General features: G+C 41.3%; 2 protein-coding genes across 3 annotated transcripts; one reads left to right on the forward strand and one right to left on the reverse strand.

Moving 5' to 3' along the window:
• The first annotated feature begins 19,973 nt into the window (after positions 1–19,973).
• On the forward strand, positions 19,974–204,187 carry ctnna1 (catenin (cadherin-associated protein), alpha 1). 2 transcript variants are annotated; one of them, XM_078550616.1, is made up of 18 exons: positions 19,974–20,098; positions 43,063–43,181; positions 45,275–45,470; positions 66,039–66,205; positions 70,237–70,356; positions 71,133–71,402; positions 82,221–82,424; positions 154,523–154,603; positions 168,484–168,636; positions 170,762–170,854; positions 171,286–171,442; positions 175,880–176,080; positions 177,523–177,674; positions 180,151–180,261; positions 182,414–182,595; positions 188,977–189,082; positions 202,119–202,253; positions 203,824–204,187. In XM_078550616.1, the coding sequence occupies exons 2-18, from the start codon at positions 43,077–43,079 to the stop codon at positions 204,106–204,108; spliced, it is 2,718 nt and encodes a 905-aa protein (XP_078406742.1). In that variant the 5' UTR covers positions 19,974–20,098; positions 43,063–43,076; the 3' UTR covers positions 204,109–204,187. The 2 variants fall into 2 exon arrangements, with proteins under 2 accessions (XP_078406742.1, XP_078406741.1); XM_078550615.1 differs by having other exon boundaries at positions 19,987–20,408.
• lrrtm2 (leucine rich repeat transmembrane neuronal 2) lies at positions 126,186–128,630 on the reverse strand. The gene is made up of 2 exons (XM_078550614.1): positions 128,173–128,630; positions 126,186–127,895 (listed from the first exon to the last, which is right to left on the reverse strand). The coding sequence occupies exons 1-2, from the start codon at positions 128,174–128,176 to the stop codon at positions 126,343–126,345; spliced, it is 1,557 nt and encodes a 518-aa protein (XP_078406740.1). The 5' UTR covers positions 128,177–128,630; the 3' UTR covers positions 126,186–126,342.
• Positions 204,188–288,358: the final 84,171 nt, after the last annotated feature.

Raw genomic sequence — 288,358 nt, forward strand, 5'->3', positions numbered from 1 at the left:
TGGAATAGCAAGTGTGATACAGGCATTGGTGAATGTTACTTACTTCAAAATACAGTCAAAGTATATTTTATATTTAACAAAAATTTAGAAAGGGCAGTGAGAGGTGTAGATGAAGTGGAGGCCAGTGGGAACAAGTTGGAACCAATTTAATAATTTTGGAGGGGAGGCAGGAGATAAAAGGCAGAAAGACTTTAGAAAAGCAGGAAACATTATATTTACCTTTTTAAACTGTAAAAGGGGAGTAAATGAAAATTTACTTAAAGACAGAGCAAGCAAGGATGAAGTCTTTAAATATTTCCAAAAATCTGGAGAACCGGAGCTTTGGATGCTGTATTAAGTGCTAAAGTGTGCAACTACATAAGTGGCTGCATGACAGGTAGCTTAAAAATGGGAGGCCTTATTGCAATGCCACCTAGCAGCATTGCACAATGGTAATGTCCAAATAAGTAATGTGTGACACTGGTTCAAGCAAAAGGAAACTGTTACGTTTTGGGTTCAGTGGTACTACAGTAAGAACAATTCATGCTTGAACTAGCGGCCTATCCATGAGTAATATTATGGAATCATATTACTAAAATAAGTTTTGGTAAGATATCTAACCTTTTCTTTCAGATTCTGGCCTACCTGGTTTGTATTCTAGCAACTTTTGTTTTTAATTTGTGATGTTCATAGTTTCAAGTTCAAACTAGTTTTTAAATGTCACTTGTAACTATAGTGAAATTAATGGTGAAAAAAATCGTACATCAAATATTGACAGCTTTGTTATAATAGAAATGGTAATTAATTACATTTTATGCAATGATGCCTGATAAAATGTTGTCATCATTCCATGTGAAGCAGCTGCGGTTGAATTGTTCAGGATGAAGAGTTAAGATGATATTGGGAAAGTGGGGGTTAGAAAAAATGCAGAACTAACATATTGATCATTACTGTGCTTGGAATAATAATACCCAATTACCCAATTGGATAAATGCGCTTTAAGTACTTATAATTACAATCTATTCTCTTCACAGAACAAGGACACCAGGTGCACTCAAAGACAAGTAGATATGTTGATAAGGAAGCACAGGATGCGGCATTATGTACTGGCATGGAAGGGGTAATGGTGACAGGAATTGACGAAGTCCATGTGGTACAGGGTAGAGGCTCAATATGCAGTGCCCATAGAAGTGATCTTCGTAGTGTGGAGAAAGCAAACATCAGGACATACCGTTGCTATTTCCCCACCAGAAATGTTATGGAGCATTTGTTGTCTATTATTAAGCATATGACAACATAGATGGTGCCTGCAGTGCAAACCTCACTAATGGGCATAGTGTCATTTTTCAAGAATTCTGCAGTGACTTTGAAGTCCATACTCCATGGCCAGCTTTAATTTGCTTATGTGCATTCAGGCAACAATACAAGAGCAATTTCCAAAGCCTGATTCATTCCAAAACCTTTTTGATGCTCCCATAGAAGAGGAGGTGCTCTCCAGAAGTAACGAGTCTAAATGTAAAGAAGCAATTGATCGACAAGTTAGCAACAGTGCAATTCTTTCACTCACTCTGGTAGTAGGCCCTGCCTCTGATATCACTGAACCAACAGCAATAGGAACCTCTAGCGCCGAGGCAGGTCCATTAAGAATAAATTACCGCGCTGTAGAGATGGAGTGGCTTATTTTGCTTAAAGGATTAAAATAGGCACTAAATGGATGCTGTGATAATAAGAAATGGTTGTTTGAAAGTGTGGATTTAGCATGCAATTTTCAGGCTAATTGATTTAAATATGCCTGGAGTTGCTGAAATTATAACTGAAGGTTAATCACTCACACACTCATTAGATGTAATTTTCCTGGAGTTCCATATGTAACCCACACTCACCTACCTCCACTGTAGGTGTGGAGTGTGCTGATTGGGAGAGAAACCAACATGGAAGGATGTCTCAAAAACCTAGAGCGAGAGAGAGAGAGCACTTTGGTTCCTTGATGGGAGGTTCTGCTGGAGGAGGTAGACAGTGGTGGGGGGCAGAAGGCCACAGAAGCTACTTGTGCAACACACGTGGGAGGAGATTGCTCTAGCCCCTGGATATGGCTTCAGTGCCGCAAGAAATTTAATGACTCGACACAAGTAGTCAAGGTAAGCTTCTCAATAATTGCACCATTACCACAATCTCAACACAATTCATCCACCATCTAATTATACACTGACACTCACGTACCTACACTTTTGTATCCTTCACAGACACCATTCGTACCTCAGACACACCTCACAGCTCTTCAAACATGTGAGACATCACACACTCAAATACACCTATCAATATGCTCATTCACAATCACTACTCTTTCTCTTCCAGGTCAAGATAGCACAAAAGGTGGCAGCAGGGCCTGACTGGGGGACGTCAACCGGGTCTGCATGAAATTACTCTCCTTGGGGATGCAGTATTGGCCATGATCAGGAGGGGAGCGGGAGATGCCATGGCCAGAGGCAGAGCAGGGGGCATGTCAACTCGAATTTCCTTACAGGTGCACAACTATACCGGATCGCAAATCATCCAAAATCATCCTCAACCTCAAAGTTTCACGTGATTTCATCAAATATATCTTACGATAGTGGCTGCCCACACTGCACCTTAATCCTTCCAGCTTTATTTTGTTCACTCCGATGAGCAAGATCCACCTCACACGCCCAGATCTAATTCAAGATGAGCAACAGTCACCGAAGCCCTCCCCCCTGCCCTAAACCCAGAGGACAAGTAGGAGGAGCGTGAGGAAGAAGGCACTGCGTCAGTGGCTACCACTGTTACAGGCACCAGCACAGAAACCAGCACCTCCCATAGAGGTTAGGTTAGAAGAGGGACCCTCACAGTGGAATGCACTGGGCACAAGTGGAGACCAACATTAGCATCTAATGACTGAGGTCACAGCTTCCATCACAGTCATTGCATCTTGCCTGGTCTGGGATGAGCAGATATTTCCCCCAACTAAATAATGAGAAAGATCAAAGACATTGTGTTCAGTCCGTGCCACAAATTCCATTCTGTGCCACAAATTCCATTCCCTAGCCACCAACTACATCCCTCTCTGAAAACTATGAGGCTGAACCAGACTATAACATTGGTGTCATATTTGACCTCAAGGTGAACTACTGAACACATATCATGGCCACCACTAAGACAAACTCTTTCCACCTCTACAACATCATTTGGCTCTGCTCCGCCAACAGCTCATCTGATACTAAAGCATATCTTTGTTACCTCCAGACTTGACTATTCCAACACACTGCTGACTGGCCTTCTCATAATCTACACTCCATAAACTTGAGGTCATCCAAAACTCTGCTGTCCGTGTCCTATTTCAGTCAAATGCTGCCTTGATGTCAAGGGCAGTCACACTCATCTCACCTCTGTAAAAAGAGCTGAATTCCAATGTTTGGATCAAGACTGTGATGAGTTCTGGAGGTGAGAGGTCTTGGCAGAACCCAAATTGACCAGCAGTGAGGAGGTTCTTGATGACTAAACGCTGCTATTGACAATCTATTTCAATGGCTTAGATGAAAGGATTGAATGTAATGTATCCAAGCTTGATGATAATACAAAGCTAGCTGGGAAAGTAACATGAGAACAAGCAGCACGTAGGCCATTTGGCCCCTTGAGCTTACTCCACCATTTAATAAGATCATGGCTGATCTGATAGTAACCTCAAATCTGTATCCCAGCTACCCCCGATAACCTATCACCCACTTGCTTACCAAGAATCTATCCACCTCTGCCTTAAAAATATTCAAAGACTCTGCTTCCACGTTTTCAGGAAGAGAGTTCCAAAGACACATGACCCTCGAGAAAAAATTTTGCTTCATCTCCGTTTTAAATGGGTGACCCCTTATTTTTAAACCTAAATTCTAGGTTCTCCCACAAGAGAAAACATCCTCTCCACATCCACCCTCTCAAGACCCCTCAGGATCTTATATGTTTCAATCAAATCGCCTCTTACTCCTCCAAACTCCAGCGGATACAAGCCCAGCCTTTCCAACCTTCCCTTATAAGACAACCTGTCCATTCCAGGTATTAGTCTGGTAAACCTTATCTGAATTGATGCCAAAGCATTTACATCCTTCCTTAAATAATGTGACCAATGCTGTACACAGTACTCCAGATGTGGTCCCACTAGTACTCTTTATAACTGAAGCATAACCTCCCTACCTTTGTATTCAATTCCCTTCGTGATAAATGATAATATTCTATTAGTTTTCCTAATTACTTGCTACACTAGTATACTAGCCTTTTGCGATTCCTGCACTCAGACACCCAGATCCCTTTGCATCTCAGAGCTCTGCAATCTCTCACCATTTAGATAATATGCTTCTCTTTTATTCTTCCTATCAAAATGGACAATTTCACCTTTGCCCACATTGTACTCCATTTGTCAGATCTTTGTCCACTCAACTTATCTATATTTTTTTGTAGCTTCCTTATGTCCTCTTGATAACTTACTTTCCTATCTATCTTTGTGTCATCAACAAATTTGGCAACCATACCATCGGTCCCTTCAGCCAAATCATTGTAAAAAGAGTTGAGGCCCCAGCACTGGTCCCTGTGACACACCGCTTGTTACATCTTGCCAACCTGTAAAAGACCCATTTATGCCTACCCTCTGTTTGGGGTTAGCCAACCAATCTTCCAAGCTTTTATTTTATGCAATAACCTTTGATGTGGCACTTTATCAAATGCTTTCTGGAAATCTAAGTACAGTACATCCACAGGTTCTCCTTTATCCACAGCACAAGTTACTTCATCAGAACTCCAATAAGTTGGTTAAAAATGATTTCCCTTTCACAAAACCATGTTGACTCAGCCTGATTACCTTGAATTTATCCAAGTGCCCTGCTATAGCTTTTTTAATAATGGCTACTAACATTATCCCTATAATAGATGTTAAGCTAACTGGCCTGTAGTTTCCCACATTCTGTCTCCTTCCCTTTTTGAATAATGGAGTTACATTTGCCATCTTCCAATCTAATGGGATCTTCCCCGAATTTATGGAGTTTCAGAAAATTAAAACCAATGCATCAACTATCTCACTGGCCACTTCTTTTAAGACCCTAGGATGAAGTCCATTAGGACCCAGGCACTTGTCAGCCCACAGCTCCAACAATTTAATCAGTACTTCTCTGGTGATTGTAATGTTCCTGACTTCCTCCCTACCTTCCATTTCCTGATTTTTAGCTGCTTCTGGAATATTACTTGTATCCTCTATGGTGAAGACTGATGCAAAATACCTGTTCAATTCATCTGCCATTTCCTTGTTTTCCATTGTCAGTTCTGCAGACTTACTTTCTATAGGATTAATGCTCACTTTGTTAACTAATTTCTTTTTAAAAATATTTATAGAAACTCTTACTATCTGTTCTCATATTTCTGGCTAGCTTTCTCCTGTACTATAATTTTTCCCTCCTTATTAATCTTTTAGTCATCCTTTGCTGTTCCTTATATTCTGTCCAATCTTCTGGCTTTCCACCTACCTTTGCACAATTAAAGAAAAAGTATATATGTTTGATACAATCTTTAACCTTTCTAGTTAACCACAGATGGTGTGTCCGTCCCTTGGACTTTTTCTCACTCGATGGAATGTATCTATTCTGTGTATTCTGAAATATCCCCTTAAAATGTTTGCCACTGCACCACTTGACCTATCCCTTAACCGAATTTGCAAATTCACTTTAGCCACCTCTGCTTTCATGCCCTGATAATTGCCCTTATTTAAGTTTAAAAACATAGTCTCAGACCCACTCCTCTCTCCCTAAAACTGAATGTAACATTCAATCATATTATAGTCGCTGCTACCTTCAGTGAGGTCATTAATTAATCCCATCTTGTTGTATAATACCAGGTCTAGTATAGCCTGCTCTCTGGTTGGCTCCAGAACATGCTGTTCTAAGAAACTTTCTATGGCCTCCTCATCTAGGCCACCTTTACCCATTTGCATTTTCCAGTTTATATGGAGATTAAAATCTCCCATGATTATTGCCATGCTTTTCTGACAAGCTCCCATTATTTCTTCCTCCATGCTAACATGTGGTTACTATAAGGGGGCCTGTACACGTCTCCCACAAGTAACTTCTTGCCTTTAGCATTTCTCATCTCTACCGAAACCGTTTCCACATCCTGGTTTCCTGAATTTAGGTCATCCCTCTCTATTGCGCTAATATCATCATTAACTAACAGAGCCACCCCGCCACTAATTCCTTGCTTCCTGTCCTTCCTAAATGTCCTATACCTTTTAATATTCATGTCCCAATCCATATCCTCCTGCAGCCATGTCTCTGTAATGGCTTTCAAATCGTACTTATTTATTTCTACGTGCATTGTTAGTTCATCTGTTTTCTTTCGAATGCTTCATGCATTCAGATACAGAGCCTTTAGTTTTACCCTTTTATTCTTTTTATAACCACTAGTCTCATCTATTGATTTACTGTTAGATTTGTACTCTCTATCTCTTCCTATCACAGTCTGTTTTTCGTTTCCCATAATACCACCTTTCTCTTTTGCCTCGTCTCTACTCTTTGATTTACTATATCTTTCCAAATTTGTATGCTTGCCCCCATTACTTAGTTTAAAACTTTCTCTATTTCTCCAGTTATGCAGCTCACAAGAACACCAGTCCCAGCATGGTTAAGGTGTAGACCATCCCAACGGTACAGATCCCACATTCCCCAGTAATAGTGCCAGTGCCCCACAAGCCGGAACCCACTTCTCCCATACCAGGTTTTGAGCAAAGCATTCATCTCCATAATCTGATTTGTGCTATGCCAATTTGCACATGGCTCAGGTAATAATCCAGAGATTATGACCTTTGAGGTTCTGCTTCTTAATTTGGTTGCAAACTCCTCATACTGACTATGCAGAACTGTTACGTTTTAATACTGGTACTGCCGTTAACTTTTCAAAGATGAATCAATACCCACATAGGCACGGAGGTGATTGAACATTGCAGCTTCCGTTTATTTTACTTCAGCAACCGAACTAACAAACACAATAGATTCTGCAATCCCATAATGCACTGGCTTGCAAAGCACAGCAAGCTAAACAACACATACAGTAGATAACATATTCCTACTCCCTTATTGGAAATGTCAGTTTAACAAAACATTTTCTAAACTAAGGAAAGAGGGTAGACTACCCCTATCCTGGCTGACCCCTGGGGATTATCCTGCCTCAAAAAAAAACACATGGGTTTGCCTCAACTGTAATTTAGACGTTCAGGAGGTCTTCTCTCCCAGTGTGGGTTATGGTGGACTCCTGGTGCTTTTACAGAGTAATATTAATTGGACACTGATGACAACTTTGGACTTGTAGCAGAATCTGAATGTGTGTCTAATGCAGGCGAAGGTGAGATGGCTTTAATTTAAGTCAAGCTAGAATGAGCAGGCGAGACTGGAGTTGGCATTCCTTGATTTGGAGATAGCTCACTTGAAGTCGTGAAATCAGGCTCTTCCGTAAGAGGTGTATACTTAGATGGTGCTTGACATAGCAACAGTTGGTCAAAATGTTTCCACCAGGTGAGACCATTCGCAGTTTGGACTGTGTGCGAAACAGGTCCTGTCTGAGCAATCACAGTAGCAGGAACCTATTTAGCTCCAGGAGCATGATTACGAGCTGGAGCTTCTTGTCCAGAACAGAAAATTCTTGGCTTGGACCTTTTGTGTTCTACTCTTCACTTGGTTGTGCTGTTGATCTTGCACAACTTGTCGTGCTTCTGTTGGTTTCAGCAGATCAAAGCAAGTGCGCAGTTGCCATCCCATTAGTAGGAATGCTGGAGATGCTTTAGTCTTAGCGTATGGCGTGTTTCGGTATGTCAGCAGAAATGTGTCCAGACACTTTTTTGAATGGAGGAATGTCCTTGTGCCAATCTTAAAGCGTGTTTCAAGATTTGAACAAATTTCTTTGCTAATCCATTGGTGGATGGGTGGTATGGTGCTGAGGTGATGTAATGTGATGAATTCTGTTACTTCTCAAAAAATTCTCAAACTCCTGCGATACAAACTGAGGTCCATTTTCAGTCACAAGTTGTTCTGGTAACCCGTAACAATTGAACATTTCTCTTAGCCTTTAAATTGTAGAGGACATCACTGAAACTTCTGGCGATTTGGAATGAGCATCCACAACCACCGTGAGCTTTGTTCCTTCAAATGGACCAGCGAAATCGATGTGGATGCGCTGCCATGGATTTTCCGGCCAATCCTATGGATGGAGGGGTGTCAATTGAGGCACGTTTCTCACACTTTGACATGAACAACAAGATCTTGCCTTGGCTTAAATGTCTTGGTCCAGGCCAGGTCACCAAAAGTAGCTTCTTGCCACCTCTCTCGTGAATGATTCTACAGTGTCCAGAATGCAGTTGGTCCAATACGGGTTTCCTCAATGTTGGTGGAACAATAACTCACATGCCCCAAAGCAAACATCCTGAAGTGACTGATAACTCCATCCTCCTGGAAACATAAGGATGCAGGTCAGATGAGACTTGGAGGTTTGGGGAAGAGTTGCCATGCATCACAAGGTCCATGATCTTGGACAATGTTGGGTCCACCCGAATGGCCTTCTGGATTTGGACTGGAGTGATGGGTGTGTTCTCCACTTGTGCAAAGTAGAAGATGCCTTTCTGAGCAGTGTCCACATGGCTGACTCGAAAGACCATCCGCATTGCGATGCAAAGTAGATTTTCGATATTTGATGTCATACGTGTGAGCACTCAACATCAATGCCCAACGCTGCATCCTGCCTGCAGCTAAAGGTGGGATGCCTGTGTGTGAATGAAATATTGATTTGAGTGGCCGATGATCAGTCAGCAGCGGAAATTTCCGTCCAAATGGGTACTGGTGGAATATCTGGATTCTGAAAATGATTCCCAGTGCCTCAGAATCACAGAATCTCAGTGCAGAAGAGGCCCTTTGGGCCATCAAGTCTGCACTGACACGTGAGAAACACCTGACCTACCTACCTACCTAATCCCATTTATCAGCACTTGGCCCATAGCTTTGAATGTTATGCCAAGTGCTCATCCAGGTACTTTTTAAAGGATGTGAGGCAACCCGCCTCCACCACCCTCCCAGGCAGCGCACTCCAGACCGTCACCACCCTCTGGGTAAAAAGGATTTTCCTCACATCCCCCCTAAACCTTCTGCCCCTCACCTTGAGCTTGTGTCCCCTCGTGACTGACCCTTCAACTAAGGCGAACAGCTGCTCCCTATCCACCCTGTCCATGCCCCTCATAATCTTGTACACCTCGATCAGGTCACCCCTCAGTCTTCTCTGCTCCAACAAAAACAACCCAAGTCTAGTCGACCTCTCTTCATAACTTAAATATTTCATCCCAGGCAACATCCTGGTGAATCTACTCTGCACCCCCTCCAGTGCAACCACATCCTTCCTATAATGAGGTGAGCAGAACTGCACACAGTACTCCAGCTGTGGCCTCACCAAGGTTCTATACAACCCCAACATGACCTCCCTACTTTTGTAATCTATGCCTCGACTGATAAAGGCAAGTGTCCCATATGCCATTTTCACCACCCCACTAACATGCCCCTCTGCCTTCAGAGATCTATGGACACAAACGCCAAGGTCCCTTTGTTCCTCAGAAATTGCTAGTGTCATGACATTCATTGAATACTTCCTTGTCAAATTACTCCTTCCAAAGTGTATCACCTCACATTTCAGGGTTAAATTCCATCTGCCACTTATCTGCCCATTTGACCATCCCACCTATATCTCCCTGTAGCCCAGGACACTCAACCTCACTGTTAACCACCCGGCCAATCTTTGTCTCATCCGCAAACTTACTAATCCTACCCCCCGCATAGTCATCTATGTTTATATAAATGACAAATAATAGGGGACCCAGCACAGATCCCTGTGGTACGCCACTGGACACTGGCTTCCAGTCATTAAAGCAACCTTCTGTCATCACCCTCTGTCTCCTACAACTAAGCCAATTTTGAATCCACCTTATCAAATTACCCTGTATCCCATGTGCATTTGCCTTCTTTATAAGTCTCCCATGTGGGACCTTGTCAAAGGCTTTGCTGAAATCCATATAAACTACATCAACTGTACTACCCTCATCTAAACACCTGGTCACCTCCTCAAAAAATTCAATCAAATTTGTTAGGCATGATCTCCCTCTGACAAAGCCATGCTGACTACTCCTGAGCAAACCTTGCCTCTCCAAGTGGAGACAGATTCTCTCCTTCAGAATTTTCACTGACATGAGACTCACTGGCCTGTAGTTCCCTGGCTTATCTCTACAACCCTTCTTAAATAGCGGAACCACATTAGCTGTTCTCTAGTCCTCTGGCACCTCCCTCATGGCCAGAGAGGAATTAAAAATTTGGGTCAGAGCCCCTGCGATCTCCTCCCTTGCCTCCCTCAGCAGCCTGGGACACAAATCATCCAGACCTGGAGGTTTGTCCACTTTTAAGCCTGCCAACACCTTCAATACCTTGTCACTCCCTATATCAATTTGCTCAAGAACCTCGCAGTCTCTCTCCCCAAGTTCCATACCTTCATCCTCATTTTCTTGGCTGAAGACGGATGTGAAGTATTCATTCAACACTCTACCGATGTCCTCTGGCTCCACCCATAGATTGCCCCCTTGGTCCCTAATGGGCCCTACTGTTTCCCTTGTTATCCTCTTCCCATTGATATACTTATAGAATATCTTGGGATTTTCCGTACTTTTACCAGCCAGAGGTTTCTCATATCCCCTCTTTGCTCTCCTAATTGCTTTCTTAAGCTCCACCCTGCACTTTCTGTACCCCACTAATGCCTCCACTGATTTGCTCCCCTTGTACCTGCTAAAAGCCTCTCTTTTCTTTCTCATGTTTGATTTGCATGTATTGGCTCTCTACTTTGCTTAAAGTCAATGAAGTGAATGCTGTGGGCCTCTCCTCACCTGAGGACATTGTGTGAAACAATGGCCCCAACTCAATAAGGCAATGCAGCACATGCAAGTTGTAGAGATAAGGAGGGGTCAAAATGTGTCAGTACCTCAGAATCTGTCAGCGCCGTTTTAGCCTTCTTGAACACAGCATCGCAGGCTTCTGTCCATCCCCAGGCTTTGTTCTCACACAGAAGCTCATGCAGGGATTTTAGTAAGGTTGCCAGCTGTGGAATAAATCTCCTGTAACAATTCAGCAGCCTTAAGAACGAGCAAAGCTGACTGATATTCTGAGGAGCTGGAGCATCCACAATAGCATAGACCTTGGAGGGTGCTTTGTGAAGCCTAACAGCATCAATGACGTGCCCCAAATATTCCACAAAGGGCTGGAAAAACTCACATTTGTCTTTGTGAACCCATAGGCCATAATCCTCTAGCCTTTGTAGGGTGACATCCAAGTTCTTGAAATGATCCTCATCAGTCTTGCTCGTTACCAAGATGTTGTCAAGGTAGCACTGAACCCCAGGCAAGCCACTCAGGATCTGGTCCATGGTGCTCTGAAACAAGGCTGGAGCTGATGTTATTCCAAAAGGCAAACAGCAATATCTGTACAGTCCCTTGTGTATTGTTATGCTAAAATATTCTTGTGACTTATCATCAACGTGCATTTGTAAGTAGGCCTGAAATAGATCTAGTTTGCCAAATTTCTGTCCACCAGCCAGGCTGCAATATGAGGAAGTGGATATTGTTTAGCGCACAGCACGGGGTTAACGGTAACCTCAATCTCCACAGATGCGTATGAACTATCTTTCTTGAGCACTGGAATAACGGGTGTTGTCCATTCGCTATGGGAGACAGGTACCAAGACTCCTATCTTGACCAGATGCTCCAGATCAGCTTTAACTTTTGGTCATACGGCATAAAGCATTGTTCTGGCCTTCAAAAATTTTGGTTGAGAGTTAGCTTTGATATTCAATTTTACAGTAATTCCCTTCATGCTTCCCAAATCTCCTTCAAAAAAATACAGCATGGCTTTTTTTGGTAACAGCTGTCAGACTAGTTTCTTCTTTTGTAATGCTGTGTACTTCTGCACAGTTTAACCAGATCTTCTCAGGCCATGACTGTCCAACTAAATCTGGGTAGTTGCCTTTCACCACAAACCGTGGTAACTTAGCAGTCTGTCCATTTAGTTCCACTTTAATTCCCGTTCTGCCCATCATAGGTACAGATTCCCCTGTATATATGTTTTCAGAACGATTTTTGCAGGCATCAAGGAAAGATGTTTAAGCTTCTCCTTATACAGCATCTGGGACCAGGGAAACTGCGGCCCCTGTATCCAGTTCCATAGGCGCTGGTTGGCCCTCCAGCAGCAGTGTTACCCAGTAGCCCTGTGAACCACCATCCACTGACGAGATGTGGAGGGGCACTTCTTTGGACTCAGGGTCACTCTGGTCCTGCTTTATGACATGTAGATTTTTCTTCTTGTTACGCCACACTGCAGATTTCTTTTTCTCTGGTTTGCTTTTCTGATTCACTGCTACTTTTTTGTTTTTACAGGCATGCTCAATGTGTCCCTTCTTGCCACACTGACAGCATTAAAGGTCTCTGCACCAACATTCAGACAGATGGTGACCAGTCTGCTTTCTATTTTGTGTGCCCACTTAGCTGTCATGATATGCACTTGAGTTGATGCACTCAACTGCTGTGTTTCTTTTGCAGCCAGCTCCATGGAGACTGCAATCTGTATAGCTTGCTGCGAAGTGAGGTTAGCCTCTGTCAGGAGACGTTTCTGGATTGCTTCACTACGAAGGCCACAGACCAACCTGTCACGGAGGGTATCGTTCAGTACTTCATTGAATTCATAATGTTCAGTGAGCTTTTTAAATACTGCAACATACTGCGCAATTGTTTCCCCCTCTTATTGATTTCTTTTGTAAAACCTAAATCTTTTTGCAATGACAAGTGGCGTAAGGGAAAATGCATCTCCAGGACTTTTACAATATCCTCATGATTTTGTGTCAGATTTGTCAGGCTGCATCAAGCTTTCTAATAAGCCAAAGGTTTTAGCTCCCATCACACTTAAAGTTGCCACTTTTCTATCATTTTCAATTCCATTTGCAGGGACAAAAAACTCAGTGTTCAGTGTAGGAGCTCCACTGTTCAACAGTCTCATTGAAATGTCCCATAGGTCTGGTAAGCATAATCATGTTCCACCTTTTTATTTTCCCTTCTTCGTCAGTTACTTTTTGTTTACTGTTGTTTCCATTATCTTTACTAGTAATTTCCTTCTACTAGCTCTTTCACTTTTTAGTTTTGCTTTGAGTGGCACTACCGCAAAGGTCCATCATCCTCATTGCCAATTTGTTATGTTTTAATACTGGTACTGTTGATAACTTTTCAAAGATTAATCAATACGCATGAGGGCATGGAGGTGATTGATTGAACATTGCAGCTTCCATTTTATTTTACTTCAGCAACTGAGCTAACAAACAAAATGATCCCATAATGCACTGGCTTGCAAAGTACAGCAAGCTAAACAAGACACCCTGTACATAACAAGAACCTCATCCTTTGTCCTGCTTACGTCGTTAGTACCAACGTGGACCATGATGACTGGGTTCTCTCCCCCTCCCACTGCAGGTTCCTCTCCAACCCCCAGCAAATGTCCCGAACCCTGGCACCAGGCAGGTGACACAGCCGCCTGGACTCATACTCTTTGTTGCAGAGAGCGGTGTCAATGCCTCTGACTATACTGTCCCCTACTCCCACTACATTCCTTGTAACTTCCTTCACTTGAATGGCTTCCTGTCCCACCGTGCCATGGCCAGTTAGCTCATCCACCCTGCAGCCCCCACTCTTTATACAAACAAGCTGAAAAAACCTCAAACCTGTTGGACAATTGGAAGGGCCAAGCCCCCTGCACTCCTGCCTTCTAGGTCCCCTTATCTGCCTCACTTGCTGTCACACCCTCCTGTCCCTGACCACTGACCAAATCAGAAGACTCTATCCTAAATGGTGTGACTGCCTCCTGGAAGAAAGTGTCCAGTTAACTTTCCCCCTCCCTGATATGCTGCAGTGTCTGCAGCTCGGCCTTCAGCTCAATAACTCAGAGCCGAAGTTCCTGCAGCTGCAAACATTTACTGCAGATGTGTTTGCCCTGGATCACACCGGAAGCTCCCACATCCTGCAATCACAGTGCATCACCTGCCCTGTCATCTCTAATATGTGTTAATTAATTAATAATTGCTAATTAATTATTAGAGCCTGCACCTCCCCAAAGCTTTCGGCACTGCCAGTGAACTTTACAATACATATAAAACAATACAGTACTTACAATAATGATGAAACTAATAATACCAGTTACTGGTTTACCTGCTCCTTCTGCTGCACCAAAGTGTGAATCTAATACTGGAGGCTGAAAAAGAGCAGAAGGGAAAAAAAAAAGCACCTCCTCCCTGCCCTTCACCAAACTCCCCACGCAGCATACTTTACTTCTTGCAGTAAACCTTACCTAAAGCGCCTCTCTTTCTCACCCAACCCAACCTCACTGACTATGCTCCTTACTGACCGTGCGCTTTAAAAGTCTCTTTCTTATATAGAGCGGTGATGAGTCACTCTGCAGCTTAGCTTCCTGCTATAGTATTCAACACCTATTCAGGCAAGGGCTTTCAGGTGATTGGCAATTAACTGCCACTAAGGCAATTGCCTGTTTAACTCACTTAAGGGAGGTGTCAGCTGTGGCTCAGTTCATAGCACCCTCGCCTTTGAGTCAGAGGGTTGTGGGTTCACGTCCCACTCCCGGAAACCAAGAACTGTGGTTGTACTCGAAAGAGTTGCAATCTGTGACTGTTGATAACTCGAAAGAGTTTCCCAGAAACCAAGAACTGTGATTGTACTCGAAAGAGTTGCAATATGTGACTGTTGATAACTCGAAAGAGTTAACTCACTTAAAGGCTGCTAGTTCTTGGTCAGAATCTGACACTTACTCTAAAATTGAACTTGAAAAAGATTTACCAGTTGAATTCCCACTTTGAACCAAATTCCTAAATATACTCACTCAGTCTCTGTCTCACTCAGGCCGAGTCTCCCTTCATTGACTGTGTGCCTCTTAGGAGGAGGATGCAAAGGGGGCTAAAAAGGGATATAGGCAAGTGAACCAGTAGATGGCAAGTGGAGTATAAAGTGGGTAACTGTGAAATTGCCCACTTTTGTAGGAAGCATAGACTAGCAGAATAAATTTGTGAGGCTAGTAAATGCTTGGATTCAGAGGGATTTGGGGGTCCTTGTAAATTAACAGAAAGTTAACATGTAGATATAGTAAGCAATTAGGAAAGCAAATAGTATGCTAACCTTTATTGCAGGGGGAGGTTGGAGTAAGACTAAGGAAATCTTGCTGTAATTATATAGGGCTATGGTGAGACTATATCAGGAATACTGTGTACGGTTTTGTTCTCCTTACCAAAGGAAGGATATACTTGCCTTAAAGGAGCTACAATGGAAGTTCCTGGGATGAAAGTGTGGTCCTATGGTAGATTGAGTAGGATGCGCAGAATGGACTCTTATTTTTTTGCAGCGTAGAAAAATGAGAAGTGAATTCATTGAAATATATACAATTCTTAAGGAGCTTGACAGGGTAGATGCTGAGAGGCTGTTTTCCCTGATTGAGTATAGAACTTGGGTCATAGCCTTAGTATGAGGAGTTAGCCATTTAGGACTGAGATTAGAAATTTCTTCACCAGATCATTGTGAATCTTTGGAATTTTCTGCCTCAGGGGGTTGTGGATGCTCAGTTGTTGAGTATATTCAAGGTGGATATTGATAGATTTTTGGACATGAAGGCACCAAGGGATAAGGGAACAGGGCAGACAAGCAGAGCTGATGTAGAGGATCAGTTGTCATCTTGTTGAATGGCAAAGCAAGCTCAAGGGACCATATAGCCTACACCTGTTCCTATTCTTCATATTCCAAAGTAAAAGTGACAGCATCTTGCTCTAGTATTTTCACTATTCCCTGCTATCACCACATATTTTATTCCCATATCAACTTTCAACCATGTCAAAAAATATTAGTTTATGCCAAAATTTAATGTTTTAATTCTAAATTCAGGGCTATTAAGTTATTAATAGTTCCTGACACTGGTAGTTGCATTTTTTGTTGGAAATACTGCTGTTGTGTACTGTGCTCAGTAACTAACCAGGACCTATCCTTTTGTCAAAGCAGCTTTCAGCAGATGGCAGGTTCAAGCAATAAGTAGCCGATTTGGAGGATGCAGGGCATGTGACTATTGATATCAGCAATGTGACTTTACACAATCTGAAGAGCATCACATGCCATTAAAGTAATAGTTGTTTTCTTTGATAATTTGACACATAATATCAGGCATGTCATTCCTTCTAGGGAGAAGATAAACACACTTGGCAAATGAAGCTCTAAGTTTCAACTTCTTGCACTTGTGAACAAAATAGCTCACACAAGCTGAATTAATAAAAAGCTCATCAATCCAAAGCTATTAAAGTACATGAGATTGAATATTACTTCATGTAATAAGAATTAATCTTTCCTACTGCCTTGGTAGATTCTAAAATATGCTATTACTAAGAGCACAATATTTGCCAGTGTTTTGTAAATGCTATGCCTTGCTATTCTTGGAGTTGACGTGTTCAATGATAATTGCATACAACACATAATGATCCTCAGATTGCCTGGGAGTTGAGCCAAATCAGGCCAGCAATGTCAGCAGTGGCATGCCATCCATTCCTGCCCTCCTCCAAACTCTGTCACTTAGGGATTTTTGTGGGTTGCCCCTTCAGCCTCAAGCTCATTCACTTCTTAAATAATGAAATCCCTTAGGACATTCAAAGACTGATTTACCAACACTACTTTTATAATTGGGCATGTGCTATGTTGGCATTACCACCTCGGAGAATATAAATGTTGTGCAGTTAGTGGAAGCTAGAAAGAAAGATTGCTGGACAAGCAAAGTTGGTAGCTGAGAAATCCATCTTTTTTAAAACCAGGCTTTACTGAATCTAGGAAGCTCACTTTGGGCTTTTTGGCAGCCATCAGCACTAGCATGGGTTTCATGGACTATGAAAGTAGTTCTATTTTGGTGTTCATTTTGGCTAGCTGTAGCTCTGCCTTTCTTTTCTACTTTCACGTGATGCTAATGTCCTGTTGCTATTATTTTTCCTAAGCTGCTTTTACAATGCTTCCTGGATTCTCAGAAAAGTGAGCTAACTCATCCATTCTACTGCATTTAGTTTTGTATTGTGCAGTTAGTATTCCTCTAAATTGGCTGCACCATGGGGCCCAACATTCCACCTATATGCTGAGCTAGCCGTGACAGTTTAATAGCACGCGCATAGTGATGTTATGAGTAGGACTGGTGGCAGCTAAGAGGACCCTGCAAAAAATAACTTTTCCCTGTCGCTAGTCTAAAAAGGTAGGTTCATGCTGATTTGGCTGCCCACAACATAAAACCTACACTCTTGGAGCTAGTAGCTCAAGAACAATATAAACAATAATAAGCTCCTGTTAAGTGCATATTATAGTCGTTCCGAAATAGCACAATGACAGTATTACTGCTAACTTTGGGTTAGCCAAATTTCTGGTGCTATCAACAGTGAAACACTGAGCAAGGAAATCTACCACTGGAAAATGGGCAATTTCAGTCAAACAATGTTAATGTAAAACACTTCAAAAAAAAAAAAATTGTTACTTTGGTTCTTAAAACCAGAAATTTGGCTAGGATTGTCCAAAAGACAATAAAATAATCACAACAAAAACAAAAGTAAATTTTGTTAAATTTATTATTTGATTTTAAACTGATGCTATTCAATACTTAGTTTCTAACAAAATACATCGAATATGTTGTTTATGATACTGTGTAAATGTGCTGGTATTGGTCAATGGAGTGTACAATTCATAGATTTAATCTGGAAACATACCATAAAGTTGAAATATTCATTATAAATAGCTCTTCATATGAAAGAATAAGGGAGTGGGACTAAATGGATAGCTCTAACAACTGACATCGGCATAATGGACCAATTAGCCTCCCTTAATGTTGTGTGATTATCTTGAAAAGCGTATTATGTTACATTAAAAAAGAGAAAAATGAGCTAGGATTCCAATTTCTATCACTTATGGCAGTGGTTGGAAACGGCATCTGTGATCAGGCTTGTCTATGGTGCACCATATCCTTGAATCATCACTGCCAATTCTTGCTGTCACGGCTCATTTAGAGAAATGCCTGTTAGGAGAGTTACAGACAATGCCTATAGCATGTACAACTAGCTGGAGTCATGTCCCAGCATCAACAAGTATCTTCAGGAGTGGAGGTGGGGAGCCTTAAAAAAGTAAAAGAATGCTTCTTCTTAGCACAGTTGATTGTAAAGACATTAAAGTGGAAGTTAATTACTGATCTGTGGGTGTGGCATCAATCTTGGCCATATGAATTATCTATTTGCAGATATTTTCCAACACGAGCCATCAATGGGAAACCTGATTAATATTCCTTCACTGTAATCCACATAGCTCACAGTTGACAGAGATCAACCAGCTCAGCATTGTCTAAACAAAGTACTTCATTGCAGGTGAAACATTTGGAATGTTTTGGGGGGAATAATAAGGCTCTAAATAAAGGCAAACTTGTGTTTTTTTTAAAAAGACATTTCTGATCTGAATGGTCCACAGCAGATAGAGCATTTATCCACCAAGCATGGGAAACCTCACACTTCAGTTTATGATTGTGAATCTGAGGTACAGCCTGCAATCTTTCTTGAGTACCTGGTAAAATTAAAATTATAACAATATAGACTACTGCAATATTAAAAACTGTGAAGTAGCTTTAAAGTTCAACCAAGTCTTTATGAAATTCATAGCAGCTCTATAACTGAAGGTTGGCTTTGGAACTGGTTATCATAGAACTGTAGATGTCTTAAAAATGTATTCATATTGGCTGGGTCCTCCAAGCTCCTCTCTAAACATATTCTATTGGGAACTAGTCTAACTAATATTGATGTTTTTAAGGATCATGTATAGATACAGTACACGTATTTTCCATATTTATAAGAGAAAAAAATAGTTACACTGGGTAATGAAAAATAGGGTCCATTAACAATGGGAAATGTGAAGTACATTTGGCAATTTTGTCCTAAATGTAAAATCACTTCCTTTCCTCTTCTATCGGATCTTTTTTAGTTCACTAAATAAGAAAGTAGGCTTCTGTCAATTAGAGCTGTACAGCCTCCAGGGCATGAGCAAGAGGAGTCTAGTTAATGATTTTTCTCCCTTCCTCCATTGCAAGGAAGCAGATGGCTTGCATTTGACACTTACCATGATGTCCTGGTAAAGAACCAATGCACATTTGTGTAAGGATTTGTGGGCATAAACCCTAATTGTACAATAGTGCGTGGTGCAATAAGTTATTTTTTTCAAATGTGTGCATGGGCATAGGTGTCACTAGCATGACCAGCAATAGTCACCCATCCAGAGTTGCCCTAGAGGAGCAGGTGGTGACCTCCTTCGTGACCTGCTGCTGTATGCGTGTTGAACGTACACCCACAGTGCTGTTAGGGAAGTAGTTTCAGGATTTTGACATAGTAATGAGGAAAGAATAGCACCATATTTCCAAGTCAGGAGGGTGTGTGACTTGGAGGTGAACTTGCAGGTGATGTTCTCCCGCGCCTGCTGTCGTGGGTTGGGAGATGCTGTCGTAATTAGCTAGGCAATTTGCTGTGACCACTTTTGATTAGTGAAGCGATTTCGGCCATGGCAAATTAAAACGTTAAAAACAAACCCCTCGCAGCATTAAGTATAGCAATAAAATGAAACACTTTCACAGGCGAAATTTGGGGAACTGGGGTTGTTCTATGTATTGAACTTCCCCCGCCTACTTTAAATAAAGAACAAAAGAAGCGTTGAGCTTCGGAAAGGTTGGAAGAGTGGTTGTGAAACGTTCAGCATGTTTTTCCCTTGCCCTGTGGATGCACACCTGACTCCATGACACACAAACAGCTCGCTGCTGCTCTGGGTGTGGCACTGAGCTCAGTTCCAACTCTTGCTCTCCTCCCACCGCAGCCGCTCATACACGTCTTCACCGGCATCGGCCAACCCTCTCACCGGACAGCACTCTCCGCCTTGGGATATCCCGGTCACGGTATTCGGGACATTTTATTTGTGTGTGTGTGTGTTTTGTTTTACTGTTCTCTCAAGCATTTTTGACCGTCGCTCCTGGTGCGGGCCGCGCAGGGGGGGTGCGGCTACTTCCTTGGAAGCGCTTTGCAGACTACCCCCCCTCCCCGGCCGGTTTGGTTTCGGTGACTCAGAGAGAGTCAGTCGGGGTTTTAAAAGTATCGCAGTTTCACCAGAGGAAGGAGGAAAAAGAAGCGGCGGTGAGGCGAAGGGGGTAGAGAAAAAAATAGCAAGGAGCGGAACCAGGACTTTAAAAACAAACTGTTTGAAGAACCGATTAAAGAAAAAGGCTTGGCAGCAAGTAAGTGAGGCGGAAGTGAAATACTTTTTTTTTTAAAAAAAAGCGAACATAACTTTTAGTAAATACGGAGTCTGATTGAAAACTCACGGTTTCAGTTGTTCGGGGTGGTGGCGGCCGTTGGGAAAGTTCCGTTTCGAACTCTGGCGAAGTTTAAATGGCCGCTCGAGCCCGATCTTGGTGCCGGACTCTCCCCGTGGACTTGGTGTTTCTCAGCCAGGATTTCCGCGGTTGCGGTTAGAGGCACAGATTTGTTAGTGTGTGTGTGCGCGCAGTTATATTTTTCGGTCCTTGTTCATGTTAGAAGTGATCGCTGAGGGAGCGCCCGTCATCTGGGCTCTCCCGCCGCCCATCTTAGGCCGCGCATCCTCCTGGATTGTTTTCCGGACAGGGGCCCAGCACCGCCCCGGGAATTGTACACATCTTATAACCATCAAACTCTGCTCAGTGTCTGGGCACACAGTCCCACTCGTTAAACCTTTTATTTACAGAATCCTAAAGTTTTGTTCCCCTCCTTTTGCCGCCCCCAGTAATTCGGGTGGAGGTCACAAACTGCTCTTGTGAATTTTACATATGACCATTACTTTTCACTTCAAAATCATTGCAGCTCGGACGCCAAACCAGAAGCCTGTGTATTTTTCCCCAAATGTTAACTTGTTAATTCTAGTACACTGTAATTTTAAAGTATTTATAGAATTTCTAGGTAGCTGGTTGGTGGGGATGTGTTTATGCAACTGAAAAATGCTGTATAAGTATGTTCGAGTTTCTGAAAGGTGCTTCTCTCCAATTTTGAGAACAGCTTATGTTTATACAGCGCCGTTAACATATTAAAACATACCAAGATGCTTCACAAGAGTATTACAAAGTGGCATTACACATTGAGGCACATGAGGACAGATGGCCAAAGGCTTGGTCAAAGAGGTCGGTTTATAGAAGTATCTTGAAGGAAGAAAGGGAGAGAATTCCAGAACTTAATAGCCTAGGCTGCTGGATGCACGACTACCCAGTGGTGGAAGGATTAAAACCAGGGATACTCAAGAGGCCAGAATTAGAGGAGCGCAGATATCCCTGAGGATTGTGGGCTGCAGGAGATTGGAAATGGGCAAGGCCATGGAGGAACTAGGAAAAAAGATGAGAATTTTGAAATCAAGACATTACCTGCCAGGGAGTCAGGCCAGAGAGGACAGGGGTGCAATGAACGGATTTGGTCTGAGTCAGGTCTCAGGCAGCAGAACTTTGGCTGATCTCAAGTTTAAAGAGTAGTATGTGGGAAACCATCCAGGTGTGTGTTGGAATAGTCAAGTCCAGAGGTAACAAAGGAATGTATGCCAGTTTCAGCAGCAGATGAGCTGAGGCAAGGATGAAGTCGGGTGATGTTACAGAAGTGATCTTAGTGATGGCATGGATATGTAGAGATGCTCATTTTGGGGTCAGTCTGGCATGAAGTTGATAGCTGGGGATCAGTTTGGAGTGAGGTTCAAAGACAATGGCTTCATTATTTCCACTGTTTAGTTTGGAGAAATTTCTGCTCATCCAATACTAGATTCCAGATAATTTATCAACTGTGGAAGAGCTGAGAGAGATATAGGGGTAGACAGGAAAGTGGAGTTGAGGCCAGTCAGATCAGCCATGGTCTTATGAAATGGTGGAGCAGGCTTTTGGGGCCGAATGGCCTACTAATTCATGTGTATGTATGTTTGTATGTAGGTGGTGGTGAGATAGAGCTGTGCTTTTGGATGGTGGTGGTGAGGGCAGGGTGTAGATGAGAAAGAGGGCATCAAGGATAGATTTGTGGGAGCCAGGAGATGGAAGAGAAGCTATTATAAGTAATACTCTGACTACGATTAGATAGATAAGAATGGACCCAGATGAGAGCAACCCCACTCAGGTGGGCAAGCGGCATTGGAGGAGGTTGGTGTGGTCAGACTTCAGACAGGTTGAGAGGGATGAAGAAGGATAGTTTACCTTTCTCGAAGCCACAGAGTGGCACTTATGATAAATAATGCAGGTCATTGGTTAAGATCAGTAGTGAGATCCTGGAAAATGGACAATTTTTCATATCTTGGGAGCCTCCACTCTGACAAAGTCAGAGATAGATGACAAAAATCATTATTGCCTCTAATAGCTCAGTCTTTGGCTGACTGAGCAAAAGGGTATTTGAGGTTAAACTTGAGATTAAGGTCATAGTTTACGGGGCAGCAATGATCCCCACGCTCCTATATGCTTTGGAGACTTGTTCAATCCACAGCAGGCACCATAAATACTTAAGAACCACCAACAGTGTCTCTGCAAGATCCTCCAAATCTTGTAGCAAGAAAGGCAGTCCCAAAGCAGCATCCTCTCCCAAGCTAACATCCCCAGCTAATTACTCAAAACAAGTCCCATTGAGTGGGACATTTTGTTTGTTAGCTTGACACCGGACTTCTGAAGCAACTGTTCTACTAGCTCAGTCACGGCAGGGGACTCGCAAGAGGACAGCGGAAACACTTTAGGGATATCCTCAAAGCATCCCTGAGGAGATGAAGCATCGATACCAACTCATGGGAAGTCACTGGCTTGTGACCGACCAAAATGGAAAAGGTTCATTCGGGAAGGCACCAAACACATTGAGAGACTTCATTGGGAGTATGCAGATGTGAAGTTGAGGTTTTGGAAAGAACGCACAAACCTTCCAACACATCATCTACCAGACCCTCCAAGCACCACCTCCCCTGCTTCTGGCAGTGCCTGCAGATTGCACGTTGGATTTATCAGCCATCTCAGAACCCATCAAACCAGAGTGAAAGCAAATCATCCTCTATCTCAATGGACTGCCTAAGAAAAAGATATACTGCAGATAAGAGTTTAGAAGTGTCTGCTTGGTTAATATTAGGGTTTGTTATTTTCCCACATAAATAGATGAAACCTGGAAAAGGAAATCTGTGAAGTGTTTTCCTTCTGATGTCACAGAATCTCAGTGCAGAAGAGGCCCTTCGGCCCATCAAGTCTGCACTGACATGTGAGAAACACCTGACCTACCTACCTAATCCCATTTACCTTGTCACTCCCTAATATCAATTTGCTCAAAAACCTTGCAGTTTCTCTCCCCGAGTTCCATACCTTCATCCTCTTGGGTGAAGACGGATGTGAAGTATTTGTTCAACACTCTACCGATATCCTCTGGCTCCACCCATAGATTGCCCCCTTGGTCCCTAATGGGCCCTACTCTTTGCCTGGTTATCCTCTTCCCATTGATATACTTATAGAATATCTTGGGATTTTCCGTACTTTTACCAGCCAGAGCTTTATCGTATCCCCTCTTTGCTCTCCTAATTGCTTTCTTAAGCTCCACCCTGCACTTTCTCTACCCCACTAATGCCTCCACTGATTTGCTCCCCTTGTACCTGCTAAAAGCCTCTTTCCTTCTCATCTTATCCTGAATATCCCTGGTCATCCATGGTTCTCTGGGCTTGTTACTCTTTCCTATCACCCTAGAGGGAACATGTACCCTCCCCATTTCCTTTTTGAACACCCTCCACTGCTCCTCTGTAGGTTTCCCCACAAGTAGCTGTTCCTAGTCTACCTTGGCCAGATCATGCCTTATTTTACTAAAATCCGCTCTCCCCCAATCCAAAATATTTTTATGCAACTTGTCTATTTCTTTGTCCATAACAAGCTTAAATTGTACTGTGTTGTGGTTGCTGTCACTAAAATGCTCCCCCACCACTACCTCAGCCACCTGTCCGGCTTCATTCCCCAGAATTAGGTCCAACACTGCGCCTTCCCTTGTTGGACCCTCTACATATTAACCTAAAAAGTCCTCCTGTACACATTTCAAGAAATCCACTCCATCCAAGCCCTTAACACTATGTCTATCCCATTAATATTGGGAAAGTTGAAATCACCTAATACAATTACCCTATTATTGCTTTTACACACCTTCACAAATTGTGCATATATTTGCTCCTCAATTTCCCGCTGACTATCTGGGGGTGTATAATAAACACCTAACAATGTGGCTGCCCCTTTTTTATTCCTAAACTCTACCCACAAAGCTTCATTCGATGCCCTCTCCAAGATATCAGCCCTTCTTAATGCAGTAACTGACTCATTAACTAATAATGCAATGCCTCCTCCTCTTTTACCCCCTCCCCTGTCTCGCTTGAAGATTTCATAACCTGGTGGAGTAATTTAATCAGTTTGTTTTTGTGCTCATGTCACTTAATTCTGTTATACTCCAATATCTCAATCAGTCAAAAATATAAAACTTCTTGAAACAGACATCAATTGTCAAGCCTTCTCACTTTTCGGAAGATATCTAAATGGATAATCCAACTATTATGTTAGCATGTGGGTGGAGAGGAATATTTGATGAAGGGGATCTACCAAACGGAAGTGAGATTGCAACATTTCAAGGTTATGCTAGCATATTGAATCTCAGTTTGAAATCTTAAGAGTATTTGGCCTATTATACTTCCAACTTTATATTGTAGAGTGACTCCCTTCTCAAGTGAATTTGGCAATAAAAGTGCATCCTTGCAGCATTGAGAAGTTGTTTGGGTGCAGATTTCATGCTATGACAATATTAGTACAGCACAAATGGGCGCTTACATTCACAGGGAGTTTTTGCTCATATTTGCTTTCAAATCTCTATATAATTTGAGGGATCAGATTAGTATTTGCTGTGCATAGATAGTAGTTCAATATATTATACAATTAGTTTGTATACTAAAGAACATAACATCGTATTGCTGGAAAAAGAGACATGCTGTCGAAGCTTTTCACCTTGCACTCATCAGGGCAGACGCAAGAATAATTGCCTGCAGGCAAAAGCGTTAAGTTCAGGCATTGCACCGTTTTTGAATTAAAAGCATGGGGAACAATAGTTCCCTGGTGCATTCTCCATGGCAACAACTCGACATGTTGGAGTCAACTTGCCAACCAATCAATACCTTTTCTCATGCAGTAAAAATTGTTGCTCCCATTGAAATTTGGCATTCTTCTATCTGTCCTGATGCTTCGACAGCATGTCTCCTTTTTCAGCAGTACTTAAGTTCTGTACTACCAAATGACTGTATAACATTGTATTCTGATTTCTCTTAGGGATTGAGGGTGCCTCCATAGTTCCATTGCAAAAGGAACTTTTAAGTGTCAGTCTTGGCTCAGTGCTTGCATATTTGAGCTATGGGTTCAAGCCCCACACCGGTGACTTGAGCACATATTTAAGCCAACACTGCAGTGAATTACATAGAGTGTTGCACTATGGGACGTGAAGTGTCTCAGATTAGATGTTAAACCAAGGTCCCATCTGCTCAAGTGTTTGTAAAAGGTCCCATGAAAATATTCAAATAGGAAAGTTTTCCTGAATGTCCTGGCCAGCATTTATCTTTCAACCAACATCATGAAAACAAACTAAATGCTCATTGATATTTGTAGGACTTGGGTGTGTGCAAATTGGCTGTGTCCAATGACTATACTTCAAAAAGTTCTAATTGTCCGGAGCTTGTGTAAGGTGTTATCTAAATGCAAGTTTCTTTTTTTTTAAAAAAGTTGAAACCCGTTGAACAAAATGCTAACTGCAAAGTTTCTTACCCCTCTCCAATTATTTTGAATCTTGTTCCCAGTAGATAATTGGTTTGATGTCTGAAATCTGGTCTTTTAGAGTATCCTTGGGAAAAGATTGGGTGGTTGTTTGGTTTTATTTTTGAATTGTTTGCATTGATGCTGTTCATGGAGTGTTACACTTGTGCACTGTAATATCTTGAGTTATCTGAATCTTAAGTTCAGTTCCTTTGAACTAGCAAATCTTAACTGGGGTGCTAATGGAACACCTATTATTGGGTTCTGTCGGCAAGGAAGAGAACAGAGGTTCCCGATCAGCAAATACTTGTTCCTTGATCTAAGTGGATGCTGAATGAGGATATGCTCAGGTTTGACTGTGCTGGCTTTTGCATGAATGAAAATTTTGGCAAGCTATTGGAGATTTCTGGCTATAAAATCAGATCCTATCATGAGTGCTTTAGGAGAAGAGCGAGAGGATGATAATAAAGGAAAAAAAATCCAATTTGTGCAGGGGGACAATAGTCCAAAATCCTGTGGTGTATTGTTTGGCAAGTTTTGTAAGAAGGGGTGTGCATGTGGCTTAATGGAAAGTCTTAATTGCCTCCAAACCCATCAATTCTGCAGAAGAATAATGGGAGGCAGGGAGAGAATTCTGATTGCAAAACAAACTTTGCTGGTTTTAGCTTGCCCACTACAACCACAACAATTTGAGTATGTAGGGATACATACAGTGTCCCAAGGCGTTTCATAGGATTGTTATCTTAAAGGAAGAAAGACTAGAACAGAGCAGTTTAGAGCTTAGGGCTGAGGCAGCAGAAGACATGGCTGCTAGTGGTGGAGTGATAAAAATGGGGATGCTAAAGAGGCCAGAATTGGATGAGAACAGATCTTGAAGATTTGGATGGCTGGTGGAGATTATGGATATTGGAAGGGGCAAGGCCACGGAAGGATTTGAAATGATTTCTTAATTTATTTTTGCTGCACCGGAAATCCACCCACTCCTGTCTAGACGATAGGTGGATAGTTTTTTCTTTAGGGCACATTCCCTAATTGGCATTAAAGAAGTTCTCAACTATCCCAACAACCATTGTTATTGATGCAAATATTGTGATTTTTGCTACAAATCTCTTTTATTGGAATGTGTCCTCAGTATTGAACTTTGTAATAGAAACATAGAAAATAGGAGCAGGAGTAGGCCATTCGGCCCTTCAAGCCTGCTCCGCCATTCATTATGATCATGGCTGATCATCGAACTCGATAGCCTGCTCCTGTTTTCTCCCCATATCCTTTGATCCTTTCGCCCCAAGAGCTATATCTAACTCCTTCTTGAAAACATGCAATGTTTTGGCCTCACTACTTTCTGTGGTAGTGAGTTCCACAGGCTCACCGCTCTGAGTGAAGAAATTTCTCCTCACCTCAGTCCTAAATGGCCTACCCGGTGTCCTCAGACTGTGACCCCTCGTTCTCGAATCCCCACCATCAGGATCATCCTTCCTGCATCTACCCTGTCCAGTGCTGTTAGAATTTTATAGGTTTCTACGAGATCCCCCCTCATTCTTCTGAACTCCAGCGAGTATGATCCTAACCGACTCAATCTCTCCTCATCTGTCAGTCCCACCATCCCAGGGATCAGTCTGGTAAACCTTCGCTGCACTCGCTCTATAGCAAGAACATCCTTCCTCAGATAAGGAGAACAAAACTGCATACAATATTCCAGGTGTGGTCTCACCAAGGCCCTGTATAATTGCAGTAAGACATCCCTGCTCCTGTACTCTAATGCTCTCGCTATGAAGGCCAACATACCATTTGCCTTCTTTACCGCCTGCTGCACCTGCATGTTTACCTTCGGGGATTGGCGTACGAGGACACCTGGGCCTCGTTGCATATTCCCCTCTCTCAATTTATAGCCATTCAGATAATCTGCCTTCCTGTTTTTGCTACGAAAGTGGATAACCTCTCATTTATCCACATTATACTGCATCTGCCATGCATTTGCCCACTCACTCAGATTGTCCAAATCACACTGAAGCATCTCTGTATCCTCCTCACAGCTCACCCTCCCAACCAGCTTTGTGTCATCTGCAAATTTGGAGATATTACATTTAGTTCCCTCATCTAAATCATTAATATATATTGTGAATAGCTGGGGTTCCAGCAACGATCCCTGTGTTACCCCACTAGTCACTGCCTGCCATTCGGAAAGAGACCTGCTTATTCCTACTCTTTGTTTCCTGTCTGCCGACCAGTTTTCTGTCCATCTCAATACACTACCCCCAATCCCATGCACTTTAATTTTACATGCCTATCTCTTATGTGGGGCTTTGTCGAAAGCCTTCTGAAAGTCCAAATAAACCACATCCACTGGCTCCCCCTCATCAACTACTAGTTACATGCTTGAAAAATTCCAGTAGATTTGTCGAGCATGATTTCCCTTTTGTAAAGCCATGCTGACTGTCGGATTCTGCCACTGTTTTCCAAGTGCTCAGCTATTAAATCCTTTATAAGGGACTCTAGAATTTTCTCCACTACTGACGTCAGGCTGGCTGGTCTATCATTCCTGTTTTCTCTCTACCTCCCTTTTTAAACAGTGGGGTTACGTTAGCTACCCTCCAATCTGTAGGAACTGTTTCAGAGTTTATAGAATCTTAGAAGATGACCACCAATGCATCCACTATTTCTGGGGCCATTTCCTTAAGTACTCTGGGATGTAGATTATCAGGCCCTGGGGATTTATCGGCCTTCAATCCCATCAATTTCTCTAACACCGTTCCCCTACTAATACTGATTTATTTCGGTCCCTCCCTCGCACTAAACTGTGTTCCCCAACATTTCTGGTATGTTATTTGTGTCCTCCTTTGTGAAAACAGAACCAAAGTATGTATTTAGTTGGTCAGCCATTTTTTTGTTTCCCATTATAAATTCCCCTGTTTCTGACTGTTAAGGGACCCTCATTTGTCTTCAACCTTTTTCTCTTCACATACCTATAGAAACTTTTACAGTCAGTTTATATGTTCCCCACAAGCTTAGTCTCGTACTCTTTTCCCCTTCTTAATCAATCCTTTGGTCCTCCTTTGCTGAATTTTAAACTGCTCCCAATCCTCAGATCTGTTGTTTTTTTCTGGCCAATTTGTTTGCCTCTTCCTTGGATCTAATACTATCTCTAATTTCCCTTGTAAGCCATGGTTTGACCACCTTTCCTGTTTTACTTTTGCGCCAGACAGGAATAAACGATTGTTGCAGTTCACCCACAAGCTCTTTGAACGTTTGCCATTGCCTAACCACCATCATCCCTTTAAGTAACGTTTCCTAATCCATCATAGCCAACTCGTAGTTTCCTTTATTAAGATTCAATACTGTGTATAATAGTACTGTCTCCCCCTTTTAATGGCCATACAGTTAATGTGTCTTCGCAGAATTCTAATAGATGTGTGTGGCTTCATCAAGTTGTGTAGATTCCATCAACCGGAAGGCATTATGATTGTATGTAGTTTGACTATCTTCATCTCTAATGTAAACTTTGAAAAATAATGAATGACTGGGACTATCAGTAGCACCACGTACAACCTGATTCCAAAGTGGAAGAAACCAAGTTGTTCAGTAATTTAAGTTTTATATTTGATTCTTTGCGTGCTCTGTTTATTGGTGGTGAGCCTTTTGAATGGTTCTGCTTGACTTGCTGTTGCCACAGATACTAAACTAGTTTAATACTCACTCAAGATCTGCTATTTCAGTCTGGCTCCTTTCTATAACCAATTTATTTGCTAAATCTTATTTGCTACTCTTGTTATGAATATATAAATTAAAAATTGAAAAAGGCAAGGTAAACGCAGAATGTTACTTTAGCCCTGGCTAGTAGGGTTACAGATTTTTAAACTGGTTAAATTGAAATAGTAAAAAGAGAAATACTGAAAGTTCTTTGATTTAAAAAAAATCAATTTAAGATCTCTGGCTGTACTTGTTAGGATTATTTTAAGGTAGTTTATTTTCTGTATTCATTTTGTTTATATTAGTCTTGAGATTATGCTAGACAGGCATATTCAAGTGATATGGGGATCAGGTGGGAAAGTGGAATTGAGGTCAAAGATCAGCCATGATTTTATTGAATGGTGGACCAGGCTCTAGTGGCCATATGGCCTACTCCTATTTCTTGTTTTTAAGTTGCTTTGCTGAGGGAATTACATTACTACAAGGATAAGCATTAATGTGCTGAAGGACTTTTCTCAGCCATTGATCGCTATAATCAACAGTCCCTCTAAGCTGTGTGAACACGCAGCAGTTGAATATGTGCTGCACCCAAGAGCATTCCCGTTAAGTTGCACACATGTGCAGCCACATGGCTTTCTTAAAGGGACCTTGCAGTGCAACAGATGGGCTGCGCACAACAAAGGGAAGGGATCATTTGTTATAATTGATTATATTTTTTAGTATTCATTGTTCTCAGTTTATTTTTCTGGTTATTGAGAACCTTTGAACAGAGCAAGGTACACGTAAATGGGCAATTGGAAGGTCATCAAATCTCTTCCATATCAAACAAAGTCTTTTATAGAAATGAAGCAAATCCTTGTTAAGGAAAAATCTCTTATTTTGATTTAATGGAAACTTTTTAATTGATAAGCACGCAGTTTACCAGGCTGTCTATGCAAAGAAAGCTATTTTGTATAACTAAAGGGGATAAGATCAGTGAAAGATGGAAAATATGCTGATAAAGTTAGACAAAACCAAAATACTATGAATGTTGGAAATCTGAAATAAAAATTAGAAAATCTTGAAATACTTAGATCAGGCTGCATTAGTGGGGAGAGAAACAGTGTTAACATTTCAGATTGAAGACCTTTTAGAGAATTAAAGTTGTGTCATTTAGAAGTGAAATTAGGAAGCACTTTTTCACACACGCTAGAAGTCTGGAACTCTTTCTATTTTTCTAAGGACCCTGTTAGCTTTTCTAATGCTTTAATTTGTGTATCCAGTGCCATCCAGACATATGTTTGCCTCAATTTTGGTAGCAATTTTCTGGAAAGCTTTGCAGGTGACTTGCATTGTATGGAGTAACTTGTAATGAGGACTTGGTTAAATTGAAGTACTCTTTCAGAATTCAAGAAAACAGGGGCTTGGTCAGATAAATGTGGGTTGTCTTTTTTTTTTTGATCCTTTTCTGCCAAGGCCAAGTTCTCTGGGGACCATTTGGGGAAAATGTTCCATACCTTGCCAGGTGATTTTTGCTCTGTAAACCTGTGTAGTGAATGGCAGAAGTATGTAATTGGCAATTGGCTTTCATGACAGCTGTTGTGGCCTGATCATGCCACCTCCTTATGTTCACTCATGCACACTAGTCCTGCAGGGATCACTGAGTAATGATCACGGTGGGGCTGCCACAATGTTTTGGTCGTGGATGTGCGTTACAGATGTCCAATGCTGCACCTTAATCACCTTAAGTAATGCATTCCAGGTATTGAAGCTAGGATTTGCTGGTCCTAATGGCTCAGCATGACATAGACCTCATTTACCATTGCACACTGGAAGCTACAATTGTTGCTTTTTGTAATTTAAAAGGCTTTACTGCGGAAGGAAACTCTTAACCATGGGTATATCATTTTACTGTGTAATGACTGAAAAAATTCATTGTAATAACACCCCATTTTGAGGACTAGTTTGGATTGGTGATTTTGGGTAGCTTCCCTTTGGCTGAGAGGTTTAAATAAAGTGCACTGAATGTAATTGCTTCATAAACTAGTGTTTAATCCCTGAATTTCTTCTTTTTAAATCGTGGGTATTTTCTGTGTGCGTATTGTTGCTTTCTTTGACTGTGCTTGGCTTGCTTTCTAATTGAGAGGTTAAGTAGATGTCTTGCTGCCACTCCCAACAAATTATAATGAAGTGTATTGATTACTAGATGGTGCACAGATGCTGTTTAGCTTAATTTCCCGTCAATTTTTTATACAGCTGTCAGAACTGTATTACTTATACTCTGTATGGGAGTACTCGGAGATCTTTTAACGTTAAAAGGAAATTGTTCTATTGAAAATAGCATAGAGATTTTTGAGCTTGTCATTGATAGTTAAGCTATTTGTCATTGATAGTTAAGCTATATAACATCTTGATAAAACCAAAATGAGTTTCAACTATTGGAAGTAACATTAGATGCTAAAGGGCTGCTGCACCTAAGTTCCAGTTTTATTAGAAATTTACTACTAAGTTAGCATTTTTTATTGGATGGAAAGTGAGATGCAAAGTATAATGCCCCTTGCAAAAATGGGAAGGGAGAGGGTTACAGATTACAAATAAAAATAATTCTGCATATATGTTAAACCTTGTATTTCCAGAAAATTTCTGCTTCTGGATGCTGCTTGGGTCTAAGCATTCAGTGTGTAGAACAAACAGCAGTGTATTTTGCTGCTGTTGTACTCCACACTACTAGTGCTGGTGGTTCAATAACTCAGCTCGCAATGATCTGTTGATCCTCTTCTGGTGGTGGCAGTGCTGAGGAATGAAACACAAGATTTTTAGCAGTTTAAAAAAAACAGTGGGGCAGAAGCAAGTAAGTATGTGTTTATTTACTGGCATGCTAAATTAGATCAGGTTGGTTATAACAGTGTATCATCTTTTAATAGTCTTGGATCATTTTTAAATTGCAATAGCCAAACAAAAGAGCATGCTCAATTTTGGTGGCATCAGTGCACTGTTAAGATACTTTTGGTGCCAGGGATTCTACAGCCCACTTCAGTGTTAGTTACTCCAGCCCACTTCAGTGTTAGTTACTCCTTTTGAAGATAATAGTGCAAGTGTTTAGTTTTGTTCTCCCTGAGAGCTTAGGCCCTGTATAGGTCAACTGTCTCAGCTTTCAAAGAACTGGTGTGCATAAACTTGAATGCAATATACTTGTGCTTATTCCTTGGCTGTGGAATAAACTTGGAAGTGTTCAGAAGATGGACTGCAACTGCACATTATTAATAAGTTCAGCATTTTACAGAACGCTTTCAAATACCATACTTTTGCCAAGTTTAATTTATAGGGGGCTAAGCTGGTACCTCATGGTGGTGCTTAGAGAGAATTTTTTATTAAGATCACGTCTCCGTATCTTTACCTATTGCTCCCTTTGTCTTGTTTGTTTTTTTAAAAATCACTTTTATTCCTTTTGGTTTTATTCAACTTTATTTGTCAGAAAAGCTGAAGACAAAAATTAACTTCAGTTTTTGCTTTAGATGATATCCTCAAGGCACTTCACAGGAGATAAAGTAAACTTCATATTTTTTCAGGTTCTTATGAAGGGTGAAGGTGGGGAGGGGAGAAAGTTGTTGAGATTGAGTTGGAGGTTGTGTGCGCCTGTTTGGTAACAGTCAAAACAGGTTAGGTTCTGCATGGGTATTTCTCATATCGGCATTAATTATTTGAAGTGCATTATATTCTGTGTAATTTTTTTTTAGCTAAATGACATTAAATATCATCAGATATGCTCATCCTTATGACCTGTCCCCACCCCCTAAAATGGTCAAAATGTTTGACCATTGGAAATGCCCATAGCTCAGTCCTGTTTACTGCTGCTGAATGGAATTCTAACTATACTTGTCCCATGCAGAGCGTTTTCAATTAAAACAAGAAACAAATATACTTGATCAAATTGAGCAACCAGTTAAATGGAACGAATAGTTCACAAGACTGGTGGTGTCCCCATGCTGAGGAGTCTGTTGAAATATCTGTGCTAGGGAAGTCCATACTTTTAGTGTAGGATAGATACAGCACCCTGACCCTGCCAATCCAACTCCATTTTCTTTTTTTAATTTTTAGCTTGCTTGTTTGAGCTGGGTATTGTTGGTCAGAGGTTCTGTAAAACCTATTGTGTTGTTGCTTTGTTAGTAGATAAGTCCTAAATGAGGACACTGTGACTTTTGGTTATAACATGGATTGATTTAAACTTTGTGGCCTGTGAAGCTCCGTGGTATGTACCTAAGTAGCTCAGGAAGATAAGAAACTTGGTGCTCAAAGCTGTGAAATGGTCATTTGAGGTTGAACTTATTTGGCACAAAGCAACAAATTTATTGTCTGTACCCACTTAGCTGGTATGTGTAAAGTTGATTTATTTTTCTGTCAATGTTTGAACATTTTCCTTTCTGTTCCCAGGGATTACTGCTTGGAGTATTGTTCCTCCAAGACCTTGCTCAAATGGTTGCTCTTCATGCAGGGATAGATAATGTTGACGGCTCTAAGTTGGAGCATTAAAGCTAAGCTCCAATTCTTATACTGTTTGACACCAATACAGCACAGCTTTACAGTAGTGGTCGCTGGATAGCTGTTGGGAACAGGAGCACTAACTGGTTTTTCTGTACCCCATTGAGCTCAGGGTTTGAGGTCCTGTACCCTCGTTGTCACTCCTGAGGTCACTAACTGCATAGACCAGAAATGTAACCTTTTTTGTATGTTGCAGTGCAGAAGCAACTTCATAAACTTGACCTGATTATTCAGTTAAATTCCCTTTTATTATACAAAATATTTTTGAATAGTTTTTGGATTGATTAGCTGAACGGGCCATGATACATAAATTTGCTTATTTTCATCTATGGAAAGTTTATGGAAATTCATCTTGACAATCTTGTATGACAAATATCAGGATTAGTTTGGTCATTTTTGGCTGAAATGTTTTCAAAAATGATCATTGTAACATAATTTATGGCAAGGCCAGTTATTCCTCTTTGCTTACTTTCCCTTTTCTCACCATCATTGTTTCATTTTCCACCTTAACGAAGGGTAGAAAGTTTGACTTGGCTGTTTTAACAGTGCTGATTTCCTAAATGTGAGTAGTAGATACACAAAAGCCATTAGTTGACTATTTTTACTCTTTGCTGAGGGTGTCCTCTCCTTTTGTCCTGTCTTTGAAAAGTCTGGTCAAGATTGAAACCAGTTATATGAGAATTGAGGATCTAACACTTGAATTGCAGATCTTAAACCAGAGTACAGGGGAGATCATGTGAATGAATTTTCAAATTTTCTCTCCTATCTCCCCATATGACCTCTCTGAGCTCATCTTGTCCATGAGGCCTATTTCCTGTTCCCCTAATCCTACTCCCGCTAAATTGCTCATCTCTTATCTCCCCACGTTAGCCGATATTTTTTAAAAATCTGCTGTCATCACCCCTCAAAAAAAGAAAACCTTGACCCCACAGTCCTTGCAAATCACCATCCCATCTCCAACCTCCCTTTCCTCTCAAGCCATTGAACGTGTTGCCATCTCCCATATTCGTTCCATCTTTCACGGCACTCCATGTTTGAATCCCTCCAATCGGGTTTCTGACTCTGCCACAGTACCGAAACATTTCTTATATGTATCACAAATGACATCCTATTTGACGGTGACAAAGGTAAACTTTCCATTCTTGTCTGTCTTGACCTGTCTGCAGCTTTTGGCATAGTTGACCACACCTTCCTCTTCCAATGCTTCTCTGCTGTTGTCTGGCTGAATGAGACTGCACTCACCTGGTTCATGCATCTAACCATAGCCAGAGAATCACTTGCAATGGCTTCTCTTCCTCCTTCTGCACTTTTACCTCTGGTGTCCCCCAAGGCTATGTTCTTGGCCCCCTACTGTTGTGCATCTACGTGCTGTCCCTCTGTTACATCATCCAAAAGAGCAGCTTTAGTTTTCACATGACGCCACCCAGCTCTACCTTATCAACACCTCACTGGACCCCTCCACTGCTGGTAAATTATCGGACTGCTTATCCGACATCGAGTACTGGATGAGCGGAAATTTCCTCCGAGTAAATATTCGGAAAATTGAAATCATTTTTTTTCATTCATGGGATGTGGGTGTCACTGGCTAGGCCAGCATTTATTGCCCATCCTTAATTGCCCTTGTTCAGATGTCATTTTTAATAGTCAGCCACATTGCTGTGTGTTTGAGGTGAGGACGGCAGGTTTCCTTTCCTAAAGGATGTTAGTGACCCAGATGGGTCTTTACGACAATCGGCGATGATTTCGTGATCATCAGATGTTTCATTCCAGAATTTTTTAAATTGAATTCACATTTCACTATCTGCCATGGTGGGATTTGAATGGGACAGACCAGTAATAATACCACGACGCCACCACCTCCCCAACCCCAAGTTTCATTCCCTAGCTATCGACTCCATCCCTCACCCTGGCAACTGTCTGAGCTCAAACCGGTCTGCTCACAGCCTTAGTGTCACATTTGATCCTGAGATGAGCTTCCAACCTTGCATTCACTCCATCACTAAGACCACCTATTTCCAACTTTTCAACATTTCCTGACTTCACCCTTGTCTCAGCTCATTTGCAGCTGAAATAATGCCTTCGTTATCCCTGGACTCAATTTTTCCAACGCATTCCTGGCTGGACTTTTAGGTGCTACCCTTTAAACCTGAGGTCATCCACAACTGCCTGTGTCTTAACCTGTGGCAAGTCTCCTCCCCCTACCCCCCCTTCACGTCTGTGCTCGCTGACTTACATTGCTTGACCAGGAGACAATGTTTTGATTTTAAAATTCCGATTCTTTCCAGATCCCTCCAAAGCCTTGCCCCTCCCTATCTCTGTCATTTCCTCCAGCCCCACAATCCTCCGAGATTTCTTTGCTCTTTTAACCCTGGCCTCTTCTATATCCCCAATTTTGATAGCTCCACCATTGGTGCCTGTGCCTTCAATTGCCTATGCCACAAGCTCCAGAATACCTTCCCTACATCTGTCTTTCTTTTAGGATAGTCCTTAAAACCTACTACCTCTTTGACAAAGCTTTTGGTCATCTGACACATTATTATGTGGCTCGATGTCATGCTTGGATTTATAATGCTGCCGTGAAGCACCTTGAGTTGTTTCATTGTGTTAAAGACATTGTGTAAATAAAGTTATTCCCTTTTATGTCAATGAAAGTTAACAGGGTTTGTAAGTCTTTCAACCTCTAAGTAGAGTAAACAGCAGGGTGGATTTGAACTAGAATTACCATGCAGCTGCATTCACTGTCTACCATTTTTCCATCAAAATGTTGTCACATTTTTTTGAGCAAGCATACTGTGGCGACTATCCTGCACATTTTCTTTTTACAGTCAAAATGATAATATCTGCCTAGCTTCATTCCCAATTTTGTACATTGTAAACTCCAAATATATGTGCACAGTTGTTAGGCCTTTTTAAAGTTCAGTACCTCATAAATGCAGACACACAAAACAGCACAGGTCGGGTGAATTGGGAGCCAAGAGCTCAGTATAGGACTGTGAAAGTATTAAGAGTATTAAATGATATGTGTTCTTAGGATTGCAATTACGTAATTGAGGTTTGTGGGTTTGATATCTGGCTCAGAGGGCACCTGTAGCATTTTAGTGTAATATCAACTGTTTAGTAATTTGTAGTGGAGCAATATTTTATACTAATGTTGCATTCACTATAGTATTGATGTTTTATGTCTCCAGTAGTAAATTAGTACCATGAGAAGGTATTTAGGGATACTGAGTTTTGCAAACAGAGAAAGAAGGCTATGAAAAAATATTTGATAAAATCAAATGTATATTCTGCTTTTCTTTGCTTTCCCTTTACCCCCTACCCTCTCCCTTTTCCTATCGGTTGTGTTTGAATTTTTTTGCTAATATATGTAGCTCTAGTCTGAAAATTCCTTTTATGCTGCTTGAGTCTCCTTAAAGAAACTTGATTCCTCAGATGTTTAACTCGTGTTTCTCTTTTCACCGAAGTGGATAAATTACTTTCTAATAGTGAGTTTCCAAGGATTTTGATAACTACAAATGCATGGAAGTTTCAGCTTCGCAAATCTGCACTGATGGAATTTGTGTAGTTGTCAGTTGCATGTAGTCACAAAATGTGGTTGTTGTGATGGCTGTTTGGTAGTTCAAAATATTATCTGGTCATCCTGTTACCAACATTACATGAATCCCCTGCCCCCAGCCTTCTTATCCCTTGTGCTATTGATCACTGGCATGCCTATATCTGACCATGTCCTTATATTCTACACCAGGAGTCCTCAACCTTTTTGCTTCTGTAGCTTCCCCTTCTCGTTTTACAAAAATTCCATGGATTCCCTCTAACAATACGTTATGCAATTAAACATATTTCTGTTTTACTTAATGTGAAATTTGTTGTTAGTGCTGAGCAAAAATTTTGAAAAGAATGGAGGTTGTTCAACAAGGACGTGCACATGTCTTGTTTAATGTTCATCCTGGCTCTGTTATGCTGAAGCTAGTAGACTGTTGTTGAAGTTGGTAGAATTCTGTTTAAATTGGTCGTCTGTCATTGGGAGACTTACTGGAGCTGATAAGAATGCTGATGGAACCGATGTTAACTGCTGTGCTAGCTCTCGCTTCTCTTCATTGCCAACAAACTGAATGGAGTTCTAACACTGAGACTGGATAGGATCTCCATGAAAATACGACGGACCAATGATTTTGAACCTCTGGGGCAAAGTGGCAGTTTCCCATTCTTCACAACTGTGCTTGTCTGTGGTCTAAAGTGATACTGTCAGGGTACTGTAACCTTGGGATTTGGCAGTAAATCAACTTTAAATTGCATGTGCAATGGAGACAGCCACTGGCGGATTCCTTGACAACATTGGTTCAGAACCCTTATTCTGCACAATCCATTTGCTCCCTATCCCATTTTCACCTCACTTCCTTCCACGTCAGTGCTTCAGAAAAACTTATCGTCTATCTAAATCACTTAACATTGTGCTTTGAAGCTACCAATTGCCTACCCTTTGACCTTCCATTCACGATAGTATTGCCATTGTTGATCTGCTTAACAAATCCCTCATTGTCACCTGATGCTCTTTTTCCAATAAAAAAGGAAAAAGTTTATTAATATAGTGCATTATATCCATTGAGGTATATTTATAGTGTAGTCACTGTTGTAATACAGGGAAATTTGCCAATTTGCAAACAACAGACAAATACATATTGGTGAGGACACCAGAATTGGCTTAGAGAGAAAAAGCTAACATCTAGCCTTTTCACTATCAAATGTATTTTTAAATCCATTTCCCCTGCCCCCTTGTGCTTGACATCCAGTGCCAAGGGTAAAGGGCACGTGGTTGTCTTTTTCACTAAAATTGAAATGATCCATTTATTCTTTCCTCCTCTCACCACACCCCAGCCTTTATGCATGGAGCTGAGGCTTTGTCATAGATTACTCTACCCTCACCCTAACCTTGGTCTTTTTTCCAGGTTCACTCCTATTTGCTCATGCTCTCCTCTGAGCTTTCTGTGAAACCCTACTTGTCTCCATTCACACTGAACTACTTCCCTTCTTGGCTCAAAGCTAGCTGATAAATAACTCCCTCATTCCAAGGGTAATGTACCCCTCCCTTTCACAACTGAAGTTTTCACCTGTATTCAAAAAAAGCCAACCTCAACTCATCTATCTTTGCCAACCCATCTTCAGCTTAGGTTTTTGCACCAATGTCGTTGAATTTATTGTTGCATTCTAAACCTGTGCTTACAACTGTCAAATTTTAATCTGTTGAATTACATTTAAACTGCACCGAAATAGCCATAATCAAAGGCACAAACGATATCCTCTCTGACTATGACAATTTGTATTTTCTCTTTCAACCTCTCCGCTGATTCTCCTTGCCCACTGCACCACTCTGCCCCAGTGTCTCTTCTTGCAATACCTGGTGCCTTTGCTTAGTTCCACTCCTATTTGGCATAGCTAGAAAATCTTCAGCGATGGCTTCTCTTCCTGTCCACATACTGTTACCTTTTCTGTTCTTGAAGGACCTTATCCATAGTCCTGTCTTGTCCTTACCTACATGCAGTCCATGCACCATCACCTGAAGAACTGGAATCAGCTTCCACAGGTAAGTTGACGTCACCCAGCTGTACCTCCCTAGCACCCATCCCTCCCCACCATTATCTTGAGGCTGTCATACTGTTTGCCCAGTAGTCTTGAATAAACTGCAGTTTCCTCTAGTTACACCGTACAAATTAGTAGGCCACTCGACCTGCCGAGCCTGTTTTGCCATTCAATAAGATCATGACTGATCTAATTTTAATCTCTATTCCACATTCCTGCTTACCCCTGATAACCTTTCAACCCCTTTCTTATCAAGAGTCTATCTACCTCTGCCTTAAAGATATTCCAAGACTCTGTCTGAAACAGATTTTTGAGGCAGAGAATTCCACTCTCAGAAATTTTTTCCTCATCTGTCTTAAATGGGTGACCCCTTATTTTTAGACAGTGACCCCAAATTTCTAGATTTCCCCACAAGAAGAAACATCCACATCCGCTCTGTCAAGTCCCCTCAGGATCTTGTGTTTCAATTAAGTCACCTCTTTTTTTTTTCTCTCACCTCCAGAAGATACAAGCCTAGCCTGTCCAGCCCTTCCTCACAAAAAACCTGCCCATTCCAGGTATTAATCTAGTAAACCTTCTCTGAACTGCTTCCATCGCATTTACATCTCTCCTTAAACAAGGAGACCCAATACTGTACACAGCACTTCAGATGTGATCCCGCTAAGCTCCTGTATAACTGAAGCATAACGTTCCTACTCTTGTATTCAGTTCCCCTTGCAATAAATGATAACATTCTATTAGCTTTGCTAATTACTTGCTGCACCTGCATACTAGCCTTTTACGGTCCATGCACAAGGACACCCAGATCTCTCTGCATCTCAAGAGCTCTGCAATCTCTCTCCATTTAGATATTATGCCTCTTTTTTATGCTTCCTGCCAAAATGGACAACCTCACATTTTTCCACATTATACTTCGTTTTCCAGATCTTTGCCCACTCATCTAACCTATCTATAACCTTTTGAAGCTGCCTTATGTCCTCCTCACAACTTGCTTTCCTACCTATCTTTGTGTCATCAGCAAATTTAGCAACCATACCATCAGTCCCTTCATCCAAATTATTTACATAACTTGTAAAGAGTTGAGGCCCCAGCACTGATCTCTGGCGCACCATTCATCACATTCCGTCAACCAGAAAATGACCCCTTTATGCCTGCTGTTTCCTGTTAGCTAGACTGCCTTCTGTCCATGCCAATATGTTACCCTCTACATCATGAGCTTTAATTTTCTGCAGTAGCTTTTGATGTGGCACCTTATCAAATGCCTTCTGAAAATCTATTCCCCTTTATCCACAGCACATATTACTTCTTCAAAGAGCTCCAATATATTGGATAAACATGATTCCCCTTTCACAGAACCATGTTGACTCTGCCTGATTACCCTGAATTTATCCAAGTCCCCTGTTATAATGTCTTTAATAATAACTTCTAACATTTTCCCTATGACGGAGTGAAGCTAACTGGCCTATAGTCTCCTGCTTTCTGTCTCCCTTTTTGAATTAAGGACTTGCATTAGCTATTTTCCAATCTAATGGAACCTTCCCCAAATCTAGTGAATTTTGGAAAATTAAAACCAACGCGTCAACTATCTCACTAGCCATTTATTTTAAGACTCTAGGATGAAATCCATCAGGAGCTGGGAACTTGTCAACCTCCAGTTCCAACAATTCGCTAAGTACCACTTCCCTAGTAATTGTAATTTTCTTGAATCCCTCCCTCCCTCCCTAGTTAAACATTGGGAAATAGAAGCTGTTGTCTTTGGCCTTGCTGCCAAACTTCATATGTTTACCACTGATTCCACCCCCTCCGTTGCTACTGTCTCTATCTGAACTAAACTATTTGCAACATCGAGCTGAGCTTTCCCTTTCTCAACACCTTAAACTTTGAAACTCACCTGTGCTTTTGCTTTAACTAGACTTGACAATTCCAAATCAAAAGAAAAATACTTCAGATGTTGGAAATCTGAAATAAAATCAGAAAATGCTGGAAATACTCAGCAGGTCAGGCAGCATCTGTGGAGAGACAAACAGTTAACATTTCAAGTCATTGACCTTTCATCAGAACAGTGTTAACTCTATCACTCTCCACAGATGCTGTCTGACCTGAGTATTCTCAGCATTTTCTATTTATACTTGATTTCAATTTCAATACTAAATTTCAATGCTGACCTGGCCGACCTCCCACCCTCTGTAGCAGAGGCAGAGTTAGGAGTAGTCAAGTGCACATGTGGATCCTGGTGCTTTGACTTTGGATAATGGTGCTGAGGGACGGCATGTAGCTGAGAAATAGGCGACAAAGGATTTTTCCTTGTGGAACTCGAGGGGTAAAAGTGCAGGTGTGGAAAAATAAATTTTTTGTGACTACATTTTAATACGTAAGAATGGACATGTTGAGGATAGTGCCACTCAGCTGGACAATGGAGGAAAGATGTTGGAGGAGAATGGTGTAGTCCGCTAAGTTAATCGCTGCATATATTGAGAACGATAATGAGGAAAAGTATACCACCAGCCTAGAGGATGGCTTCGATTAGGGCTATTTCGGTGCTGTGGCAGGGTGGAAACTTGATTGGACAGGATCAAGCATAGAGTTGAAAAGATTGGTGCACATGAGATGACAACACATTGAGCTTTGGGGAGGAAAAGGAAATGGATATATATTCTATATAGGTATACTGCAGATTGCTTTTAAATTCTTGGAGATAGCAAGCATTAACAATCCGTAATGACAGTTGGTATTTGGTGTGAAATTTCATTTCATTGGTTTGTGCAGTCTTGTGTAGTTTGGCCCACACTGCTGGATCCAGCACTTCATCTTAGTGATAAAACCATAGGCCCACTTTTTCAGAATTGGGGAAAATTGGGATGTAAGTGAAATTGCTCAGAACGTTTGCTTTTATTCTGTTAGTTTCAGAATGATGGTGGATATAGAACAGTAGAGACATAAATTGAAATACCCTCGTGCGTCAATGTTTTTGAATTCATACTATGGCTTGTTTTCCTATTCTTTTGGAGGCACATTGCTAATTTTGCTTCACTCCATAAATCTGAATCTTGTTGTTTAGAAATGGCCAAAACTTTTTGTAAGCTTTAAAGCATGCAATATGTTTTAATTTGGATTGTCATCACTATACGGTGCCACCTATTTTAAATTGTCTACAAAAATTTTAATTTGGGTGATATTCTTTCTTTATTTTCTACAGTTTGCTCTTCTGGCTTAGCTGCAGAATTCATTTTGTTTTGACTGCTTTTATTTAGTTGACAATTTTATTAGTACTAAACTCTGGATATCATTATAACTAATAGTGTTTTTTGAAAACCAGGCAGGCAAGTAAGCATGACAACTATCAACACTCAAAATATTAACTTCAAATGGGACCCAAAAAATCTGGAAATAAGGACTTTGGCAGTGGAACGTCTGTTGGAACCTTTGGTCACACAGGTAAGAATGTGTTCCATTTTGCCTGTCTTCTAGTGCAGGAAAGCTGTTGGTGCTATATAATGTTATTATTATGTTATATGGATAAGCTGTCATGTCAAAGAGTTTAGACCAATAAATCTAAATATTTGGTTTCTTATTGCTGCGTGTATCTCACAATAAGGCAGTAAAGTGAGCATTTTGGGAAAGGAGTGATATTAGGGACTATACTTTGTCAAATCTCCACAGCTGGAGAATTCTACAGCTTTCCGGGTTCTTGGAATTGAGGTATTGAACTGATAGTGTGAAGTGGAACTTAGGAATGGGACTAGGCCATTCAGCCCCTTGAACCTGTTCCACAATTCAGGTAGGTCATGGCTCATTTGTATTGTACTCAATTTGTATGCCTTGGTTCCACATTTCTTAATACCCTTGCTTAGTAAAAATCTGTCAATATGTTTTGAAATTTTCAATTCACATAGCTGCAATAGTCATCTAAGGGTAGAGTGTCCATTTTCCACTACCAAGTGTTTCCTGACATCACCCCAACCAGCCTAGCTGCAGTTTTAAGGTTATATTGCCTTGCCCTGGATTCTCCATCCAGAGGAAATAATTTCCATCCATCCACCCCTTTCAATCATCTTGAAACAACTCATTTAAGGGCATCTGGTTGTGCTGATTTAGAAAACTGATTTGATTTCAGTAGACACTGTGGAATATTACTCCTGGGGGTCATGGCCTTCCTGACGACGACAGAAGTACTGATCATCCATTGCTATATTAGTTCTAGGCACTGAAGCAGAGTGGGAGTGATTGCACATTGTAGCTGTTTTGCCAGGTAGCTTTAAAAAGTCCTTCTCTCAGCTGCAGGACTATTAATTTACATCTTATAAGCCATGTCGCTTAACAATTTATGTAAGCTTTTACCAAATCTTAATGGAAAGGTCAATGACGTTTACCTGCTTTTATGTATGGAATGCTATTCTTGGCTTTGGATAGCTGTTGATTTGACACTTTTATGTTTTTGCATAATTACCCAGTATTTCAATAAACAGCAACAAGGATTTCATGACTCTTCTCCAATGTGGTGAATGGCATCTATGTGTATTGCTGAACAGCAGAGAGGAATATTGGTGTACAGGTCATGGGTTTTAACATTCCTCAATGCCTTTCAGCATGGTTATAATTCACAGATGACCCTTTGTAGTGCATTGGCAGATTTTTGACCATGTTGGTCATGATCGCTTAATTTTGCTCTCATCAAGAATTGCTAGCAGCAATGTGGAATTGGAATTATGGGCCTCTTTCTCTCTCCCTTATTTCCCTAATTCAGAAGAGTCCTGCTGTACTGGTTGAAATCACCAACTCAACAAAGACCAAATATCCAGTCTGGGTTTCTTTTTGATCTGTGGGGCTCAACACTACGTGATGAGCTCATCTACTCACCCACCAGGGCAGTTGGTTTTTCTTTGAGATTTTATAACCAGTTGATATAAGTGGCAGGCCCTTCTATTGAAACCCCTCCCCTTCCTTGAGTGGTGACTGCTTGGTTTTTCCACTATTCTAACATTGCATACCTTTGCTCTTACCTCAAATTACTGCTGAATTCAGATGCCTTTGTCACCTACAGACCTGACTATTCCAGTGCTCTGCTGGCTATCCTCTATAAGCTTCAGCTCGTGTAAACACATTGCTTGTATGAAAGTCCTGCTCACCCAGCACCCCATTCTGGCTAACTTGGGATTTAGAAATAAGATTCTTATCTTCATGTTTATAAATTTTTGCACGCACATATACCTTCTACCCCAACTTCCCTGAACTCTCAGTTCTAACTCAGACGTTCTGTTCATTGGCTTCCCCATTTGCTCCACAATTTACTGTATCTTTAGCTCAAATGTTCTGGAATTGTATGCCTAAGTCTTTCCCCTTCTCCCCCTGCTCCTTTCCTCTTTTAAAACCCTTTCTAACACCAAGCCTTTGGTTACTTATCTTAGTATCTCCTCATTTTGGCTTGGAACTCTGAAGTGTTAATGATGTCATATAAATGTAAGTTGTTGTTCCCAGTGATCTTTGAATGCAATATCCATTTGGACTTAAGACCAAAATTGTACTTGCAGGTGACTACCCTTGTTAACACCAGCAATAGAGGGCCATCCAACAAAAAGAAAGGACGTTCTAAGAAAGCCCATGTTTTGGCTGCCTCTGTGGAACAGGCAACACAGAATTTCCTGGAGAAGGGTGAGAAAATTGCTCATGAGAGCCAATACCTGAAGGAAGAACTAATAGCAGCTGTGGAGGATGTACGCAAACAAGGTAAGTGTATTAGTATCTGTACAAAAAGGGTAGTGCAGATTCTTGGACATTTTTGCACTTTGTGAAGCCATGATTGCAAAGTCACAGATATGTTTAACATCTTTTATATTTTAACATGCAAAATATTTTTTCAGCTTCTGTAAAACATTCCTTAGCCAACAGATGTACAAAATCTTTTTGGGGAGCAAGGAGATAAAGGAAAGCAGTATATTAAATGGCCCAGCTGGTACATGGAGAGACTTAAGAAAGTCAGTGTTAGATATTTTCAGATATTTTTGTCTAACCTTTTGTCACTCTGGGCAGGACCATACTGCATCGTAGTAACTTTTCTCCTCGTGGAAGTTGTGATTCGTTGTTTTTGTACTTAAAAAATTTTCATTCTGATAAAGGTAATTTTTCCTTGTAAATCAGTGGAGACATTTTTTTTCACATTTAGACCAGTCTTGATGCCTGTATAAGGTTTTAATATCTGTACTGAACATAATGGTTGCTTGCTTGTGACTGGAAGTGTCAGGAATTTGTTCTCGCCTTGTTCATGTTTCTCTTTGCTCCTCCTTTCTTTGGGAGTGATATAGCGTTCATTAATGCACAGTGGTTACATCACAATATTGTGGATGGGCATTGGTAATCTACCAAGTGTTTGAGAGGAAACTTTGTTCAATTTTTCTGTGCTGCATTGCTGATTGGAGATAGCCAAGCTACAAATTAATCAGTGGAGGTATGAAGCTTGGGTTGTCTGAATACATGTAGTATTTAATAGTGAATATTCCTGTCCAAAAAATGACAAATTTCTTGTGCTTATATATGTGTTTGTTCTGTTCTGCACCCAATGAAATATCCTCGAATAATTTGGCACATCCCAATTTGAAAGCTGATATATGAATTAGGAGCAGGAGTAGGCCAGTCGGCCCCTCGAGCCTGCTCCGCTGTTCAATAAGATCATGGCTGATCTAATTTTAACTTCAATTTCACATTCATGCCTACACTCCAACAACCTTTCATTCCCTTATCAATAATCTATCTACCTCTGCTTTAAGGATATTCAAGGACTCTGCCTTAACCATCTTTTGAGAAAGAGAATTCCAAAGTCACAACCCCCTGAGAGAAAAATGTTTTCCTCATCTCCGTATTAAATAGGTGACCCCTAATTCTAGATTCTCCTACAAGAGGCAACATTCTTTCTACATCCACCCTGTCAAGTCCCCTCAGGATCTTATATATTTCAATCAATTCCAGTAGATATGAGTCTAGCCTGTCCAGCCTTTCCTCTTAAGAAAACCTGCCCAGTCCAGGTATTAATCTCGTAAACCTTCTCTGAACTTCTAATGCATTTATACCTTTCCTTAAGTAAGGAGACCAATACTGTACAGAGTACCCCAGATGTGGTCTCACCAATGCCCTGTATAACTAAAGTATATCCTCCCTATCCTAGTATTCAATTCCCCTTGCAACAAACTAAAACATTCTATTAGTTTTGCTAAATACTTGATGCACCTGCATACTAATCTTTTGCGATTCATGCACTAGGACACCTAGATCTCCCTGCAATCTCTCACCATTTAGATAATATGCTTTTTATTCTTCCTGCCAAAATGGCCAGCCTTACGTTTTCCCACATTGTACTCCATTTGCCAGATCTTTTCCTGCTTGGCTAACCTACTTATATCCTTTTGTAGCCTCCTTATGTCCTCTTCACAACTTGCTTCCCTACCAATCTTTGTATCATCAGCAAATTTGGCAACCATACCACTGGCCCCTTCATCCAAAACATTTATATAAATTGTAAAGAGTTGAGACCCTAGCACTGATCCCTGTGGCACACCACTTGTCACATCCTGCCAACCAGAAAATGACCCCTTTATGCCTACTGTTTCCAGTTCGCTAGCCAATCTTCCATCTATATCAGTATGTTGCCCCTTATATCATGAGCTTTTATTTTTCACAATAACCTTAGATGTGGTCAAACGCCTTTAGAATATCTAAGTACAATACATCAGCCGGTTTCCCTTTATCCACAGTGCCTGTTACTACTTCAAAGAACTCCATTAAATTGGCTAAACATGATTTCCTTTTCACAAAACCATGTTGCCTCTGCCTGATTACCTTTGAATTTATCTAAGTGCAAGGTTAAGCATCTTTGATACTAGATTCTAACATTTTCCCTATAACAGACATTAAGCTAACTAGCCTACAGTTTTCTGCTTTTTGTCTCCCTTTTTGAATAAAGGAGCTACAGTAGCTATTTTCCAATATAATGGAACCTTCCCCGAATCTACTGAATTTTGGAAAATTAAAACCAAAGCATCAATTATCTCAGTAGCCAATTCTTCCTTTAAGACCCTAGGATGAAATCCATAAGGACCTGGGAACTTGTCAACCTGCAATTCCAGCAATGTGCTAAGTACCACTTCCCTAGTGATTGTAATTTTCTTGCGTTCCCCTCTCCCTTCCAATTCCTTAATTACGTCTATTTCTGGCATGTTACTTGTATCCCCTATAGTGAAGACCGATGCAAAATATCCATTCAATTAATTTGTCATCTCCTTATTTTCCGTTATTCTCCAGATTCACTTTCTGTAGGACCAACGCACACTTTAACTCTTTTCTAAAATATCTATAGAAACTCGTACTTTCTGTCCTTGTATTTCCAGCTAGCTTTCTCTTGTACTCTCTTTATTCCCCCTTTATTAATGGTTTACTCATTCTTTGCTGTTTTTATATTCTGTCCAATCCTCTGACCTGCCACCCATCTTTGCGTAACTATATACTTTTCCTTTAAGTTTGATACTGTCTTTAGCTTTAGTTGACCATGGATGACGGGTCCTCCCCTTGGAATTTTTCTTTCTTGTTGGAATGTATCTATTCTGTTTATTCTGAAATATCCCCTTAAATGTGTGCCACTACATCTCTATTGACCGATCCCATAACCTCTTTTGCCAGTTCACATTCTCTAGTTCTGCTTTCATACCCTCATAATTTCCCTTATTTAAGTTTAAAATACTAATGTAAGACCCACTCTTCTCTCCCTCAAACTGAATATAAAATTCAACCATATTATGATCACTGCTACCTAGGGGCACCTTCACTGAGGTTAGTAACCCTGTCTCGTTGCACAATACCAAGTCTAGTACAGCCTGCCCTCTGGCTCCAGAACGTGCTGACCTAAGAAATTATCCAGAGAATATTCTATGAATTCGTCATCTATGCCACCTTTGTCCATCTGATTTTTTTCCAGTGTGTATGTAAATTAAAATCCCCCATGATAGTTGCCATACAGGCTGGCACTATTTCTTCTTTGATACCCTATCCTACTGTGTAATTACTATTAGGGGGCCTGTACACCACTCTCACAAGTGACTTCTCGCCTTTATCATTCCTCACCTCTACCCAAACCGCTTGTATATCCTGGTTTCCTGAGCTTGGGTCCCTCTCTCTTGTGCTGATGTCGTCTTTAATGAACAGAGCCACCCCTCCACCACCTTTTCTTAACTTCCTGTTCTTCCTAAATGTCTCATACCCTTCAATATTCAGGTCCCAGCCTATGCCATCCTGCAGCTATGTCTCTAATGGCTATCAGATAGTACTTATTTATTTACATTTGAGCTATCTGTTCATCTGTTTTGTTTCGAATGCTACCTGCATTCAAATCCAGAGCCTTAAGTTTTGTCCTTTTATTATTTTTGTAACCTTTAGCCTTATCTGTTGACTTTACTCTTCAATATGTACTCTGTCCCTTCATGTCACGGTGTGTTTATCATTTCCCATATCAATACCTCCCCCTCTTACCTTGTCTCTACTCTTTGATATACCACATCTTCCCTCCATTATATCTTCTTTGAATCTTTCAACCTCCTCCTCCACAAGAAAAGTTTGAGTTCGTCCTCCTGTTTTTTTTCTAAGCCCCTAATCTTTTTAGTAAACATAGAAAATAGAAGCAGGAGTAGGTCATTTGGCCCTTCGAGCCTGCCCGAGCTGCACCTTCTCTAGCCCAACTACATCCTTTGTGTACTAGGAGTTCCAGATCTGCGCATCTGCACATAATACTCTGAGCTTAGCTGAGCCACTGATCTATACAATGGCAGGACAACTATTGTGGTTCTACACTTTTTTTTCATTTGTTCATGAAATGTGTGTGTTGTGGGAAAGCTGGCATTCATTGCCCAAACCTAACTGGCCTTGAGCAGGTTGCAGTGAACTACTGCTGGGACCACTGATGGCTGTGTGATGTAGCTATAACCACAGTGCTGTTAGGAAGGGAGTTCCAGGATATTGACCCAGTAATGATGAAGGAACAGTAATTCATTTCCAAGTCAGGAAGGTGTGTGATTTAGAGAGGAATTTGCGGGTGGTAATGTTTCCATGTGTCTGCTGCCCTTGTGTTTCTGGGTGGTGGAGGTTGTGGATTTGGGAAGTGCAATTGGAGAAGCCTTGACGAGTCGCTGCAGAGTATCTTGTAGATAATACATACCCCGGTCACGTTGCGCTGATAGTGGAGGGAGTAAATGTTTAAGGTGGTGAATGTGGTGCTGATCAAGCAAGCTGCTTTCTCCTGAATGGTGTTGAGCTTCTTGAGTGATGTTGGAGCTGCACTCATCCAGGCAAGAGGTTTATATTCTATCTCTGCCTTGTAAATGGTGGACAGCAAAGGTCTTCAGTACTACAATAGGGATGTTGTCAGGGATCTATTGCCTTTGCTGTATTTGTTGCACTCAGTTTCTTGAGAGCACATGGAGTGAATTGAATTTGTGCAGACGGGTTGCTGCAATGATGGAGGAATCAGGAGAAGGTCAAAATGGATTATCCGCTCAGCATTGCAGCTTCAGCCTTGCTTTTGCACTGCCCGGCTGGGCCCTGCCATTATGAGGATGGAGTCTCTTCCTGCTTATAATTGGTGGTGGACAATTAAACATTCAAAATCGGATTGGCAGGACTGTGGAATTTTAAAATCTAGTATCCAATTTGCTTTCTTAATAGCCAGATATTGGTTTGTTCTCTTGAGGGATTTATTCACTGACGTCCAGATCTCTCTCCTGATTCTCTTCATTTTTGTTCTATTTTTCATTGTTCCTATAATTTCTCAGCTCATTTTTTTTTTAAATCCTTAAACACATGACTTGGCACAGCTATGTTACATTCCATGTGTCAATTGTTGACTCATTTCTCTACCTCTTGCCTTACGCTACAGTAGTATTTCCACCTCTTTTATCTTCTCTTTTCTCTTCAATCTTGCAGCATCTTACTATCTTCCAATTTATTGACCTCCCTTACTATTTTTGTCTTAGCAATAGATAACTGTCTTGATATTTCCCATTTGGAGGGTTTTTTATTTATTATGGGATGTGGACTTCCCTGGCTATGCCAGCATTTATTGCCCTTGAGAAGGTGGTGAGCTGCCTTCTTGAACCGCTGCAGTCCCTGTGGTGTAGGTACACCCATGGTGCTGTTAGGGATGGTGTTCCAGGATTTTGACCTAGTAACAGTGATGGAATGATATATTTCCAAGTCAGGATGGTGAGTGGCTTGGAGGGCAACTTCCAGGTGGTGGAGTTCCAATGTATCTGCTGCCCTTGTCCTTCTAGATGGTAGTGGTCATGGGTTTGAAATGTTCTGTCTAAGGAGCCTTGGTGAGTTTCTGCAGTGCAGCTTATAGATAGTACATACTGCCACCACTGTTTGTTGGTGGTGGAGGGAATGAATGTTTGTGAAAAAGATGCCAGTCAAGAGGGCTGCTTTGTCCTAGTGTCAAGCTTCTTGTGGTGTTGGAGCTGCACTAATCCAGGCAAGTGGAGAGTATTCCATCACACTCCTGACTTGTGCTTTGTAGGTGTTGGACAGGCTTTGGCCCGTTAGGAGTTGAGTTTCTCCACACAGGATTCCTAGCCTCTGACCTCATGTAGCCACAGTTTTTACATGGCTAGTCCAGTTCAGTTTCTGGTCAGTGGTAACCCCATGTGGTAGTGTAGGATAGTTTTTTTTGCACCTGGGCACATTTTTTAATTTATTCAATAAAGCTGTTATATTGAATTTGAAAATAGTACACTCTGCAAGTGAAAATGATTACTAATTGCTTGAGGTTATGATCTTAAAGCTATTTCTTTGACCAGCTTTGATTCCCAATGCCCTTGTCACAACAAATGCTGGATTTAATGGCTCTTGAGTGCCAAGGATCTGAAAGGGATATTTTACTTTTTCACCATTTTCTGAGACATTTGAATACTGAAGTCCAAGTGCAGATACTTTCTGGAGAGGGTAGATTGCAACAAATATTTTATTTGTACTTTGATTCAGAGGGTTATAGAGATTTCCTTTAAATGTATGACAAAGATTTTGCATGCATATATTGTGACTGTTTTAGTGACCATTTTTATATAAAAGCTGAATGTGTTTAACACTGGATATTTAGTTAACTTCCTAATCTGCATTAACTTATTTGTAGTAAAGCATTTCTGTTACCTTCTGCAACAAATTTTTGACTATGCCAGTAATTGCTGTGTCTGTATTCTGTAACAAATCTTACAGTAAACATGGTTACTGACCTCCAGAAAATATTTATTGGTGATCATGAACTACTAAGCACAAAGTCTTCCAGTTAATGAGGATTTGTTCTCAAAAATTAATACTTTTCCAAATTTGATAAACAGCACCTTTTTTAAACAAGAGCTTTTATGCAGAATTCAAAGCATTAAATATTGTGGAATTGTAACAATAGATAATAACTTAGTCATCTTAAGCTCTCCAAGCTATTTCAACAAATGATGCACATAAAGATTGAAAGTTAGCCTCCTGTACATTTTAATCCACTGCTCACAGCTCACTCATTGTTTTAATGAACTAGACAGTAGTTGCTATTGGCTTAGATGTTAGCATGCAAATTGAAGTTTTTCTACTTTTTGTTGACTTTAAAACATCTTTCTTTCTACAATTTCCAATGCAATTTTTAGAATACTAATTGCTTCACTGTGTTTAGCACTTTGAATACAATATCATGGAAATTGTAAGTTATAATTAATTCATAGTTGTGGCATTTCCTGTTAGGAAAAATAAATTGAGTGAAATGAGGTAATTTTTATGTGCTTTACCAGATTATGACCTGTCTCCTCCTTTTCATAATAATATTACTATACTAGTCGGCAACCAAAACCAGGTGCAATAGTAATTGTGTAAAATTGATTTGATTTTGAAGTTAGCAGCACATATCATACCATGCAACATCCTGCAAGGACAAAATCATTTAATAATCAGAAATTAATAGATATAAGGGTGAAGACCCACTATTTCTCTCAATTTGCTTTTTATTTTTACTTGAGGTACTAAATTGTATTGAGTCAGTAATGCGCGCGCGCACACACCCCTTTACAGTAACATTCCAATAACTATGGAAATTATTATCTTCCTGACATCCCCCTTCTTATTTGAAATATGAACCATCGTAATTTTGAAAGTCGGCTTCATTCTCTGAACCCATCTTACGTATCTCCTTTACTTAATACACGATTACATTGTCAGATTCATGCTTTAGACTTTTGCCAATGCATCTGCAATCAGTTTCTCATCCAGGCACTTGTATAATTTGTAGATTAAATGACTGCAGTAATAAAGTCCATCTGAATAGCCTTGCACTTTTGTCTCAATTTGTCCAGAAGCCTTAGAGGATTGAGGTCTATATAAACAATTGTTCCTGACGAATTGTTTGCCAGGTAAATTTCAAAATGCTGCATTACTAACACCAGTCCCAAAGTCTCCTTTTCGATCGTTGAATATCTTTTCTGTTATACATTCAACTTTCGTGAAAAATACCCTATTGGTTTTTCAATTCCAGTGTCGTCATCTTGTAACACTGGCCCCAGTGCCTATATTGCTTGCGTCAATGGCCAACTTAAATTACTTGGCATAATTGGGTACTGCCAAAACTGGTGGTGTAGTCAATACAGTTTTCAAACTGTCAAAGGACTTCTGACAGTCCTGTGCCCATTGAAACTTTATTAGTTCAGTCATTGGAGCAACCACATTGCTAAAATTTGGTGCAAATTTCCAGTAAAACCCACTCATGCCCAGAAATCTCAAAACTTCTCATTTTGTTGTAGGCATGGGACATCCATGATAGACTTGACTTTCACATCTTTCGGATCCACCTTACAATGTCCAATGGTATGGCCTAGATACGTAACTTGCGCTTTTTCAAATTCACTTTTGGCCAACTTCCATCACCAAATTAGCTTCTTATAATCGACAAAACAATTATTCCGGGTGCTGTAAATGCTCCTCCCACGTCTGACTAAAAACTACCAAGTCATCAGTATAAACAGCACAATTGCTCAGACCTGCAATTACTTTGTCAGTCAGTCTTTGAAATGTTGCAGGTGCATTTTTCATACCAAAGGGCATGACTTCAAACTCATTTGGTCCATCTGGTGTCATAAAAGCTGATATTTCCTTTGCTCTATCTGGTAACAGTACTTGCCAGTATCCTTTCAGCAAGTCAATCTTTGTGATCAATTTTGATTGTCCCACTTTCTCCATACAATCTTCCAACCGTGGTGTAGGATACGAATCCACTTTCATCACCGCATTCACCTTTCGATAGTCCACACACATTCTTGTGTTCCATCCAGTTTCAGCCCCAGCACAATAGGCAAACTTGAGTTATTGCAACTAGACTCAATGATATCATTTTGAAGCATGAATTTGATTTCTTTCTGTACTTGTGATAACTTTGCAGGATTTAATCTATAAGGATGTTGCCTTATCGAAGATGAAACTTCTACACATACATCATATATATAATCATATAATCATATATATTTGTCCTCCCCAGCTTATCCCCACAAATAGCCTTGTGTGACTGCAGTAGCTTCTCCAAATCACTTTGACACTTATCTGGAAGGTAACACAATATTACATTTAAATTTTCAAGTAACCCTCAATATTCCAGTTTGATTAGATGAAAATCAATTTCAGAATTCCGCATTCCTATCTTTTACTCATTATGTACGACCATAACACCTTCTTTAGGTCCTCTTCCTTGTCAAAGTACTTTTTAAGCTTATTTAGATTTCACACCCTCTGCTTTCTTGTTGGAGTATTTGTTAAATAATTTGCTTCACTCAGTTTCTTTTTAATCTGTAAGGCCCACTAAACCTTGCCTTTTAACAAGTCACCCAGTACTGGTAACAGAGCTAGCACTTTTCCCCACCATCAAAACTGAGCTGTAGCTTTCCTGTCTGCCTTCACTGGCTGTGATATCTTTAAATGTTCCTTAGCCAACTCACATCCTCTATCCAATCTTTCTCTGAAGTTTGATGCATAATTCAAGAGAATAGTTTCTGAATTTTGACCCACCAATTTCTCAAACCAATTTCAGTTGCCCCCTTACCTCATGACCATGAACTGGTTCAAAAGGACTAAAACCAATCGATGCATTAAGAGAGTTCTTAATAGCAAAGAACAAGAATGGAATTCCTCTGTCCCAATCCTGTGTATAATCCTGATTATACACCCTCATCATAGTTTTTAAAGTTTGATTCCATCTTTTCAAAGCTCCTTGTGACTCAGGATGATAAATTGCATTATTCCCAAACTATTCGTTACTTCTTTAAACAGTTGTGACATGAAATTTGAACCCTGATCAGATTGTATTTCCTTAGGTAAACTATATCTTGTAAAAAAAAACTTAGTCAACTCTTCCACAATTTTCTTTGTTGTAATATCTCTCAAAGATATTGCTTCGCGAATCCTGGTAGAAACATCCATTATTGTCAATAAGTACTGATTTCCACTTTTAGTCTTAGAGAGGGGTCCTACACGATCGATCAGAACCCTAGTAAAAGGTTCTTCAAATGCTAGAATTGGAATTAAAGGTGCTGGCTTAATCACTGCTTGTGGTTTCCCTATCACCTGGCATGTCTGACATGTTCTACAGAATTTGACTACATCTCTATGCAATCCAGGCCAATAAAAATGTTTTTGTATTTTTGCCTGTGGTCTTTCTAATTCCTAAATTCTCCCCCCCTCCCCATTGGAATTTCATGAACTATCCTCAGAATCTAATTATATCCAAATGGTATTAAAATCTGATGCCCTTCCCTTCAGCTTTCATGTGCTGAAAAATGATGAGGCTGTTATTTTCTCATTAAAACATTACCCTTAAGGTAATAGCATTCTGGAATACACTTTGCCTCTGTTTCTGAGTTAGCTGTCTGCTATAACTGTGTTATTTGTGTATCTTTTTTCTGTAACTCTACCAACTGCCTTGAGTTGAATACCTCAGCTGCATTGTCTTCCAATCTTTCTTCCTGAACAATGTTATCAAACACAGTGCCAGCTGATTGGACTTCCACACCACCTCTCTGCCTTTGAACTTCCTGTTCTTGTTTCAACCTCTGAGCCTGTGATCTTGTTATATCTCAACCTGGAAAGAATCCAGGATGCTCTATCTGCAATGCTTCTGTTGAAAACACTTTTCTACAAGCTCCTCAACTACCATAGACATCATCAACACTTGGGACCCAGCTATATCATTACTCAAAATAAATTGAACCCCTGCAATGGGCATTTTTTCAACTATTCCACCAATAACTTCAGCTGTTTTCTACTTTTTAAATTTATGTTCCACAATGGAATAGGCTTAGCACCTCCATGAGCCCCACTTATTATCACCTCCTGCAATACTCCTTCTGAACAACAAATGCCACTATCCTGCAATGTTAAGCATTGACTAGCCCCTATGCCTCTTAAAATTTTAACATGTTTACCTGCTCCACCCTGTACACATGGAAAGACTTTCCCTTCACATACAAAATCTTAAAATATTTCTGGAACCTGCTCCTTAGAATTCCCTTGGGTAACTTGTGAAGACATTCCCGCTTCTTTACATATCACTGATTCTTCCTGTTTTACCTGTACACAAGCCACTGGTTTTTTTGTGCCTGATCCTCCGAACCCACTGTACTTTTACTTCCAGAACTTTTCTGCATCCCTATAATCCCAACTGATTTTCCCTGAAATTTCAAACACACTGACTTTGTATGTCCAACTTTATTACAATGAAAACACCTAAATTTTTGAGTGTCACCTCTACCCTCAACGCCTTCCTTTTTATTCTGATATAAAACTTCTTGCGAATTTCCTTCCCTGACTACCCACCTTCCTTTCACCTTCCCACTTTCTTTCCTTCTCTGATTTAAAAGGGTGACAAAAATAAAGCTCTATGAACTAGCTCATAATCACCGGCTGTCTCTGTTGCTTTAACCCTCTGTTCCTCCGCATGATTTCTCACTACCGAAGGAATTGAATCTTTAAATTCTTCCAAAAGAATTACCTCTCTAAGAGCTGCAAATGTCATCTCTGTTTTTAATGCCTGTATCCACCAGTCAAAATTACTTTGTTTTACTCTCTCAAACTCAACAAGTTTACTGAGGCTGTTTTCTCATATTCCTAAATTTCTGCCTGTATGCCTGAGGAAGCAACTCGTATGCACTGAAAATAGCTTTTTTTACCATATCATAATTCACTGACATTTCTTCTGACAGTGAAGCATAAACCTCATGTGCTCTACCCACCAACCTGGATTGTAACAACAATGTCCAGCTTTCCTGTGGCCGTTTCATCTGTTTAGCTATCTTCTCAAATGAAATAAAGAATGCTTCAACATCTCCTTCCTCAAACTTCAGAAGAGCTTATACAAATTTAAACATCTCCCTACTGGGTTTTAGGTTAAAGGTTTTCATCATCAGAACTTGCCTCAGCATCTGATGTCTCCTTTTTAAAATCCAGCTTTTTAAGCTGGTACTCTGTCTCTTCCTTCATTCTTTCTTCCATTGCTAACTTTTTCCCTCTGGAGATCAAGATTTTGCATTTCCATTTCTTTTTGAAATAATCTCTTCTATCTTTTTCTGCTGCCTCTAGTTCCAGTTTTCTCATTTCCATTTCTTTTTTTCCTTTTTGTTTGCCTCCAATTCAAGTTTTCTCAGTTCCTTTGCTTGTTCATTTTTGAGCCACTATATTTCTAACTGAAGTCTCACTACCTCCAGCTGTGAATAATTAGTGTCAGGTATCACTTCCAACTTTAAATGCTGCGCTATCACTTCAACTATGTTTGCTTTCTTTGCCCTCACGGGTATCTTCAACTGCAACTTATCTGCCAACTCTGTTAACTTGCCCTTAGATACCTTTTGTAACTCAAAAAAAGCTCCAGCCATGGATAAAACCATTTTTGCAGTCACACCGCTAAAACACCTCACACCAACTCCTGAATTCAAAGTGCTCCTTGTACTCGTAAACTTAAGATTCGCCAACTCCAAACCAATCAAGGAATATCAGATATGCCCCACAAAGAGCCTTCAGTTTTGTTATGGCACAGCTGATGGTAAATGCTGAGCTGCTCAAATCCCAAAGGAAAACTTGAAACAACTGCCACAACTTTTTTGCAATTTGTATATTTATTCTGAGATGCATGCCTTGAATTCAGTAGTAATAAATCCGAGTCTTAGAGGGTTTTTACAAAGCAAAATTAAACATTTATTAATAAAATAAATTATTTTAACCACATACATAGGTCTCCAAATTATTACCATGATAACTCCTAGCTCCCCTGATTCATCTAACTCTCAGTTACACCTCCATTAAAGCAACAGTAAAACACACAGATTTTAATAGACCGAGGCACTGTAACACGATACCCTGAGCAGTCAAATTCAAAGTGAGTTTTCTCCGCTTCGGTTCCTGTTAAACAGCAGCTTGAGGCTTAGATGCTGGAGGCTTTTCACACTTGAGTTAGATTTTAGAATACCTGCCCTTACACACAGCCTTTTTTTTCCTCGTTGAATGCAAATTCCCATTGTTTCACTATGTCTTTGGACATTACCTGTCTAATAATAAAAATCTATTATAGTGCTAATTTTACCAGTAATCTTTGGGGAAAAATAAACACTTTCTTAACTTCTCCTGGATAGGTGTAACATTTCACCCCCTCTTTTGAATTCAAACTGCTCTGGTTTATTTAAAAATTCAAATGTTCCCTTTACACCTCACATTCTAAAACTTTACCCATGTTTACTTATTTAGCATTTCAAACCTAGCTTCTGTTCTCACATCAAAGCCTTCAGACCAACTGTCTTTAATTCAATTAACCCCCCCACCGCATGTGTGCACGTGCACACACACTATTACTCTACTGTACAATAAATTCCAATAACATTATGAAAATTGTTATATCTTCCTGACACACACCCCCTTTCAACTTTCTCTACTCCAAGGATGACAGTCCCAATCTCTCCTTTGCAAACTTTTTGCCTCCTCAAGCAATGATCCAATTTCCCCCCACGAAATTGCACCATTTGAATCTACTTTCCATCCATTCCCACATGATCACAGTATCAAAGTAATTATTCAAGGGTATTTTCTCTCTCTCTCTCTCTCTCTCTCTCTCTCTCCCCCCCCAGTACCTGCCTTTAAAGCTCATTGCATGTTTTTGGTGAAGAATTTTTGCATCTTTTTTCACATCCATATTTGCTTTTTTATTGGTTTGAACTTTATTTTCCCCATCCTCCTGCCACTATTTTATGACCAATCGTGTTTCACAATTTCTGTACCCCTTGTAAGGTCAACACTTACACCATTCAAGACAGAAAAGGTATATGCTTCTCTAATTTTTCCCTCTAATTGAGTGCTGTGATGCTCTCGGATAGTCTCGAGGGTGTTGTTTTCAATGCCTGTTGAATGTCTCCTTTGTGGGAACTGCTCATAGTTCTTGATGCAATTTTACCAAGATGCTCTACACTTTAATCATTGGCTCCACAGTTCACAATTCTACTGACTTGGATTGTTGCTCTGCAGTGATTGGATGTGGTGAGAGCTGAATCTAATAATATCCCTAATCTCTTTAAGTTTCACCCTTTAATTATCTTGGCTCCATTCATGAAGTACTTCGGCTGTAAGCTTTTTACATGTCTAATATTTATCTGTTGATACTAAATTTAATCTATCACTGTCCACCCACTTAAATCTTTTGCTCTCATGTGTAATTTCTGGGCTGCCTCCTCACATTCAACTTTTCCTTATTTGAGAATCTATGACTTCTTAAGCCAGGTCCTTAATGTAAATCAGTAACACTAGGGGTCCTAACACCAAATTCTGGGCATTCTACTCACCAAGCCCTTTTACACTACAGCCTTAATCTTGGGAAAGCAGCCTAAAAGTACTCATCTCCAAATTAATTCTGCACTATGTCCTGGATCATCATCTGAACTGGCAGTGAAATGTGTTATGGGAATTGTTCACTTGCTGGGAAGTTGCAACAAGTTGGCTATTGTGCATGCATAACTTAATTGGGTTGTGGCATCAACAGTTGACGTCAGCAGGGCATGCTGAAACATCATTAAAATACTTTCTTCTGGTGCATACTTTGTTACCTTGGGTGCTAAAACTAAGATGGAAAATGATCATGGCTGTTAGTTTGACAACAATATGCCATCTTTATCTCACCTGGTTGGTGACCTGCACTGTGAAGTGGTAGCTGGAGATAATTTTTGTTTGTAGACAAAATGCTGAAATCTATTATTGAAGTTGTTTTTAATGCTTTGTCTCATCATACTATGATTTACTAATCAACATAGTTAACATAGTTTTACGAGAGGAGAATTATTTTTGACAAATTTATGTTTTTGAGGATGTAACTAGTATAGTAGATAAACGAGAGCTAGTAGATATATATTTGGATTTCAGAAAAGCATTTGATAAGGTGCCACACAAAAGGTTAATGTGTAACGTAAGAGTTCATGAGTTGGGGAAATATATTAGCATGGATGGGGGATTGGTTAACGGACAAAAAGCAGAAAATGCAGATAAATGGGACATTTTCAAGTTGGCAGACTATAAATAGTGGAGCACCGCAAGGAACAGTACTGGGGTGTAGCTATTTACAATCTATATTAATGACTTAGACAACAAATCTGAGAGTAATGAATCTGTTTGCTGACAATACAAAGCTAGGTGGGAAGTTAAGTTGAGGAAGATGCAGGTTGCAGAGAGATATAGACAGGTTAAGTGAGGGGGCAACAAAGTGGCAGGTGGAATAAAATGTGGGGAAGGGTAGGACTATTAGATTTGGTAGTGAGAATATAAAAGAGTATTTTTTAAAAAGGTGAAACTTGGGTCTTGCACAAGCAACACAAAGTTAGTATGCAGTGCAGCAGGCAGTCAGGAAGGCATTGCCATTTATTGCAAGGGGATAGGAGTAAAAGCATAAGCAAGTCTTGCTAAAATTGTATAGGGCTCTGATGGGACCACACCTATATTGTGTGCCGTTTTGGTTCCCTGAGCTAAGGAAGGATGTACTAGCCGTGGAGGCAGTACAGCAAAGATTCATTAGATTGATTCCTAAGATGAGAGGGTTGTCTTATGATGAGATTTACATTTACGTTGATCAACATTGGCTCCCTGTTACTCAAATGCATCAATTTTTGTAAGAAATCCTAGTCTATCAATAGGAACATTCTCTGTCTCTCTCCTTCCCCTGCCCCAACCACAATACTTATGCACCCTCCCCAGATTGTGTCCTCCTGTTGTTTCTGGATGTCTTTGTATCTCTTCCCCCACCCCTCTGGTGCCAGAGCCTTCAGGTGTCTCAGCTAATTGTAAGGGATTCCACCCCAAGTCCTTCCTAAAGTTTTTGTTTTACTTAAAACCTACTTGTTTTTCTAAACCTTCAATTACCTGTTATGGGGGCTTGAATATGGTTTTTTAAATTTTATCTTTTTCTTCTACATTAAAGATGCTTTATAAATGCAAGCTGTTTACCATTTTAAAAAGAATAGTTACCTTTATTTTGGGGTGTATGGTCTGTCAAATATGTTTGCTACATGTACAGTAAGCCCTGTCTGAGCTTGCATGATTGCTTCAAGGAACACGAGTTGGGAATGTTTTTGTGGATTTTGGTTGTCTTTTTACCCTACCAGGAGTCAGCATTACTAACAATTGGGGAACGTGCAGCCATGTTGCTGTATTTTGCAGTGCTTAAGATGAGCATGTTGGGTCTGATTATCTTTCTTCACTCCTATTGTTTTTTTTTGTTCATTCAAGCGATGTGGGCTTCCCTGGCTACGCCAGCATTTATTGCCCATCCCTAATTGCCCTTGAGAAGGTGGTGGTGAGCTGCCTCCTTGAACCGATGCTGTCCATGTGGTGTAGGTACACCCACAGTGCTGTTCAGGACAGAGCTTCAGGATTTTGACCAGGTGACAGTGAAGGAATAATGATATATTTCCAAGTCAGGATGGTGAGTGGCTTGGAGGGGAACTTCCAGGTGGTGATGTTCCCATGTATCAGCTGCTCTTGACCTTCTAGATGATAGTGGTTGTGGATTTGGAAGATGCTGTATAAGGAGCCTTGATGAGTTTCTGCAGCGCATCTTGTAGATGGTGCACACTGCTGGTACTGTGCATCGGTGGTGGAGGGAGTGAATGTGGAAGTGGTGCAAATCAAGCGGGCTGCTTTGTCCTGGATGGTGTCAAGTATGAAATACTTGAGAGAGATTTCCTAAGTAATCCAATGAGTTTTTAAAACTATTCTAGCCCAGAATAAACTTTTCTTAACCTCTTTTTAAAAATAAACATCAAGCCCAGTGATGGGACCCCCCCCCCCACCTCTAACTAGAAGTTTGAGAGAGAATTGAGATTTTTAGATGAGCATGTGATCTGATTAGAGCAGGGAACACATGCACCTTTTCACTAAACATTTTCTTGGAGTTGGATAGTGTACTGGATTAGACTCTGATTTGACTATTTCTTTGGTGCATGGGTTTAGATTTATTCCAGAGTGATGGAAGGAATACTAATGCAAATTGAGTTAGGGCAGCCTTAATCCAATTCATTGTGGTTAAGAGCCTGCGGAACAGAACCATCACCAATTTAAATTTGACAGTCTCATTTACGGCCGACAGGATAATTATTGTGGAAAGGGAAAAATGTTAGACTAGTGCAGTCAAGTTTTTTTTGTGTTGAGATATGTTGGATGGAGGAGAGATAACTTCATTGCATCTGCATGCTGTTTGTGATCAGCAAGGGCTTAATGCTAACACTGGATGCCCAAAGTGATAGAGTCTTCTATTCCCCAGCATCATTGACCTTCACCTTACCCACAAAAATGTATCAATTTGCAATAGTTATCCTGGTAAATACAAAGCTTGTAACTTCTGTAGAAATGAAGAATTGTGTACATCATCTGAAATTTCCAGATTACTGTAATAATCCTAATTTTGCAGAATCAGTTGAGTATTGGTTCTTTTACACAGCTTAATTTATTCTTAAAGATCTTGGGATATGACTATAATGTTGGGATTTGGGATGGGGATTTCTAGTTCAGATTTGGAAGGTGAGTTTTAGCATTTACTTTTAAAACATAGGAACAAAGGTTCCAGTTTTTGATAAATGAGATGTTCTTTGTGTGGATCAGTTTGTAATGCTGCTCTAATGAGCTAGTGTGAACCTAGTCTTCATTTACATGTTTGATGTTGATTGGGATTGATTTTGTTGCATGGAATACCTTTAGCTAAAGAACAACTGCTAAGAACAGTGTAATGCGTTCTTTGTGTTACACACCCTTTGTTGAATTCATTTGGAGTCTTCCAGCTGCTGTAAGATGTCCAAAATTTATTGTGGTAGCTGTATTTTGTTTGAAACTCGTTCACCAAGTGCCTTTTCTTTATTTAAAAAAGCACTTTGCAGCTCCTTAATACTCTTTTTTCTGTAGCGACCAAAATCAAATTTTACATGGTCTCAGAACTGATCATGCAGGTGCCTGACCTCTCATCAGGCAAAGCAGATACAGTTCTAAATAGTGCCATGGTTTCTGTTGAATACTGCTTATTGTAAGCACATGCAAGATTGAGGAAAAAAATCATGAAGCTTAATTACTCCAGTGTACATCAATTCTGCAGACGTTGGAAATGTGAAATAAAAACACAAAATGCTGACAACACTCAGCATATCAGGCAAGCAAAATAAAGTTAACTTGGTTGGTGACCTTTCATCAAGAACTACGTAGTTATGTTGAATGAGTCATTGCAGATTATCGTGCAGTAAGTGCTACTACTAATTGGTACTGTAGTGGTAAGGAGTGGGGATTGTTTTTTCCATGAAAAGCAAAGTAAGACCTTCTGGAATTTGCAGCTGAGTCATTTCCTTCATTCAGCATTCCACTGACGAGCAGCCTTTTGCTCGTCATTTTTTTTTCTCTATTTGGTTTTTAAATCACAGCTAAAGAAAATATTTTGACACACAAGTTTCCTTACTTTCATTGTGGCATGTCCATTCTTGCATCTGCTTCGCCTGAATAGCCAACTTTGACAAAGTCGAAAAAATTTTAATTGTCTGTCCCCTGTGCAATGCATGAAGGTCTATCTTAATAAACATCATGGTAGCTTATTGTGTTATTATCAAGGTCACCAGTTTGCATTTTTCACAAAAATATAATAGAAAGCAAAATATGAATAAGAAACAGTCTTCAAAATGCAGCTGAGCTTTGAAATGGCATGTAATCATGGAATTTAAATTCTATAAACTAGCATGCTAGTTAATTGCCTTGCTTTTAGTTTAGTTTTAGCCTTTCAATTCAAACATCTGTATTCTTGTATGCTTTATTCTTAACTAGCCCATCCCCACCCCATAACTTAATGTAAATTCCACGTTAATTCATGTAAGTGCTTTTGAATATTTCCGCTCAAAACTGCATTTCCCTTGTGAATCAGTACATAAAAGTTGTCCATCTATGTATTGTTTCTGTGAAATTCGATTCATTGATGACTGAAGCAAGGGTTTAATCCATTTTTTGGTCTAAACTACATGTGTATGAAGACAAAGCCTAGGAGCATGATTGCTTTCAAAGTTATTGGTCCAATTTATCTAGATTCCAAGTTATTTGTAAACTGTTCTCTTGTTCATTTCACAATATAATTTTTTTTCTTAAAAATCATGATTTTGAACAGGTAGGGAGAGAAAACATCCTCCCACTTTTTCCAGAGCAGGCAATGAGGAGAGGAGGAAGGACCTCATAGCAAATCTTGGACACAGTCCACAATTAAATTGGGCAAATAGAAATGGTGAACTATTTGCAGAAATTATCTTCCCAGCACTGTTGACTTGAGTAGCTGAGTTGAAAAGCATAGATGCAAAAAAAGGGTAAACGAGGTAAGCAAATGAAGGAGAAAAAAATAGAAGGATACATTGAATAGGGCTAGTTGAGAGGTGGGAATCTTTGTGGAGTATTAACTATAACATTGATCATTCGGTCCAAATGGACTGTTTCTATGCTGCAGACTATGGTATTTTATGTAATTTATCTCTCTGCTTGCCCCCTTTTTATAGACTTTTTTTGAATGATTACTCAGCAATGTTTATAGCGGCACCTTTAATCTGAAAAATGTGTTCATATTCTAAGTTGGTACAGTTTTGTTGGATGTATATTATGGATTGTATAAAGGTGAGATAGAAATTCTGTTTTGCAAAGAGAAAATCCTTGCTATGTGCCAACATGCTAAGCAAATTGCATTTTCTGAGATCTCATTTTTTTACAGCTTTGTATTCCTATGATGCTCGAAACCTTTTATATTGTGCTAGACACTAGGAGCAACAGCCTGAGCCTATGAATTGATAGGGTAGTGTATGATGGCTCAGAAGGAGGCTGATTTGTGTGTCCAATCGTCAGGTGATACTGAAGCATTGGAACATTGGGTCCGTTGCCTGACTCAAGCTGATACTAGCTGCCCTTTGAGGCATTCCCAGTTAGCAAGTTCTTTAAATTCTGGCAGCTTTTCCGTTCCTGCTCTATGATTCTACGATGATGCTGCTACTTGCTTCAGGGCACCTTAAGTCCCTAGTACACATACAGCAGAGCCTTAACCATAGTATTAAAGGTAACCATGGCCCTTGACTTGGGTTTGGAATTTTTCCCAGGGGAACTTTGTCAAGGAGCACCGAGGGCCTGTGTTCGGCAAGTAATTGAAGCCCTGTTCCATAAGACTAGGGAGCTATTCAGATTGGAATTTCGGCTGCAGGGCAAAAGCAGAGGGCATTAAGTTTTTGCAGGATTATTGGCTCTCCTAGATTTCTGGGTGCAAACAACAATTTGCTCTCCTTCAGAGCTCTCAAAGATACATGAACTCCCTCAGTCTTCATATGGTCTGTATATCTTGCATCTCAAAATTTTCATGCAAGTAAACCACATTTACTGTATTAAAATGCATGGTGTAATATGATTATTCACATAATTTGCATTTACGTAGTACCTTATGTCCTTGAACGTCCTGAAAGGTTTTTTGACTGATGGGTTACGTTTGAAGTATGGTCATTCTTGCTAAACACAGCAGCTAATTTGCACACAGCAAGGCCCAATAAATAGCAAATGAATGAGAAGACTTTTTTTTTTGATGTGACTAGTCGTCAATTCCAGCTTTGTGCCCTATTTCAATTTATTCTGGTTAGTTTTTTTTATTTGCAAAATGTCAATGTATCATTTTAACTTATGAATTAAAATATTCCAGTTTGTAAACTTGCAATATTCTCATTTCTAATATAGGTGAAATGATGAGGAGTGCTTCATCAGAATTTGCAGAGGATCCTTGTTCTGCTATGAAACGTGGCAATATGGTTCGAGCTGCACGAGCATTGCTGTCTGCTGTTACTCGCCTTCTTATCCTGGCCGATATGGCAGATGTTTACAAACTACTTGTACAACTGAAAATAGTAAGTTCTATACTGAACATTTTCTCATTCAGTCTCAGAACTTTCTGATCAGTGTTAAAATACATAGTTGCTTTAAAAACAAACTATGCATGTAACAATTATTTGTATAAAGCAGGGAAATATTAATTATTTTGATGTCTGACTCCTGAGAATGGTAGGACAATATTGTCCTGGAAATTTCAGGGATATAGCAAGCTTGATAAAAGTTGCACTGCAGTATATGACTGGAAAAAGTCACTGATTTTTAACAGGTGTGTTGTATTAGGAGTGCTTTCCTTCTAGCTGGCTCATTCCATGACGATCTTTGTATTTTGTATAATATTCTTCAGGTAGCGCTCTGGAGTTAGATACTGGCCTTTTATGTCTCTGACATAGATTCAAATCCCAGTCTAGAGTGAGAGACAATAATTTTAACCCCCATGTTCTGCTGAAATACATAAATAGGATAAAGCTTGAGGCGTTGGTGTAATGGTATTGCCTCTGGATTAGTAGTCCAGAGACCCAGGGTAATGCTCTGGGGACTCGGGTTTGAATCCCACCACGGCAGATGGTGAAATTTGAATTAAATTAAAATCTGGAATTAAAAGTCTAATAATGACAATGAAACCATTATCACTTGTTGTAAAAATCCATCTGGTTCACTATTACTTTTAGGGAAAGGAAATCTTCCGTCCTTACCTGGTCTGGACCCACAGATATGTAGTTGCCTCTGAAATGTCCTATGAAATGACACTCAAACTGCTAAAAAGCCACAAAGGAATGGACCACCCAGCATCAACCTAAGCATCAGAAATGATAATGGCAAACTCAGCAAAGTCCTCCTTACACTTGTGCCAAAATTGGGAGAGCTGTCTCACAGACTAGTCAAGCAACAGCCTGACATAGTCATACAGAATCATACCTGACAGACAATCCCCAGCAGAGGTGGTGGCACAGTGGTATATGTTCGGGTGGGAGTTGCCCCAGGAGTCCTCAACATTGACTCCAGACCCCATGAAGTTTCATGGCATCAGGTCAAACGGGTAAGGAAACTTCCTGCTGATTACCACATTCTCCCCTCCCCCTTCAGATGATGAATCAGCACAAGGGCACAGAATGTACTCTGGGGGGAGACTTCAATGTCCATCACCAAGAGTGGCTCGGTAGCATCACTACTGACCGAGCTGGTCGAGTTCTAAAGGACACAGCTGCTAGACTGGGTCTGCGGTGGGTGGTGAGGGAACCAACAAGGCAAAGACATACTTGACCTCATCCTCACCAACATCATCGACAGGAGTGACCACCACACAGTCCTTGTGGAGACTTAGCCCTATCTTTGCATTGAGGATACCCTCCATCGTGTTGTGTGGCACTACCACTATGCTAAATGGGATAGATTTTGAGCAGATTTAGCAACTGAAGGACTGGGCAACCTTGAGACACTGTGGGCCATCAGCAGCAGTAGAATTGCACTTGACCACGATCTGTAACCTCATGACCTGGCATATCCCCCACTCTACCATTATCATCAAGCCAGGGTTCAGTGAAGAGTGCAAGAGGGCATGCCAGGAGCAGCTGCAGGAACACCTAAAAATGAGGTGAAGCTACAGCACGGCTAGCATGCCAAACAGCATAAGCAGCAAGTGATAGACAGAGCTAAGCGATTCCACAACCAACGGATCAGATCTCTGCTCTGTAATGCTGCCAGATCCAGCCGTGAATAGTGGTGGACGATTAAACAGCTCACTGAACGAGGAGGCTCCACAAGTATCCCCATCCTCAATGATGGAGGAGCGTAGCACGTCAGTGCAAAAGATAAAACTGAAGCACTTGCTATAATCTTCAGCCAGAAAAGCCGAGTGGATGATCCTCATGGCCTCCTGCAGAGGTTCCCAGCGTCACAGGTGCCAATCTTCAGCCAATTTGATTTACTTCATGTGATATCAAGGGATGGCTGAAGGCACTGCAAAGGCTATGGGTCCTGACAATATTCCGGCAATAGTGCTGAAGACTTGTGCTCCAGATCTTGCCGTGCCCCTAGCCAAGCTGTTCCAGTACAGCTGCAATGCTGGCATCTACCCAGCAATGTGGAAAATTACCCAGGTATGTCCTGTACGCACAAAGGACAAATCCACCCTGGCCAATTACTGCTCCCCCCCATCAGTCTACCCTTGATCATTAGTAAAATGATGGAAGCGGCCATCAACAGTGCTATCAAGTGGCACTTGCTTAGTAATATCTTACTCACTGCTCAGTTTGGGTTCTGCCAGGGCCACTCAGCTCCTGACATTACAACCTTTGTTCAAACATGGACAAAAGAGCTGAACTCCTGAGGTGAGGGGGGAGTGACTACTCTTGACGTCAAGGCCGCATTTGACAGAGTGTGGCATCAAGGAGCCCTGGCAAAACTCGAGTCAATGGGAATCTGGGACGAAAACTCTCCACTGGTTGAAGTCATACCTAGCACAAAAGAAAATGGTTAGAATGTGGTTGTTGGAGGTCAGTCATCTCAGCTGTAAGACATCACTGCAGGAGTTCCTCAGGGTAGTGCCCTAGACCCAGCCTTCTGTAAGGACAAGGGCAGCAGATGCATGGGAATACCACCACCTGGAAGTTGCCCTCCAAGCTACTCACTACCCTGACTTGGAAATATATCGCCGTTCCTTCACTGTCACTAGATCAAAATTCTGGAACTCCTTCCCTAACAGCACTGTGGGTGTACCTACACCACATGGACTGCAGCGGTTCAAGAAGGCAGTTCACCACCACCTTCTCAAGGGCAACTAGGGATGCGCAATAAATGTGGCCTAGCCAGCAAAGCCCACATCCCATGAATGAATTGAAAAGAAAGATATTCTGTACTGTTCAGTGGACTTTATTGGCTTATAATTCACAGCCAGTCATCTATTCTACATTTGGCATTGTTCTAAATTATTTCTGCAATGAAATGAGCTAAGTTAGCTTTGGAAGACTTACTGTTTGAAGTAAAACAATACTGATATTGAATTACACCATACATTGGTTGCCTTAAGTCTTGAATGTACTGATTATGGTGAAGGAGATTTGACTGTCAGTTTTAAGTTTTTTAATCATTAATAAACTCACTTGTGAAACTTAATGTACAGATATTCCTTTGTTGGGTTTATTGGGAAATGATTGACATAACATGTAAGGAATTTGTGTATGCTCAGTTTATGAAAGTTACTAAATCCTCTTTGACAATCTAATATTGTAGTTACTGGCTACACACTGTCCCATTGAAAGATCAACAGTGGAGAAGAGAAGGAAGAGACATGATGTAAATTTTCTCCAGTGGGTCACTTCTAACAATCACTAAATACCAGAGATGCTACCTCATGGATAGAAAGAGTTTGCCTTTAGTTGCAACAACTTGGTCCCATGCCTCACTTCCTGCCACTGTTGAACTGAAAGTGCCCTGTAATAAGGGTGGGGAGGAAGCGATAACAAAAGTGCAAATAAATCTTGCTGGTGACCTTAATTTTGGTATTACGGTGCCTGGAAGAGAATAAATTTTCTAAGACACTTGGAGGAAAATTGCAGCATATTTCTGTAAAATCCATGGCTCCCAGTGAACAAGGACCTTTTTGTCAGTGATATTTCTGCTATTCGCATTTCCCATTAGAGTTACTGGCTGGCCACATGTACGTTAGTACAAGACCACCCCCTTCATCCAATTGTTCAACTAAAAGCATAGCAACTTGTCTGGTACCCTGTTAGTATCAGTGACTCTCCTTAGTGCTGGAGATGTGATCTTAATCCATATTGACTGTTTAATTTATTGCACATTGGGCAAGTAGATTGAGGCTGTTTGCTAGCGATATCAAGTTATGCTGAATGAGGCCTGAATGGACAGGAGGATACCCAGGAACAGATAAATAGCTGAGTGAGCTGCCATATACCACTACAGTAAACTAGTGAGCATGATTACCAACTCCATTTACCTAAATTGCTGGTCTAGAGATTTTTGTACTACATTGCCTTGTGTATTTAATCTTGTTGAATGTACACATAATCAGTTGACTCTTTTCTAGGTTGAAGAAACCCTTGTAAAAGTGAGGAATGCCAACAATGAACAAGAGCTTGGAATACAATTTAAGGCATTGAAACCTGAAGTGGACAAACTGAATCTTATGGCAGCCAAAAGACAGCAGGTATGAACAAGATGTTGTGATCAAAACATTTTTTTAGAAAAACACTTGTATAATCGCAGATATGGAATTGGGAAGAATTTTTTTCATATATGTAGCCCAGAAGAGAGGGCATCACCAAACCATATGCACATTGAGTGTTTGGTAATACTAAGCTGAGACAATAGTAGGTTGTGTTATAAGATGCAATAATTTAATGGTATAATTTAACATTTCTCTGTGGTTTAGGAAAAATATATTTAGCAGTCTCTTGGCTCGACTGTTAATTTAAAACATGCACCTTGATGTGCTTTTCTTTATTAAAGATTCTGTATGAATGCAGTTGCTGGTAATCCATCTAAGACTTTTTCAGGATGTTTAGCATAATTCATCTATGCCTCATTCACTTGGACAAAATGCATTCTTTTAAAAATGGCTGTTAGTTTTAAAGTGCTTTTTCTTTAGATGCTCAGTTTAATAGGAGGAAGGTGACAAAAAAGACTGCACCAAGAGTCTTCAGTTTGGTGAATTAATGTTGTGGATACTGGCTGGGATATGTCAAAACCAGACATATGTCAACTGAAACAATATTGATGCTAGTTGTTGGGTGGTCTGTAGTTCAAGCAATTTTCTTTAGATCAAAGAGTGTAATGGTAAGAATTTGGCTCCTGTGGAAAATGAAAGGGAGGTATCTAGAATAAAAATGCAATAGAGTATGATTTATCACTAAGATTTGCAGATAATCATTTTAGAATCTTGGTGTAAGTTTACAGTAATATGGTATGGTATTTCTTTTGAAGGAATTGAAGGATATTCATCATAGAGATCAAATGGCTGCAGCACGAGGAGTTCTACAGAAGAATATCCCTATGCTCTACACTGCTTCACAGGCTTGTCTCCAGCACCCAGATGTGGCTGCTTACAAAGCCAACAGGGATTTGATCTATAAGCAATTGACACAGGCAGTTACCGGCATTTCGAATGCAGCTCAGGCAACTACATCAGAGGATGTCACCCTTAGTCAGCAAAGTAGTGCTGGCGAGCTGGCAGTTGCTTTGAATCGCTTTGATGTGAGTATTTCCAATAAACTTTGCCATTTGACATAGATACTAATCTTCGGAATTAAGTCATTTCAGTATCGTATTTAGTTCTGTGAAAGGTTTGTATCACTTGCACATGATCATATGAACTTGATTACTACTTTATTCGTGTTGCTGTTCAATGAGCACAATGGAACTCAAATCAAAACTGGGAATACTGCAGCTAGAGGTTCCAAAGTGGCTGGAGTGTAGTGATTGGGAACTATATTGTCCAATGCTTAGCCTGCAGGCCAAATTTTGCAAGAGACCTTCATGTAACCTGCAAAGCCCTGCTAGTTATTTTCATCTTTCCTCTTGCTGAATCTCAGCTTTGACTCAGTTTTGGGCTTGGTAGACTTGGACAAATCAGGGAGCAATCTTTACCAGTTATTTAGATTTGAAAAATTTCAAGTGCTGAGGCTGAATGTATTCAGTTTTCAAAGTTTAGGAAAGGATGAAGAATGGTAAGACTTTAATTTCTTTTCTGGGTCTTTTTTTAAATATAGGCTCTTCTGTGTATATCTGGATATCTGTCTTTTTGTTTATGCGTTTTAACTTTGACTAATAGTATAGTCATGGCCCACTGTAGGGGGTTTATGTTATGTATGAGGCCCCAGTACTAAAACTTTTGACATAACTGATGAAAAGATGCAAGCTTGCTGTTATTGTCCAACACCTGCCAAGTTTGCAAATGTGTCTGTGATCAAGTGTGTCATCTACATGCACCGAGAGCTATCTTTACAAAGCGGAAACAGAGCACTTGTGGGCTAAGTGCAAGTTGTAAACATGTATCTAATCCAAGTTCTTTAAAACAAAATAGAACATCTTGGAGTTGTTTTCCAGCTGCTATCAGGGGCTACACTACATCAAACAATTCCTTTATAGCTGCTGACATGCAATGCCTGAGCTTCTACTGTGCCATTTGGGGGATTAAGCACAATGTGCAGGTATGTGCTAGAAAGATGGAGGCTAGGATCCAAGTCCAAACTGATGTGCACCAAAAAAAAAGCTTAAATAAGCTTTGGGACAAATGATACAATAGAAACAAACAGGAAGACTGTGCCACCTTTTCTTTCAGGCTAGCCACTTGAGTTTAAGTGTACTGGATGGATGGTAGTACTTTAATTGGATGCAGTATATGGCATAAATCATTTCTACCTTTTTAAAGCCAATAAGAGAAACTGCTGGAAATATCCAGCAGGTCAGGTAGCATCTGTGGAGTGAGAAACATATTTAATCATTTTTGCACAGATACAGCCTGGCCTGCTAAGTACTTCTAGTATCTTCTGATTATATTTCATATTTCCAGCATTGCAGTATTTTGCCTTCTAACTTTTTTCTAAATTTGTCTACAGAGCTATTAACCTGGGCATGTAATGCTTCATCCCCACCCACTGTAGTTTTCATATTTGAAAATGCTATATTTATTAGTTTTGTTTGTTTCAGATCTTCACACTTCTTTCCTTTTGGGAAATAGTGGGGAAGTGCTAGAAGGACTAGCAGGCTCTTTCCATGGCGGGCAAGTCCTGAAATGGGAATTCAAACCAATGTTTCTGTTTCAAATAGTGATGCTACCTACTGAGTCCCTATGTTTATTAGTGTTAAGATATTTTTTTGAACTTTCATATCCTGCTTGTTAAGATTTGGTTCTTACCTTGTAGTTTATGCTTTCAACGTGCTTGTCAGGGGAAGCCTGGAAATGAGACCGATTGGTCCCAATATTGCGGTAGTAATGACAGCGAAGCTGTAAGCTTTTGCTGTTATCCCCCTTCTGAAACTGACAGCAACTTCAGGAGTCCACACATGCATGGTTAGAAGTGGAAATCAAGAGGCTGCTCTCATTGATCCTGTGCTTCCTCGTAGGGTGTGCTGTTGAAGTCCCCCTAGACTATAATCAGTTAGAAATCTCTGAACTCACAAGAGCTTGGTCTTCTAGTTGCTGTAACACAGGAGGAGAGCATTTAGCACTTCAAGCCCCTTCCCTCATTCAGTGAGATAGTTATTGATCTGCAGTTAATTCCATACATCTGCATTTGCCCCTTATCTGAGGTTGTTAGTGTTTGGAATTCTCTTTCCTAACAAGCAGTGATGGCTGGATTATTGAGTATATTCAAGGCTGAGTTAGACAGATCCTTGATCAAAAGGAGTCCAAGGGTTATTAGGGGCAGGCCGCGATCAGATAAGCAAATATCTTTTTGAATAGCGGAGCAGATTCAAGAGGCTAAAAAGCCTATTCCTCCTATTATATTATTTACCTTTTCTGTTCCCCTTTAATATCTTGAAAGCTTTAATCAAATCATCCCTTAACCCTCAATTCCAGGGAATACAACCCTATTTGAGAGATTACACATAATTCAGCCCTTGAAGCCTGGTAAATCTCTGCTGTACTCCCTCTAAGGCCATTATATCCTAAGGGATTGTGCACAGAGTTGCCCATAGTATTTTGTGTGTGGTCTGACCAGGGCTTTTGTGTAGCTGTAGCATGAATTCAACCCCTTGTATTCTAGTTCTCTAGATATAAAGGTCAGCATTCCATTAGTCTCTGATTATTTTCTGTACTTGCTTTGACATTTTAATAATCTATATACCTGGGCCTTCATTGTTTCTAGCTTTTCACCATTTAGAAAATATCCTTTTCAGGTCCAACGTAGATGACCTCACATTTGCCTGCATTGAAATCCATTTGCTACAGTTTTGCCCGTTCTTTGCTTCTATCCAGACTGCTTATGTTGTTGCCTATTGTGTCATCGGCAAATTTGGATATGTGGCATTCTGTCCCATCATCTAATTAGTTAATAAATGCAGTGAATAATTGGTGGCCCAGCACAGATTCTTGCAGGATACCAGTAGTCACTCCCTCCCAGTTGGACTAACTGCCTGTTATTGCTACTCTGTCTCTTGTCATTCAGACAATTTCCTAACCAGGTCAATAATCTGCTTTCAGTTCCATGAACTTCAACTTTAGCTAACAGTCTGTTATGAGATATTTTATCAGATGCTTTCAAGAAGTCCATGTGAGTAATATATAAATCTATAAACCCCTGCCCACTGTATTAGTCACCTTCTCAAAAAATTCCATCAGGTTCATTGGGCATGACCAACCCTTTACAAATCCATGCTGGCTCTCTGATCAGCTGAAAATTTTCAAGGTGTTATAAGTCACTCTATCAATAATCCATAAAGCTCAAAACTCTACAAACAAGAGGAGGTTAAAATTTGCACTTAATTCGGAAAATACTTTCTGCAATTTACCCAATTTCAAAACTGGTTACCACCACCATGCCCAGAACAATCAAGGAAACTCAAGTGTGACTAAATTCAGTCCTGTAAGATGCAGGATTGAAAGGCACTGATGCAGCCTTATTCCTTACGTGGTTCAGGGCCTGAATCAAGTACTCAATGAAATTTGTGCTTCAGTGCCTGAAATATAGAAATGGTGTATTGGTTTATAGTTTTAATATAATTTTTACTCAACATTGCCGTTCTTTTAATATCCTGTCCAATACTTCCCTGTTACCTGCTTATTTTATCTATTATTGTTAATACATGATTGTTACATGCTTGCATGCAACCTGATTACTTAGTCTATGAACTTTCCAATGCAAGTTACATTGTAGTTCAGCCTTCTGGCTGCTTTTTGAATAGCAGAATTATGTTCTAGACTCTAGTAATTTCCCGACAACAGTTAAGTTATTAGGCTAACTGGTCTATAGTTACCTGGTTTCTCTCTCAGCTTTCTTAAATAGTGGACTGGCATGTACAATTTTCCAAACTAAATGAATAGTTCCCAAATCAAGAGAACTTTGAGAGACTGCAGTTAGGCGAGAATATTGCAGACCCTCTCTTTCCACTAAAACCCTGGGATGGAAGCCATTGCTCCAGGCAGTTTTCACTATAATGCCATTGTTTTCTTCATTACTGTTATTTTGCTTACATGAATTTTGGTGAGTCCTGTTCATGATTCATTTTTAGCTTCCTTGGGATGCCTGTCCTTTTTGATCTCTTCCTCTCCTGTAAGTATTGATGCATAGCAGTTATTCAACAAGTCTGCCATTTCCTTATTTTATTATTTCACCATTATCAGTTTTTAAGGGGCTCACTTTGCTCCTGACCACCCTCTTTTTCCTAATATATTCGTAAGAGCTTTTTGTGTATATTTTGATATCCCTTGTATCTTTTTATGCTCTCTTTTTGTCTAGCTCTTAGATCGTGGCAAATGGTAAAGATGCAAACAACAGCAAAGGATGACAAAACTAATGTTATGCTATTTTTTTGCACTTTTGTATTTTTTTTAGATTTATGTTGTCACTTGCCTCCTTAGTTGTAGAAGCATAGAATGATAAAATGGAATCAAAGAAAGATGCCTGTCATTTGGCCTGTCATGTCCATGCCCGCTTTCTAAGAGCTACTCAGCAAGTCACATTCCCCTGCCTTCTTCCTGTAGGCCAGCAAATCTTTTCTCTTCAGATAGTTATCCAATTTCCTTTTGACAGTCACATTTAAATCTACCCTGAATACTCTCAGGCAGTGCATTCAAAATTGTAACCACTCACTGTGTAGAAAAATTTTTGTTTGTCGTCATTGCTTCCTTTGCCAATCACCTTAATTCAGAGTCCTCCAATTCTTGACTCTTCTACCAATGGGAACAGTTTCTCGCTGCCTACTCTGCCCAGATCCCTCAGGATTTTGAGTACTTCTATCAAACCTCTGCACAACCCTCTCTGAGAAAAACTACCTCAGCTTCTCCAATCTATCTCTGTAACTGAAGTGTCTCATCCCTGGAACCATTCCTGTAATTCTTTTCTGCATCTTCTATGATGTCTTCATATCCTTCCTAAAGTGTGATGTTTATTTTAAAAGAAAGGATGGTAGAAATCCAGTGGCAGACTTATAAGGAGATATTTAATAACTCTCAGCAAAGATTTATTCCAGTGAGAGAGACTCTTGAGAAGGATGCATCATCTCATAGCTAAATAAGGAAGTTAAGAACTGTCTCAAATTGAAAAGAATACTGTACAATTCGGCAAAGGTTAGTGGTAGGTCAGAACATTGGGCAGATTTTAAGAACCAGCAAAGAGTGTCTTAAAAAATAAAGAGGGAGAAAGATAGAGTATGAGAGAAAGCTAGTTACTTTAATAAAAAAGAGAAAGTAAGAGTTTCTACAAGTATTTAAATAAGAAAAGTGTCACTAAAGCTAGTGTTGGTCCTCTAGAGAGAGCCTGGGGAATTGATAATGGAAAACAGGAAATGGCAGAGGTGTTGAACAGGTATTTTGTGTCTGTCTTCACTGTAGAAGACTTGGCAAACTTCTGGTAAAACAAGAGGTGAAAGAGGGAGAAACTTGTAATGATCACCATTGCCACAGGAAAGTTACTGGGAAAACGATTAGACCTAAAGGCTGACGAGCACCCAGGACTAGATGGCCTACATCGTAGGGTCTTAAAAGAAGTTGCTACAGAGATGGTAGAGGCATTGGTTATAATCTTCCAAAATTCTTTATGTTCTGCAAAGCCCCAGCATGTAACACCTTTATTCAAGAAAGGAGGGAGATAAAAATAGCAAACTATAGGCCAGTTAGCCTAACATTTGTCATTATTAAAGAGATTATAGCAGGATACATGGAAAATCATGTGACCAGGCAAAGTCAACATGGTTTTGTGAAAGGGAAATCCAGTACTCCTGGCGATGTTTTCTTTTCTAATGATTTGTGTGTAACCTCTTCTGTAACTTCTTTTAATATGCACAAAGACAATTCATCTGGTGCATAAGCTTTATCCTCTCAGGGTTCCATAAGTTTATCAATCATCTCTCCCATTTTTATCTTAAGTGTTTTATCTTTTGATCAACTCTTTCAGTATCATGTTCATCATTTTGGTCTTCCTCGTAAATACCAAGGCAATCTAATTATTTAGTATATCTATCATTTCCTTGACTTTATCTGTGAGTCTATCATGCATACCGCTTATCAACCTTATTCAGATTTTCCTTATGTAAAATTGCTTCAGAATATTTTACTTTTTTTTATATTACTTATTTATTTTGTAGCTCCTCTTTGCCTTCCTAATTGTTTGACTTATTTCCTAACCATTTCATATTCCCTATTACTTACTATCCTGGTCTCTATGTTTGAAGTCTCCACCCCCCCCTTCTATTATCTTTACACACACCTTTCCATTCTCATTGGCTTCTCTGTTCCTTATGGCATTGAAGTACATTCCTTTCTAGTGCAGTATGTTTGCTTAGTACTGCTGTCATTTGTCCCTGCTTTATTATTGGTTTAATATTTTGTTAGTATTTTAAGTATTAAACCCTATAAATTAAAATTGTGATATAACGTGCAGTACAGGTCCTGAGAGTCCCTCTGGCCAGTTGCTACCTTATTTTATATTGCAATGAAATTGCATTTTGTTATAAATGATCAATTTTCCAAAATTTCTGTATGAGGACTTTTTGATCTCACGGTTATTAAGAGCAGGCGAATTGAAATGGTTCCTTGGTGAAAAGCCCTAAAAGCAAATAAATTGTCACCTCAACCAGTCCAAGAACTAGACTTTGACAGACCTAAGAATAACTTGTCTGTCAGAATGCTTACCCTGGGAAATGTGTGTGACATAACAAGAACTAGGGGGCTAGTTCGCCCAATTGGCTAGATGGCTAGCATGTGGTTCAGAATGACCAACTGCAAGGGTTTTATGCCTATTGCAACTGAGGCAGATTTGGGATCTGCCTCTACACCCTGCCCATGAGGGTGGAAGGCAAGCCACCACTGACAAAAAAGCTGCCAAGAAAATGGCTCAGGATGAAACATCAGCAGGCAATGAGCCAAGGACCTGTCTTCAGGCAGAGCACACATGACATAACTGATCTCCATAGTTCTAGCTATGTTATCAGAGGTGGCGGTGGGATTCTGGGAAGAAGAGTAAAAATCCAAGCAATTGAAGAAACAGAACTCTGTATGTTTCCATTATGTTGAAAGTAAAGTAATGCAATTCAGATGTACTTGTTTTCTTAATGAGAATTGTTCAGGGAGCCCAATACATCAACAGTATGTTATTTCATTCGCATAATACACAATGATTTTGCTCTTCGATTTTTTGATGTTATGCATCAGTTCTACTATGTCTGCCTTAACCTTTGGAAAAAAGATAAATGTAAACAAAAATCTAAAACATTAGTGATACACAGAGGCGTAATCAAAACATTAGAGACTTGAAATGACCCTATCAGTAACCTGTTACTATACTGTATTCCCAGTAATGCTTTTAAGTTTTAAGTATCTTTGCGGCTTTGGAAATGTGCCCATTGTTGCATAAATCTGATCATTGTGACTATTGAAAGGATAATTTTGATAGCAAGTGGAGATCAGACAGGAACAGGGGGTTATTGCAAACTTGAGTGTTCTGAGATGAACTTGATGGGGCCTGTATGCTTTACTATAAGCTAGGAGGAGGGCATTTGTAACTCTTGGCATACAAAATATAATTATAACATCTTCGTGATCAATATTACAAAAGATGTATTAAGACCTTGAGTAGGGAGAACAGAAGATGGAGGAGTAAACACATACAAAAACTTACAAATCTGTTGTGCCTTTAACTTAGGAAACATATCTCCAGAGTGCTTCACAGATGGGAATAAAATGGGTGTAAATGGAAGATGGCAGAACATATGGTTAAGTGGGTAAATTTTGAGGATACTCTTTAATATCCAGAAGAGGGGATGAGGTGATGGGTTTTAGGAAAGAGTTTGACATTATGGTAAAGGCAGTTGAGAACTTTGCCACTGATGAAGAGAAAACACAAAGCTGGACAACCAAGAGCTTAGGCTGGCTATTATATTAGTCGTAAAGTCAGATAAACCAATGGAATGAATTTAGGATAACAGATTTTGAAATGACTGTTGGGTGGCATGAAGCAACTATTGACATGCTAGACAAATGAGACTTGCCATGTAACAGAATGCGAGTGGAGGAGTTTAGGATGATTTGGAAGGTAGCATTCGAGGTTGAGTTTAATAAATTTATTCTGGAAGTGATATGGATCGGTGTTGCAATAGTGGCCTTGTTGCAAAGTTGAAAGTGGATTTGAGGTTTCTGCTGTAGGAGTAAATTACGCACAATCCGTTACAGCTTGACCAAGCATTTGATGATTTAGGTGTAGATGTATGTTTATTTTTCTGGAGGCTAAATATGATTTTTTCAGTTTTTCTATTATTTGCTTTGAAGATTATTTTGCATGTCCACAACTTGGTGTTAAACTGATGGCCTTGACTGTGCAGAGAATTTGAGTGGCAGAGAGGTGGAGCAGAATGTTATCGGTCTACAGATGGACACTGTTCCTATTTTTTCTTTGTATTGTGACCTTTCAGGGGGAAACGGGTAAATAAGGAAAAGGAGGATAATGAAAGGTGGAGCTTTGTAGTACACTAGAGCTGAGCATAGAGAGGTGTGAAAAGAAGCCATTGTTGGAGATACTTTAGCCAATCTGGGATAATTATAATTGAGACCATGCAAGAGCAAAATATTCTAAGCTCTTGAGGCAGTAGGGCAGAGGAAGGTAATTGAGGAAGAGTTCATGATGTATAATTTAAGGAGACATTTTTAGTTAGGTAGAAGTGCCATGGTTAAAAAGTTGGTGTGGGGGGTTTGATGGTTGTTTGTTGTAAGATGCAGTGCTGAGGGTATGGTGCAGATGTACAGTTAATGTATTTTGGTGGGGAGGAGGCGGAGGAGTTGTATTCCCCTGAATAAAATAGTGCTGTAGTAAAGCTGTCGATATAATTTATAACAGTTTATAATTTTGGAGGCACTTGGTTTGGTGAGAACCCTGAACTCATAAGCATTTAACAGTTAGCAACTGATTTAAACCGACAAGGGGAATCTGGAAGAGCCAGTGAATTTCTTTGTTTTGTTTTCTTGATGGACGAGTCCTATAAAATGTCTGTTTTGCTTTTGCTACAACTAGAGGCAGTATTTCTTTATTTAAATTTTTTAAAATTCATTTGCGGAATGTGGGCTTCACCGGCTAGGCCAACATTTATTGCCCATCCCTAGTTGCCCTTGAGAAGGTGGTGGTGAGCTGCCTTCTTGAACGGCTGCATTCCATGTGGTGTAGGTACATCCACAGTGCTGTTAGGAAGGGAGTTCCAGGATTTTGACCCGGCGACAGTGAAGGAAAGGCGATATATTTCCAAGTCAGGATGGTGAATGACTTGGAGAGGAACTTCCAGGTGGTGTTCCCATCTATCTGCTGCTCTTGTCCTAGGTGGTAGTGGTCGCAGGCTTGGTGTTGTCTAAGGAGACTTGTGAATTTTGGTGAATACACCAAAACTATTTTTATAGCTTTCTTCAGGAGCAGTAGTAAAGATGGTGCCGATTGTTTCATTGCTATTGAAATAACAGAGGCCTTAAGTGATGCCTACTTTCAAATACACAAAGCCCTGTAGTTGATTGGATTCAGAATTGGGGTTAATTTCATCTAACAAAGTGCAAATGCTTTATACAATATGAATGCATCTATCGTACCACAAATATGAAACAGTTTTGGTGAAAATGGCATACTTTCTCGACTTTTTTCTCATTCTGTTACTGCTTAATAGTACACTTCACGTTTCTTTCCCCCAGTAAATGTTGTACCTCCTTTCATTAAGCTTTAATTTATTAAATTCTGAATCCAACAGTCATGCTGAATTAATGACACTTGTTTTTTTTACCTGTACAATGAAGGTGTACAAATTTAACAGCTGATAGTGCAGTTTTCATTTCAGCCTGAGTTATTGAAAAATGGAGGACATTTATACTTGATTTATAGCTCTGAATTCTACACATTGCATATCAAATACACAAGGAACAATTGCTGTTGAAGTGTTTTAATTTTTTTTATAGAAACAAAGGAAGGTAGGTAGATGAAGTGGGAAAGTGCTGACCTTTGAAATTTGAGTTGCTGGCCTTGCTTTTAATTGAACTAATTTGGTACAATTAAGTAGTATTAGTTTTCTTCAAATGCAGGGAGATGAGCAGTAGTTAAGGAAAGGGAACAATAAGAAAATTCCATCTGCTACCTGATGGACAGTGAAGCTTGTGAACAAACTGTCTTTCTCATCTTAGCTGGAAGTGTTAAATGAAGGGGCGTCAGGGAAGAACTGTTCCTTTGGACGATATGGAAATTTTTTTTTAGCTCTTCAGAGCTGGATCATAATATAAGTTTATACACTCATATTTGCAGAAATGTTTTGTTACCAAGATGATTTTCTGTTGAAATCAAATTTGTTTTCAAGCATGTGTTCATTTATGATAAATCATTTTAAGCTTAAGCCTCAAGGTAAGAATCTTGCTAATTGAGTTTGGGCTAGTTAATTAAATGTCACGTTACAATAAAATGCATGCCTCTTATTGTATGAATTTTCAAAGTTGAACTGCTATGGATGAATGTCCTTCTCAATGTCGAGGCTGCAAAAGTACTTCAAATATATACATGTACATAGATTTTAGGGAAAATCTTGAAATGAATTAATGGCCTGAAGCAGCACCAGCCAAGGATGAATTCTTATACTGGGGCAGTGGGAGATAATGTTTTATGAACTTTAGGCAGTGTGGAAAGGATGACCGTTCTTCTGTCACTTCAGATGCAAGCTGGAAAATGTGAGCTTTTTAAATAATTTGTAAATGCAGCACATTTTCTTGTCCAACTTGTATCCATATGTGTGTTCATGAAAAAATAATTTCATGATCACTTGATTGCAGAATACATAAATTGGTACTTAAAGTATAAGGGTAGAGTGCTTTATTAAACATATTTTTTGTTTCAATAGAAACAAATAATTGTGGACCCCCTGAGCTTCAGTGAGGAACGTTTCAGACCATCTCTGGAAGAACGACTTGAGAGCATCATTAGTGGGGCGGCACTAATGGCAGACTCGTCTTGTACACGTGATGATCGACGTGAACGAATCGTGGCTGAGTGTAATGCAGTGAGACAGGCTTTGCAGGACCTGCTTTCTGAATATATGGGCAATGTGAGTCAGATGAAGTTCATTTTAAAATTTAAATGTTTTTGGATCCATTGTTTATACCAGGCCATAACTTTTTCTAAAATAAAAAGCTGAATGATTTGACTGGCGATCGGATTATTTCACAATGCAGAATCTTTTTCAAAATCGATGGAGCTTTATTTGTTCTAATAACCCAAACATAGCAAATTGTGAAATAGAGGTATTTCCCTCCTTTTGGGCAAAATTATTTGCTTGTATAATTAAATGATGAGCATGTTAAAAGTAGAGATAGTGTTGTGAAACCTATGGAGACCGATAGCTATTTTTTTTTTAAATTTGAATTTACAGTTAATAGTTGAAAGAGTGACATGTCAAGATTTCATATTTTAAAATTTTTTACTGTTAACAAATGACTAAAAACACTGTCAACTAAACACTATCTTTGAGGGCAACTATACTTTAAACTACAAATACGGTACCTTTCTTCCCCCCCCGCCCCCTACTTTTTATGTTTATCACACATCATGCTCTCCATGGAATTAGCCCTTATAGCAAACGGTTCACAGTTGCTACTGTCTTCCAATGGGTTCACGTTTCCCCATTTCAACAAGTAGTAACTTTGAGTGGCCACCACCAGGCGCTTCCCTTAGTTTTCAGAGTTTCCTACAACCACTAACCAGCAGTAAAGCCTGTCCTGATGATTCTTCTCCTCTGGCCACGCCAGGACGAATCTCCCGGAATCCTTAGATGGCTGTGGGATGTATCTCTTTGACTCGAGACCGTTTCTGTTCCACATCTTGCTGTGGTAGTTCACCTTGCTGTGGTGGTTATCTCTGCTGGTCATGAAACTGCTGTTTGTCAGTGATCTTCATTAATTTGTAGGGAAGCCTGTAATCTCAGCTCAAAAATGGCTTCCTCTGCATTCTTCCCCATGGCAACATGAAAGAAATGAGCCTTGCATCCAGGTAGAAATGGTGATTAGCTATTCTTAACCACAGCACTTTTTCATCTTTAGAAGTAAATGGACAGTTTATAGCACAACTGTTTACAACCCAATACTTTCAACAATCTTCTGGGACTTTGGGAGACTGAGTCTACCTATTGTGAACTCGGATACTGCTGACACTGTCTGCAACCATGAACATCTTACACCATTGCCCCAATAACACAATCTTGGCCTCCCTCTGTCTTTCAGATGCACTGGGCTTGTTGTTGAGTAGACTTCAGAACATGTCACATGCCCCTCCATTTTACCTTTAAATTAAAGACACCATTCCAAAACATCATAATCTTATAACCTCATTTTGTAACAGTAGCAAGAGTGTGCAGTTAATTTGTAGATACATTCTGCCCCTAGAGCTATCATAACAGTCACTTCATCTCTTGAAGTGCTGTGGAGCTTTCATGATGAATGTGGTATAAAATAGCAACTGATATATGCATTTTGTTTTTAATCCTAAAGTAGACTGGGCCAATAATAGTATAAAAGGCAGAGAGGGTGAAGAGTTTGAGGTGTTCAGGAGAATGATCATCATACTTCTGGGTCAACAGGGAAGGGAAGCATTGCTGGATCTGGTTCTGGAGAATGAGGTGGGTCAAGTGAATCATGTCAATAGAAGAACATTTAGGCAATATTGATTCATTGAATCAAAAGGTTTATGTTAACTATGGAAAAGGGAGCAATCCAAAGTAAAAATACCTGATTGGCGGAAGACCAATTTTAGCGGGGTGAGAGTGGATCTGTCCTAGGTAAATTGGAATCACAGATTGGTTGGTAAAACTGTGATGGAACAATAAGCTACCTTTTAAAAGAGGAGATTGTTTGGGTTCAGTTGAGAAACATCCCCACAAGTGGAAAAGGTAGGACTACCAAAGCGAGAGAGTGTAAGATGAAGCAGGAAAATGATGCACAAGACAGATGTCAGGGTGATAATACAAGTGAGAACCAAGTTGAATATAGAAATTTCATTGAGGTGTTGGGGAGGGGGGGAGGGGGTAGTGAAAAAGGAAATCAGAAGTAAAGTGAGAGTATGAGATGAGATTGGCAACTAACATAAAAAGAATCCAAAAGTATTCAATGGGCGCATAAACAGTAAAAATGTAGCTAGTGAGAGGTGTGGGCATATTAGGGACAAAATAGGGGATCAACACATGGAGGTAGAGGGCGTGGGTAAGGAGTACTTGATGTGTTTTTATCGAGGAAGAAGATGCTGCTCAAGTCAGTGAAAGTGGAGGTATGGAGGTAGTTAAGACATTGGATAGGCTAAATATTGATAGCGTGGGTATTAGAAAGGCTGGCTGTACTTAAAGTTGATTAGGACTGGATGAAATGCATCCAAGGCTACTGAGGGAAGTAAAAGTGGAAATTGCGGAGTCACTGGCTATAATCTTCCAATCCTCCTCAGATACAGGGGTGGTGTCAGAGGACTGGAGAATTCCAAATATTACACTTTATTTAAAAAAAAAAGGCTGAAGGGATAAGTTTGGTAATTAAAGAGGTGATGTGTGCCAAAATGTCTTTATTTAACTTAAATTCATGGGATGCAGGCATCACTGGCTAGGCCAGCATTTATTGCCCATCCCTAATTGCCCTTGTTCAGAGGGCATTTAAGAGTCAGCCACATTGTTGTGGGTCTGGAGTCTCATGTAGGCTGGACCAGATAAGGACAGCAGATTTCCTTCCCTAAAGCACATTAGTGAACCAGATGGGTTTTTACAACAATATACAATGGTTTAATGGTCATCATTGGAATTTGAATTCCAGATTTTTTTATTGGATTCAAATTCCACCATCTGCCATGGCAGGATTCAAACCCTGGTACCCAGAGCACTACCCTGGATCTCTAGATTGCTAGTCCAGCGACAACACCACTACGCCATTATCCCCCCCCTAAAATAAACAGTGACTTGGGTAAATGTGAATTAAGGAAAGCCAGCATGGATTTGTTAAAGGTAAATTGTGTTTAATGTGATTGAGATTTTTGATGGGATAACAAGATGGATGAGGGTAATGCAGTTGATGTGGTGAACATGGACTAGCAAAAGGGAATTAATAAAGTGCTACATAACAGGCTTGTCAGCAAAGTTTAAGCCCATGGAGTAAAAGGACCAGTGGAAGTATGGATGTGAAGTTGACCGAGTAACAGAATGCAGTAGTTGTGAATTTTCAGACTAAAGGAACGTAAATAGTGAGGTACCTGATGGGTTGTTACTAGCACCACTGCTTTTCTCAATCTATATTAGTGACCTGGCCTGGGGTGTTTGAGGTACGATCTCAAATTTGCAGGTAAGACAAAACTTGCAAGTATTGTGAAATGTGCGGAGGATAGTGATAAACTTCGAGAACCTAGACAAGCTGCTGGAATGGGTGGACTTCTGGCAGATGAAATTTAATGCAGAGAGGAATGAAGTAATGCATTTTGGTAGGAAGAACGAGGAGAGAAAATATAAAATAGAAGGTACAATTCTAAAGGAGGCGCAGAAACTAAGAGACCTGGGGTTATATGTGCACAAATCATTGAAGGTAGCAGGACAGGTTGAGAAAGTGGTTAGAAAGGTTAGAATGGGATCCTGGGCTTTATAAATAGAGGTATGGAGTACAAAAGCAATTAAGTTTATGATGAATCTTTACAAACCACTCAACCTTAACTGGGGTATTATATCCAGTTCTGGGTACCTCACTTTGGAAAGGATTTTTTTTTTACTTTTTGTGGGATGTGATTGTTGCTGGCAAGGGCAGCATTTGTTGCCCATCCCTAATTGCCCTTGAACTGTGGCGTGGTAGGCCATATCAGAGGGCAGTTATGAGCCAACCACATTGCTATGGGTCTGGAGTCAGATAAGGACAGCAGATTTCCTTTTAAAGGACATGACTGACAATTAATGATAGTTACTGTTACTGAGACTATCTTTATAATTCCAGATTTATTAATTAAATTTAAATTCCACCAGCTGCTGTGGTAGGATTTGAACCCATGTCTTCAGAGCATTAGCCTGGGCCTCCGGATTACTGGTCCAGTGACATTACCACTATACCACTGTCTTTCCATAAAGGATGTGAAGGCTTTAGAGAATGGTTCCCAGGGATCAGGGACTTCAGTTATGAGGATATATTGGAGAAGCTGGGATTGATCTCCTTAGAAAAGAGAAAGTTGAGGAGATTTGATAGTGGTGTTCAAAATCATAAGGATCTAGACAGAATAGATCGAGAAGCTGTTCCCATTGAAAAGTTGAGAACCAGAAGACACTGATGTAAAAGAACCAACAACAACATGAGAAAAAACATTGTTTTACATAGCGAGAGTGGTTATGATCAGGAATGCACTGTCTTGAAAGTGGTGGAGGAGGCAGTTTCAATTGTGGCCTTCAAAAGACAATTGTCTATGTACCTGAAGAGAAACTTGAAATGCTGTAATAAGATGGGGGAGAAGGACTAGCTGAGTTGTTCTTGCAGAGAGCTGGCATGGACTTGACGGGCCAAATGGTCTTGCGTTATACTGAATGGTTTTTTAAAGAATGCTGTTTATTTTGCGTGGTCATGTTATCTTCTGTTCACTTTACAATACAACTTGCCAATAACTAATTAGATAGGAAATCTGCCTATCCTGTCGAGTTGTTTTCACGTTTCGAATGTGAACTATTGCTTTTACAGATATTGTGTATCTAGCTTACTCTATTGTATATTTGGAAATCTCATCTTTATTTTGACATCCTGGCAATAGGGATTATGGAGCTGAACACACAGCACATGATTGACTGCTTCCACCTTTCATTATAAATTTAAAAAAAATTTATTTACAGGATGTGGGTGTTGCTGGCTAGGCCAGCATTTATTTGCCCATCCCTAATTACCCTTGAAGGTGGTGGTGAGCTGCTGCCTTGAACCGCTGCAATCCTTGTGGTGTAGGTACACCCACAGTGCTGTTAGGGAGGGAGTTCCAGGATTTTGACCCAGCAACAGTGAAGGAACAGTGATATATTTCCAAGTCAAGGGTGGTGAGTGGCTTGGAGGGGAACTTCCAGGTGTTGGTGTTCCCATGTATCTGCTGCCCTTGTCCTTCTAGATGGTAGTGGTTGTGGGTTTGGAAGGTGCTGTCTAAGGAACCGTGGTGAGTTCCTGAGTGCATCTTGTAGATGGTACACACTGCTGCCACTGTTTGTCGGTGATGGAGGGAGTGAACGTTTGTGGAAGGGGTGCCGATCAAGCAGGCTGCTTTGTCGTGGATGGTGTCAAACTTCTTGTGTTGTTGGAGCTGTACTCGTCCAGGCAAGTAGATTTTAAGATGTTTACTGCCTCAGACCTAAGACCATTACTTCAGTCACTCCCATTGTTTTTTCTCCATTCCTCCTCTTTCTCTTTTTCTCCTATTGCCCAGCCATAATGGCTGTTGCTTTATACCTCTTTCTTTGCTGTCAACCTGATCCATCAACACTTTCACTCCTCCTGCCCTCTTGCCACTGTCCCACGCTTAAGTTGCCTTTGAATAATCCTGTTGCTGCTATCTTCCAAGGCTACTGTCCCTGTTCACATCTCCCTGCAGTTTATGCATTATAGCTTTGACTAAAACTTGGCTCACTGGTGGAAGTACCTTTCTCTTTAACAGAACTTGCTCATGTTTTGCAACTTTCCATCACCTCCCCTGCTTAATCTGCCGCAGTGGCCATATGATCCTCAACATGAAGTCAAACTTCAGATCTCCCCAGCCACTGTTCTCTCTCGTGTTCTTTTAGATAAAACCTAACATTTGCACCACATAAGTAACATTCACGCCACACACGTGCCAGGCAATGACCATCTCCAACAAGAGAGAATCTAACCATCTCCCCTTGACATTCAATGGCATTACCATCGCTGAAATCCCCACTATCAATATTTTGGGGGTTATCATTGACCAGAAACTGAACTGGACCAGCCATACAAACACTGTGGCTACAAGAGCAGGTCAGAGGCTGGGAACTCCTTGGAGAATAACTCCCCTTCTGACTCCCCAAAGCCTGTCCACCACTAATAAGGCATGAGTAAGGAGTGTGACGGAATACTTTTCGCTTGCCTGGATGAGTGTAGCTTCATTAACACTTGAAGCTCAACACCATCTAGGACAAAATCAAAATACTCCGGATGCTGGAAATCTGAAACAAAAACCGAAAATGCTGGAAAAACTCAAGGTCTGGCAGCATCTGGTAAAGAGAGAAACAGTTAAAAGTTTTGAGTCTGTATGACCCTTCTTCATACGGACTCGAAACGTTAACTCTGTTTCTCGCCACAGATCTGCTAGACTTTGAGTTTTTCCAGCATTTTCTGTTTCTGTACCATCCAGGACAAAGCAGCCCACTTGATTGGTACCCCATCCACTAACTTCAACATCCACTCCCTCCAGCACTGACGCACAATGGCAGCAGTGTGTACCTTCTACAAGATGCACTGCAGCAACTCGCCAAGTCTCCTTTGACAGCATCTTCCGAACCCATGACCTCTACCATCGGGAAGGACAAGGGCAGCAGGTGCATGGGAAAAGCACCACTAGCACATCCCCCTCCAAGCCACTCACCATCCTGACTTGGGACTATATTGCTGTTGCTTCACTGTCACTGGGTCAACATCCTGGAACTCCCTTCCTAACAGCGCTGTGCGTGTACCTACACCACAAGGACTGTAGCGGTTCAAGAAGACAGCTCACCACCACCTTCCCAAGGGCAATTAGGGATGGGCAATAAATGCTGGCCTAACCCTCATGCCCACATCCCATGAAACAATTGAGGAAACCTCTCTGTTTCATACCTCTTGATCTTTTTTCTTTCTTTCATGGAATGTGGGTGTTGCTGCCAAATTCAGCATTTGTTGCCCATCTCTAATTGCCCTTGAACTGAGTGGCTTGCTCAGCCTCTAGGCCAGAGGACAGAGCACATTGTGGTTCTGGAGTCGCATAAAGACCAGACCAGATAAGGATGGCAGATTTCATTCCCGCAAGGACATCAGTGAACCAGATGGTTTTTTTTTACAGCAATCGTCGATAGTTTCATGAGACTAGCTTTATAATTCCAGACTTATGAATTGAATTTAAATACCAGCAGTTGCCATGGTGGGATTTCACCCCATGTCCTTAGAGCATTAGTTTGAGCCTCTGGATTACTAGTCTGGTGACATTATCACTATGCCACCATCTCAACTTTAAAATCATCATTGTCTACCTCATCCTGAATTTTTCATCAGATATCCTTCCTTTCTTCCCTCATGCCTCAGAGCATGAGTTATTGGTAAGTACTTTGATTTCAATTTCCAAATCTGTTCCCCATTCTTCCTCTCCTGTTTATCATACTCCTGTTTTCTTTACATCTTTTCCTGCATATAAACTCTGCTACTTACATTTGTGTTTCTCTCACTTCTCTCTCACTTTCTCACTGAGCTGAATGTTATTCAAATGGAGAAAGGCTGCAGCACAGGGTTCTGGGAGTCCTTGTGCATGAATCCCAAAAAGCTAACATCCAAGTTCAGGTAATAGGGAAGGCAAATTGAATGTTGGCCTTTATTTCAAAGGGAATGGAGTATAAAAATAGGGAAGTCTTGCTAAAACTATACAAGGCACTAATTAGACCATACCTAGAATACTGTGAACAATTTTGGTCCCGTTATCTAAGGAAAGATATACTGGCATTGGAGGTAGTCCAGAGAAGGTTGACTAGGTTGATCCCTGGTATGGAGGGATTTTCTTATGGAGGAGAGGTTGAGTAGGTTGGGCCTGTACTCATTGGAGTTTAGAAGAATGAGAGGTGACCTTATTGAAACATATATAAGATTCTTCGGGGCCTTAACAGGGTAGATGCTGAGAGGCTGTTTCCCCTTGTTGGAGAGTCTAGGACCAGAGGGCATAATCTCAAGAGTAAGGGGGTGCCCATTTAAAACAGAGATGAGGAGGAATTTCTTCTGAAGGTAGTCAATCTGTGGAATTCTTTACCGTAGAGGCATTCCCTGGTGCTTGTGTGATGTGTATGTTATATGCCACTTATCAACCCAATCCTGAATGTTGACCAGTTGCTGCATATGGGCATGGACTACTTCATTATCTGAGGAGTTGCAGATGGTACTGAATACTGTGCAGTCAGAACTGTGAATACTTTGGGGGGTGGGGGTCATTGTTGAAGTAGCTGAAAATGGGCCTAGGGACACTACTCTCAAGATCTCCTGCAGAGATGTCCTGGGTCTGAGCTAGTGGCTTCTGGAAACCACCAGTATGTTTCTTCGTGCTAGGTAAGATTCCAGCCAGTGAAGAGTTCCTGATCATATGAATGTATTCAACGATGACTTCATTGCATGGTGGTCTCGTGGTAATGTGGTCTTTTGTCTGAACTGTAAGAAAAGCAACCCTTTTTTAAGATGATATGATTTGATGTTATTGTCACTGTAAAGGGAGCACAGTTTGCAGGACTGATTTATTATCGGTTTGCAACTCCAGATGTTACTTGGGAGTAAATTGTGAACCAGAAAACAGCACTGTGCTTTGTTTGATCAGTCTGTGACTGGACATTCCAAAGGACAGCAGACACTCGATCTGTTTTGTACCCATGAAGTTCTGTAGAGGATAGCAATTTGTGTTGACTGCGATGGACAATACCTTATATTATTTTGATTACTGGGACCATCTATTTCCATGTAAACATAAAATGCACACTACATTATAGTATTTAATTTCAGGAACTTTAAACAATACACGATTATGTGATGTATTGCTTTCGGGTAACGCTTAATAACAGCAATGACCGGAATGAATCCTAGTTAAATTGTTTTTGACTTCAAATAATTGGGAGGTGAATTTGAAATCCTGAATTCACACTGATGACCACTTTCACAAACTTTTTGCTTAAAATATAAATATAAACCTTTGTTCTTTAGCTTTAAATCTTGCCTTGACATTTCTGGCTCAAACAACATTGAAAAGTGTAGAAATTGGGAATGACTAGGACTTGTACTTTAACTACCTGGATGCTATTTTTCAGCTATTTTAGGGTGTTTTCCCCATTGCTCACCTTGATGTAGTATCTAGTGGTGTGTTCCTCTACAGTTGTAAGGTTAATGCAGATAGGTTTGTACACTTGCTTCCTCTGATCTAATCATTTGTAGCCATCGTTGCGCTTTCCTTATATTTGTGGTAATAAAAATAAATATTAAGTGCCCAGGCGGTCCAACAGACTTGATTGATATAAAATGTGATTCTCCGTATACCCAATGTGAACTTGAATTGAGATGACTTATTTTATGTTCAAGGCAAAAAGTCAATTTCCACAAATGATCCTATGGTTCAGAAACCTTCACATTTTACACTGCTTATGTGGCCTAGCGTGGTCTAGTTTGACAAGTGATGCTTAATTATGGTATATTCTTGAATAACAAAGATAAGCTAAAACTAATTTTAATAGTTTAATTTATTTACATGTTAATACAAAAGATAATCTCTGAATTTTTTTAAAAATTAGAATCCGTTCATAAAGGCTTAAATCACAATTTTTGAACTTCTTACATGAGTATCTTTTGCACACTTCCAGGTGTGACGTAGGTGCGTGGTACAAACTCTGGCTATCCATGGTTTTCCTGCCAAGGCTTGAGGTATTTCCATACCTTAGCAGTGAAAGGGTTACATAAGAACATAAGAAATAGGAGCAGGAATAGACCATGACCATGGCTGATCTTCTCCCTAAACTCCATCTTCCTGCACTACCTCCATATTCCTTGGTTCCCTAAGTGTCCAGAAATCTATTGATCCTGTCTTGAATATACTCAATGACCTGAGTATCCACAACGTTCTGGGTTAGAGAATTCTTAAGATTTGTAACCTACTGAATGAAGATGTTTGTCCTCATCTCTAGTCTTAAATGGTCAACACCAATGTCACTGCGACTCCTAGTTCTAGACTCACCAGCCAGGGGAAACATCCTCCCAGCACCTGATCTGTCAAGCCCCTTAAGAATTTCAATATATTTCAATCATTTCACTCCTCATTCCCCTAAACACTAGAGAATACAGGCCTAGTCCATTTACCCTCATCATGGGCGTTTACAATCTCAGTAGCAACGAGCAGCTTAAAAATACAATGGAAGAAATCTGAAATCCAAGTTATTTACTAGAATAATGAAGCCACAAGATTCCATGGATTAAAACAGAATTTTAACTGTACAAGAGTCAAACAAAGAAAACACTAAGTACTGTCTTAGTTAATTGCCTATACTCTCAAACCCAAAATCAACCTTAGTTAAACATGAATTAACAGGCAAATTGTGGTCAGTTATAAATTAAACATTAAATGGCAGATAAAACTAGGATCTTAAGAATTGGCTCAGCACTCTATTAAGCATATAGGTCAACAAACTTACTCACAAAAATCCTTCAAAACTCCTGTCTTCCTTACAAAGAATTTCAGCTCCCCTTCCAGTATGTAGCCTGATCCCCAGCCAACAGCAAACAACCAGCTCAAGTTCCACAGTTACAGCCTTCACCAAAAATGGCACAGGCCTGCAGAACCACCTCAACTTGGTCTTGATAGCGTAAATCTACCAGTGTTACCTTCAAGTAACAAATTGCTGCAGCAACTGTGCATTTGTGCATTCTAAGCTTCTGGATCTAGCCTCTATTGCCTTCAACCTGCCTGTACTGCACCACTGGACTCATCAACTTCTACTGAACTCTGAGGGCTCTGTGTCTTTTATATGATTTCAGCCAGGTTCAATCTCCCCAGAAGTTTTGGTTTTCAATCTCAATTTCAGTTTTCTTTTCCTTAGAAACTTGGAGAGTCAGTTTTCTTTCTCTGTTTCCTTTCTTGGTTTCCCTTTTCAGTTATGGTCCATCTCAAAAAAAAAAAAATTGAGCTTTGAAAGGACAGATTCCATCACATGGCAATCCTTTCATACCAGGAATCAAGTTTAGTGACATTTGTTCCAATCTTCCCTTAAGTAAGTATTCCTTTTGTGGGTAAGGATTCCAAAACTGTTCACATGGTGAGACCACACCTGATATACTAAGACCTTGTATGATTTCGATATGAATTCTTTACTCTTAATATTCCAACATGTTTGTAATAAAGGCTAACATGCCATTTGTTTTCATAATTGCTTGCTGTACCTGCATGTTAACTTTGTGATTTATGTATACTCGGGTCCCTCTGCCAACATTTTCCAATCTCACCATTTTAAAACTGCTTTTCAGTTTTTCCAACCAAAATGGATAATTTCACATTTTTTCCACATTGTAGTATATCTGCCATGTTCTTACCCACTGACTTAATCTGTCTGTATATCTTTGCAGCCTGTTTACATCCTCATAGCTTACATTCCCACCTAGCTTTGTATTGTCAGCAAACTCCGATACATTGCACTGGTCCCTTCATCTAAGTCATTGATTAGAATGTAAACAGCTGAGGCCCAAGCACTGATTCTTGCAACACTCCAATTAGTTGCAACACTCCAATTAGTTATGGTCTGCTGACCCATAAATGACCTATTTTATCAACAGTCACAGATTGCAACTCTTTTGAGTACAATCACAGTTCTTGGTTTCCGGGAGTGGGACATGAACCCACAACCTTCTGATTCAAAGGCGAGGGTGCTATGGACTGAGCCACAGCTGACACCTCTATGACCTATTTTATTCCTACTCTGTTCTCTGCCTATTAATCAATCCTCAGTCCATGTTAATCTATTACCCCAATCCATGAGCTCTAAATTTGTGTAATTTTTTTGTTTGATACCTTATCAAATGTTTTTTGAAAATCCAAATACATCACATGCACTGGTTCTCCCTTATCTACCATGCTAGTTGCAACCTCACAAGGCTTTTAAGAGAGTTATCAAACTTGTTTCCATTTCATAAACCTATACTGACTCTGTCCAATTGTATTATGATTACCAAGTTCCTAATAATAGCTTCTAGCATTTTCCCTACTATTGATGTCAGACTAACTAGCTTATTGGTCCATGTTTTCCCATCCCCCTTATTTCTTGAATAGCAGGGTTACGTTTGCTACCTTCCAATCTGTAGGAACCATTTGAAAAACTAGGGAGTTCTGGAAGATTAAAACCAATATGTTCACTTTCTGTGTAACCGCCTCTTTTAAAACCCTGAGACATAGGCTGTCAGGTCCTGAAGATTTGTTGACTTTTAGTCCCATTTATTTCTCCATTGGTATTTCATTACTTATACTAATTTCGTAAAGTTCCTCATTTTTATGAAATCCTTGGTTTCCTACTATTTCTGGAATGTTTTTCATGCCTTCTACCATGAAGACTGATGCAAAGTATTTGTTTAATGTCTCTATCATTTCCTTATTTCCCATTACAATTTATTCTGTCTGCCTACATAACTGGATCCATTTTTACTTTCACTAATCTTTAAATACATATCTATAGAAATGTTCAACGGTATCAATGTGATGTAGGGTTCTGAACAATGTGTGCTTTTTAGTTTTCAAATCTAGTGACCTACAAGGACAAGGGTGATGGATGAGTAGGAATATCCATGCAGTAGGATACGTGCAGGTGTGTTTTTTGTGTGCTGAAGTTTCAGGAGGTTGTAATGTAGAGTGTTTGTCCAGTTGAGTCTGGAGGTGACAGCAGTAGGGATGAGAGCTTCAACAGCAAATGGATTAAGGGAGGGGCAGAGATGGGCAATGATATGGAAATGCAAATGAGCTCCCTTTGTGAAGACGACGATACCAGTCAGAGGCTTAGTTCAGGGATGATTGGACCCTTTGGCTTCAGTCTTCAGCCCAAGACAGCAACTTGAAAAGGTGATTGAATTCAGCATTTATCTTAAAGATGAAGAGAATGGCTCAGCCTTCCCTGTGCTTAAGTGGAGGAGATTATGGATCGTGCAAGACTGGATGTTAAAAGCCAGTGACGGGGCCAAAAGAGGTGGTGGTGGGGAGACAGTGCTCGATATTTTCAAAGACCATGTGTAAAGCTGACCCAGTATCTGCAAATTATGTTGACAAGATAAATGGGTGACTCAGAAGATGAGAAGAGAAACCATTGTTTAAGAGATTCTGGCTACAATTAGATAGGTAATAATGGAAAATATAGTGCTAAAAGCCATGTCATATGAAGTAAAAGGACACAGTTTAACACCAGTCTGAGTTCATGGATTAAGCAAATGGCATTTGACATCTGGCCTCAGCATTCCTAGACTATGTAAGAGTAACATCAGACAGGATTCCTGCTCCTGAACACCATCTAGTGATCCTGACTGGAAAATATCTGCTTGAACAATCAAACCTGGGGCATCACGTGACCCCCCAGAATTGCCAGTTGGACACAACAGCTGTAGGCCATCAGGGAACGTTAAACAACTTTGTCAGTAAATACTAGTCAAAATCACATTCAAATGATTGTCTCAACACCTATGTGGTCCAGTTATCCCCTGCCCTTTGAGCATACCTCATCTTAAGACTATATTTGCTGTGTAATGCTAAAGAAGATGGATTGGTTATGTATAAAAATCATGAAATCCTAATGTTGGAGTTGTCTGTTAACTGTCAAGGATTCCGTATTACTCAGTAGCTAATTGCAAAAATGGATTTAAAAGCCACCCTGCGGTAGATTTTATCTTGACTCCATCAATCAGAGTCAACTTGCCAACCAGTCAGCACACTCATGGAGTATAAATTGTTGTTCCCCTGTTACAGTTTGGTAATTTCTTGCAAGCTATCCTCTGGGGGGGCTTTAAACATAAAAGGATAGAGGTGTTAGGTTTGAGGGACAAGTGAATAGGTTGGATCTAACATTTCCATTTTTAGACAAGTTGAGAGTTCATTTCAATAACAAAGGGAAGTCAGAAGTGACAAGAAACGTTTCCTCTTGCAGGAGTTTCGTAGGTAAACAGAAGAAGGTACATTAAACTTATTGACCTGAAAGCAGAGACAAAAGAGAAATCTTTCATGTTTGGTTGGAAGGATTTGAGTTTCAAGAGGTGTGAGAACAGTGGAACTTGAGATGAAAGGGGGTAAAAGGTTTTTTTTTTAAAGAGTTACTGTGGAAAGCTTAAGGTGGCTGGTAGCTGTTGGGCTGGTAGCTGGAGCTCTTGGCTGGGAGAAGATGCAGTTTGAATCAGCCATCCAGTCAAACCAGAAAAGTCTTGGGCTACATGAAGCAGTTTTGTTCTGAAGCTTTGGATTTCTGCAGCAGAGTGGAAGAAAATTTAAGTTGTCGTGTGACATGCTGTATTAAAGCTACAGCAGTTTACCTTGGGTAATATTACTGGATTTTTATAGTTAATAAGAGAGTGTTACCTGGGAGGTGTTTACTTGTGGGTCTGACCAACTAGGAGTCTTTTGGGAAATGTGTGTAAAACTAATTTTATTTGTGTAACTGTAATCCTGTGTGCTTAAGTTTTCTTCCTTGTTAATAAGTTTTACTTTTAATTTTTAAAATCCCAGAAGTGTTACTGGACTTGCTGCTGAGATCAGTGTGTTTTCTTCTCGTTTCCAGAATACAAAAATAAGGATGTGGCCTGTAAGCCAAGTTTCCCTCTGGGATTTGGTTTGCGCAGCAATTAACATCTGCTGTGGCCATAACATGAAACAATTGAAGACTTGCGCCATTTGCTTACCCAGGATCTAAAGTCCGCCTCTATCAAAGGCACTATCTTACCAGTATTGGTTGAAGTCAACAGCAGCACTGAACCTCTATTCTATTGACTTCTTCAAGGCTGTGTTCCAATACCACACATTTTCTGAAGTGCAGTGCCTAGAATTGGGCACATATTTGATTATAACTCCTATTTGTGTGGCTTCAATTTTTAGTTCTGTAAAATCTCTGTATTATCAAAATAATGCCTAAAAATTTGTCCATCACCTAACAACTATAACACCTGTATGAGATATTTGGATTTAAGCACTAAGAAGAACCTGTGCAAGATTTGTCATTTCTTGCACTTTATTGGCCATTTACAATATTGAAAGCTGCACCATTGGAATGTTTGGTGATATACAATAGTTTATTGTTTTCTAACTATGGAGCAGCATTATTTTTACATTAATAGTCAGTTTTCCATATGCCTTGTTTGGCTGTAAACATGAAATTAAGCATAGCTGTAAAGAAAAAGTAAATACTAACATGCTTTTCAGCTTTGTCAGTGGAGCTTGGGGGATTCCGCAGCATAATTCACCTAGAATTATTAATGTAAGCTGCCATTTAGAAGATCTAATATTTTTGGTCAATGTTGGAATACCTTGTGTGCCAACTTTGCTGAAAATTTACTTATTCTTGCACTATCTGAATCCTCATCATTTCTAACATGGAAATTCTTCATTGCACTTCAGCGAGTGCACTGTCTTCCCTATATCAGATGTGAGATTGGTATTCTAAAGCAAGGTTTTATGTGCACACCTTCAGTAATTGCTGTTTGGGTTGTACCAGTAATTTGTCGTCATGCTCTTGAATGCCTTTATAGAAATACTTGAAACAGTAAGTCTTAATTGTGTATTTGAGTACTAGTTGTTGAGAATATTTTGAATCCTATTCTTTGTTCTGTTTGATATTGATCAGCTGGAAACTACTTACTCAAATTTATGCACCCATGCACCCTTAAATTTACTCTTAGCACTGCATTTATTGAAATACAGTACATATTTCAACAAGAACAGCTTTTATATAGTGTCTTTAATGAAGAACAATATTCAAGGTATTTCACAGAAGCAAAGGACATATTCTGATAGATGATTAAAAGCTTGGTCAGAGATGGGTTCAAAGGAGGCCTTAAAGAAGGAGAGGGAGGCAGATGTTTAGTGAGGGAATTCCAGAGCTTGAGGTCTAAATGGCTAAAGGCATGGCTGTCAATGTTGGACAAAGGCAATTTTGGATTGAATATGAGGCCAGAACCAGATAGATGCAATGTCATCTAAGGAATATAGGGCTCGCGGAGGTTACAGAGATAGGAAGGAATGAGGCCACAAAGGGATTTGAAGACCAGGATGAGACTCTGGCATTGGGAGCCAGTATAGTTTGATGAGTACATGGATGATTGAGACTTGAGTGGATTGGAATATGGGCAGCAGAGTTTTGGACGGGCTGTTTATTAATCATTGTCTGGATATAAGCATCACTGTCAAGGCTATTGAAGCTGACAAGGTTATTGCCCATCCCTAGTTGCCCTTAAGGTGATCATTCCATGTGTTGAAGGTACTTGGTGACTTGCTGCAATACATCCTATGCAGCCACAGTATGACATTGGTGGTTTAGCTTTTGGACACCTGACCTAATATCTTTTGTTGCTTAGTGTCATATGTTTTCTGATACTCCTGTGAAATGGCTTCGGATACTTTGTGTTAAAGGCACTATAAAAATGAGTTTTTGATATGGAAGGTGTAGGATGGGTCACCAGCCAGGAGAGCGTCGGAATAGTCAAGCCTGGAGGTAGTAAAGGCATGAATGAGGGTTTTGGTAACTGATGATGGATGATATTGTATAGGTAGAAGTAGGCGACCCATTGTTATGGAGCGGTTGTGGCAATGAGATACAGTTTGGGCTAAAATCTCAAGTTACAGTTTTTAAAAGTTTGGTTCATTCCAAGACTGTGGCCAGAGAGGGGAATGGAATTTCAACTCTGAGTGGTTTTTAAAAAATATATAGGTTTTTTAAAAAATGTATTCACGGGATGCACATTTTGCTGGCTGGGGCAGCATTTATTGCTCATCCTTAGTTGACCTTGAGAAGTTGGTGGTGAATTGCCATCTTGAACTGCTGCAGTCCATGTGATGTTAGGAAGGGAGTCCCAGGATTTTGACCCAAGTGAAGGAGCGGCGATTATATTTCCAAGTCAGAGTGGTGAGTGACTTGAGGGGAACTTCCAGGTGGTGGTGTTCCCATCTATCTGCTGCCCTTGTCCTTCCAGATGGTAGTGATCGTGGGTTTGGAAGATGCTGTCGAAGGAGCGTTGGTGAGTTCCTGCAGTGCATCTTGTAGATGGTACACACTGCTGCTACTGTATATTGGTGGTTGGAGGGAGGGAATGTTTCTGGATGTTGTGCCAATTAAGCAGGCTGCTTTGTCCTGGACCATGTCAAGCTTCTTGAGTGTTGCGGGAGCTGCACTCATCCAGGCAAGTGGGGAGTATTCCATCACACTCCTGACTTTATGCCTTGTAGATGGTGGGCAGGATTTGGGGAGACAGGAGGTGAATTACTTGTCGTATAATTCCTAGCCTCTGACCTGCACTTGTAGCCACAGTATTTATATGGCTACTCCAGTTCAGTTTCTAGTCAATGGTAACCCTGAGGATGTTGATAGTGGGGGATTCAGAGATGGTAATGCCATTGAACATCAAGGGATAATGGTCGGATTGTCTCCATAGAACCATAGAAAAGTTACAGCACAGAAGGAGGCCATTCGGTCCATCTTGTCCACGCCAGCCCGAGGACACCCAGGTGCCCTTTCTAATCCCACCTTCCTTCACCCGGCCCATAGCCCTGCAGCTTAAAGCACTTTAGGTGCAGATCCAGGTACTTTTTAAAGAGATTAAAGTTTCTGCCTCTACCACCAACTTGGGCAGCGAGTTCCAGATACCCACTACCTCTCTGTGTAAAAAAAGTTCTTCCTTATGTCCCCCCTACACCTTCTGTCACTCATCTTGAATCTATGTCCCCTGGTTCTAGAATTCTCCAAGGGAAACAATTTTATCCTGTCCACTCTATCTATTCCCCTCATAATTTTGTACACCTCAATCAAGTCACCTTCTTTGTTCTAAGGAAAATAACCCCAACCTATCCAATCTCTCCTCGTAGCTACACTTTTCTAACCCTAGCAACATTCTTGTAAACATCGTCTGCACTCTCTCCAGAGCTTCCTGTAATGTGGTGACCAGAACTGCACACGGTACTCCAGTTGTGGCCTCACCAGTGTTTTATACAATTCCAACATTATATCCTTACTTTTATATTCTATACCTCTGCCAATGAAGGAGAGCATTCCATATGCCTTCTTTACAACCTTGTCTACTTGAACTGCTGCCTTTAGGGACCCATGAACTTGTACGCCAAGATTACTCACTTCATCTACCCCTCTTAGTATATTCCCATTTATCGTATAATCCCTGTAACTTTTTGACCTCCCTAAATGTATGACCTCACACTTCTCTATGTTAAAATCCATCTGCCACTTTACCACCCACTCCACCAACACATCTATATCGTTTTGGAGATTATGGCTAATCCTCTACACTATCCACTACTCAGCCAATCTTTGTGTCATCTGCAAATTTCCCAATCGTGCCCCCCATGTTCACATCCAAATCGTTAATATATAACACAAACAGCAAGGGTCCCAACACCGAGCCCTGTGGAACACCACTTGAGACAACTTTCCATTCGCAAGGGCATCCATCGACCATTACCCTTTGTTTCCTGTTACAAAGCCAACCTTTTATCCAGTTTGCCACATTACCCTGAATCCCATGGGCTTTTACTTTCCTGACCAATCTGCCATGTGGGACCTTGCCAAATGTCTTGCTAAAATCCATGTACACAACATCCACTGCACTATCTTCATCAATCCTTCTTGTCACTTCCTCAAAGAATTCAGTCAAATTTGTGAGGCAAGACCTTCCTTTAATAAATCCACGCTGACCATCCCTGACTAGTCTATGCCTTTCCACATGACAGTTAATCCTATCTCTCAGGATTGATTCTACTAACTTGCTCACCACCGATGTAAGACTAACTGGCCTATAATTGTCTGGCATTTCCTTTGATCCCTTTTTAAACAAAATGTTCTCCTGTTGGAGATGGCCATTGCCTGACACCTGTGTGGCACAAATGTTACTTGCCACTTGTCAGCCCAAGCCCGGATATTGTCTAGGTCTTGCTGCATTTGGACAGGGACTGCTTCAGTATCTGAGGAGTCAAAAATGGTACTGAACATTGTGCAACCATCAGCAAACACCCCCACTTCTGACCTTATGATGGAAGGAAGGTCATTGATGAAGCTGCAGAAGATGGTTGGGCCAAGGACACTACCCTGAGGAGTTCCTGGAGCTAAGATGACTGACCCCCAACAACCACAACCATCTTCCTTTGTGCTAAGTATGACTCCAACCAGTGGAGAGTTTTCCCTTGATCCCCATTGACTCCAGTTTTGTTCTTTGATGCCACACTCGGTCAAATGTGGCCTTGATGTCAAGGGCAGTTGCTCTCACCTCACCTCTGGAGTTCAGCTTTTTTTTTGTCCATGTTTGAACTGAGGCTGTAATGAGGGCAGGAGCTGAGTGGTGCTGGCAGAACCCAAACTGGGCGTCAGTGAGCAGGTTGTTGATAAGCAATTGCTGCTTGATGGTACTGTTGATGACCCCTTCCATTACTTTACTGATGATGGAGAGTAGACTGATAGGGCGGTAATTGGCCATGTTGGATTTGTCTTTTTTGTGCGCAGGACAGTCTGTTCCAAATGATTAAATTGTGAATTTATTTGGATTTTGTTGAAAGTATAAAAATGAGTTGATCTTTATCAGAATTGCATCAGTTTTCACACTGCTTTAATTGCATGCCAGATCAGTTTATTATTCCATATTGTAGAAATAACGTGTTAGGCTGTCCTAATTGAAATTCAAGTCACTTTCCCCACACTTAAATTGACAATGGTAAAATTCCATTTGTCATTTTGCGCTGTCCAAGAGACAGGGCAGTAAGACTAATGTACTTCAATCATTCACTGCTATATTGGATATGGTAGACTTCAGTTGCTACTTCCAAATACAGTACAGATTGCTTTCTTGAGGATGGATGGTTGGCAAATGAAAGCTTTCAGGTTTGTACAAAATAGTATCATATCTGTAAACTATACAACTACCTGCAGACAGATCACTTGACAGATCAAGGTCCACTTTAAACGCTACCAAATATTTAAACACTTCCATTGTAGCAGCAAGCTAATAAAATTAATTGAGCTAACTGCCTTTTGCTATTGTACATCGGGAATTCTGCTAATGCTGTTGCAAAAAATTGCTAAATGTGTCTGGCAGTAAATACATTAGAAATGTATTTCGCTGATGAGAAATGAGATCAATAAGTCCTTCCCAGTAAGCATTTTCTAGATTTATTAGTGAACGGTAATGAATACTTGTGTGGTGCTGCTGCCTCAGTCCTTGACCCCTTGGGCTTTTTAAAGCCTCAGCCCTGTCTCATTTGTACAGCAAGCAATAATTTATGTTCACTCATAAGTGGTGCAGTGTACGTTGACTCAAACATGGCAATTTGTATTTGCTGAGGAAGATTTTATGTTGGTATTCAGGCTCTCAAAAATGGGCAAATTTTGAACAGTTGCCCAATTGGCTAATCATTTCTGTAGCACAATGAAAACGCTGAAAATGTTTATGGTGCCTGAGAGGTTTTGTATTGATCATTAGTGCTACTGCATTGTGTTCATCTTTGGAGTTTTAATAAATCCCTGCTCTTTTTGTTGTTGACTCCTAATTAACTGTAGTGAGTACTGTGTTTCCTTGGGGAAATGTTCTTTGCCCTTTGACAAAAGTAATAGAACAACGCAACTTGCATTTATATAGTGTATGTAATGTAAAAAAAATCTCAAGGTCCTTCATAGAAGCATAAGGCAAAAATAGACATCAAATCAAAGGTCGCATCAGGACAGGCAACGAAAAGCTTAATCTAAAAAGTAGGTTTTAGGGGAGGTCTTAAAGGGGATGAAACATGGGTTTAGGGAGGATATTCGAGAACTTAGGGCCTAGATGGCTGAAAGCATGGCTGCCATTGATGGCCAGAGGTAGTAGGGGATGCACAAGAGGACATAGTTGGAGGGCTGGAGGAGGTTAGAGATGGGGAGAGACAAGCCATTTGAACATATCCCAGAAGGAATGAAATAGTTCAAATGCTGAAGTCACTTGCAATTTGGATGAAACAACAAGGCTACTTTCATATGATGCAAAATGCTTTATCCTTCATACGTTTTGTGCAATAGTATTAACGTTAGCTCATGGTCATCACTGTCAACTGCTTAATAATCTTTAATTACAGATTAATTCATATTACGTTAACTGTACCTAAACGATAAAGCTTTCACTTGTTGGAACTTAATCGGATTTCTAATTTAAAATTTTTGGGGTAGATAGAAACATTGTAGTTCGTTTTGAGGCTGAGCATTGTAAACAATATTGCTTTTTAATTTGTATTGTCAAGTACCATTTGCTTTTGTTTAATTAATGATACTTAATTGCTAGAATAATTCAAATTCCTTTTTCCCCCTGAATTTCATATATTTCTATAATTGCTGGAAGCCTGAAGGTATTTTCAGAAGAGGAAAGCTGAGGCTGTAATAGTGCTTCTTTGCATATTCACTATGTTTAATTTAGTTTTAGAAATATCTTGATCAGAGACAAGTTATTCAGGGCTTCTAGGATTTCTAGAAATTAAGTATCAATGTGTGCGCTCCAGAAATGTATTGATATTGAAGCTGGCTTGGCTTGAGACACTGAAGTGTATCCCTTTCCTATTTTGATTTAGCTTCTTAACCTCAATCATATCTCCTTCAGCCTTAGTTGAATTCATGCTAGCTCTTATCTGGTCCACCGTTTTGGCTAATGTTATCCTTATTGAGTTGGATGTAGCATTTCAAAAGGAGCACATCACAATTGCTCACCACTCCTTTCAGTGTCACTGCTCATGAAAAATGGTAGATCGAGCTGTAGTCAGTTTATTGAGATGGATATGAAAAGGTTAAGGACCCAAAGATAGCACTTTGCTACATTACTATTACCTTTTATCAGCTATCATCTGTTTGTCTTATCTTTTTTTTTGCACTGTTCTCTATTTGTGCACTCCCCTCCTTTGTTCTTTGTTATTCCCCACCTCAGTGTATGCTCTCGCCTCCACCCACCTTTGCATACTTTCTCTTTGGTCGCTCATGTGTTGGAATAGAGCATTGTTTTTGATAAATCGAAGGAATTAGAGCCGAAGTTACTAAGTCTCTTGTACAAAGCCAATTCATAAGTTGTGGAGGTGGCTTTATATATTGGAAAGGTATTGGACAACCCTGTGATCAAGATAACTAAATTGAAGGTTGACTACATTCCAAGCAATAAGGAAGAAGCTTGTGAGCTGCTTAAGGGATATTCCACCCGTTTTATGGCTGCTTCCTAAAGATCCCTGAGGTTCCGATTTGATTATATACAAATATATTACAAAGAGCAATTAGTGCAAGTAATAAGCATCATGATCTGGGTTTGGCAAAAGCAAAATACTTTGGACGCTGGAAATCTGAAATTAAAAAATGCTGGGAAAAGCCAGCAGTTCAAGCAGCATCTGTGAAGAGAAACAGAGTTAATATTTCAAGTCAAGATTACCTTTAATCAGAATTTAGCAAATTGGATCTGGCAGCTGATCTTATGGCACCTCTTTAGGGCCAACTTGCTATACTCCTATGTGGTAGAATGCTAATATGAAGATTTACCTACCTTTTTGGCCTCTTGTTTTGTGTATTTTCTCTTCACCACAATTTCACCCATTACCTCAGGCCTTGCAAGGTAATAGTTCTTTTTTTGGTTAGTGGCTTGCTATTTAGTTCAGTTTAGGTTTATGTCAGAATAAACTGGTGCAGTGGCATAGGCCCCTGCGTCCTTGTGGGTTCAGCTGAACATTAGTTTCAAAAGCCCAATCAATCCAGGTGTTACTGCTATGATGTGCAGAGAATGTACTTTATTTTAGGAATTAAGACCTTTTTTTGTGGCCATGTTCTCTGGATCAGTAGTGAAGCTGACGTTTTTCTGTATTTGGATTTCATGCAGCTAACTGAAGGAAATTTTGACCTTGAAATTCAGTTCAAAGCAAAACTTGCGATGTTGCTTTTTCGTCAGCTTCTCAAAGCAATCTCAACCATGAATACGCCTGAAATTTGTTGCAAGTGCAAAGAATATACATTAAGCAAATTGTATGCGGTTTCAACCTCCAGCAAAAGTGAAAATTCAACTTTTTGAATTATAATTCAAGGGAAATGTTAGCCCTTAATATAGAAATTGAAAATGAGGAAATATTATTTATACTATATTACTGCATATTATTTGCAGGTGATGTGACTATAAATTATTTTAATTTGCATCTCAAAGTGCTCCTTCTGAATTTGTAGAATCTTTTGCCTATAACGTAACTTGTGCACAAACCAAGTTTAGCTGTGTAAGCAAATATTGCACTTCTATGTAGTGATAGCCATAAGCCTAAATGTGAACATTCATTCTTTAACACTGACTGCAAGTGTCAGAACAGTTTACACTCTAACTATAGAGCAACACCAATGATAACATACCTTCATCATCCTTTTTTTTCTCACTCTCTCCCCTAACCAATAAAAAGTTTTTAACTGATGCCTAAGATCGGAATTGCTACCAAGGTTTGCTGTTTTGAATCAATCCATACAAGTACTAATTTTTAGCCTATCCCTAGAGCCAGTGATGTGCTTTTTGCCTTTGACCCCTCTGCCCTTTGAAAGTCTTCTCAGAATTTATCTCTTTGACCATGGACAGGATTTTCCGGGTGGAACCTGTCGTGGGCGGGTTGGAAAATTTGGCGTACCAACACAAAGTCCATTGACTTTTGAGGGCAGGAACGGAAAATTCCAGCTCATGTTTTTGTTCAATTGTTCTGCTCCATCTCAGTTTCTCCGCAATGAACATAAATGGACAGATTTAAAATTTGCATATAAATGTAAGTTGTTTGTGTATAATATTTTGTTATATTGATTATTTACTTATCCAGGAAATAGGTGAGGAATCTGACAGATTTTATGTTCTAAACTTGTTAGAAAGTTATTAATTTAAAATGCGGCTTACTTAGTTTTGTTGAGATTCAAAAGGGGGTATCTAGTTTCTAAGTGAGCGCATTTTGAAAAAACATACTTTTGAGTATTTCAAATTGATAGTACAAAGAAATCAGCTTATATTTATGTAATTTATGCCTCATGTCTTCAGAATGTCACAAAGTCCTTCACAATTAATGAGGTTCAAACTAGTTTGTTTAAATAATTTTAAAATATAATGCAGAGAGGTAGCATTATAAACTCCCAAGCTGAGAGTATTGCAGCTGAATGTACAGTATAACTTTAAAATAAAATCTAAAATAATCTAAAATAAGTGTGCAATCTTGATGCCTATTCAGTCAACAGCCTGGCAGTTATACTCTCAAAATCATACTTTCAACCAATGTCATAGACTCCTCCATCACAGTCCCTGTAAATGTTCTGTCCCACCAGGACAGATCCACCAGGGGTAGCAACAATGGTGTGCAGTTGTGAGGAAGTGACCAATGTTGACTCCAGACTGCATATGAAGCCTTATGGCATCAAGTTAAACACAGACAAGGAACTCTCCTGATTACCATGGGTGACCCTCCCTCAGCTGTGAATCAATACTCCTCCATGTTAAATACATCTTGGCAAAAGCACCAAGGGTAACAAGACCATAATAAGACCATAAGACATAGGAGCAGAAATTAGGCCATTTGGCCCATCAAGTCTGCTCCGCCATTCAATCATGGCTGATAAGTTTCTCAACCCCATTCTCCCGCCATCTCCCTATAACCTTTGAACCCCTTACCAATCAAGAACCTATCTATCTCGGTCTTAAATACACTCAATGACCTGGCCTCCACAGCCTTCTGTGGCAATGAATTCCATAGATTCACCACTCTCTGGCTAAAGAAGTTTCTCCTTATCTCTGTTCTAATAGGTCTTCCCTTTACTCTGAGGCTGTGCCTCGGGTCCTATTCTCTCCTACTAATGGAAAAATCTTCCCCACGTCCACTCTATCCAGGCCTTTCAGTATTCTGTAAGTTTCAATCAGATCCCCCCTCATCCTTCTAAACTCCATCGAGTATAGACCCAGAGTCCTCAAACGTTCCTCATATGTTAAGCTTTTCATTCCTGGGATCGTTCTCGTGAACCTCCTCTGGATCCTCTCCAGGGCCAGCACATCCTTCCTGAGATACGGGGCCCAAAATTGCTCACAATATTCTAAATGTGGTCTGACCAGAGCTTTGTAAAGCCTCAGCAGCACATCCCTGCTTTTATATTCTAGTCCTCTTGAAATAAATGCCAACATTGCATTTGCCTTCCTAACTACCGACTCAACCTGCAAGTTAACCTTAAGAGAATCCTGGACTAGGACTCCCAAGTCCCTTTGCACTTCAGATTTCTGAATTCTCTCCCCATTTAGAAAATAGTCTATGCCTCTATTCCTCCTACCAAAGTGCATGACCTCACACTTCCCCACGTTGTATTCCATCTACCACTTCTTTGCCCATTCTCCTAACCTGTCCAAATCCTTCTGCAGCCTCCCCGGCTCCTCAATACTACCTGTCCCTCCACCTACCTTTGTATCATCTGCAAACTTAGCCAGTATGCCCTCAGTTCCTTCATCTAGATCATTAATGTATAAAGTGAAAAGTTGTGGTCCCAACACTGACCCCTCTGGAATTCCACTAGTCACTGGCCGCCATCCTGAGAAGGACCCTCTTATCCCCACTCTCTGCCTCCTGCCAGACAGCCAATCTTCTATCCATGCAAGTACCTTGCCTCTAACACCATGGGCTCTTATCTTACTGAGCAGCCTCCTGTGCGGCACCTTGTCAAAGGCCTTCTGGAAGTCCAAGTAGATAACATCCATTGGCTCTCCTTTGTCTAACCTACTCGTTACCTCCTCAAAGAATTCTAACAGATTTGTCAGGCATGACCTCCCTTTGATGAAACCATGCTGACTTTGCCCTATTTTATCATGCACTTCCAAGTATTCTGAAATCTCATCCTTAGTAATGGACTCTAAAATCTTACCAACAACCGAGGTCAGGCTAATCAGCCTGTAATTTCCCGTCTTTTGCCTCACTCCCTTCTTAAACAGGGGGGTTACATTAGCGATTTTCCAGTCCTCTGGGACCCTCCCTGACTCCAGTGATTCCTGAAAGATCACCACTAACGCCTCCACTATCTCTTCAGCTATCTCCTTCAGAACTCTGGGGTGTAATCCATCTGGCACAGGTGATTTATCCACCTTCAGACCTTCAGTTTTCCTAGCATCTTCTCCTTGGTAATGGCCACCATACTCACCTCTGCCCCCCGACTCTCTTGAACTTTGGGGATGTTACTCGTGTCTTCCACTGTGAAGACTGACGCAAAGTACCTATTCAGTTCCTCCGCCATTTCTTTGTTCCCCACTACTACTTCTCCAGTGTCATTTCCCAGCGGCCCAATGTCCACTTTTGCCTCTCTCTTACCCTTTATATATCTGGAAAAAACTCTTGCAATCTTCTTTTATATTACTGGCTAGTTTACCCTAATATTTAATCTTTTCCCCCCTTATTTCTTTTTTAGTTGTCCTCTGTTGGTCTTTGTAGGCTTCCCAATCCCCTGGTTTCCCACTGCTCTTCGCCGCATTGTATGCTTTCTCTTTAGCTTTTATGCTGTCCCTGACTTCCCTTGTCAGCCATGGTTGCCTTGACCTCCCTTTAATATGCCTCTTCCTAGGGATGAATTTTTGCTGTGTCTCCCAAATTACTCCCAGAAACTCCTGCCATTGCTGTTCCACTGTCTTTCCTGCTAGGCTCATCTCCCAGTCAATTATGGCCAGCTCCTCCTTCGTGCCTCTGTAGTTGCCTTTTTTCAACTGTTAATACCGTTACATCTGATACCAGCTTTTTCCTCTCAAATTGCAGGGTAAATTCTACGTATTATGGTCACTTCCTCCTAAGGGTTCCTTCACCTTAAGCTCCCTTATCAAATCTGCCTCATTACACATCACTAAATCTAGAATTGCCTGTTCCCTAGTGGGCTGCACCACAAGCTGCTCCAAAAAGCCATCTCGTAGACATTCTACAAATTCTTTTTCTTGGGATCCACTACCAACCTGATTTTCCCAGTCTACCCGCATATTGAAATCCCCCATGATCACTGTAACCTTGCCTTTCTTACACGCCTTTTCTATCTCCTGGTGTACCTTGTGCCCCACATTCTGACTACTGTTCGGAGGCCTGTACATAACTCTCATTGTGGTTTTTTTACCTTTGTGGTTCCTCAACTCTTCCCAGACAGATTCTACATCATCTGACCCTACGTCATTTCTTGCTATCGATTTCATTTCATTTCTTACTAACAAAGCAACCCCACCCCCTCTGCCAACCTGCCTATCTTTTCGATAGGATGTATATCCTTGGATATTTAGCTCCCAGTCCTGATCCACTTGCAGCCATGTCTCCGTAATGCCCACCACATCATACCTGCCAATTTCAATCTGCGCCACAAGCTCATTTACCTTATTTCGTATACTGCGTGCATTCAAATACAACACCTTCAGTCCTGTATTTCCCGTCCCCTTTCTCATTGTCGTCCCTTTATCTGATGTGCTTGAAGTTAGATTCCTAGCCCTTTCCAAATACACTGTCCTATTTTGTGTTCTGGGGACTTTAATAGCCTCTCCTGGGCTCTCCTTTCTTTTCAGTTTTTTCATAATTTTCCATGAAGTTGAATCCACCCCCCCACACGCTAACCTGCTGCTTTGTTTCCCATTAGTCATACTTCTTGGAGTTTTACCCTTCCCCCCGCCCCACTTTCTAGTTTGAAGTCCTGTTGACCACCCTATTTACCCTTTTCACTAGAACATTGGTCCCAGATCAGTTCAAGTGGAGACCATCCCAACGGTACAGATTCCTCCTGTTCCAATACTGATGCCAGTGCCCACGAAATGGAACCCCTCTTTCCTGCACCACTCTTTTAGCCACGTGTTTACTTCCCTTATTCTCGCATCTCTATGCCAATTTGCACATGGCTCAGGTAGTAATCCAGATATTATAACCCTTGAGGACCCGTTCTTTAATTTAGTTCCTAGTTCCTGATAATCCCCAAACAGGTCCTCTTTCCTAGTAGTACCTATGTTACTTGTCCCGACGTGGACCACAACAACTGGATCCTCCCCCTCCCTCTCCAATATCCTTTCAAGCCGGTCAGAGATGTCCCTCACCCTGGCACCAGGCAGGCAACATACCATGCGGGACTCTCGATCCTGCTTACAAAGGATCAAGGGCAAGGAATGTACTCTTGGTGAAGGACTTCAATGCCCATCACTAAGAATGGCTTGGTAGCACCACAACTGGCAGAACCCTCAAAGACTCAAGTGCCATACTTGGCCTGCACAGCTGGTTAGTGAACCAACATGAGGCAAAAGTGTACTAGACCTCATCCTCACCAATCTTCCTATTGCAGATGAACCTGTCCATGACAAAATTGGTGCGGGTGACCACTCCACAGTCCTTGCAGAGACTAAATCACATCTTCACACTGAAGACACCCTCCATCTTGTGTGGCATTCTTCTGATACTCTTTCGAGTTATCAGCAGTCACAGATTGCAACTCTTTTCGAGTGCAATCACAGTTCTTGGTTTCCGGGAGTGGGACATGAACCCACAACCCTCTGATTCAAAGGCGAGGGTGCTATGAACTGAGCCACAGCTGACACCTCGGCATTTTTCTGATATAGCTACACTACCAGCATCTACCTGATTGGAACATTGCCCTGGAATGTCCTATCCACGAAAAAAAAACAGGTCACATCCAATCTGGCCAACCAGCTTACTTTCAGTTGTCAAGGAAGTGATGGAAGGCATCATCAAAGTGCTATCAAATGGTATATGCTCATGATTAACCTGTTCACTGATCAGTTTGGCTTCAGAACTCTTTATAGCCTTGTTCTGAACATTGACAAAGGACAAAATTCAAGAGGTGAGAGTGACTGCCCTTGGCATCAAGGAGCACTAATAAAATTGTAGTGGAAATTTCCCCATTGACTGGAACCCTAAAAAACACAAGGTAAGATGGTTGCTGTTGTTGGAGGCCAATGATCACAAGATCCTCAGGGCCGTGAACAAGGCCCAACCAATTTCAGCTGCAGCGTCATTGACTTTCCTCATTATAACATTGGAAGTGGGAGTGTTTGCACAGTTTTCAATTCCATTTGCAGCTCCTCCGATAACGAAGCAGCCCTTCCCCCATGCATCAAGACCTGGACAGCATTCAGGCTTGGGCTAGGTGTCAAGTAACATTTGCATCACACAAGTTTCAGGCAGTGACTATCACAACAACAGTCTAACCACCTCCCCTAATCATCCAATGGCATTACCATCATCAAATTTCTCGCCCACTCCCTTTCCCTCTTCCCGCCCCCCAGCCAGAGTAACATCCAGGGGGCTATCATTGACTAAAAACTTAACTGGATGAGCCACATAAATATTGTGGCTACAAGAACAGGTCAGAAGCTAGGTATACTGTGGTGAATAACTCACCTCCCGGCACCCCAAAACCTTTCCAACATCTACAGTGCATAAGTCAGGAGTGTGATGGAATATTCATTACTTACCCAGCTGAGGGCAGCTGCAACACCACTCAAAACTTGACAGCATCCAGGACAAAGCAACCGACTTGACTCCATACACTACCTCCAGCCTCCAGCACACTGGCTGCAGTGTGTACCTTTGACAAGATGCACTGCAGCAACACACTGTGATCTCTACCACCAAGAAGGACAAGGGCAGTAAGCACATTTTAGTTTCCCTCCAATCTCTCACCGTCACTAGGTTAAAATCCTGGAACCCTCTGCTTAACAGTGCTGCTGGGAATTCCTTCACCACATGGACCATCACCACCTCCAAGGGCAGTTAGGAGTGACTAATAAATGCTGACCTTGCCACTGATGCTCATGACTTGTGATTTTTTTTCTTAAAAGTAAATTTCCATTTTTAGAGTAAAATGCATCAATAATTTTGTTGTGCACTTGCCTTTTGGATTCCTCTATAACTCAAAATAAATATGGAACTAAATCTCACCATTTCCAATCAAACAACAAAATATGTGAAATTGCATATTTTGATTTGTATTGCATTACTTTAATTTGGAGAAATCCAAGTTTCTTTTTAAAATAGTATTGACACAGTTAGAACTAGTTTTTCAGAGCGCACAATTCATTTTTAATGCTCAAATTCTACCACCAGAGGATGCTAAAATTCATTAGCATCCAAGACTTTTTAAGATGTATGAAATTAATGGTAAATTGACTAATTGTGTTGAAAGCTCACTTAGGAATGGAAAATAGCTGGCAGCAATGGAAAAAGTACTATTCCAGAACCTCTGCTATTCATAAATGTTGTGAAAAGTAATTAATCAAATGACATTTGCTGATGCAATGCTGCGGCCAGGTTGCAAAAGGTTAAACCTACAAGGGATCTGAGCCAATTAAATGGCTAAACAAAGGTATGAGAGATGGATTTCTCATGTACATTATTAGAGGATATATGTTGGAACAAAAAACCTGGACTGTATGCAGTGTCATTTGACATAAAGGGAAAAAAACTTTGGTTTGAAAAAGCCCCTTTACAGATATAGATGTAAAATAATTGGTGTAAGAACAGAGGGGTGATGACAATTTTTTTAATGCAGCCTGTTATGATCTTGAATGCACTGCCTGAAAGAGTAGTGGCAACATATTCCATAATAACTTTCAAAAGGGAATTGGGTACGTACTTGAAGAGGGAAAGGCTTACTGGACTTTGGGTGGTGGGTTGGGTAGGGGCAAGCTGGACAGTTAGACTAACTACATTAAAGAACCAGCACACACACACATTGGGCTAAATGATAGTTGTGCTGTATCATTGTGATTCTATCCATGTCAAGATTCCATTGACTAGGCTAGACAGGTGTACCAAGGTTTATTTCCAAGCATTTCCCTAATTCAAGAAACAAGTTCATGGGTCATCCTTGAAGCCACATTTATGTGGTTTTAGGCACACAATTAAAATGACTGATGCTGTGGAAAGATTTCAGATAAGACTCTTGAAGCGAACTTGTATTGAGTCAAAAGTGGGAGATTGGAAGACGAGATTATTCAGAAGCAGGATAATGTAATTATTTTTGTAACTTGGTGCAATAAACACAGCGTTAAAGGACATGAATATAAAATGAATGAATGAAAACGCAAATCTTAGAATTTTTTATTCTCATTCTCACCCAATTCTCCACATCCCCAAGTTGTGGGTTTGTGAAACTTTCAGCAAGTACTGTTAATGTTGTATACTCTTTTTAAGCTAGATGGCTGGTACTGAAACTGAGGGATACAAGTAAGGAAAATAAACTTATCATTAATGGCGCTATATAAATACAACAACATCCCAAAATGGAAGGAAGTGCTTTCCAAATTTACTCATTGTTGTAACACAAAGAAACATGGCAAATTTGCACTTGGCAAGATCCTACAAACATGTAGGAGATCATAGAATTTTATAGCATAGAAGGAGGCCTTTCAGTCCATTATGCCTGTGCCAAATCTTTTTAAAAAGCTATCTGGTTTAGTCCCCTTACCGTAGGCTTTTCCTCATTAGCTTGTAAATTAATCCTCTTCAAGTGCATGTCCTAATGATTTGTGAAAGTTTCTAAGGAATCTACTTCCACCACCCTTTCAAGTGGTGTGTTCCAGATCTGAGTGCCTGTGGAAAAAATTCTCCTAATTTCCCTTCTAGTTCTTTATGACAATTATTTTAACTCTGTAATCTCTGGTTACTGACCCCCTTTCCAGAGGAAACAGTTTCTCCTTTCTCAAAATCCAAATTTTGAACGCTTCTATTTGTAACTCCTCTTAACCCTCTGCTCTAAGGAGAATAATCCCAGCTTCTCCAATCTCTCCACAGAACAGAAAGTCTTTCATTTCTGGTATTATCCTGGTAAAATCTCTTCTGTAATCTCTTCAAGACCTTGACTTCCTAAAGTGCTCAGAATTGTATGCCATACTCCAGCTGAGGCCAAACCAGTGATTAGTCAAGCTTTAGGATGGCTGCCTTTTTGTACTTACAAAGCCAAGTATCCTATATGCTTTCTTAACTGCCTTCTCAACTTGACCCCTCATCTTCGTAGACTTACAGCTATGCACCCCTAAGTCCCTCTGCTCTTGCACCCCTTCAAAGTAGTACCATTCAGATTATATTGTAGCTTCATGTTCCTCATGCATCATTTCACACTTATCCCCTGTCTCTGCCCTTCTGAAATCTGCTACTATCCTGTTCACAATTAACTGTTGGCAAGTTTTATAGAATCCACAAACATGGAGATTCTATTCTCTATACCCAAATCTAGATCATTTATGTATTTTTACAAAAAAAAATGGTCTTAATACCAACCCCGGGGGATTTCACTGCATACTTCTGTAGTCAGAAGAAAACATCTGTTCGTCACTACTCTCTGCCTTCAATTCCTTAGCCAATTACGTCCCCAAGTTACCATTGTCTTTTAATAGCATTTGATTTTATTTTACAAGATTTATATGGTACTTCATATGGACTTTCAAAAGATGTTTGATAACAACTATTACACTACCACCTTCAATCCCCTCTCTTCATCTAAAAAAAACTCTAAGGTTAGTCAGACAGGATTTGCCTTTCATAATTGATTAGCTGTTCCTGGTTAACCCATGCTTTTCTAAGTGAGAATCAAATTTGTCCTTGACAATGGCCTCTACCACTGGTTGACTGACTGACCTGTAGTTAACAGTTTATGCCTCCATTTTGTACAACGATATAAGATTTACCATTCTCTGGTTTATTTAGTATCCAAGGAGGAAAAATTGTGTTCAGAGCTTTTTCTATTTCCGCCCTATGTTCCCTCTGCAACCTAGGATGCATTGGGTAACTTGTTAAATTTGAGTGAATTTGGCCTGTATATACTGTATTGGATACTGCTGTATTCTGTAACTGACATTTGTCATAAACCTTCAATTTAATTTCAGACCTTTCCTGTGTCATTCAGTGAGTTCTGCTTTTGAATGCCCTATCGTTCCTCCTTTTGGAAGTACTTTTGGCTTGTATCCATACTATCTCAGCTTTGAAGGCCGGTCATTGCTCTTTTGTTCTTGTGGACAGTCTTTGTTTCCAGTCCACGTATCCTAGATCCCTTCTCCAATCACTGAAATTGACTCTGTTCCAGTTGGATATTTTCACTTTTTGATTTTTCTTTGCCCGTTTCTGTAATTACTTCAAACCTAATTTTAATACGATCAATTTTACCCAGATGTTCTCCCACTGAAAGACACTTCACTTATACTATTTCAATTCCCAGAACTCCATTCAGCATGGCTTCCCTTCTCATTAGGCTCAAGACAAATTGATTAAGATAATTCTCCTTTATGTAGTTTAGAAATTCTTCACTCTTTGTCCTTTACTCTGTTTTTGTCGCCCCCCCCCCCCCAATCTACTCTTTTTTTTGCCTTCCCCCTCCCATATCTGTATTAAGGTAATTGAAGTGCTCAACTATTACTGCCCTTTCACTTTTACATATTTCTGAAATTTGCCTGCAGATTTTCTGCCCTACCTCTTATTATTTTGGGTCCATAGTTGACACCAAACAATGTCATAGTTTTTTTTGTTCCATAACTAACCAAGTAGATTCAGCCTCTGAACCCTCTACTATATGGTTTCTCTGAAGTACAGTAATAATCCTGGTCAATATTGCCACTGCCCCTCCTTTTTCTCTTTCCTATCCTCCTTGAACACAGTGTAGCCAAGAATGTTTAGTTTTAATTCTTGTCCATATTTAAGCTAGATTTCTATTACAACTACCATAGCTTAACTCCATGTGGCAATCTGTGCCTGCTGTGCATCAACCTTATTTATAACACTCCTTCCATTAACATACATGCATTCTAACACCATGCTAGGCTGTTTTACTTTTTTCCTCCATCTAACTTCTCTTTCTACACTATTCTTCATCCTGGTTCTTAGTTTTCTATGCACCTTACCTTTCTTATTTGCTGCTATGTTCTCGTTCCCTTTCTGGAGACAAATTACCAGACAATATGTTTCTTTAGTACCTTGGTTGAGGGATAAGTATTGGCCAGGATGCTGAGAAGGCACTGCTCCTCTTCAGATAGTCTGCATCCACCTAATGTGACATGAAAGAGAGCGCCTTTGACATGTAGTATACCCTCTGTGCTGTATTGGAGTGTCAGCCTAGATTAGGTGCTCAAGTCTCTAGAGTGAGGATTGATGTACAGCCTTCTGTCCTATATGCCAGAGTGCTAACCCTGAGCCAAGGTGAACATTTGGATACAACTTATATGGAGCTTGAAAGGTTAAGATCACTTTTGTATCATTCTAATAATCATGAAAAGTAGTACACAGGTTTTTCATTTATTTTGCTTTTGGATAAGAGCATGTAGTCTTCTGTTAAGACATATAAAAGAGTCTGTGATACAGTCTAAGGAAAGAACTGACCTAATGAGTTAATAGCCTTTTTCTATTCCAAGCTTATTTTCAATTTCCAGGCTAGTTTTCAGAAATGTTCCATAAGAAAGCATGGTGTGAGAAAATACTATGCAATCCATTGAACCTTTATCTTCAGGAAAACACCTTGAGGGAAAGTTCCATGTAACTATTTAGATTATCTTTGGTAATCTATTAAAACGATGGAATATTTATCATTCCCATATTTCTTATTTAGAACTAGTCCTCTTCCTTTCTAATCCTGCTTCAAATCAGACATGCAGTTATTTTATGAATTCTTTCACTTTGAAACTTGTGGTTATATGGTGCCTACATGTAGATCTATGCCTTCGCCTTTTTCAATGACTTGGGGTCATGTTTTCCCTCAATACTTCTTTTTCCAGTGTAAATTATTTAAGCTCCAAGTTCCCATCAACGTAAGACGTCAAGTTCCAGAACTGTCGGTCACATTTTTTTTCCTGAATTGTGCCCAGAAGATTGACACACTTTCAAAGGCATCATATGCCAAACTGAACAGACAGTTCTAAATATGGCCTCTCAATGATTTACAGTCTTGCTGAGTGCTCATAACTAACTGCTGCAATAAAGGTTTCTAGCTAGAAATTTCTGGTGGTTATTAACTTTTGTCCACAGTCTGCTGAACTACCCGAGAGTGATTTTTAACTTGGGCCGCATTTAGACTGGACCTGTACTGCTGCTGTAAGCAGCTTATATTGTGTACATACGCAGTTTCACCACCACCCCCTCCCCACCCCCAACCTGACACTTTATCTCTTCTAAATTGACTTTATTTTCAAAAAATCCTAGCTTTAAAATGCCTATTGCATTATATATATTAATCATTTTAAAAACTGGATGCCTTTCTTTCCATTGTTATGGGTTAAGCTTCTAGCTACTAAAAATTAAAACATTGGGTTGATTTTCATTTAGCCTCCAAAAAAAATTGACTTGTAGTTTACAGCCCATTCCTTTTTCCTGTTTTGTTTAACAAAATTTAAGGTTTCTGGTTTTTATAAAGGTTGGCTATAATATCTGAAATTCCTTTAATTCTGCATTGTAAAGATGGTTCTGACTCCCCCCACATTTCCCCTCAGCAGAGTAGTCCATTGAAAAGAACAATGGGGCAATCATAAATCATAATTGTGGGTAACAAAGTTTTACAGTGGACAAAGGTTACTGCTTCAGTTATTGCTTTTGTATCCAATTTGACGTATAAATTTGAATGTCGTCTTCTGAAATTTAATGTTTTTAAGCATGTCAGCAGCAGAGCTTTGCACTTACTGTGTACCTGCACCACCAATCTTTTTGTCTAGGTGGCGCTCATAGATAAACTTTGGATTCTGTTGTCAGGGATGAACTTTCAAAGTACAATGCTTTTTCTCCTTTGTAAACTTTAAAACATTGTTTTCAGGGGATTGTTACTTTTTGTAGAGAAGAGATGCGCATGTACCTGCTAATTTTTGCCACAGTATTTGAATAATGATGAACTATCAAATTTTGGCAAATGGATTTCCAAATTAACGTGGCAAGAAGACTGAATTCCATTCTTTCAGCGTCAACTGGTGGAAATGCTAGTCTTGCGATTCTAAAATTGCAAATACGTTTACTTTTATCAAACTAATTTACAGATGTTCACTTTGTACTTTGATATAGTATTGCGGTTCCTTTAACAATATTAAAACTGCAGCCAAGCATGGTCAGTTTTATACTGAAGGTTTACATTGTTGTAGGTGCACTCTATTACAAATATGGAGTTTCTTTGTCAGATACCAATCAGTATTTCTTTGTAGTCACGTGAGGTTTTTATCCTTTTACTATAATGTATGCTAAACAAGAATTACGAATCAATTGTAAAATTATCACAGTGTAATAATTGAAAGTATTATAAATGTGTTGCAAGGTTCCAATTTCACAATGTTGGACAGTATTAAATGTTCTATTCCAAAGCTGATTAATAAAGCTAATTTAAGATTCTACGGCAATAGAGACATTTTTTCACATGGAAGTGAACTTTCATGTTTTTTTCATATGATAAACAGTAATTCACTGACAAGTGGCAAGAACCTGTCTCGGGACTGTTGATGTATTGCAGTTAAATCATTGATAAGATCACACCTAGAATACACAGTGCAGGAAGGTGGAGTTAAGGTTGAATATCAGCCACGATAATGTCGAATGGCGGTGTAGGTTTGGAGGGCCAAATGACCTACTCCCATGCATAATTCTTATGCTCTTATTGTTACTTTTGAGAATAGTTTTCGGCTTTCTACTCTTAGTTCACTGTCGCGTTTCTCAGCTGAACTTGTAAAGAAAACAGTATAAGTATTATGTGTATCCATTGTGTGGAACACATCCTTTCCCAGATTAATTAGTAGTGTACACATTTGCCTAAGATACTCTTTTGGGAATAGCCAAAGCTCTGAACTTCATTCCAGTAGCAATAATAATCGGGTTAATTCAATAAATTTAGTTTTATTACCTGAACCATCATTTATTTTCAGTTTTGTGATGGGTAAACCATGTTAAGGTTGTACCAAGTGTGAATTTTGCCTTTTTTTTCCCCTGGTGTTAGAATGTTCATGTTAGAATTGCATTGAATTTAGCATTGGAATAGCTTTTTCAAAACTGTGCAGTTACTTAAATCTGGCAACTAAATTAATGATTAGCATGTTACTATGATAGCAGAGATAAGGAATTTTGGTTAGATGGAGAGACTGGGAAGCTGGGATTGATCTCCTTTGAGCAGAGAAGATTAAGGGTAAATTTGATTGTGACATTCAGAATTGACATTTTATGATAGTAGACACAGATTTATGATAATTACCAAAGGACCAGGGGAGATGAGTTTTTTTGCATAGCATGTTGCAATGATCTGGCCCTGCTTGAAAGGGTGGTTAACACAGATTCCATAACTTTCAAAAGAGAATTAGATAAATACCTAAAAAGGAAAAACAAAATGCAGGGCTGTGGAGAAAGATCTGGCAGTGAATTGAGTTAGATAGCTCTTTCAAGGCATGTGCACAAAGGGCTGAATGGCTTCCTTCAGTTCTATATGACTAAATATTTTTATACTGCAAAGCTATTTGTTTACAGTTCAGTACCAAGTACTGTGATTTTTTTTTGTCTCAATCTATAGTTCAAAAGCCATACACACAACTTTTCTTCAAACTCATTTTTGGCAATAAAGCAAAAAAGCTTTTAAAAACTCTTTAAAATTCACTATTGTATATTAACCTTCAATCCATAACCTACTACTTTCAATATTTTTGAAAGAATATCTAAAAATATTATATTGAATTATCGGAAAGAACAACCACTAGTCATTGCTTTTTGCAGTAATTTCAGCCGTCTTTCAAGAAAATTCTAAATGTTTGCAAAACAGAGTTTCTCACATATGTTAAACTGCAGCATTAGTTGTCATAGCTAGTGTTCAGTTGTTGGCTTTGGTTGTGTTGGGCTACTTGAGTGACCCTGCACACATGGAGTTTAGACTGAATGTAGTCTTCAGGTGAAATATGGTTAGAGAGCAGGGTGATACTGAAATTGAACCAGGACATGCAGATGTAATTCACTCCCCATTTAAAAGTCGGGTGTTCTTTCCTTTTTTTATTCATTTGTGGGATGAAGGTCACTGGCAAGGCCAGCATTTATTGTCCATTCCTAATTACCCTTGATAAAATGGTGATATGTTGCCTTCTTGAATTGCTGCAGTGCATTTGGAGCGTATGCCAGTACTGTTAGGGAGGAAGTTTCAAGGTTTTGACCCAGCAGCACTGAAGGAACTGGGTAATGTAGTTCCAAATCAGGATGGTGTGTGGCTTGGAGAGGAACTTGCAGATAGTGGTGTTCCTATGCAACTGTTGCCCTGCTCTTCTAGTTGGTGGATGACACATGTTTAGAAGGTGCTGTCGAAGGAGTCTTAGAAAGTTGCTTCAGTGTATCTTGTAGATAGTATACACTGCAGCAACTGTTCTTTGGTTGTGGAAAGAATGAATATTTAAGATGGTGGAAAGGGTGCTGATTAAGCGGGCTGCTTAGGCCTGGATTGTGTCGAGCTTCTTGTGATGTTGGAGCTGCGCTTATCCAGACAAATGGAGAGTAAGCCACCACACTCTTGACTTGTGTCCTGCAAATGTGGACAGGTTTTGGGGAGCTAGAGATGAGTTACACGCTGCAGAATTTCCTGTGTCTCAGCTTCTCTTGTAGCCACAGTGTTTGTGTCTGGTTCAGTTAATCTTCCTGGTTAACGCTTACTGCCACCCACCTACACCCCCCAAAAACAGGATGTTCATGGTGGGGGATTCGGTGATGGTAATGCTGTTGAACTTGGAGGAGAGGGTTAGGTTCTCTCTTGTTGGAGTTGATTATTGCCTTTTACTTGCTGCTTCAGCCCAGCCCTGAATGTTGTCCAGATCTTGCTACATGCAGGCATGGACTCCTTCAGTATCTGAGGAGATGCAAATGGTACTAAACACTACACCATCCTCAGCTAACACCCCCACTTCTGACCTTATGTTGGAGGGAAGGTCATTGATGAAGCAGATGAAGATGGTTAGGCTTGGGACACTATCATGAGGAACTGCTGTAGCGATGTCCCTGAGCTAAGATGATTGACCTCCAACATCCAAAACCATCTTTCTATATATGGCTTCAACCAGTGGAGAACGTTCCCCCTGATTCCCATTGGCTTCAATTTTGCTATGCTCCGTGAAGCCACACTTGGTTAAATGCTGCATTGATGTCAAGGGCACTTCGCCTCTTGGAATTCAGCTCTTTTGTCCAGGTTTGGACCAAGACTGTAATGAGGTCAAGAGCTGAGTGGACCTGACAGAGCCCAGACGAAGCATCAGTTAGTAGGTTATTGCTGAGTAAGTACCACCTTCCATCACTTTGCTGCTGATTGTGAATAGACTGATGAGATGGTTATTGACTGGGTTAGATTTCCAGTTTTTTTTCTCTTGTGAACAATACATGCTTGGACAATTTTCCACATTGGCATCTACCTGACAATGTTGTAGCTGAACTGGAACAGCTCGGCTGGAGAACAAGTCTTCAGTACTACAGCCAGAATGTTATCAGGGCACATAGCCTTTGTTGTAACCAGTGGGCTCAGCCTAGTATTTTAATATTTCCATCGATTTTCAATGCCTGCTTTTATAATGGAAACTGCCCGTGTAAGCTTGTCATGCTGTTATTATGTCCTTCTACCAGTAGAGACACTACGGTAGCACCACTGACAGGAGGCTGCTAATTAGAGTTTGACAAATTTACATTCCCATTGGCAGTCCCATTATAAATATCGACATAAGAATTCATAATGGAAAATCTGACTTGTGTACAGATACGAGATATTATAGGTTTTTTGGTCGAAGTTAAATAAACTTTTTAAATGCTGTATCCAGAAGTAACTTAATTACAGTTTCCAGGGTAAGATTTTCATGGCAAGCTGTCTCATGATCAGTATTTGCTTTTGGGATGGGAAGAGAAAAACAAAAGAGAATTTCAAGATGTTGCCATTTTTTAAGTACAAACCTCGTATTGGTTACTTTTGTGTTTTGGAACTACTTCTCATGGAAGCAGTTTTATGATAAGAGTTCCAATTTGCTAAATTGCATTATTTCTACTGCAGGTTAAAATCAGCAACAATTTGACACATGCACAGCCTTTATCAGTCTGGTGGACCTGACACAGGTGCTGCAGGAAGAAGCCATTCATTTTTTGTTGCTGGCATCCCCCCCAAAAAACTGAGGATTTTGCACCTCTGATTGCAAGCTTGTGATTGTTTACAGGATTGTCTCTGTGCTGTCAAATCGATCCTAAAGTGTTAACGGAGCAACAGTTGGGAGGTTTTAGGATAATATGGTTAACAATTCATGTAAGCAATGGCCTTTGCCTGTTATATTTAAACAACAGCCACCTCCCCTGTGCTTTTACAGCCCAAACTTTTCAGAAAGCCAGCAGCAAGGTTTTGAATGTTCCTGAGCTGATGGAATTATTTAAACTATAATGGAATGGTAAATATTCTTAACTCGATTTCTGCCTTTTTGAAAGTGACCTTTAGTTTTCACATACGAATGTCCATTACACACTCGAGGGAAAATCTCTTCCTAAAGAAAATCATAGTTTTGATTTTTAATATTCAAAGTGTTTCAATTTGCCTCAGAATTATGGGAAAAAAAATTCAATCTGAGGTTGAAGCTCCACACCAGAAATTTGAGCTGCTAAACTGGCTCATTAATGCACCTGAGACCCTGTGTGTCGTCTTGTAATACAGCTGGACATTAAAGTTCTGCTGGCATTTTTTTTTGCTTAAAGAAAAAGGAGTTCTTTCAATGTAATATCACCAAAAATAAATTAATAGTTTGTTCATCTCATTGCTGTTTGTGGGATCTTGGTCTGTGCAAAAAGATTTTGTTTTTGCCTACATAACAACACGACAGAAGTTTGTATTGTTTGTTCTATCCCCTTGTCAAATCCAATCTTCCCTTACCCTTCCTACCATGAAGATGGTGAATCATGCTGGATATTGTTCTACTGTTGCTATTGGTCTTCTGTTTCTGGGCAGATGCTGTGGGGCACTGCAGCCTTCCCTCATCCATTGCCCGCATACAAATTTCCAGCAGATGTCACTGGATAGCATTCGGGCCCATGAGCCTTTTTTTCTTTACCTGATTCTAACTGGAGCACACTTGAATCAATCTATAGTGTCCCTATTGCTTCCACATCATGATCTCAACATGGATTGTGGGTTTCATTGCTGGCCTTTGATTTTGGTTCATCTTAGTACTATACATTCCATTTTGCCATTCAGCTTTGAGAGGCTTTCATTTTAACATACAGTCCAATAATGAGAACCCAGAATTTAAAATCTCTATCAAGGAAACTAGTGGAAGTTTTAATTTGGTGTCTACAAATTACTCTGCAAGAATAAATGTTAACTACTCACAAGAGTTGCATTTTAGACCTTGACAGTAAAAAAAATTACATATCAACACATCTGTAGCATTAACTGTTTATCTGACATTTCCAGTAGGCGCTGTTGGCAGATGTGTCAACTGCGTAAACTGGAAAAAGCTTTTGTTTCTCTACAAAAATGGAGAGAAGGTAATAGTTCAGGTGGAGTAAAGAATCTATAAAGCAGTTTTAAAAATTTCTGGAGGTTAGTAGAGTTTATACCGTTTCTACACTAACGCATATTTAACACCGTAAGAAATTATATGAGTTAAGAATCTGAGTGAAAATTAAGTCAGATGACATTTGTTGGGTATTTTTTTTAAGTTTCTGTTTTTGGAGTCTCACCTGCCAGCTACATATTTGTGGTTTCTCAGTATCGATGCTAATGGCTGAGGTAGCACAAATCTAGGCCGTTTTGTATTCACTGATGTAATTAAGTTGAGTCCTGGGAATGAAATGATTCCTTTTTTGCACTGATTAGAATTAAGTACTTCCAGATCCAATGTAACATGAGCTGGATGCAAGGTGAAGCATATGTTAATACAGAATGTAAGAAGAGCAGACCTAATAGCCCAGTGACATGTTCATTTCCCTTGTGAGCTATCTTTGTAGTCCGTATCAGTGAGACATCCAATTTTGCGCTAAATTACAGGCAGTCTTGCACAATGATCAATCAGTGCATTGGTTACATTTCTGTTGATTTCAGAATCCTTGCTGCTGAACCTTAGAAATTTAATGCAATTTGGGGTAGAGAGGGAGAATTCATGTCAAACTAGGAAACCTTTACCCATCAAAAGCTTTGGGTCCCAGGAGCGAATGCTGATTCGTGAATCATTCTGATCTAATACAGGTATTTAAACTTGGTTTTTAAACTGAACAGCAATTTTAATTTGAAACCTTGCCCATGGCATAGAGAAATTAATATTGTCAGCTAGATCTCAGCCTAGCTCTGGGGTGAGACAGACACTAGTCAGATGCCTTCACTGTATTCCTCCAGTATGCTACTCTACAGTACATTCACAAGCCATGTATCAAAACAAATTAGACACTAGTTTGACCTATATTATCGCAGATATAGTGCATTGCTGCTTAGAATTTTATTTTCAAGCCACTTAAGTAAAGGGGGCAGCATTGTACTACAAAATTAATGTTACATTTAATTTGAAACCTTAAGTTATAGCTTGTGCATTCACCGTTTAACACATGTTCCTTTTCCTGCTCAACATTCTTAAGCTCTTTCTGGTGCCTGGTGATCCTTGTTTCCTGCCTTCCCCTCTACAAGCTTATGCTTGCTTTGACTCTGTGCCTACTCTAGCTTTTGTTCTCTTGTATTTGGGGGCAGAGTCGGACTTTATTTGAATGCTGGGGTATAGCAGTTGATGGTATAACTGAGCCTAGATTTGTGGACAACAGCATGCATGAAAAAGAGTAGTCAGTAGCATATATCTTCCTTTGTTTTATAGATTTATTTGTCTATATTTGCAGCCTACTACCTTTTCATATTCCTGCCCACTCCTGGTTGTTTTACAATATATCTAAGTCGCTTCAGAGCAACAGAAATTCCGTGTAATTCCCACATGCTGTCATTCTTTCCTGGGCGGACAGCAGTACATTAAGTTGATAAATTAATTTTTAACTAATGTGGAGGGTTGATTGTGTACTATATTTCTGTAACATGTTAATTTGTCCACTAGGGCATGTTTTTTGTAATTTGATTGAAGTCCCTGCAGTAGTTGTACCTTGAATCAACCAGTTGAACATTGCTGTATGTATTTGCTTACTTTAGTCTTCCATTTGGACACTGTGACCATTTGCTAACCTACAGCTAAATTTATTTTATGTGGCAATGATTTTAACAGTCAACTTAATGCAAGATGTTCTTCTGAAAGTATGAAGTGCAGATCAGCTGGAATATTTTATGATCCCTGGGTCATAGTATTTGACCTTTTTAAATTTATCTTTTTATTCAAGGTTGAAGAGCAAAATTTATTGTACAATGAGTGGATTTCACAAACACGTTCTATGAAAGCAGAGCTATCTGTTAACTGTCTTAATGTGCTTCATTGTAAAATGCGCTGATCTGATTGAGCAAAAACTTCACATACCTTGCCAATAAAAAAACTCAAACCTTGTTTCAGTTTTGGCATTAAAAACATAGCTCACCCATTAATTCCTTCTGATTTCTATCTTTTGAAACAGTTTGGGCATGATTTCAAAGTGAGCCCATTTTATTTAATAACTTACAGTAGCTGGCTTATCTAAAGGTCTTTTCATTATTTTTTTTGTGAAGAGAGGTTGATGCCAAGGACATGAGGCAATAGGATATTTGATCTTTAGTGACAGACTGTCTAACTCACTTAGCATAGCTTAGCATAACTAAGGTAATTCCTTTTAAAAAAAAAAAGTTTTTTTTTTAAGTTATTTGTGTTGTGAAACCATTACTCAAGTAATTTCTTCCACTGACAAATAAAATAGTTATTACAAAAATAAATTTAGCTCGTATGGCATGATGCAAATCGAGATTGAGAAATCTAGGCTGACTTTCATCCACAGCATCGGGTACAATTTAGAGTAAGAGAGCCAGTGCCAGAATTTTGGTAACTTTATTCTGCAAATAAAAAATATTAAAGTTCAGTTCTGTAGTTAAAAGTTGAAAGCATTTTACTCACAGATTTCCCATTTCCTAAACTGTATGTTGGTTACATGAGCTCAGTAATTTATACTTCACATTCTTTATAAGGCAGCTGCTGACATTTGCATTGTCCGTAACCATTTATGATCACCAGTGCGCCTTCCTCATGGGTGGGCTCATATTCATTATAGGGTACTTGTGTAGATAAATCTGCCATGGGCTGCCTGGCTTGGTGGCGCATCTGCCTCCGGTGTTGCATCATGGAGCAATGCCTTATACGTCTTAGGGTAGGGGGGCAGCATTTCCGTGAAATGTACACCACAAGGATAATGAGGAAAAAAGAGAACAATAGAGCCATTGTTCCAGTTATTATCCTGTGAGTAAAGAGAGTATTATCGGGCTCAAGGAAGTCTTCAGCAGTTGTTTCTATAGTTGGATTTTCAATATCCTCTGTACTGGAGTCGGTAGACATTGATTCTGTTACGTATTCAGTAGTTTCCGACTGCTGTGTAGAGTCTGTATAGCCAGTGGTTATTTGTGTGGTGGTTGCTGAAAGATTGCTGCAGATTTGAAATCCATGAACAGCATCTAAAATGTCCTCGCCTTGTGTGTGCTCTGGACTAGCACAAACCATTGAGTTCTCCCATCGACCTTGGAAATTGCTTAGCCAGGAGGCCAGGGCGCAGATATTTTTGTTACAAACCCACATGTTACTAGAAAGACCGATGTGAGTTAGAGATTTCCACGAGTTAACAACCTGGCCATCCAGTGCGGTGAGCTTGTTTGAATCCATCAGAAGTATCTTTAGGTTCGGCATTGTAAGGAAAACATGAGGCTCAATTGTTCTAATCTCATTTCCAGTTACATCAAGCTTTTCCAGTGTGTCCCAAGTCCATTCCATTCCACATAACAGGATACTAATTTTGTTCCACTGTAAAAATAGTGTTTGGAGACTGATCAGCCGAGGGAAATGAGCAAAATTAATCTTTGTCAGCTGGTTGTGCTCTAAGTGAAGCTCCTTGAGTTTGATTAATCCTGCAAATCCATTACGAGCCAGGCTTCGCAAGCGATTGTTGCTTATATCCAAAAACTCCAGGCTTCGGCAGTCCCAGAAAACCCTTATAGGAATGGTCCTTAGTGAATTTGAACGTAGGTGCAGTGTTTGAAGTTTCCGTAAGCTGTGGAATTGTTCTGGTTGCAGAGAAGTAATTTGATTAAATGACAGGTCCAGGTTCTGCAAGTTAATCAGTTGGCTGAATGTAGTATTTGCCAGTCGCACAATCCTGTTGTAGCTGAGGATTAATTCTTTGAGTTTATATAGTCCTTGGAAGGCATCCGCTTGAATAACAGAAATCTGGTTATGATCTAAATAGAGCCACGTAAGTTGGCTGTAGCTTGTAAACTGATCATTTTGCAGTTCATCAAAACTATTGTGCCTGAGCGACAAGCCTATAGACCCGTGGGAGACATTATCGGGTACTCCTTGAAAACCTTGGGAATCACAGTAAAAGAGCAGCTCCTCGCATCTGCATTTTTGTGGACATGCTGTGCCTGAGGCAGGCAGCATTTTCAACAACATGCTCATCACACACAATGCCACCGTTGTTGGCCCCCCCAATGGCCACTTCGAATGCAAACCTGTAGGTGGCAATCAAATGAAATTCATTTAGGTTTCTAGCCTAAACAGTCCATCATATATGGTGATTTAGGTGCTTCATCCCCCTCCCCCACTAAAGCTGTTGCAGCTAGCGTTGATAGAATTGTCAGACGTGATTTTGTTTTCAAAAGGGGAAAACATTCTATATGTTTCCAACAAGCTAAGTAATTTGCTCCTCCTCCCCCCTCCATCCCTACAGCCCCTGTGTTCCCCTCCCATCTGGGTTTTGAGAATCCTATTTAAAAAGAAAACACTTACCCATTCTTTTCTGCACATTGGAGACTGCATTCAACTATCCTTCTGTTCAGACTCCTCGAGCAATGAGCTGGAAAGAAGTTCCAGTGGAAGAGGCAGCTTTTGAAAAGACGCGACACAAAAAGGATTTCTATTTCCTTTCACATAAGACAATGGCGAGTATTCCAGTTGGAAGCAAAAAGAAAAATGCCATAACAAATCTTCACCTATCCCAGCTGTAACGTTTCCTCCTAAAGCTTTGCCCTTGCCCTGCTTTGATTTCCACTGGCTTAGGACTATAGAAATGTTTCTTGAGACTGAATGAAAACAAACATTTCCTTCACTTGTCCATTCAATTGCTTAATTGAAGCCCAAACCTTCGCCTGCACAGCTGGTGGTCCTGTCCTTAACTTGTTGATGGTAATGAAGTACTTGTGCAGAGACTAGCTAGCGGTGCGAACACATTGACTGAAAGCTTCTTTGGAAAGGAGAACTGTGCTGGTGCTGCAAGAGCGCAGACTTGCAGATTGGTGGCAGGCTGGCGTAAGCTTGTGACGTGCAATGTTTTCAGGCTTTTCAGTAGCATGATGATGAGCTTCATGCTGCATACAGTCTGCAAATTGGATGAAACCAACACTGAAGCATCGAAAATGACTAATAAATAAAAGGGGAAGTACTGGATATAATATTTGTCTAGAGTCATATCTATCAATAGAATTATAGCCGATCCTTATTCATTGTGTTCCTGTTGTACTTTAAATAAAAGACCTCTAGGAAGCAAATAGCTATGAAAAATAAAATAGCTGTCACAAAATGCTGCTTTCAGGTATAAGTCATCTGATCTGAATATAAAATTGAATAGAAGTTTAATTCTACAATTTGTACCTATTTTTAATCTATGGGTGCTTTTTGAATTGTAGACTAGACTATTAATAAATAAGTGTTCCTAAAGATAAAAGAATGAAGAATTATTGCTTTGAATACTTTTTATCTGGTTTCATGAAAGTAGTATTTTCCCCCTCCTTGTAATCCTAGTATACATCGGTTTCAAAATATTGAAAAGATTGGGGCAAAATGGTTTTAAGGTGGCCCCATGTAAGATTTTGACTTAAGTCTATAACTTGAAGATATAGACTTAATTCATGTATTCATTCCTCTTGTAGAAATGCTTGTGCTCACCAGCATGTTTATATGTCCCGTCAGCTAATTTTACATTGGAGTATAACACCGTATGTATTTAGATTTTTAAATACACTGGCAAAGAAATGAGCTTACGTACACTTTTTTTTCACTCTTTTGCCACCCGTCCCAATTCTAATTCCATGCGTGTATAAAATTTAGCAGGCATAGATCGTACTTTGCTACTTACCAGAGTGATCATAGTCATGTGCGTAACCATGGCAGGGAGTTAGACCACAGACAGTGTCACAACCAAACCCAATCTTGTCCTATCCTAATAATCGCAAGTTCACTTTCAGCAAAGGTCACTGCATAGTTATCTGGAACTCTGGCTGATATTTATCTTTTCTCCTGACCTCCCTTACCCAAGGTGTTAAAGTCAATTGTGATGCCTCTACTGTATCCTGGTTGGGTTGGACTAAGACAGAACAAACCACAGATTGATTTCTGTTTTCTAGGCAACCAACATAATGAATAAACTGAATGAACCCCTGAAAAATTACTATTCAAAATCCTGTTTCAGGATCAACCAATGACCAAATTCATACAACGTATTTGTATCAATTTTAGTTCTTTTCTCATTCTCCCAAGTTGATTCAGGGTGTTGGCATATTTCTAAACTGTACAGCTTTTAACTATTGAAGTCTTCATTTATGCCATAGAAACATAGAAAATATACTTCACAGAAGGAGACCATTGGCTTTTTGTGTCTTATCCTTTGCTTCCTGCCACTGAGTTAGTTTTAGGTTCAACTTGCCACTTTCCCTTGGATCCTGTAGACTTTTACTTTTCTAACAAACCTGTCACATGGGAATTTGTCAAAAGCATTGCTAAAATCTATATAGATTACTTCAAACATACTGCTTTCTGTGGGAACAATGGTTAAAATATCTCAGCTTCCTAGAATGTTTAACTGCGCTTATTTAAAGTCACCATGTTCCTGAAAAGTATACCACATCTGTCTTGTAATAGTCAGTTAGACATGAAATTGCTTTAAAGGAATCCTTTCCTACGCAACAAACAACAACAACTTTTATTTATAAGCACTTTAAAGTAGTAAAAAGCACTTTCATGGAGAATTTTACATCGAGCCATGTATGGACAAATTAGGACAGGTGACCGAACGCTTGGTCAAGGGGTTAAGTTTTAAGGAACACCTTAAAAGAAGGGGAGAGAGAGGTATCGGGAGAAAATTCTAGAGTTTAGGACAAAGGCAGCGGCACAACTGCCGCAGCCACAATTAACTCAATTTTCTAATTCTGAAGCACTTCAAACAAAAAAGTTGGCTTTTCCTTTGTTTAAAAAAAAATTCCTCATAAGCATTGTTTAGACTTCTTAAATGTATGTTTAAAGTAAAGGCTTTTGTCTTGGCTCAGTGGTAACACTGAGTTTGAAGGTTGTAGGTTTACGCCCCACTCCAATAACTTGAGAACATAATTTGACATGTCAGTGGAGGACCTAGGAAGCGCTACATTGTCAGGGGTGCTATCATTTGAATGAATTACACTTATATAAAAGCAAAAAATTGCGGATGCTGGAAATCCAAAACAAAAATAAAAATACCTGGAAAAACTCAGCAGGTCTGACAGCATCTGCGGAGAGGAACACAGTTAATGTTTCGAGTCCTTATGACTCTTTTTATTTTTGTTTTGAATTACACTTGTGCCTTGTCAGATGAACATAGACAATGCCATAGCAGTCTTTGAAGGAGAGCAGGGCAGTTCTTATATAGTAAACGATATTTATCTCTCCATCAATACCACCAAAAAACAGACCATTTGGTCATTTATCTCATTGCTGCTGCATCCAAATTAGCTGCTGTCATTCCCTGCATTACAATGGTGGCTAGACTTTTTTTTACATTTTTAAATAAGCTTTATTGTAACTGTAGCTACAGCATCAAGTGTCAAAGAAAATGTTTAACATTGCAGTAAAGAATGGTTCTGAGAGAGACGGGTGGAATGTTGATCTCCAGAGAGACAGCTCAAGGGGAGAGAGAATGGAGTGTTAAAGTTTGAGCTTTGGTTTCTTGGTCAGGCTGCGGACACTCCTGCTTCTTGTAGCTCTCGATGTGAGACAGAAACCAGGATGCAGGGATCAGAATCACAGCAGGCATTACACTGAATCCAATCACCGACTCCACGGTGCCGATCTCCAGGCCGGAGGTTTTGCTGCTGAGTCTGGCCTGCTGGCCTTGCAGAGCCGGGTGGAGCGGAGCCAAAAGGCTGAGGTTCCATCTGAGGACAGCGGACATGGCAGCAAGAATTAGCTAGCTATAAAGGACTTTCAGATGTCTGAGTTTGTGAAAAACGCTATATAAAAAGTAAGTTCTCTTATACTTTGGCAACCTCCTTTTGAGTGCAGAAAAGTAGAGATGTTTTCACTGTAACAATACCTATAAATGTTGCCAGCATCTCTTTGGGAGAATGTCACCATACAGCTTTAGTTTATATTTGATTCATAGATAAGTGTCCCAAGCCAAATGCAAGATATTTCTTGGTCATTAATTTTGTTTATTAGTTTTTTTGAAAAGTTCCAAGAAGAATTTTATCAGACATGTTAATTTTGTAGAATGCTTAGTATTGAAGTAAGACTTTCATTGGTAATTCAAATGTGAGAGCAAATTTCCAACATAGGCCTTGGCATTAGGGGAAGATGTAAAGCTCTATTTTCCTAGTTTAAGGGCAATATGGTGAAAAATGAGAGTAGGATACAAGGTTACCTAGTCAGGTATGGATTAATGCATGGAAATCAAAAACGAATTTTGTTTTTTTTTTACAAATTTAAAAGTGACGACATATCCACTAAAACCATCACAATTTAAACCAATAATATTACAATTGAAAGGGAGGGAGGGGGTGTACAGGAAATCCTCCTTATGGTTATTGCAAGCACAGACTTGGAGAAACTAATGAGAAGAAACAAATTCTTGTGCTCCATCAACACTACTTGAGCAAATTCAAAGTCCTTCAGAAAATCAACTAAATAATGGGAAAAACTGTCGCCTGAGAATATTCACACTTGTGCTAGATAGAATCATGTAGTCTATAAATGAAAACTGCAAACAAAGTCTTTGGCTAGCCATTTTAAAAACCAGAACTGGCCCTTATTTAAAAACAAGGGTTCTGATGGAGGGCCATCGACCCACTTCTTCCTCTACCCCCAGATGCTGCCTGACTTATCTTTGCATGTTTCCAGAATTTTGTGCCTTTATTGGCAGCATTTTGTTTTACTGGCCAGCATTTAGATTGGTTCCTACCCCTATTTCTCATTGTTATCCTGATGCTGCTTCAGTTGTGACATGAAACAAAGGCATTTAGACATGTCCAAGGATTCTGGCAGAACAAACATAAAACTTGTACTCATTTGCAACAAACGTTTTGGATACATGATTTTGTGGAGGATTTCCCGTTGTGATGTTGAATGAACAACATATCTTGCACTATGCCCCTCGAGTCGAGCTTTGAACATTCGAAGTTATTCCAGTATAAAAACATTTCTATACTGCAAAGTTTTTTTTTGGAAACTAAAGCCTAATAAATATTAAATGTCCAGGAACATTAACAGCAGAATTCCTGGTACAAGATGTGTTATTACTTGCATTGTTAGCAGTGCAGTGCTACAACAGTACCACTAAACATTCACTGCAGCACTAGCCAAATGTTGTATCAGGCTAGCACGCAACAACCCAGATCATAAAGTAGTATGCAAGAAGGTACTCACAGCATTAGTGCTAACTGCACTAACAGATGGTGGTATATGTAGTTAATTTTATGAACATATTTTACATTGCAATTCCATTTGAGTCTTGGAGCCCCAGTTAAAAGCAGCAATTGATTATAAAGTAATTATACTTAAAAGTTTAAGCCATGGAATATTTTGTAGTTTATCTTTGCGCACATATGTTTGTGGTTTCTCATATTCTTGGATATGCAAATACCATTGAAAACCAGGTGTCTTAGCACTTGCTGGCTTTTGATGTAAGCATATATTTGTTTTGTGTGCAACTTTCTTGCATAACAGAATCTAGAATGTGAGAGCTGAGTGAAGGGGCAACTGGACAATTTACTGTATACTGATGCTTGCTGCTGTTTACTGGTAGTACAAGTCTGATGCAATTTGCACTCCTTGGTCATGTTTGAATGCTAAGTAATTTCAAGCAGAAGGCAGATGTTTGTTTATTCCTTAGCTTCATGAAATGTTCCCAATACATTTTTATGCTCTAATTCTCATTTTTAAACAAATTTTAAGTAGATTTTTGTTCCATTGGAGTGTATGTGTTGGCTGCCTTCCCCATTGTTATACTTTGAAGGCTTGTTTTCTTCAATAAGATTGTCAGTGCATGATTAGAGACAATCTGGAAAGAAGGCAGTAATGGTCTGTGCCAAATTTTCTGGTGCATCTGATCTCTGTGTACCAACAACAATGAATGTAAATTAAGTCTGGGTGTGATGCACAAAATTCGCATGTGTGGTTGCTTTAAAGTTGCATTTCGACACCATTGCGGCTGTGTAAATCTCACACAAACACAGTAATAGCAAGATGCACCATCAAAGTTCACCAGAGTCATAATCTAAGGTCCCTGTGTATTCTAGCTAGTTTTTTTGAATAGTTAATTTAAAATTAAGTTGATGTGCTTGATTATAAAATCTATCCTTGAGTTAATTTAATTTTCTCCTAAAATGGGTATTGCCTTCTACTGTTTTGTACAGTTGTCATTCATAAGCTTCAATGCTACATTTCTGCTTCAGTAAGCTTTGTTACCATCAGATTTACTGTTCAACGTCTAGTTTCCCTTTTGCTGTGTTGCCTACAATGTAGCCCTGAAGTCAATTTTAAATGGAATTTATAATGTTTTTGGTTGACAATCTTAGAGTATAGAGACTTCGCTCTACTCTCCAGTTTAACTTCAACACAAATGAATGTGTAACAGATACTGGCAAATGTAGTAATAGCACACTGTTACATTCACATAAATGGCTATAATTAGACCCGAAGTAACTTTAGATTGCGATGAGTATTTGGTGGAGTAATGTTTCTAGAGAGATGATTGAAAATAACTAACAAAATTCTAAAACAAAAACAGAATTACCTGGAAAAACTCAGCAGGTCTGGCAGCATCGGTGGAGAAGAAAAGAGTCGACGTTTCGAGTCCTCATGACCCTTCAGCAGAACTGAGTATAGTTAGGAGAGGGGTGAAATATAAGCTGGTTTAAGGTGGGGGGTCGGGGGGAGAAGAGAAGTTGAGGGGGGGAGTGGTTGTAGGGACAAGCAAGCAGTGATAGGAGCAGATAATCAAAAGATGTCACAGACAGAAGGATCAAAGAGGTGTTGAAGGTGGTGATAGTGGTGATATTATCTAAGAAAATGTGCTAATTAAGAATGGATGGCAGGACACTCAAGGTACAGCTCTAGTGGGAGTGAGGTGGAAAGACTGACAAGGTATTAGTTGTAGATTTAAAAATAATGGAAATAGGTGGGAAAAGAAAAATCTATATAAATTATTGAAAAAAAAACAAAAGGGAGGGGGAAGAAACGGGGTTGGGATGGGGGTGGGGGTGGGGGTTTAAGATCTAAAGTTGTTGAATTCAATATTCAGCCCGGAAGGCTGTGAAGTGTCTAGTCGCAAGATGAGGTGCTGTTCCTCCAGTTTGCGTTGGGCTTCACTGGAACAATGCAGCAAGCCAAGGACAGACATGTGGGCAAGAGAGCAGGGTGGAGTGTTAAAATGGCAAGCGACAGGGAGGTTTGGGTCTTTCTTGCGGACAGACCGCAGGTGTTCCGCAAAGCGGTCGCCCAGTTTGCGTTTGGTCTCTCCAATGTAGAGGAGACCGCATTGGGAGCAACGAATGCAGTAGACTAAGTTAGGGGAAATGCAAGTGAAATGCTGCTTCACTTGAAAGGAGTGTTTGGGCCCTTGGACGGTGAGGAGAGAGGAAGTGAAGGGGCAGGTGTTGCATCTTCTGCGTGGGCATGGGGAGGTGCCATAGGTGGGGGTTGAGGAGTAGGGGGTGATGGAGGAGTGGACCAGGGTGTCCCGGAGGGAACGATCCCTACGGAATGCCGCCGGGGGGGGTGAAGGGAAGATGTGTTTGGTGGTGGCATCATGCTGGAGTTGGCGGAAATGGCGGAGGATGATCCTTTGAATGCGGAGGCTGGTGGGGTGATAAGTGAGGACAAGTTCTAATTCACAACTAATTTTGCATAACATGGGTTTTGATCATTTCCTAAGTCTTCTCTTTTTTGAGTTGTGAGTCAACAAATGGTGACTCTTCTGAAGAGCATCAATATCAGTATATTCAAGAGGAAGTAAAGTTCCCAGTCATATATTTTCCTCAGTATGCTCTTTTAATAAAATAAAGTAATCAGCTAAGAATATGTATATTGGATGGTAAACTTAATTGGTTTGGATTTTGAGTTTGTTTTCCCTAGATATAAAGCTGCTTCAGTGACATCATAATGTGCAGTAGGCTGCGACATTGGACAAATGGCTTCAGACCAAGTCCATTCACCTTGATCTTGGAACAACCATGTTATCAGATGACTCAGCAATCTAAATGTAAATTTGTAGTGGTACTGTATTCCTTTATCTCTAAGCAGTGAATTTAATGAATCCACGGTTACATTAGTTCATTTTACTTTTGATCACAAATAGCACACTTATTGAAAATGGTACCTGTGCTTTTCCCTTTGACATTTAACTGCTTCTTGAATAGTTATATAACAGTAAGCATTGCTAACTGTTTTTGGATTCAATCAACACATGTTGAGCCCATAAGTCAGTTTTCTAGGGAAGAAGGTCTCCAAAATTGTTTTAAGCCTTTATTAAGCAACCTGTTGTTACTGACTCTTGAGATAACGTGGGCTGTTTACATAATATCTTGCGATCTATCCTTGGGTAACATGTGCTGTGTTTATAGCTGGTTATATTTTAACATAAATTCAAAATTTTGACAAATCCTTTTATTTGATATTGATTCAAATAATACAGCAGCAAACATAAAAGCACTAGTGCACATAATTAAGTAACTGGGCATTCTGCCCTAATCTAGAATGTTCCACTGGGTATGTTGAACCATGACCATTGAAGTGATGACACAATACCAATGCACTTAATGAATTTTACACTTTTTTGAGTTCTTTCTATCTCTCCTAAACAAGGGTTAGCTAGTGGGCTAGGCGTGTTGCTGGTGCCCATTTTTGATGCTTAGACTAGGTTGGTTGGAGAAGAATGAGGCCAGTAAGATGGGGAGATCTAAGTAAAATAAGAAAAAGTCATGATGTGCAGAAAGGAAGAGCGAGTTAGATTGGATTAAATAAAGTGTAATGCTCCCTTCAGATTAGAGGATGCAATTAACCAAAGCTTTGGAGGATTCCTTATTTGCAGTCTGTCCAGAGGCAATTAAATTTCAGTGCTAGTAAAAATGAGCTGTTTTAAAAGTCACGATCACCTGTTTTTTAGCTCATGGGCTTTCCGCACCGGCTGGGGAAGATCTGTACACACCACCAAGGTATTAATCACGTCACTTAGCTATATAAGGAGGCTAAGCAGGCTAAGCATTCAGCTTGTCCCTAACCAAAAAGCATGGGGTGCAGAGCAAGCTACTTCTTAAATTGGTATTTTTTGCTGCTGGGGCACATGTATACGACACTAATACCAAAATCACCAGTTGTTATCAACAGCACTACTATATTATAAAGGGAGCAGAAAAATGCATTGCTTTTTCTCCACGAGCTACTCTAGAACTAAATAACATTTAAATTCCAGCTGCTTTTAATATGGTAGTGTTTTGGGTAGGGGAAGACCATTGCGGCTTAGTTTTCCAAACCAACCATTAGTTTCCTGATTTAGGTTCTGGAACTAACATTTGACTCAACTGATCCTACTTTTACAGCATCTTTTTGTACAGACTGGTAATCTGCCCCACAATTATATTGCTGTTTTATTTTATAAAATAGAAAATTTAAGCAATTTTTTTCATGTTACTTTTTGTACTATTAAAATTTAAACAGTGTCCCTTAATCCTTGAATCCTGTACCCCATAGGAGAAGAAAATGCTTACAATCAATTCCTTCCCTCACTCCTATCTTCAATCCTTTTCTTCAGAAAGTAAAATTGTCAGGGAGTCTAGTGTTCTTCGTAACTTAGGCTGTATGACTTAAGCTCTAACTTTCAAGAATCATCCTCATAGTCCTCTTCTTGGTGTTTTCCATGTTTTTTAAATGGTTCTTGTAATAATGAGACCAAAACCAACGAAAGCCATGCACACTTCTACAAGAATGAGTTGAAACTCTCAAGTTTGTAATTTGTGTGCATCCCTTGCCCTTTCCTTTATAAGTGGGGATTTTTTTATGACATCCCAATCCATTGGGATGCTTTCCGATTCCAGTAAGCTTTGAACAATGTTGGTAAGTTGATTTGAAGTTTTAGTAAACTTCGTAAATACCCATGGATGAAAATCGTTGTAGGCTAGACCTTTGTTTATCTTCAGCTTCCTAATTTGTAAGACTAATGTTTTTTGGTCTGCTTTCTTCCTTATTCTCCTCTCATCTGAGGCATCTTTCAGCCCTTCACCACCTACCCTTTTCAATGTAGGTGTTTTTAGTGGGCAGGGTGAACAGCCAGAGGTTGTGGTCTACACTGGGACCAATGACATAGGTAGAAAAAGGGATGAGGTCCTGAAAGCAGATTTTAGGGAGTTAAGAAGTTAATTAAAAAGCAGGACCTCGAGCAGTAATATCAGGATTACTACCAATGCCACGTGCTAGTGAGCATAAGAATAGGAAGATTGAGCAGTTCAACACATGGCTGAAGAAATGGAGTAGGAGGGAGGGCTTTAGATTTCTGAGTCATTGGGATCGGCTCTGAGGCAGGTGGGACCTGTACAAGAAGGATGAGTACACGTTAACAGGACTGGGATTAGTGTCCTCGTGGCGAGGTTTACTGGTGCTGTTGAGAGTTTAAACTAGATTGGCAGGGTGATGGGAGCCTGGGGGGAAATTGAGTGCAGCGGAGAAAAACTGGCAGTGGGAAGTAGTGAAGTATCAACCGGATAACGAGTATATATCAGAGAGTTGCATCAATGTGGATAGAATACTTGGAGAGTTTGATAGAATTAGAGTAGGCAATGGTAAGTCATTAGATGGAGTCAGAATAAGCAGGAAAATAGAAAAGTCTAAACCAGAGCCAATGTGCATGTATGTGAATGCGCAAAATATGATTAATAGGACCGGTGAACTGCAAGCAGAGGTTGACAAATGGAATTATGATATTATTGCTATAACAGAGATCTGGCTCAAAGAAGGGCAGGACTGGGTGTTAAATATTCCCGGGTCCAAGGTGTTTAGAAGAGACAGGAAAGAAGAAACGTGTATGTGTGTGTGGGAGGCGGGGGTGTGCGTGTGTGTTTAGCCGGTGGAGTGTTTGATGGGGATGGCGGGGGGAGTGCGGCCATGGGTAGTGGCAGTATTAGTTAAAGATGGCATTACAGTACTGGAGATGGGGGATGTTCTAGAAGGGCCAAGGACAGAATCTCTCTAGCTAGAGATAAGGAATGGGAAAGGCGCATTAACATTGATTGGTGTAGTATATAGTGGAAAGGATGTGGAGAAACAAATTTGCAAATAAATTAGAGAGGTGCAAGAGCTATAGGGTAACCATAATGGGGGACTTCAATTATCCAAGTATAGACTGGGATAGGAATGGAACAAAAGGACAAGACGGGTGAGAATTCCTGGAATGTGTTCAAGATAATTTTCTACAGCAGTCTGTTTCCAGTCCAATAAGAGGGCATGCACTTTTGGACCTGGTTCTGGGGAATAAGTTGGCCCAAGTGGATCAGCTATCAGTGAGAGAGCCTATAGGGGACAGTGACCATTGTATCATAAGGTTTAGGTTAATCATGCAAAAGGACAGAGAAAATCCAGAGCAGAGATAATTAATTGGGGGAAAACCAACTTCAATGGGATGACAATGCATCTGAGTCGAGTGAGTTGGAACCAAATGTCAGAAAAGACAGTGGCTGAACAGTGGGTCACCTTCAAGGAAAAAGTATTGCAAGCAATGTTAAGGTAGGGGAAAGGTAGGACAAATAAATCCAGAACGCCCTGGATGGTGAGAGAGATAGAGGTGAAGATGAAAAGGAGTGCACGTACGACAGATGTCAGATAGAAAATGCAATGGAAAATCAGGTTGAACATAGAAAGACCAGAGGGGAAGTGAAGAAGCTAATAAGAAAAGCAAGGAGAGAGCATGAAAAAAGGCTGGCAGCGAGTATAAAAGGGAATCCCAATTCTAGAAGCATGTAAATAATAAAAGGGTGGTAAAAGAAAGAGTAGGGCCGATTAGGGACAAAAAAGGGGACTTGCTTGTGGAGGCTGGAGAAATAACGGAGGTGTTGAGTGAGTACTTTGCATCTGTATTTACAAAGAAATAACTTGCTACCCAGGCCGAGGTGAGAGAGGAGATAACTGGAAGAATTTCCAATCGAGAGGAAAGAGATGTTTGAAAGGCTATCCTCACTTAAAATAGATAAGGTACCAGGACTGGATGAGATGCATCCAAGGGTACTGAGGAAAGTCAGAATGGAAATTGTAGAGGCACTAGTGACTAATCTTCTAGTCTTCCTTAGACACAGGAGAGGTGCCAGAGGACTGAAGAACTGCGAATGTTACACCCTTGTTCAAAAATGGCTGCAAGGATAAAGCTGGCAGCTTCAGGCCAGTCAGTTTGACCTCAGTGGTAGAGAAACTTCTGGCAACTATGGTATGGGATAAAATCAATAATCACTTAAAGTGCAGGATAGTTAAGGAAAGTCAGCATGGATTCATCAAGGGAAAATCATGTTTAACTAACTTGCTGGAGTTTTTTGAGGTAACAAAGAAGGTTGATAAAGGAAATGCTGTTGATATGGTGTATATGAATTTTCAAAAGGTGTTTGATACAGTGCCATACAACAGACTTATGAGCAAAATTCTAGGTCATGGAATGAAAGGGAAAGTAGGCATTTGGATAAGAAATAAATGGTTGTTTTTCAGATTGGAGGAAGGTTTGTAGTGGAGTTCCTCGGGTCAGCGTTGGGACCCTTGTTCTTCCTGATATATTAGACTGGCGTGTGCAGGGCATGATATCAAAATTTGCAGATGATATGAAGATTGGAAATGTCACCTGTGATGGGGTTAGTTTTGAACTTCAAAAGGACATAGGCATGTTGGTGGATTGGGCAGTCAAGTGGCAGATGAAGTTCAATGCATAGAAGTATGAGGTGGTTCGTTTTGGCAGGAAAGATATGGTGAGACAGTATAAAATAAAGGGACAGCCTCTAACGGAGGTGCAGGAACAGAGGGGCCTTGGTGTATGTGTACATAGGCCATTAAAGATGGCAGAGCATGTTGAGAGAGCAGTTAATAAAGCATATAGTATCTTAGGCTTTATTAATTGGGGCATTGAGCACAAGAGTAAGGAGGTCATGTTGAACTTGTATAAGACACCAGTTAGGCCTCATATGGAGTACTGCATCTAGTTCTGGGTGCCATACTTGAGGCTGGGTGCCATACTTGAGGAAGGATGTGAAGGCATTGGAGAGAGTACAGAGGAGATTCACAAGAATGATTCCTGGGATGAAGAACTGTAGCTATGAGGATAGATCAGGGAGGTTGGGACTGTTCTCCTTGGAGAAAAGAAGTCTGATAGGAGACATAATAGATGTATTCAAGATCCTGAAGGTAAATAGTGAGAAACTGTTTCCACCCAAGAGAACATCAAGAACTAGAGGGCACAGATTCAAAATAATTGGCAAAGGGAGTAATTGTGATGAGGAAAAATATTTCACCCTGAGGTGGTTGGAGTCTAGAACAAACTTCCTGAAGGGTGGTGGAAGCAAGTTCGATCAAGATATTCAAAAGGAAATTGGATTGCTACCTGAAAAGAGAGAATGTGCAAGGTTATGGGAATAAGGCACGGGAGTGGGACTAGGTGGAATGCTATTTCAGAGAGCCAATGCAGACTCGATGGGCCGAATGGCATCCTGCACTGTAAAGATACTGAGTTGTGCTACTTTTTTGCTAAGAAAACTTGACATGAATGTAACTAGCAGTAGTTTTGAGTTAAGCCAAATGCTATAAAGACCTGTTGAGCAATTTTAGCTGTTGGAGTATCTTGCTGCACTGAACATTGCAGTGACCAGTTTCTGATCAAAATTAGGGAATTTTCATATGTTATTAAGTTTGCATTGAGACTAATTTGAAGTTCATGGCAATGATTGGAGCATATTCCATAAAGTTTTTCTGCAGCTGTTTCTCGCCTTTGCAGTGGGGAGTGAATCTTTAAAATGAGTGCCCAGTTGACCTAGGACCAAAGAGAAAGTTACTAACTTCAATTTAAGGATCTGTAAATCTTCATATTGTGTGTAAGATTGTAACCACAATAAGATTAAATTGATTGGGTTTGAAGAGAAAACTGGTACTTCAACAGTAGAAATTCTGTCTGATATTTGAATTTCTGACAACATTTTACTTGCTGGTTTATAACAACTTGTCAGATACCGCCTTGAACATAGGAAATAGGAGCAGGAGTAGACCACATGGCCCATCGAACCTGCTCTGCCATTAATGTATGGCTGATATTGGGCTTCTACTCCATTTTCCTGCCAGCTCCCCATATCGCTTAATACTTTGAGAGACTAGAAATGTCTATCCAAGCCTTAAATGTATTCAACGATGGAGCATTCACAGCCCTCAAGTGGAGAATTCCAACGGTTCACAACCCTTTGAGTGAAGTAATTTCTCCACATCCCAATCCTAAATAATTGGCCCCTTATCCCGAGACTCTGCCCCCGTGTTTTCTCGACCAACAGAAACAATCTCTCAGCTTTCACCCTAACAAGCCCCCTCAGGATTTTGTAGGTTTCAATGAGATCGCCTCTCATTCTGCTAATCTCCAGAGAATATAAACCCAATTTACTCAGCCTCTATCATAGGACAACCCCCTCGTCCCTGGGACCAATTTAATGAACCTTCACTGTACCACCTCTAATGTGGAGATCAAAGCTGCACACAGTACCTGAGATGCAGTCTCGCCAAAACCCTAGTGTAGCAAGTCTCCTTTATTCTTGTACTCCAGCCCCCTAATAAAGACCAACATAGCATTTGCCTTCCTTGCTGAACCAAGCTAACTTTCTGCCTTCCTTGTACAAGCACAACATCAGCACTTAAGTTTGTCAGCTTTTAAAAAATATTCTGCCTTTTTTATTCTTAAAACTAAACTTCACACTTCCCTATTTTGTACTCCGTCTGCCATCTGGTTGCCCACTCACCTAACCTGTCTAAATCTCTTTGCAGCCTCTGTGTCCTCCCTACACCTTACCTTTCCACCTAGTTGGAATCATCAATAGCTGAGGCCCCATCAGTGATCCTTGCGGCATTCCACCATTCACTGCCAGCCAGCTTGAAAATGTTCTGTTTATGCCCACTGCTTCCTGTCTGTCAACCAATCTTCCACCCATGCTAATATATTACCCCCAATTCCATGAATCCTTATCTTGCCTATTCACTTTTTGTGCAACACCTTATCGACTGCCTTTTGGAAATCCAGGTAAAATCCATCTGCTGGTCCCCCTTTATCTACCCTACTAGTTACATCCTCTTAAAACAAAAAAATAAATTTGTCAAACGGGATTTCCCTTTATTAAAACCATGTTGACTTGTTCTAATCATACTATGCTTTTTAAGTGCAATGTTAAGAACATAAGAAGTAGGAGCAGGAGTATTATTAAGACTAACTTAATAATAGATTCCAGCATTTTCCCAACAACTGATGTTAGTCTAACTGGCTTGTAGTTCACTATTTTCTCTCCCTCCTTTCTTGAAAGGCAGTAACATTTGCCAACTTCCAAACTAGTGGGACCATTCCTGAATCTCAAGAATTTTGGAAAATCAAAGCTTACACATCCACTATCTCTGCAGCTATCTCTTTTAGAAGCCTAGAGTGTAGGCCATCAGGTCCCAAGGATTTGTCTAATTCTAGTCCCGTAAGATCTCCAATACCTTTACTCTGCTGATGTTAATTTCCCTAATTTCCCGTGTCTTTTTAGCCCCTAGATTATCGCCTGTTTCTGGTCTGGAACTTATCTTCTACTGTGAAGACAAACACAGTGTTTGTTAAATGCCTCTGCCATTTCCTCATTCGTCATGATAATTTCTCCTGCCTCTGTTTCTAAGGGACCAGTGTTTACTTTAGTTATTGTCTTCCTTTTCATATACTTATAAAAGCTCTTACAATCTGTTTTTGTATTCCTGGCTAGTTGACTCTCATTCTATTTTTTTCCCCTTTTTAATCAACTTTTTGGTGACCCTTTGCTGGTTTCTAAAACTCTCCAATCCTCAGACTTGCTACTGTTTTTGTTTTTGCAACATTGTTAGCCTCTTCTTTTAATCGAACACTATCCTTAATTGAGTGAACCACATAGGTACTTCTTGCTGAGTTTCAGTTCTTCAATGGAATGTATTTTTGTTGAACGTTTTAAATTGTTTCTTTAAATGTTTCCCACTGTTTATTTACCTCCATATCTTTTAGTCTATTTATCCAATTAATCCTAGTCAGTTCTCCCCTCATACCTATGTAAATGTCTTAAAGTTTAAAATTTTTGTTTGCGATTGGAATATTTCACTTTCAAACTTAACGTGGAATTGAATAGTATTATGGCCACTATTTCCCAGTGGATCTTTTACTATGACATTACTAATTATCCCTGCTTCATTTCACAATATTAGATCTAAAATAGCTTTATCCCCAGCCGGTTCTACTACATACTGCTCCAAGAAATTGTCACAAAAATATTCCATAAACACATCCTCTAGACCATTCTTGCATACTTGGTTGTCCCAGTCCATACGAAGATTAAAGTCCCTTACCAGTATTAAATTTTCTTTGCTACAGGCTCCAATAATTCATTTAATGCTCTGCCCAATGGTAGAACTACTGTTAGGGGGCCTATAAACTACTCCCACCAGTGTTTTCTGACTTATTATTTCTAATTTTCACCCATACTGATGCCACTTCATGATCTTCAGAGGCCAGATCCTTTCTTACTACTGTCCTTACGTTATCCCTTGCTGTAAGGGCTACCCCAGCTTCTTTGATGTTCTGTCTTTCTGACATATTGTGTACCCTGGAATATTTATTTCTCAACCTTGATCACCTTGTAAAAATGTTTCTGTAATGGGGATTAGATCTAGATCATTTACCTCTTTATGCCACTAATTCATCTATCTTATTGCAGATGCTTCGTGCATTCAGATAAAGAATCTTTAATGTCTTTTACTTCTATTCCCTGCAGTGACCTTATTCGCTTTTTTGTTAAACTCATTGTCCCTTCCTGCCGCAGTCTGCTTGTCTTTACCCACATCACTACACTGTTCTGATACCTCAACCTTTCTCTTTGGATTTGTTAGTTTCCCTTCGCCAAAGCCTCCCCACCCCCCTGTCTCGTTAATTTAAAGCCCTGCCCACAGCCCAAGTTATAGAATTGGCCAGGGCACCAGTCCCAGCCCAGTTCAAATTGAGCCCATCCTACCGGAATGGCTTAGTTTTCCGACTGCTGATGCCAGTGCCTCATTAATCAAACCCCTTCTTCCCACACTACTCTTTGAGCCACGTGCTTAATTCGCTAATCTGTTTAACCCTATGCCAAGTGGTTTGTGCACAGGTAACAATCCAGAGATAATTGTGTTTGATCTGCATTTCAATTATGACCCTAACTCCTCAAGTTCTTTTAGCAGAATACCATTCCTAGTTCTGCCTATGTCATTGGTCCGCACATTGACCGCGACAACTGGATCTTCCTCCTCCCAGTCCAAGTTCTGACGGGCATATCTGTCCATGACAGTATCGGTAGGAGTGACCACCGCACAGTCGTTGTGGAGACCAAGTCCCTCCTTCACATTGAGGATACCCTTCGTCGTGTTGCGCAGCACTACCACTGTGCTAAATGAGAGAGATTTTGAACAGATCTTTCCACTCAAGACTGGGCATCCATGAGGCGCTATGGGCCATTAGCAGCAGCAGCAGAATTGTGCTTGAACACAATCTGTAACCTCATGGCCCAGTATATCTCCTACTCTAACATTACCACCAAGGCAGGGAATCAACCCTGGCTCAATGATGGCAGGGAATCAACCCTGGCTCAATGATGGGTGCAGGAGGGCATGCCAGGAGCAGTACCAGGCATACTTAAAAATGAGGTGTCAACCTGGTGAAGCTACAACACAGGACTACTTGCATGCCAAACAGCATAAGCAGCAAGTAATTGTCAGAGATAAGTGAATCCACAACCAACAGACCAAATCTAAGCTTTGCAGTCCTGCCTGGTGGACAATTAAACAGCTCACTGGAGGAGGAGGCTCTACAAAAATCCCCATCCTCAATGATGGAGGAACCCAGCACATCAGCGTTGAAGCATTCGCAAGAAGTGCAGAGTGGATGATCCATCTCGGTCTCCTCCGTAGGCCCCCAGCATCACAGAAGCCAGTCTTCAGCCAATTGGAGTCAATGGGAATCGGGATGAAAACTCTCCAATGTTTGGAGTCATACCTAGCACAAAGGAAGACAGTTGTGGTTGTTGGAGGTCAATCATGTCAGTGCCTGGACATGACTACAGGAGTTCCACAGGGTAGTGCCCTAGGCCCGACCATCTTCAGCTGCTTCATCAGTGACCTTGCTTCCATCGTAAGGTCAGAAGTGGGGATGTTCACTGATGATTGCACAATGTTCAGCACCATTTGCAACTCCTCAGATACTGAAGCAGTCCATGTCCAAATGCAGCAAGGCTGGGACAACATCCAGGCTTGGGCTGACAAATGGCAAGTAACAATCGTGCCACACAAGTGTCAGGCAATGATCATTTCCAACAAGAGAGAATCTAAGCATCACCTGTTGACATTCACTGGCATTACCATCGTTGAATCCCCCACTATCAACATCCTGGGGGGGTTACCATTGACCAGAAACAACTGAACTAGCCATATAAATACTGTGGCTACAAGCGCAGGTCAAGTCTCTCCACCATCTACAAGGCACAAGTCTGGAGTGTGATGGAATATTCTCCATTTGCCTGGATGAGTGCAGCTCCAACAACAATCAAGAAGCTCAACACCACCCAGGACAAAGCAGCCTGCTTGACTGCACCCTATCCACAAACATTCACTCTCTCCACCACCGATGTACCGTGACAGCAGTGTGTACCATTTACTAGGTGCACTGCAGGAACTCACCAAGCCTCCTTAGACAGCACCTTCCAAACCCATGAACACTACCATCTAGAAGGATAAGGGTAACACACTTGGGAACAACACCCCCAAGCCACTTACAATCCTGACTTGGAATACATTGCTATTCCTTCACTGTCGCTGGGTCAAAAGTGTGGAATTCCCTGCTTAAGAACACTGAGTGTACCTACACCATATAGCCGTAGCAATTCAAGAAGGTAGCTCACCACCACCTTCTCGAAGGCAATTAGGGATGGGAAATAAATGCCAGCCTAGCCAGCAATGCCCACATCCCATGAATGAATAAAATAAATCCTTTAGAACAGTTAGGAAACCTTAATAGTACCAAAAAAAACCTTACAATTATTAATAAATTACACATTCTTAAACGATAAAGGAGCAACTCACCAACCAATCATTGTTTCCACTGTGACCTTGCGCTTTGATGGCTCTCTGAATGTGGTTGGCCACAGACTGAGCCCCAATGCTGGCTAGCTCTAACAGACTTTGGCCTCTCCACACTCTTTAATGGGCTCATTAGTGTGTGCTTGTGCCTCGCTCACCGCGCTTTTTGATGGGCGTTTTGCGAGCGCTCGTCCCCCTCACCAATGGGTGCTTGCCTCTCCTTGTCGCGCTGGTTGACTGGTGTCGCTCCCATCACTGAGGTGCACTTGCCCCCTGCACCCCCTCTCCCCTCACTGACAGGTGCTCTCCCTCTCCCTCTTCTTCCCCCTCCCCCCCACCTCATCGGCAGGCACTCACCCTTCAATGACTGTAACCACTTTGCATAAATAAATTGTGGCAGGAGATTGAGAAAAGTGTTTTTCCTCACCAAGATCTCATTCAGTCTGATTTTTAAAATGCTGTTTTGCATGTGAGTTTGGGTTCAGCCAAATATTTTGGTTATTTGTCCTTGGAATGAGAGCTTCAATGAGAAGGCCAGCATTTATTGCCCATCCCTAATTGCTGTTGAGAAGCTGATGATGAACTGCCTTCTACAACCACTCCACTAATGTGTAAGTACACCCGCAGTGCTGTGAGGGAGGGACCCAGTGAAGGAAGTTACAAAACAGGATGATGTGTGACTTGAGGGACTTGCAGGTGGTGGTGTTCCCTGTGTTTGTTACCCTTGTCCTTATAGGTGGCAGGGGTTAAGCTGGTAAGGAGCCTCGGCAAGTCACTAGAGAGAAGCTTCTAGATGGTACACCCTACTGTCGCTGTGTGTTGGTGGTGGAGTGAGTGAATGTTTAAGGAGGTGGATAGAGTCCCTTGGAGTTGCATTCATCCAGACGAGTGGAAAGTATTCCATTACACTCCTGACTTGTGCCTTGTAAATTACAGCTCCCCACACGGTTGGTCCTTCAGACAAAAGTTGTAGGTCCGTGAGTCAGATTGGCCATTCCTGACCCCTTCCTTGACTGCAGTGCAGGACCCTTCAATCTTGGCTTTTTATGATGATCCTTATCGAAAATATTAAAAAAGCATTCCCTGAAGGCGTTCTGCTCAATAATGAACATATTTCCTGAAGTCATCCTGCCGGATGATCAGTGCTTAGCACCCTTTAATCTCTTTAGCCTGTTACATTCCTTGGCCCAGGCGGACCCACTCGTCGCTGATGATGTTTCCACAACCGAAACAATGGACCCCATTCAGGTGAAGTATCTCTGGCTCCCAGACTGATATGCATGTAACAAGTTCCTCCTTTTTAACCATTGTGAAGTTATTTGTATGATAGCTGTTGTCTGGGGCCATTTGTTAGAATGGCCTTCCCAGCTTCTTAATTGAGTTAACTAATGGCAGCTATCTGTGTCGCTGTTGTGACAATGCCCCAATGGCCTTTCATAGTATCGGTTTTGCTTCGATATTGGAATGTTATGAAAATTAACCCCTGACAGTATAGCTTGCCTCTGTGTGTTTTTCATGTTGAGGTTTGGCCTGTTTATTTGCAGTACTTGTGTCTGTGGGTTTTTGAGGTTTTTATATTTCATAAAATCCAGTTGGAGGGGATTCCGATCTTACAGTTATGACTTGAACAGTGGAGTGATTTTTTTTTCCCTGATTCCCACTGGCTTCAATTTTTCTGTTGCTAAACTCAATCAAATGTTGTTTTGATGTCAAGGGCAGTCACACTCAACTCACCTGGAGTTTAACCCTTTTGTCCATATTTGGACCAAGGCTGCAATGAGGAAGGAACTGAGTGGCCCTGGAGGAGTCCAGAATGAGGATTGGCGAGCAGATTATTGCTATGAGAGTGCTGCTTGACAACACTCGGCAACACCTTCCATCACTTGACTGCTGAATGAGAGTGGACTATTGGGTAGTAATTGGCTGGATTGACCTGTCATGCTGCTTGAGGGCATGACATACATGGGCAGTTGTCCACATTGTCAGGTAGGTGCCAGTGTTTCTGTGCTGGAACAGCTTGGTTAAGGCTGCAGTTCATTCTGGAGCACCAGTCTTCAACATTTCAGCTAGGATATTGTCAGGGCCCATAGTCTTGGCTGTATCCAATCCCTTCACACCTTGTTATCATGTGGACTGAACTGACTTGTCTGAAGACTAGTATCGATGACAGTGAGGACCTCAGGAGGAGACGGCGATGAATCATCCATTGGAAGATGGTTGCAAATGCTTTAGCCTTGTCTTTTGAACTGATGTGCTGGGCTCTACCGTAATTGAGGATGGAGATGTTTGTCGAGTCTCCTCCTCCTCCTGTTGGTTGTTAATAGTCCATGACCATTCATTATTGGACATGGCAGGACTTCAGAGTTTTGATCTGATACATTGGTTTTGGGATCACTTAGCTTTATCTATAGCATGCTGCTTCTGCTGTTTGGCCCACTTGTAGTCCTATGTTATAGCTTCACCAGGCTGGTACCTGATTTTTAGGTATGCTGTCCCTGACGTGCTCTTCTACAATCCTCATTGAACTAGGGTTTATCCCCAGGATTGTTGACAATAATAGAGTAGGGGATATGCTGGGCCAATGTTAGCAATTGTGGTTGAATAGCGCCTGATGGATGCCCAGTTTGAAACTTCTAGAGTGGTTCTTAATCTATCCCATTTTGCACGGTGGCATGCTCCATAACAAGATAGATGGTGTCCTCATGTGAAGGTATGATTTTATCTCACAAGGACTTTGCTGTGATCACTCCTACCAATACAGCTATGAACAGGTGCATATGCAACAGGTGGATTGGTGAGAATGAGGTCAAGTCGATTTTTCCCTCTTGTTGGTTCCATCACCACTGCTGCAGGCCCAGTCTAGCAATTATGTCCTTCAAGACTTGGCCAGCTCGGTCAGTTGTGGTAGAACTAAGTCACTTTTGATGTTAGATATTTAAATCTCCCAGCCAAAGTACATTATGCTCTTGCTGCCCCCAGTGCTTCTTCCAAGTGGTTTCAACATGGAGGAGTTACTGATTCATCACTTTAGGGAGGGTGATAGATGGTAATTAGCAGGAGGTTTCCTTGCACATACTTCACCTGATGTCATGAGACTTAGGGCCCGTAGTTGAGGACCCCCAAAGCCACTTTCTCCTGACTATATACTAATGTGCTTCCTGTAGGACATGACATAGCCAGGGATGGTGATGGAGGTGACTGGAGCATTGGCTGTAAGGTGCAAGTCATTGAGATTGACTTTCATGCTTTTGCTTGACTAGCCAATGGGTCAATTCTCCCAATTTTGGCACAAGCCCCAAATGGTTATGAGCACTCTTGTACTACTTCTAACTGGATTTTGCAAGTTTGTAAATGGTGGGTGTTGATGGAATGTTTAAACTTGCAGGGCAAGCCCTACAGGTGAACACGATTTCTGCAGTCTTTTATGTTGGGCAGTAGAGATGTATAGAAGGAAATAAATGGAGAGTAGTAACTTGTTAGGTGATATGGAAGCATGGACAGCTTCTTGTTCAGACCAATTCATTAAACATACCGAATCTGACAATGTTTTCACCTTTCTGCTTTCTTTTACCAAGGAATCCTGGCTTTAAGGAAAAGTATTTTTTTAAGCAGGTTTTAGCATAAACTCTAGAATTTATAAAATGATTGTATATTTTCCATGAAAGAAGATTACTGTATATTAAGAAAATAATTTTGATGTTTTAAATCAGTTGCAGGGAGCAAAACCCCTTTTAAAATAGCAAAACAGGAATTATGTTGCTATGCAACAGTTATGAAATTAATAATCTTGAAAAGTACTAATAGGGATGGCAGATGAATTTAATCTCAAACCTTCATTTCATAATGATGTAAAATGTGAAGCAGAAGAAACCCATTTAGTTTTACCAAAGGTGGCCAACATTCTTCTTCTTTATTCACTATGGTAATATTTGGCAGATTTATAGGAAGTAATCTGTGGATTATTTGATAAATGTTTTATTTTTTGACTTATTGCTGCTGTAAATAATTAAAGAATTCTTCATATGGACCATCCTTCTCTTCTATTTGTATGAGCTGCAGACTTCTGTGACTGCTGGAATTTCATAGAATTGTAAAATGTTTACAGCACAGAAGGAAGTCATTCAGCATCCATGCCAGCTCTCTGCAAGAGCAGCTCAACTAGTCTCTCACCCACTGTCATTTCCCTGTAGCCCTGCAAATTTTTTCTCTTCAGGTGCTATTCAATTCCCTTTTGAAAGCCATGATTGAAACTGCCTCCACCACCTCCTCAGTCAGCGAATTCCAGACCCCAACCACTTGCTGCATGAAAAAACATTTTCCTCATGTCGTCGTTGCTTTGTTAGCCAATCACTATAAATCTGTGTCCTCAGATTCTCAATCCTTCCATCAATGGGAGTGGTTTCTCTCTATTTATTTTCTCGTTTTCCTCTGTTAGGCTAGCTGAGGAAGCTAGAGCAGGCCTCTTAAACAGAGGCTGATGTAATGGCCCTTGGGCCTGCTATTCCATGTAGACAAGAGGATAGTGGGCAGAGAGAGTGGCACCATTCGAGCTGCATCTTCTTGATGAGCAATTTTTTATTTTGTGACTTTGAGATGGCTTGTTTCCCATCTGCTGTTTGTTCTTTTCCATGAGAAATTAAAATTGGCACTAATTTGATTGGCACTAATTTAGCTGTTGACTAGCTTCTTTCAAAGATTTGTAAAATACCTCTAAATTCACATGTATATAAAACAATTAGCTGATAATTTAAATTTATGGAACCTGGATATGTTCTCGTACAGACAGATTAAAAATATAAGCTATCTTTTGTAGGTGTAATCGTGTCCTATACACAAGGTATTGCTTTGATAGCGGTATCTTTTTCATACTGGTCACCCCAGGCTTTGTTGCTAGCTTTGTTTGCTGACACAAATGCCAGAATTTTTAATTAGCATAAAGTCAGCTGCCTTGTTGACATTTCAAATGTTAAAAATATCCAGTAACTGCTTTTAAACTTAAGGTGATGGCTTCATAAAAATGCAGTTATACTGGTGGTTTGCAAGCCAGGCACTTACCCTGAAGTAGCATCTTACAATTATCAATATTTTGAATTGGCTTCTGATTTCAGGCCACTGTTGTGTTGAATTTTGTGTCTACAGCAGTATAACCGGCCATTAAAGTCCTATTTTGAATATACATGAGTATTTGTAACAGAGCTTTTGGTGGATGTAAGCTCACAGTGAGAAACTATCGTAAGTCAGATTTTTGGCAGCTTGACAGCTAAATTTTGTCCTGTTGAGAAACACGTTGGTTACGTTGCCTGGATTAAGTTATTCAACACATGACTCGGTACTTGCAAAACCACCAGTCATTTATACTAATAGTCAACAATATTTCTTGAGCAAAGTTCCATAGAAAAATCCACATGAATTATTTGCAGGTAGTCTCCAGTTAAACATAATGTATTCATGTAGAATTATACTTACATTCTTGACCAAAGAATAAATGTATTTCTACTTGCCCCTCCCTTCCTTAAAAGCGTGTTTCGTACTATTTTTGATGTAAAAGGCAGTGAGCTGATGTGCTCAAATACTATTGCCACTAGGAGGAGCACAAGAATGGCCCAGAAAACTGCGCAAGATTTTCCTCCCTGCTTGTGGACAGAAACAATTTCTCAACACGCTTCAATTTGGAAATTGTTGGCAAGAATTACAACTCACTTTTCCATGCCACAAATAAAGCTGCTGCTCACTATAACTTTTAAATTTGTTAAATTTTTGATTTAAGTGTAATGTTTATTCTCCTAAAGTAAAATTGTGTGCAGCACTACTTTCACATCTCATAAACTTTTAAAATTATTTTTTAAGCATACTCCTGAGAAGAGGATATATAGGAAATTGAATGTTCCCTTTCATTTCAGTGGAATACAATGCAACTCTTGACAAAGCTCTCTTGGTATGAAATAAATAAATTTGAAAATATTATTCATGATTTTCACTCAATGGTTTTAATTTAAAAATGTTCTGATCCTCTCACTTTATAGTACTTTATCCCATTCATTGTTATTTATTTTGGGCTGCTAATGAATAAATAAAACGCCCAAGATTAAGAATGTGAATGTGGTGTATATGTGCAAAAGTACAATTCCCAAGTGTACAGCAATGATGTATAAGGATGGTACACCAGTAGAGGCAGCATGAGTACATGGAGTTGTGTTGCTGTTTAAAATAGCAGAATGCCACTTAATATCATTTTATTGTATATTTTGACATCTCTAAATCCTCAGTATCAGATTTGGATATTACAATTTCTGCTTTTAGTGTTTATCAAAAAGAAGGACTCATTATTTAGAAAAAATTTAGCACTTTAATTCTGCATAGGTATTATACAGACATAATAATTATCACCCTTTAAAATGATGTGTAATTACATTTTCAAATAAATGTTTGATTTGGAATATATCTTATGCTGGAAGATTTTTTTATATAGGGCATATCATTTTTGAGTTGGTTGGACAGTACTTTGCTGACAGCTATAAATGTGCCACAGCAGTTTAAAGGATGTTATTCAGTGGTTTTCTCTCTGCACTTGTAATTTGGCTTTGCAGCTTGCTATGCTGATTTAACTTGTCATGCAACGCTCAGGAGAATGAGGTTTTGAAAACTATATTTCATGGAATTTTAAAGTTTTGAAGCTGATTACATTTTCATGTTTGGGTAATTAACACCAATACAATATACTTTCTGGAATGCAATAATATGAAATGAGTAATCTAGCTGTTCAGTGGTATAATTCATGCGCAGGAACAGAGCATACAGAATTGGCTATCTTTTCAAAGAAACTGTGGGGTTATTCTTCACCTTCACTGCAAGAACATAAATCAAGCAGGTTCTACAACAGGGAGATGATTCTCTCCACCAGAATATTCATGGTGGAGGTGAACATTACCCACGAAGTATTCATTCAAAATATGCATATTTGAGACTTTTGGGTAAACAAGAAGTTTAACTTAATAAAAGTTTTCTGAAAAAAATCATGTTAATTTGCACCTATGAAGTACAAGGTAAGAGCAAGAAATAGAGGGGAGAAATTCTATGCTTGGAATGTACTGCATTAGATGAAGGTTAACTGAGACTTTTTCTGCATTTCTATTAATTGAATTGTTCAGATATTTTCAGTTATTGAAACTTGAAATAACAAAAGGTACGAAGTGCGGTGGTTGAAATTGAAGGCTTTCCCTGAAGTGTATGTCTTAAGAAAAAAATGGGCTTTCCAGATTTTAAGAACTAAAGTACAACTTCAAATTGTAAGACTATCTTGAATATACACTCATCACTAATGTGTATTAATGTCATATGAAACTAGTTCTACTTCATGAGTTTTTAAATAAATATATTGGAAATTCAGAAGCACTGAACTGTTCCAGTTAACTATCACCTCATTTCATTTCCATAGTTGCACATGCAAGCGCACCCCCTCACTTGCACACATACTGTTTTTTAATGTGGTATCACAATATGTGCTATATTAAACTTCATTTTTTTTCAGGCTGGTCGAAAAGAAAGGGGTGATGCACTGAATGCTGCGATTGACAAAATGACCAAAAAGACACGGGACTTGCGCAGACAGGTATGGCAAATTATGGAAGCAATTGTTAAAAAGAAGCATTTGTTTAAATGACGTCAATATGTAGATACTTTTTAAATTTAAAATATTCAGTAAAGTGGTGAGTTCATAATTGTGCAGAAAACTGGTTGAAGTTACATTAACTTAACATAACTGAATCATCTTAATTAAATATCATGGGATTTGGCAATTTATATCTTATATCGAATTTGTAAATATATTGATATGAACTTAAAACTCCATGAGGGCAATTTTCATCAACTCTGGCTGGCAGGAACTATTTTAGAATGAATCTTCAGATGGGCAGTTGAGGCAACTGCTGAAACCACACCCCTCATTAGCCCATGCAAATTGGGGGTTCCATGATGCTTGTAAGGTCCTGATGCAGTTTGTATTGGTGCTTGGAATAGAAGCATATTAAAATAAATTTATCAAAATCTGAGCCTGTATTTGCGCAAATGTAAAATAAAACTAATGAAGACTTCTACCTTAGCATCTGTGTCAAATGTTGCCACAGTTAAAAGTAAATTATATAAAAATAGACTAATTACTGATGGTTATTTAAAACTACCCTGATTTCTGGGTTTAAATGGGTATTTTTTTTTGTCTGTAATTTATAGAATATCCAGCATTGAAAATGGCCTGGTGCAGCACAGATGTCCTGTCTATTGACTTTTGTTCTAAAATTGCTGCTTACACTAAATGTTAGACTAAAGCAAGTGAATGTGGTAGTAATTATTTTTGATGTCCGCTAACAGTGAAACACCAACAACGTGTAATATAATGTGGCAGTAGTACCACCGAAGTATGCTTTCAGAAAACAGGTTGAGCTTAGAGAATGGTCAGTTATTAAAATTGATAATTAACTCAAAAATGCATTGTCTAGAGTTGGAACACTTTTAATTTAAACCATCTTTAGAAAATGTGTATTTCAGTACATAGTTCAGACTGCTGTTATTGTCATGGTTTTTCAAAATCTGTACAGATATTTTACGAACAATATGCAAAATAAGAGCAGAAGTAGGCCATTCTGCCCCTCGAGCCTGCTCCGCCATTCATTAAGATCATGGCTGATCTCTTCGTGTTTTGAATTCCGCATTCCCATCTACTCGCAATAACCTTTGATTCCCTTGCCTAATAAGAATCTATCTACCTCCGTCTTAAAAATATTCAATGACCCTGCCTGCACCGCCTTCTGGGTGTGTTCCAAAGTCGCACAATATTGAGCGAGAAAAAAAATTCTCCTGACCTCCACCCTAAAAGGGCAAACCCTAATTTTAAGACAGTGCCCCTCCCTAGTTCTGGACTCACCCACAAGAGGAAACATCCTTTCCACGTCCACCTTGTCAATACTTTTCAGTACTTCAATCAAGTCACCCCTCAGTCATCTAAACTCCAGTGGAAACAAGCCCTGTCTGTCAAACCTTTCCTCATTAAGACAGTCCCCCTCATTCCATGCATTAATCTAGTAAACCTCCTCTGAATTGCCTCCAACACATTTACATCCTTGCTTAAATAAGGAGACTAAAACTGCATACACTGGGCTGAATTTTCCCCCCGTTGGGGGGGGAAGTTGATGGGCGGGCGTGTGCGGGCACGCTTCCGATCGGCGCCCCCCCGATCAGAGGCGCGGCGCCATTTTACGTGGGCGGGCCAGTTAAGGCCCACCCAGCGTGACATCCGCAGGGAAGCGCTATGCGCTCCCTGTGCCGGGGGGGGGGAATTCCCTAAAATCAAGAGTGCGCTCTTTCGCGCATGCGCATGAAAGAGTATACTCATCTCCGAGGTTAAGTGCAGCCTCAGGGAGATTGGCTCTACATGCAAAAATATTAAAAATAGAAAAAAAAAATTCCCTTACAAGTGTCCCCTCGTGTGACAATGTCACATGAGTTGGGACATGTTCATAATTTCCAACAAAACTTTATTAAAAATTTTAAAACCCTATATGAACCTCATCCCGCCTATGGATAAGGTTTCATGTTTTTTCTACTTCCCGCCGGGGCTCCTGGCCTGCCCGCCAACCTTAAGGTTGGACGGGCAGGTCCACTAATTACTGTAATTGATCTGTCAATGGCCTCAATTGGCCTTTGACAGGTCGGTGGGCGCGCAGCTGATTTTGCTGTGCTCCCGCCTTTCTGAAATTTTGAATGGGGCGGGGTGCCGTCGGGAGTTCCGTCCGACATCATCCCGCATCATTTTACGCGTCGGCGAGCGGGCCCCACCCCCGCTCGCCGATGATAAAATCCTGCCCACTGTTTGAGATGTGGTCTCACCAATGCCCTGTATAACTGAAGCCTTACTTTTATGTTCAACTCCTCTTGTAATAAAGGATACCATTCCATTAGCCTTCTTAATTATTGCTGGAAAAAAGACATGTCTAAGCAACATGTCTACAACAAAGACCAAATTCATTTCAATAACATAGTTCGACTTATAGGTAGGTTAAGAACAGGTAAGCTACCTATTGAATTTCTCCAAGTGTGTATTAAACCCAAGGTTGTGCCAGTTTTAATTTCCAATAGTTTGGATAATGTTAAAATGAGAGAGAGTCCCACAATCAAGTGAGCGTTTATGCGAGATGAGATTGAACAGATTGGTAGTAGGGATACTAATTTATGCCACGCCCTACACTGCGCTTGTTCTAAGGTGCATAAATTACTTTAATTTTTCGATTTGTCCGTTTATGCTACTATATTGCCTCAATAGATAACCGCACCATAAACAGTGCCCGTTTGAAACATGTCTGCATCATAAGCTCACTTAAGCAGAAGCAGTTTGGCAACGCAGTTAACAATGCCACTAAAAATGTAACAAATCTCTCTGACTATGTACTCTCAGAAAGCGAGGAGTTTGTCCTTGCACATGGTTTTAACTTTGATGTGCCTTCATCCCAAATCAAATGGGAAGAGGTATTAGCTGAGTTCGAACTCCTCTACTCCCAACTATCACGCCGCAAACCAGCGTCTACTGAAGATACTGAACCCTCAAAAGCGTACCTAGCTGATCTAATGCACGCATATTGCGGAATTCTGAATGACCTGTTGCACTTTCACATGCAGCATAAATGTCTTACAGCGTTGCAAGGCTTTGAGACCAACCCAGACATACACATCAATAAACCTGACAAAGGGGCGGGAATAGTCATCCTTAACAAGCGTGACTATATCAACAAAATGCATGCTGTCCTTAATGACAGGTCCAAATTCGTATCCATTGGATCTGCCGCTCAACATAACCAGACGACCTTGCTCGAAAGTAAGCTTTAAAAAAAAGCTTGCTGGACTTGTGTAAGAGCGATGAGCTGCTGCGTAATATATATGACTGGGCTCATCCTCACGGTTTGCTATGTCCGTATATGTATGGGTTGCCCAAGACACACACAAGCGATGTCCCTCTATGGCCCTATCTTATCTATGACCGGTTCTGCACAACATTAATTGGCCAAATGGTTGAGTGAATTGTTAATACCAGCTTTGACCAAGCTTTCCGCATACATGGTGAAGGACTCCTTCGCATTTGCGAAGGCCATACATGACTTGCATATTGATAGCAATTCTGTGTCCATATGCTTATTTGACATTGCTAGCCTATTCACCAATGTTCCACTTAAGGAAGCCATAGACATTTGCATTGCAGCACCACCATCTGGTGATCTGGACCCACCACCATTGCGTGAATTGGTATGCATTGGACTTATGAACTCGGCAACTTGCACAGTTGAGTTCAATTTTAATGACACCATGTATGCCCAAATAGATGGTGTTGCCATGAGACTCCCTCCATGCCCAGCTCCCTCAAGCATCTTTGTTCAGTTCCATGAGAAATGTGTCTTCGATGGAATGACACCAAACCACCTACCCCTTGCATATTTCTGACATATCGATGATACGCTTGCTATATTTAAATCTGCAGCTGCATGTAACAATTTCCTTGCATGCCTTAATGGGCTCCACCCTGCACTCACATTCACCCATGAAATGTGTTGTGATATGGCAGGTGCTATTTGCCAGGCTGACCAAATCTACAACGGAAACTTGGCCACGCTATCGCAACTGTTTTGCAATTTATATTTATTACAAGAAGGCTAGTGCACTGAAGTCAGAAGTAATGAGTCCACTACCGCCTTTAGGGATTTTAAAGATTAAATTAAAACATTTATTAACAAAAGAAGAACAAACTTAAACACACACAAGATTACAGTTACACAGTTGTAACAGTTCCCAAAATTTCAACTTAACCAGATTCCCAACTCTTACCCCCAACAACCCAACCCTTTAAGGCAACAGCCCAAATAGATTCCAAATTTATAAAGTCATCCAGCAATTTTACTACAAGCACCCACTGGACAATGAATATCCGAAGTCTTTTAACACAACTTTGGTTACTGGAACTGCAAACTTCTGCAGGGTGGCTAGAGGCTTTTTCCCCAAGTTTGTTCCACACAGCTACCTTTCGAGCTCTCATATGGCCACATTCACACAGCCTTCCATCCTTCTTTAAATATATTTTTTCCTTTTTGACCTGTAAATTCCATTGTTTCCACTTGTCTTTAGGAGTTACTTTTCCCAGAATATAAAAATCTTTCATGTTATCAATACGGCCAGTACTTTTGGAAAAATCAATATAATAACCTTGCCTTATTTATCATGCCGGTTGTAAAAATCTTATCATGAACTTTTTGAAAATCAAACACCTTTCCCACTTATCTAAAAATGCAAATTTTATTCACACCGTATCTGTTGTCTTCATCCTAGCTTCACTCATCTCCATTTCAAACGCCTGTTTAACACCTCACTTTTTTGATAAATTTTAAACATTGCAGTCTAACTGTCTAGTTTAATTAACTTAGCCACACACACATAACCATACACATATACACACAAGCCTACATTAAAATATCCCACAATAATATAATTTCCTGACAGATGGAGCTGTCAAATGAACTCCCATTCCTTGACTAATTGGTTGAGAAATCTGCCAGGGGATTCTCTACCACGGTCTACCGTAAGCCTACCTTCACTGGTTAATATACACATTGGGATTCTTACAGTTCCACATGCTCTAAGATTGGTCTTATCGGCAGCCTTGTAAATAGGACCTGAGCCATTTGTTCACCATGCAAGCTTGATGCTGAAATAGGGCACATCAAAGGCATCCTGCAGAATAATGGTTACCCTGATCAGATAATTTTGCATTGTATATTAGGCAAACTCATGAACGGGCCTAAGGCCGTCACATTTGGTCCTGAAAAGTGTCCGGCCTACCCACATTACACTGCACCTGCCGTATTTTTGCCCACTCACTCAACCTACTCATATCCGTCTGCAACCTCCTTATGTCCTCTTTACAGCATACTTTCCGATTTATCTTTGTGTCATTTGCAAATTTAGCTACCATGTCTTCACTCCACTCATCCAAGTCATTGATATAAATTATAAAAAGTTGAGGCCCCAGTGTACAACCCTGTGGGACTCCACTTGTCACATCCTGCCAATCAGAAAAAGACCCATTTGTGCATACTCTCTGTTTTCTGCCAGCCAGCCAATCTTCTATCCATGCTAATACTTTACTCTCTACACCATAAGCTTTTAGTTTCTGCAATAACCTTTTGATATAGAGAAATTTATTATACTTAAAACTGATTTGAAACAGCAATTATCTGAAATCATATGATTTAAACAATGATTTATGTTGGCAGCTAAATTCCTGTGCTTGTTTCGGTTCAAAACAAATTGACTACTGCAACTGGAGTCTGCTATTGGTCTTCTCTTTCAGCCATAGATTATTTGGTAACGCTTTCAGCTCTGATTCATATCATTCTCTACATTACAGCAGTGACTATGTTTCAAACATATTTCATTACCTATAAAGAGATGTCCTGAAGTCATGAAATGTGCTATATAAATGCAAGTCTTGTCTTCCTCTCATTTTCTGCTTTGCAGTACTGAAGAGTTATTAAATGATAGAATAATATGCTTTAATTATTTGATTATACTTCAATCAATTTGAATATAGAATTGAGAGCATAGCTCCACTATTTTTAGAATGGCAATGGAACTAGTGATTAATTACTTGCAACACTACCTATTTTAAAGTAGAGAGAGATTTTATTTTAGAAATAAAACTAACCGCTACCTGGATTGGAAAGAGAATGTTCAAAATAGTACTGTGGCCCAGACGGAAGAGGTTACTATCTTCTGTCTACTTATTATAAGAGTCCTATGAGAATTTAATTTGGGTAATTTCAATCCAGTTCTTAGTGGGCACGAGTTCTTAACACATAATTCCCCAGGCGGGTGTGTTAGACACAGCAGTTGGTAAAGGCCAAGTTGTTTAAATCCCAGAGGGAAACTTGAACAACTGTCATAACCTATATTTTTAATTAGTATGTTTGAGATGCAATTCAGATATAAGACCATTGCCTCAAGAGGTTTTTCATACAAAACTAAATTAAACATTTATTAATTTAACAACAAATTTAAACACAGACACATGTCTACAAATTATTACCATACTAACTTTTACCTAATCCCCAAATTAATCACTCCCAGGTAAATCTTCACCAAGGCAACAATAAGCCATAGACTTTAAACCGCCACTAGGCAAAGCACATTTGACCTTACAAATTCAAAATGAGGCCCCTTGCGATTTGGTTCCTTTGCACACATTTTGATTTACAAGCTGGTAAGATCTTACATGCCTCTGACTAACACACACACTCCTCTCGGCTTATACCTAGCTTTCCCTTTGAATGTAAATTTTCCATTGTATTACTAGGTTTTTTAAATTTTACCTCTCCTAACAATAATCCTTTCATTCCACCAATTTTATTAGTAAAATAAACACACTGCTTGGTGTCTCCCAGCTAGGTGCAAGATTTTACCCATTCTTTTGAATGGTTTGTTCAACAAATGCAAATTGCACATTACCTTTTAATTTACATTTATCTAATTAACATCTCAAATTACTATACATCGAAGCACCCAGACTAGCTGGCTTTAATCCAATTAAGCCACAAACAGACAGACACACCCCACTCCAATTTATAAATAATTTCCAATAACACTATACACATTCTCTTCATGACAGGTGTAAAAGATTCTATTGCACTATTTCAAAGAAGAGCAGGAAAGTTACCCCAGTGCTGTCGCGAAAATCTATACCACAATCAATGTCACAAACAGCTTATTTAGTCATTATCACGTTGCTGTTTTTGGGAGCTTGTGCACACAAATTGGCTGCTGCGTTTCCTACGTTACAACAGTAACTACATTACAAAAGTACTTCATTGGCTGTAAAGCGCTTTGAGAAGTCCGGTAGTCAGGAAAAGTGCTTGAAGAAGGCACTCCCTCCAGTCCAGCAACTACCACATGGCCAGTTGAAGAGGAGAAGTTACAATCCCCGATCACACAGCGACTACAGAGACTCAGGCTTCCTTTAACCGGTTTTATTCATGCATATGCAAAGGAGTTGCAATCATTCCTAAGAATGAAGACCCAGCTCCCAGATTGATTACATTTCATTACTTTTGTACTTTTTCTTATCATAATACATTTGAGTACATTTGAATACATCCAATCGGTAACCGACACACCGGTCTCATGCTAACTCCATCCTATTGAGTACATAAACCTGTAATTTTGCTAACCAATTACTTTAAAGGAGGTATACATAATTATATCCAATCAAAATTAAAACGCATACGCAAAGACCTTGGTTCTCACAGCTCAAGACTGTTTGTGTTTCATCAAAGCCCCCTCTTTGTCTATTATTGTATGTCCTCCCATATCTAAGCTAAAACTATCTGCCCCTTCCCTATGTGAGAGGGGAGTACACTTAATCTAATTTATGTCCTGCTTGTGACCCCAGTCAGGCTCTCAATGCTATGCAGTGTTCATCTGGTAATCTTCAACTCTTAATATGTTTAGTAGCTATGTCTGCCTGGAGATTTTAAGGGTTTTTCAGTAAATTCTTACTGTATTCTCTTTTAGCATTTTTAATTTCCCACTAGCAGTGCTATACAAATACAAATTTTTTTTTTTGTAAACTAAATTTAGTGGCCACTATTTCCCAAGCGTTCTAGCATCACATTCCTTAATTATTCTGTTAAAAAAGCCGAATCTAGCACTGCATCCTACCTTGCTAGATATGCAACACATTGAATAAGAAAACAATCTGCATGTATTTTAAATCTTCCTCCCAACTAATTATTTTATTGTATCCTAGTTAACCGCATAGTGGTAATGTTGCATTATTATATCTCCCTGTAAATATCTCCCCAAATCTTGCCTGCAATTTATTTTACACTATTTATCAAGGTCCTCCCAATATGGTAACTAGTCTCTTAAGGTTTCTTAATTCAGTTCAGATAGATTCTTAATGCCGCCACCCATGAAAATTTTCCTTGCTTTGACTGTAATTCTGCCCTTTAACAATACTATCTCCTGTCCATATTTTCACTTATGTCACCCCTACTGCAACTTTTGTGTGATAAAAAGCTTAGAATGGAATGTCTAGTTTGACTATCTGTTTGATGACCACCTGGGATTCAAAGTGAGATGCCTCCCACATAGATAATAGTGAACAAGTTGATACAAAGTGTTCTGTAGTCTGATAACTTGTGGCCGCAATAGCACTCCAGGCCACCCCCTATTGTCCACTTACAGCACAAGTGCTCTCGTTGTCTATGCTCTTTGTGAATTCCATTCAAAGGAGGTCGTAGTGAGGGACCTCTGCTTTTGGGTCAACAATAAGGTGTTGGTCCTTTATGCTGCAAGCATCAAACGATTTTGTACATCTGGATAGTGGGTTGATCACCAGCTGCATGAATGTAAGCTGTTGTTCCCCAAAATGACCTGCGCGATTTTAAACACTTGATACCTTTTTCAAGTGTAGGTGAAAGGAAAGGTTACTGTGGGTCATGATCTCGCAAAGAGTGATGGTGTTGTGGTGAATGGCAGGCAGGACAATGTGAGACAGCATTAGGGGTCACTTAGTTGGAGTGGATTTGAGCATCCAGATACAATCTCCATGGCATTTAGCTGCAAATCTTTCTACGGTGTCTCCAGGACCAAGGGACAGAGCAGTATTCTGCTAGAGTAGAATAAGACCACAGTTGCAGTGCAGTGTGTTCTGGCTGTGCTCCCTTGTAATGTTCCAGTGAGTTTACAGGCCAGGTTCATCAGTTTTTTACTTTTTGCCTGGTGTTGATGAGATGATAGGGGAGAGTCCTGTCCAGTGTGACACCCAGGTATTTTGGGTGCGGTCATGGGTACACCACCATCCACAAAAGAAACATTGTGTTCTTTCCCAGCGGCGTTATTGTTCAGATAGAACACCGGCACATCTGCCTTCTCTGGATTGGAATATAGGCACCAGGTCCAGGAGGCCCAGGTCACTTGCATCAGCTATGCTATGTCATTAGCGTAGATAAGCTTCCAATATTTGGTGCAGGGCCAGGTGTCTGCCATATAGATGTTGAAAAAGGCCACTCTGAGCACTAATCCCTGTGGCAGATCATTGTTGAACGTCCTTGCTTAGCTCGTCTTGTCGCCAAGATAAATGCAAGTTGATCATTAGGATGTTGATAAGCCAGAGTTTTGCAGCATTGAAAGGCTTTTGAAAGTTTCATTAGCAGGTCTTTGTGCCAGATGGCGTCATTTGCCAATGACAAGTCTCTGAAGAAGAGTCATACGGACTCGAAACGTTAACTCTGTTTTTCTCTCCACAGATGCTGTTAGACCTGCTGAGTTTTTCCAGATTTTTCTGTTTTTGTGACAAGTCTTTTTGAAGGCAGTTTCAATCTTAGTTGCTTCGGCCTTAGTTTTGGTAGTAAATGCAAGGACTTGGTCAGAACATCTTGTTCCTCCTCTGCTTGTTTAGGATACTGGCTTCTAAAACCAGTTTTATTCGGTTAAGGTTGAACCATTCAACACCTTGTTAAGGTCTCCCTATGTTTACTAGTTTGAACTTTCCAGGCAATCTCAGCAAGATGGTGGAATGCCCAAAAATCCCTCCTGATTTGAAAAGCATGAAAGCATCAGATGTCAACCATAGGTATCTTTCCAAATCAACCAAACAAGAAAGTAATTGGTCCAGAACTCTGCATTTATCAACTTGACATTGAAAATCTGTTTAGATCAAAGTGTGAGATCTTATCAAGGGAACTTAAAGAATGCATTTGATTTGCATTCTTGCCCCCCCAAGAAACCCACATGACTGAACCCAGCCCATACCAGCTGCTGATCGTGCATTCCACATGATAGTGTGCTTATGCCACGTGAAATATTGTAGGGCTGCATATGTCTGGGCTGACCTGATTTACTGAAGCTGAAGAGATCTCGCTGGCGGGGAGCTTACTGTTCCCCATTACAGTCAGTGAGCAAGCTGCCTATTGTGCATTTTTACAAGTTGCCAATGGAGACCTGGCTAACTATTTCCGTACCAAATGATACCCACCTAGCCATCTGCATCTGCGATTTCAGCAGCCACCACTGTACGCAGGACTACCAAAAAGTAGACCAAGCTAACAACTAGAAGACTGGGTGCTGACCTCTGATGTCCATCTCATCTACAATGCTAAAAAGCCAAGTACTTTTTTCCTGCTAGTTGGAGGAAGGAATACTCACTGGGCCTCCGTTTCACACCCGGTAACAACAAAGGACAGCTGCTCATTACCTCTTGTAAGATCGTTAAGAAATTCCACACTCGCAAGACCGACCGAGCATTGTGTTTGTACTTGTAGTGTTATGATCTCAGCTGATGTTACAAGTCAGACCCCAGGGTGGAACCTGGCTTGATAGATCCTCACTTTTATTTTTTGTTTAGAAATGTGGAGGTTGGCTACTGAACAGAGTCACAGGTTCAGCTGATGAACTTTAACGAAAGAATAAAACTAGATTAAACTATTAAACTAGAAAAGATGAACCATATTACAATACTTCACCACAACAATACCTTTACACATACATATGCAGATATATACAGATTTATAAAGATAACACAAGTTACAAAAGTTATCTTATACTCTAATGTTTGCAGTAAGTAAATAGTCCATGTAAACCAATAGGCGACCTGTGGTCAGACATAGTACACTCTGAAATCAAGTGATAGATGCCACCCTGAACAGATGCTATGGATCTCTCATGAACTCCCCCAGACAAGTTCATGCCGTGAGCTAACACTGTATCTTTCACGCAAGGGTTTCCAATCTCCAATCTCAAAACTCGCTTTGGAATCTTCACCCAAACAACACTTTTTCCTCTATGATGCCTTCCACAATGGTCCAATGGTTTCAATCTGTCCCTCCGATGTTCCGCTCCCTGGATCGCCACATGCATTCAAGCTTCACCTCTCCCTCCCTCCTTCCCTTCCCCCTCTCTTTCCCTCCCTCTCTTCCCTCTCTCTACCCCTCTCCCTTCCCTCTCTCTCTCTCTCTCTTTCTCTCTCTCCCCCTCTCCCTTCCCTCTCTCTCCCCCTCTCCCTTCCCACTCTCTCCCCCTCTCCCTTCCCACTCTCTCCCCCTCTTCCTTCCCCCTCTCTTTGCCTCTCCCTGCCCTCTCTCTCCCCCTCTCCCTTCCCTTCCCTCCCTGTCCCCCTCTCCCTTCCCTCTCTCTCAGATATTCAGCCATGACTTTAGAGCACCACTATTTCACATGCCCATAGAAAGGGGTCGCCAACCTTTGGCTGTGTTCTTGAATCTTCTGGCTTCTCACAAGCCACTTTGCCTTGAGTCTGCTTCCTGCAGCTTTCTCTTTAATTTGGAGCCTTCTGTTCATTGCTTTCACTTCCACTGAACAGCATCTATTCCAGATTCCCTGTTCCTTGACTTAGGTCTTGGGACCTTTTTCTGGCTCCACTCGCTGGTTTTGGGACTTTTCTTCTGTTCTTTTGGGAAATCTGCTCATCTGAACTGAAACTGCGTTTCTGTTTCTCACTGTCGCTCTCCTGTTGCTAGGCAATAGCACAGTTTTTCTAATTTGTTTTAACTTCCCTAAACTACTTCAAGGATCATAAAACTTCAATAAAATGCAGGTATACAAAGAAACCCACAGACTTGCAGGCAACATTCTCCCAGAGAAAAACTCTAAATCAAACTCAACCCAGGTTTCACCCTTTTAACCCACAGATAAAACATATAAATTAAACTTAAAGCTATAGCTTATTCCTAACACCCACCAATCCAAATGTAACTTACTTAAAATTAACTCTAGTTCCTAACAGTAGGGATTGAGGTGCTGATAATCACCTCAGCCCTGAACCAAGATGGAAATTTCATCAGGCTTTATGACCTAACTTTGCGAGAACAGCAGAGAATATAATCCAGAGAAACCACCGTCCTCAAATCACTATGACCGTTTGCCAGACTCCTGAAAATGGGAGCCACCAGAAGTACCCACGATGACTACAATAAAGAATACATCCCACGCTGGTCCGAGAAGAGTGAGATTTTCAGAGTTTAATGCCACTCAAGACCCAGACATAGCAACATAAATGGATTCTCTAGACAAAGACAAATTAGCAAGATGATGCGAAATCACTGAAAACTTTGATTCCAAATTTTCCAATAGGAAAACCTGGAACTTGCTTTGTCAGCTTGGTGCCTCCTGACTGTCCCAACAGGAGATGTCAAAGAGCATTGCAGATGCCATTACAACCTACCTCTTAATCACCTCAAAGGTAGCAACTACCACCAGGGGAAAAAAAGCGAAAAGGCTATTTAAACATTTTTTTCAAAATGCCACACCACACACCACCTTTTTGGCTGCCTTCACCATCAAAGAGGTAGACACCTGATAACCTCCAAGCCTGGGAAGGCTGTCAGGATTGATGACAGCGACCCAGATTTCTTCAAAAACCAGGGCTCAAATGGATGTGGCTTGCCAAACTCCCCTCCAGCACCCTCAACACTGGGGTAATCTTGGAAGTCTAGCATCATTCCCTAGTCACTACCACCCTAAAACCACGAAAACCAGCCCAGGATCCCAAAAGCTACAGTCCCGTTGCCCTTCTGTCTACAGTCTATCTCTTCTAAAAAATATTATAATCGGGACTACTTGGATCTCTGCTAAGGTTTCTTTCAAGACTAACTAATGTATACTTCCTAGTTCCCTGGCTTTATTTCTAATGGCTTACATATTCACGTTATATTGTAGCTTTGAATGCATTTAACTTGCAGTCGGGGGTGGACCATGCAGTGTTTAATTGTTACATATCTGATAAATGGAAGTAATGTGGAACATGCCAGTCTTTTGAAGGTACATAGCCAATCTCCCTAAATTTTCCATATAAGTACAATTTGTGTGCTACAGTATCTATTTCACATGACTGTTGCTAGTGTGCACTGTGGAAGGTCCATCTGTACAGTGATTTTGCTTTTTGTTTTTCACTGAAATGTAGCAGGAAGTCATTGAATTCTCAGTCACTTAAGATGCATAATAGAAGTACTGTGGCTAGAATAAAGGCCAGCCTCAGTGGATGAAATTCTAGCCAAAATTAATGAGGAAATTTTGTCGGCTGTCTATGATCATAGTGAACATCTTTCTAAAACTAGTCAAAATAGCTCTTGAACAATGAAATATTGGTAACTCCGGAAGCTCATACTGGATTGTTATTTTGGCACACGATACACTTACTAAGAGCTTTTCTGTAATACCCTGCTAAGGGAAAGGAAATGTCGCAAGTAACTTTTTCTCAGCTGGTCATGGCAAGTTTGAAAAATATAAAATGTAATACTCAACATCTTATGAATACATGGATTTTCAGTACAAAGCTAACATCAATTCAACTTAATTTTAGTCAAATGTAATGCATGGTTACTGAAAGTGAGTACTGCAATGTTTACATTGTTCAGCTTAAACATTGATTTCCATTATTTTTAACAGCTGAGGAAAGCTGTCATGGATCATGTATCAGACTCTTTCTTGGAGACCAATGTTCCCCTTCTGGTTTTGATTGAGGCAGCCAAGAATGGTAATGAAAAGGAAGTGAAAGAATATGCCCAAGTATTTCGTGACCATGCCAGCAAATTGGTAGAGGTAAGTGCAGATTTTCATAATTGTTGAATCAAGCAATTCAATCTCTGTTAGCAGCAATGATCTTTTCAGTAAAATTATCTTCTATATTCATGAATATGTAGGCTAGAAATATCCTGTGAATGAAAGATTCTAAATTTCATTACTAGCATCTTTTAGCAGCTTGAGTGCATGGAACGAATGAAAGAGATTGGTAGTTGCCCCTAATATTTCATGATTAGCTCTAGAAAAGTCATTGGAGAGCCACAACTGAGTTACTCTTCCTCTTAACTGGGGAGTTATGATTTTTTCTTTTGGATGAGTTTTCAGGACAAAATTGTTGGATTCTAAACATCCATGCTTAACTCAACCTAGTTTGTTGTATAAGAGTTCTAACTATAACTAGCGACACTATATGCCAGTTAGCCTAATATTTGTCATTGGAAAAATTGAATCCATTATTAGGAAAGTAGCAGCAGGACATTTAGAAAGTCATAACAGAATCAGGCAGAGTCAGCATGGTTTTGTGAAAGGGAAGTCATGTTTGGCAAATTTATTAGAGTTCTTTGAGGATGCAACAAACAGGGTGAATAACGAGGAACCAGTAGATGTAGTGTATTTGGATTTTCAAAAGACATTCAATGACGTGCCACATAAAAGGTTACTACGCAAGGCAAGAGCTCACTCTGTTGGGGGTGATATATTAGCATATAATAGGGGATTGGCTAACTAGCAGGAAACAGTTGAGATAAATGGGTTGTTTTCAACTTGGCAAACTAACTAGTGGAATGCACGGGTGCGGTGGTGGGGCCTCAACGATGTATTATCTGTATTAAGACTTGGATGAAGGGACTGACTTGTGTATTGTAGCCAAATTTGCTGGCGATATAAAGATAGGTAGGAAAGCAAGTTGTGAAGAGGATACAAAGTCAACAAAGGGGAAGTTGGGCAAAAAAATCTGTCCATTTTGGCAGGAAGAATAGAAAAATTGAATACTATTTAAATAGAGAGAAATGGCAGAATGCTGCAGTACCAAGGAACCTGGGTGCAATTGTGAAGGCAAATGCAATGTTGGCCCTTATTGCAAGGGGCATGGAGTATAAAGATAGGGAAGCATTTCTTCTGCTCTGCAGGATGCTGGTGAGACCACACCTAGAATATTGTGTAGAATTTTGGCCTCCCTATTTGAGAGATATACTTGCATTGAGGTGGTCTTATGGCGCAGTGGATAGCATTCCTGCCTCTTGAGTCAGAAGTCCAGATTCAAGCCTCACCCTAGGACTTGACGGTGCATTCATAACACGGCCAAACAGGTTGATTATCAACCTACAAATTCTTATAACATGCATCAATGGAAGGCGGGAACAGCAGCAGAGATTCCTGGTCAGCCATGTGATGGAAAGAAAATTGGAGCCTCTATTATCAATATTCATAGCTATAGACTACAACATGGATGTAAAAGTTCCACAGCAACTCTGACACCCTACATGATCTGTAACACACCACCACCACATCAGCACTGGAGGCAGCTCACAGAAAGTTCATTAGGTTGATTCCTGGGACAAAAGGGCTGTATTATGAGGAAAGATTGAATGGATTGGGCCTATATTCATTGGAGTTTAGAAGAATGAGAGGTGATTTTATTGGAATATGTCAGATTATGATGAGGGGTTGGACAGGGTAGATGCTGGGAGGATGTTTCCTCTTATGAGGGAATCTAGAACTAGCAGGCACCATTTAAAAGTAAGAGGTCTCCCCTTGAAGACTGAGATGAGGAGAAATTTCTTCTGAGGGTCCATTCGTCTTTGGAATTCTCTTCCCTAGAGAGCAGTGCAGGCTGGGTTATTGAATATATTCAAGGCTGAGTTTGACAGATTTTTAATCTACAGGGGATTCCAGGGGGTGGGTGCGTGGGTGGGGGGCAGCAGTGGTGGGTAAGCAGGAAAGTGGAGTTAAGGCCGCTATCATATTAGCCATGATAATTTTGAATGACAGAGTAGGCTCGTTGGACCAAATGGCCTATTTCCTACTCCCATTTCTTATGACCTTATAGAGTTGTCAACAGAACCCATGTGGTACCAATAGTTTATCAAAAAAATCAGATTACATGCTGAAAACTGTGGTTCACTAAATATCTTTATTCTTTTAGGTTGCCAACCTTGCTTGCTCTATTTCCAACAATGAAGAAGGTGTGAAACTAGTTCGCATGGCAGCCACCCAGCTGGAAGGCCTTTGTCCACAGGTTTGAGAAAACAATGTCCTGTTTAGTCTAAAATTTAATTAGAAGTGATTTTCTTTGGTTTTAATGGGTTTTGTCTACTAAAAGAAAATGCTAAATTCTCTTCAATAAGCGCTTGTACCACGATGAGTGATTCCAAGTGTCTTTTGTCCTTTTTAAAATTTCAGCCATAGGCACTTCATGCTAGTCTGTAACAAATTTCAACAACCGAAAGATAACATTTGCAGCAACCTTGAATATGTTTTGCTTTGTTGGTGCAGCACTAATATTTGACTTATTGGTTTAAACTAGCATGTGGCAACTTTAAAATTAAGATTTTCTGTAAATTACATGAACTTGCAAATAACTTTGACTTCATTATGCCTAAAGTTGATTCTGTGAACTGATAACGCAAAAGCATTAGTAGCTCTAATTTATTTTCACTGTTCTTTTAGGTCATAAATGCTGCATTGGCCCTGGCTGCTAAACCTCAGAGTAAGGTCGCTCAGGACAACATGGATCTCTTCAAAGAACTATGGGAGAAACAAGTGCGTGTGCTGACAGATGCTGTGGACGACATTACTTCTATTGATGACTTCCTGTGTGTTTCAGGTATTTCTGTTATAATAAAACACCTCAATGTTGTTATGGAATATCCATGCCACTTGATTCCAAATAAAATGGGAATGAACAATTGTTCACTGTCTAGAGTAAGTGTATTTGGGTTATAATTCAGTTAATGTGGATAAACAAAATATACCTTGAAAGCAAGTATTAGTGCTTATTGGTGCTTAAAGTTTTACTCATAGAGTAATAGGTACTTGTCACTATTCTGGTTGCTCTACATTAATTTCAAAGATGCTGAAATCATTATTTCTAACTCCCTGGTGATATTAAGTTTGATATATTTCTTAGTGTGACCTACCAAATAATAAATTTAGAACCCTTTGTAAATGTAAATGTTATCATTACCCGATTGAACGCCATTGTTGGCCATCTTCATACCATATGCATGTAACATTAATTTGTGCCACCTCACATGTATTTTGTCATCTCGCATATTTTGGTAAAATAGCCATTATACTTGGAGGGAATAACACAACCATCATTTTGTAGTCTTAGAATATTCTAAATGCTGAAAGTTTAAACACCTTACAGCAGTACCCTGTTTATGTACTTTGGAACCAAAGTCCTTCCATATTTCGCTTACATACACCTAAATGAATTTCAGGACAAATTTTAAAAAGGGTACTTTCCTTTGTTCTCCAATCCAGTAACTAAAACTGAGTTACAAAAAATCTTGATGCCGATTTTTTTTTAGTTCATCCAAAGGACTAGACCTTAATCTTTCCCCCTTCTCCCAATATTGGAAGCTGTTTTGAATTAAGCATTCAATAATGACCTTATTATGCAAATCTTGAGAATGAATCTTGGCTCTGGTTTTGAGGTTCCTAAGCTAAGAGAATTAAGTTGAAGTTCGTGACAGAGCAATGTTGGTTTAATACTACTGACCATCTAAACTCTGACACCAAAGCATTAACATTTTTGAGATCTTAAAACTAACTTTGATGAGACAGAGTGAAGAGAATATGTCATAATTGACCACTTGCAGAACCTATATATTTTTATATATTCTTTCACAGGATGTGGGTCTTGCTGGCTAGACCAGCATTTATTGCCCATCCCTAATGGTCCTTGAGAAGGCGGTGGTGAGCCACCCTCTTGAACCGCAGTAGTGCATATGCTGTGGGTACGTTCACAGTGCTGTTAGGGAGTTCCAGGATTTTAGCTCAGCAGCAGTGAAGGAAATGCAATTATAATTCCAAGCCAGGATGATGTAAGGCTTGGAAGGGAACTTACAGATGATGGTGTTGCATTACATGGGTGCTCTTGTCTCTCAGTTGTTAGAGACTATGGGCTTGGAATTGTGCTGTCAAAGGAGCATTAGAGAGTTGCTGCAGCACTTCTTGTATATGGTACCCAACTTATAGTTGATGGACAGACTTCGGGGAGTCAGGGGGTGAGTTGCTCACCGCAGATTTCCCAGCCTTTGCCCTGCAGTTGTAGCCACAGTATTTATATGGCTGGCCCAATTCAGTTTCTGTCGATGGTAATACCAGGATGTTGATAATGGGGGATTCAGCAATGATAGTGCCATTGAATGTTTAGAGGCGTTAGTTAGATTCTCTCTTCGTGGATACGGTCATTGCCTGGTACTTGTGTGATGTGGATCTTACTTGCCGCTTACCAGCCGAAGCCTGAAATTTGCCTAGGTTTTGCCGCATATCCCACAAACTGCTTCAGTATCTGAGGAATTGAGAACGATATTGGACATTGTGCAATCATACAAACATATAAAATAGGAGCAGAACTAAGCCATTCGGCCCCTCAAGCCTGCTCTGCCATTTGTTAAGATCAAGGCTGATCTGTTTGTGTTTCGAATTCCACATTCCCATCTACCCCCAATAACCTTTTGACTCCCTTGCCTAACAAGAACCTATCTAACTCTGCCTTAAAAATATTCATTCTGAGGCAGAGTGTTCCAAAGTCACACAACTCTCTTGGGAGAAAAAATCTTTCCTCATCTCTGTTCTAAAAAGGCAACGCCTAATTTTACAACAGGGTCCCCAAGTTCGGGACTCACCCACAAGAGGAAATGTCTTTTCCTCATCCATCTTGTCAATACTGTTCAGGATCTTATATACCTCAATAAAGCCAACCCACACTCATCTAAACTCCAGTGGAAACAAACCCAGTCTGTCTAATCTTTCCTCATAAGACAACCTGCTTACTCCAGATATCAATCAAGTAAGGCTCCTGTCAGCCGCCTCCAACGCATTTACATTGTTCCCTAAATAAGGAGACCAAAATTGCGCGCACTGTTTGAGATATGGTCTCACCAATATAACTGAAGTATACCACCTTTACTTTTATGTTTAACTCCTCTCGTAATAAAGGATAGCATTCCATTAGCCTTCTTAATTACTTGTTGTACCTGCATACTAACTTTTTGCGACTTATGCACTAGAACATCTAGATCCTCTGCAGCTGTTCACCGTTTAAGTAATATTCAGCTTTTTTTTATTCTTCCTGCCAAAGTGAACAACTTTACATTTTCCCACGTATTACTCCATCCGCCATATTTTTGCCCACTCGGCCTACGTCTGCAACCTCCCTTCACAACATACAATCATCAGCGAACATCCCCACTTCTGACCTTATGATAAGGGAAAGGTTATTAATGAAGCAGCTGAAGATGGTTGAGCCTAGGGCACTACCCTGAGGAACTCCCGTAGTGATGTCCTGGCACCAAGATGATTGACCTCCAACAGCCACAGCCCTCATTCTTTGTGCTAGGTATGACTCCAACCAGTGAATAGTTTTCCCCTTGTTTCCCATTGACTTCAGTTTTGCTAGGGCTCTTTGATGCCACGCTCAGTCAAATGCAGCCCCTCTCACCTGACCTCTGAAATTCAGCTCTCTTGTCCATACTTCAAACAAGGCCCCAATGAAGTCAGAAGCTGAGTGACCCTGGCAGAACCACACACTGTCAGTGAGCAGGTTATTGCTGTGTAAGTGGCGCTTGATAGCACTGTCAATGATGCTTTTCATCACTGCTGATGATCGAGGGTAGGCAGATGAGGTGGCAGTTGGCAAGGTTGGATTTGTCCTGCTCTTTTGGACAGCACATACCTGGGCAATTTTCTACATTGTCCGCTCGATGTCAGAGCTGTAGCTGTTCTATAAACATACGGATTAGGAGCAAGAGTAGGCCATTTGGCCCCTAGAGCATTCTCTGCCATTCAAGAAGAACATGGCAGATGTGATTATAACCTCAACTCCACATTCCCACCTAACCCCAATAACCTTTCAACCCCCTGCTAGAACAGCTTGGCTAGGAACTTGGCTAATTCTGGTGCATAAGTCTTCAGTACAACTGCTGGAATGTTGTCAAGGCCTATAACCTTTGCAGTATTCAGTGCCTTCAGCAGTTCCTTGATATCACAGAGTGAATTGAATTGGCTGAAGACTGGCATCTGTTACACTGGGGACCTCAGGAGGAGCATGAGATGGATCATCCACTCGGCACCCTGAAGATGGTTGCAAATACTTCAGCATTGTCTTTTGCACTGATGTGCTAGGCTCCCCCATCATTGAGGATGGGGGTATTTGTGGCGCCACCATCTCCGTTAGCTGTTTAATTGTCCACCATTGTTCAGGACTGGATGGGACAGGAGTGCAGTGCTTCGATCTGACCTGTTGGTTGTGGGATCGTTTAGCTCTGTTGCATACTGCTGCCACTGTTTGGCATGCAAGTCGTCCTGTGTTGTTGCTAGACCAGGTTGACACCTTTTTTTTAAGGTATGCCTGGTGTTGTTTCTGGCATGCTCGGCTGCCCTCTTCGTTTCAAATAGTGAAAACTTAGATATAATAGTCCCAGAAACCCTGTATATTGGGCACCGTGGCTTTGATATTGTACTCCACTGTAGTTTCGGAGATGCACATACAGTTGGCACTTTTTTTTTTAAAAGAGTACTTAGGAATATAATAGTTTTCTTGGCACTTAAATGTCCCTGAAGTTCACTATATTAGTTATTTATGTGAAATGTGTGTGTGTTTCACTCAAGTGATTTGGAGGCATCTCAAAACACAGTTTTTCAAGTGCAGGCAAGTGTAACAGCCAATTTGTACACAACAATGTTCTACAAAAAAAAATTAAATAATCAGTTAGTCTGTTTGGGTGGGGTTGGTTGAGGGGCAAATGGCACAAGTTTCCCTCTCCCGTTGGAGTCCAATTGGATCTTTAACACCCACCTGAAGCATTGGAATAGGCAGACATTTGGTCCAAAAGATAGCACAATGCTGCAGTAGTGTTAACCTAAATTTTATCTTCCAAGTCCTGGAGTTAGATTTGAGAAACAGCTTTCTGACAAGAAGAGTGAAATGAACCAAGCTGACGAACTTCATTAAAAATTAGGTTTATTTGCAGAGACCTGATTTATTATAAACCAATTTTATATTAAACAAGATCTGTTTTTCTTTTAACAGAAAATCACATCCTCGAGGATGTAAATAAATGTGTTATCGCACTCCAGGAGAAAGATGTAGATGGACTAGACCGTACAGCTGGTGCAATCCGAGGACGTGCTGCAAGAGTTGTTCATGTTGTCACTTCGGAGATGGACAATTATGAACCTGGAGTGTACACTGAAAAAGTTCTGGAAGCAACCAAATTGTTGTCTGATACAGGTAATGACTTCATTTTTTGCTGCAAATGTTTCATTCTAAACACTACAAGTATAGCCTAGGTTGATGGGATATGCACAAACCCAAGTGTTGAATATACATGAACTGGCATGCATGTGCTCTCCTACTCCCATGTCATTTAAAGCAACAGTAGACACCATACTGCATCCATTCTCTTCTCTCTAGTTAAAAGGCTTATGACCTATGTTCGTACCAAATTTGGGACAAGTCTGCAGTCTCTTGACAGAACTGTTAGATGGGTGGAAGGGTGATGTGGAAGATGGAGGATGAGTTGCTGAAGTGTACAATTCCAAATACACAGTGGTCTTATGCAATGCTCCAGTGTAACAGCTCCAAGGGTTCTGCATAAAGTACTCCACTCGGACCTTCTATAGATCACAGCAAGCGGATTTCATGGGGTTTTTTTGCGGACATTGTCACTGAAATCTTAGGCTGGCATATGTAAATTACCTATAATCTAATTCAATAGTTTCTGCGCATTCATGGTCTCTGAGACTTGGCGCAACTCTTGTGTGGCGTGGTCATCAGAAATGAGCTGTGGGCATCTATCGTACAAGATTTGAGCTCTTAACCTTGTGACCAAGTCCAAATAAATGACCACATTAGCCAATGCATTTACAAGAATCTAAAGAATACCATACCCATTAGGTAGGTTTTGTTCAGCAAATGATCACATTGCGTCAGGTGGTTGCTAAAGCTGATTGGGCATTTTGTTCCTGTTCCTGTTGCTGTTCCTGCTTGAAGACTAAATAGTCATTCCCTCAGCCCGTGGTGTGCACGTGATAGCAGGGACTAGCTCTCATTGTACTGCTCTGCAGACTGGCCAGTCTGCTTTTTAGCAGTACTAACCTGGAAGCCATAGCAACTATTTTTTTAGTAGGAGAGATACTTAGTAAGTATAAATAAAGGAGCTAGAATTTTTGTTAGTTTGGTGGTTTTTCTTCAATGCTGTATATATGGGGTTTTATATGAGAGTAAAGAACCATGTGAAAAGTTGTCTCTCTGCAGTACTTCTGACATTTTTCTGGGAAGCATAAAGAAGGTTCTACTCAGTAAATATCATTGTAATCTTGTGCTTTAATTCAAATGATTCATTGGCCTAGATAGCAACACTTTTCCTCTTTGTGGCTACAGTTAAGACTTGGAGTTGCAGCAATTTCAGGTATCTTGTATGGTGAAAAATCTTTCTGAGTGTAATTAATGAATTAGTAAAGCTAATTTACTCTTGAGCAATGGCACAAATGACAAACAATTCTTCTGAACAAAGGATGTTGCTCTGCTTGGTGGAAGTAAATAGTGGTGAGCAATATTTTTCAGAGGAAGTTCAGTAACTTTGGATGTAGAGCACATGTAAAAAATGTACAAACCATTAGTGCTCATATGAATAACCTGTATTAATGCAATTCATCCATTTCCCTATCTAGTTATGCCAAGATTTACTGAGCAAGTGGAAGCTGCCGTGGAAGCGCTGAGCACCAATCCTGCTCAACAGCTGGATGAAAATGAATTCATTGATGCTTCACGTCTGGTGTATGATGGCATTCGGGACATTAGGAAAGCTGTATTGATGATTAGAGTGAGTATATTTGTGTTCATGGGCAGTTTTGCTGAAAATATGTTGTTTTGAGAAGTTTATTTGTGACTAGCTTACTTAAAAACTTGAGGTCAAAAAGTTAAGTACTCGAAATAGAGCTAGTTGTTGCACTCAGCTACTGTACTACAGCAGCTGAGATCAACTAACTGATTGCAGAGCAGAGTGCACCTAGTCCATTCCTGGTCCTATAAGCCTTAGTTAATCATTGGTAAACCCATTGAGGTTTTGGAGGGGTTGTACACTACTGTTTCATTGTCAGCAATTCTGTGTATTTTTCAGATCAAAAACTGGCATGTTGAGCCAAATAGCTTCCTTCTGTGCTGTCATTCTGATTCAATAGTATGCAGAAGGCATGTTCTTTATCATTTTTCTCCATGTGGTTGTTTACTAAAAATTAAGGAAATTGACCTTAATTATCTTTTCAGTCTTTTTATTTTGGGTATCGACTTTCAGCAGTCATTTTGGGGAATAAAACATTTTTGCATTGCTGTGTGCTTTTGTATATGAACTCATCTATTTGTGTGTTAACTGTTGTTTCAAATCAGTAAAAGCTGTTTCCCCTGGATTACTGATTGAGATTTTTATACTCACCGGCAGTGTGGTCAGTCAAGACTTCTGAGTTTTTTTGAGGTAAACTTGATGGTATTTTACTGCAGCAAATAGAAACGTTAGGCATGTGAAATGTTCCTCTGGGTGATTATCACCACAGAGGTGAAGTGGTTGGCTGAAATTCAAATTAAAGTAGCTGAAGTGTATAACTGTGTTCAATGCAGCAATTAATTTATCTGTGAAACTAATACATTTTCTGTTCTTTGCTGCAAAATTACCCCTTCCCCAGGGAAACAATAGAACATCACAATTAGCCAAGCATTCATTACACCTTTGAAATTTCACAGATGTAACTATATGCACGAGTTGGTGTTTAAAATGCAAAACGGTGCTATTAATTACAAGTTAAGGGAGGCATTTTGCAATGTAAAAATGAAATTACTATTCACTTTGGGCGCAATCGATGATTCCAGCACACATAACACCTGTTTTGAAAAGTATTTCTTTTTCCTCAAATTTCTGCTTAAATTTGCATGCATGTCATCAAATGCAAAACGTGAAGTTTCAAGATATAACTTTAAAAAAGTTGCTTTAAATATATTTTTGATTTAAAAGTGATAACTAGGTAAAGTTGGTTTATACATCTGATAAATTGGGTTTATCTAAAAAAAAAATGCATTCTTCAGTGTTATTCACCTATGATTAGACTGATTTTAAATTAGTGAAAGTGACTTTAAAAGAATTTGCAAAACTGTTGTCTAGTTAGATTGGGGGTGGTGGGGAGTTCCTTCAGTAATTTTTTAAAAATTATTCAAGCCTTTCAAAATGTACCAGAAGCTCCAGTTTAATTTTTTGAGCTTCCTCAAAGGCCTCTATACGAGTGCAGATGAAACTTCCAATAGTGATTAATTCATGCTGGGGGCACAGTCAGTTTTATGGGTAGGGCTTGTTTTTAGCAGTGTTATTAGGCGCGCAGAAGATAGCGGAAACTTGAGTTGCACTGAACACAATTTGACCTTAAAATTCTGCAGTCTTTTGTGCTGATTGCACTGATATCAGAGGGCTTGCACCCAAAAAGACAGCACATTGAGCACAAAGTCCAGGCCAGGATTTTGATATTGAGGGAAGTTACTTTTTAAGAGTTATAAACTTGATGGGCATACCTTACATTGGGTTAAAGTGCACAGGCAAAACCATACTATTGGTACTTATGATGACAAAGGCAAGGAGTGGTTTGTGTTCCTGGTGACTTCATCTTTAATCATTCTCAACTTCAAAAAGTATGACTTCGGCCAGATTATAGAGTAATGTGCCTCTATGACATACTACAATATCAGTAATCGGGCAGCTGTGAATTTTTTTCCCTGGGCAATCGGATGCTGTTTTGGTAGTCTTGAAATGCACCTTAATTTTTAAATATTCAGCTTATTTTTATGGCTCATGTTCTTTTTATATGCATTGTGTGGATTGTTGTGATGAAATGTCTTGATGTTACAACCCTGTAATTACCTTCCATGTACAAATGGAAAAGTTATTGCCCAAAATAGGGTAATTTGTTTCTAACAACTGAGACGTTGTATCAAGCATAAGGTAACCTAATGTGCTTCCTCATTTATTTACCTGTTGCGTATGAATTGTAAGAAATTAGTGGATTCCTACAAATTGCACAGTTGTAGGGGTGTTGTGCCGTTACTATGAATAGCAGCTATCCTGTGTGACGATTCAGTGGTGCCAGCAGAAATTAAGGTTATTGCAGGTACTTTTAAATTACTTGGAGTTTGCAATAAAATGTGCCCCTATGTACTAAATTTAATGTAAATTAGATTTTTAGCATTCAGTAGAGGCCAGCATGAATTCCTATGCTCTCCCAGTGTCTAATATTAATACTGTCATCTTTTTCCTCCACTAGACTCCTGAAGAACTGGATGATTCTGACTTTGAAACTGAAGACTTTGATGTGCAAAGTAGAACTAGTGTCCAGACACAGGAAGATCAACTTATTAATGGACAGAGTGCAAGGGTAAGACGTTGCCTATGTTACAATAAATTTACTTATTTGTCTGTGGTTGATACAAAGCTCATTAACATAAGATATGCCAAAATATTGCTTAATGAAAGTGTTGCATTGTATACTTCTTGAGGAGTAACTGGCAGCTGGAAAAAAGTTACTAATCAGGCTAAAATTTTCCAACTATAAAATTTGGTGGGATGATTGTTAAACTGCTGTATAGCTAATTGAAGCAAAAATATACCACCCAAAGCATGATGTTAGTAGATTACTTGTAACTTGTTGACGTTATTCAAAAAAGGACTGCAGGAAATAAGGTGTAGGATACTATACTACTTTATCTACTGGGAATTTGACTTCAGTGCAGCCAGAGCAGATGGAATGTCAGTGACAGCTGTTAGGATCCGAAGAATGAGTTTGGGCAGTTTTAGTACAGTTCCCAATGGACAAGTCCACAGTGCTCAGCTGCTCTGATTTTTGGCACTAACTACCACTGTTGGAAAGTGTATGGGAAATGAAAATGTCATAAGCGTCTTATTTCTGAAGATAGGATTGAGGAATTTTATCCAAATAAGGGGAGTACGGTGAAGCATCAGCAGGACATTGGCTTAAATGGTTTGAGTCTAATTTGTTGTAGTGAAGGGCTGCTTTGAAAAGTGGATTTGTTCCTGCTAAAACTGTGCTGACTTCTACTGGCCTAAATAATAAAACCGTAGCACCTCCGGTTTCAGCCTAGACCTTCACAGCAGTTGGCAATATGATATTTACCCATTGCTGGAAATCATAAAAGCCAGCAAAAAAGCTGCATGCGCAGGTATGCTATATGTGTATGCAATGATGTATACATGCACATGCATACAACCTAACTGCATCTACAGTTTTTAAATCTTAAAAATATGGTTTAATTTTAGTTTATTAGCAGTGAAGCTTTGTGAACAGTGTGAATGAATGCAGGGAGCATTATCATGTCTGGCAGTAGCTGGCATTGGAAACTTTTGGAAACCATTGGGATGTGCAAAATTGAACTATTTACACTGTTAAATGGGAGTCAAAATGTATTTATTCAATTTTTATTTGCAGTAAAATGGGGTATGAGTGGAATATGAAGAAGCAGTCAGCCCTAGCAGCTGAATAGTTTACGCAAATGAAAACATTGAATAGATTTGCATTGCCCTGTCTTAACAGAAGTATTAAATCAGGATATACATTTAATAGCAGTTTATCATTATCATTTTCTTGATTCAAGAACAATTTTTTTAAGGAATTCCTTTGAAATTGATTGAGGATTAAGCTACAGAGGTGGTGTAGCAATTGCACGCTGGATGTTAAATTAGTATATAGAAAACTCAATATCAATGCTTAAAAAAAAACTTGCTGGAAAATGCCATTATAAGTTGCCCTTTGCTAACGAGACCTGAGGAAGGGACATTATTTGATGAAATAAAGTAAGCTAAAGATACAGTTCCAAGATGAAACTGATTCTTATTTTTAGAAAAACACTAGATAGCTGATGAATAGGTTGTAGACATGAGCATAAATTAGCTAGTGTTACCCAGTGGCAATTTAAATTTTTATTGAATTGTCAGCTCAAAAGCAGGGATCACTGCTGGAGAAATGAATATTTTCTCACAATACCTCTAATGGACGGTTTAAGTGATCTTGGATTAGATATGAAATGTGTTATTTGAAAGATGATGTTGAATCTACACTGCCTTAACACTACCTAGATTCCAAACTCAGAAAAGCAATTCCTGTTATGTGATGTAAAATCTCTCTTACAATCAAACTTCATCCAAACAGTCTCCTAAAGTGAGTTTACCAATTCATTTGAAATGTTGATGCTATGTTCTCTTCCATAGGAGTTATACTAAATGTATTCTATGTAACCCTTGCCAACCTTCAATAAGAAGGTTACTTTTATTGTCCAGAGGTTTAAAATACATGCACTAACGCAATTCATAGTGGCAATTGGAATGAATAAAAGAAGAATAAAACAAATTATGTCATTAAATTGTTTTTAAAACTTAATTTTTTTCTTCAAAAAGCAGACTTGCAGTTTACATACAACCTTGTTTCATGTGTGCCCTACATTTCTTGTAACATTTGGGCAGCCTTTACATTTTTAACTATAGATCTTTTCTAGCAGATTGTCCTTGTTTTTCAGGCTATTATGGCTCAGCTTCCACAGGAACAAAAAGCAAAGATTGCTGAGCAAGTAGCCAGCTTTGAGGAGGAGAAGATCAAACTGGATGCTGAAGTTTCTAAATGGGATGACAGTGGAAATGATATCATTGTCCTAGCCAAGCAGATGTGCATGATTATGATGGAGATGACAGACTTCACCAGGTGTGCCATTAAGTTCTTATAGCTCTGAGCTCAGTGATTTGGCTAATGTTGCAGTTCAACTTTAGAGCACTAACACAAACATTATTATGTAAAAATAGCATTACATTCCAAAATATGGTACCCTCTAAATGGCTGTATTGATTTTTATATTCCCTAAGTAATTTGTAACAAACTCTAAACGTTTTTGCCCCTTTCAAAACCATATACAAAATGATCAATGACATTACAGTTTTTGAGAGAATCTGAAAACATTGAGACAATTGGAATCGTTCTTTACTGCTTTGACACAAAACTCATTTTGATTAAATTGGGCACTTCCTAATGCCAGAAGGAGTTCAAATCCTCATCAAATTTTGTACTTGACTTGAAAAAAATGACAACTATAGTTTATTTCATTTGAAACTATGGGTGGAATTTTCCAAGCCCGCGTTTCCAGCTATTGGTCAGCAAGGAGCTACTTGTAATACATCAGCATATAATTAAAAAGCCATCCTGCCAGGCTCTTGGAATGCCGCTGTATTGTCTGTCCACGCCGATGTGTTTCACGACGGCACGCAGACGACGTGCACTTGGCTGCCTTCACTTTGAGGAACTGAGGTGAGTGTGCAGCAGCGTTCCCCACGGCTCGCCTGTTGTTTACCGGCCTCGGGGAGCGGGGGCAACTGATGCCTGGCCCCGGAGGCGACTGCTGAAGGGGAGGGCTGTCTGGGGCAAGTGTTGGCCAGCTTCGGAGGCAACTGCTGAGGGGGTGGGGATGGCGGTGGTCGTCAAGTGTTGCCCTGGCGCTGCACCCCACGCACAGGCAAATCGAGGTGGGGTTCAGGGTAAGCGAGGGGAATGGCCACGCAGTAGGGACATCTGTATAAACTGACCATGCCTCTGCAACTGAAACTGATCAGGCACAGCCACAGTGATGTGATTGGGGTCGGCTCCTAGCCTGCCCACCCATGCAAGCAATGCGGTGGCACCAAAAGGCCACCAAGCGCTCCATACCTTACCCTCCCCCAACCGCCCCCCCAACCCTGGTCGCCACCACTTAATTGGATTGTGGAGCAGTTGGTCTGCACACGTTGTACAATCTCCTCACCAACGCTGGCCATACAGCAGCCACTGCTGGAGGCGCTCACAGCCCCTAGCAAACTCAACATCCCGGTTTAGACCTGTGTCCCCCATGTCGCAGGTTGACAGGGCAGCCATGCAGCGCACTCATCCCTGGCCGTCTGAGGGGTGACCAGCACTCTCCGGGAAATGCTAAGGGGTGGTCACACAGGGCCAGGAAAGGTGCTACGTACAGCCATGATAACCATGACTTTCTCTCTTTCATGCTACAGGAGGACCACATCAGGATCATGGATCCTGGTGACCTAGCTGTATGCCTGATGGCCCACAGAGACCATAGAAGACTGAGAGCGACTGAGGCTCCTTGCTGTAAAAATGCAGGAGCAGCAACCTCATAAAGAAGGGGCAGCAGGGGCTCCCACACATGCTGCTCAGGAGCAACAGCGAGCCGCTGCTGGTCGGCACCTAGTGACACCCAGGGTCCATAGACGCCGCCTGCCATTCCTGCAGGTGGCTGAGAACCAGTGTCGCCGACGAATGCACATGTCTAGGGACCTGGTGGCTCACATCTGCCACTTACTGCAGGACTTGGCGCCAAGGGGACATGGAGGGCATCCACTGTGGCTTTGAAAGCGACCGTGGCGCTCAATTTCTTTGCCAGTGGCTCCTTTCAGGGCTCCACAGGTGACCTCTGTGGGATTTTACAATCCGCCACCCACAAATGCATCCATGAGGTCACGGATGCCACCTTCTCCATGACACACAACTTTGTGAATTTTGCCCAGGACCGACAACCAGGACGCAAGGGCCCTTGGATTCGCTCTGATCTCTGGATTCCCAGAGGTGCAATTTACTGCACTTATGTGACGCTCAGGTCTCCGTCGCTACACTCGGTGGACTTCAACCGCAAGGGCTTCCACTCACTGAATGCGCAGCTGGTATGCGACCGCCAGAAACGTGCAGGTATGCACACAGTTTCCAGGGAGTGTGCTCGACTCTACACCCTGAGTCGCTTGCAGATCCCTGCAGTCTTCCAGGGTCCACAGAGGCTGCAGGGTTGGCTCCCTGGGGTCAAGGGCTACCTGCAGAGGCCGTGGCTGATGACACCCGTGTGGCAGCCTCAGACTGCAGCAGAGCGACGCTACAATGAGGCTTATGCAGCAGCTTGCAACTAGGTGGAGCAGACCATCGGGCTGCTGAAGATGCGGTTCCGGTGCCTGGACCGGTCTGGTGGGGCCCTGCAATACAGTCCGCAGAGGGATTCGAGCATCATCATTGTCTGCTGCACCCTTTACAACCTGGCATTCCAACAGGGAAATGAGCTGGCTGAGGAGGAACTGGGGGTCTCCAAGGATGAGGAGGGATGAGGGTGAGGGGGTCCTCGGTGGTGACGATGTCGGGGATGAAGCTCTCGCACTGGCTAGACAAGGCAGGCACGCTCAGGAGGCCCTCATAGCTACCAGATTTGTGGAGGGTGATGACAACATGCAGTGAGGAACCCTCATAGACCCTCATGTTACAGTTGTGAACATTTGACCCTAGTCTAGCTTATGGCAGTGCAATACCCTCTGAGAATGCTTCTGTCATGGAGATGCAGTAGAGGCCCTAATAGTCGCTTGATTGCAGGAGGATGATGACAACATGCAGTGAGGACACTCCACAGGTCATCACATAGCCTCTGAGAATGCCTGACTCCTGTCTGGCTGAGGGCAGCTCTCTTGCGCTGCATGATCAGGGCCATCTCATAGAGACACAGCCATGAAACTTTAGCCGCATCTGATGCTGTGTCCGCCTTCAGCACCTCAGCCCTTCAGGAGCTGGTGCACAGCATCACTGGTCGCAGATGTTGGTGTGACGAGGGCCAGCTGCACCTTAAAAGGCGCTGAGAGCACACAGAGTATGAGAGAACTCTGTGGTACTGCCCAGTACATTCTGGCAGCAATGACCAGCACGGCCGAGGTGCAGGCATCAGTAATGTTTCCAGGGAGTGAGAGGCTGGACCATCACTATGGTCTGAAGGCTGCACAGGGAAGAGGCCCTGGACTGAGACACCTTCCCTCTATCTTGTGCAGAAAGGTTTCGCATCTAAGTGACAAGAACACTGCTCATCAGTACGAGGAGCTACAGGCAGGGAAACATTCTTAGGCGTTTATTGACAATAGTGAGCAGTATGTACATGTGATCAGGCCGTGCAACTACTTTTATTTAACTTTCCTAACCCTGCTGCTACGTTTTGGTGCTCCCCGGACATCTACAGCAGAGGTGGAGGCAGCCTGCTGACTATGAGCCCTGTCTGTGATACCTTTAGCGGGCGTCCTCTGGAGGGCCGAGACTTTGTCGGTCCCAGCCTGCTTTTAGGGTCTTGCTGTGTGGCAGTGGCACCCTCCTTGGCCTGTGAAGCTGGAGCTACGGAGATCACAGGAAGAGGAGATTCAGATGAACCGGTCACTCCCAGAGTCACCTGGGTAAATGGCCGCAGAGTGTGCATCTGCTGATCCTTCTCCCTATGGGTGCCTGAGGGCCCCTGGCTGACTCAGTGAGCGGAAGGGGTAGCTGGAGTGAGATTGAGCTCCCCAGCACCCTTTCACGTACACACTGCTGGAGACGAACTATGGCATCAGCGCTGGAGTTCTGCCCGCACAGCAGTGCAGGAGTGACGTCCTGGACCAAGGTCTCCACGGTGGCTGCCATCCTGCCAGTGTTAACTTTGATGTGTTGCAATGCCGGCACTATCACCCAGCATGAAGACGGACGGACTCCTCCATCGTGCCTTGCAATCTGAGGAGTGCTGCGGACATCCCTTCCTGATGTTCCCTGGCTTGCCTTTGCAGCTCCAGCAACTGTGACACGACCAAGTCCAGAGGCTCGTCATCTGACTCGGACTCAGCAACTTTCTGGCCTCCAGCAGTCCTCCGAGTGCCGGGGACCTGGAAAGTCCCTGCCTCTGCCTCCTGTGGATCAGAAAGTGAGATGTGTTCACCAGATTGTGATCCCAAGGCTACTCTAAAGCTAGGTCCCAATGAGGTGTGTGTCTCTGCGCTGGTGGAGGGTGTGGGTGAGCGCTGTGACGGGACTTCAGGGAGGGTGCCTCCAGATTTCTCTTCAAAGGTTTCTTCGGGGCTTGATTGGAGGCACTGGGTCATGGACTCTGTGGATATTTGGCAGATGTGCCTGTGAAAGCAAGGAGAAATAATTAGCGCATGGCAGTGACCTGTGAAAGAGAACCCATCACTCGCAGCATGGTTGTCTGATGGATGTTGTACTGTTGGATCCTCACTTCGTAGAGCAGCACCAACCTCACCGTCAGCACGGGACCGGTCCCTGTCATCACCAGCCAGGTCGATGGCTCTGTTTTCGAATTCTGTCAGAATTTTGATCTCTGGCATCCCTCCACCTGTCTGCTTTTCCTCCTGTTGTGTGCCAGTTTGTCCTGCATGGATAGAGATGGGGAGAGTATCAGGATGCCTGCTGGGCCAGATGATAAGTATGCCTGGCCTGTGTGGGTGGTGAGTGGTCCCATGGACAGGCTGAGGACAATGCAGGTATGTGTGAAAGAGTGAATGGTGATGTCTCTTGCACTGGCAGTGAGTGATGGCCCTGCGGATGTGTGATGGGTTTGTTTGTGTGTGAGTTGGGAGTGATGAAAAGAGTGACTTACCATGGCGAAACGGAGGAGATCATTCGTCATTTTGCGGCGCTGTTGGCTGTCCTCCTCTGCAGGGCGTTTACGCTGGCTACCGTCTCCTAAGCCGGGTTGGTGACATTGCAACCCATCCTGCGGCCAGAGTGGGGGTAGAGCACATCCCGGCAGGCCCCCCCGGCATCCAGCAGTCACTCGAGGGACCCGTCGTTGATGCGGGCGGCTGCAGTCTTTTTTCCTTTGCTGGCTGTGTCTCCCGGGCAGCGGTGATGAGCTGGTGGCGATGAGTGCTTTGCTGGCGGCTGTCTTTTAAAGATGGCGGCCGGCGTGATGCAACAGCAGGCGGGCGAATGAGAGGCCGCCCGCCATAACAACGACGTGTTTCGCGGGAGTGAATAAATAATGAGGTGGACTCAGGACAATAAGGCGTGAAAACCTGCCATTTTTATCGGTGGATAGGACTCCATTTTACCCATCTGCTAACACACTTTGTGCAATTCTGGGAAAATTCCGCCTTATGTAAGAAGTTACCATGATGATTTCTTGAAATTTCAAATATACTTGAATGTATATTTTTGTTCTTTTGTTGATTGCCTCTGACTTTAATAAATGCAAATTGGTAAAAACATGATTTGGGGAAATTAATATCCCCACGAATAGCTGTGTATTTAAACCCTCTATTACTGATGTAAAATGCTCATCAGTACAATGGCAGAAATTGATTGCATTTGGTTGCTCACTGGGAGTCTGAAGAATGATAAACTCTTCAAAAAGAAAATTTCAATCAGATCATGGCTCCGTTGATAATTTAATGAATATCTAGCAATGGTTTCATTTAGGAGATGGAGGAGCAGAGGGACCTAAAGGCATTTGTGCACAAATTATTAAGGTGGTAGGGCTGAGAAAGTGGTTATTAAGGGACATGGGATCCTGGGATTTATAAATAGAGGTACAGAGTACAAAAGCAAGGAAATTATGGTGAACCTTTAAAAGCACTGCTTTGACCGGAATATTGTGTCTATTGTAGGCACCGCATTTTATGAATGATATGAAGGCATTGGAGAGGATGCAGAAAATATTTACGAGAATGCTTCCAGAGATGAGGGAGTTACAAGGATATATTGGGCTCTTCTCCTTAGAGAAGCGAAAGTTAAGAGATTTGATAAAGTTGCTCAAAATCATGAGGGCTCTGGGCAGAGCAGATTAGGAGAAACTGTTCCCATTGTCGGAAGGGTTGAGAATCAGAGGACACAAATTTAAAGTGATTGGCAAAAGAACCAGTATCAACATGAGGAAAAACATTAGGCAGCAAGTGGTTAAAATCTGGGATTCACTGCCGAAGAATGTGGTGGAGGCTGATTCAGTCGTGGCTTTCAAATTGGATAATTACCTGATGCTAATAAAAGTAAAAACACAAATGCAAAAAAAAGACCAAACACTTGGTCTTTTACATTTACTGACCACACAGGTTCTCATATGTCTCAATCCTGCATTCTATGCCAGCTACAAATCCTCATCCCAAAAGGGTAGTTACCTGAAGAGAAAACATTTGCAGAGCAACAGGAGAAACACAGGGGAATGGGGCTAACTGAGTTACTCTCACAGAGTGCCTGCACAGCATGACAGGCCAAATGGCCGCCTCCTGTGGTGCAATCATTTTATGATTCTATGATTCTTTGCAGAGGAAAAGGCCCACTAAAGAATACATCTGATGTAATCAGTGCAGCTAAAAAAATTGCTGAAGCTGGATCAAGGATGGATAAACTTGGACGGACTATTGCTGATCACGTGAGTCTTTGCAGCAGAGACAGTGCAAAATGCTAGTGTGTTGAATAGTATTGGCGGTAGGAATGTGCAGTGTAAAGGTGAGTGGCTTCTCTTTTGTTTTCACCCTCCTGTGCAGGTGCTAGCCCCCTAAATGAGCACAGGGGCCAAGATGGCAGAGCAGGTCAGGGAGGCCACGAAGAACAGCAGTCATAGCAACTGCGCCTGCCTGGCCCCACCGTCTAGGGGAGTGGGAGTCTCAGACAGGGCAGAGTGAGGAAGCGCATCTTGTCACCTTCACAGCCATCCTGAATTCCTCCTTAGAGATAAAATGTCCAAACCTCCCATACTTGAGCAGTGAGTAAGTGAGCAAGAGTGTGTGAGAGATCGTGAATGGGAGGGCACAGATTTAAAGTAATTGGCAAAGGCAATATGAGAGAGAACTTTTTCATGCAGCAGGTGGCTAGGGTCTGGAATGCACTGCCTGAGAGTAGGGGAGGCAGGCTCAATCAAGGCATTCTCAAAGAAATTGGAGTTATTTGAAAAGGAACAGTGTGCAGGGTTACGGAGCCGAGGCAGGAGAATGGCACTAGGTGAATTGCTTGTTAGAGAGCCGGTGCTGCCAAAACAGGCTGAATGGCCTTCTGTGCTGTAACAATTCTGTGATCCTGTGCACTTTTGTTCACGATTATATGCTTTTTCTGCAATTTTGTATGTGTAGCTGCTTGTGTGGAAATACTTTTATTCATCAATTAGATTTCTTGAGAAATAGCTTGTGAAATATTGACTGCGATGGTATTGGCCTTTCTTTCTGTCATATGCTTAGGTTCGCGCACACACAAGCATCCAACTTGATTCGTTACTGTAGCTCAGGAATATAGATGTTAAGTTTAAATTCATCCGTTTGTAGATTTTGTTTGAATTTGTATAACACACCTAAATTTCAGTTGTCCTGATGGTTAACTATTTACCTCTCTTTAACTGATCAGTTTAGATGAACAACTCAAGGGGCTCTAAATGCTAAGCAACAAACTGCCATGTAATATTCCAGGACTTTGTGTAGTCCAGTTTACATTGTAGTTTAGCACAACAAATGGATTTCGTGGTTCTGTTCATTTGTCTGTTTACTGGTTAATCTATTTAGCAGTTAACAGCCTGAAGTGTTGATGCTAATCTTCTGAAGCCAAGCAAGGTCATGAGATGTAACTGATAGCCAAAATATGGTCATGATTTTTTTGTTCGATTCCTAGACTTACTACTTAATATTTGGATATTGGGGTCATGGGGAGTGAGCAGTTGCCTATAGGTACATTCCGAAGCTCTGAGCTCAAGAAGGTGAACTGGTCAATGCAAAAATCTTAGATTCCGAAATGTTGATTGTGTCAAGCTCATCTGGTTTATTATTCTGTATTAAACATGGTAAGTAGAGTGAGAATAGCATGTTAACTATGATCAGCAGAGAGGGGAGGAATACAGAAGAAAATGTATTCTGGCTTATTTGTGATTACATGTTCTGTTAAAAATGATTTTGCTTGCCAACTACATAAATTGATTGGGAACAAATTAGAGCGATGGAAAATTTATAATCTATTGAAACTCTTCATGCAATATTTGTTCCACGAAGGATGAGACAGTTATGAACTGATGTGCTGCAATATGAACAGTGTATTTCCTTCTAAACCTTTCTCCCTTGTATGTTTATCCAGCTTCCCCTTAAATGCATCTATACATTTGCCTCAAGTACTCATTGTGGAATGCATTCCATATTCTTTGAGTAAAGAAATATCTCCAAATTTAGCCATTACACTTGGTGGTTATTTTGTATTTATGACCTCTTGTTCTGGTCTACCAGCAAGCATTTTCTCTACGACTACAGTATGAACATCTTTCATAATCTTCTGTGAGGCCACTCTCTTTTCTAGAGAAAAGTTATCCAGCATGTCCAGCCTTTTCTGATAAGTACATCTTCTCAGCTCTGATATCATCCTCGTGAATTTTTTTGTTGCACCTTCTCCAATGCCCCTATATTTTTATGATAACTGCATAGGATTCTAAGTTTGTTCTAACCTTCAATACAAGTTTGACATTTCTCTACTTTTCAATTCTGCCCCTCTAAAAATGAAACCTATCACTCTTTTAATAGTCTTATTATCCTGTGTCATTGTTATTCTCTTACCAAAATGCATGACCTCTTTATTTTTAAAAAATACTTTTTTTAAAAGCATACTTTTTTTTTAGAAAAGAATCATTTTTGGATAGAGCAACATGCTTTATTTGCATGCAAACTAGGATACTGCAGCTGTAACCCTGAGTAATTAGGACTGCAAGTGAGCAGAAAGAGGCAAATGTGTTCTGATTGATATTGAAACATTTTTGCAGCATTTTACAATGTTGCTGTAGAATTTGATATCAAATGTGATTTAATACTGGCTGCATATAACTTGTTAAAACAGTTTAACCTGACGGCAGCATAGACCCACAAAATGTAATTTTGCCATCAGAATTAAGCTTTAACACTCTTTAATGCAGGCAGCTAACACTGGCGTACTCGTGCAGAGGCATCTAATGCCAAAACCCACACTTTTTGATATTTATTCAAATTAATAAAAATAGCTTGCTAAAGCTATTCCAGTTTACAGAATAGCAATAAAGTAGAATGGGGATCAACAGTTCAATGTCTTTACAGACTCCAGACTTTGTCTATTCCCGTTTAAGTGTCCAAAATTTTAAGCTTCATTATACAAAATCACAATTACTCATCAAAAGTTAGATTAAAAAACTACTTAAAGTATTATGGCATAGCTGGTTTAAGGAATCATTGTAAATATGCATACTGTTTCTTCAAGTAAACAGTTTAAATAGTTTCAATAAGATTGATATCTGTAACAAGCTGACGCACAAAAACTTAAAGCCTATTTTAAGTATTTACACATTAAGGTAGCACAGATATAGAAAGTGAAAATGGTTTTCAATTTATACAGCTTGAATCATGCACAGTAAAATAGGGTTTCTCAGTGCTGGCACAGAAAAATGACTATATTTTATTGGTTCTTACTTCACCAACACTTGACAATCTATCAATTCCATCTGACTTCTAAACAATCAGTCGACCTGTACAAACTGTCTTTTTTAATAGAATCCATATTATTAACTATTATTTTGAAGTTGCTTAGATTGCAAATTATTTGCTCTATCTCCATTATTTTTAGATCAAATGTCAACACTTGCCTGAACTCTGTTCAGCATTGATTTCCTTTGAACTTGGTTTTAGCAACACAACCTATTAATAATATTGGACAAAATTGACTTCTAATCAGTTCTAGCTATGAAACTGAATACATTGGACAGTTTGCCTCTTTCGTTTTTGAAGCTGGCATTGGAAGTTTTCTTTATTATTTCACAGAATGTGGCCATCAGTGGCTAGGACAGAGTTGTTGCCCATCCCTCCTTGTCCTTGAGAGGATGGTGATGAGCTGCCACTTTAAGTGCTGCAGTTGGGTTGGAGAGGCAGTGGCATAGTGGTATTGTCACTGGGCTAGCATTCCAGCGAGCCAGGGTAATGTTGTGGGGACCCGGGTTCAAATCCCACATGGCAGATGGTGAGATTTGAATTCAATAAATTAAAAGTCTGGTGATGACTGCGAAACCATTGCCGATTGTTGTTTTAAAAAAAAAACACATCAGGTTCACTAATGCCCTTTAGGAAAGGAAATCTGCAGTCCTTACCTGGTCTGGCCTACATGTGACTCCAGACCCTCAGCAATGTGGTTGACTCTTAAATGCACACTGAACAAGGGCAGTTAGGGATGGCCCACATCCCATGAACGAATTTTTTAAAAGTCCATTTAGTGTAGGTACACCCACAGTGCTGTTAGGAAGGAAGTTCCAGGAATTTGGTCCAGCAATAGTGAATGGCAATATAGTTCAAAGTCAGGATGGTGTGGCTTGGAGGGAGCTTGCAAGATGGTGGTGTTCCCATGCATCTGTTGCCCTTGTCCTTCTAGGTGGTAGGAATTGTAGGTTTGGAAGGTGCTGTCGAAGGAGGCTTGATGAGTTTGTAGTGTACACAGCTGCCGCTGTGGGTTGGTGGGGGGTGAATGTTTAAGGTGGTAGATGGGTGCCAACTCACTGAGAATTCAGTGGCAAGTAACTCACCTCTTGACATCCCAAAGCCTGCCAATAAGTTAGGAGTGTGATGGAATACTCTCCATTTGCCTGGATAACTGCAGTCCTACAACACTCAAGAAGCTTAACACCATCCACAACAATGCATTCGGCTCCAGAGTTCCCCAGTATCACAGATGCCTGTCTTCAGCCAATTCGATTCACTCCACGTGCTATCAAGAAATTGCTGAAGGCACTGGTAGCGCAAAGACTATGGGCCCTGACAATATTTCGGCAATAGTACTGAAGACCTGTGCTCCAGAACTGGCCGTGCCCCTAGCCAAGTTGTTGCAGTACAACTATAACACTGGCATCTACCCAGCAATGTGGAAAATTGCCCAGGTATGTCCTGTCCACAAAAAGCAGGACAAATCCAACCCGGCCAATTACCGCCTCATTAGTCTACTCTTGATCATCAGTAAAGTGATGGGAGGGGTCATCAGTAGTGCTATCAAGCGGCACTTGCTTAGAAATAACCTTCTGACTGATGCTCAGTTTGGGTTCTGCAGGGATCACTCTGCCCCTAATCTCATTAGAGCCTTGGTTCAAACATGGACAAAAGAGCTAAACTCCAGGGGTGAGGTGAGAGTGACTGCCCTTGACATCAAGGCAGCATTTGACGTGAGTGTGGCATCAAGGAGCCCTAGCAAAACTGGACTCTATGGAAATCGGGGAAAACGCACCGCTGTTTGGAATCATACCTAGCACAAAGGAAGATGGTTGAGGTTGTTGGAGGTTAATCATCTCCGTTCCAGGACATCGTTGCAGGAGTCCCTCAGGGTCGTGTCCTCAGCCCAACCATCTTAAGCTGCTTCATCAATGACCTTCCTTCCATCATAAGATCAGAAGTGGGGATGTTCACTGATGATTGTACAATGTTCAGTACCATTCGCGATGACTCATACTGAAGCAGTCCATGTCCAAATGCAGCAAGACCTGGAAAATATCCAGGCTTCGGTTGACAAGTGGCAAGTAACGTTCGTGCCAGACAATGACCATCTCCAACGAGAGAATCTAACCATCGCCCATTGACATTCAGTGGCATTACCATCACTGAATCCCCCACTGTCAACATCCTGGGGGTTACCAATGACCAGAAACTGAACTGGACTAGCCATGTAAATACTGTGGCTACAAGACCAAGTCAGAGGCTAGGAATGCTGTGGCGAGTAACTCACCACCTGACTCCTCAAAGCCTGTCCACCATCTACAAGGTACAAGTCAGGAGTGTGATGGAATACACCCCACTTGCCTGGATGAGTGCAGCTCCAACAACACTCAAGAAGCTCAACACCATCCAGTATAAAGCAGCCCGCTTGATTGGCACCCCATCCACAAAGATTCACTCCTTCCACCACCGCCGCAGTGGCAACAGTGTACCATCTACAAGATACACTGCAGGAACTCACCAAGACTCCTTAGACAGCACCTTCCAAACCCGCGACCGCTACCATATAGAAAGCAGCAGATGCATGGGAACATCACCACCTGTAAGTTCTCCTCCAAGTCGCACACCATCCTGACTTGGAAATATATCACTCTTCCTTTGCTGCTGCTGGATCAAAATCCTGGAACACTCTAACAACAGCACTTTGGGTGTATCTACACCATATGGACTGTAGCAGTTTAAGAAGGCAGCTCACCACCACCTTCTCAAGGGCAACTAGAGATGGGCAATAAATGCTGGCCTAGCCAGCAACGCCCACATCCCATAGATGATTTTTTTTAAAAATCAAGCCGACTGCTTTGTCCTGGATGGTGTCGAGCTTCTTGACTGTTGTAGGACTGCACTTATCTAGGTAAATGGAGAGTATTCCATCACACTCCTAGCTTATTGGCAGGCTCTGAGTAGTCAAGAGGTGAGTTACTTGCTGCAGAATTCTCAGCCTCTGACCTGCTCTTGTAACCACAGTATTTAGATGGCTGGTCCAGGTCACTTTCTGGCAATGGTAATCTCCAAGATATCGATAGTTAAAGCCAAATGTGTAGAACACTGAAGTATGACCATCTTGAAATCCCAGTTGATCAGTTTAGGGTCATATTCGCTTAATACTGCCCTTAACTGATAAGTCTCATTAGGTATGCTTCCATCTGCGTTATACTGAATCATTTCAAAATAAACAAGTGCCCTGGAAGCTTACTTGGCCTTGTATAATGAATGAATCCTATCCTACTTATTGAAAATCTGCAACAGTCACACCTAATAATCTCTTTGCCACTTGGCTAGGAGAGTCATTGATCCGTGCTGACAGCCAAGGCAGTGCTTGATATTTTCTCTGAAGTTGAACAACTCCTCTTCACTTTCTGTCGATAGTTATATAGGTGAAGGGCAGGCTCTTGCTTTATGCTTGCGTTCCGCCAAGGGCTATTTGTGGTTCAGGATCTTGTCAACTGATTAGTGGGCTTTGCCAAGTCATTTTAAATGGCCAAAGCAATATCATTCTGCCAGGTTTCCCAAACAGGGAGGTGAGCCAAGCAGGATTACGTGCCTAGTCTTTCAAAGGAAGGAATTCTAATTAAAGGGACCACAGCATGCCTTACAATGGCTCACCCAGCACTTGAATTTTTAAGGCTGTAACAAGCACACAAAAGAAGTAACGTAGGAAGGCTGTTCCCAGGTCCCACTCTTGCCTGGAAGTCCTGCTGCAGGTTCTACGGGACTGCAATGAGCTGAGCTCTTTCTAGGATGGGAGGAGGAGAATACTTGCTCTAACCAATCAAAGGACTCTTCACTGACGGGCACTTCATCTGTCTCTGGCATTACATGTCCCCCACCTCCACTGGGGAGAAGGTCTTGCTCCTTTGGGCTGTAGGTGTCAGCAGCAACCCGCTATGGAAGCCTGACCCTGCTGAGTCTCAGATGTGTTTAGAGAGTTGATCCACATTAAGGGGAAGTTTTACCTTCTTCCAACTGGACCTTGGTGCCTATCCCCTCTGTCCTGTGGTGGGCCATATAGCTGAGGCGAAGGCAGATGGTGCTCCTGCTGGGGTTGCTCCTGGTGATGGTGCTGTCTCTCCCCTTGTTCCTCATCAGAGGTGAAAGGTACAGCTGCACACACTCCATGCTGTGGTGAAGGCTAGCAGTGGAGAAGTATAGCTGAAGGCGAGTGAAGTGCCTTCCAGGAAGTTGGAAATTACCTGTCAGGCAGTGATGGCATTTTCCCAGAGAAGTGCTTTGAGCAGCAAGCTTTCACCTGGCTATGACTGGAGTTCTTTAGTTTCGCTGATCAAAGCTTTCCCACCTTGTCAGTTTCAACATCGGAAACAGTGTCCTGGTTGAAAAATCCAGAACTGAGGGTTGAAATGGTACTTAATTGGCTTTCTTCAGATCTTAATTTGTTTCCCAGCAGATCCAAGGGAGTTCCCCACTTGCCTTTTGACCTGCTTGGTAAAATCCAGAAGAGGGTGGAATGATATCAGGATCCTGATCCGACGTGACACTTTTTTTAGGGGATTTAACTCTGTGCAACTGCAAACCCATCATCCCTTTGTCTAGGAAAAGGTCTTCCTTCCCCCCCACCCCCAACCCCAATTTATTTCTGTAGTTTAGGTTACAGATAGGGTAACACTGCAAAGACAACTGGAAGGAGTTTGAAATTCCCATTCACCAGAAGCTTACTATTTTCCTTTTCCTTTACCCGTGTGAATGAAAGCTATGGCAGTAATTTGCTATTTGCCATTTTTTTCCACCTGAATAGCTTTCTTCAAAGCTACTTGGCTGAAGCTGGTAAAAGTGGGCCAGTTTCATCAGCATTAGATTGTCATTGACCATGTCACAAGATAGAAAGATCACTTTTTTAACCCTACTCACTCGGTGAGTATGGTGTTGGTAGAAGTTGCTGCGCTCCCACCTCCCTCCCACCCCCTCAACAATTTGAACACCTGGGTTTGTGGGGGTATGTAAACTGCTGCCCTCATAAATATTGAGATACATAATTGTTTGATTAATTAGTTTGTATCTGTCAGTGCAGCAAGATGCATAATGGGATCTTAAATATATCTGACAATTGTAACTGACAGCTGATGTACCTTATACATCCAGAGCTAGTTAATAAGAAACTTTTTGTCCCTTGGGTTCCAGAAAAGCCTATTATGGCCTATTATAACATTTAATGTTGATCTTACACCAAATGATTATCACATCATTTAAACCATCATATCACTGATGTCATAGATGCTTTATATTTGTAGGCATGGACTTAAGGTTTGGTGTCAACTTTTCTGCATGACTGTTTTGAAAAAGGTACTTTGCAAAATAAGACAAATTGTTAGGAAATACTTGAGGGAATTCTATATTTTTTATATGGAAATATTTAATGCTGATGTATATCCAAAATAGAAATCATTTCCATCCCCCAACACACACAATTTAAGTATATATTTTGGGAGAGAAAGAGCTTTATTGCAGATTCCTGTTTTGTTTTCCAGTTGGTCCAGCAGACATCAATTAAATTGCAGCACCAGATTGCTAAAGCATAGTGTCCATTATTGATGAGTGGGGTGGGGGCAGCAACAGTGGATGTAGAAATGTAGAGCAACATTAGAATGAGGCATGCTTTGGGCTACTATCTAAAATTATACAATGTTCTTGTCTACTTAGAGCCTCAGATTAGGAAATTCAAAGTCTCAATCAAAGTCCCAGGGTCCCTGTGAACGCCCCCAATAGCGGGTTTTGCACATGCGCGAGCACACACACACATCCACCCACACACATCCACCCACACAGGTTTTTTGGCAAACCTGTAAACATGGCCAAGCAGAAAATATTCATTTTTATGTAGCTGCTACATGAAACTGAGTTTTTGTATTAAAACTTAAAATCAAGCTGTCTGAGAAACCTTTTAGTAAGGTGTATTTATAGGATTTCTGCCAACAGCTTAGTACAGGAAACAAAAATGTAACTCGTGATTTGAATGGAATTTTGTCAGCTAGATGTCAGTTTTGAAAGCAGTACACTAAGTACAATTCTGAATCTCTTAGCGAATAGAAAGCAACATACAACTGCAGTAAATTATAAATTCTAGTGCATAATTGCTGTAATTTGTACTATTCAAAATTAAAAACAGAACTGTAATTTAGTAAATCACACGAGAGCAAACAGGTGCAGACCTCCTGAACTTGCTCGATGCTTGTTTCACTCAGCATTGTGGGAACACTGTAATCCATGTGGTACAAGGTTACTGAAGCCCACTGCATGTCTCCCGTGTAATGTCTGCAGATGCTTCAGTTGCAAATTTCTCCAGACATTAACTCAGAATAAACACTGTTGTATAGTAAGAATTTGGACCATTAAATATTAATGACACAAACCGTTAGAATAATTTAAGTTAATTGAGGTGCTAAAATTAACTTGATTACACTGCCCTTTTTCAGTGCTTTTAATTTGAAACTTCAAAGTAACTTGAAAAGCTGACCAGGACTATCAAATTATCTGCTAAATGAAATTGGAAAAATATTCTATTCAATAGCACTTATAGAATTAGGCCAATAATTGGTAGGATATTTGCAAAATTTTTGTGCATCTTTTCTTTCTTCATGGACTTAATCTTAAAAATAAAACTTATACTATGTTCTTTTTGGAAAATCTGCCATTTCTTTTGACAAGCCAATCTTTTGAAGTAATTCTACCCCTGACAGTTTCTTTTGTCAACCTCACTTCATAGAGAATTATTCGGTACAATGTGAAATTACTATGTCAAGGAAAAAGGATAACTACAGGTTTTCCTATGCATTAGCTGCTTGATATTCATGCCCATCTAGCCAGTCTTGGTTTATCATATGCATTTATATGCATTACCAGGAATATATCAATCTGCATCATTTGTAAAATTTTCAGTTCTCCAGTCATTTTGAACAGGAATCTGTAAGTTTAATTACCCAACTTGACCACGGGGAGAACTTTCTCCCCATCAGGCGGGCTGGGCGGGAGCAGGCACGAGCGTCTGCGCAGCCAATCGCTGCCATTTTGTGGGTGGGCCAATTAAGGCCTGCCCAACGTCACCACGCATCACTTTACGCACCGGCGAGCAGGGCCCACCCCTGCACGCCGACCAGAAGATTCAGGCCCATATATTCACCCATTAAAAGTGAAACATAGATCCTGACCAAGTGTTTGAAACACAAAATTGTTTCCATTTACTAGTAGTAAATGCAAATAGACAATAAAAATTGCAAAGTTAGATAAATAGATTAGAACAAGCATTACCATTATAGGCTTTGGTTAAAGAAACAGCTGCAGAAGTTAATCTAGCCATGAGGCTTTTTTTTATTGAGCAGAGGGAGGAAAAGAAAGGAATAATAAGGAATGCTTCACTTTTAAAGTGTCTTATTCCAAAGAAGGATTTAAATTTCTGATGTAAGCCAAGTTTCATTTGCAATTAAAAATGTAAGGATTGCAAAAAGCTGTACTTTTTAATGTTTTTGATCTATTCATCACAAGGACTTTCTTCTTGCATTACATACCTTGTGTTCATGTTTGTTCAGTTCTTTTCTTTTCTTAAAGCTCGGAAGCGTCAGTCCATTTTCATTGGTAAATAACACTGCATGTTTAACCTACTAACTCAGGCAAAAGATTAATTGGTTTCGTAGCCCTAAAACACTGATCAATGCAGCTTTGTTGTCTTCCATCCAAAAGGGCTTTTTGTCAATGAGCTTAACCTTCAGATATGAAGACAAAAATTCTAGACAACATCAGTTGATGCTTCAGCATAGTTTGTTTTGGTTTTCCTCTTTTATTAATGTAGAGACTTCCTTCTAAAGAGATGAACCAAGCAGAGGGCTTAAGTATTTCTGATCAGTGTGAGAAATATGATTGGCTCTTCCTTTGCCCATAGACAACCAAGCTAAGTATCAGCTGGCAATCATTTGTGTAATTGTGAAATCTTCAGTGAGGGACCAATTTTTAAATTGGTCCTAAGACTTGCAACATGAACATTTCAAAACCTTTTTCACTTGGGCAACATTGTTCGGCGCCCAACACTGTAGATTCATTGTACACAGTCCCATTGATAAATATATCTTTAGCTTCAATCAAAGTTTGACCAACAAGCTGCAGTGTGGTTTTGTTAGAACTCCTCTGTAAAATATCCTTATTTCATTTGGCGGATTTATTTTGTCAGTGTTTTTGTTTGGATAACAATTGCATATTTGCATTATCCAATCACAAGTGGGAGTCTGGGCCACACTTGGGTCTATTCTCATTTAAAGGTTGCCCCGCTAGAAGGTTTCTGGATGTCCCAATTGCAGTTGTTATAACAGCTCTATTACTTTTGTCTGTGCATGTAAGAAAGCAAGTAGTGTCTTCGTCAGTTTAGTTTTACAGAAGTAATTACAGTGACAAAAGTTAAAGTTACTGCATTTAAGTGTAGAATAAAATATTTCTTGAAGTGACTTATAGGACTGGCATTTGTTTTAGAGATTCTGATCTCACTGAAGCTCATAGTTTAGACACCTTCTGAATCACAAGTTTGAACTACAGACTGTACAACCGTTATTTTTATTTCAAAATATTTTTTTGCTGTTGTGTGGCAGCTAGGTTCAAAACATGGTGAGTATGTGATGGTTCACTGTCTAAACAGTTACGGCGTATACAAACATCTCTTATCCATTCCTTGTACAAATTCCACCTCCTTTGATTCTTGCACACCACCCCAAAAGCACAATAGGAACAATTTTTAAAAATCACCGTAAGGTCCCAGCATTAGCATGCTTCAGCAATGGCCCGCATTACCCTGGCATACAAGGCTTCATTAGCAGTGACTTACAGATGTATGAAAATTGTACAATGGATTTTATATAACTAAACTCTCAATAGCATTTATTTGCGAGGATGCATTGAGTCTGACTCTTGAACCTTCTACTTGGAGCAAAAGGTGAGGAGACCAATTCAGAACCGTTTAAACCACATAAATCTCAATTTACTCAATCTTAGAAAATTCCCGGTGTATTCTATCACCCCATAGCAGGGAAATCATCACACTCTTGAAGCTTGCATATCTTTTTATTTTACATATGAGGAACAGTTAAGTAAATTGAGCTTGTTCTCACTGGAAAAGAGAAGATGAAAGAGTGATTTGGCTGTTTTAGAATTCTAAAGGGACTAGATAATGTAGACCATAAAATACCATTTTACCTTGTCAGGAGAGTAGAACTGCAGGACATTGCTTGCGTTCGGAGGGTAAATTACAAAATAATCTGTGGAAATAATACTGCAATAGTGTTGAATCTATAGAACAGGCTTTCTAGGGAGACGATGAAAGCAGTCATTCAGATGCAAATTAGTAAGATTTCTTTTAGAAAATAATACTTTGGAATATGATGAGAGTAATTGAGAGATGACATGGCGTAACATGTTTGGGAGGAATCTGACGGCTTTGGACCTGTGGCTCCTGAATTTCTCAACCATTGAGATTTTCCTCATGCCATGTCTGGGTCTGTAATAGTGATTGATCAACAATTGTTGCATTGTGTGATTACCAGGATGGTGGTAGACAAATTAGATGGATATTGGTCTTTTCTCACCTAGCAATTTTTATGCTCTCATGTCACAGCCTTCTATTAGCTCAACCAACCGACTTTTTCATATGTGCGCTGGGATGATTTATAAAGGGGTTGGGGGGGGGGCGGGCATCTGTGGGTGCTTCACAACCAAGTTTAATTGCATTATCATCTATCTTCCACTCATGACTACTTTCTAGGAGATATTGCAAGTAATTTTAAGTTTCCACTGACCTGTTCAAAGTCTTAAGGAAAACTGTAGCACCACACCGCTTCCTGAGATCAGTTTCAGTTATTTCAATTTGAGCTATGAGTTTGATAGTACCATAATGTTTTACTCTTGAAACAGCTGAAAATGTTTGTAGGAATTGTGGGATTTTTAACTGTATTTTTTTTACAGTGTCCAGACTCTAGCTGTAAGCAAGATTTATTGGCCTATCTGCAGCGCATTGCCTTGTACTGCCATCAACTAAATATCTGCAGCAAAGTTAAAGCAGAAGTCCAAAACCTGGGTGGGGAGCTCATTGTATCTGGGGTAAGTATTATGCATTTAATAAATGTGTGTTCATGCCAATTTCTAGCCAATCCTGAATTAGCAAAAAATGTTGTGGCCCCAAAAATTCAACAAAAGTAACCCTGGTGATTACAATCCTGGGATTGTGCCGAGTGGTGGTGTCCTTCTGCAGTTGTTATAACAGCTCTATTACTTTTGTCTGTGTATGTAAGAAAGCAAGTAGTGTCTTTGTCAGTTTAGTTTTACAGAAGTAAGTAATTACAGTGACAAAAGTTGAAGTTACTACATTTAAGTGTAGAATAAAATATTTCTTGAAGTGACTTAAAGGACTGACATTTGTTCTAGAGATTCTGATCTCACTGAAGCTCATTAGTTTAAACACCCTTCTGAATCACAAGTTTGACTTACAGGCTCCACCTCTCTACCTTGTTTGCCTCCTTTAAGACACTTCTTAAAACCTGCCCCTTTGAACAAGCCTTTGGTCATCTGATCTAATGTCTCCTTATGTAGCTCAGTGTCAGACTTTCTTTTATAAAGCCCTTGGGAAGCGTCTTGGGACATTTAATTACATTAAAGGTGCTATATAAAGATAAGTTGTTCTGGTATCCATTATGCAGTATAGTTTGGAAGAAAATTAAGCATTAAACTCACTGATTCATAACAAACTTGGCATCTGAAAAATGACAATAATATACCCTCTTACCCGCAACGTGAATTGTGGCCTTTACATTCATTTTTAACATTTTTAATTATTTATTTTTTAATATTTTTGCTATAGTTCATAAGATAAGGATGTTTCTTCAGAATAAATTTTCTCATATATCCAGTTGCATTAGGGTGAAACAATACATTCTATTCCACAATTCCATATATTGCAAATTCCTATTTTAGAATAAAAGTTTGCCATTTTAGAATTTAAAATATATTTGGTACATAATTTGAATAATATATATAATTTGAGACATCACATCATTGCACAACCCAATAAATCTAATCTCTTTTCAGATATAAATCAGTAATCAATAATAAAAAAAAGCACCTGTTTTAATTCATCTGCTGAGGATACTGCTTTTTCATACAGCATCTGGGTACATTGTTGATTCCATTATCCATTTGTATCTCTTATTGTAGTTTCAGCATACAGTTTTAAGTATTTAAAGTACTTTTCTGTACATCTTTCTCAGTACCACAAACCATTTATAGTTTTCAGTTAGATAGGCAATCTACTGTCTCCCCAGTACTATTCTGAAATTGAACACTTGGGTGTTCTGATTGGGCTTAGGAACAAAAGGGAAGCAGCACAAGTTGATTTTTCTACGATTTGGAAAGTGCCTTACGCCTGTAAATTACAGTACCTCCCACCTGAGACAGAGCAGTTGAGAACTCACTGCTTCAAGTTGTTGACAGCATATACAACATCTAACATGAATAGATAGGCTAGCGTATGCCTCAAGGTCTTTGAACAGTGTGATTTTTTTGATCTTAATTCTATTGAGCAAAATTGACACTGAACTTGTAATAACTGCAGGTTCACAGATAATTGTATTGCAACCTACTTATTCTCAGAAGCCTGTCTTTCCTTCATTTCCAGGTGGATAGTGCAATGTCTCTTATCCAAGCTGCAAAGAACTTGATGAACGCTGTTGTGCAAACAGTAAAGGCTTCTTATGTGGCATCCACTAAATATCAGAAGTCTCTGGGCATGGCTTCGCTAAACATGCCTGCTGTCTCATGGAAGATGAGGGCTCCAGAGAAGAAACCCCTGGTAAAGAGGGAGAAAAATGATGATGTTCACAAAGTTAAAAGGGCATCTCAGAAAAAGCATGTCTCACCAGTGCAGGCTCTCAGTGAATTCAAGGCAATGGATAGCATCTAAAATTTAAAAGCATTCCTCTACATGGTCAAAATACATTTGAGTGGCTTCAAGAACTCCTCCTTTAATTTACTCAACTTTTTTTTTAAAAATGTAAGCTTTTAATATACACACACAAATATGGGTCATAGAGAATTGCAGATTATTTTTTTCATATGGTTAAATAAAGTTAGTCTCCATATCTTAATTGGTAGGGGAAGTTGGAATGCTGTGCAGATTAGATCAAAATCAAGCCTTGTTTGGCACTCTGGTAATGGGCTGACAATAAGTGAGGCATTGCTTTAATACTATAAAATAATCAAGAAACTCTAGCTTTTTGAGTGATGTGCAGATTGGCTGATGTTGAATTTTAAAGCCCAAAGTTCTTAGAACCGAATGAAACTGCCAGCCCTTCTACAGGGAAGAAACTGCAACTGATTTTAAATCATTTTCCACAAGCAACCACATTTGTATGATAATGAAAAGCTTTAAACCATTAAATGCACGTAGAGGTTACTACTGGTTTAATTATTGCATAGATTGTTAATATCTGGAGTGGTTTGCAATTTGATTTCAACCCATTTCTGTATTCTAATCTTCCACCCCTCACCCTGTTCCCAAACAAAAAAGAGCATTTACTCACTTTCTTTTGATCTCCCTTCCTCAATACAAAAGGCCAAGTTATTTACACATTCCTTGATATTAACATGCTCCCTAAATAGCCAAACTAGTATTGTGCTATGCAATCATGCTATATATCAAGGTACAATGTAATGGGTATGATAATCATTGAAGACAATCCTAATTAGTAACTGTAGCAATATACTGTACCACATTTAAGAACTTTTTAAAAAATCTTTTTTCATGATCTGAATACTTGTTGAAGCATAAATTTACCTCTGTATTGCTGTAATTCTCAAATAAAGTTACTGTTTTGACAGACCTTGTAGCTTTTCGCATTCTGAAATTACAGTTCTCTTGCAGTCAACCAAAATGTATCACTTTTGGTTTTCATTATAATTGCAGTACAAAATAGAGGTTGCTTTCATTCTGCAGCCTTGGGCAAAACTCTTAACCTTGCATTATGCCAGGAGACGTTTGAAAAGTAATTTTAATTCCAGTTATAGATTTAGTTCCATGTATTTTTAGTGTGGGGGAACTTCTATCCATGGGTTTTAATTATGTTGAAATGTACCTTTATTGATTAGAGTGTGGTGCATTTGCCAACAGTATTTTGCAACTTGAATTATTCAGGCATTGCCATTGTTTTTTTTAGTGAATAAAAACAGATAATGCTGGAAATGCTCAGGTCTGGCAGCATTCATGGAGAAAGAAAAACAGTTAACGTTTTAGGTTGCTGACCTTTCATCAGAACTTTCATCAAAAGTCATTGGCATACTTTGGTTTCCATGTAATATGGTTATATTTTAATAGGTTTTTGACTAATTTATTAAAGGCAAAATCTAAGACATTTTACACAAGTGTCTTATATCTTGTTTACCCTAAAAAAAATCCTTTTACTCTTATGATACTGGAAGTAAATTTTGCTCTCTCCAATAATGTATCATAGTTCACTAGACCACGATATACCGGGTATATTTAATTATGCTGCATCTTCATCTCACTACTGTGAAGGCTACATGACTAGTCCAATCTCCCGAATGCCATTGAAGAATACAGGCCTTAAGGAATACACCACAGATGGCTGTATAAAGTCTTTGCATTGCCAATTTATTTTAGTTTACCAAAATGCAATAAACATGTGACATAAATCAAAAGTAGCCTTGGTCACTGAAGGATAGGAGAAGAGCAGCCAGCAGATTGACCCTGTATTATCATAGTGTCACTCCTAAATATCATCCATCAGCCACACAATCTTGCTGGTAAAAAGGAACTTTAGGACAATTTCGGAAAGAAATCTGGGAAATTCCTCTCTGATTCCAATGGTTATTAAATAAGTTCAGGATACTACAACTGGGACACATCCCTACTAATAAACACCTACCATTCGAATATTGGTGCTATTTGCCCAAACTTTGAAAGCTTTCCATCACCCTTTTGAATGCCTGCAGCAAGTCCAAACTCTCTGCGTATGCCAGCAGCTTGTTCAATGGCAGATGACTCTGAAAAAATAAATGTCTCCTTGTGTACGGCCTAGTTTGTTTCCATAATTTATACTGATGTTGACTTGTTTACCCTAACCTGGCTAACTCAAAAAGCCTAACCGCATAAACTGATCCAAATCTTTCAATGTTTTGAAGACCTCAATTAAATTGCCTCTAAATTTACACTTAACTGGAGTAGAATACTCCAGCTTTCAACCTATCATGGTTCCTGAGAGCTTTTAACCCAGTTAGCAACCTGGTGGTCCTCTTTTGGACATTTTTCCAGTACCTCTATCTCTCTCTCACCATATGACAGAACTGAGATTGAATACAGTATCCTGGTCTAAGGCCTGGCCAATGATGTGCCGAGAGAGTAGCATTCCTTTTACATTTAACTGTTTTGGCAATACACCTTATTGCTATTCCATTTTGTAATAGCCTCACAGCACTAATCATGGACTTTCAAAGATTCATGTATTATATCTCCCAGGTCCTTCTCTCACTCAGTAGCTTTAGGTACACAGTTCTGCAGAGCATGTACATGCTTGCTGCTGCCTATACTTAATGCATAATAATACATCTAAGATTCCAGATATGGGTCACTTCATCCATCGCATCTAGACCTTCCTGCAATTTCCATTTATCTCATCTAAGGTTATTGCATGTGTGCAATTTCCCCAAATCCTCCATCCTATTCCATTTATCTCATCTAAGGTTCTTGCATGCATGCAATTTCCCCAAATCCTCCATCCAAGTCATTGATAAAAAGATGAAGAAGAATGTCTTTAATACCAATCCTTGCATGGCTTCACTGGTCCTCACACAGCACCATCACCATTAATTAACAATTTTTGTCTACAAAAATAGAGTTCTTAATTGAATCCAAAATCTTTTCATTTACCCTCCAGGGCTTAATATTATTTAGCAACCTTTTGAGTAAACAAAGACAACTTTGAATTTATTTTGGAGTTGTACTCCATTTTGATCACCCTCCACATTTTTTGTCATCTCCATGCTTAACATCTCCAATGCTTTCCTCTCTGGTGACACTTTTGGATTCACCCAATAAAAAGTCTATGCATTCTAAAACTCTGCCTTTAGCAAGTTGTGAAATGGAAGCATGAGGTTACCAAAGGCAGTCTAGGCAAAATTATGGCAGAGGAATGCAATCTGGGAAATGAGAGTTCATCCTTTTTGGACCCAAGAAAGACATATTGGAATATTTTCTAAATGCTGAGAAACTGAGATGTGGAGATGTCCATTTATGCACATCAATAAAATTTAGTGCATAGGCATAAAAAAAAAATTAAGCTTGTTTGCAGGTAAATAAACGTTTCCTTTCTTTGGAAGGAACACTACAATTGTGGAAACATCAGGCGCGAGTCCGAAATAAGCTACATTACAGTTGCAGCTGATGCACAAGAATTATATCAAATCACTTACCCATTGCTTTGGGCACTTCATTGTGAGTGCTTGTGTGGTGGGAGGTGAGCGGGGGGAAAAGGCCAACCTTAGAAATTTGGCACTCCTTCAAACTTTGCATAGCAATGTTGCAACCTTGCATTGGATGCATGGATTAGGATGATGATCCACAAAAGTCATCACCTAATTTGAGAGATTGGGGTATGCTCCTAGTGAGACAAAAATTTAAAGGAAGTGAATGCTATCAGAAACAATACATTTTAATCACGTTCACTTCCACAAGGTAGAGAGCCCCATTCATATTGGTGCTTTGCACTTCCCAAAGATCCTATGGCATAGCTAAGTCAATGAACAAATGGCATGCATTCTCCATCAGAAAATAAGAATATAAGAAATAGGAGTAGGATATTTGGCCCCTCGATCCTGCTTCCCCATTAAACAAAATCATGGCTGATATGATTGTGGCCTTAACACCACTTGCCTGCCTTCCATAATCTTCGACTCCCTTGGTGATCAAAAATCTGTCTAACTCAGCCTTCTGTATGTTCAATGACCCAGCCTCCGCTGCTCTCAGTGGAAGATAATTTTAAAAATGAATGACCCTCAGAATAAATTCTTCCTCATCTCAGTCTTAAATGGGAGATCCCCTTATTTTTAAAATATGGCCCCTAGTTCTAGATGAGAGGAAACAATCTTTCAGCATTTACCCTATCAAGACTCCTCAGAATCTTATGTTTCAATAAGATCACCTCTCATTTTTCTAAACTCCAATGAGTATAGGCCGGACCTGCTCAACTTTTTCTCATAAGACAAACCCCTTCGTCTCAGGAATCAGCCCAGCGAACCTTCTCTAAACCTCTTCCAATGCAAGTATGTCCCTCCTTAAATTTGGAGACCAAAACTCCACATTCTTTAGGTGTTGTCATGCCAATGCCCTGTAGAGTTGTAGCAAGACCTCCCTACTCATAGTCCATCCTTTGTGCAATAAAGGCCAACACACAATTTTCCTTCCCAATTACTTGCTGTACCTGCATGCTAACTTTTTATGATTTGTGTACGAGGACACCCAGATTCCTCTGCACGGCAGCATTCTACAGTCTTGTCTGTCAGTTAACAAATATGCTGCTTTCTATTCTTGCTGCCAAAGTGGACAGCCTCATGTTTTCCCACATTATACTCCATCTGGTAATTTTTTGTCCACTCACTTAACCTATCTATATCCATGATTGTGGAAACATTGGACACAAGTCAAAAATAAGCTACATTACAGTTGCAGCTGATGCACAAGAATTATATCAACTCACTTACCCATTGCTTTGGGCACTTCATTGTGAGTGCTTGTGTGGTGTGAGGTGAGCAGACTCTTTATATCCTCCTCACACCTTGCTTTCCTACCTATTTTTGTATTGACCAAATTTGGCTACAATATAGTCAGTCCCTTCATCTATGTCATTAATATGGATTGTAAATAGTTGAAACCCCAGCTAGTTACAGTTTGCCAAGTTGAAAATGATATATTTATCCTGACTCTGTTTCCTGTTAGTTATCCAATCCTCTATCCCTACTAATCTATCATCCCCAAAATCATGAGCCCTTACCTTTGATCTACCAAACATCAGGCTTATCAACACACTGGGAATTTCTCTGCGGTTCTCCAGCTTGTTCAATGTAACTTCAGTTAAAGAGGCCTGGCAAGCCTAGAAATTCACTCCCATTTTTTCTCTGGATTGCTCACAATTTTTAAGTGGTGAGGTGATCAAATGCCGCACATTATTTGAAGAGTAATGGAGAGCAGGTGGCTTGAATATATGAATTATACCAAATGCATAGCAGAGAATAGATATGATTTTTAAAAATTCATTTTTGGGATGTGAGCGTTGCTGGCCAGCATTTATTGCCTATCCCTAATGGCCCATGAGCAGATGGTGGTGAGCTGCTTTCTTGAACCGCCACAGTTCATGAGGTGCAGGTACACTGTGCTGTTAGGGAGGCAGTTGCAGGATTTTGACCCAGCAACAGTGAAGGAATGACGATGTAGTTCCAAGTCAGGGTCATGTGTACTTGCAGGTGATGGTGTTCCCATGTATCAGTTGCTCTTGTCCTTCCAGGTGATAGAGATTGTGGATCTGGAAGGTGCCGCCAAAGGAGCTTTGGCAAGTTGCTGCAGTGCACCTTGGAGATGGTACACACAGGTGCCACATTGTGTCGATGGTGGAGGGAGTCAATAGGTGGTGGATGGGGTGTTGATCAGACGGGCTGCTTTGTCCTGGATGCTGTCGGGCTTCTTCAGTGTTGTGGGAGCTGCACGCCAAGCAAGTGGAGAGTAGTCCATCACACTCCTGACTTGTGCCTTGTGGATGGTGGACAGGCTTTGGGGAGTTAGGAGGTGAGTTACTTGCCACAGAATTCCCAGCCTCTGACCTGTTCTTGTAGCCACAGTATTTGTAGGTGTACAAAATTATGAAGGGCATGGACAGGGTGGACAGGGAGCAGCTGTTCCCCTTAGATGAAGGGTCAGTCACAAAGGGACATAAGTTCAAGGTGAGGGGCAGGAGGTTTAGGGGGGGATGTGAGGAAAAACCTTTTTACCCAGAGGGTGGTGATGGTCTGGAATGCACTGCCTGGGAGGGTGGTGGAGGCAGGTTGCCTCATATCCTTTAAAAAGTACCTGGATGAGTACTTGGCACGCCATAACATTCAAGGCTATGGGCCAAGTGCTGGTAAATGGGATTAGGTAGGTAGGTCAGATGTTTCTCACGTATCGGTGCAGACTTGATGGGCCGAAGGGCCTCTTCTGCACTGTGTGAATCTGTCGTTCTGTATGTCTGGTCTAGTTAAGTTTCTGGTCAATGGTAACCTTCAGGATGTTGATGATAGGAGATTCAGTGATATTAATTACATTGAATGTCAAGAGGAGATGGTCATTGCCTGGCACTTGAACGGCATGAATATTACTGGCCACTTATCAGCCCAAGCCTGAATGTTGTCTAGGTCTTGCAGCATCTGGGCATGGACTGCTTCAGCATTTGCGAATGGCATTGAACACTCTGCGCTGATCAGCAAACATTGCCACTTCTGTCTTTGAGGGATGCAGCTGAAGATGGTTGGACTGAGAATAACACCATGAGGAACTCCTGCAGGGATATCCTGGGACTGAGATGATTGGCCTCAAACAAACACAAGCATCTTCCTTTGTGTTAGGTGGGCTCCAACCAGTGGGGAAATTACTCCCTGATTCCCATGACCTCAATTTTGCTAGGGCCTCTTGATGCCACACTCATTCAGCAAATGTTGCATTGTGTGACTTCACCTTTGGAATTCAGCTCGTTTTTCCACATTTGGACCAAGGCTGTAATGAGGCCTGGAGCAGAGTGGCCTTGGATTAATCCAAACTCAGCATCAGTAAACAGGCTGTTGCTGACTAAGTATCATTGGATGGCTGTGTCAACAACACCTTCCATCACTTTGCTGACTGTTGAGAGTCAGGGATGCTTGAACAACAAACCTGATGCTTGGACAAGCCACTGCGGGAAGATCTTTATAATATTCCTCAGAAAAACTTTGCAAAGTATATAAACTGTACTACACATTACACATCATTGTCATAGATCAAGGCCTCACCATAGACATGGATGCAAAGCAGCAACATGAAAACCAACACACAGGAGTCATCAGTGGTTGAGCAGCCACTTCAGTTGGAGAGGCTGCATCTTTGAGGCTTGGCTGGGGCTGCAGCTTTGGGGCTTGCTTATGGAGTTCCCAGATTGAACTGGACAGTCAGCTCATATGACTTTCAATTGGCTTTATGTATGGCAATGAGTTGATTTGCTTGAACTGATTTTTTATTTTGTCTAGCAAAGTGCATATGTAGTTGCAAGGTTTCATTCTGGGAAAAATAACATGTTGCTCAATGAAAGAAGCAGAAAATATATGTGAAAAGTGACAAAAACAGCAAGTGTATGTATTTGGCTGTGTTTTGCTATTGTGCTTTACCCTTCTAATCTGTGAATTGTGTTGTTATGTGCTGAGTACTAGTTTCTCCACTAGAAAAAGGAATTATTACAGAGGTGTCTCTATAAAAGGTGCTGAAGAACACAATTGGCATCAGAAGGCCTGCTACATCTATCAGAGTGGCAAGGTGCTCCTGAGATACAATTTCTCTGACTACTATTCTTTCTGAGATGGGGGCACTTTGCAGGCCTTTGTGGGTATTTGCAGTGGCACAGAACTGTGAACATGCCACATCCTGCATTATCTAATGCACACTGCGGGTCAGCATCTATGAATTTTTGCCTCAGGGCTATTTAAAACCTTTACACAAGCTGATTGTGACATCTTCCAGCAATAGTTTGCACATTCATGAGATGATTCTACTCTGCCTACACTCTGTAATTGAGGTTTCCAATGCAGGTGCCCCAGCTGCTGACTTTAGCTCAGTGCCAGACTGCAGTGTATATATCAAACATGTGAATGACACCAATGTTTGGCTGTGTGTTGGGCTTATTCAAATTACCCAAGCTTCTAAAGTTACGTGTAATAAGTAGCTCAAAACAACCTTGCTGTGTCCTCTGACATTTTTTGTGTGAAAATAGAAATTTGCAACACTATCTGGATATCCTTTACATAAATACCCTGCTACATTGCCATTATTCCATTGGCTTTTTCTTGAAACTGTGAAACTTTGTCCCAATCTCTTTCCTGGGTTGGGCTATCGTCAGGTCTAAATTTACTCAGTCTCTGGCCTGCAGCCTGCAATTTGATGTTAAGCCATGGTAGTTACCACTGTATCTAATTTCTTTTGAGTGCCATTATTTCAATGGTGAACTGGATTGTTTTTGAGACAAAGTTGTTGGTATTTCAGTTGTCTTATGGCCTTCGTCATTATTCATACTTGAAAAAATGAGCACATCACAGGTCGGTGAGTATTGGCTAGGTTTCTGGTGCTAACTCTCTTGAAAAATGTTTTAAGAAATCATATGGCAGAAAATGGAGATGATATACCACTTTAATTTGTTCCTCTTTAATTCTACAAAAAAGACTAGTGATTGGCATCTGCCACACTGAAAACATAAAATAAACCCCTTGTGCTCAACGTGAAGTGCATTTGTCCTCATACTAGCACGACAGTGTTGATCCAAAAAATGGAGACTTGACTAAATGTAAATCAACCATATCCATTTGAGCTGGCTATCAGTTAATGAAATAGCAAAGCAGGAAGAGAAACAACTAAAACAATTGCACTGCAAGAACAAGGGTTGGTTACAACCTGGCTACCACCAGGTCTGGATAGCATCTCACAATTCAGTATTAGTTGATATTGAAATGAATGTGTTTCCTATATGTTCTTGAGTGTTAAGTTTGATTGAAAGGTCAAAGATGATATCTTGGACGAAGGCAAAGTGATGAGAGGTCAACTCAGTGCTTCAGATATAACATATTATTGAATGATAAGCTATTGAATTAAATTGGTTATTGCATATAAGAGCAGGATGAATTCATAAGGGGAATTAGAATAATTTCCAGTTACAGATGCCCCCAGGTTTAAAAATTAGAAAAAAAATGTTTTACATTAAGAATGGCTAGCATTTAGAATTTTCTGCCAAAACTGTTGTTTAAATAGAGACCATAAATAGCTTAAAAAGGAAATTAGATACTTGCTTAAGAAAGAAAAATATTGATAGGTAATAGGAAGCAAGCAAAAGCAAGCAAGTAACAATCAGCACTCCTGTGCAATTTTCCTTCAAAAGCATCAACTCATCTCCAAACAAAGTCATCTCATCTTAGATGATGATATTGACTTCTTAGCTTTGATTAAAACCCGGACTCAAGCCACAAAACCAATAAGCCCATATCAGAGCCTCCTATACTTTGCCCCTCTGTCCAACTCATCACAACAGCAGTATGGCCTTTACCAGCAAGTCACATTTAGGACTTTCTTTGAACTCTGGCAATTCATGTTCCTGCGAGCAATTTATTCATTTCCATCACTCTCACTTCTCCTTTAAAATTGTTACCTTTCAACGCCCAAGCCAACCTTCCCCTTTCTCACTTCCCTCAGTTTCTGCACCATGGCCTGATTTCAATCCCTATTTCAACTGCAATTCCTCTCCAAATTTCCTGTTCTCCCTAAACCTTTCCTTCCAAATAAACTCTCCTGCCTATAATCGTGGTTATCCTTCCCTTGCCCATTAGGCCAGGGTCTGAACTGCACTTCTACAAGGTGTTGTCACTCCCAGCAATCTCCAATGCAGAGTACTTGTCTGAGCTGCAGGAAACAAAGAGTAGGAATGAACGGGTCTTTTTCCGAATGGCAGGCAGTGGCTAGTGGGGTACCGCAGGGATCGGTGCTGGGACCCCAGTTATTCACAATATATATCAATAATTTAGATGAGGGAATTAAATATAATATCTCCAAATTTGCAGATGACACAAAGCCAGTTTGGAGGGTGAGCTGTGAGGAGGATGCAGAGATGCTTCAGTGATTTGGACAAGCTGTATGTGTGGGCAAATGTATGGCAGATGCAGTATAATGTGGATAAATGTGAGGTTATCCATTTTGGTAGCAAAAACAGGAAGGCAGATTATTATCTGAATGGCTATAAATTGAGAGAGGGAAATGTGCAACAAGACCTGGGTGTCCTTGTACACCAGTCGCTGAAGGTAAGCAGGCAGGTGCAGCAGGCGGTAAAGAAGGCAAATGGTATGTTGGTCTTCATAGCGAGAGGATTTGAGTACAGGTACAGGGATGTCTTGCTGCAATTGTACAGGGCTTTGGTGAGACCACACCTGGAATATTGTGTGCAGTTTTGGTCTCCTTATCTGAGGAAGGATGTACTTGCTAAAGAGGGAGTGCAGCGAAGGTTTACCCGACTGATCCCTGGGATGGCGGGACTGACATATGAGGAAAGATTGAGTCGATTAGGATTATATTCGCTGGAGTTCAGAAGAATGAGGGGGGATCTCATAGAAACCTATAAAATTTTAACAGGACTAGACAGGGTAGATACAGGAAGGATGTTCCCGATGGTGGGGGAGTCCAGAACCAGGGGTCACAGTCTGAGGTTATGGGGTAGACCATTTAGGACTCAGATGAGGAGACATTTCTTCACTCAGAGAGTGGTGAGCCTGTGGAATTCGTTACCATAGAAAGTAGTTGAGACCAAAACATTGTATGCTTTCAAGAAGGAGTTAGATATAGCTCTTGGGGCGAAAGGAATCAAAGGATACGGGGAGAAAGCGGGAGCAGGCTATTGAGTTGGATGATCAGCCATGATCATAATGAATGGTGGAGCAGGCTCAAAGGGCTGAATGGCCTACTCCTATGTATCTATCTTTCATAGTCTCTCCAGTGTTGTCCTTAGGCTCATCAATGATTATATTTCCAGCCATTTCCTTGTATTCTACACCAGCCAGATCCCATTAATCTTTATTTGTTCTCGCTGCATCTGCACCTGAAAAAAGCACTTTCCCAAGTTGCTTATAATTGTACAGTATTCTTGAACTTGGTACTGCTAGCCTTTGGCTTTCACTTTGCCACAATACCTCTGCAGTTATTTTGCTGAACTACTCCTTCACTTATACCTTTGATGCCTCATTAAAACTTTCACTTTCTTCTATCTTAATTGTTTCACCTGCTACAGCTCCAGTCTTCAATCCCTGAAGCTCAAGGAATGAAAGTTTGAATGTACCTGGCACACAAGCCAGTCACTGCCAGATCTGGTTTACCAAATCAAGCTCTACCTTGCTATTCTCTATCAAAGCAGTCCACTACTGAAGGATCATCCTGAAGGATAAAAATAATCCTAGCCTCTTTTCCTTACTACAAACCATCTCCTTAAAATCTCGTCCCATTTCCTATGCCCTTTAAAATGTAGAAGCTCATGGATTTCACCTCACCTTTGACACTCTGCCTTCAGCTCTAGATCCTATCCTCTGGAATTTCCTTCCTAAACCTCTCCACCTCTCTAACGTCCTCTCCTCCTTTAAGACCCTCCTTAAAACCAATCTCCTTGATCAAGCGTTTGATCATCCCTCTGATTCCCCTCTTTCATTGGCTCGGTGCTTGTATTCCTCTCTCTGCTGGCGAATCACCTTGGAACCTTTTTCTACATTAAAGGTATGACATAAATTTATGTTGCTGTAATGCGTATTTTCATTTTAGAATTGAAAGCACACAATATTGGTGCAAGACCAACAGGAGAATAAAAGAGCATTGGCGGCATCTCAAACAGATACTATGCATTGGACATTGCTGGGAGTGACAACACCTTGTAGAAGTGAAGTTCAGACCATGGCACTAATGGGCAAGGGACACAGGAGGGAACAGCAAAGTGTAGAAATGGAAAAGGAACCACATCACCGTTCTCTCCGTCATTCCCAAATCACCTCTTGAGTTCAGCTCTTCTGTCCCTGTTTGGACCAAGATTGTAATGATGTTTGGAGCCCAGTGGCCTTGACAGAACTCAAACTGAGCATCGGTAAAAAGCTTATTGCTGTGTAAATGCTGCTTGATAGCACTGTTGCTGACACCTTCCATGACTTTTCTAATGTTTGGGAGTAGACTGATGGGGCGGTAATTGGCTGGGTTAGATTTGTCCTGCTTTTTATGGACAGGACATACCTGGGTAATTTTCCACATTGTCAGATAGCTGCCAGTGTTGTAGCTGTACTGGAACAGCTTGGTTAGGGGTGCAACTACTTCTGGAGCACAAGCGTTTAGTATTACTGCTGGAATGTAGTCAGGGCCCATAGCCTTTGCAGTATCCAGTGCCTTCAGCCGTTTCTTGATATTTCATGGAGTGAATCAAATTGGCTAAAGACTGAGGAGGAGGCCGAGATGGATCATCCACTCAGCACTTTTGGCTGAAGATGGTTGCAAATGCTTCATTCTTGGCTTTTGCAATGTTCTGGGCTCACCCAATATTGGGGATCAGGAAAATTGTGGAGCCTCCTCCTCCAGTTAGTTGTTCCACCATCATTCATGACTGGACATGGCAGGACTCCAGAGCTTAGATCTGATCCATTGGTTGTGGGATCGCTTAGCTCTGTCTATCACATGCTACTTCTACTGTTTGACATGCAAGTAGTCCTGTCGCTTCACCAGGTTGACACCTCATTTTTAGGTATGCCTGGTGCTGCTCCTGGCATGCCCTCCTGCACTCTTTATTGAACTGGGATTGATCCTCTGGCTTGATAATTATGGTAGTGTGGGGGATATGCCAGGCCATGAGGTTACAGATGTGGTTGAATACAATTCTGCTGCTGCTAATGGCCCATAGTGCCTCATGAATGTTTTGAGTCACATAAAGCATAAATTGTTGTTTTCCCCTTATATTGGTATTCTTACAAAGTGTCCTGATGAGTGCAACGCAAAAAACTTTGACATGTCTCTTTTTTTCAGCATTACTCCAGTTTTGGGCTGCTAGATCTGTTCGATATCTATCCCATTTAGTACGGTGGTAGTGCCACACAATACGATGGAGGATATACTTAATGTGAAGACAGGACTTTGTTTCCATAAGGATTGTGCAGTTTGTCCCTCCTACCAATACTGTCATTTACAGATGCATCTGTGACAGGTGGATTGGTGATGACGAGCTCAAATAAGTTTTTCCCACATGTTTGTTCCCCTACAATCTGCTGCAAACTCAGTCTAGCTGCTATGTCCTTCAGAACTTGGCCAGCTCAGACATTGAAAACCTCCATCCAAGGTACATTCTTTGCTCCTGCCACCCTCACTGCTTCTTCTAATTGGTGCTCAAAATGGAGGAGTACTGATTCATCAGCTGAGGACTGGGTGTGGAGTGTGGTTGCGGTAAGTGGTGCGGTCTTCAATTGTTCTATGTATAATTATGTGCATCTATTTGCTATTAATGCTCACCCTGCTTGATTGGTTAAGCCTGGGTGTGGACTCAGGGAAAAGTATAGAAACTAAGAAGTGTAGAAAGAGCTGGAAGCCTGAGCTAGAAACATGGAGAAGACATTTTAAAGCCCTGTAAATAAACCTGTTTACACACATAAAACTAGTGTCATCTCTGTAGAGACCCGAGATATAAAATATACAACAGGTGGTAATCAGCAATCAGTAATCACAAAGATTTAGCTGAGACTGTCTGAGGGGGGGGATTTATCAGATCTCAAATTATGCAAATAACTATTCAAATATTTATTCAACAGCCTGTACGCTCAGAAGAGTGGGATAAATATTATACCTAAAGTGGTAGTACTGTCAGAAAAATACCCAAAAGGCTAGACCAAAACATTACCAAACAAACACCATATGTAGAATTTCCCAGTAATATATATCAAATTACTTTCTGGTAATAGATTATTGATTGTTAATATGATTTTGCCACAACAGTAAGATCAGAAATCTCTCTCTTAAAGAAAAATTGGAGATTGCCTATTTTTGTAAACTGCTCACTGATGAAATTGCAGGATTTTGTTGCTTTGAAATGCATGTTCTGAGAATGTAATGTTGTTTGCTTATCTCTGCAATTATCAGGACACTGTCATTCCACCATTTTAGTTGAGAGGAATCCTACCCCCCTAAGACACTGGAATGGAAATAATGTGCAATTAAGGAACAAATGTCAAGCATGTCAAGAAAATTATAATGAAGCACTTCAATGTTTAAATGGAGGTTAAAGCTGAAATCTAACAGTTGCATTGATACATTTATAAACAGTTTTAGGATTTAATTTTCTCAGGCTGCAGTGACATTTAAACCCTATGATTGGTTTACAAGTATGCAGCACATGACAGTATCAATTATTATATATATATATAAATATATATTATATCTACATATATATATATATATAATGTAAATAATGGATAATTCATGGATGCCACTTTTTATAGTTGGTAACCCAACTGTCATCAGCTGATGAAATGTTCATAATCTTCCTATTTCATCAGCTTGTTGAAAATAAAAGCATCATCCTGTTGGAATCAGCTATCTTACTTATGCCAGTGTTGAGAAAATATTACACTTTTGTAATATTTGAAGAAAATATATTATCTTCAGGGTCACTTTTAACGATAAAGATTAAATAGTTAAAAGCTTTTATTTTGAACAGGTTAGAGAATTCGGAAGTGTTACTGAGCTTGACTGTGTGAGGGAGCTGGATTGACATGCAGAGTTAATGCTGAATCATCCCAGAGTTTATGACTGTATCTCAAGTAATATTGCCTCAGTTCCATTTGGGCTGAGTTATTCATTAGTGATTCAAGTTAGTACCGTGTGGTTTAAAATGCGATAGAAGAGGTGGAAAAGGATCATATGTTAAACAGAATTCTTTTCAGCCACAGTGCTTTTAAAAGGGATCCAGATGATGAGACTTGCTCTTTCAACAAAATTTCCGTTTATTTTTCTTCCATGGAGACATGCTGGTATGTGTCACAGTGCAATGATGTGCTCCAATGTGCTCTCATGATCTGTGACCTTACCAGTCATAGGCTACTTGCACAGTATAATTACAGTTCTTTTTAATATAAATGTGGAAACAGTGTACTGGTTGCATATTTTAATTATTTTTATATTTAATGCTGTGAAAAGGGAGGTATATTTACTGAATGACCCACCCTCACCTCCCCACCACACGACTTTCCCCAACCCCTGACTACCCCCCAAGGCCCGACCCTACCACCTAAGTCCCGACCCAAACCAACCTGACCCACCCCCACCCCGAAGGCCTGACCCAACCTGAACCCCACCCCCCACCCACCCCCTCTTCCACGCCCCCACCCCCGCCAAAGGCCCGACCTGACACCAACCCGACCTACCCCACAATGCCTGACCGACTCCCCACCCCACATCCCGGCCAAATCCTACCCACTTACCTTATACACTTACCTTGTCAAAGACCTTTAAACCTTGCTGGACCTTTAACCTTACCTAGTTTTGCGGCAGCTAGTGCTGTAATAAAGGGAGCGTGGCTTACTTACCTTCGACTCTACAACCCTCGACACTAGGCCCCAGTGATGCACTGCACTACCCAGATCTCACCCAGCCTGAGCCAGAAGGTCAGGCAAGATAGGATCGGTGGATTTTCAGTTAAGAACTTCCGAGTGGAGTGGCAATCTGACTCAACTGCCACTCCATCAGAAGTTATGACCCATTAACTTCCCCCACAGATGCGGAGTCACAGACTCAGTAACATAGTTTGTCTCCATAGCTTTCTTTCCACAAGTTAAAGGTGTGATCAATTGCACCCATATTGCCATCAGAGCACCATTGCAGGAGTAGCACAGATTCATGAATGGAAATCATTGAATTCCATCAATGTGCAGGTTCTGTGTGACTACACTAAGGTATTCCTGCACATGTGTGCATGATTTTCTGGAAATTGCCATGGCTCTTTCATTTTTCAGCAGCAAATGCCTGGCAAGCCATTGCCACATAAGTGACCCTGACAACATTGGCACCTCACATCTCCCAGGAAATGCCCATTCCCCAGCAAGAGGGAAAGTCAACAAGTGCCCTTGACATCACAATGGCTGAATTCCGTACCATTAGAACCTTGGATTTACAGTGTTGAGGGATTGGCCTTGAGATGCCCTGTTACAGAGGCGCCTGCAAATGTATGTTAGAGACTGTTAAATACATGGAGAGAACATCAGCTCGTACCTAACTGAAACCTGCCCACTATGTCTAGAGTGCACCTGTGAAGTGTGTGGTGAGAATCAGCATGTGTAGATATGACTGCTGGACCAACAGGAAAGCCGCAACTCGAGACTGTACAGGATAAAGATTCCTGTGTGATAGGCAAACCATCCACCTGCTTTGAATTTAACTCACAACTACCGACGGACTTGTGAGGCATCTGCAATGTCCAGTGCAGCAACTCACCCAGATTCCTTGTCAGCCCATGGTCTGGAACACCTAGAAGCACAAGGACATCACTCCTGTGTCAACTCCCACAAATGCAACCTTCGCTCAAAGACACATAGTCCTGACCTGTGAGGTCACAACTGTGCGTTCACTGAGTATGTGCAGAAATAATGGCCATGATTTTCCCTTCGGCAAGTGGAGGGCGGGACGGAACTCCCGATGTCACTGCGCCCCATTTTAATTTTCAGGTAGGCAGGGGCTCAGCAAAATCAGCTGTGCGCCTGCCAACCTGTCAGTGGCCAATTGAGGCTGTTGACCGAGTCATTTAAGTAATTAATGGACCTGCCCATCCAACCTTATCCACGGGCGGGATGAGGTTTCATGTAGGTTTTTAAAAATTCAATTAAAGATTTTTTTAAACGTTATGGACATGTCCCAACTCATGTGACAGTGTCACATAAGGGGACATGTCAGGGAATTTCTTTTCCTATTTCTAATATTTTTTACAGTGAGCCGATCTCCCTGAGACAGCACTTTGCCTCAGGGAGATGAGTGCGCTCTTTCATGCAGGTTTAGGGAGCCCCTGCCCGCACAGGGAGCGCATAGCGCTTCCGTGCAGACGTCATGCTGGGCGGGCCTTAATTGGCTCTTCAATTTCCCCCCCAACGGGTGGAAAATCCTGGCCAATGTGACTGCCTTCATCTCAACTCTATGGTCTAGTCTACATTTTTCCTCAGTGAATGAGCATCGAATTATAACAAAAGACAACTATGAATGGAAATCAAATGGTTGAAGGGACCATGACGTCCACACCTGCTACTATTGGGACTAAACGTATTAGTGAGGACCTGACCTTCCACTGATGGACATGCGTGACCAAAGCCTACCCAAGTGTCACATGACTGAGAGATGGCTTTGTGGCTGCAATCTTCACTGCTACTAGTAAGAACATATGAATTAAGAACAGAAGTACAGGAGTAGGCCACTAGGCCCCTCGAGCCTGCTCCGCCATTCAATAAGATCATGGCTGATCTAATTGTAACCTCAAATCCACATTCCCACCTACCCCCAATAACATTTCACCCCCTTGCTTATCAAGAATCTATCTAGCTCTGCCTTAAAATATTCAAAGACTTTCCTTCCACCGCCTTTTGAGGAAGAGAGTTCCAAAGACATGACCCTCTGGGAGAAAAATTCCTTCTCATCTCTATCTTAAATTGGCGACCCCTTACTTTTAAGGTGCCCTGCACTTACAAACACTCCTATGTAGAGATCCCCTGTTGCCTCGGAGGGGGTGGAGGCAGGCTGCTCATCTCTCTGTCTGTAAGGCATTGAGGAGTGTGGTGGCTGGCCTCAATGTGCAGGGACTCATTGGGGACTTGGTGACCTGCCTGAGAATGCAGATCCTGCAATTCTTCAGAAGTAGCCGTGTACCACAGATGAGGGTTCTGCAGAGGAGCTGGGAAAGCTGTGGAAGATGAGGGTGTAGAATTGTTCTCAGAACACTCATTCTCCTCTGCAACCTCCCCAGCCCTGGATTGGATGAGGTTAGGCTGCTGGCGTGCAGCAATCGTCCATTCCAGCATCTGTTTTATCACTGACACAAATGTCCTGTTAATGTTCTGCAACTTCTACATTCTCTCATGGTTAGAGCTTACGTGGTCGAGCCCCTGAGACAAGATGAAGCTCATCACCATGACAACTCCTCCATTTGCAGTGCGTGAGCTCACATTGCCTCAGCGAACTCCTCCAGATGTCCACCCATCTGCTACTGCTGATTCAAGAACTATGCCCCAAAGGTGACTCCTGAGGCCCCAGCTCCATGCTTAGTGCAGCATCATAATGACTGCCCTCCCTGCTCTAAGGGGGACTACACACAAACGTCTCTGACTCAGATCCATCCTCCTGCACTTTGATGCAGTTTCCCTCATCACATGCCACCGACTCTAAACATGTGCTACATCCCTCTGAGGTGCTGGTATCTATGTTGGTAGATTGTGAGCTGGTCAGATATGATTATACATCCTTGGACATCTCTTCCTCCTTCCGATACCTGAGGGATGAGGTGGCTCGGGGTCTGGGGTGGAGTGTTGAGGGTATGGTGGGTGAAGGATGATGGGATCTGTGTGAGACACAACAGGAGATAATTAATTTGAGCCTTGGTTAATGTGAGTTGTTGTGGCATAGCCAATGGTAAATGCTGAGTTGTTCAAATCCCAGAGGCAATTGAGACAACAGCCTCAACTATTTTTGCAATTTATATGTTTCGAGATACAGGCTTTGAATTCAGTATTAATAAGACCACCAAACCTTATAGGTTTTTACAGAACTAGATTAAACACTTATTAATAAGAGAAATGATTTTAAGCACATACATATGTCTACAAATTACTACTATAATAACTTCTAAATCCCCTAGTTAACCTGACCCCCAGTTACATCTCCATTAAGGCAACAGTAAGACACATAAATGTTAAAAGACTCAGGCAAAGAAACATGATACCCTGAACAATTCAATTCAAAGTGAGTTTTCTTAACTTCAGTTCATTGTAGACAGCAGCTTGAGGCACTTGTTAGATCTTAAAATGCCTGCCTTTACACATAGCCTTCTCTCCTTTATATATATTTTCCCCTTTGAATGCAAATTTCCATTGTTTCACAATGTCTTTGGACTTTACCTCCCTGATAATAAAAATTTATCATGGTGCTAATTTTACCAGTAATCTTTGGGAAAAATAAGCACACTGCTTCCTAACTTCTGCTGGTTAGGTGTAATATTTCACTCCCTCTTTTGAATTCAAGCTGGTCTAGTTTATTTAAAAATGCAAATGTCCTTTTACACCTTACATTCTAAACATCCCCCATGTTTACCTACTTAACGGGCTGAATTTTGCCCTTCATGGGCAGGCGGGCCCGACCGACTCGGCAGCAGGCGGGCAGCCGATCGCCGCCGCCAAAACGGGCTGCGGCACCATTTTATGCAGGCGGATCAATTAAGGCCCGCCCAGCGGGTTTGCAACTCCCATGTACAATGGGAAAATCGAATCGGCAGCGGGCGTGTTCAGACCGCCAGTTCCAATGGGGAGCCAACAGTCTGTATAAAGAGTGGCCAGGTAGCCTCCTTGAGGCAGTGCACCATGGCCACTCCTATAGAAGGACATGCTGGCCTGAGGGCACAGGAGGAGGAGGAGGGGGGCAGGCTGCAGGATAGGCCAGCGGGGAGCCACTGTGCCCCCCGGTTCTCAGATGCCTGCCTTGCTGTTCTCCTCGAAGAGGTGCCCAACCACAGGGATATTTTGTATCCAGAGGATGGGAGGAGGAGGGCCCCCTACATCACCAGGCAGGCGTGGCAGGAAGTGGTGGTGGCTGTAAGCACCCATGACGATGGACGGTGCAACGGGATGCAGTGCCGCAAGCGCTTCAATGATTTGTTGTGCTCTGCAAGGGTGAGTACCATGTCAGCCTTGGCCATTTGACCCAGCAGGTAGTCTTAGCCTTTGAGGCCCCCCACCACCACCCCCGTCTTAGTTCCGTTACTTCATTGGGCATTTGGCGCACGCTGGGTGGGCAAACAGACAGTGACCATGCTTACATCAGCCTTAGTGGTTGAGGAGAAGATGGGTTCTCCCCGCAGCATATGTTGGTGTTTGTCGCATTTGAGTAGTCTGGGGGCAACCTGCAGGGGAGACAGCTAGACACACACTCAGAACTCCAACACATGTCTTATTGATGGTGATGAGATGGTGGAAGGGGAGCTTCAAGGTGTCGTGGCCAAGACCCATCTGCTGGCCTTGGCGCCACACCTAGTTGCGCCTCCTTGCCATGGGCGCTAAGACACGTGTGTTATTCAAAGTGATGGACACTGAATGTGTCCAAGGTGTCCGTTGCGGGAGGGGGTTGGGACCAGCCGTACTATCTTCTGGGGACTGACTGATCACCAGTAGTGTGGACAGGAGCCGCTGGAGGCCTCAAATGGGCCACTGTGATTGGGGTGCGGCGTGCGGATGCAGAGTACATGAGCAATTAGCCCCAATAAATCCTCTTCTCTGTTCTGCAGGCAAAAACAGAATACAATCTGAGGGAGCGCCAGCTGACTGGTGGTGGGCACACCGTGCTGCAGCGCCTCACCACCTACGAGAAGCAGGCCATGGAGCCGGGGAGGAGGCAGGCGGCCAGGGCGGCAGATGTCAGCGAGGCTGGAGTCCAGCGGCCAGGTATTTGAGGTCCACAGTCCCATACACTCTGTCTCCCCACCATCCAGATAACTGATGGTTGCTGCAATCGTTAATGCTGCAACACTGCTCATTCACAGAGCCGAACATGCCATGGCATCACTGCTGCACATCCAAAGATGTTTTGCATCTTAGGAGGCTTTGTACCTCCACCAACCTTTCAGCCAGTGTGTCCCACATTACTCTGTCCAAAAGGTCCTCAGCACCTCACCTGTCAACCTCATGGCACTCAACTTAAATAAATGCCACCACGTTAGTCATCCCTACGCCAAGGGGAAATGTTGCCTTCTGTCCACCCGTTCTATGCCCCTCATAACAGTATGAAGGTCAATACTGTGACCTATCAACCTCCTGTGCTACACGGCAAATATTGCAAGTGTATGCAATGTTTTCTCATCACTGCAGCTCTCCAGGCCAGCATGCATCCAGATCAAGTACCTCTGCACTCTCCCCACTCCAGTACCATCCCTCCCATGAAGTGCAGATCACAACTGGGTGCAGAAGTGTAGATGTGGCGTCGACAGCGTTTTCTGCACTTGCAGCATGACCTCCCTTTTCCTACATTCTATTCCTTGGCTGATAATGACAAGTGTGGCTTCGACCTTGTTAAACGCCTTATGTACCTGTACTGCTACCTTAACGGGTCTGCCTAACAAAGTCCCTGTAATCGTTGTGGCTTCCCTCGGTCCTACCATTACTCATGTATTCCCGTATCTTGCTTATCTTGCCCAAGTGCTTAACCGAACACTTATCCATATAACATTCCATGTGGCACTCCTTAGGCCATATGACCAGCCTGCCTGTATGCGCGTGTAATGTTCGGGCCTCCTCTTGACTATTTTCCACCCCACCAATATTTGTCTCCTTAGGTTCTTGAGGGGTGAGTGACTTATGAGGCTGGGGGGCGGGGGGGAGGGATGAAAGGTTTAACTGACTGTACGCTAACTGATGCACTGTCCTTGTTGTTAATTTCAGCATCACCATCACATGTCAGCGCCCAACGACACCAGAGCCCCCTCTCCACACCTGAGGGCCAACACGTGCAACTTGTGTCATATCATTTCAGCCAGCCAGGCACCAGCGCAGCGACAAACACTTCGGTGGGGAATGTAACGTCGGCTAGTGTCCTGGGGCACAGTGGAGAGGGCACTTCATAATCGCTGGAGGAGATGGCAGGGACAGAGTGCGCCGATGGCACCAGCAGCTGGAGGGCTGCAGGGGACCAGGCACATGCTGAGCCCGGCAGTGATGATGTGCCTCTGGAGATGTCACCAATGCAGCAGCTGCAGGACAAGCAGCAGGATTCGCGGGAGCATCTGGCAGGGTTGAATGAGGGTGTGCTTCAGTTGGTCTCTGCGGTGGAGGAGTCCAGGCAGAGTGCACGTGAAGGCATGAACCTCAGGGCAGAGCTTCAGGCTTCCTCCACTGAGAGATTGGCGACTCTCATGGAGCGGGACTTCGATCAGATTGAGAATCTTCTGATTGGGTTACGCTCTGACCTGCAAGCCCTCATAGCGGTAATGGCCACGGGTGGTCATTCCCAATGTGGGAGATGTTGTGGGCACCAAGTGTCGGCGCTCGCTGCCCATGCATCTGCGGTGAGCAGGGAGGTCCAATGTGACCTCACGTCGGTGCAGCAGCTGCCTGTCGTCGCTGCGAGCTCCTCTCAGGGAGCTTCGGATGAGGGCAGCAGCTCCTCCGCCCCTCTGCCAGTGACTATTACATCCGTTGAGGCTGCAACAACTGGGGAGGTGCCAGTTCTGGAACTGGCCACTCCCTCCCATGCGGGGCCATCACAGGCTCCACGGGCCAGAGGACACCCGCCAAGGTCATCGACGCCAACAGGACAGCAGAGTCAGCAGGCTGTCTCACAAGCCACTCTGAGCAATGGGGCGGCACCTAGACGTAGCTCCCGCAAACGAAAGCATAAGGCACGTTAGGCACTCCACGGGTATCTCACTGGTGATTTTGTGTTGGCTCTAGATTAGGGAAAAAATAGTTATGTATGTCAGAGTGACGTTTGTGTTTTATGTTGGACTGAATAAAGTCCACTTTTCTGACCATGGCTGAGGGTGTTTCCTTTGTGCTGCATTTGTATGTTTCACAGACATCTCATGAGTGTTTGATTGGACATTGGTGTTTCTGTACTAAGCCCTTAGTTGCAGCTGATGAGGTGGAAGATGTAGCACCTAAGTGCCACGTGTGGAAGCACCAGGCAATGCTGGTCCTGCTGATCAATGTGTGTGGAGCTAGCTGAAGGTTCATTGGATTAAATTGTCCCTGGTGTCTCTGCCTCCTTGATGTAGTAGCGGGTTGTGCTGCCCCTCACCATCACCCTCTGAGCCACTGCTGGATTCATCATGTGCAGCCTGATCCAGTGCATCAAGGTCTTCATCGTCAACTGCATCCCCCCTTTCCAGCGCAAGATTGTGCAGAACGCATCATGCTACCACTATCAGAGAGACGCGATCTGGGTGGGTACTAGAGTGTGCCCCCTGAGTGGTCCAGGCAACGGAAGCGCATCTTGAGAAGACCGATGGCTCGCTCCACCACAGCCCTTGTGGTGCCGTGGCTCCTATTGTACCGCTGCTCAGCTTCTGTTCTTGGATGACAGAGTGGTGTCATGAGCCACCTTCTGAGGGGATAGCCCTTGTCACCCAGCAGCCAACCATCCAGCCGGGCTGGAGCACTGAAGAGCCCCGGCACCTGGGAATGTCTGAGGATGTAGGCATTGTGGGAGCTGCCTGGGTACCTTGCACCGACTTGTAGAATCAGCATCCTGTGATCACACACTATCTGCATGTTCATGGAGTGGAAGCCCTTCCTGTTGACAAAGGCACCGGGCTCACCTGCTGCTGCCTTGATGGCCACATGTGTGCAGTCTATTGCACCCTGGACGTGGGGGAAGCCAGCAATGGCCGCGAAGCATCTATCTACTCTAATCCCATTTTCCAGCACTTGGCCCATAGCCTTGTATGCTATGAAGCTCCACCGAAGCAATGGGGAATAATGTGTCAGCTCAGTGACCCTTTTCTTGTGTTTGTGTTGTGGATGTCATTATGCAGCATAAGGCAGAGATCTGGGCAAAATATTCCCAGACCGCCTCTAACCAGGAGTTTTGAGGTATTGAATACCGAAATAAGAGGCTTTTCAGACACCTCCCTTTTTACTGGGGCATACTTCCATTCTAAATATTATTCAATGTAAATGAAGTTGGCTTCTTATATATTTTATAATAATGAAGTAATATAATGCAAAAAAATCAGTGGATTTTAGAGCACTTAATTCCACCTTGTATTCTAGAAGTTTTATTCTCAAGATGGCTTTAATGTAAATGGCACCAGTTGTCATGTCACTGTACAGTGATCTGTGTGCTTAAAGTAGCAATTTGTTTGGCAAAATGTCAACACTTCCATTTGGCTGAATGCATCTGCCAGTAAAGTCATCTGCTTATTGACTAAGCCAAGCCTTGAAGGAGGCAGACCTCCCAAGGTGCTGTGCCTCAATGAGTACCTTGCTGGTATTCCAAAGGATGTAACCTTTGTCTACTGCTGAGAGAAAATGTTAGCAGAATGTATTTGCCAGTGCTTAATGAATTTACAGAAAAGATAACTGTGCATGTGTCAGACTTGCCAGTGAAAGTTTGGCAGGTGTTTCTGCTGTGAGCTACATGTTCCTTATCCTGTATGCTGGGTTTAATAGCTGTTTGCAATCATAATCACACTGAGATTGTCCATATGTCTAACTTCAAACTTTAATAGCAGGAAATAAGTTAAATATTAAATAAAAGATGTAATAGTACAAGTTGTAACGATCTACTTTATTCTTAAAACTGAAGTGGTGGATTTGTTCAAAATGACTTTAAAATGATCAGCACTAAAGAACATGTGAGAAAATAGTTTAGTAGCCTGTTCTCATGTGCCGTAATTTCTTAACTCCTGATCTTTTCATTTCTTCTTAACCTCCGTGATATTCTTGCAGCACAGTCAAATGCAAGTGTCTATAATTCCCAGTTAATAAATATGTGATGTAATCAATGCACAGCAGTGGCTTTACCAAGAAATGCTTCTTGCATTATTTGAGAAAGCCGAGAGCACTTTGGGTGAAACATTTCTTGCTATGGAGCAGATATTGTTCATAATGGGCCTGTTGTAATCTGACCTCCGTATTCAAATTGAAGATACCTGATTCAACAGAGTTGTTCTGTTTGACTTGTAGGTTCTCAGCACCTGCTGTCAAATAATATTTTACCTGCACCTGTACAAATATTGATTCCTGAATACCAATGGCAGGACATTGATATGAAGACAAAAGAATGTTATGATGTTATGAGAAGGAAACTATAGCTCTGTCTTTGCGCAATGCATTGTGGGAAGATGGTCATGTAATGCTAAGCTGCATGTTACAGTGGAGGAAAGGGATAGAGGACTACACATACTGTTTCCTAATCTGAATTTATTCTACTTAAACTCCTCTGTTTTCAAACTGCAGTTTTGTAACTTATACTTCAAGGTCCAGGTTTTCACTCCCGAGGCGGGTAGCGGGAGTTGGGAAATTTCCAGGCTTGACGCATCCGCCTCAGGAGAAACTTTTCCGAATGTTGAGATCTTTACTCCAGGGTGGGGTTGGCGTGTACATGTGAAGTCCGGCCCAGCCCTTCTAGACACAGATTGGAGGCGGCCACACGGGCTGCTAAGTGCTGAGATGGGCTGTTTAAAAGGCCCACCTCACGTCTCTGGGACTTTGTCCCAGTTGTTTTAAATTGTAGGCCCCCTATCCTTCACCCCTCACACCCCGCAACCACTCCCCATCATGCCAACTTATGACAACCAATGGCCCCCACCCACTCCAATGGGCCCTTGAAGCTCCCATGCCAGCTTAATGCCAACCAGTGCCCACCAACCATCACCCTTACACCCTTTGTGCCAACTTACCCAGTAGCCATCATGGGCAGACCTCAGGATTCATGTTGAGATGAAATAAAATGAAGCTCTAAGTATGTATCACAGCCTTTGCTATAGCAAAAAAAGAAAGCCCATTCAAGACATTCAAACCCCCTCAAGTACCTAATCCCTTATAAAAAAAAACAGACTTGTATTCATAACTCCACATTGAAGACGGCTAATCCTTTAATAACCTCTTTGAGTTGTCAATCAAATTGTGAAATTAGAAGTGCCCATTGAGATAATGAAAGGTTGTGGAAAGCAGCCAAGTACTAATAATGACATATAATAGTCCTTGGGGTAATGTCCTCAAAAAGCTATTGTGAAGCACCACATATATGAATATCAGTTCATGTGATTGTCAGAGTCCAGAAAGTCAGAGTCCAGTGAGGGTGTCTTCATGGAGGAGCTACAACTCAGGTGGGTACAGCTAGCTGAAGCAGGATTTTACAGAATTCCTTTAAAGTTGATGGACAGCCCTCTGTCCAGCTCTACCTGTCCCACCCCCTCAACCGGCTTATATTTCACCTCTTTTCTATTTTTCCTTCGTTCTGATGAAGAATCATATGGACTCGAAACATTAACTGTATTCCTCTCCGCAGATGCTGTCAGACCTGCTGAGGTTTTCCAGTTATTTTTGTGTTTGTTGTTGTTGTTGTGAATCTTATGATTTGTAGCAGCCATCTTTTGGTTCAGCAAGGTCCACTTTTAAATAAGGAAAACAAGTAGGGCTTGATTTAAGCAGTTTATGATCTCTTCCATGGGCTGAATTTTCTGTTCAGCGTGCGGGGACGGGCCCCACACGCCGACACGTAAAATGACGTGCAGTGATGTCGGGTGTGCATCCCAACATCACCGTGCGCCATTCTGATCTCCCGTTCAGCGGGCGTGCACCGGAGTTGGCTGTGCGCCTGTCAAACTGTCAAAGGCCTGTTAAGGCCATTAATTAACTAATTTACCAAATTGACAGGGCTGCCCATCCAACCTTAAATGTTGGTAGGCAGGCAAAGATCCCAGGCGGCCTTCACATTTTGCATGAAACCTCATCCACGGGCAAGATGAGGTTTCATGAAGGGTTTATTAAATTAATAAATATTTTTCAAACATTTGATAAACATGTCCCAGCTCATGTGACAGCGTCCATGAGGCCATTGACAGAGTCAATTAAGTAATTAAAGGACCCCCCTGTCCAACCTTAAGGTTGATCGGCAGGCCAGGAGTCCCGGCGTGAAATACAAAAAGCATGAAATCTCATCCACGGGCAGGATGAGGTTTCCTGTAGGTTTTTAAAAATTTTAAAAAATTTTTGTGAAAATTATGGACATATCCCAACTCATGTGACATTGTCACATGAGGGGACATGTTAGGGGAATTTTATTTTTCTCTTTTTAGGTTTTTTATATTTTGAACTGATCTCCCTGAGGCTACACTAAGCCTCAGGAAGATGAGTCCGCTCTTTCGATTTTGGGATTCCCCCCTATGTGCAAACGGCACGCTGGGCGGGCCTTAATTTGCCCACCCACGTAAAATGGCGCTGGATCAGAAGCATGCCTGTGCGCAACTTCGCCCCCCCCCACCCGATGGGGGAAAATTCAGCCTCTGGGCTTCAAGGCTTAAGCTACAAAGAGAGATTACACAAAATAGACTTGTATTCCCTGGAATTTTGAAGGTAAAGAACTGATTTTAAGGGGGACAGATGGGGTAGATTGGAAAAAAACAATTTCTGCTGTTTGGAGAATTCAGGACTAGAGAGTATGGTGTCAAAATTAGACTCAGCCCTCTCAGTAGAGAAATTAGGAAACACTTATTCACGCAAAGGTTGATAGAAGTTGGGAACTCTCTTCCGCAAACAGCAATTAGTGCTAGATCAATTGTTAATTTCAAAAGTTTTGATAACCAAAGGCATTAAGGGATAATGGGGCAAAGTTAGATAAATGGAGATAGGTCACAGATCAGCCATGATCTCATTAAATGGCAGAACAGGCTCATGGGGTTAAATTACCTACTTCTGTTCCTATGTACAGTTTCAATGAAGATATTCCCAAAAAAATCAAATTTGAGTAAATGTGCAATGTGCCATATAACACAGGGCTCTTGACCAAGACTAATCAGGGATTTTGGAGAAAAAAAATGAACAGCTTGTTTAAGGTAAAGGCTATATAGATTACCATCAACCCTTCAGAGAGCCAGAAACATGGAAATTGCCTGGACGTCACAGAAAGAGACAGATGGACAATTTGTCATCGAGGAAAAACAATGATCTCCATAAGGAATAATGTGTCGGCTGAAGAAATAATGCAGTGGCCCTTTTTTAACCACATGATTTCATGAACTTTTACAATTCTACCAACTTAGTGGAAATTGATAACAATAAATTACATTCGTAACCTTAGAGATTTTTATTGGAGGGAAGTGATTTTTTTGCTCAAACATTCACCCACTGATTTAATTAAACACAAATCATTCCATCCTCTCCAAGATGTAGAGTATATATGCCTAAAGAAGCCAGTCTCTACCGTAACAGGAACATTTTTGAAATTACTGAGGGAACAGGAAAAGAATGTAGATTGATTGTTTTGAATAGAATAAATCTTTCAGACTCAGTTTCTTTCACTGTGTAACACTGATCGTCCCTTAAAAGGAATTTTCTTTGATTGATTCACAACAGAACTAAGCGAGGGAATTTTAGTGATACTGATTAGCTAGTGAAACATGAGCTCCATCAATGTACTTTTTAAATCTGCTCTCAACTTCTGTTTGTTAGGGCAGATGAAGTCACAGCCTGAAACTATCTCAGAATTGAGTTCAATTTATAGTTTTCTTTGTGTTAAGATTAATTTGAATCAGGGACAATAGCTGTTTAGTTCTTGATTGAAATGTTTTCTGACTGGATTGTCATTTTTTGGTATATTCTGTGCCGTATTCAACAGCTTTTGGGTTAAAATAAATCTCAAAATTGAGAAATTAAGATTCAGTACAGCCAACCAGATGAAGCACTCAGTGCACGATAGAAATCAGGCCAGAAAATTTACCCTTTCCAAAGTGAGTGAAAGAATAAGCAAAATGCTAGAGTGAAAAGGATTAGGATGTTTAATATTTTGCTGACCTGGGTAATGCAGTTTTCCACCTGAGTTCCACTGTTTGGCAGGCCCCCTGATATTCCCCCGGTGGACCCCTGAACCCCAGGGCATGTCATCAGTACAGTAGCCTGGTGGTATTGGTTCATAATCCATGATAGCAAATTGTAATGCTGATTTCAAAAAATCTAATAAATTGTGGACTGGCAACAGGAAATGTCCATAAAAGTTGCCAACTGTCATAAAAACCTGTCAATTCACTAACAGCATTCAGGGAAGGGGACAATATCTGCTCTGGCATGCCATGTGCACTCCAATTTCACATTATATGGTTGAGTCATAACGCCTTCAGTGCATCTAGAAATGGGCAATAAATTAGCCCTAAATCGCTAGAAAAGAAAGAAAGCCAAAATGCAATCTTGTTCCCAGAATGTGCACAACAGCACTAACAATCTCCATGCACTAATATAACAACAATAAAAAATGCTGGAAAAAACAGCATCTGTGGAGAGAAAAACAGAGTTAATGTTTCGAGTCCGTATGCAGACTTGAAATGTTAACTCTGTCTTCCTCTCCACAGATGCTGTCAGACCTGATGAGCTTTTCCAGCATTTTTTGTTTTTGTTTCAGATTTCCAGCATCGGCAATATTTCGCCTTTATCCATGCGCTAGTATATTGTTCAGTAGCCGCTATTTGATATACTGTACAGAGATCTCGCAAATGCATGTACAGATATTTTTTTTCTAGTTAGAAAATCCCTAAATTCTATGGTGTTTAGCACTTGAGACACTTTAGATTCAACTGTAGCCCAGGAAGTTTTGCATTTGGGACAAGACCTGAAATTCTTAAGAAAAAATTCTCCTGTACTGTCTTCAGGGGTTTAGCATGTTCAAGTAGTGGTGAACAATGTTGTGTAAAGAATATATATATTTTGAAATAAATTATTCATCAGGGCTAATTTTACCTTTGTCAATGGTGTAAGGCGATTGATAATGGATTGGTTGCCTCTATGTACCCTAACGAATTCTCCTTTCTGATGTGAAAGACTTCCTTAAGATCCTGCAGAACTGGAAATTTAAGGAGAAAGTCATGTCTCTGAGCAGTTGTGAACTATCCAGTTTATATTAACAACTATAGATAATCCCATTTCTAAACTTATAGCCCTTTGCAAACCTGCATCGAACTCACTGCATCAACCTGTATTTTTACTTGGTATCAATGTGGTTTGCTATCATACTGAGAAACCACTGCTCTTTTTGATTTATGTTAATGAGAAGACTTGGCTATACAGGATATAATGTAATCTTTACTCAAAGATATAACAGAAAAACACATTGGTCAGGATTTTCTGCTGCTGTTGGCATTGGGCGTGTTTGGCAGTGGGAGTGGACAATATGGCGAGAAGGCCAAAAATTGGTTTCACGTCATCGTAAAACCAGTTTGTGATCGTCCGCTCCTCCCATCAATAGCAGGTCGCGTTACCCGCCACCGCACATCAGGAACCTAATTTCAATACTTTAGCATCTTATTATAAGCCCTGCTCACCAGAATCATCCGCCCACTCTGTACGCCGATGTGTTTCACAACTGTACATTAGTGACGTGCTCCTGGTGAGCTGCACTTCACTCGGGACTTTGAGGTTTGTTTGCCTACCTTGCTTCAGCAGCACTCACAGTCATCAGCGCCAGGCTTCACAGACAGCACCACCTCACTTTTAGTGGGGGGCGCTCATGGGCAGGTCGCTACCTACCAGACCAGCCGTAAGGCGGGTGTGGCTTTTCAACAGCTGCAGGGTTAGGGCTTGCTTGGGGAAAAGTGGCCTCAGGCAAGGGAAGAGGCTGCAGGGCAAGAGCGGTACTGGAGAAGGGGGTTATCCCAGGGTGTGTGTGTGGGGTACATGTTGTTCTGTGCAAGTGCCCTCAAGATGGTGAGGGTTCAGGAGGCAGTCTCCAGAGGAGATGAGGCCAGATAGAGATGTGAGGGTGGGTGTGAGAGATTGAGTGGTGATGTTCCTTGAGCTGGCAGTGAGTGAGATGCCACTAAATGTGTGATGGGGTTGAGTGTGTGAGTTTAGAGTGATGAGGTGGTTGCCTTACCCTGGCAGCATGGATGAGATCATTCATCCTCTGAGATTCCCTGACCTCCAAAGGCCAGAGGGGGCATAGAGGACATCACACGGCCCTCCAAAAGGCATTCCAGAGACAGGTTACTGAACTCTTCTTGGCTTTTGGGGCCATGCCTTCCCTGCAGCAGTCTTGGGCTGCAAGCATTGAGAACTGCGTGGGTGGCTACAGTTTAGGTATGGCATCCAGAGTGAGGAAACGGTGAGGTAACTGCTTGGCGGGCAATTCAGAGGCTGCCTGCCAGTGAGACGGTGTGCTTCCTGTGCCTGCATAATTAATGAGGAAAGAAGCGGGCGATATGGCACAAAAAACCGCCATTACGGCCAATGGGTAAAACGGCATTTTTCACACCTGCTACTGCACTTAGTGCAAATCTGGGACGATTCTGCCCATTGGGTGGAAATTTAGTCTCCACCTGGGAGTGGGCTGACAGGCATGGGGCTGGTTAGAATGTGGAATTCGCTACCACACGGAGTAGTTGAGGCAGCTAGCATAGATACATTTAAGGAGAAGCTAAATGAACACTTGTTGGAGAAAAGAATAGAAAGATATGTTAATAGAGTTAATGAAGAAGAGTTGGAAGAGGCTTGTGCAGAGCATAAATGCCAGCATGGACCCATTGAGTCAAATTATCTGTTTCTGTGATGTAAAAACCACATAATATGATGCAATAAGTCTTTATAAGTTACTGGTTAGGTCTCAGCTGGAGTATTGTATTTAATTATGGGCTCCACACTTTAGAAAATATGTCAAAGTCTTCGAGAGGATGCAAAGGAAATTGACCAGCACTAGGAATGAGGACTTCAGTTATTTTAGAGGCTAGGGAAACTGGGATTGTTCTTATAGCAAAGAATGTTCAGGAGAGATTTAATAAAAGTGTTCAAAGCTATGAAAGGTTTGTAGCTTAAATAAGGCACTGGCCGTAAACCAGAGGATACAGATTTAAATCAATTGGCAAAAGAACAAGAGGAGAGACAAGGAGAATGTTTTCTGCAGCAAGTCATTATAACCTGGAATGCACTGCCTGAAAGGGTGGAGGATAAGCAGATTTAATGGTAACTTTCAAAAGAGAACTGTATATATTCTTGTAGGGATTTGGGAATAGAACAAGAGAATGTGAATAATTAGACACCTCTTTCAATGAGCTGGCATAGCCATGATGGACCAAATAGCCCCTTTCTGTATCATTCTTTGATTCTATTGCGAATATTTGTATGTATATAGTTTATTCAACAGAGACTACACTTCAAATGTACTTCATTGCCTTTATATTATAAATAAATCCTTCATTTTGCACAAATAGCTTATTAAACTGTACAAAAAAAGCTTCACATTCCTTTTAGGTGTTTGTCTAATCACCTTAATTCATTTTGCAATATCTTTGATTCTTTTAAATTTATAATTATTTAGAATTTGTTCTGCTGGAACCCTCTTAGAGTTTCCCACTGTAAAATGATTTTTCACATCACTTGAACATCCACTGATTTGTCCTATATCCATGATGTATAAATACAATCAAAAATTAAATTGCATTTTGTTTGTTCAGAATAATTATAGAATGTCTTGCAATTTCTATTAGAAGAAATTATGCAAGATGTTACTTCAGCTGGAGCTGAATTTTAATACACAATGCTTGTTTTGAGTAAGATTCATTCAACTAACTCATCAAATTAATCCCCTGCCATGAAAATTTTGCTTGTTCTAAATCTCAACCCACAACTTCAGATCACTTCAGTAAAATATAGCAACAGAATCTGTGGTATTGGAACAGACACAGGTGATGAGGCTGTAGAGCAGGGAGGTAGTTTAAGAGGCAAAACACTGTTCTGGAACGCTCTGGACCATTATATCCATTTGGCAAGAAGCACAGCACACTGATGAGTGGGGAAGTGTTTACATAAGATTATATAGGATAAACACAACAGAACCAGGCCACTTGGCCCAGTCAGTCTATGCTGTTGTTTATATTCGTCGAAATCTACCATCACAATCATCTATCCATTTTCCTATGCTTGTTCAGCTTCACCTTACCATTCTCTTCACCCACTCTCTCTGATAGTGAGTTATACGTTCTCACCACCCTTTTGTAAAGAAGTTTCTTCTCAATTCCCTATTGGATTTCTTGGTGACTATCTTATAGTGATGGATTCCAGTTATGCTCTTCCCCAAAAGAGGAAACATTCTCTCTGTATCCACTCTATTAAGATGTTTCATTATGTTAAATACCTCTATCAAGTCACCCTTCAGTACTCTTTTTTTCAAGAGGAAAGATACCCAGCTTGTCAATCCTTTCCTGACAGCAGCTGTTCATTATTTTACCATTTACACCTCCTCAGCTTTTGTTTCTTTACTTGTTCCATTACCATTCTCTTTGGCTATTCACAGAATCACACAGTGCAGAAGAGGCCCTTCGGCCCATCGAGTCTGCACCAACACGTGAGAAACACCTGACCTACCTACCTAATCCCATTTACCAGCACTTGGCCCATGGCTTTGAATGTTATGACGTGCCAAGTGCTCATCCAGGTACTTTTTAAAGGACGTGAGGCAACCCACCTTCACCACCCTCCCAGGCAATGCATTCCAGACTGTCACCACCCTCTGGGTAAAAAAGTTTTTCTTCACATCCCCCTAAACCTCCTGCCCCTCACCTTGACCCTTCAACTAAGCGGAACAGCTGCTCCCTATCCACCCTGTCCATGCCTCTCATAATCTTGTACATCTCGATCAGGTCGCCCCTCAGTCTTCTCTGCTCCAGTGAAAACAACCCAAATCTATCCAACCTCTCTTCATAACTTGAATGTTTCATCCCAGGCAACATCCTGGTGAATCTCCTCTGCACCCCCTCCAGTGCAATCACATCCTTCCTATAATGTGGTGACCAGAACTGCACACAATACTCAAGCTGTGGCCTCACCAAAGTTCTATACAACTCCAACATGACCTTCCTACTTTTGTAATCTATGCCTCGATTGATAAAGGTAAGTGTCCCATATGCCTTTTTTACAACCCCACTAACATGCCCCTCTGCCTTCAGAGGTCTATGGACACAAACGCCTTTGTTCCTCAGAACTTCCTACTGCCATGCCGTTCATTGAATACTTCCTTTGTCAAATTACTCCTTCCAAAGTGTATCACCTTACACTTTTCAGGGTTAAATTCCATCTGCCACTTATCTGCCCATTTGACCATCCTGTCATTCCCACCAACTATTTCATCATTTAATGTCTCCTATCTTCCACCCTATCATAGACCTACCTTTTCTTTTTCAACCCTTCCCCATTTCACCTCCCTAAAAACTATTACATTTCTAACCTTTCCTAGTGCTGATGAAAGGTCATGACTCTCACCACAGGTACTGCCAGACCTGCTGAGTATTTCAAGCATTTTCTGTTTTTATTATTATAGCAATCCATTCCATTATTTGTCTCCTGACTCCATAAGGTGACCATATCGGGCACCTTATCCAAAGCCTGTTGAAAATCCAATTAAATTACATCTACTGCATTACCATTGTTACCTACTCAAAAAATTCAATAAGGTTGGTCAAGCATGATATTCCTTTTAAAATCCTTGCTCCGCATGATTCTTAAGAGTCTTTTGCATTGACTTCAATCTTGTCCTTTGCCTACTTACCTATTATCCCACTCTATCTTTGTGCTTTTATGAGTTTTTTGAGGAATGAAATATCGTAATAAAGTTGTGTTGCATAGTAGACGTTGAAAATATATTGTAGGGGAAGCAGCAATCAGCGAGTATGCAGACTTGCTGATCGAGAAAACACAGATACAATTGTGAACCATTCAGTCTGTCGTCTAGCCTTTAAAAGTTGTGTCACACAGAGATACCCGAGGACTCCAATGTTTCTCACTGACAGTGAAGACCAATGTTGTTTAATCATTCCACTTTGTTGCTCAAGAGTCATTTGATTTTTCTACCCTGTGAGATTACTGATAAAATAGAATTCAATTACAACCCTTATATGAAATAATTATATTTAACAATATCATGCACCCAGGCAGAAGAAACTCTTCTTCTACTTCTACAGAATGGAAAAAAAATCTTGTGCAGTTTATCTGGTTGCAAGAATTGAATATTTCCTCCAAATATTAATTTACTGTCACCCTGTTCATATGGTGCAACATACAGAACATGCCAATGATGGCTAAGGCAGTCACTGAAATCAGTTTTATCATCTGCACAGTGTTATAAATAACTAATAGGATATTTTCCTGTCAAATTAACAATCTTGCATGATGCTGATAAAGTAAAATTTGTACTTTCTGGTTTCTTTAAAAGTCGTGGTGGGATCACCTATAGGGTGCACACAAACTAATACTGTATTATATTGTTATGGCTCAATAATAATGATCCATGCTACATACATATTGGACAATATTTGTATCCAGATGCCAACAATGAGTGTTATCATTTTACTAGTACCTTTCTGTGATTGGTGAATTGATTGGTGAATCTTGAAAGGGGAAAAATACCATGCATGATTGAGGGGAAGGGTTAAGTAGGTTGGGGGGTGGGGGGTGGTGGGTGGGTCATGTAGTGTTGGGAATAAGGGCCTATAAAGAGAAGGACCAGGCATATGATTCCTCTCCTTGGCCCTGGCTTCACCCATTGTATGGCCCATAAATTTGGCTGTGCACTGCCAGTTTTTCAGATGCTACATGTTACTGAGCCTCCAATATGGTGGTCATAGGCAGCACACATATTTCCAGCTGGAAGTTCACTGCCTGCCATGTTGGAAAAAGAAAAAAAGGCACATACCTGAAACAACGATTAGGCCTTTAACATAATAAAAACAGAAAATGCTGGAAAAACTCAGCAGGCGTGACAACATCTGTGGAGAGAGAAACAGAGTTAACGTTTAGAGTCCATATGACTTCTTCAGAGCTGTACTGACTCGAAACGTTAATTCTGTTTCTCTCTTCACAGATGCTGTCAAGCCTGCTGAGTTTTTCCAGCATTTTCTGTTTTTATTTCAGATTTCCAGCATCTGCAGTATTTTGCTTTTATCTTAGGTCTTTAACATATGCGAATAAGAGGCTTAACACCTGTTTGAGGCATCCACTGCAAAATTGGTTTGCCTCGAGGCAAAACCAAGCCTTGGGGCCACCTGCTATCAGGAAAGTAAGCTTATTAAAACTGACTTGTTTGAATGTGGAGCACTGAAGAGCAGGAGCTCTCTTGACCTCACATTTTAAAAACGTAGACCATTGCTCCTCCTTCCTAGACTGGTACCATTATCCCTGACCTAGCCATTCTATCTCCTCTCTACCAGGTCCTTACTTAAAGCACCACTGCAACACTAGTAGTTGCCTGATCTTTGCTTACTCATCACCTTCTGTCTCTTTGCACCACAACAGGTTGATGCGACCCCTGAGGCACACTAATGATGGCCATCTCGGGCCTCACTATTCAGGTGCAGGAATTTTTTCCTGTGTCTCTATGTTCTCAAAAGAGGGCATGCCCGAATTGGTGCTGGGGCTCCCAAATAAATCATTTAGGAGTGAATCGGAGACCAAACCAAAATATAAGCTAACTGGTTTATCTACCCCAAGTGCTGGACATAAGTAGCTTGTTTCACCAAAAACTGCAGAGTTGCTACTTTTATAAAACCTGTACGCACTGTTTAGTTGGCTGCTCTCCCTGAGTCATACTTAGTTAAACTTTGATAGGTCGGGTGAAAGTGACCTGAAAATTCAAAGCCAACATTATTTCACCAAATCAATTAAATTATTACATGAGTGCTGTCCTGTGTTGCAAGTTTTGCGTGACATGATCTGCATATTTACAAGCTCACATTTATTTAAAACACAATCTAAACAGCCATTGTTCATTAAAAAAAACCTGCATGGAGCATGTATGTGAAGGAAGATTTATTCAAAATTTCTCTTTTCAATTATATTAGTTTATGTATAGTTGGAGAAAGAAATATCCAAACTATCTCTCTCCGAAGTAGGTGTAATCCTAGCCATTAAGAATCATACTTTCCTTCAATAATAATGTCATGTATGTAGCACCAAGTAACCAAAATGTCATTTTCGCTACCTTTAATTTGCTTGCAGTCTATAGATCCTATTTTTACCCTTGTTTAAGCAGCTACCTTGGGGGAAAAAAAAGACCATATTTTTGAGTGAATAATATGAAGACGTTCACTTTTACTAATAGCAAATTAGCATAAATGTAGAATCAAAGAATGATTATCATGCAGAAGAAAGCCACTCGACCTATTGTGTCTGTGCTGTTCTCTGCAAGAACAACTCACCTAGTTTCATTTCTCTATCTTTTTTCCATAGCCCTGCAAATCTTTTCTCTTCAGATAATTATCCTTTTGAAAACCATGATCGAATCTGCCTCCACCACACTCTCAGCCAGTGCATTCCAGTTCCTAAACACTCGCTGTGTAAAAAGGTTTTTCCTCATGTCGCCGGTCCTTATTTTGCCACTTTAAATCAGTGTCCCTCAATCTTTCCGCCAATGGGAACATTCTGTCCAGATCCCTCATAATTTTGAACATCTCAATCAACTCCTCTCAACCTTCTCTTCTCCAACAGAACAGCCCCAGCTTCTCCAATCTATCCACATTACTGAAGTTCCTCATCTCTGGAACAATCCTTGTGAATCTTTTCTGCACTGTCTCTAATGCCTTCATATCCTTCCCAAAGTGCAGTTCTCAAAACTGCACACAATTCTCCAGTTGAGGATGAACCCGTGTTCTAATCATTTTTCTCATAAATTCATCACTTTTGTACTCTATGCCCCTATTATAGCCCAGGAAACCATTTAAAAAATTTTTTAATCATGCTCTCAACCTGGCCTGACACCTTCAATGATTTGTACATATATACCCCCAGGAATCTTTCTTACTGCATCCCCTTTAGAATTTTACCCTTTATTTTGCATCATCTCTCCTTGCTCTTCTTATAAAAATGAATCACTTTGCACTTCTCTGCATTAAACTTTATCTGCCACTTGCCTGCCCATTGCACCAGCCTATCTATGCGCTCCTCACAGTTCACAGTATTTCCAAGTTTTGTGTCATCCGCAAATTTTGAAATTATGCCCTGTACGCCAATTCCAGGTAATTAAGATATACCAAGAAAAGCAGGAGTCCTAACACCGACCCTGGGAATCTCCACTCTCAACCTTCCTCCAGTCTGAAAAACAACCATTCACTACGACTGTCTGTTTCCTGTCACTCAGCCAATTTTGTATCCATGTTGCTACTGTCCCTATTATCCCATGAGCTCTAACTTTGCTCACCAACTTGATATGTGGCACTTTGTCAAATGCCTTTTGGAAGTCCATGTACACCACATCAACCACATTATCCTCAACCACAGTCTCTGTGACCTCATCAAAATCAAGCATGTTAGTTAAACATGTCTTTAACAAATCTGCCTGCTTTTCTTTAATTAAACTGTGTTTTTCCAAGTGACTGTTAAGTTTGTCCCAAATTATTGGGAGGAATTTTACAGTCCCCTGCCAGCGGATTTGCAGGTTGGGATGTTGGCGGGGCAGGGGGGGGGCTGTAAAATTTCTCCAGATGGCCTTCCCACTGCTCTCACACCCTGAACTGTCTACAATTTTACATAGGAAGAGTAAGGCCCAGGGTTGCCCACCCATCCTCACCCTAATTGAGGTCCTTAAGTGGCCAATTGTTGGCCACTTAAGGGTCGCTTCCCTCCTGACCTCAATTTTGAGGCTGGCGGGAGGAGTTCAGGGGCAGCGGGGAAGCCCAGCAGGTCACTCTGCTTGGGCCTCTGGTGTAAAGGAGGGGGTGCCTCCCTCAAGGGCCCCCTTTCCACATTGGGCACCCCCTCCTTTCCACCAAGGTCTGACCCCCACAGGTGCTCCGTGACCCCTGGCCTCTTCATCAAGACCCCCACCCCACCTTGGGCCTCACTCTCCCTCCCTGCCGTGAGATTCTGTGCAATTACTTGTCCTGGACTCCGGGACTTAGAGTCTGGGGACTGCTTGTAGTTCCAGTCCTAGCCATTGCTGCCACTGGTGCTGCTAGGACTACAGAGCTGCCGGATAATCAGATTGGCCTATAGCTCTCTGAGGTGGGACTTACTCCTGACTGAGGGGCAGAAGTTCCGTTTCCAGCCATTTAGTGCTCCTCAGAGTTCTCAATTGTACTATCAATTGTCAGAGCATTAAATGGCTATGAGGCTGCTGTGATCAACGGGAATGTGCTCTCTGCTAACCTTTGGGTGGTGGGGCGGGAAATCCCGCCATCCAAAAAATCCTGCCCATTATTTCTAAAAAATTCCTCACCGCCATGGTAAACTAACTGACCTGTAATTGCTGGGGTTATCCTTACACCAGTTCAAAAAAGAATGCAACATTGATAATTCTTCAATGCTTAAGAACCACGCCTATGTTTAAGAATCTGTAATTTCCACCTTTACCTCCCTCAATATCGCTTGATGCATCTCAGCTAGTCCCGGTGACTTACCAACTTTAAGTACTGCCAGCAATCTAATACCTCCTCTTAAGCAACTTTTACCCTATCAGGTGTCTCAACCACCTCCTCTTTCACTATGACTTGGCCACCGTCTTCTTCCTTGGTAAAGACAGATGTAAAGTATTCTTTAGTACCCAAGCCAAGCCCTCTGCCTCCATACATAAATCCTCTTTTAGGTTCATAATCTGCCCCACTCATTCCTTTTACCATCCTTTTACTATTTATATCCCTTTAGAAAGCATTTGGTTCCTTTTTATGTTAACTGCCAATCTCTTCTCATACTCTTTCTCTGTTTCTCTTATTTGTATTTTCACTGCTCCTCTGAACCTTTTATATTGAACCTGGTTCTCAATTGTACTATCTGCGCTTTTTCTGCTTCATTATATTCCCTATCTCTTTCATCGTCCAGGGAGCTCTGGCCTTATTTTCTCTACCTTTCCCCCTCGTGGGAATGTACCTTGACCGTACCTGAACTATCCCCTATTTAAAAGCAGCCCATAACAGTGTTAGATTCCAATTTATCAGGGCCAGACTCATTCGCACCCCACTGAAGTTGGCCCTCCCCCAATTAATTACCCTTATTCTGGATTTCTCATTGTCCTTTTCCTTGGCCAACTCCACGAATCTTTTAATACTCAATGGACTAAATGGTCTCCTTCTGTGCCGTAAATAGCTCTATGGGTGGAATTTAATGTTTGTGGTGGTGAGCCCACCCACCAGCTGGAGAGCCAGTGGCAACACAACCCCACCCTACCACTGCCCCCCCAAACCCGCCACCATCGTGGCCATTTCCGGGTTCCCTGCTCTACAGGTGGATAATTTCCCGTCGGATTTCCGGAGGCGGCATGGAATGCCTCAAGAGTTGCTGGCCAATCAGAGACCAGCAACTCTCCATAACCAGCAGGGCCACCAGGAGCAATGGCCACAGCTGGTACTGCAGTGGGATCTCCTGAAAGGAGTGTCGCTGAAGCCCCCAAACCAAAATGAATGGGGTTGGGTTGCCGGAGCCTGTCAGTGATGCCCTGGTGAGGGGTGGTGCATTGTCAAGGGCTAGGGGGTAGCTTCCCGAGGGTCCCTCCGTTTCCATTGGCAGATCCCTCTATTTGACTCAGGATGCCCAATAAGGAGCGATCCCTCCCCCGCCAGGCTGCAGGCATACCTGCCAGGGTAATGTACCCTTAATTGGCCACATAAGGGCCTTAATTGGCCGCTGACTGGGAGGCTGTGTTTCACCCCTTCTCTTCCCACCCTGTTATACGGCCAGCCCCGTCTCCCAGTCCGCTTCCAGGGGAACATTAAATTCCACCCTATGACTCTGTGATCACTGCCCGCTAAACGTTCTCCTACTGATACTTGATCCAGTTGGCCCAATTGATTCCCAAGAACCAGATCTAGCAATACCTTCGTTCTCATTGGATTAGAGACATGCTGATGTGAAAAATTCTCCTGAACACACAATAGAAACTCTTGCCCCTCTCTGTCCTTTACACTATTACTGTCCCAATCCATATTAGGATAATTAAAATCCCCCATTATAACTATTCTGTTGTTCTTGCACTTCTCCATAGTTTTCTTGTACATTTGTTCCTCTTTCACTTTCCCACTAGTTGATGCTTATAGGATACACCCAGCAATGTTGTGGTACCTCTATTATTTCTTAATTCTAATCAAATAGATTCTGTCTTTGACTTCTCAGAACATCCTCTCTCTCCTGTACTGTAATGTTCTCCTTAATCTTCTATACCCCTCCTCCTTGCTTTCCTTCCCTATCTTTCCTGAACACCTGTATACAGGAATAGTGAGTATTCAGTCGAGCCCTTCTTTGAGACAGTTCTTTGTTATCACCACAACATAATAGGCTGTAACTTCCAAGCTCCCCAGCATCAACTTGGGGGATATCCCAAAGATGCACTGGGGAATCCCTCTCAGAACTTCGCAGGTAAGGGTTTGTACAGCAATTACCCAGAACTGCAAACTCCCTCTGGGCATTTGCCCTGCACTGGGAACCATCTGAAAATGTGATTTAAATCACAAACTTTGGATGGGTCCAAGAGGGTTACATCAATAGTTACTCAGAAGAAGTTAGAAGAACTAACACCTCTTCTAACTCCTGGATAACTATCGTAAATACCCAGACCGTTGCCCCCACTGGACCCCCCACACCCATGACCCTCCAGGGGACTCCCCACTACACCCCGACTAACCACCTCCCCTCAGTATTCCCACCCGTCTGACCCCCCCCATGGGACTCTCCCCGCCCCACCCGCATGGGACTCCTCCCCACCATCCGCATAGGACTCCTCCCCCACCATTGCTCCCAACCCGACCTGAATCCCACCCCAACGCAGGCCCAATCTGACCCAACCCAACCCGTCCCCACCAGGCCCAACCCGGCACAAACCCCTTGCCCACTCCTCTGGCATCAAATTCCCCCACCACCCCTGAGGTCCCACCCCCCACCCCCCCTTGATCCCAAACCCCCTAACCAATCTGAGAAATGCCCCCTGCCCCCCATGAGGTCCGACCCCCTCCCCTAGGTCTGACTCCCCTCCTCTCCCCGCTGAGGTCCAATGACCCCCACCCCCCCCTCCAAGGCCCAACACTCTGCCGGACTCCAACCTCCCTACCTCAGACCGTGACGTCCAAACCCCTCCCGACCTCTGATCCCCCCCGCCCCCCCAAATCTTATCCACTTATCTTAGACACTTACCTTTTCCCTGGGCTGTCAATTTCAATGGGACCTTTAACTTACCTAGTTTACAGCAGCTGGTGCTGCAAAAAGAGGGCGTGTCCTCCTTCACTTCGACAGAGCTCAACTGTGATGCTGGGCTTCGAGGACAGCCACGTTGCCCAGATCTCACCCAGCTTGAGTCGGAAGGTCAGGCGAGACAGACACGGAAGAAAATCCATGCTGGTAATTGGGCATGGAGTGGCAATCCAACGCTGATTGCCACTCCAAGGAAGTTATGGCCCAATATTTCCAAGTGGCTATCTCTGCCTACAGTTCACCAACCTTATTTACCACACACTGTGAATTCATATACATGCACAAACTTAAGTTAAACATTATTACGTTCCTCTTACTCTGACTCCAATATCTTACTGTTTCCTACTCTGGTGCATCTCTCCCATTTCTCTTTGGTTTTACTCACTAGTATTACATCTTGGTTCACACACCCCTGCTAATTAGTTTAAGCCTTCCCCAATAGCACCAGCACGTTGCCCCACAAGGATATTGGCCCTGGCTCTGTTGAGGGGCAACAGGCTGGCTTGTACAGGTGCCATTTCTCCTAGAACTGGTCATAATGTCCCAAGAATCTAAAGCCCTTCCTCCTGCACCATCTTCCCAGCTATGCATTCACCTGCTCTTTCTTTTTATTTCTGTATTCACTTTGCATGTTATGGAGAGTTTTCCAGGCATGACTAACTTCGAAATCCTGCTTACTAGTTTCATTTCTAGCTCCCTGAACTTGGCCTGCAGGACCACATTTTTCTTTCTACCTATGTCCTTGGTTACTGATATGGACTACGACCATTGGCTCTTCACCCTCCTCCCTCAGAGTGCTCTGCAATATGACAACCCTCAATCCAAACTTTGCAGAATAGCATTTTCTTCAAAACTGTTGTAACATTTCATCTATTGTCACAGTGAGATACAAAAGGTTAAATTAGATGTTGATTCAAGTGACATTTCTATTCCTCATTATAATTAGCACTTGACTAAATCACTGTATCGCCTTCAAATACTTTCTACATAAGTTAATGTTATATTTAAAGGGCTGCATCTTATAATCAAGGCTATTATTCGGGATTATCAAAATCACTTTAAACTGGGTACTTGGGTTTGATCCGGTTCAGCTTGATTGAATTAATGTTAACAGTTGTAGGGGTTGTTACTTAAAGTGAGTTTTTCAGTCTCAACCAATTGGGTATGAACCAATAGTCAGTGATGGGTTACAGTCCTTTACATCTACATGAGAGGGCATACACTTGGTTAAGGCATTAATGTCTCTGCTCAATGCCTGGTGTTGGGTTTGAACCTATGAACCTATGACCCTCTGATGTGGGGGATGGGTGGTGAGACTGCTACCACTGAGCCAAAACTAACATTTGGGTGGACAAGCACAATTATATGATTTTATTACCTTATTACCAGCCACGTGGTGCGCCACCAGTATCAAGTCATTTCAAAATAACATTTTAAATTACCATAAAATGGTATGCTGCAATCCATATGTTGTCAGCTACAGTGTAGTCCTGCTCATGTGCCTGACATGGCAACTTCTATGTGGTTATTTCAGTGCATCCGTGCTAGGAAACTCAAACTCGTTTATTGTAAGCTCATGGTGAATCAAGACTCCATCATACTGTAATAAGTGCTGGACACCTAATTCTCTGCAATAATGTGCCGCCCACACCACAAGCCGCTTTTAATATCATACACTCATCTTATTGCAGCACTCTCAGCTGTCCATCTGTCATACAAAACTGAAAGACTGGTACTTCAGAAACTACTACATTTCCAAAAAAAATTGAATTGGGCTTCTGTCAGTGCTCGCCAGCACTGTCACTGATGAAGGCACAGAAAAATGTTATAAAACAGCATGCAACCCCAAGTCCCAAATCATAGTTTTGATTGACATGACACATCTACACAATTCTTGCCATGCATGGCTTGCGAAGGCCTGACCATTCCTGAAAACAGTAAACTCGGTTAAAGTTGCCTTATATGTGGCAACAAAGAAAAAGCAATCATTCTAAGACTGTAATCTAACTTTGGCATCAGGTGGCATTCATAAAAGTTTAATGCAATTTACGATGACAACAGAATTTCTCAATTAGGTTATGACCTTCAAATTGTTCTCTGCTGTGTGCACGATACTTATATATTAACCTCTATAATTATCTTGCCTACTGCAAATTGCTTTTACTTTCTTCCTTTATTAAATGTGGTTTATCCAGCTAAAATAGCTGCTTCAATAGAGAAAGACTGATGAAAATTTGTATCCGATTTGCAAAGCGCACAAAAAAAGGCTTGCAGGTGATTTCCAGTCAGGAGCAGATGTTGCTTAATGAAGCTAAGGCACCAATAGCAGTTTGCAGTTGGGCAGATTTTTGCAGTTAGGCAAAGCCTGCAGGTTTTCAACCAGTGTCCTTTCTGACAGAGAAAAGACTTTCAACTGAAAGAGAAAACATTTCATGGACATGTTATGATAGCAATTCCTGATTATTGTTGCAGCAAGCCTTTCAATGACAATGACCCTTCAGTTTTTATTTACCTGTACCATCATTTCCCTGCAGGAAGAGCTTTAGCTATGTTACGAAAGTGAAACAAAATTAAAAACACTTGAAGTTTACTTTAAATGGCACAGTATTAACTTCCTAACAGAGACATTCCCACGTTGTTGATATTAAAGCCCTGTTAAAGCCCTCTGTGAGCTCTTTGCTACATTTCTTCCCTTTCCTCTCTTCCTGAACTCACCTTACCCCTCCTTCCCATTCACTGTCTCTCATATTCCAATCCTCATCATCACCTCTCAGCACTATACCTTCACTGATCTTCTACCCCATCTGCCATTAATTCCCTTTGGAATCCCGTTATGAGACTCTCCCCGGCTCTTCGCTCCCTTAATTGTAGCCTGGACAACTTCTGTCATTACAAACATGAGGCATCTTGCTGAGTCTCTCCGATTAGCGCTCCAAAGTGGTTCTCTGGGCATTTACCTTCTCTCTGTGTTTCCTGTCAGTCCACTTATCCAACCTCAATGCCACTATGAATTCCTCCCTAAACCCCTCACAATAAGTCTCTGACCTACCCTGCACATCTTTTTATAAGTGGTCAGCTACACACCCTACTCTATGATCTGCAAAATGTCCAGGCTAGAGGTCACGGCCTTCCCTATTAAAAGTAAGGGTGGCTGAGTTGCTACTATTGATGATAGAGTTGATCTGCAGACACTTCTTGGGTGTAAACATTAAGTTTATTTATAATATACTTAGCAGCAACTACAGATGTGCTTTCAACTCCAATTCTATCTCTACACTGACTGCTGAGGTAGCCCGCACAACTCTCCTATTGGTTACTACAGATCACGTGATCTTCCTTACAAGTATTATTCTTCAAGATACATTACACACTAAATCAAACCATAATTATTACATTCCTCCCCCTTTAACTCGGCTATGCATATCATATTTACAAGTACATATTTTTCAAGACATCATAATATTTACACTGGATAAGGAATGTATATGTTCAGTCCTTCAAGTGGATTGCTGATATGTGTGGAATGTCGCAGCTCCACAACTTCAGCTTCTTTGTCAGGAACCTCCTTTTCCAGAGTTGCTTCGGTGGACACTTGCAGTTCTGTATCCTCAACTCTTACTGGTACATCAGACATGTCTGTCCTGGGTTGTGCATCCTCAACAGGGAACGCTGACCCAGTCATGGTCACTGGTGGAACCAAATCTTGGTGGTTTGTCTCTCTCTTCCTTAAATGGTGCATTTGTTTCTGAATGATCCGGCCTTCCACCTCCACGTGGTAAGATAGAGGTCCAGTCAGTGCACTAATTTCACCTGGTAACCACTTTGGTCCTTCCCCGGAGTTCTTCACGTATACCGGCTCTCCTACGGTAAATTTCCTCTCATGACTATGCCAGTCATGTATAGTTTTCTGGCTTCCCTGTTTCCTTTCCACCTTCTCTTCTAAATTCGGCATTATTAAGCTCAATCTTGTCCTGAGATAGCGTTTTAACAATAACTCCGCAGGTTGTTGTTGTGTGAGGGGCAGCCCTACAATAAAAAAGAAAGCGTGCTAGCTTGGTTGCCAAGGAATCACCAGTTAGCTTTTTCATGCCAACCTTGAAAGTTTTGAACCATCCTTTCGGCCAATCCTATTGAGGAAGGGTGATACGGTGTAGTTTTTGCATGAGTGATAATGTTGTGGCTGATAAACCGTTGAAACTCAGCACTCGTAGATGCTGTGCTGTTATCGGTAATTACTACTTCTGGTAGTCTGTGAATTGCAAAACTTTGATTCATTTTCTCAACTGTAGCAGCTGACGTTGGCAACTTCACCTCATATATGTCCAACCATTTTGAATGGGCATCGACAATGAGCAGAAACATTGTTCCCAGGAAAGGTCCAATGTAGTCGATATGTAACCGCACCCAGGGTCTCCCTGGCCTCTCCTATCGGCGTAATGGAGCTGTCACTGACAACTTTTGCAGTTGCTGACATTGCTCACAGTGCTTTAGTAAACTCTCTATTTGGCCATCCATCCCAAGCCACCATAGGTAGCTGCATGCTAAGGTCTTCATTTGGGAAATTCTGGGATGTGCACTGTGTAGTTCAATTAAAAGTGGCTCCCTTCCCTTTGGAGGAACTATCACTCATGCTCCCCACAATAAGATGCCATCCTGGTTGGTTATTTCATGTCTTCTGTTGAAGTACGGTTTCATTTAATCAGATACGCGTTCTTGTGACCAACCATGCAGCACTTGTTCTCGTACCTGAGATAGGACTGGGTCCCAACTTGTCCAGTCTCTGATCTGTCGAGCACATACTGGCGAGGAATCTAAGAAATTTAACAATAAAACAAGTTCCTGTGGAACTGGGACATCCTCATCATTTTCTTGTGAAGACAAATGACTAAGGGTATCAGCGTTTGTGATTTGATTTCCAGGTCTATGTACGAAAGTGTATTCATATGCTGCCAGAATTAAAGCCCATCGTTGTACTCTTGCCAAGGCTATGGGTGGTATAGCCTTGTCCTCACTAAACAAACCTAACAGTGGTTTGTGGTCTGAAATGATTGTACAATGGTGGTCATGTATGTACTGGTGATATTTCTTGACACCAAAGATGATGGACAGGCCTTCTTTTTCTATCTGCGAGAATCCCTTTTCCACTATGGTGAGCGTTCTTGATACATAACCTATTGACCGTTCCGTGCCATTGTCCATGAGAGAGCACTCCTCCCACTCCGTAGAGAGATGCATCACATGTCAGCGCCAATTCTTTTGTCTGGTCATATGTACTAATAGATTGGATGAGTGCAACAATTGCTTCACCTTTATGAAAGCTTCTTTCTGGCCGCCTCCCAAGACCAAATTTGGTTCTTTTTGAGTAGAGAATGCAGGGGGGCCAGCACTGTAGACAAATTGGGTAAGAAACACTCATAATAGTTGATCATTCCTAGGGATGATTTGAGCTCTGAGGTGTTCCTTGGCACAGGTGCCTTTCTTATAGCCCTCACTTTCTCCTCAACCAGGTGAAGGCCCTGTGAATCTACCTGGTGACCCAAATAGATCACCTCCCTTGCTTGGAACATGCAGTTTTCTTTTTTTAGACACACTCCAGCTTGCAAGAAACATTTTAAGACTTCTTCTAAGTTTGCCAAATGCTCTTTTTCAGTGAATCCTGCTACTAATACATCGTCTAAATAGACTACAACATGGAGCAGTCCCTTCAGTAAGCTTTCCATGTTCTCTGAAAGATGGCGCAAGCTGAGGAGACACCAAAAGGCAATCGTGTATATTGTGACAAATTCCTTGGAGGCATTATCCAACTCTAGTTGTTGATAAGCATGACTCATGTCAAGCTTCGTGTATGTTTTCCCTCCTGCCAGCTTGGCATACAGATCTTCAATTTTTGGAATGGGGTGCAGTTACTCTGCTTATGCTTTTTACTTGAATGTATTCACCTGTGTATGTTTTGAGCTTGGCAGCTGATTCTTCTAAACTTAATTGATGTTCATCATTATTCAGGTATCTGAAGGTGTGTTTCCCAATTACTGTAGTGGAAGCTCTCATGTCCACTTCCGTTCTAACAGGTTTGCCATTTACTTTCACTGTGACAAATATTGGTTCTCCCTTTCCAACTTTCAGATTAAACAATGAGCAAATGTCAGAATTTGTTGTTTCAGGCTCTTCTACATTGTAGATTTCATTGGGCTTCTTCTTTTATTTACAAGCCTGCTTGAATCTTTCCTTGTATTGCCTTATCATATGTCCATTTCTGTGTCAATAGTAGTATTTGATTTTTTAAAACTATCAATCACTATAAGACTTCTTGTTTTCACCTCTATTAAAATTATTCTTCGATTTCGCTGCTAAGTTATTTTTCTTTATTCTTTGGCTAGCAGGGAGTTTCCTGCTTCTTGGCAGAGTCTCACTTTTTCGCGCCCTTCTTGGCTGTGGTTTCCCGCCCTATGTGGAGGATGGTGGCATTTTGTGCGCCCTGTATTGCTTTTGAATCTCTTACTGCGCTTTCTATGGCCAGCACTATCTCTAGCGCCTTCTTGAAATCCAAATTCACCTTGGATAATAATCTGTTCTGAATAGTGTCCTCTTTCACACCACACACTAAATGACCTCTGAGCAGGTCATTCAGAGTCGCACTGAACTCACAATGTTCCATTAGATGCCCCAAGTTTGCCATGTAGCATGCAATTGTTGCACCCGCTCTATTTCGTCAATCAAACATGAACTTCTGATTTGTGACTGAGGGCTTGGGTTGAAAGTGACCCTACACAAGGTCCACCAATTCATCGTAATTTTTCGAATCTGGGGCACTGGCTGCCTTCAAACTTCAAATCAAACCGTAGGTTTTGCTCCCACAAATACTCAAGAGGATCACTTGCCTCTTCTCTTCCCCCGTAACCTTGTTCAATTGGAAAAAGAATGTGAGGCGTTCTATGTAATGAGACCAATCATCTGTGGCTGGTTCAAAAGGATCAATTCTCTAAATTGTGATATTTTGAGAGAGAATAACTTCTTCAATTCTAACGGAGATTGCTACTTACAATCACTGGGCGAGGTACAGTGCCGATTTCTTTCTAACTTGATTTCTTCTGTTCAATCCTGTTTTATTTTCATCGTCAGTTTGTTGTAAGGGTGACCGAGTTGCTACTATTGATGATAGAGTTGATGTGCAGACACTTTTTGGGTGGGAACATTACGTTTATTTACAATATACTCAGCAACTACACATGTGCTTTCAACTCCAATTCTATCTCTACACTGACTGCTGAGGTAACCTGCGCTACTCTCCCATTGGTTACTACAGATCATGTGATCTTCCTTACACGTATTATTCTTAAAGGTACATTATGCACTAAATACAACCATAATTACTACAAAGCTTCATGCTGACTGAAACCTAGCTTTGTTCCCCTCTGACTTTCCTCTCAACACGGCAACCGTACAATGTTGGAGGCAGTATGGCATTCATCTCTAGGTCTCAAATCCCTACATTCATATACCACATTCAAATGCCTCAGTCTTTACTCCCCTTCTCAGCTTTTGAACAATTTTATTTGTTTATTGCCCTTTCCTCATCCTGCAGGCCCACTTGTGGTTTTCAGACTGAAATGTTCCTTGGACAAAGAGAAGAGTTCAGCTGTACAAGCAGAAGGTGATATTAGGGAGATCTATTGACCTCTCTTTGCATGGGGTCCTTTAGATCTTGTCTGTATGGCACAGTGGAAAGCATTTTTGCAAAACTCTGGGACATTAAGCAAGGACTGTCAAAGGGAAGGCAAATGGATTGGCACCTGACAAATGTTCTCTTTAAATAGCTTTTCCATTAACAGCTTTCAACTTTAATAGATGCAAACCTGTCTACCAAACACAGCAATACACAATAGGCCTTGTAGTACTCTATGCTATTCCACAACCTGTGACATGATATGCCTTGTTTATATATCTCTCATCAGTAGAAAATCGCATAAAACATGAATCATTAAAATTTATCATGGTATAACTACATTTTTTTTGCTTGGCTTCTCAAAGACAGTAACACATATTCATGCATTAATCGTTCTCCTGTGTTAAATTTCTGAATTCTGAATTTGTCATTCACACATATTTCACAGACATTGTGCATGTTGCAACAATATTGAATCCTGCTTTCTCGCTATAGTTTTTTTTTATTATTCCTCGTTGAATATTATCAGCATTTGCGTCCGTCAAAAATTTGCACCAGTTCACCACCTCTCTGTATCCTCTCCAGTCCATCTATATTGTTTCAGGACATTATTAGAGAAGCCTCATTTTTGTTAAATAACTAACATAAACATGCTTTTGTTGTGAAACTCAGATGAAGGACTGGAGCTTATACTGTGTTGCCAAGATTAGAAAGAGTAGGCAAGTAAAGTAAGAGTGGCTGGTGCCAAGTCTGGGATTTGAAAGCCTGTAGATTGTAGAAAGAAGGAAAGGCTGAAGGATTGCCATAATTATTGTTGCTACTCGGTTTAATGTTTTCTAGGATTCTCTCAATAATGTTTGGGTTAAAGATCAAAGAAGTACATAGGCAATTTAGATAAGTTCTAATAGGCTATTAGTAAGAGATGCTCTTATCAAGTAAGGCTCTGAAATAAGTAGGTTCTCAGGAAGAATACAACATAAAGTCATTAAGGTATTAATAGTGATTACTATCCCTAATGTCAAATATTTCTACATTGTTTAATAATCACTCATGCAAATAATTATTTGGTCACAGCTTGTGGATAAGGATTTGTACTGTGCCTAGTACGGTCATTCATTGTATGAATTGATGAGTAATTCATTCACAATTTGTTCATTGTTGCTTTAAGTTGTAATTTATACGTGAGACATGGACATTTGACATCCGTAATATTGCCAACTGCCATTCAGAGTGAATATTTTGGCTACCTTTTCCATAAAGCCTTCAATGATAAAGGCTCTCAAATTTTATCCTCACTTATGGTCAGCTGTTTTAAGAGTTTGGAAAGAGGAGATCCAAAGGTTTAGTCGTGTATTAACTAAGATTGTATTGTGCACTTTTGATTAAAAATGTTTCAGATTGCTTTCTGGAGCTCATTTCCACGTGTCATTAATAATAAATTGGTGTCATCAATCTTACTGATGACTTTTTTGTATTAAATTATTACTTTGCGCACATAGTTTTGATCACTTCTATATAATTTAACCCTTAACTGTCTCTATGTTATATTTAGGTAAAATGGCATTGAGATCTTTAGCATCCCTGAGAAAATTTTTCATAAGCTTAATTAATAACCTTTTCATGTGAAGCTTTTATTCTGGAGTGCTGTTCATGACCTTGCCCACAACCTGATGTGATGGCACCCTCATGATTTCCAGCACTTCCTCCTCCATTGCGGTCAGAGAATGAAGATCCACCACACCACCATTCATCCAAAACATTTCCTGACAGTTGTACACTTTCTTTTCCTACTGGGTGAGGAGGGAAAGATTTTTGAGTAGGCTGCTCTTCCTCAAGCAGGACATCCACGTGAGGTGTTGTGCTCCTTGCGGATGTTCCCTGCGACATCTCACTCCATATCTGAGGTTACTAATGCCTCGGTGATGCAACTAGCCACTTGATCTGATTGAATTAAAGAAGACTATATGGGTGCTCAGTCTGCTCCACTCATGTGCACGGAGGTGTATACAGAATTAAGGCCTGTCACCCATGTGTCACTTGACACCCACCTTTCCAGACCTTGGTAGGCCACTGAATCTCTTTCTGCACTGTCCCTACATTCATCTCCTTCCCTGGTTGCTGGCCTCAGTCGCCACCTCTATCAATGCCCTCTTTGTGTCTCTAGGCAAATTTCTGCTATCTCTCCTTTCTGCCGCTGCATCCATTAAAGTCTCCAGGGAGGCATTCGAGAACCTTGGTTTTGCCTGTGGATGCCTGCCTGCGCCACCTCTGGCCCCTTGAGATCCCTACTACTCCAATTCAACAGTGAATGGCAAACCTAGTCATGGCTGATGTTTGCCTATCCAAAGGGCCTTTTGTAACCATGTCCCACCTCCAGGCTGCTCTTGCCACAGTGAATTGGGCGCCAAACTCAAAGGGCCAATTCGGCCCTTTGCATTTGAAAATTGCGTCACATTAGTGACACTGATGCAATGTGAGGTCGAGACCTGGAAATGGTCCAGGCATTGGGTTCTCGACTCCAGATTGGAAAATCAGCTCAATGTTTCTTAAGGGGGTTGGGGGCAGAGTTGGAATTTGTGCAGGGTCTTAAGGAACAGGAATGCAAAGAAATATGTGTCTTTATGCGTGTGTACATATATGTATGTGAGCTTGTGATTCCATTACCATTCAAGAAAAGTTATATCTGATATTTTTGTCACAAAAACAATGGTTAGAGGGGTCGCAAGAGATTATTGCTTGAGCTATAAAGTTGTACACCCTTGGTCAGAGCCCTATTGGTAGCCCAGTGAAGCCTCACCAGATGCTGATGGACCCACTCTATAATTCTAATATTTTTGTTCCTGTTTTAGACTTGTAGCATTTTCAGTTTTTTATGCTTGTGTTCTATTTCATTTTGCAACTAATAAGTGAACTGTAACTGAAGTGTGCTATATTGGAAGTTTTGGTATTTACAGAAAGAAGGTCATAGGCAGATGTGAAATATGATTTACACTTATCAAATGAGGTTGACTGGATAACTCATGCATGTCGAAGTCACAAATTAATTTATCCATCTTCACAAGTGGAATATAAATCACATTTGCAGTTGCCTTTGACATGTTTTTTTGTGCTGCCTGATTTAATATTATTTGTGATTTTGTTGCATTGTAATGAGAGCCATTACAATGATGCGATGTGTATTAACACACAACATTTATGACTGATTAGACTCCTGAGCAGATGAGCGACTGTACTCCCTGAAATTTACAAAGCAGGAAGTGAAGGTACAAGATATTGTTTCTTTAACTGTTTTTGACAAGAAGTAGCTTTATAGTCCCAAGCCTGGAGTTAAAATGTCTATATATATTTTTTTAAAGTTTGGATTGTTATAGGTTTGCTTCTTTAATAGGAACAAATAGCACACTTGCTATAAAGTGCAGAGGAGAGTTATTACTAGTAAGAAAACAATCTGTGGAACAGGACATACTGCTGATTATTGAGATGTCCACAGTAGACAATTGAAATAAAAATGTATTATTATACATACAATATATATTATAACTATATATTTTTAAAATTTTCAACCCATTTCTCCTTTTTGCTGCCTGTATTTGTAGGGGAGCATTGTTTCGTTGACTGATTTTCTTTTGGCCTTCAACTCCATTTTCCACTTCTAAAACTTGTTGTGTAGGGAACAGAAGGTGTGAGGCTGTATTCTGTCAATCCATTGCTCAGTGTGCTGGCACACCAGAGTATGAACTCACTTGTCTGCTTTTTTCAGTTTAATCTTTGCACAAAAGAATGTTGCTCCTTATGCTGTCCCTATTCCTTGCATTCAGTTGTGTTTTGATCTTTTCCAAGACTACCAAGCCACTCATATTTTGCCAACACCTGCATTTCAATCCAATCACAAATGTTGTTCATATTTCTGCAGAGTAAACCTTCTGGTGTAGGAATCAGAATGTGTGTACATTAATTGGTATACAAGTCAGACCTTCAACTCCTTCCCCCCTACTTCATATTTCCATTTTCAAATCCTGTTTAATGACTCCACACATCGAATTTTTTGATTGAGCCTATATATTTGGCTTGATGGTAGGATCTGAATGAGTTGATGGTAATTTTTTAAAAATTCATTCATGGGATGTGGGCATCACTGGCTAGGCCAGTGTTTATTGCCCATTGTCACAGAGCATTTAAGAGTCAACTGTCTGGAGTCACTATATAGGCCAGACCAGGTAAGGATGGTAGATTTCCTTCCCTATAGGACATTATTACAACAATGGTTTCATTGTCTTTAATTCAAATTTTGGTTTTAATTCCAGATTTTTATTGAATTCAAATATCAGCTGTGGCAGGATTTGAACCCAGGTCCCCAGAACATTACCCTGGGTCTACTGGATTACATAGTCTAGTGACAATACCACTACACCATCACCTCCCCTCAAATGATACTGGATTGACAGCAATGTTTCCTTTAAGCTGCAAGGCAACTCAAAATTCCCAGGCAGGCCAAGCGAAAGTCATTCCCTTTAAGATACTGTGTGTGTGCAGCCGTGCAAATGAACTTAAAGGGCCTGTGAACTTAAGTGAATGAATAGGTTGCACGCAATAAAAAAAATGAGAGGGAATATTGTTGACAGCTATTGTCATTGGTTTCATGTTAAATTGTATTTGGATTCATAGGAATTGGATGATAAGTTATTATTGGGTTGATGGTAAATTGCAATTGAGATGATGCAAGTTGTAAGTGGATTTAAGATATTTGTAACCAAGTTGATAGTAAGTTGTAATCTGTTTGACTGTAGATTGTAGTTAGGTTAATAGTAAATTGTAATGAGATTGATAGTAGGTTGTAGTTGGGTTGATATTAGTTACATAAGAATAGAAGTAGACCATTCAGCCCCTTGAGTGAAGCTGAGCTAGTACTGGAAATGATCACAATATTAAACCAAAAGGAAAGTACATCTGAGTTTAATTTGACAATAGCTCCCAAATTGGACTTTAGTTCACATCAGGCATTGAGTCCAAAAACCTTTCTTTTTAGGCTGAGTCTGGTGATTCCACAACTGCATGGGGTGTACTTCAGAGATGGTGTAGGACTAACAAAGACAGAAGGAGGGAAAGAGCTTTAATCTGACATTTTGATGCATGTTAGCAGAACTACCAGCTCTAGTTCACTTCGGTAGAAATTCTACTTACATTGCTTTTAATGTATTATCACATTACACGTTAAAATGTATTTCAGAACAAAGGTACAGATTTTCATTGGTTAGGAAATGATCTCTTGTCAAGATGTGGAAGAACCATAGCTTAAATTTACATGATCAAGCTATGTGTAGTAAAATGTCTTATTTCCAGTTATTAAAGCTGCAGAGGGTTTGTGGAGTTTGAAATCCTTTCAGCTTTCCCAACAACTTGAAGTTCTTATATATTAGTGGAATGAGAAAAATTCTCAAGGAAAGCATTTTTTTGACCAACCAACTTAAAACCAGAGAGGAAAGCTGCCAAAACAATAACAAAAGATGCTGGAAAAACTCAGCAGGCCTGACAGCATCTGTGGAGAGAAAGACTGAGTTAACGTTTTGAGTCCGTATGACTGTTCTTCAGAGCTGAAGGAACTCTTCCAACTTAGGAAAGCTGCCATGTTTGGATAAAATAAAAGTTTTACTTGTGATTGGAAAAGGGGAAGAGTCATGTGAGGGTGGGTGGGGGGCAAGCGTGAAGTGACAGAGGGAGCGTGTCAGAGGCAAACAGGAGGCTCCCAGAGTTGCAGGTATTGGCTGATGTCACTTTGTGCAGGCTCAAACTCATATTGGCACTGGCTCACCGATATAAGTAACCACACATGTGCCACCAGACATAGTGCAAACTGAGTACACATGCACAACTGTTCTTGGTGCTGGGCAGATCAACGTCAGGAGTTACAGTGATCATTTTAAAAAGGAACATCATGCTGATCGGACAGTGGTACCTTTAAGTACATATGTAACTTATAACCTGCTCAACAGCTACAATAATAAATTGACTTCTGATGTTTTATTTTAAATAAACTTTGTTTTATTTTCGTTGTCTATTAGTTTCATTGGATAGATAGATACTTAATTTTCTAATTGTATTTGTGGAGAGTGTAAGGTATAGTGTTAACATTTTAGTTCAATGATCTTTTGTCAGAATTGGATTCTAATGGAAGCTAATCAAGCTGAAACATTAAGCTTATCTTTCTCTCTCCACAAAAGGCTGCAGAACCTCCTGAGTGTTTCTAGCATTTTCTGTTTTCCTTTCAAATTTCCAACATCTATAATATTTTGCTTTTTACTTTATTTTCTATTTTCTTAATTGTTGGATCTTCGGGCAAGAGGATTATCTTTCTGTTGAGACTATTGTGGCTTTAGAAATCTCCATATATTTAGGGCCTTTGAAGATGAAATCTGAAGAAAAGCTGAACATTCCTGGTTATCTGTAATACATGCATAATAAGTTAGTCATAGCAGTTAAAAAGGGAATTTAAAAGTGGGCTAGCCATGTCAACTCATAAAGAGTGAAGATGAATCATTTTGTCTTTTAAAAAACTTATTCTATGTATTTCACTTCTAAAAAAAAAGGCACAGTTCTAAGTTTAAATGGTATAGCAATCCCTCCCACTCTTGAATATAAATTTCTGTCCTAGCATTTCACTGATGTTGAGTGCTATGAGCAATGACTGGTTTGCACATAAGAGTCCTGCTTGATTTGTTATCAGCCATGATTCCCTCAGAGAGATTACTCAGAGCAAGAGTCAGATGTAAAGAGGACTCTTCGGTTCTGTTGACATCGGTATGGAACTCTCTTAGCTGAGTTAATTGTAGATGACTGCACATTTATTGTGGTGACATGCTATTAAAAAACATAACCTTATGAATAGGTCACCTTTGCAGCAGTGTTACACTGATTAAAATTTCTCATGAGATCCTTCATTCAGTAGGGGCTGTGCTACAATGGACATATCATTGCACATTTTGGAGACCAGCCAAACTGGTTTTTAGGGCCTTCTCAACCAATGTTACTCTGCCCCTAGCTACAGGTAGTGTTTCAAAGGGGGCCAGAAGGATTTACAAGTAGTTACTCAGACTGGGAATTACAATTATTGTGTGCATTGAAGAAAACTAACATTCTGGTGCAAGAAACCTCAAAGCCCAAGGCCTGGAATTTTTTTTTTGTTTTCTTTTGCTATATTTAGTACAGCAAATTAATCTCTGTCCGGGAAACAGGTTGATGAAAATTGTACAGAAATTTCAACAGAGCGCTTTATTTACTCCAAGAATTGATCTACGGTTGATCTGAAGCACATGCATTTCCATAAAGGAAGACCATCCTCTCACAAGAATGAGCTGAATAAAACACAATAACCATTTTAAACTGCATTTCATGGTTGTTAAGTTCAATGTAAGCATATATAAAAACTATCATTATGTAAGTGGATGAAAATTTGTTGATAAACCACGTGAATCTAAGCTCTTTTACAAAACAATCTAGGGCGGAATTTTCCGGCCCTGCCCGCTGCTGGGATTGGCCAGTCCTGCCAAAAGTTAATGGATTTTTGGCTGGGCCACTGAATCTCCAGCGGTGGGTCCAGCCATGATGGGGCCAGAAAATCCCGGCCTAAGGCTTTTATCCCGTTCTTTTAATCAGAGTTAGCCACTGCATTGTTTATATAGGGATATCAGGGAATTAGTGCTTTCCTGATATTCCTCAAAAGCTCCTGTCGGCTGCCCTTGCTAGTTTGCCAGCAACCGAGCTTCTGCTGTAAGGCTATATTAACCATCCTGGGACACGTGCAGAAAATCTGAAGAATCTCTGCTGGAAGTAGAGGATGTTCTAACATGCACCCAAGATTCCCAGCACATCTTGTTCCACTACTGGAAGAGCATTAAATTAAGGTGAAGCTAACCTGTATTTTTGAACAATGCTGTTTCTAAAATTATTATAATGATTCAAGTTGACACTTTGTGCAATTTTTGGTGTGTTAGACCTTGGGACTAAATATAATGGAATCTCTCAGCCTGTGGCTTTGTAATCGCATTATATAGTCACTGCTCATGCCAACATTTAAAAATTGTTCATTGCGACAATTTGCAGTAGCATAAAAGACCCACAATGCATTTTGCAATGGGCTTCAGTTTGAAGAGAAAGCTATGATACTGCACTTTTCTCTTATTTTTTATAATACTTTTACTACCTTGGACTTCTGGGCAATAATTTCAAATGAAGAGTGCTCAGGTGATGATTTGTCATTTCTGCTTAAAAACAGGTTGGTAGTGCGGCCAAGCAGCACCCTTTTAATAGATGACTTCATGAGCTAATTTTGATAGATTCCATCAGAGCTATCAACTTTTAATCCAAGTGCTCTGTCCTCCATCTTTCCAACTCGATGTTGGCGGATTGCTTAGCTTGGTTTCAGGATCATGGAGCTCTCATGAAGTGAAGCTGTTTATCTTTTTGGTATGTACAGTATTTACCATTTCCAATGGTGTCTGCTACCCTAACGTTCTCCTTTGCCAGAATTTAGTTTCTCAGAAATAAGAACAAAAAAATTTGGAAAACACTCAGCAGGTCAGGCAGCATCAGTGGAGAGAGAAGCAAAGTTAATGTTTCAGGTCGATGACCTTTCAGATTTCAGATTATCAGCATCCACCATAAATTCTGCTTTTGTTTTAGTTCCCCCACCCTCACCAAAGCTTTTGGATGTAATTGGAAATTAGCAGGAGCTACAGCAGTTGTCAAAATAGTTGAATGGAAGTTGCTACAGAATTTTGACAATTACATTAAATAATTGCATATTAGGATAAAGCAAGGATTCTTTTTATTGGAGAACATTGTAGGAAACTCACTATTTAAAATACAAGTTAACTTTGGGAAATTTTAAGGATTTGTATTTATAATCTGACATTTAGGTTTTCTGTTCAGGCTCCCAGATCAGCTGCTCACCTTTAATTGTGCTTTTCCAAATAAACTATGGTCTTCTAGATTGCAATAGAAGTTTATTGCACAGAAGGAAATTTGGCCTATTGTGCCTGTGCAATCCCAAACTAATCCCTCCTCTTTCTTCCCATAATCCTGCATCTTCATTTGTTACAATTTTTAAATCCATTTTTCCCTTAAAAATGGCTACGGCCTATGTCTTAAGTGTTCCTGTGCCAAAGAAATGATCCAATAACCCTGTACCAAAAGATATTTCTCCTGACATCTTGAGTGACCATTTTCAATTGGTGGTCCCTCATCACTGACTCATTCCCAACCATAGCAACTAGTCTTTGTAACAAAATCCCACATAATTTTAAACCTCTGTCAAAGTTTCCCTTTGTTTTCTCAGCTCCAGTAGGATACATAACAAACACAAACCATCAAACATATAATTTAATATTTACCAAACGTACATTTCATTGATAAATTATTAAAAAAGAATGTATGAATAATACAATTATAATTGATGAGCCATAAAATAATAGATTATTACAGCAGGGCAACAGGCTATTTAAGTCTCCTTGGGTCTTTTTTTCCACATGAACAATTTAGTCTAGTACAACCTCCTGCTCGCTCCGCTAACCTTTTCCAACAAAGCATCTAATTTCTTTTTAAGATCATTTACGCACTCTACTTCAACAATGGTTTGACGGCAGGGAATTTCAAATCCTAACTCTCCCCATTCCCATCGTACTTTTCTGAAAAGGTGAACTTGTGAATTGATCCTGCTCTTTTATGCAATAATAATTTAGGATTCAGTGGTTTTTCTTTCAATATTGCCTGCATTAAAAAGCAATGAGTTGAGCTTTGCTTTAGTCCAATACATCAGGCTGAATTTTCCGTGCCTGTTGGCATCGGGTGTATTCTGTGGCTTGAGCAGACAACATAGTGAGATGGCCAAAAATCGGTTTCACAACGTTGTGAAACCAGTTTGTGATTGTCCGCTCTGCTCGTCGATGACGGTCCATGTTTCCCACCATTGGGTGTCGGGAATCTCAGTAGAATACATCAGCATATCATTATAAGGCCAGCCCGTTGGATTCATCCCCTTCCACTGGATCATCCACCTATGTTGGCGGGAAAACATGCCGACGTGTTTCACAACAGCATGTTTATGGCCGTGCACTTGGCAGGCTGCATTTCACTCAGGGCTTTGAGGTTTGTTTGCCTACCTTGTTTCGGGCAGCACTCACAGTCATCAGCACCAGGCTTCACAGACAGCACCACATCACTTTTAGGGGAACCCATGGGCAGGTCTCTACTTACCAGATCGACCATATGTGGGTGGCTTTTCAATGGCTGCAGGGCAAGGGCTTGCTTGGGGAAGAGGGAGAAGTGGCCTCAGGCAAGGGAAGAGGCTGCAGGACGAGAGCTGCCACTGGGGAAGGAGGGTACTTCAGGGTCTGTGTGGGGGCACATGTTAATCTATGCAAGTGGCTTCAAGATGGTGAGAGCTGAGGGGGCAGCCTCCAGGGGAATGAGGCCAGATGAAGATGTGAGGGTTTGTGTGAGAATGAGTGGTGACGTCCTTTGAGCTGGCAGGGAGTGAGATGCCAGCGAATGTGCGACGAGCCTGTGAATGTGTGAGTTTAGTGGTGAGATGGTTGCCATGCCCTAGCAGCACAGATGAAATCATTTATCCTCTATCTGCATTTGATGGCCAATCTCTTCTGAGCAGCATTGGCACTGATCACCACTGTTACCACCCACCAAGCCGGAGTGGTAATGTTGCTGCCCCGCCTGCGGCCAGAGTGGGGGTAGAGGACATCACAGCATGCCTTCACGGCGTCCAAAAAGTGCTCGAGGGCTTCAGTCTTCTTGCATTTCGGAGCCATGTCTTCTTTGCTGCAGTCCTGTGCTGGAAGCAGAGCGCCGATGTACTTCAAATGTAGTGCCTGGCGTGATGAAGTGGAGTGGTGATGGCATGGCAGGTGAATTGGAGGCCACCCACCATTGAAACTGCGCGTTTCCCAGGAATGCATAATTAATGTGGCGGGTTTGGGACAATACGACGTGAAAAGCCGCCATTGCGGCCGGTGGGTAAAATGTTTTTACCGTCTGCTACCGCACATTGCAAAACCTGGGATGATTCCGCCCTTTATCTTTGACTATTCAATCCAACTCAACATTCAAGGGCATGTAAGGGAAAGCATTCAGTTCATATGCACTAAATACCTGAGTAAAAAGATGCCATTTGCACCTGTAAGCAGTCACCTTGAAGCCCCTGTTCACGTGATGGAAATTATTCAAGTTGCTTCTCTTCTGCCTGAAGCCACATTAAGTAAATTTTTAATTAAACATGTTACAAATCCAACATTTTGGGTGGGATTTTTATGGGAAAATGGAGGTGAATTTGGGTGCAGGCAGGGAGTTAAATTCGTGAGTCTGTGGAATTCTGTCAGAGTGCAGTAGACGCTGAATAAATTTAAGGAGGAGATAGACTGATTTTTAATTAGTAATGGGTTGGAAGGTTATGGGGAGAGGGCAGGAAATTGGAGTTGAGGCCGAAATGAGATCAGCCATGTTCGCAATGAATGACGGGGCAGGCTCGAGGGGCTGAATTGCCTACTCCTGCTCCTAGTTCTTATGTTCTTGATGGTGATGTTAGGCAGAGATTCTGACAACATCCCACAGTCTTCTGGGTTTTATCTGGGCAGCTTGGAAGGTGAGCAGGGAACTTCCCTTGGAACTGTCAAGTAAGGCATTTAAATATTCAAATGGAGCATTAAGTTCTGTTTTAACCAAGGATCCTGACTTTAAAGCCGACAGCCTACTTCCTGAACTGTCAACAACTCGCCAAGGTCATTGAGGTGAGGGCAGAGCAAGGTATACTTATTCAGGGAAAATGATAGGGTGGGAACGTTTTGATCATTGAAATGGAAGAGCTCCAACCATGGCCAGGTGAGAAGCTGCTGCTCACAATATTCCTTCTTATAGAGTGCTTTCAGTACTCACCAGGTGATTGACAACTTCTTGAATGTCACTTCACCTGTCTCACTCATCAGTCACCCTCAGCTGCACTTCCCTGTTGCCAGCCTTCAACAAGTATGGGAGCAACTTATGCAGCTCCCACCTTCCACCTCTGTTGAAGAGCAGGACAAGCAGCGATCTCACCGACAGCCGCATCAATTGCCGCCTTCTCAGCCACATGCTGCTCCACAGGGCAGAGGGGATAGACACAGAGATTCATCTCCAAGGAGGCGAGGCAGCCACAGGCAGAGGATCAGCTCCCTTTACAGGTGTGAGCATCAGCGCTTCAGCTGGTTCACGTTTTCATGGCAGACCATTGCTGATATCTGCAGTCTCCTAGAACAAGATTGTTCTAAGCAGACCAGTGGACATGCATTGCTAGTGGCCATCAAGTTGCCTACCACCAACCAACGTGCTGATTCTCTGGCTATATCCCACCCACAGACCATTTTTGTAGAAGCGGGATGGGGGAGCAGAAATGCTACCCACCCTCACACAGTGGGTAGCTAACAGGGCTCATTAAGAGTCATTTAAAGTCAATTAAGGAAGGCCGACTGTCAGGCAGCAGAGGCCAGTATAGGTGCCTGGAGGTTGTCTCCCAGTGGCAGACTAGGGAGCCAGTGCTCCAGGCAGGCCTGGAAGCACTGTGTGTCTGCCTGGGTGCTACAATAGCTGCAGTCCACAATTCAGATGTATTTCCCCCCTCCCCTTTACCCCTTGCCCCACAGTGGTGGCCTGGCTGCAAAGCCCATGTTTAAACTATAAAAATTCAGAGATGTGTTATTTGCATTTTGAAGGGCCCTCTCTCTTACTGACCCATTGCAGGCTTCTGCTCCTTTCAAGCTGGTAGACCTCCTATTGGCTCTCCAGCTTTGAGACCCCACCTGTCATACCTAATTGGACAGTGAGCCCGTCCTCTGGCCACTAATTGGCTGTCCTAGGGGAAATCACAATATGTGACTGTTTTGAACACCGTGTGGTCTTCTGACCCACATTTCAACCGACAGTGGGATTCAGAATCTAACAGGGAGAATCCTGCTCTTTACATCAGGCCCTCTCTGGATCAACACCATGCCTGTTGCTCTGGTAAAATATCTACATATCAGTGACCTGAACCACAGAAAATTTTCAATTCGCAAATGTTCTGTCTAACTAACTTGGAATGTCATTCATTAGCCACAAGGAGAAGATATTTATAACCTCCTGTTTAAATCCTTTCATGACCTTATGCTCCCTGAACCCTCCAACTATTTCCAATCTTCCCCAGCCCTTCACCCAGAACCCACTGCTGCTCTGACTCTGTTCTCTATTAAATACCACCACTGCCAACCCACAGCCTCGCCCACTCTCCCCCCCCCACCCTTTGCCTCACTTTTGATGGCTGTTCCTTCACTGTCTAGGCTGCCTACTCACAAGTTCCCTCTGGTAACTCCATTGGCTTTCTACCTCCTCCTTTCATGTCCTATATCCTGCTCAAAACCCACCTCTTTCACCAAGCATTTTGTCACCTTATTAATATCTCCATCTTTTGATCAGCATCTACTTTTATCTGATGATACTTCTCTAAAGGGCCTTGAGTCATTTTTCTACATTAAAGGTACTTTTGAAAATGTATGTTGTTTTATGCTAGCTGTAGCAAAATCAAAATTTCTAATGTCTCCTCATGTGGCACATAGGAAATCTATCACTCCCTCTTAGTTCCACTTAATTAGCAACATGAAAGTTTATTTATTTTACCTGGAAATCATACTGAGAAACCACTGCTCTTTTTGATTTCTGTTAATGAGAAGACTTGGCTATACAGGATATAATGTAATCTTTACTCAAAGATATAACAGAAAAACACATTGGTCAGAATTTTCTGCTGCTGTTGGCATTGGGCGTGTTTGACGGTGGGAGTGGACAATATGGCGAAAAGGCCAAAAATTGGTTTCACGTCATCGTAAAACCAGTTTGTGATCGTCCGCTCCTCCCATCAATAGTGGGTCGCGTTACCCGCCACCGCACATCAGGAACCTAATTTCAATACTTTAGCATCTTGTTATAAGCCTTGCTCACCAGAATCATCCGCCCACTCTGTATGCCGATGTGTTTCACAACTGTACATTAGTGTCGTGCTCCTGGTGAGCTGCACTTCGGTCGGGACTTTGAAGTTTGTTTGCCTACCTTGCTTCAGCAGCACTCACAGTCATCAGCGCCAGGCTTCACAGACAGCACCACCTCATTTTTAGTGGGGGGGCTCATGGGCAGGTTTCTACCTACCAGACCAGCTGTAAGGCGGGTGTGGCTTTTCAACAGCTGCAGGGTTAGGGCTTGCTTGGGGAAAAGTGGCCTCAGGCAAGGGAAGAGGCTGCAGGGCAAGAGCGGTACTGGAGAAGGGGGTTATCCCAGGGTGTGTGTGTGTGGGGACACATGTTGTTCTGTGCAAATGCCCTCAAGATGGTGAGGGTTCAGGAGGCAGTCTCCAGAGGAGATGAGGCCAGATAGAGATGTGAGGGTGGGTGTGAGAGAGTGAGTGGTGATGTTCCTTGAGCTGGCAGTGAGTGAGATGCCACTAAATGTGTGATGGGGTTGAGTGTGTGAGTTTAGAGTGATGAGGCGGTTGCCTTACCCTGGCAGCACGGATGAGATCATTCATCCTCTGAGATTCCCTGACCTCCAGAGGCCAGAGGGGGCATAGAGGACATCACAACGGGCCTCCAAAAGGCATTCCAGTGACAGGTCAGTGAACTCTTCTTGGCTTTTGGGGCCATGCCTTCCCTGCAGCAGTCTTGGGCTGAAAGCATTGAGAACTGCGTGGGTGGCTACAGTTTAGGTATGGCATCCGGAGTGAGGAAACGGTGAGGTAACTGCTTGGCGGGCAGTTCAGAGGCTGCCTGCCAGTGAGACGGTGTGCTTCCTGTGCCTGCATAATTAATGAGGAAAGAAGCGGGCGATATGGCACAAAAAACCGCCATTACGGCCAATGGGTAAAACGGCATTTTTCACACCTGCTACTGCACTTAGTGCAAATCTGGGACGATTCTGCCCATTGGGTGGAAATTTAGTTTCCACCTGGGAGTGGGCTGACAGGCATGGGGCTGGTTAGAATGTGGAATTCGCTACCACACGGAGTAGTTGAGGCAGCTAGCATAGATACATTTAAGGAGAAGCTAAATGAACACTTGTTGGAGAAAAGAATAGAAAGATATGTTAATAGAGTTAATGAAGAAGAGTTGGAAGAGGCTTGTGCAGAGCATAAATGCCAGCATGGACCCATTGAGTCAAATTATCTGTTTCTGTGATGTAAAAACCACATAATATGATGCAATAAGTCTTTATAAGTTACTGGTTAGGTCTCAGCTGGAGTATTGTATTTAATTATGGGCTTCACACTTTAGAAAATATGTCAAAGTCTTCGAGAGGATTCAAAGGAAATTGACCAGCACTAGGAATGAGGATTTCAGTTATTTTAGAGGCTAGGGAAACTGGGATTGTTCTTATAGCAAAGAAGGTTTAGGAGAGATTTAATAAAAGCGTTCAAAGCTAGGAAAGGTTTTGTAGCTTAAATAAGGAGAAACTATTACCACTGGCAGTAAACCAGAGGATACAGATTTAAATCAATTGGTAAAAGAACAAGGAGAGACAAGGAGAATGTTTTCTGCAGCAAGTCATTATAACCTGGAATGCACTGCCTGAAAGGGTGGAGGATAAGCAGATTTAATGGTAACTTTCAAAAGAGAACTGTATATATTCTTGTAGGGATTTGGGAATAGAACAAGAGAATGTGAACAATTAAACACCTCTTTCAATGAGCTGGCATAGCCATGATGGACCAAATAGCCCCTTTCTGTATCATTCTTTGATTCTATTGCGAATATTTGTATGTATATAGTTTATTCAACAGAGACTACACTTCAAATGTATTTCATTGCCTTTATATTATAAATAAATCCTTCATTTTGCACAAATAGCTTATTAAACTGTACAAAAAAAGCTTCACATTCCTTTTAAGTGTTTGTCTAATCACCTTAATTCATTTTGCAATATCTTTGATCCTTTTAAATTTATAATTATTTAGAATTTGTTCTGCTGGAACCCTCTTAGAGTTTCCCACTGTAAAATGATTTTTCACATCACTTGAACATCCACTGATTTGTCCTATATCCATGATGTATAAATACAATCAAAAATTAAATTGCATTTTGTTTGTTCAGAATAATTATAGAATGTCTTGCAATTTCTATTAGAAGAAATTATGCAAGATGTTACTTCAGTTGGAGCTGAATTTTAATACACAATGCTTGTTTTGAGTAAGATTCATTCAACTAACTCATCAAATTAATCCCCTGCCATGAAAATTTTGCTTGTTCTAAATCTCAACCCACAACTTCAGATCACTTCAGTAAAATATAGCAGCAGAATCTGTGGTATTGGAACAGACACAGGTGATGAGGCTGTAGAGCAGGGAGGTAGTTTAAGAGGCAAAACACTGTTCTGGAACGCTCTGGACCATTATATCCATTTGGCAAGAAGCACAGCACACTGATGAGTGGGGAAGTGCTTACATAAGATTATATAGGATAAACACAACAGAACCAGGCCACTTGGCCCAGTCAGTCTATGCTGTTGTTTATATTCGTCGAAATCTACCATCACAATCATCTATCCATTTTCCTATGCTTGTTCAGCTTCACCTTACCATTCTCTTCAACCACTCTCTCTGGTAGTGAGTTACACGTTCTCACCACCCTTTGATAAAGAAGTTTCTTCTCAATTCTCAACACCTCGATCAGGTCGCCCCTCAGTCTTCTCTGCTCCAGCGAAAACAACCCAAGTCTATCCAACCTCTCTTCATAACTTAAATGTTATTCACCATCAACATCCTGGTGAATCTCCTCTGCACCCCCTCCAGTGCAATCACATCCTTCCTATAAAGTGGTGACCAGAACTGCACACAATACTCCAGCTGTGGCCTCACCAAGGTTCTATACAACTCCAACATGACCTCCCTACTTTTGTAATCTATGCCTCGATTGATAAAGGCAAGTGTCCCATTTGCTTTTTTCACAACCCCACTAACATGCCCCTCTGCCTTCAGAGGTCTATGGACACAAATGCCAAGGTCCCTTTGTTCCTCAGAACTTCCTAGTGCCATGCCGTTTATTGAATACTTCCTTGTCAAATTACTCCTTCCAAAGTGTATGACCTCACACTTTTTTCAGGTTTAAATTCCATCTGCCACTTATCTGCCCATTTGACCATCCTGTCTATATCTCCCTGTAGCCCAAGACACTCAACCTCACTGTTAACCACCCGGCCAATCTTTGTGTCATTCGCAAACTTACTAGTCCTACTATATAGCATAGTCATCTATGTTGTTTGTATAAATGACGAATAATAGGAGAATAGTACAGATGAATACGTGGCTTAAGAGTTGGTGCAGGAGGGAGGGTTTTAGATTCCTGGATCACTGGGACCGTTTCTGTGGAAGGTGGGACCTGTACAAGTGGGACAGTCTACATCTGAACCAGAGCGAGACTAACATCCTTGTGGGTGGGTTTGCTAGTACTGTAAGGAGGAGTTTAACTAATTCGGCAGGGGGAGGGGACACAGAATGTTAGCAGAATAGGGACACATCATAATACAGTAAAACAATCAAGTCAGAGGGAGTACAGCTGCATTAAGCTTCAAGGGAGTAAGGCAAGGCTGGATGGCCTCTATTTTAATGCCAGGAGTATGACAGGTAAAATGGATGAGTTAAGGGTGAGGATTGACACATGGAATTATGATATAGAAGCCATCACTGAGACATGGTTGAGGGAAGGGCAGGATTGGCAGCTCAACATTCCGGGATATAGAATCTTCAGGGAGGGAGTAAAAGAGGAGGAGACATTGCATTATTAGTTAAGGAATCAGTTACTGCAGTAAGGAGAGATGATATCTTGGAGGGGGCATCAAATGAAGCTTTGTAGGTAGAGCTTAGGAATAAAAAAGGGGCAGCCACATTGTTAGGTGTTTATTATAGACCCCCAGATAGTCAGCAGGAAATTGAAGATCAGTGCAGGACCAATGTCCTGGACCAAGGTCTCCATTGCGGCTACCATCCTACCAGTGTTGACTTCAATCCGTTGGCATGCTGGCGCTTTCACCTCAGACTGAAGGCGGATAGACACCTCCATGGTGCCTTGTAATCTGAGAAGTGCAGCAGACATCACTTCCTGATGTTCCTGAGCTTGCCTTTGCAGCTCCAGCAACTGAGGTATGACTAAGTCCAGAGGCTCATCCTCTGACTTGGACTCAGCAGATTTCTGGCCTCCAGCTGTCCTTCAAATGCCCAAAACCTGGGAAGTCCCTGCCACCACCTGCCTTGGATCAGACAGTGAGATGTGCTCACCAGATTGTGACCCCGAAGCTACCCCAAAGCTAGGTCCCACCGAGGTGTGTGTCTCTGCGCTGGTGGAGAGTGTGGGTGAGCGCTGTGATGGGTCTTCAATGAGGGTGTCATCAGATTCTTCATCTGAGGTTTCCTTGAGGCCGGAATTGAGGACCTGGGCCATGGACACCCTCGGCTATTTCCCAGATGAACCTGTGAAAGCAAGGAGAGATAATTAGTGAGTGGCAGGGGACTGCAGAACAGGGGAACTCATTCACAACCTGTTTGTCTTGTGGATGTTGCACTGCTGGATCCTCACTTGGTAGAGCACCGCCGACCTCATCATCAGTACAGGAACAGTCCAGATCATCGCCGGCCAGCTGGATGGCTCTGTTTTCAAAGTTCATGAGGACCTTGATGTCAGGCATTCCTCCACAAGTCTGCGACTTCTCCCTTTTGTTGTGTGCCAGCTTGTCCTGCATGAAGACAGATGAAGAGAGTGTAAGCAGGACACCTGCCATGCCAGATGAGAAGGATGCCTGGCATGTGTGAGTGGTGAGTGGTGCCATGGACAGGATGAGGACCCGATCTGCAGGGCAGATGAAGGTGTGCATGAGAGAGTGAATAGTGATGTCCCTTGAACTGGCAGTGAGTGAGATGCCAGTGAATGTGTGATGGCCTTGTGAGCGTGAGAGTTTAGAGTGGTGAGATGGTTGCTTTACCCTGGTGGCACGGATGAGATCGTTCATCCTCTTTCTGCATCAGATGGCTGACCTCTTGTGGGCTGTGTTGACACTGACTTCTGCTGCCACCACCTCCCAAGCTGGATTGGTGATGTTGCTGCCCCTCCTGCGGCCAGAGCAGGAGGTAGAAGACATTACAGCGGGCCTCCACATAATCCAAAATGCATTCCAGGGACGCGTCACTGAATCAGAGTGGGGGGGCGGTTGCAGTTTTGTTACCTGTCGGGGCCTTGTCTTCTGTGCAGCAGTCCTGGGGGCTGGAAGCATGAGAGGTGTGTGCATGGCTGCACTTTAAATATGGTGCCCATTGTGAGGAAGCAGCAGGGTGAAGGCCTGGCAGACGAATTGGAGGTTGCCCGCCAGTGAAATGGCATGTTTCCTGGGAATGCATGATTAATGAAGTGGGACTGGGCGTAAAAAGCCGCCATTGCAGCCAGTGGGTAAAACATCCTTTATCCCACCAGCTACCGCACTTAGTGCAAAGCTGGGACCATTCCGCCCTTTGTAACTTTATTGCAAAGGCTAGAACTGATCATCACACACAGATAAATGCTGCTTACTCTTGACAGTTATCAGGATATTGTCACATCATTTAATTAATATGACTGTAGTAATGTTGGAGTTTCTCACATTTTTAGGGATAGTGAATTAAGTTGGGTTACTCAATTTACAGGCAAACATTTTCGGCTGGGCTATCTTAGAAACTAGTTCTGACCAATGAGTTTGAAGAAATTTATATGCAGACTGCTACTTTTATCAATCCTCAAATGTGTAGAAGGAATGTGTTACTGTGAACTGGAGATTTAAGATGGGGGCTCTATATGGTGTACAATTTCCACCAAGAATCTGTGTATCCCCAGTCACTCCACAGCTGTTTCAGTACCACTTAATGTCATTAAAATATAGCATTTTTTCAAGCAGTTAAATGATCAAACAGGGTTGTAAATAGACGGAACTGTAACAAGGATGGAGGTTACACCAAATATAGTTTATGATTGCCAGGAGGAGAATGAAGTTGGAGAAGTTGTATCGGCAAGGCCAATGCATGCTCCAAAGGATTGTATTCAGCAAGCGATAGTAATCTTTCATTCAAAGTTGTGTGAGAAAGGAACAGAGGTCCAGGCAATGAGAATGCTGCTCTTTTGCTGTTGAACTCTTGCAAGCAATGTGATTGTGAAGCTTTCTAATTGGTATTTCATGTGGACGTTACGGATTGATGCGAAATGTCGATATGCGATTTGGAAACATGAAGATCTGGCTTAAGCATAGGCAACTCTCATTTAGGATTTTATAGAAGACTATAGATGCCTGATCACATCCCAGTGAGACTGCAGAGGATTAACACTTGCAGAGAATCTTCAAACTTCATCCATTCCTGCATGGATTTTGAACTTGCGCAGAGCCTCAAGAGGAAATAGGTGAGTTTTCTCTGCAGCTTGCCACATTTGTTTACAGTATTCTTTCAGTGGACCCATGCAGGTTTTAAAAGAGCATTGTTTTTTTCCTGATGAACAGGGCTGGCCCTCTTTCAGGTCTTTAGACAGTATTTGTCACTTGTTTCTCTCAGTAGTTTGATGGACTTAGCAAGGCAACGAGATGAAGAGAGATTGCTGTAGGCATTATGATTTTGGTCAAAAATCACTACAAAGAACTGCAATGGGGAAGAAATAAAGAAAAACACTGAACATATGTCAATCAGGTCTTTTAGGTCAGGGGCAGAGCTGGAAGTGGCACAGAGATAAGTTGCTTTTAGGATTGATGAGGTGAAAATCCTTATGAAAGAAGCAACATATAATTTTCCCTCAGATTTTTAAGTATCTAAATGTGGTATAATTTATATGGGATATTAAATTCAATTTTTAAGACACTTTTGATCTTATTTTCTGAAATGGCCTTAACCTGTTTACAGTCCTTTTCATAACTAACTTCATAAAAGTATTAAAGTTACTCTTTAAAAAAAATGCACATAAGTGTTCTTCAATTTATTTAATCTTGAAAAAGGGCAAATAGCCAAAGGCAAGACTTGAAAGAAAGAGAACATTTTGGGAAATTACCCCCTGGTTTCCACAGACATCCAAAACAAGCTTCTAGGAAATTAATCTAACATCATAATATATAATTGAACTATGATGTGCTGTAGGTCATAGATTAAATTCCTATGATCACAGTAGGACTAGGGGCATTGTATTCCATAAAGTATTTGATCTTTTATGTCTACATTTTCAGCCCTTATAACTTTCAACCTGCTTCAGAACCAGAAAGCAAACTGACTCCTTTCAAGCTTGCACAGCTTGCATTCATTGCCTCCAGTTATCTGACCATTACATTTTACATTAAAGAACCAGCTTCTACAGTAGTGTTTATGCCAGTCAGCTTTTAAAGATCTGTAACTTATTCCATCCTGTTCTCCTTTTTTCTAATGAGAATAAGCCCATTTCTATCAACCTATCTTTCTAAGTAAGCAGTGTGAGTCTCTAAAGTGTCCTTGTTGATCTTCCCTAAGGTTGCCAACTGTGACTGGACATATTTGTGTAGGTTTCATTACAGGATCTCTCACGTCCAACCCTGCTCCACAATCCCACTATTGATCACCCAACACATGCACTTTTGCAACCCACTGCTTTCACAAACAAGGGTAAAGTGAACAGTCAATTTTACCATCTTCAATACTATTTTCAACTAATAAATGACAGTGCTCAGGGAAAATGGAAGAAAATACCATTTTTTGCTGCCCTATGGTTTTTCTTCTGGGTGTCCGGGAGATTATTTTTTAATTCCTGGAACTCTGCGATAATCCAGGAGGGTTGGAAACCCTACCCTTTTCCAAACCTCTATAATCAATTACTGAATGCTTTATGCACTATAATAACATCACCATAACTGAATCCTGCAATCTTTGGGAAGAATTTATTTCCACACTCAGGAGTGGGCTGGGACGCAGGGCAAGGGGTGCACAGAATCGGGAAGGATGAAGTGGTCATTACTTTCCTGACTCCCTCCAAATCAGACAGGGGCAGGGAAGGTTTAGGACGGCCTTCAGGCCCAGAGATCACTTGAGGCCCTTAACTGGTCTCTTTTCACTGCTGCTGGCATTCTACTAGTGGCACAGGGCCCAGTAAAAGCTGGTGGCCTCCTTGCAGGCCCAGTGGGGTGGGCCAGGGGTAGATGGGCCCTTCTCTTCTGATGGAACACCCTATGGCTCACAGCAAAGGCCTTACAAAGCAACCCCCTTCCTTAAACATTTGACGCCCTGCTCCCCATTGCTGGCTCCGATGAACCCCACACACTTACCTCTGTCCTGGAGTTTCATCTATTGCTGGTCCAGGCCACTGCAGTTCTAGCAGTGGCCACTACTCCCAGCGGCGCTGTTGAGACTGGAGATTTGCTGGCCCTTTATTTAGAATGGAAGTGGGATCTCCACACCAGGCAGTTAACAGCTTGATGGGCATGCAATTGCATTGAGGCTTCCAGAAATAGTCATGGTGGGGTTTCTCTGGCTTTCCAGTGGGTGGGGCCACCACTGCGGCTATTAAGTTCAGCCTTTCAGCTGTGTTGAACAATTAAGTTTTTTGTTTGCCCTTTTCAACTGACGTATACATAGCATCCCTTTTAAGTTACTTTAAGCTACCTTATTGTTATAGTTTGTGCCAGTAGAAGATTTTTTATTTTCCATTAAGGTAATCTGCATCCTTTTCTCATTTAAGACTATCATCAATTATTTAGTTTTGAATGCATTGACAACTAAGCCACCAGAGTTTGAATGTCGTTCTGAAATCTCTCTACTGAGACAGTTGAGCACAAATGTATCATTGCAGTACCCCCACCATTGAAACATTTCTATTTCATACCAACCCAGGTAATGTTTGGTGAGTGTGCACCAAATACAGAAGTGCCCCACACGAGTACAAAATGCATGCAATGCAGACAGAAAATGCCAGAAAGGCTCAGCAGGTCTGACAGCATCTGTGGAGAGAGAAACAGAGTTAACGTTTCGAATCTGTATGACTCTTCTTCACATCAGACCTGCTGAGCCTTTCTGGCATTTTCTGTCTGCATTGCATGCATTTTGTACTCGTGTGGGGCACTTTCCAGAACTTTCTGTTTTTGTTTCAGATTTCTAGCACCCGTAGTATTTTGCTTTAATCTTAGTGTTTAATTCACTGTCACTTCTCTTCCAGGAATGCCTGCCTTGAAGAAGTTTTGGTCTTCTCTCCAACAGGATTTCCGTTTGTCTCTTTCACCCTGTTCACCTTCACTGCTTTCCATTTCCCTCCTGGTGTTTGAAAACTCACTTTCACAGCCATATTTCCTTCCTCAGTGATTGTCTTCATCTCCTACTTCCCCACATGGATTCCAACTGAAGTTCCATCCCTCATGTTTTGAATCCACCCAGGATTATAGGTATCTCCGGGACATACAACGTTCCTCAGACTGCTGTTCTCGTTGCATCCTGAGGTCCACGCTCAGTGCCATACATCGCCATATGAACACACTCGACCCCACCCCCACCGCTGCCTCCAGCCGCACTGACTCAACCTATCGCAAAGCTGTCCTTATCCTCAGTTTCATTTTATTCTTTGTCTCATTTGGCCCCTAAATGAGAGGGTTTTCTCTTCCTTTCAGGTGTTAAGGAATGCAAGCTCCAACAATTTATTATCCAGGACCCTCTGCCCCTTCCCGTCCCTCTGACCCCATCCCTTCTTCTAATTCCAGCCCTTTCCATGTACTCACCATACCCCCTGACCTTCTTCTCTCTGGTGCCGAACGTTCTGTACTCAGCAAAGGGCTCAGTTTCATACCCTAACGCCCTGCTCTGAAGAAGGGTCCTGTTTCTCTCTCCACAGATGCTGTCAGACCTGCTGAGTTTTTCCAGCATTTTCTATTTTTATTGCATGCAATACATTCAGCTGCCTGGGGGAGCAAAGCACATAGCTAGTAATGGATTAGTGGTACTCATATATTAACTACACTGTAACCATTAGTTTTTATGTCTGTGGTGGCATTTCTTGCTCATTCAGCCCAAACAAGAACTGTAAATTCTCCCACACACAAGACAACATTTTTTATGTCCCAGTGACTATGCTTAGCAATGTGTTTCCTATGCTTTCACGTGTTGGAATTCCAGGTTTCTTCGAACTGCCTGACTCCATTATAGATTGCACTTCACAATTACCTCTCGTCGTAACTTCTTAGGAGTCGAGCAGTCTCCAGAACAGATAAAGTTCAGCTTCAGACTTTTTAAATGCTTTTATTGACCACCAAGGGGCTGGTTGCCTTCCATCAGCTCTGAGTTCAGTACAATCTAGCTAGTCTGTCATTCAAGATCTTCATCAATTGTCTCACCTATATGATTTATATCTTCTCCAGCATGGTCACAGGGTTACCATGGCTTTAAAGGAATGTCACTATTGGGGGCCTCATGGTACCATTTAATATTAAGAATGATATGGAGGAACCACACATGATGTCCCGTGGAGATTAACAAACCAAAAGAATTGAATTTACTGAATGACCCCACTGAAAAACCAATGGACAGGATTTTACATTTTATAATCTTTAACATTCAAACCAAAATCAATATATATAAAACATGAATTAACAGGCAAACTACAGCCAATATAAATGATAAATTACACATTAAATAGTAGATAAAACAAAGATTGATCTCACAAATTTACCAGACAGCCTACTCAGCATATGTGGCACCAGTCACAAAGTTCTTCAAGACTCTGATCTTCCTCAGGTAGAATTCCAGATACCTATCTTCAAAGATTTAGCCACCTATTCTCATCAGCTCCCACTCAACCAGAGGTCCGGGGTACAATCTTCAACAAAATAGTGCACTTCTCCAGATGTTCCCAGTGTAACAGTTTTCATCACAGGTGCAACTTCTTTAGGTACATTGTCCAAGTTTCACAATGAAAGAATAGGAAAATGAAGTTGAGTGGAGTGTAAATGGGCAGGTGACGCGCTATCGACCATTTTGAACTACCATCCAAGTCAAATTTCACCCCATGGAGTCAAGATATCATTGTGAAAGACTACACATTACACATGTTGAAAGGAAATAGTAATATCCCTTTCCACCATCATTGGAAACTTTAATTTTTTTAACACTGGGCAAAAGATCATAGTTCTAAATTAACCATTGAAATGTAATATTTCTTTAAAATTATATTCTCTTTGTAAATCAAAACTGTATAATCTCAGGCTGTTATTTGGTAAATTTAAAAGCTTTAGTAAAAATTATTTACTTCACTATAATTTGAAATTAAATTAGAATCAAAACAACTCTTAGAAGAACTTGCAATGTTAGACTAGGTAGAGTTTATTAAAAAAGACTGTCCATAAGTATTGTTTGGCTACAATCAATGTACATCTCAGCTGAGCTTAGCAATAATCTGCCCACTGATGCTCAGTTTGGGTTCCACCAGGGTCACTCAACTTCTGACCTCATTCCAACTTTGGTTCAAACATGAAGCTGAAAGAGCTGAACTCCAGAGGTGAGGTGAGAGTGACTGCCCTAGGCGTCAAGATACTCTAGCAAACCTGGAGTAAGTGGGAATCAGGGGGATAACTCTCCACTGGTTGGAGTCATACCGAGCACAAAGGAAGATTTTTGTGGTTGTTGGAGGTCAATCATCTCAGTTCCAGGACATCACTGCAGGAGTTCCTCAGGGTAATCCTAGGCTCAACCATCTTCAGCTGTTTCACCAATGACCTTCCTTCCATCATAAGGTCAGAAATGGGGATGTTCGCTGGTGATTGCACAATGTTCAGCACCATTCGCGACTCCCCAGATACTGAAGCAGTTCATGTCCAAATGCAGCAAGACCTGGACAATATAAAGGCTTGGGCTGACAAGTGGTAAATAACATTCGCGCCACACAAGTGCCAGGCAATGACCATCTCCAACAAGAGAGAATCTAACCATCGCCCATTGATATTCAATGGCATTAACACTGCTGAATTCCCAACTATCAACATCCTGGGGGTTACCAATGACCAGAAACTGAACTGAACTAGCCATATAAATACTGTGGCTACAAGAGCAGGCCAGAAGCTGGGAATTCTACAGCGAGTAACTCACCTCCTGACTCCCCAAAGCCTGTCCACCATCTACGGCATAAGTCAGGAGTGTGTTGGAATACCCTCCACTTGCCTGGATGAGCGCAGCTCCAACAACACTCAAATAGCTTGATACCATCCAGGACAAAGCAGCCCGCTTGATTGGCACCACATCCACAAACATTCACTCCTTCCACTACCGACGCACAGTAGCAGCAGTGTGTACCATTTACAAGATGCAGTGCAGGAATTCACCAAGGCTCCTTAGACGGCACCTTCCAAACCCACGACCACTACCATCTAGAAGGACAAGGGCAGCAGATACATGGGAACTCCACCACCTGGAAGTTCCCCTCCAAGTCACTCACCATCCTGACTTGGAAATATGTCGCCGTTCCTTCACTGTCGCTGGGTCAAAGTGTTGGAATTCCCTCCCTAACAGCACTGTGGGTGTACCTACACCACAGGGACTGCAGCAGTTCAAGAAGGCAGCTCACCTTCTCAAGGGCAATTAGGGATGGGCAATAAATTCTGGCCCAGCCAGCAAAGCCCACGTCCCACGAAAGAATAAAAAAAGCTTTACAATGGCAAAGGCTATGGTAAAAACCAATAAGCAGGTGTGGCCATTGACTTATCATATGCCTGGTGTTAATCATCCTAGTTGCAGATTGCTTCCTCTTTCTTTGTAAACTGTACCTTCAGGGCATGGTAGATCCCAGGAGAGTTGTAATAAATATTTCAATGGCAGCTATCTCATCAAAATGAAGACCACCATGAGATTTATAGGCTGTCAGCCAACCTGGAAATCAATTCAATTCTTAAAACAGTCATATTGTTGAAAAGGTCAGATAGAATTGGGTATATTCATTTTCGAATTACAAAAATGTGTAAAGGTCAGCTGCTAAATTGGGAGCTTGAAAGTCTCATTGATAGAGTTGCCAACTTGTCTTGGTAGGCAGACTTATGCATACTTCTCATTCCAAGAGCAAATTAATAACTCCCCTTATGAGACAATATTTAGTGATAATACCTATATTTTACATAAATGCATCTTACTATTCTCTGGTTATTAACTGTAAAAAGAAAACAATAGGTATTCAAAGATTTAGGAATAGTAATTGCTGAGGAATGATTCTCCTTTGCTTTGCTTGCTTTATTACTGTGCAGTGTAGAAAAATAAGGTGGGATATTGTTATGGCCATTGTTTTCATGCAGGAACATTGCTATAGCATAGCAGTGTACACAAAGGAATGTTTGCGATGAGGATTAAAGTTTGCTTATAATTCAGGTTTGACTTCAGAGGCTGTAAAATTCATGATTTGTGACATTATATTGGCCATTGTGCTGGACTACCCAAGAAAACAGATTGATGGCCCCTCTTCACTATACTGTAAAGGAGAATGGAACCACACTCACCACTATACTGGAAAGAATTTGATGTTTACAGTTTTAAGAAAAAAAAGAATGGTAACAGATCCAATAGGTCACTAAAGGCCAGATAAACATCTTTCATATATTGCTTTCATTCTCAGCTTCAGCTGCTTGTATTTCCTGTGCATGGAATATGGCTTGATTTTAAATGAATTTATACCAAGTGGGAGCAATTATGCCCATCAGTTTGTGACAGTTTCCTGGAGCAATATGTCGTGGAACCAATCAGGGATAAAGCTATTTTAGATCTAGTATTGTGTAATGAGGCAGGGTTAATTAGTAATCTCATAGTGAAAGATCCAATAGGAAGTAGCAATGATAATGCAATTGAATACCATGTTAAATTTGAAAGCGACAAACTCCAATCACAAATAAGAATCTAACACTTAAACAAAGCCAATTACATAAGTATGAGGGGAAAGCTGGCTAATGTTGATTGGGCAAATAGGCTAAAAGGTATGATGGTAAATATACAGTGGGGAATATTTAAAGAAACAATGCGAAGGGCGGAATTTGGATTTTACTGTCCCTTTAAAGCGAATGGAGCCGCGACGGGGCCTTAAAATTCCAGCCAAAATGTTCAACAAAAATATATTCCATTGAAAAACCAACTCAGTGAGAGAGGTCTACCTGGGTCTTATTCAGGAAGTTAAGGACAGAGGATCGATTAAATGAAAATGCTTACAGTATTGCAAAGAATAGTAGCAAGTCTGAGACTTCAGAATGTTTCAGAAACCAGCAAAGGGCCACCAAATGTTGATAAAAAGGGAAGAAATAGAATAGGGGAGTAAACTATACAGGAATATAAAAACAAATGGTAAGAGGGTTTACAAGCATGTAAAAAGGAAGCTAAAACAAACATTGGTCCCTTAGAAGCAGAGATGGGAGAAATTATTATGGAAAGGAGGAAATGGCAGAAACATTGAACAAACATTTTGGGCAGAATTTTTGGCTCGGTGGCTGGGGGCGTGCCCGACCCATTCGAGCATCAAATAATGTGCAAAGACATCGGCTGAGCGTGCCGACATCATCGCACACTCTCCTGATATTTTGCTAGGCGGGCGCACGATGGACATGGAGGTGCGCCTGCCATTAATTAACTGGCCAGTTAAGGCCCTTGACACATCAATTGTTTCCGGGTTTACTTGGCAGGCAGGCAGACAGGCCACAATTAGGAAAAGCTCATCCACGGGTGGGATACGAAGAGTCAGTGGCATTGTCAATGCGAGTAGTGAGGAGTTTTGGATCTAACTTGCTGCTGGTTGCTTCTGTGAACTGGAAGTCTCATCTCGCTTCAGAGCTCCTTTCTGAGCATTTCTAGGCTTCATTTCAGGACTCATTGTTGTCTTCCAGGCCCCAGAGCATTCAGACTGCGTGGGTCCTTCCAGGTATCAGACAGCCTTCCATAACCCTGGTAATTGGGATAGTGGTCTCCACTAGACGCACCTCCTCTGAGGAAGGAGAGGGGGGCAGAAGCGGGAGGAGGCCAGGTGTCCCAAAGCATCTTCCAGGATAGTGACTTCTAAGTGGAGAGGCACAGACACAGAGGGCGCAGAGCCAGCTGGAAGTTCAAGGTGGAAGGGGCTGCAGAAGATGCCACTCTTTTGCTGTTTAGGGTTTACAGGCAGCAATGCAGCTACATCAATATGTCAAAAGTGCAATGCCGAAGGAGGCTCCGCCTGTCAAGGGAGACAGTGACCTCCATCTGTCAGATGTTCAGCCCTGAGGTCAGCTCTGACTGCGTGGGTGGACACCCCATGCCAGTTGCACCGAAGGTCACAGTGGCCTTCAACTTCTATGCCTCTGGCTCTTTCCAGGGGTCAGTGGGGGATCTGAGTGGAGTCTCCCAATCAGCTGTCCATAGTTGCGTCACACTGGTGACAGAAGCTCTGTTAAGATGTGCATTGACTTTCATTAATTATCGTATGGACGAGGCCAGCCAGGCACAGTATGCCAGAGGCTTTGCCGCAATTGCTTGGTTCCCCCGCATTCAGGGTGTAATCAACTGCACACATGTAGCCATCAAAATGCCAGCGGGTGAGCCCGGTGCCTTCGTCAACAGGAAGGGATTCCACTCCATGAACATGCAGATAGTGTGTGATCACAAGATTCTGCAAATGTGTGCAAGGTACCCTGGCAGTTCCTATGACGTGTACATCCTGAGACACTCCCAGGTGCCGAGGCTCTTCAGTGCTCCAGCCCGACTGGATGGATGGCTGCTGGGTGACAAGGGCTATCCCCTCAAAAGGTGGTTCATGACGCCTCTCTGCCACCCAAAAACAGAGGCCGAGCAGTGATACAACAGGAGCCATGCCTCCACAAGGGTGGTGGTAGAGAGAACCATAGGTCTTCTCAAGATGCACTTCCGATACCTGGACCGTTCAGGGGGTGCACTGCAGTACCTCCTAGAGCGTGTGTCATTGATATTGGTTGCTTGCTGCGCTCTCCATAATCTTGCACTGGCAAGGGGGACCCAGTGGAGGAAGAAGATCTTGGTGTAGCTGCACAGGCATCAGATGATGAGTCCAGTCGTGAGTCTGAGGACGAGCATGTGAGGAGAACGCTGAGGGCATAGATGCTGACCTGGGTAATCTCCAGGGAGGCAGGGACACTAGGGACGCTTTGATCCAATGCTCCTTCAGCTATCCTACCACCACATGCCAGGGCTGCAGGCTCCATATTCGATCCCAGAGAGGACCATTTCCTTGGCCACCAACATACACTCTGTGCCTTTGCAATAAAGTTTCAGGAGACACAGTCCATCATCACTTCCCTGCAGCTACAGGACAAATGAAGTATACAGAGGCCAACAGCACAAAATAAAATCTCATTTAATTGTGCATGTGAAACATTGCTGAAATGAACATAAACCAGTGTTGTTAATCACACCATTAAAAAATTTAAAGCAAAATGGGGAATCAAAATATCACCTGTGATAAGGCCGTCTTGTGCTTAAGGTGCTTTACATTTACGTTTGCGGGCAATACATCTAGGTGCTCCCCTCTCACTGGCACCAGCATTGGAGACAGCCTGCTGACTCTGCTGTCTTGTTGGCCTTGATGACCTTGGCGGTCAACCTCTGGTCAGTGGAACCTGTGCTGGTCCCGCCTGGGAGTGAGCGGACAGTGCCACATCTGGCATCTCTCCTGTCATCACAGTCTCATCAGATGTCATGGTCATTGGCAGAGGGGCAGAGGAGCTGCTGCTGTCATCTGGAGCGCCCTGAGAGGAGCCCGCAGAGATGACAAGCAGCTCATGCACCAACATGAGGTCGCATTGGACCTCCCTGCTCACCACTGATGGTCGGGCACCTAGCTCGGATACTAGGTGCCCAATGCATCTCCCACACTGACACTGACCAGCTGAGGTCATTGCCAGTGTGAGGGCTTGCAGGTCCAAGTGCATCCCAGGGTCCTCTGATTGTGTCCCTGGAGTAGCCTCTCCATGAGAGTCACCACTCTCTCCATGGAGGAGGCATTGTGCTCGGCCATGAGGGTCAATGCAGTGGTCATGCTCCACAGGGACTCCTCCACAACGGACAGTATAGCACGCATACCCTCATGTATCTCCGCCAGATCCCCCCACATACCCTGCTGGACATCCAGCATCTGCTGCCTTAGGGACAACTCCAGAGGCTTATCATCAGCCATCGACTGAGCATTGTCCTGGCCCCCAGCAGTCCTTCGACTGCTGGTGCCCTGGGCACTCTCTGCCTCCGCCTGCACCTCAAGCAAGTGTGAAGTGCCCTCACCAATGTGCACTGAGATACTAGACGGCGATCTTATGCCCACCAAAAGTGCTGGTATCTGCGATGGTTCCTGCTTGACAGACAGGGTGTGATGCAGGTGCATTGCTGAGCATGGTGGTCCTCAGGGGTCAGGGCTGCTCATAACGAATGGCTGCTGGTGAGTCTAAAAGGGACAAGAAGCACATGTCATTAGTTTAAGCCATGACACTATCACTGTGCATGCCAGGCACCTTGGTGAGACAGAGATATGCATCATGGTGCCCTTGTCTTTCGATTATCAATGGGGACTCCAGGTTTGAGGCTCACATCAATATAGAGACTACACTGCAATGGTTGCAATAACTAACATTCTCACCTCAGTGCACCGCACTCTTACCTTCATCTGGCACCCCAACCTCACCGCGGCTGCTTGACCGAGGTGCATGGTGCCTATCCAGCTCCAGGGCCTCCTGCTCATAGCGCATGAGGAAAAGGAGATGTGGTGGTCCCCTGCCAGTCTGCGACTTCTCAATATTGTTATGGGGTGTCTTCTTCTGAAAGGGCAAAGGAGCAATGATTAGTCCATCTTGTACCTGCAGCGCTATTGCAGCCTGGCCAACCCCACCTGAGGAATATCTCGTAGGGCTCTGTCAATTCGTGACCCTGGAGCCACAAGACACTTAGTCCAAGGCTCACCCTCTTGGCCAACTCCTGCCTCATTGATATTTGCCACACGCTCCCACTGGGGGATAGGCAGCTCTTAACTGTTCTGCAAAGTGACCCATGCCAACATGGTACTCACCCTTCCCAATCGCAGCAAATCGTTGAAGCGCTTCCAGAAATGCACCCATGTGCGGCTCACCACGTCGTGGCTGCTGACCTGGGATGCTGCCTCCTCCCAGGCCTTTTTGATGAGGTGTACGGGCCTCCTCCTCCCTCCTCTGGGGACAAAGGTTTCCATCCTGGCTGCAACATCTTCCAGGAGGGCTGTGAGGCACTCATTCAAGAAACATGGGGCCAACTGCCCCGCCGACCTGCCCTCCTGCCTGCTGTGTCCAACTGCAACGGGACCCATGGAGACTCCAGCTTCCTTCCGTGGCAGCCTTCCAGGGGCTGCCTGGGCTGGTTTTGAATCGACTGCCAGGTCGCCATTGGACCCGGCGGACTTCATGCCCCCGCCCCTTCTCAGATTCCCCAGACACCTTTCACGCTGGGCGGGCCTTAATTGGCCTGTCAGTGTGAAATCGCGGTGCGCTGCCCATCGCTAGTGAAGGTCAGCTTCCTGACTGCCCTGCCCGCCCCTGCTGAGCCCACATGCCAAGGGTAAAATTCTGCCCTTTGTGTCTGTCTTCACAGTAGAAGACAAACATTGCATACCAGAAACGGAGGGTAACGTCGCTGCTAAAAAGAGTGAAGAAATTAAGGTAATTAATACCAGCAGAGAACAAGTACTGGAGAAACTTAAGGGAACCACATCCTAGGGTCCTAAAAGAGATAGCTACAGAGATAGTGGATGCACTGGCTATGATTTTCCAAAATTCCCTAGATTCTGGATCAGTCCCAGCAGATTGGAATTTAGCAAATGTAACAATGTTACTCAAGAACGGAGGTAGAGTAAACAGGGAACAACAGGCCACATAGCCTGTATTATTATTAAGGGAGTCTTAACAAGGCAATTAGAAAATTACTATATGATCAAACAAAGTTAATATCACTTTTTGAAAGGGAAATTGTGTTTGACAAATTTATTAATGTTTTTGAGAATGTGACTAATAGAGTAGATACCTAGAGGACACATGGATACTGAGCCCTGAAGGGCATATTTACCAGGCTGGGCCTGTGGGAGGTGATGAGGGAATCAACAAGGGCAAAAAGCCTACTCGGCATGGTCCTCACCAATTTACCTGCCACAGCTGCTTCTGTCTATGACAGTATAAGTAGGAATGACCACCACACAGTCCTTGTGGAGATGAAATTCTGTCTTCACACAGAGCATACCCTCCATCACATTGTGTGGCACTATCACAGTGCCAGATGGGATAGATGTAGAATCTATCAGTGCAAATTGGCAATGTGGGCCATCAGTATCAGCAGAGCGGTATTCAACCATAAACTGGAACCACATGACTGGACATATCCCTCACTCTACCATTACTGTTACCATCAAGTCAAGGGATTAACCCTGGTTCAGTGAAGAATGCAGGAGGGCATGCCAGGAGCAGCACCAGGCATACCTAAAATGATGCGTCAACCTGGTGAAGCTACAACATAGGAATACTTGCATGCCAAACAGCGGAAATAACATGCAAGAGACAGAGCTCAGCGATCCCACAACCAATGGATAAGATCAAAGCTCTGCAGTCCTGCCACATTCAGTTGTGAATGGTGGTGGATAATTAAACAACTAACAGGAGAAGGAAGTTTCACCAGTATCCCTATCTTCAATGATGTGAGAGCCCAGCACATCAGTGCAAAAGATAAGACTGAAAATTTGTAACCACCTTCAGCCAGAAGTGCAGAGTGGATGTTCCACCTCTGCCTTCTCCTGAGATCCCCAGCAATACAGATACCAATCTTCAGCCAATTTGATTCACTCCATATAATATCAAGAAGTGGCTGAAGGCTCTGGATATTGCAAAGGCTATGGGCCCTGACAACACCCTGGCAATAGTACTGAAGACATGTGCTTTAGAACTTGCCACACCCCTAGCCAAGCTGTTCCAGTGCAGCTACAACACTGGCATCTACCTGACAATGTGGAAAATTGCCCAGGTGTCTTGCCCACAAAAAAGGACAAATCCAATCCGGCCAATTACCACCCATCAGCCCCCTCTCAATCATCAGCAATGTGATGGAAAGCATCGTTGACAGTGCTATCAAGCAGTACTTACACAGTAATAACCTGATCGCTGATGCACTGTTTAGGTTCTGCTGGGGCCACTCAGCTTCTGATCTCATTGCAACCATGATCCAAACATGGACAAAAGAGTTGAACTCAAGAAGTGAGGTGAGAGTGACTGCCCTTGACATCAAGGCAGCATCTGACTGAGTGTGACATCAAAGAGCCCTAGCAAAACTGGAGTCAATGGGAATCAGGGGGAAAACTCTCTGCTTGTTGTATTCATATCTAGCACAAAGGAAGATGGTTGTGGTTGTTGGAGTTCAGTCATCTCAGCTCCAGGACATCACAGAAGCTCCTCAGGGTAATGTCCTACACCCAACCATCTTCAGCTGCTTCATCAATGACCTTCCTTCCATCATAAGGTCAGAAGTGGGGACGTGTTGATTGCACAATGTTCAGGACTATTCACAGCTCCTCAGATATTGAAAAAGCCTGTGTCCGTA

Source organism: Cetorhinus maximus, chromosome 10, assembly GCF_964194155.1.
Source record: "Cetorhinus maximus chromosome 10, sCetMax3.hap1.1, whole genome shotgun sequence".
In the NCBI taxonomy this organism is placed as follows: Eukaryota; Metazoa; Chordata; class Chondrichthyes; order Lamniformes; family Cetorhinidae; genus Cetorhinus; species Cetorhinus maximus.

Coding starts and splice junctions, on each gene's coding strand:
- ctnna1 (XM_078550616.1), top strand. CDS start 43,077: ATGACAACTATCAACACTCAAAATATTAACTTCAAATGGGACCCAAAA. Junction 71,403..82,220: donor TTGCTTTGAATCGCTTTGAT/GTGAGTATTTCC, acceptor TTGTTTCAATAG/AAACAAATAATTGTGGACCC. Junction 176,081..177,522: donor CAAATTGTTGTCTGATACAG/GTAATGACTTCA, acceptor TTCCCTATCTAG/TTATGCCAAGATTTACTGAG.